The sequence below is a fragment of the Xenopus laevis genome, chromosome 1S (genome assembly GCF_017654675.1).
Source record: "Xenopus laevis strain J_2021 chromosome 1S, Xenopus_laevis_v10.1, whole genome shotgun sequence".
Taxonomy (NCBI): Eukaryota; Metazoa; Chordata; class Amphibia; order Anura; family Pipidae; genus Xenopus; species Xenopus laevis.
The window spans coordinates 175785848-176074205 of NC_054372.1; the positions used below are offsets into that span (position 1 = coordinate 175785848).

Sequence of the window (288358 nt, forward strand, 5' to 3'; positions counted from 1 at the left end):
GCCGTTTATCTGTTTAAATCCGGCTCCATGATCTTTGTCCCTGCAGCTGGAGTTGGAAACAGTAAAGGGGATGTAAAGGCAAAAATAAAATCCAATACAAAACTCTACACAGTCACCGACTGCTCTACAGGGAAACAAACAAAGCTGCTTGAGTTCTGCATGGCTGGCAGGGGTGTTTCGCCAATGAGGCGAGTTGAGGCTGTCGCCTCAGGCGGCAGCGCCCCACTAGGTACCAGGGGTGGGTATAAATGCTGCTCCTGGTACTTTAAGAGCGAATTTCTGGGGGAGGGGGGGCAGCAGCAACTGCTGCTGCCTCAGGCGACGGAGGGGCCAGAATTGCCCCTGATGGCTGGGAAGTAAGGCGGGGGCTCCCCCTGCTGTTCATAAGTATGATTGTTTCCCTGCCCGGCAGTTAGGGACCGTCTGACAATTCCTATCCTCAGCAGTAAATGAAGGGAGAATTTCACTGCATACAGTCAGGTTTCTTATAAAAATGGTATACATTTTTTAATTAAAGTATATTGGAGATAGGTTTCTTTTTCATTAAAGAAAGTAAAAATGGGATTTTATTTTTTGCCTTTACATGCCCTTTAATCAGAGCTAGGAAATGGGGACTAATGGAAACTGTAGCCCAGCCTGTTATATCCAGTGCAACCAGTCTCCATATTACTTTTTTTGATTATTTTACTTCTGATGCCATTATTTAAATGTGAATTTCTTACGTGTTTGCCATTCTTAACATTTTTAAAACTGTCATATTTTCGATGTTTAAATCAGTTCCAGGTGATTTTGCATACAGATACAAAGAATAAAATGCATATGAAAGGCCATTCTCAAATCGCAGTGCTTTACTTTCCAAAAAGAAGATGCACATCATTTCAGCTATTGGTTTTCTTTATCTCTTTGGAGAAAAACCCTGGATCTGTTCCAGCTCCCGTGAGTGACATACATTCAGAAAGCACAGCTTAGATCTTAATGGTCTTTTGTACGAGCTACAAAACCAGCTCATATTTGGTACAAACTGACCCAGTTGGCTGCCACTGCTTAAAGCCATATAATAGAATCTGGAAATGAACCAGCAGATAATACTCCATCTCCCTCCACAAAAGCACAGTGAGAAAACGGCTTCTGTCTAACAAATACTTTGAAGGTCTATCCTGAATAAAGAATAAAGATCCCCAAACGCAGCAATATTATCAAGCTTATCCTTAAAGTACAGCCTGACACCTCCTGTATGATCTAGAAAGTGCTGTGTGTAATGCAGACACAAAGTCATGTAATGCTCCTTGCTGTAAATATATTTGTAGTTTTCCTGGAAAAGGCAATGAAGCGGCCAGTATGCACCATGTACTGTATTCATTCCTCAGCCCAAATTCACCGTCTCCCTGTTCTCTAAGGCTTTCGCTTCTGCTCTGATGTTAGAATCAGAGTTGTTGTTTGTACCATAACAAATGTACTTTGTAACACATCAGGGAGAATTCTGAGGAAGGTTGTGCTTTCATCAAAATGAAACGATGACAAGTGAGTTGGTCCAGATGGGATACAAATAATGGCAATAAATACATTATGATGTTTTTGCATTTGAATTTTGCATTTTGAATTTGCAATGTTGTCCGCAGAAGAACGTTTGTAATTGTACATTTTTGTTAATTTATTTTTATTTGTTTATTTAGTCAACCCTAAATGCCGCTTATCCTGCTGCCTTGATTTTAGGGCATGGTTTTAAGTAATATGGGGGCTACTAACAAACAATGAAGTTTATAATGGTTAAATGTTATGACTATAGGAATATAAGGGGCCGATTCACTAACTTCTAGTGAAGGATTCGAAGTTAAAAAACTTTGAATTTCGAAGTATTTTTTGGGCTACTTCGACCATCGACTACGACTTTGAATCAAAGGATTCGAAGTAAAAATCGTTCGACCATTCGACCATTCGATAGTCGAAGTACTGTCTCTTTAAAAAATACTTCGACCCCCTAGTTCGCCATCTAAAATCTACCGAATTCAATGTTAGCCTATGGGGAAGGTCCCCATAGGCTTGCCTAACTTTTTTTGATCGAAGGATATTCCTTCGATCGTTGGATTTCAATCCTTCGAATCGTTCGTTTCGAAGGATTTAATCGTTCGATCGAAGGAATTATCCTTCGATTGTTCGATCGAACTATCTGCGCTAAATCCTTCGACTTCGATATTCGAAGTCGAAGGATTTCAATTCCTAGTCGAATATCGAGGGTTAATTAACCCTCGATATTCGACCCTTAGTGAATCGGCCCCTAAGAGTAATGTAGGGGTTTAAATTCCCAATTGTACTAACATACCATGAAGGAGAAAGGAGTGCAGTTAATTTATTATAGATTGGTGCAGGATTAAGGGGCAGATTTACTAAGGGTCGAATTTCGAAGTATAAAAAACTTCAAAATTCGACCACCGAATTAAAAAACTTGCAATATTGAATTCAACGTTTTTTCAACAAATTTGGCAATCCTGCGATCGAATGAAAATCGTTCGATCGAACAATTTTTAGCGATCGATCGAAAGGATTTTTATTCGACCAAAAAAAACGTAGAAAAGTGCTGTGGAAGGTCCCCATAGGCTAACATTGCACTTCTGTAGCTTTAATTTGGCAAAGTATGAAGTCGAAGTTTTTTTAAAAGAGACAGTACTTCGATTATCGAATGGTCGAATATTCGAACGATTTTTACTTCGAATTGAAGTAAATTAGAAGTCGTAGTATCCTATTCGATGGTCGAAGTACCCAAAAAATTACTTTGAAATTCGAACTTTTTTAACTTTGAAAATTCACTCGGGCTTAGTAAATCTGCCCCTAAGAGTTATAGGGCTCATTTGATAAGCTGAATGCAGCATGCAAACTGCAAAAGAGGCCATAGTTGCCATTATACATCCACAGGGTATGTAAATGATCCCTAACATATAATTACAGATAGATCGATATCTTCTTCCATTAGACACCCTTTATAGGCAACAGTATGCATTGTGAGTATCTTTAATCAAGGATTTCCTTTTTTTTAAATTTTTTTTTCGTAATCTTGGGTTTTTTGGGCCCACCCATTGCCAGATTTCTAAATTGTGTGCCCCCTAGGCCAGGCATACCATGCCCACTACACCCTGCCCCCCATCCCCACAAGTTTGCATGAGCGCATCCATGCCCAAGATCCAAAGTAGCATTTTTTTACAGGGTCTGGGGTGCTGAGCTGGGAATTTTGTAGGGGCTCCTGAAACATTTTAGACGTGGCTGACCAGCATGCTGGTCAAGACCTGGGCCTTTGTAACCTTCCCGAAAAATCTGGGCCTGGGCCCACCAGTTAATGAGAATCTTCCTACAAAAACCATTCATCAAAAGCCCCCGTATGTAGGGGGTAATTGGAGTTTTTTTCTACTATAAAATCTTTTTAGAGGAAAAACAAAAACCTAGAGTTTTCAAAATTTATTAAACCCAGAGGATGAAAAAGTCTGAATCTCAAAATCCGGCATCTCAGACCTGCCGAGGTTGTATATAAGTTCATGGGAGTAGTCCCTTTCCTATTTGGAAGTTTCTGTGGTCTGCCCTAAAATTAGCCCGAAAATCTGACTATTTCAGACTTTTCCAGCAAAAATTCGAATAATTCGGGCTTTTCAGGAAAAAAAAAGCCTAAATCGAGCGATTCGGGAAAAAAGTCTGAAAAAATCATACAATTCAGATTTTTGCTCTATTTTTTTCTGTGCTGGTCCCCGATCCGATAAAATCATGATTTTCTAATAATAAATACGGTCCAATTGTTGATTCTAGTTTGGTCAGACTTTTTTTTTTATTAAAAAACAGATAAATTATTATGATATCCGTTTTCAGGATATGATGCTTAAGGGTTGACTGAGCTAATTGAAGTGTTATATTCTGTTGTGTAACATCTGATACAGTCACTTGTATACTTTCTTGCATCAGTGTTGTACCTGTTATCTTTTTTCTTTTTTGGAAATGAAGGTCAATAAAAATTTTAAATTATAAAAAAAAAAAACAGATAAATTCAAACTTTGATAAATAAGGCCTGTAAAGTTTAATGGAAATGTACAGGTGCTTTGGAGTGAGTGCTGACATATTGAGCACTACTAGTGATTTTTCAGATACGATGGCACAAATGAGTTACATCTCCATAAAATGACAAGCCACCATTTATTTATTTGTCACTGTTATAATATTGATGTCCAGTTTTTAAAAAATACTGCTTAAACTTCTTGGATTTTGGATGATGTGGGGAATGTAAAGTTTATTACAATACTTTAGTGAGTCACACAAATCTTAGAATTCACCAGGGAAACATCAGTGGACTCTTCTCTGCTCACTAACTTAATTTTCTAAGCAAAGCAAAATCTCAAGACATTCCTCTTTTTGCTAACTTAATTTTCTGCCAACTGCAGATTTACCTTTCCATTTAGTTAGTGGTGGAACTGGTTATGTAACCATTAATTGCTTGCCAGAACCATTAAACAGATGGACACATCCACCACTTGGGGATCTAAAAGGCCCAACTCTGTCCACATCTGTAGCAGTTTTCACTGTTGCTGAGGCCTATCAGGTATAGATGTGTACAGGCTGAGTTCTAATGTTAAAAATAAGCTTCTCAACCAACAAAGTGCCCACCTAAATAAAGAAAACAGTGCACCCAAGTTATGTAAATATTGCAATATTAAAAGGTACTTGTCAATGAGTTGCAACTAGAAACCAGTTGAATTTTGCAGGCTGTAATTTAACTTTAAAAAAGTCAAGTAGCCTCATAATAAATGATGGTGGAAACCAAGCAGGAGTGATAAAACAGTACTAGCCACTAAATCAATATGCCTTGCCAGCTGTAAGATAAAGTTTGGCTCCTGTGGGAGAGCATCGCCAGTGCTGAACGTTCCCTACAAATCAAGTACAATTACACTGACAGTTGCTGTTTGCTCAGTGGCAGATAGTTGATCAACATTAAAAATCTAAAAATCTAATTTGTCATGATTAAATGGAAGCCTCCTATATTCTTACTGTCAGGGGTGAAATATTTCTCTGTGTGAGTGTTGCACGTTCAAGGTAAGAAGATACAGAGATTGCTTTTGGGAATGGATTGTTGTTTTTTAATAATGAACTGAAATGTTGTTTTTACCTTGAGTTATAAAGCGGTTTAGAATTAAAAGAAGCCAGAAAAACAACAGAGAAAAAATTCAGTTAAAAGCAACCAAAAAAAATGTTGTTTATGGTTTGTAAGGAGTTTTCCGATTCTTATATGGAAAATCTCCTATTAAAGTTAATTGCAGAAGGTTCTGGGGAAGGAGATAGGAAAGTTCTGAGGAAGGACATAGGAAGGTAATGAAGGAGATAGGAAGTTTCTGGGGAAGGAGATAGGAAAGTTCTGAGGAAGGAGATAGGAAGGTTCTGGGGAAGGAGATAGGAAAGTTCTGAGTAAGGAGATAGGAAGGTTCTGGGGAAGGAGATAGGAAGGTTCAGGGGAAGGAGATAGGAAGGTTCAGGGGAAGGAGATAGGAAAGTTCTGGGGAAGGAGATATGAAGTTTCTGGGGAAGGAGATTGGAAGGTACTGAAGGAGTTAGGAAGGTTCTATGGAAGGAGATAGGAAAGTTCTGGGAAAGGAGATATAAAGGTACTAAAGGAGAAGATAGGAAGGTTCTGGGGAAGGAGATTGGAAGTTACTGAAGGAGATAGGAAGTTTCTGGGGAAGGAGATAGGAAGTTTCTGGGGAAGGAGATAGGAAAGTTCTGGAGAAGGAGATAGGAAGGTACTGAAGAAGAAGATAGGAAGGTTCTGGGGAAGGAGATATAAAGGTACTAAAGGAGGTTCTGGGAAAGGAGATACGAAGTTACTGAAGAAGAAGATAGGAAGGAATTGGGGAAGGAGATAGGAAAGTTCTGGGGAGGGGGATAGCTCCTTATTAGCCCAGGGGATATCAGGTTGCCTCCAAAGTTTATAAAAGGGAGACATTACTAAGCTTTGTCCTCTACTCAGTTTAGTAGAAAGTAATGTCAGCCCCAGGCAAGAAGGGTTCAACAGCAGAAAGGTGCTTAGCTCAATCTAGAGCATGGTTCTCCAACCTTTTATACCCTCGACCCACATTCAGATGTATAAATAGTTGGGGTGCAACTCAGGATGCACCGAATCTAGGATTCGGTTCGGTATTTGGGCAGGGTTCGGTTCGGATTCGGCCGAATCCATCTGCCCGGGCGAACCGAACCCGAATCCTAATTTGCATATGCAAATTAGGGGTGGGGAGGGAAATCGCGTGACTTTTTGTCACAAAACAAGGAAGTAAAAAATGTTTCCACTTTCCACCCCTAATTTGCATATGCAAATTAGGATTTGGATTCAGTTCGGTATTCGGCCGAATCTTTCATGAAAGATTCGAGGGTTCGATCGAATCCAAAATAGTGGATTCGGTGCATCCCTAGGTGCAACACAAACATTAAAAAAATTCTGGGAGTTACCAAATAAGGGCTGAGATTGGCTATTTGGTAGCCCCTATGTCGATTAGCAGCATACAGGAGGCTCTGTTTGGCAGTATCTGATCTGAAGCCAGTATGGACTTTAATTATCAGATTGGCAGAATATCAAAAGACAATGGCCAAGTTTTTTACCTTCTCTGTAAGGATCTTTCCTCAAATCTAAAACATTGTGCATATGGGCATGTCAATTCATTGCTGGCTACTAGCCCCTTGATTGCTGCTCTGTATTACCTCCTGCTAATTATGATTTACATGTATTTACAGAGAAGGTGTTGGATTTAGAGAGGGCTTTATATATAATAATGTGGTCAGTTCTATTACAATACATATGATTGCAAGTCTGTCCCATCCATAAGGGCACTGGGGAGGTATATTTCATATTTCAGCTCGTTAGCTCATTTCACACATTCTGTGTTTCTGTTTAAAGATGCAAAGACACGATCGAAGATATAATCCAGTATCAGCCTTTTTTGCCCAGTTCAAACCTTATGGAGAATGAGGAAATGAGAAATAATTTGGTGACATCTAGTGGAGTAACACATGTAATACGGGTCGACACAATGCGGAGCAGTCACATTCTATAGGTTACTCAGAAAGACTGTCATGAACAAACACATTGTTATTAAAGGGGGGGGGTGCCTTTTAATGAACTTTTATGCAATTAAATAAATGTTCATCTTTAATACTGTGGCACAACCATGGGCAAATGATACAGCTTCTCACCAATACTAAAACACTTCACAGCCAACCTTCTCTCTCTCTTTCCTTTTCGTGCCCAGCACAACCAATTATCTTAAAGGAGAACTAAAGCTTAACTAAAGAAGTAGCTAGAAATGCTGTACATGATGTTTTGTGCTTCTGTACCAACCCAAGGCAACCACATCCCTGTAGCAGTAAAGATCTGTGTCTCCAAAGATGCCCCAGTAGCTCCCCATCTTCTTTTCTGCTGATTCACTGCACATGCTCTGTGCTGCTGTCACTTACTGAGCTTAGGGATCCACTCACAATATACAGTACACATAAAATAGAAATGTCACAATATAAGGCTGATTAGTAATTAATACAGATAATAACTAAAATATGCCATTTTTAGCCACAATTATTTTTACGGTTTAGTTCTCCTTTAAAGAACAGCCTCAAAGCAATAGATAGGAGTCCCCTTGTATACTTTACAGGCTGCCGCTTACACCGACATGCACGTGTGATGCTCTCACTAACACTTCCTCTGTTATGTTAAAAATGTGTATTTTTAGATTGCCAACATATTCTGTAGAGCTGTACAATAAATGAGTTTATACAGAACACACAGAATCACATACCAGTAACATACCTCCCAACATTTTGGAAATAAAAAGAGGGACAAAAAAGGTGGCACACATAGCGTGGCAATTTTTTGACCACTCCCATTTTTGTGGCCACGCCCTTATTACCATGTTCATTTTACAAAATTTGGCAGGTTATGAAAGTTTGAACATATTTCTGTTTTTTTTTCCAGTTATTACAGTTTTGCTTATGAAGGTGAATTGCCCTTTAAGCTGTGAGTCTAAGGGTAAGGACACACTGTGAGATCCAGGGAGATTTAGTCGCCCGGCCCACGAGGAAACTTCGGGCGAGTGCCAAGCCGCAGGCATTTATTCATTGTAGCAGGCGGAAGACAAGGGGAAGCAGTTGAGGGAGATTAGTCGCTGGGCGACTAAATCTCCCCAAATCTCCAGGTGTGCCCTTACCCTAACATTTCCCAAGGGACTTGTTATCTTATATTGTTACAATTACTTATTTGCTTATCTAGAAATTATTACAAAAGTTTCTTATCTTCTGCTCTGGCTGTTCTAGGCTCTCTGCCAAAAGCTAAATAAGTTAGAAACTTTGTTTCTTTTTCTGGCAGTTCAATGAAGAGAAAAACTGGACTTTTCAGTACAAATGAGGGACTGCAGGATTGTCCCTGTAAAACCGGGACAGTTGGGAGGTATGAATTGCACAGGTCCGGACAGTGGCTGAGCCCCTCTCTCATTCGTACATACATTTTTATACCCTCGTCCAAATGTTATTAGCATTTTGCTATTACGCATTTTTCACAAACCCTCCCTTACTTCAATACAAGAACAAATTGTTTTCCAATGTCCTTGGTACTTTCCATCTCCAAGGATAAAACACCTCATCAACAATAAAGTAAGCAATGCTATTTCCTATAAGCAAAATAAAATCATGGGCAGCTTGACCTGACTGTATTAGTCCTGTTGCTTTATTCTTCATCTTAACACCAGTCTTGCCTGAGGAGAGAGCTACTGCCTTGCTTTCGCTCTTAGTTGGAGACAGGCTGCTCTTGTTAAACTAGTTCTATCTGCTTCACTTTCCTATAAAGTGCTTTACAGAGAACTGCCCTGTCCTGACTACACCTCATTCACGGGTTCCCTATATCCCTGACTCCATCAAGTATTCCCTTTACTGGGGCCTAAGCTATAGACTCCCAGCAACGTCCACTCCTTCCTGAAGTGTCAGGGGAAAGAGGAAGCTCCACCCTCTGCCCTACACTATACTGAAGTGTGACAGGAAGTGGTCATCAGCCTCTGGGCCAATCATACAGTACACTGTACACATTATGCTAATAAGCAAAACTAGATACATGGGCTTTTGTCCAGCAACCAGAGTACAAGAAAATGTAGGCATTTAAAGCCATAGGGGAGCATTAAAAGAGAACCAAACCGTTGCTAATAAAAATCCCTAGCCTACAAAGACACCCTCCCTGCATCAAAGTAAACAATGCAAAGAGGCTGTTATATTTGCCCTAATACTAATGCAGATATTCTGATTGACATGTATTGTCAACATCATCACAAATGGATAGAATGTCTGTAATTTACACACTAAAACGCTTGTGGCAACATTATCCCATACTTGAGGCTTTACACACACAGATAGATACAAAACAAAGTCTTATAGAACTCAATTGTATGAGAAGCAATATTCAGTGCAGCAGAGGAAGAGGGTGGCTTGAAAGTTTGTGAAGCCTTTAAAATGTTCTATATATTTATATATGAATGTGACCTAAAACCTCATCTGATTTCAAACAAGTCTTAACAGTAGATGAATCTACAGGTTGCGAGCTGTGTGGCCAGCTGAGAGTTTGTCCTAAATTGGATATGGGAGAGATTCCTTTTCCCAGTGAAGTGAGAGTTGGCAGTGCCAGATTTGGCCAGAAGACTTTATAAAGGAGAGGTGCCATGTGCTCAGTCTCTTTTGCCTTAAACCTAAGGAGGGGGTGGATGCTGCAAGAGCAAACTGGATTCTAGGCCTAAAGGATGGTGAGGCCATTGTGTGGAGCTCGATCTGGAGCAGATGGTCTAGAGCTCAAGGCTGCAGAGAAATGTAAAGGGGCTGCCTGGTGATCGATTCCAGTGAAAGAGGCTTTGGTGTGCTCACACTTCGGAGGAGTTGGACTTGGCCTGAAGATAAGGAATGAAGCTTTGTTAGCTCAGTTAGAGAGCTTGGGAGCACAATCTGAAGATGCAACATTTCTTAATAGATGCTGTGGGTACCTGAGGGAGAGTATGGGAAGTATGTCCCCTGTGTGATGACAGGTGTAGATCGAGAGCCTGCTACATGGGAGCAACTACTTTGGGACTGGTAGCACTACCTGGGGTAATATAAAGAGCACTGGAGAAAGAGACTTGTGACTATTTTTGTCCAACTGGAGTGGCGTTTGGGACTGTGCCCATGGTTGGGACTTACCACACGGGTACCCCAGTGCAGTGTTTATATTGCGTGAATTGCATTTATATTTACTGCTCTTAACTATGAAGTTGTAATTGTTTGCTGCAACTTGTGTGTTTTATTTGTCCCAGTGTAAATTCCTCAGTGCCCACTAATTGGAGGCACTGCGTTAATATTCCCAGTATCTTTCACAAAGCAAAGGAGATTCAAGCCCTGTATTGATAAGAGAAATTATTTTTATCGAGAGTGTAATTCCTATGCTACACAATAGGGGTTACACAACACAATCAGAGACAGCTTCCAGCGTATTTAACGTCTGCAGCTGGGGTGATCATTTCCATTTATGGAAAGCTAGAAGAAACCTAAATGGCACAAACCTAAAGTAGTGATATGTGCGACACCTTGGAGTTAATGAAAGTCAGAGACAATGAAGCAATGAGACTTATGTTAGGGTTTATTGACTGGTTTCAGCAAGATGACAAAGCCTTTGAAAGAATAACTTGTGTAAAACACTCGCAGAAGGCACTAGATCTCCCCCCTGTGCTTCAATGTGCTCATTACAGATGACTTTCCTTTAAACCCACGGCCTTGTGTAGCTGCTGGGTGTCGGAACTGCAACCATCACCTGACAGCCTTTCAGAACCTGTCGGGCACTGGGAGGGAGTGTCAGCCTCTGCGTAGCATTCAGCACATGGTCATCACCCTGCACGATTAACTTGATATATGGATTTAACGGAACAAGTTAGTTGCAGGGTTTACGGCTGCCTCGTTTACTTTTTTTTTTGTTTTTAAAAGGATCACCTTGATACTATATTGTGTGTACAACTGCAAACCATTCCTAAACATATTAAAGCTCAGAGTAGTAGGGAGTGTGCCCAAACATATATAAAATTAAATTAAAACCCAATCTCTTTACCAGTAATCCCTGCAACTGTTCCAAGTCACAAAGAAACACCAATGGGAAAGAATGATATCGGATGCCGGTAAAGAAGTGTTCTGTAACGACTGCTGATGTCATGGAAATGCCTTCGGATTCTGTGATTAACAGATTCATCTGCCCACTTGTTAGCAGGTCCGGACACTATCCAACACTGTGGAAAACATTCAATACTAGAGAATAGGATGCGCCGGAGGAGCTTATATTCTGGGCATCACATAGTGCCACCTAACAGTGCCAGTGGTATGCCATCATTAACACAGAGCAATAGTTTTTAGATTCAGGTTGCCACTAGGAAGATGAGCTTGCCATTTCCTCTGTCTGCGGGGGGCTTTCTTCCGTAACTTGACAGTCCCCATTGTGCTGTGAATTCCCTTGTTCTTGGTCGCTGACAACTTCCTTCCTATTATTCCGTTCATCTTTTATGTGATCCTTTTCCTGACAAATAGAGTGGTGCAATTAAAAGGGGAACAGCTGAGAACAGGATAAAGCAATTCTATTTTCATCAGTAAATGGAACTTTTAGCCTTTCTATCTGGTCCTTGTCTGGGCTGAACACTACAGTAACACATTCATGATATTAGTTTACAAAATGCTAGTCGTAGAATTAAACTAAATATTTAGAGTAAAATGAAAGTGTTTAGGGAATCTCCTAATCAACATCACTGACTACATTATATGCATAGTTCATTTTAAAAGGGAACTTCAGTGAAAATTTAATATAAGCTTCAGCATGCTGAAAGAAACTTTCTAAATACAATCAATTAAAAATTCTGTGACGATTCTGAAATAATCAAGTTTATCTTTACTATTCCTCTCTCCGCATCTGTTTCTCCTCATTCTGTCTTCATGCAGCAGTTGGTGTCAGATATTCATTGACAGTTAGATCCAATATATCTTATAGGGGGCTCCTTTTGCCTAGAAGATGTATTAGAGCTTACTCTATTAAAATCACCAGGCATCGTGTCTCTCTACAAAAACTGCAAAAGGCAGTTATTTTGTTAGATTTTGTTTGTACTGGAATCAGTTATTTGAATGAGCTCTAATACATCTTCAAGGAAAGGAAGCCCCCTATAAGATATATTGGATCTAACTGTCAATGAATATCTGACACCCAACTCCTGCATGAAGACAGAATGAGGAGAAGCAGATGCTGAGAGAGGAATAGTGAATATAAACTTGATTATTTCAGAAACGATACAGAATATTTAATTGATTGTATAAAGAAAATTTCTTATTTCAGTACGAGGAAGCTTATATTAAATTTTCATTTTCATGAAAGCTCTCCTTTAAGGTTACCTCCCCTTTATGGCCTGCATCCTCTAGACGCCAATGTGTACTCACAGTTAGCTTAGTGTCGTACTGATCAGCCGCTTCCTTCGTCTCTTGGTCTTTACTATGTTTCTGGGATACTGAGCGCTCACTCTTATGTCTGTCACCGCTGTGGTCCCGTTCTTTCCCTCTTTTTTTCTCCTTCTTAGATTTGCTAAAAGATATTGATGATAACGTTAAAATCTAAAAATTTTAGGGATGCACTGAATGCAAGATTCGGCCTTTTTCAGCAGGATTCGGACAAATCCTTCTGCCCAGTCGAACTGAATCTGAATCCTAATTTGCATATGCATATTAGGGACGGGGAGGGAAATCGCATGACATTTTGTCACAAAACAAGCAAGTAAAAAACGTTTTGCCCCTTCCACCCCTAATTTGCATATGCAAATTCGGATTTGGTTCGGCCAAATCACAGGTCATATAAAAGGAGCAGAATGAGAGAGAACTGTTATACACTGTAAAGACAAACTGCCTGTGGATGAAATAAGTCTAATTCTCTGTGGTTTAGGGATGCACTGAATCCACTATTTTGGATTTGGCCAAACCCCCGAATCCTTCGTGAAAGATTTGTCTGAATACCGAACCAACCCTAATTTGCATATGCAAATTAGAGGTGGGAAGGGGGAACATTTTTTACTTCTTTGTTTTGTGACAAACAGTCACGCACCCCCCCGTCCCTAATTTGCATATTAAATTAGGATTCGATTCGGCCAGGCAAAAGGATTCGGCCGAATCCTGCTGAAAAAGGCTGAATCCCGAACCAAATCCTGGATTCGCTGCATCCCTACTGTGGTTACATGGATGAATATTGGATATGAATAGCAGAGCTTTGCATCAATTTTCAGAATTCCTGGCCACTAGCAGAAGGATTAAAACCTGCACGTTCATCCCAATAAAATGTAAGATTAATTTATTTTTTAACTTACTAATCAAAGATAAAATCTCCTGTAGATAAAGGTCAGCCGAGAACAACTTACCTCCTAGGAGATGGAGATCTAGAAGACTTTTTTAATGTTTTGGAACTTCTTGGCAATTTTGAAAGACTCCTGCTCCTCCTTTTGTGTCTTTCTCTGAGAGGAAAAAAATACTTTTTATAAACTGGGGAGGGGAATGGAGCAGTACATGGCAATGACAGAATAGTACAATATTCTCTGCTGACCCTGACCACATACCTGCTGGTACTTCGAGATCTTCTAACAGAAGAGCTGCTTTTGGAAGGACTTCTGGACCTTTTCTCTTTCCTTCTTTTATCATATTTGTCTTTCTGTCTTTCTTTTTCCCGAATTTTACCTTTGTATTCTATTTGTTTCTTTCTGTCCCTGCAGAAAGAGCAGGGAAATTAAACAGATACACAAAACCTTTTAGCTCAGCTAGTCCTCTGAGATCTGTCTACTACATCACTGTACAAATCACACTCTAAACGGGAACTAAAGTCTAAAATAGAATAAGGCTAGAAATGCTGTATTTTGTATAGTAAACATAAACATGAACTTACTGCATCACAAGCCTAATCAAACAAATAATTTATGCTTTCAAAGTTGGCTACAGGGGGTCACCATCTTGTAACTTTGTTAAACATCTTTGCAAGACTAAGACTGTGCACATGCTCAGTGTGGTCTGGGCTGCTTAGGGATCATCATAAATGATCAAAACAGCACAAGTCAAATAATATCTGCCAGAAGCCGATACAACAAGACTGATTAATTATCAATATGCAGACTGCACTGGGTCCTGTGTTGTCATATAATCTAATGTGGATTTTATAGTTTTTGTATTGTTTAATACAAACTTTCTCCAACTCTGCAGAACCAGTGGCTGCAGGAAAATAATCCTACAAATAGAATTGCCATTTATCTGTTTATAATCTTTGTCCCTGCAACTGGAGTTGGAAACAGTAAAGGGGATGTAAATGCAAAAATAAAAACCAATACAAATCTTTACACAGTCGCAGACTGCTCTACAGGGAAACAAACAAAGCTGCTTGAGTTCTGCATGGCAGTTAGGGATGGTCTGACAATTCCTATCCACAGCAGTAAATGAAGGGAGAATTTCACTGGATAGTCAGGTTTCTTATAAAAACGGTACACATTTTTAATTTAAAGTATATCAGAGATAGCTTTCTGTTTCATTAAAGTAAAAATGGGATTTAATTTTTTTTTGCCTTTACATGCCCTTTAAGGACTAGAGCAGTGGTGGGCCTATCTGCATAGGAGGAGCACTCGCAATACAAATGTTATCAGCTTGCCTGGGTGCAGATGAAGCAAATATTTAAAGATTTATTTAAAATAAAAAAATTCAGAATCTATAAGAAATGCTTATAACAGGCAAAGCTTATAGAAAGTCTAGTGCTTGCAGCTTGGCACTTGCAATTCATTTCTCACTGAAATGTTATAATGCGAGCATCCCCCTACTCAAATCATTTAGTAGGAAGCGGAGGGGACAAGAATGAAGTAAGTCCCTGGAGCAGGAAGAGATCTTTGTCCAAATCAATCAGATATTCAATAGTTGATGCTCAAGGGCAACAAAATGTTTTGAGGAGTATGTTCAGCAAACTTACCTGGAGCGTGAGCGGCTTCTGGACCTGCGACGGTCTTTAGACCTAGAGCGCTTCTTATTCGGGCTTTTTGATCGGCGCTTCTCTTTGTGCCTGGAATGGGATCTGTTATGTGAACGGCTCCTGTTATTGGAAAAAAAGAAATCTCCAGTCGGTGACTGCTCGAGGCAGGGGGTTTTCCCACATGAATACATTCTAGTGTGTCTGTAGGTTCTTCGGAAGACTGCTGGCGAATGTGAAAGTGTCACATGTACCATAACAGTGCTGGATAATTAAAGCTTTTTTTAGAATTCCCTTTAACATGTGTGCTCTGTTCTAGATCACAGCCATTTTACTGCCTGCATTTTCTGTTTGGTCACCTGGGTGTCAGTGACACTGCACATGCTCAGTATGCTCTGGACTACTATTGACAAGCTGAGCTTAGAGGTTATTGATAATCATCAAACACAAAATGCAGTTTCTGCCAAAGCAGCTGCTACAAGGCCTTAATTCTAAATTCTGATGCAGAATGCACTGGTTTAAGAGCTGCCATGTAATATGAATTTAATTTTGAAATCTGACATGGGGCTAGACATATTGTCAGTTTCCCAGCTGCCACCAGTCATGTGAACAGTGCGCTGATAAACTTCAGTCACTCTTTACTGCTGTACTGCAAATTGGAGTGATATCATCTTCCTCCCTCCCCCAGTAGCCTTAAGCTGGCCATAGATGCAAAGATCCGATCGTTCGAATCCTTGAACGATCGGACGTCCCAATCTCCCGACCTGCCACTAACCGTTCAGATCAAATAAAGTAGTAAAAGAACAGATCAGCCGATATTCTGCCCGACAGCAATCGTACGAAAGTTATGTCCGACAAAAGCTGGTGACAGTCTTCCACTGAAATTTGTCAGATCAGCAATACACGCAGAGAAATTATCGTCAGCCGACACAAATCTTTTAAACTGGCTGATCGACCAAACGACCGATCTGCGTGGGGCGAAAAATGTCGGGACTATCCACACACAGTCCGAAAATCGTATGAATCGAGGATTTGTACGATTGTTCTATTGTTAAAGGGCATGTAAAGTCTAAAATAGAATAAGGCTAGAAATAAAACATCTTTGCAAGACCAAGACTGTGCACATGCTCAGTGTGGTCTGGGCTGCTTAGGGATCGTCATAAACAAAGCTGCTTGAGTTCTGCATGGCTGGTAAGTAAGATGGGGGCTCCCCTGCTGTTCATAAGTATGATTGTTTCCCTGCTCAGCAGTTAGAGACCGTCTGACAATTCCTATCCACAGCAGTAAATGAAGGGAGAATTTCACTGCATATAGTCAGGTTTCTAATAAAAACGGTACACATTTTTTAATTAAAGTATATTGGAGATTTTTCATAAAAAAAAGTAAAAATGTGATTTTATTGTTTTGCCTTTACATGCCCTTCCAATGGGAAGGTAACCAGATAGCAGCTCATTAACACATCAACATTGAGTAGGAGAAATAACGGCCTGCCAGAAAGCAGTTCCATCCTAAAGTGCTGGCACAAGTCACATGACTGGTGGCAGCTGGGAAAATGACAATATGTCTAGCCCCATGTCAGATTTCAAAATTGAATATAAAAAAATCAGTTTGCTCTTTTGAGAAATGGATTTCAGTGCAGAATTCTGCTGGAGCAGCACTATTAACTCATGCAATTGTTAATTGCATTACAAAGAAAAGCATTTAACAACTACCAGAAAACTGCTTCTTCTATATTTAAACTCATCTCCAAAATCTTTACCAGGCAAATTACAATGAGGAGCCTCCTCTCACCTGTGTTTTGAATGCGACCTTTTCCTTCTGGAACGTGACTTGGAGCGGGATCGGGAGCGAGTTTTGGAGTGCTCTTGTTTAATCTTCTCACTTGGTTTTCCTGTTTCTGAAAAAAAACGTACATCAGTACACACACACGGAACATGTGAAGAAGAGCTGGGCTTGTACGGGCAGAAAGCATAGGGTGCATGGTCTATTCCCAAAACATACAGAATAACAACTATATATTCTGTTAGCACAATTACACATTGAGGGGCAGATTTATCAAAGGTCGAGGTGACTTTTCGAATGAGAAAAAAAAAAAAAATCGAAATTATAGTTATTTTTTGTGTACTTTGACTAGGGAATAGTTCAAATTGAAAAAAATTAGAAAAATTAAATATCTAAATTTATCATGAACTGTCCCTTAAAAAATTCAACTTCTACCATTCGCCATCTAAAACCTGGCAAATTGCTGTTTTAGCCTATGGGGGGCCTCCTAGAACCTATTTGGAGTCAATCAGTGGACTTTGAAAAATCAAATGTTTTTTTTAGGAAAAACTTAGAATCAAATTCGATCGAATGTGATATTACTTCAATTTGTACAATTCGAATTTGGCCGAATACAGAACTATTCGATCGAAAACAGACCTATTCGACCAAAAAAAAAAACTGACTTAATTTGGTCTTTTTTAATTCAAATTTCGAATTTTTTCAATTCGAAATTCGACCCTTGATAAATATGCCCCTCAGTGTGCAATTAGAAAACACCAGCACCAGAGATGCCTTCATTTAATCCACATACAAATGTTCACATTACCTGATACTTACATGGGGTATTTTACAACATATAGAAAGACACCAGCTTCAAGCATTAAAGGAGAACTACAGCTTAACTTAAGAAGTAGGTAGAAATGTTGTACATTATGTTTTGGGCTTCTGTACCAGCCCAACACAACCACAGCCCTTTAGCAGTAAAGATCTGTGTCTCCAAAGATGCCCCAGTAGCTCCCCATCTTCTTTTCTGCTGATTCACTGCACATGCTCTGTGCTGCTGTCACTTACTGAGCTTAGGGACCCACTCACAATATACAGTACACATAGAATAGAAATGTCACAATATAAGGCTGATTAGTAATTAATACAGATTATTATTACATGGCAGCACAGAAACCAGTGCAATTAGCATCAGAATTTAATAATCAGCCCTGTAGCATCAGCTTATATTACAGACCAATCTCATTTTCTGCTGGATAATTTAGTGACGACCCCTAAGCTTAGCTTCTCAACAGCTGCTCAGAGCCCACTGAGCATGTGAGTGTCACAGACACTTTCCAAGATGGTGACCCCCTGTGACAAGTATGAAGTCCTGGATCATTGCTGCTATTGACAAGCTGAAACTTTAGGCTGGTGCAATAAGTTCAGTTTATAAAATATGGCATTTTCAGCCACATTAATTTTTAGGGTTTAGTTCTCCTTTAAGCATTAAGGGTAGCAGATGAAGTACCTGGTTCGATAGCTGCTGAAATGAAGGACTGTGCTTCCCTTACTCGCTTCATCACTTCCTCCAGTTCTTTCGCAGCTGCTTGAGGAGTCATCTCAGGTGGCTTTACAATTGCATTGTTAGAGTGATTGATTCTGTATAAAGAGAGATCTCCGTTCAGCACAGAGAGGAAAGCAAACAGACCCTGGATTTCAAAAGGCTGCCATTCTTTCTGCAGTTTGTCATGTTTCCACTAGTAAATTTAGTGTTTTCCCCTAGCTTTTTCCCCTAGCTTCTTTGAAGGTGCTGGTTTTTCAACCAAACTGGCTGATATTGGTCTACATGGTAAGTGTGGATTCCTAATATGCAAGATGGTTAATTGATTTGGCTGAGGTCTGTATTATCACAAAAACACAATTACTGGCTTCTTTATGTACTGGGCCAATGTAGCTACAGATAAGTGCAGCCTAACTGGCCTCAGAAGCTCAAACAGGTATATGTACTAAGCTTTAGTGACTGCACCTTTTATTCAATGTTATATTATTCAATTTAATTTTTTTTTCCATGAAGATTTCACCGTCATGGCACTGCTCTACAAAAAAACCCCCAAAAAAACCTTTGCTTTTGCATGCACAATTGTAAATTTAATTGGGGTAACGGTAATTTAATTGGTTTTTGACCTCATTGGTTTTGTAAACTTGTATTGACAAGGTTGTCTGCACAACTCACCATTCTGTATTTCGTTTTAATTTGCATCCTTATATCCAAACTATAATCAATTTAGGGATATAATATTGGTGAAATTGTAGCCATGCCAGAATATCTGTTGCCTGGACATATACTGTAGCACATCAGTCAAACAAATAAAACCAGTCACTGTGAACAATTTTTAGAAAAAAAAAACCCTTGACAAAGCTACTTAGGCGAAACGAGAGTCTCCTCCTTTTTAGAATTTATTTAAACATTCTTAATACTTAAAAGATGGAGGCTAGCTTTTTTTTTTAACAAATATTTCAGTCTGCAATTACAAGGGTGGGGTGGTGTTTGGGAGGACTCCTCTTTGCACATTGTACATCACTCTCTCTCCTTGCTACATTTCCAAGGGGGCGACGATTTGTGTTTTTTAAATCTTCGTACAGGGCAGGTAAATAACGAGACCACAGTCCCGGTTACCCCGTCTTCTCCAAGCTTTGTGGTGTCCCAGGCAAAGAAAAAATCAGGCAGCAGAAATCGGGACAACTCCAGCTCTCTTTATTTCATTTTCCAATCTATGATTTCATGCAACGTGAACAGTTCATTTAATTAATTCCAATTAACTTTACCGGCTACCGATTAATTTTCTAAATCAAATTTCTGTTCATACAAACTGTGATTTTTAATTATTTATTGCACTGCACTTTAGAATTATGAGCAGCTAGGTATTTCAATTGTACATTGGGAATCACTGGAAAACACTGGTAATTAATTTCTGTAATTAACTTAAAGCTATTTATTTCTAATTAATTGAACTAGTAATTGAATACTCTTTATGGTGAAAAAAGTCAGATTGAACTGCTATGGAATTCGTTTATACGTATCACTTTTAAAGTAACGAATAGTGATTTATCATGCATAATAATTAGAGAACAATTGAGAGATATCTGCTGAAAAAATAACCCCGTATTAAAGGGTAAGTTTATATATGGGGGGTTCTATTGTTTCAAGTAACATATGTACAGGCGAGTGTCGGATCCCAATTATAATCAAAGGGTTTGAATTCTAATTTGGTTGGACCGGGGTTATTACTAAAAACTCTATTTCAAAAACCAGTCACTGTGTAACTTACTTAAGTGGCCGATCACCAAACATAACTCCATTGAAGGTAAGCGCTCGCGTCACATAACTTTGATCGGCAAACTCTACGAAAGCGAACCGCGTGGGCTGGGTCTCATCTCCAGCCATCCGCACAAAGCGAACATCCCCGACTTGCTTAAAGAACTCGAGCAGTTGCTCTGCCGTCGTAGTCTAAAAGAATGTGAAACAATGCAAATGAAAACATGACTAAATACAGGAAGACTAGGATCTATTATAAAACCATAAGAGAGTAGCATCCCTGAGAATTATTATCACTGCAATGTATTTTTTTTTTTTCCTTTCTGAGCTGGATACCTTGGTACGTAGACTTTTTTTTTGGGGGGGGGGGTTCACAAACCTCTATCTCCACTTTTGTCTTTTAAACAGACAGAGTTTTTGTCTTTTGCACGACATTTTAAAGACTATTTTTCTGAATTTGTCAGCTATCAAATTGGAATTTTTGAGGGATGGGGGTTTATTTTACCAAGTAAAATCATTTTTTTCCAGGATAACCTGATTATAATATAATCATAAGTGTGAGTTAAGGCACCAATCCACGGGCTGATAAAATCTACTGACAGACCGAGTCGGCAGCTTATTGGCCGTGTGTGGGGCCACCCGACGGGCGTCCCTGATCGACATCTGGCCGTAAGTTGTTGGGCCCTAGGGCCCACTATCAGATCAGCCCGATATCGCCCACTTCAACATGAGCATATAGGGGAGAGATCCGCTCACTTGGTGACATCGCCAAACGAGCGGATCTCTACGTCTATGGCCACCTTTAAAAACGTTTTACACATACAATTATATAAAATGGAGTGCCCTCCATTGATCTGTATCCTTACAATCTGGTTTTCAGACAGACAGCTGCCTGGGTTATGTAAATACAGCAAATGTAAGATGCAAAGGGATTCTGTCATGATTTTTATGATGTAATTTTTATTTCTAAATTACACTGTTTACACTGCAAATAATTCACTCTACAATATAACATTTATTTCCTGAACCAGCAAGTGTATTTTAGTTGTAATATTGGTGTGTAGGTGCATCTCAGGTCATTTTGCCTGGTCATGTGCTTTCAGAAAGAGCCAGCACTTTAGGATGGAACTGCTTTCTGGCAGGCTGTTGTTTCTCCTACTCAATGTAACTGAATGTGTTGCAGTGGGACCTGGATTTTACTACTTGAGTGTTTTTCTTAGATCTACCAGTGAGCTGTTACCTTGTGTCAGGGAGCTGCTATCTGGTTACCTTCCCATTGTTCTGTTGTTAGGCTGCTGGGGGGGGGGGTATAACTCCAACTTGCAGTACAGCAGTAAAGAGTGACTGACGTTTATCAGAGCACAAGTCACATTGACTTCGGGCAGCTGGGAAACTGACAATATGTCTAGCCCCATGTCAGATTTCAAAATGAAATATAAAAAAAATCTGTTTGCTCTTTTCAGAAACAGATTTCAGTGCAGAATTCTGCTGCAGCAGCACTATTAACTGATGTTTTTTTCAAAACACATTTTTTCCACATGACAACATCCCATTAACAGATCAGTATGGTCACTGACAAAATTACCTGGGAATTTAGGTTTCCAACGTATACGGTCCTCCTAATTTCATCAACTTTGGTAGGGTCCACATTGCCCATAAGAGGGGGCTCAGAAACTGGCGCTACGGCTGGGCTCAGTACTGGTAGAACAGGGGCTAAAGTTGGTAGAACAGGTTCCAACGGCGCAGGTAAACTTACTCCCAATGAGGTAAGCGGAACGCTCAGCTAGCAACAAAACAAGAATTAAGTCATAAATCAACAAAAATGCATTTGTTTTTAAATCAATGACCTGAGCATGCAAGCACTTGACTGTGGCATTGCCTGTGTGCACTGAAGTATGGGGACTTGTTCAGCTACTGGCAGGACATAAACGTTTTCTCCTCCCAATGGCTGTAAGGTGGCTTTAACTAGAATCCTTTTTCCCCCGAGCACTACACCAACACATTTTATCAACAATAGATTTACATCATCGCTCCTTATATATTCAGGCTGTTGCCTTAGAAACACTGCACATGCTGCATACTTTTATCCTGCAGGATGAATAGACTTATACCCTGAATTCAGCTGGCAATACCTGAAGACAGGCAGACATGGGGGTGATGTTCAGGAACAGGCACATATTAATTCTTACATTATATCGGTTGCTTACCAATGGGACTTCAACCTTCTCTCTTCTTAGGACCTAAAAAAAAAAAAAAAGTTATATTGATGAATACAAACATGAAGACGATTAGGCAACAGTCCCAAAAAGAATACAAATAACTAATAAGTCAGTATATGGAAAGAAACTCTGTATTTGCATTTAAACTGGTGCCATCAATTTACAGTGGTTGTAGAATTAGTGGGATAGTACAGTGAAGTTGTAGGTATATTATATTTGCGGGTTACTGTGCTGTAAGACTAATGGCACACTCCGTTTCTATACAGGTGGAGAAACAGCCGATGCAAGCTGATCTCCTTCTTGCTGTAAGTGCAAGGACATACACTGCACCAGCCTATGTGCACACTGAAAGATGATTTCTGTGCTGAAATACAAAAGTATGCATTTTTAGAATTAAATTTGCTCAGTGTGCACACAGGCAGACACCAAGCCTGGAGCCGCAGCTTGTATCATCTGTTTCTCCAACTCCATTTCTATGCAGGTGGGGAAAACCAGGTTGCCATTGGCCTAAAAGTATAAACATACAGTTAGGTCCATTAATCTTTGGACAAAGACAACTTTTTTTTCTAATTTTGGTTCTGTACATTACCACAATGAATTTTAAATGAAACAACTTAGATGCAGTTGAACTGCAGACTTTCAACTTTAATTCACTGGGTTGAACAAAAAGATTGTGAGGAACTAAACCCTTTTTTTAACACAATCACTTCATTTCTGGGGCTTAAAAGTAATTGGACAATTGCCTTTCACTTGTTGAAGACTAAACTTTGGACAGAAAGGCCCACAAACAAACAGCAACCCTGCATCCCTACTGTTTTAACAGTTTATTAATTACTAATCAGCCTTATATTGTGACATTTCTGTTCTATGTGTACTGTATATTGTGAGTGGGTCCCTAAGCTCAGTAAGTGACAGCAGCACAGAGCATGTGCAGTGAATCAGCAGAAAAGAAGATGGGGAGCTACTGGGGCATCTTTGGAGACACAGATCTAAAGGGCTGTGGTTGCCTTGGGCTGGTACAGAAGCTCAAAACATAATGTACAACATTTCTAGCTACTTCTTTATTTAAGCTTTAGTTCTCCTTTAAAGCATAGCCATACCTTCCACCCATTCTACATTTAATTAAAGGAAATGTTATGGGGCAATAATTACTTATTTAAATGTTTTTTTTCTATGGAAGCTGGTGCTCGCCTTAAATCTACTGGTGTCTACGCAGGCCAGGAACTTTTGGAAAGCCTGACTGAGAAGTCTGATTTGGTAGCACTCATTTGCACACAAATAGCTCCGAACATCCTTGTATATGACTTCAAATAAAAAAAAAAATGACCCCAATGGGCCCTAAAGAACAAGGTGTAGCACCTACTGAAGCAAGGGAAGATGCAAGAGGAGGGGTTGGAGTTGGTGCTGGAATAGGCAGTAAGCCGGCCCCAGGAAGCAAACTTGACAATAGCGGAGCAGGAGCCAGAAGAGAGAGCGCCTTCGCTTCTTCGGGTATTTTACCTGCAAAAGGGGCAAATATTAAAGTTAAAACACGGAAGTGTAAGATGGAGTGAATAGTTTTTCCCTGGAACTTATAAAGCCATAAAAGAAAATGCACTAGCAGATCCCTAGTACAAAAGAATAAAAACTGATTTTTCTCTCTCCCCTCCTAAATCATTACCATACTCTTCTGGAAAACAAACAAAAAAAATTTAAAGTGATCAAAAACTCCAAATATTTAATCTCATTATTGGAAAAATTTAAATTTTAAAACTGAATAGACAATGTATTGAACACTTTGAGCTATGGGTCACCTGTACAGGAAACTTAAGGTTCATGAACCAAACGATATCAAGCATGGAGGCTTTTCCCAGGGCGGTGTTTTCACGCTGATCGAAAGATGTGTTACACAAGACAACCGTTCGTGTTGGCTGCATCACTAATAGCACACAGAACATCAGATACAGAAAAGAAGAACATTTTTTAAAGTTCAATCCCCAGAAATGTCAAATTTCCAAATTTGATATAAAATAAACAAACAAAACAAAAAAAAAGAAACCAAAGTAAATAAAATAAGGGGGGGAAAAAAAGGAAAATGAAGAAGAGGGAGACAAGGTGCTGCTTAATGTCCCATGTTTAATCTGGCACACTTGGGGTTTAGCATTTCCGCTGGGTTACTCGACTGCAAAGCTATAGTGATTACAAGCCAAAGATGTAGCGCTTAAAACTGAGCTGATAAATGTAATGGCTAAATAGCAGAGTAACTAACATCATGCAGGACACATAAAGGAGTGGGGCAGATCTTCTCACACATTTCCCACATACCAAAGTAGTCACGGAACTGATCCAAAAAAAAAAAAAAAAAATCGGGATAGACGTAGACTGTGCAAAACAGGCAGATTCAACCAGAATGACAACTCTTAGTACAGAGCAATGACAGTGGGGGGGACTGCATATACTACTGCCTGGCTTTTTATTTCATTTAACTCTGCTCACAGATGTAAAGGGATAGTGCCAAGTGCATGTATGAGCCATGCTTATAATCCAAAGCTTTCCTTGCAAGTACAGGTATCGGACCTGTTATCCAGAATGCTTGGCACCTGGGGTAATCTGGATAAGGGATCTTTCTGCAATTTGGCTCTTCATACCTTAAGTCTACTAGAAAATCATGAAAGAATTAAATAAACCCAATAGGCTGGTTTTGCCTCCAATAAGGATTAATTATATATTAGTGGGATCAAGTACAAGGTACTGTTTTATTATTATTACAGAGAAAAAGGAGATCATTTTTAAAAATCTGAATTATTTGATTATAATAAAGTCTATGGGAGACAGCCTTTCCGTAATTCAGAACTTTCTGGATAATGGGTTTCCAGATAACGGATCCGATACCTGAACATAGAAAGGCCATATTTCATATTTTTACCAATGCAAGAGTTTGAGGAATAATGTGTGTGTGTGTGTATCTATCTATCTATCTATATATATATATATATTACATTAACATGTTCAAATAGGACCAACTGCATTTTAAAAATTTAAATGGAAACTAAAAGCCTGCCTACACCAGGGAAAAAATTTATAAAGGGTCGAATCGAAAATTCGAATTCGTAATTTATGGTCAAAACTGTCAAATTCGACTAGGGAGTTATTCAAATTTGATTCAAGTTTTTTTTTAAAAAAAAATTTGAATCAAATATTTTAGATTTTTCTTACTCTGGTCCTTTAAGAATTCAAATTTGACTAGTCGCCACCTAAAACCTGCAGAATTGCTGTTTGAGTCAAGGGGAGAGGCCCAGGGATCCATTTGGAGTTGTTTGCAGCCTTCCTGACAAGTTTTTTTCGGAGAAAACTTTCGAATCGAGTTTTTTTAAATTCAATTGGTTTTCCGGTCAATTTAATTCTTCAGAGTTTTAAAATTTTGATTTTTTTTTAAAATTTCGATTGGTTTAATTTATGGGAGATGAATTTGAAATTCAACCTTTGATAAATGTGCCTCTACATGTGTAGGAAGTGATCTATTCACCAATGCACTTGCAATTCACCCTTTGGACCAGTGGGTCTTGTTTTTTGGATATAGCCCTCCATCCAAGTATAATTTCAGACCCTCAGTATCGTGGGGGTGCAGCAGTAGATGATTGGCACTTTATCCCTCCAAAGCCAAACATCACGAACTTACAGTGCCAGGACCAGGGCTCCCTTTCTATAAGGATTCTAAAGAGTGACGTCCACTTATATTCACCTATGAAGCAGATAAAAGGCCACACACAATACCTTAGCTCCACCAACAAAGAAGGGAACCAGTAGAAAACCAGGGGCTTTGCCTGATCTAATTCTATTACACAGACACCATATTCCAAAACCATCCAGCAGCTCCATCAACCAAAGATCTAATTTTAAACCATTTAACAGGAAAAACAGGTCCAAACTTTACAATATGTAGAACTGCCATAATCAGAAAAAAGTACGTATAACTCTTTGCCCTGTTGTTAGTCTCTCAGCAGTTATTAAGTATGTTCAGGTTAAGTACACAATACGCTAAAAAGCGAAAAGTTCTTTATAGGAAAAATCAACTGAAAAAACTTTCTGGTGTCTAATAAAAGAAAACAATTCTAAGCAACTTTGCGATATACATTCATTACAATTTTCTATGGTATGTATTTGCTATTGAATGCAGTGCTTGTCCCTTTCTATTCTCTGCCAGATGCCAAAATTGTTTAAAAGGTAACAACCAGGAGTTAAGCAAATGCGGCTTTTAACAGCAATGGCATTTTAAAAAAAAAATGTTTAATAAATGTATACTGGAAAGATGCTTAGAATTCGGTTTTGTTTTATTAGGCAATTTGTTATTTTGGGGTTGACTTGCCCTTCAAATTATATTTAAACATTTACTATTATGTTCTGAGAATGTATTTATACATATATGTTTTGTATGATAAAAGAAAACAAAATTCCAATTCACTAAGGTGGGTGCTAATTTTTTTTGAGTTTTATTAGATGCTAATAAAGATATTTAATTCAAATACAAAAACAACCAGGAATCAGCTCTCTGAGTGTTTAGTTTTCTGAAGTCGCCCGAACTTTTCTCGTGAGGCAACTTTGGGTGACTTCGGAAAATGAAGCGCTCCGAGTGCCATCCCGCCAGCAATTTACATTCTAGTCGGCGGCAAGGCTTTTCGGGGAGATAAGTCGCCTGAAGAAGTCGTTTTGTTGCTGGGCGACAATCTCTGCGAATCGTAGAGTAACACTAGCCTAAAGGGGTTGTTCACCTTCAAAAACTTTTTTTCAGTTCAGTTGGTTTCAGATAGTTCACAAGAAATAAAGACTTTTTCCAATTACTTTCTATTTGTGAACATTTTTCTAATACTGAAGTGTAAAGTTTAATTTGTCACCTTCTAAAGCAGCTCTGGGAGGGGGGGGGGTCGCAGATTCTTTAACTGTTTTAAATTGATACATTTAGTTGATACATTTATCTTTGTCCCTGCTGAGCAGAATTCCCGAGTTTCATTAAAGGCAGCTGTGAGAATTGATACAATAGTTGCTGATATTCCACAAATACAGCTTAGAAATGTATCAACTAATTGTATCTACTAAATGTAGCAAATGGTAACAGTTCAGAAGCTCCTGGATCACTGAACTGACAGACTGAAACAGCAGAGACACACGAACATTAAACTTTAAACAAATTTGGGGAAAACGGTAAAAAAAAATTAAAGGATAGAAAGCATTTGTAAATAGATTTTTGTTTATGGTGAACAATCTGAAAATAACTAAACTGAAAAAAGTGTTTGGAAGGTGAACAACCCTTTGAGCGCAGTTAAAAGGACATTTAAACCTCTTTGTTGAACATGAGTTAATGAACATGGCATTCTTTTTGTCTTTTTTTTTTTTTTTAATAAATCAGGAAAACCATTTTTTTTTAAATTTCTAACTAACTAAATCGGGAATTAAAAGTTCTTGCATGATTGGGCTTTTTGAAGTTTATATTAAGTGGAAAAATCTATTTTTCCGCCCTGCTTAATGGCTGTCTTCATATCTGTGCCCAAATCTAATGCTCAACCTCGCAAGTACCAAACATGGAGTAGTTTCAATTTCCCTAAGGCCAGTTCCACATGGGGGCACAAAATCAGCAGTCCAATTTCACTCCCTATGCCGACAATTGGATCTTTTGTTTCACATCCAGAACTGCTGTGTTGGCTACAGCGAAAATACACTCAGCTGCTTTCGGCGCAAAAATGGTAAGTCCCACATATCTTCACCAAAATCAGCCAAATATATATGTGCCAGGACACCCCAGTTCTGGATGCAAAATGAATTGGAGGCTACTGCTTGGGTAGGGGCTGAAATCGGGCTGTGTATTCACAGGCGGATATCGGGCCCCTGTGTGGCACTAGCCGAAAAATGCAGAAAATTCGTTTTTATTGATTAAAACAATAGGACAAAAATATGTTCAACACAGGCCTGATTCATTGCACTCATGTTGGACAAGGAAGGATACGGGCCCTTCAATAAGATTCCACCTAGCCAGTCTGATTTGAATATGAGCTTTGATTACTCATAATCTGGACCCATGGTGAGTATAAACCATGGTAATACTGGGCAGTGTTCTACCTTTTCCATATATTTCAACAAAAGGGAAACCTGAACGTTTATAAGTGCTCAGTGTCAGCTCCCCTTTCTTTGGAGAAATCTTTCTCAGCTTGAACCAGAAAGCAGGACAAAGCCATACCAGATGTGTGTACAGTCTGATAAAGGCATACTAGTAGTCCAGCATAAGGAAAACTAAAAGCAATGCTCAGCCACCCTGATGCCTTTAAAGGAACAGATACAAGACCCTGCATGAAACAAGTGCTGTTATATGCATCTTTGCAGCACCAAAAATCAGTACACTGATTCATAATAGTAAGAGAGCAGAAACAGGTGAATAATGTACTTACTGGAAGTAATGCCGGCCATTTGTATCATATAATGTACTTATTTTGTCAGTGTAAGGAGAAAAAGCAGTTAAACGCTGCCGTATTCATACAGAGAGGATTACAACACTGCTTAGTTTGTATCTAGGTTTAACAGCAAAAGTTGGTGGGTCTGCGGGAAAATACAGATTTGCTAACTGGGTGTTTTTTAATGGGTGATTAAGTGGCTGAGGTATGTGCTTCTCTTCATACTGCCCACCCTAAGGCCTAAGGGCGTTTGACCGGCATTTGTCTGACTCCTGCCTTTATAGATTACATTGTTGGCTAAACTATATTGAATATTTTACACAGATTTGTACCCAGTTTTAATTTTAAACTGACCTGATAATTTAGGGCAGAGACACACGCTACTATTTCGGGAGACAAATCGCTTCTTCTTCTGGCGACTAATCTTCCCAAATTGCCTTCCCACCGGGTAGAATGTAAATCGCCGGTGGGATGGCAATCGGCTTTCCGAAGTCCCCCTGAAGTTTCCTAGTGAAGCAACTTCAGGCGACTTCGGAAAGCGAATCGTTCGGAGTGCCATCCCGTTGGCGATTTACATTCTAGCCGGCAGGAAGGCAGTTCGGAGAAATAAGTCGTCCGAAGAAAAAGTGATTTGTCACTGGGCGACTAATCTTCCGAAATAGCAGCGTGTCTCTGCCCTTAAAGTACAGCTATGGGATTTATTACCTGGAAACCCATTAGCAAAAAATTCTCCAAAGCCCAAGAATGCTGTGCCTGTTTTTCTTGCCCGATCCCCTAACAAATTTTTTTTTACAAAGCCATCGTATTAAAGGGGTACCTAGGATGAAAGGGACTCTAGTGAAGTGATTGGTCTTTATTTTTTTATTAATGTATTATTCTTTGTGGAGTATTAAATTAATAAACCTTTGGTTCTGGTGCTCCAGTTTGGAATGTAGCTAGGTAGCTGGTGCAAATAGAGTGGACGATGAACCGAATCGACAGAAGGAAAATTTATAAAAAGTAACATTTACTTTAAAAATGAAGGCTCAGAAAATCTGTTATTTTAGTAACCCCTGATAACCAGATAGCATTGAAAATTACAGGCAGGCATAAACATGCAAATGATTCAAACAGAAAACTTCCTAAGGATAATCCTTCCTATAATATATTTACAATGTTAATTTATTGGGCAACTTTCCACCTTACCTTAGGTCTACTAGAAGATCATGTAAACATTAAATAAACCCAATAGGCTTTATGGGTTCTGCTTCCGATAAAGATTAATGATATCTTAGTTTGAATCAAGTACAAGGTACTGTTTTATTATTAGGAAATAATTTTGAAAAATTTGGATTATTTGGATAAAATGGAGTCTATGGGAGACAGCCTTTCTGTAATTCCGAGTTTTCTGGATAACTGATCCCATACCTGTATAATTTTTAGCATATTTTAGAGAAACTTGTAGAAAAAAACCCACTGTCTCGAAAAATCCAGACAGGGACACACAGAGTATGAAATACAGAACATCTCCCATGGCAACTTTCAGATAACAGTGGCCACAATATCATAAGGGCAGGGACACACGGGCAGATTCGGGGAGATAAATCACCCGGCGACAAATCTCCTCTTCTTTGGGACGACTAATCTCCACGAACTGCCTTCACGCCTGATAGAATGAAAATGAGGAAACTTCAGACGCTCCGATCCCGCCATCGATTTTCATTCTAGCCGGCAGCAAGGCAGGTTGGGGAGATAAGTCCCCCCCTGAAGAAGAGGAGATTTGTCGACGGGCGACTAATCTCCCCGAATCTGCCCGGGTGTCTCTGCCCTTAGACCTTAAAGTGATTGAGAACTTAGAGACATTTTTTGCTCACGGAGTGTGCAATGAGAGTATACAGCTGCGTGCAAATTCCTTGCCACACCCTTAATGGATCATATACATGTATTCATGCTCCCTACTGCATATTATAAGGATTTTAGCAGTCACCAAGTATTTCCGTGACCATAGAACTGAGAGGATTTCCTCATATTTTACAATACGGGTGCATTATTTTTTTTTATGATAGAATATAATATTGAATTTATACACAAGCTGGTTTAGGTGACAACAAGTACAAATAACGACATCACTAAGAACTGGTTATAAGGATATTCATGTGTATTCTTGTGTATTATAAGATATAACACAGATATAAACTATAATTATTAACACTATAGATAAAATAGCTAATGAAAAGTAAAATATTGAATATCAACTGTAACCCATATACTGTAAGTAAAACTACATTTAAGACAATGGCACACAAGGGCATTTTATAACTGCACGATAATCTCCCATGACAACACCTGCGCATGTTTGTCAGCGAATGGTGACTTTGGATGGGCAAAACCCTGGTCTGCCATTGCCTGTGGCCAGAATTTTTCCTTTAAACATCACAAAAGCACCTTAAAGGAAAGCTATAAAGACAGAATATTGCTAATAGATTAGCCACAATAGTGCAAGCTATAACACTGTATTTATTCTGCAGAATGCTTTACCATACCTGAGTAAACAGCTCTAGAAACTGTTTGTTTAGGATAGCAGCTGCCATATTAGCTTGGTGTGACATCACTTCCTGCCTGAGTCTCTCCCTGCTTACTCATAGCTCTGGGCTCAGATTACAGCAGAGAGGGGAGGAGGGAAAGAGAGAGAGGAGCAAACTGAGCATGCTCATGCCGTGCTCTGGAGGTTTAAGCCAAAAGAAGGAAATCTGATACAGAAGCCCATGTGTACACAATAGAAGGAAAGAAATGTGTATTTTTTGGTCTGTTATTCCTTACTTTAAATCAATTTCCAAAAAAGAGGTGGTCACTATCCACTAAAGGTCCTCTATCACTTTGTATCCTTCCTGATTTTTGTGCTGCTTTGAAAAAGCCCTTCATTTGTTGTAATAGCACCCAAGAAATGATAATCAAACTAAAAGCATACAAACCATTCTATTGATGTTACTGGCCATTGTATACTGCATTTTAATTGTCAAAGCAAAACAGGCCTTAAGGGTCAGGGCACACAGGCAGATTTGGGGAGATTAGTCGCCCGTCGACAAATCTCCTCTTCTTCGGGGCGACTAATCTCCCCAAACTGCCTCCCCGCCAGCTAAAATGTAAATCAGCCGCGGGATGCCAATGGGAGCGATTCATTTTCTAAAGCCGCCCAAGTTTCCTCGTGAGGCAATTTCGAGCGACTTCGGAAAACGAATCGCTCCGAGTATCATCCCGCAGGCTATTTACATTTTAGCCGGCGGGAAGGCAGTTCGGTGATATTAGTCGCCCTGAAGAAGAGGAGATTAATCTCCCCGAATCTGTCTGTGTGCCCTGACCCTAAATTGTCACCAATAAGACAAAGGCACTTAGCAATGTCAAAAAGCCACAGTGCGTCAAAAGAAGCATCAGGTTGAAAGAAAATGACATACATTAATGAATCTGTTATTCACATTCTTAGCACAGCTTATATGAACTAAAGCCTACCTTTTGTTAATCTAAACGGGGGAGAGCAGGGACACTATTTTTAAATTGGGGAAAAAAAACACAAAGAAGCAAAAGAAAAAGTACAGGAAAAGAAAAAACAAGAAAATAAAAAAAAATAAAAAAATAAAACAACAGAGACAGGACGTCCATCTTCGGCCACAGCCTCCGAGCTCATCCTCACATGAAGTTTTCCCTTTTCCCTTGACGGCAGGTTTAGTGGCATGGCAAACAGTACCTTACTCAGGCAAGTGTAACAGGTCTGCCTTGGCCAGGCTAGTCATCTAATAATGCACATATATCACACAGAAAAAAAAACATACAAAACCAAATTGTTAAAATTCTGTCTACTGTGAAATGTGGACATAAAAAAAAAAGAAAACGAAGGGCATAAATGATGGTCAGGTTAGCGGATTTATTTCTTGAGTGAGAACACCACTCCCACTAGTTTCATTTTACAATCACACATTTAACAGGTATTTTTATCATGTGAAAGATGAAGGTGAGACAAACCAATAGTTTCTAACTAGAGAGTAAAAGGGGGGAAAAGTAAAAGGATTCTCTCATTTTAGGAATGTGGTTAATATGTTTGTTGTGTGGGCTTCACTGGGATAAATGCACAATAAGCAGTTATTATTCACTTTACTTTAATTAGTATAGTAGAGCAAGTGGAGAGATCGGGACAAAGAAAGATGGAAGAAAAAAAAAATTATATAGAGAGATATATATATATATATATATATATATATATATATATATTCTGTTATATAGTCTAACAGAAAACTACACCCAAGCCAGTTTGCATTTTAGAGAATTTTCAAATTGAGGGACATCTTATTATTTTCCTTTAAAGATTATACTTCCTTTAACAATATCTAAACCGATGGTTAGCAACCGGCTTCTGCCTATGGCTAGCAATTAGCTTGTGAGGTGACCCTGTAGAACTTTGCATTGGGCTACGGTCTGCAGAATCTAAACCCGTCAAAGCCATTCTCTACTGATAAAGCACAAGAGTGGTGACTATTTAGCAGAATTGCTGTTAAGGACAGGCATTACTACAGTAGTTGTGTTATTATTCTGTATAAAAGTTTAAGATGAGTTCCATCCAGCAGTTGTACTGGCTTAGCCTACTGAGATCAGACAATGACCAAATGATACAAATATAGTTCATAGGCCCATTGTATTATCCTACAAGTATTGTGAAAATAGACCACCTTTATATTCACCACACTTACTAAACAATTATTTGCCTTACAGACAAAATCCTTACAGACTGAACAATATGGTGCTTTTCTGTTCCCCGAATACTAAACCAAATCCTAATTTGCACATGGAAATTAGGGGTGGGAATTACATTTTTAATTCCTTGTTTTGTGACAAGTCACAAAATTTCCCTCCTGCACCTAATTTGCATATGGAAATTAGGGGTGGGAATTAAATTTAATTCTTTGTTTTGTGATAAAAGTCACGAAATTTACCTCCCGTCCGTAATTTGCATATGAAAATTAGGATTCGGTTCGGCCGGGCAGAAGGATTCAGCCAAATCCGACTCCCGCTGAAAAAGGCTGAATCTTGAAACGAATTCTGGATTTGGTGCACCCCTATTAATTATATCTTTGTTTGGATCAACTACAAGGACCTCTTGCTTATTATAGAAAAAAAGGAAATCATTTTTTAAAATTTGGATAAAGTGGAGTCTATAGGAGATGGACTTTCTGTAATTTGGAGCTTTCTGGATAACGGGTTTCTGGATAATGGATCCCATACCTGTACTAATTTGATGCTGATATTCCTTGCTTTGAGCAGTGCTGGACCTGAGCTTGAACAAACTTAAAACATGGAAGATCATTCTGGAATCTTTTCTGTAATTTATGTAATTTAAAATTTTAATGGGGGGGGGGGAGTAAAAATATACAACAGTTCACACTCTTAGAGCTTCTAATGACTTTTCAGGGGTTATTAAATATATAAAAAGCCTGGCCCACTCTCCAATTGGCCATGGAATGGAATGTCAGAGCTGTTCAACTAACGGGTATAGATAGATGGAGACTATTATTATAGAGTGTGCTTAACCAAGATCTCAGTTTTTACAGACTCGCCAAAAGTATTTTGTTTAGTATTAAAAACAAACACAGAAAGCCCTGCTTAAAGGGATACTGTCATGGGAAAAAAATTTTTTTCAAAATGAATCAGTTAATAGTGCTGCTCCAGCAGAATTCTGCAATGAAATCCATTTCTCAAAAGAGCAAACAGATTTTTTTATATTCAATTTTGAAATCTGACATGGGGCTAGACATATTGTCAATTTCCCAGCTGCCCCAAGTCATGTGACATGTGCTCTGATAAACTTCAATTACTCTTTACTGCTGTACTGCAAGTTGGAGTGATATCACAACCTCCCCCCAGCAGCCAAACAAAAGAACAAAGGGAAGATAACCAGATAACAGCTCCCTAACACAAGATAACAGCTGCCTGGTAGATCTAAGAACAACACTCAATAGTAAAAACCCATGTCCCCCTGAGACACATTCAGTTACATTGAGAAGGAAAAACAGCAGCCTGCCAGAAAGCATTTCTCTCCTAAAGTGCAGGAACAAGTCACATGACCTGGGGCAGCTGGGAAACTGACAAAATGTCTAGCCCCATGTCAGATTTCAAAATTGAATATAAAAAAATCTGTTTGCTCTTTTGAGAAATGGATTTCAGTGCAGAATTCTGCTGGATTAGCACTATTAATTTATGCGTTTTGAAAAAAACATGTTTTCCGATGACAGGATCCCTTTAAAATATAACCGTCCATTGGCTTAAAAGCTTTGATTGTTTCACGACTCCCAGATTCCCTCAAAACAAACCTAATTGTTAGTAGTTTTCATTGGAATAAAGAAATCTTACAGGCAAAGATGTTATTAGGGAATAGTATAGCTACATGATTGCCCTCCATTTATACAAATATATGCGCCTAATTGTATGGCAGAAAGTAAAAAAATGAGACCACTTGTTTATTCTTTTAATAATAGCTCTTTTGTTAAATCTAGGGAACAAAAAAAAAGGCAAAGTTCTTTAAAAACTTACCCATCAAGAGGTCCGCTTACTTTCCAAACCCAGTTATCAGAACTAATAGATCAAATTATACACAAAAATGGACATGCATTTACAAAGCATCACGTACAGTTAGACCTGGGTCTGGAAGTCCATTCTGTAAAATGCAGTCATGTGTGTAGCTCATGTGTCTCTGCTGCTGATCTCCTCTTATATTCGTGAGAGACAGGCACTTTTTTAAGCCAATAAGCACTCCCTGTCCATGGGGTTTCCCAGAAAATTTTATAGCAACAAAAAACAACAAAGGGCAGATTTATTATGTGGTGTTGAAAATGGAGGAATAATTCGTCACCCATCGCCAGTAAAAATGGCATAATTTATTTTTAATGCGATTTTAAACGGCAGATTTATTAAAGGTAAACTATACCCCCCAAAATGAGTACTTGAGCAACAGATAGTTTATATTAAATTAAGTGGCATATTAAAGAATCTTATTAAACTGGAATATATATTTAAGTAAATATTGCCCTTTTACATCTCTTGCCTTGAGCCACCATTTCTTGGATGTTCCGTGTGCTGCCTCAGAGATCACCTGACCAGAAATACTGCAGCTCTAACTGTAACAGGAAGAAGTGTGGAAGCAAAAGACAGAACTCTGTCTGTTAATTAGTTCATGTGACCAACATGTATAGTTTATTTGTGTGCACCGTAAATCCTAGGATCCCAGGGTGGGATTAAAATGGCAGTTTTCTATTTATGATTACCCAATGGCACATACTACTAAAAAAGTATATTATTATGAAAATGGTTTATTTACATGAAACAGGGTTTTACATATGAGCTGTTTTATGCAATATCTTTTTATAGAAACCTACATTGTTTGAGGGGTATAGTTTTCCTTTAAGGGTCGAAGTGAAAATTTAAATTTTCAGATTTTTTTTTTTTTTGGTCAAAACTCTCAAAATTCGAATTGCGAATTATCCAAACTCGATTCAAGTTTTAATTCGAATTTCGATATTTATCATACTCTGGCCCTTTAAGAACTCGAATAAGACTAATCGCCATCTAAAACCTGCCGAGCCCAGGGATCAATTTGCTGATGTTTGCAGCCTTCCTGACATTCAAGTTTTTTTCAGAGAAAAAAAAAAATTCTAATCGATTTTTTTAAAATCGAATCAAGTTTTTCTAATTTGAATCAAACTCGATTTGATTTTTCGGGTCGTTTCAATTAGTCCAAGTTGAAAAAAATTTGATTTTATTAATACATTTCGATTGATCGATTTTCGAATTTTGAATTTATGGGAGTTTTAAAAAACGCACATGAACTCATAATTCGACCCTTGTTAAATATGCCTCCAAGTGTAAAAGAACAGCGGCAAATCCAGAGTTGGCATGGCGTAAAATAAAACACACCTTGATATATTTGCCATTTATTTTACACAGCATAATAAATAGGTCCCCAAGTTTGAGATAAGCCTAAAATCTAAAGACACCTGCCTAGTTAGTGTGGGAGTACGTTAATATGGTGTCCGTACTTTGGCCAGTAAAGCCATCCAAATCGGCATCTTATTGGCCCGTGTATGGGGAGCTCAGGAGGGCTTGCTCGACTGATATCTATGGGGTAGCTTTGAAAATCCAGTCAAACAAGGACTGCATCAGTACAATTAGCTCAAGATATCGGCTGATCTGATCGTGGGGCCTAGGGCTCAACGTTCGGATCATAATGCAGGCAAAACCAAATCAAAGAAGATAGCCTGCCATCCGATCGACCCTGCCCGATCTACATCTGCCTGATTCCGTCAGATATCAATCAGGGAAGTCCATCGGAGGGCCCTACGCATGGGCCAATAAGCTGCCGTCTCAGTCTGACGGCAGCTTTTATCGGCCCCTGTATGGCCAGCTTAGGAGTGCCGACAGACCTTATTTTCCCCATTCTTAACATGGGTATACATTTATTGCCATCATTAATAGTTTTACTTGATATTTTCTAGGGATGCACCGAATCCACTATTTTGGATCCGGCCGAATCCATCTCGGAAGATTCGGCCGAATACCGAACCGAATCCTAATTTGCATGTGCAAATTAGGGTCTGGAAAGGAAAAAGTGGAAAAAAATTGATTTGCTTCCTTGTTTTGTAACAAAAAGTCACGTCACATCCCGCCTCCCCACAATTTGCATATGCAAATTAGGATTCGGATTTGGTTTGGCCAGGCACAAGGATTCAGCCGAATCTGAATCCTGCTGAAAAAGGCCTAATCTTGCCCGAATCCCGAACCGAATCCTGGATTTGGTGCATCCCTAATATTTTACAAGTGGTAGCCCCACTGCCATAGATATACATATATGCAAATATGAGAGAAGCATGAACAAAGGGAATCCCTGTGCTTTATTTTTATTGTGTTGAAACACTGAAAATCCTTGATTGCTCTGAAAGGTGGGATGTTTTGTCCAAAACTCATGAGTTGTATTTAAAAGGGTGGTTCACCTTAAAGTTAACATTCCGTATGTTATAGAATGGCTAATTCTAAGCAACTTCTCAACTGGCCTTTGTTTTCTTCTTTTTTATTTTTTTTATAGTGTTTGAATGATCCGCCTTATACTTATATTTCCAGCTTTCAAATGGGGGTCACTGACCCCCATCTAAATAAAAACACATGCTCTGTAAGGCTACAAATTTATAGTATAATTGCTATATTTTTTTACTCACCCTTCTATTCAGGGGCCTCTCCTATTCATATTCCAGCCCTTATTCATATCAATGTATAGTTGCTAGGGTAATTGGACCCTAGTATACAGATTGCTGAAATTGCCACCTGGAGAGCTGCTGAATAAAAAGCTAAATAATTAAAAAACCATAAATAATACAAAATATAAACCAGCTGCAAATTGTCTCGGGATATCACTCACTACATAAGGGGTCTAGGAGTAAGTGCCCCAGTAGGCACAAAACGCGTTAGGCGGTCACCTGTATGTCCTAATAAACTATTTAATTTTTTTAATCATATTTTTGGTCTTTACTTTTGGAGAAAACTCTTTGAAAACTTTTTTCTGTCCCTAACCTTTTGAACCCGTGAGTCACATTAAAAATTAAAAATAGTCAGGGATCAACACAAGCATGGAAAAGCTCCAGGGGAAGCCAAAAAAGGACTGTGATTGGCTATTTGGTAGAGCCAATGTGGACTGGCAACCATTCATATTCATATCAATGCATGGCTGCTAGGGTAATTTGGACCCTAGCAATCATATTCCTGAAATTGCCAACTGGAGAACTGCTGACTAAAAAGCTAAATAACTAAAAAAACACAAATAATAATGAAAACCAATTGCAAATTGTCACTCTCTTGCTCATACTAAAAGTTAATTTAAAGGTGAACAACCCTTTTAACAAACTGAGGTTATCATGTGGTACATGCTCCCTATTAGTTGCTAGCATGCTCAGCAATTCTTGTGTCTAACAGTGACCTTAGTCACAACACAAACCCAAAGTGTACAGCCAAAAAGTGGCATTATCAGTAATAGTACAAGTAGTATCGGACAGAGCTGGTAAAGGCTGGAAGGGAGAAAGGAAAGAGAGAGAGTGAGAGAAAGAGAGTGAGAGTGAAATTCACACACACAGAGAAACATCAAAATGTATTTATGAACACTCAATCTTTGGGGTATACCTGAATAATTTTAACCTTTGCAAAAAGGAAACGTCTGGCCTCTGGTTGGTACAAATAAAGGATTTGGTCATGTGCTTTCAGAAAGAGCCAGCACTTCAGGATGGAACTACTTTCTGGCAGGCTGTTGTTTCTCCTACTCAATGTAACTGAAGGTGTCGCAGCGGGACCTGGATTTTACTATTGAGTGCTGTTCTTATATCTAACAGGGAGCTGTTATCTGGTTACCTTCCCATTGTTCTGTTGTTAGGCTACTGGGGGGGAAGGGGAGGCGTGATATCACTCTAACTTGCAGTACAGCAGTAAAGCGTGACTGAACTTTATCAGAGCACGTCACATGACTGGGGGCAGCTGGGAAACTGACAATATGTCTAGATTTCAAATTTAAAAAATTCTGTTTGCTCTTTTGAGAAATGGATTTCAGTGCAGAATTCTACTGGAGCAGCACTATTAACTGATGCATTTTGGAAAAAAAACATTTTTTCCCATGGCAGTATCCCAGGCAATCGTATCAATACACCTATTCTCACGTTGGATGTCAGCCTGTACTTTAGGGCTGCAAACAAGACTAATTTAGGTCTAATATCATCAATGGGTGGTTAGGAGACCCCTTATAAGGACTCACTCCAGGTTCCTTCTCCCGGGCCCAACCTGTGCCTCTAGTTTTTGTATGGGAGTAGTAGTATCTAAAACTCATGTGTTGGTGTCAGAGGAACTTCTGCAAAGTAGTTTGTGTTACTGGCGGTCACAGTTTTCCCCATGGATTACTATGGGAAGTGTTTTACAACAGCAGTCAAATGCTCAATTATTGGCACCTTTTTTATAGCACAATATTATTTATCGGATAAATGAACGGCAGCAGATATGTTTATACACCTCCACCTCAGCAGGTAAAGGGATGATTCACATTTAACTTAACTTTTAGTAAGTTATAGAATTCTAAGCAACTTTTTAATTGGTCATCATCTTTTTATAGTTTATAAAGTATTTGCCTTCTTCTTCTGATTCTTTCCAGCTTTCAAATGGGGGTCACTGACCCCATCTAAAAGCAAATGCTCTGTAAGGCTACAAATGTATTGCTATTTTTTGGACCCTAACAACCAGATTGCTGAAATTGCAAACTGGAGAGCTGCTGAATAAAAAAAGCTAAATAACTCAAAAACCACAAATAATAAAATATTAAAAACAATTGCAAATTGTCTCAGAATATCCCTCTCTAAATCATACTAAAGGTTAACTCAAAGGTGAACTACCCCTTTAACTATATAAAATGCTTTCTGCGTGCTAAGTACAAAGTAAATTTGCTCTTTAAGACATTTCAGCTAAAAGTGATTAAAGGGCTTATGTTTCACAAAGTGTTTTGTCCCACAATATTTTAAAGGACATTTTTTTTTTATTACTGAGATAGTTCAACTTTAAAGAACCTTTTAGCATGATGTAGACAATGGCACTCTAAAACACTTTGTAATTACTCTTCATTTTAATTTGGGTTGTTTACATTATTTATTCTGTATGTTTTAAAGGTGGAATTAGTATCCGGTTGCTATGGCTTATTCGCAGGGATGCAACAAATGCACTATTGTGGGATTCAGCTGAACCCCGGAATCCTTCGTGAAAGCTTTGGCTGAATACCGAACCAAGCCTGAATTTGCATCAGGGTTGGGAAGGGAAAAGAAACATTGATTTTAAGGATTCGGTAGAGTGAAGATTTGGCCGATTCCCAATCCTGCTGAAAAAGGCTAAATCCTGGAGGAATCCATACCGAATCCTGGATCTGGTGCATCCCTATAATTTCTCTAGAAACAGACAGCTGTTTGGATGTCAGAATGGAAGACCAATAGGAGAGAGACAAACAAAAAATAAAGCAATTAAAAATAAAAGAAAACAATTTCTGTTTTTCTTGTGGGGGTCAAAGACACCAGATCACCTACAGGTTGGAAATAAGCAAAATAAACAAGGAGACCAAATTAAAAGATGCCTAGAAATCATATATAACATACTAAGAGTTAATTTAAAGGTGAACTTCCCCTTTAGAAGTTGACCTCTGCTCACTTCTCAATATGGGCCAACGAATTCACTGTGCATTTGGCACAAAGACATGTGTCCCGGATCATTTGTGTCTGACCATTTGTTCAACAACGGAGCAGTGACAGAAAGATCCCATCTGATCGGATATAAAGCCCTTTTATGGCTGATGTTCTTAGCCCTTTAAAGGAGAAGCAAACCCCCAAAATGAATATGGATAAAAATGCCATATTTTATATACTGAATTATTGCACCAGCCTAAAGTTTCAGCTTGTCAATAGCAGCAATGATCCCGGACTTCAAACTTGTCACAGGGGGTCACCATCTTGGAAAGTGTCTGTGACACTCACATGCTCAGTGGGCTCTGAGCAGCTGTTGAGAAGCTAAGCTTAGGGCTCGTCACTAATTATCCAGCAAAAAATGAGGTTGGTCTGTAATATAAGCTGATGCTACAGGGCTGATTATTAAATTCTGATGCTAATTGCACTGGTTTCTGTGCTGCCATGTAGTAATTATCTGTATTAATTACTAATCAGCCTTATATTGTGACATTTCTATTCTATGTGTACTGTATATTGTGAGTGGGTGGGTCCCTAAGCTCAGTAAGTGACAGCAGCACAGAGCATGTGCAGTGAATCAGCAAAAAAAGAAGATGGGGAGCTACTGGGGCATCTTTGGAGATCTTTGGGCTGTGGTTCCCTTGGGCTGGTACAGAAGCCCAAAACATCATGTACAACATTTCTAGCTACTTCTTTAGTTAAGCTCTAGTTCTCCTTTATAGCAAGCTGTTAACAGAGGTATACAGGCAGGTTTTTGTAAAAGTGTGATGCATCACTTTTGTATCTCTACAACAAACTATGAAAAAGCAGTCGAACAAAGACTTTTGATACAACCAACATCCATATATGTCAATGGACTACCTACAGAGGTGAATAAAGTCCAAGAATGGGATTCATGTAGCTATATTGAGAATTTACAGTAAGGGGGGTTTCTGATATCAAGGTGGGTGCATGCTGCATACTAATTACTTTCATTTGGATCTGATCTTATTCCATGTGCATGTGAGATTCATGACATCACCTGCTGTAAAACACAGACAGAACAATGACATCACATAAAAGCATCACAGATACCAACCTTCTGCACAAGGCACAACTATCAGGGCTCTGTCAATAAAAACCGTGTTAGTTAGATGCTGGGCCACGCCGACACTTGAAGGGTCACGATACTTAACATAGCAAACTTTGGAGGAAAAAGCAAGGGGAGCGTTGCTGAAAAATAAAAGAGAGATACAATTAGTCCCGGGATGCTAAAAGTCACAGTTAGCACAAAAAGGCAAGTCAAAGGAAAATTCAAAAACCGGACACTTCAAAAAGGGACAATAAAAGTGTTTCCCCATGGATAAAAGTTTTTTTTATACTATATTTAATGTTTAATACAATTTTTTTTTGTTTGTTTCCTCAACCTAAAAGATTGTCCCTGATACAGCAAGCTCAATAATGGTTTCTGCCTCAAACAAAAAGAGCTACCGTGGCCATATACACTAGCTGATAAAGTAGCCAACTTGGCAGCTTATCCCTCTGTATATGGGAGCTCCTGACATAAATCTCACTAAGTTTTAGTCAGATATCAGACAGGTTTGGAAATGTCATTAGGTTGGCTGGGGATCACATTGGCACAAGTATGTGGTCCTTGAATGACGGGTTCGTTAGGCTCACAGTATGATCCCCAATTTGGTTCAGAGCATGAGTAGATAAATCACACAAAGATCTCCTCTTTGGCAATTCACCGAATAAGTGGATCATTAAAGGATAACTAAAACCTAAAGACAATTATAGCTAGAAAAATATTTTATATACTGTGCCTAAAGGACCAGCATCTTAATAACAGTAATGATCCAGGCCTTTAAAGTTATGCATAGATGTTCTCCATCTTGGATTCTGTCAGGAGTGTCAGTGACACTGCACATGCTCAGTGTGTTTTGGATAGCTGCTGAGAAGTGAAGCTTAAAAGGGGATTGTTCACCTTTAATACACTGTTTTCAGTTCAGTTGTTTTCAGATTGTTCACCGTAAACATTAACTTTTTTCAAGTGCTTTCCATCTTTTGTTTTTTACCACTTCTCCAAAACAAAGTTTAACGGGATTGTTCACCTTCCAAACACTTTTTTTCAGTTCAGTTGTTTTGTTCATCAGAAACAAGGAATCTTTTCAATGAACAATCTGAAACCAACTGAACGAAAAAAAAGAGTTTGAAGGTAACAATAGTGATGTGTGGGCCGGCCAAAGACCCACGGGTTGGGTGGGGTTTGGGCCAGAACCTGCACAAAATCTTCAGGTCACTGCAGGACCGGGTTGAGCTCTCCTCCTGCAACCCCACACTGCTGGCTTCCGGTGCCTAAATTTACTGCGGGGGCAGGTCTATAAATAGAGGGGGGAACGGCGTGCCCGGTGTGGGTTGGGAGGGGGTGGGTCGAGATTTCTCAAAAAACGGTCACAAATAGAAGATAGAAATTGGAACAAGTCTTTATGTCTGGTGAATTATCTGAAACCAACTGAAGTGGAAAAAAAAGTGTTTTAAAGTGAACAACCCCTTTAAGGGTGGTGGCAGACGGGGAGATTAGTCACCCAGCGATAAAACTCCCAAATGCCTTCCTGCCGGCAAGAATACGAATCGCCAGAAGAATGGCATACTTTTCCGCAGCTGCCTCACGAGGAAGCTCCGAGCAACTTCGGGAATCCGAAACAATTCGTATGCCATCCTGCCACTACCCTAAGGGTTGCCACAAATTATCCAGCAAAAAATTACATTTGACTTTCATACAGGACTGATTATTAATTCTGATGCTAATTGCACTGGTTTCTGTGCTGCCATTTAGTAATTATCTGTATTAATTACTAATCAGCCTTATATTGTGACATTTCTATTCTATGTGTACTGTATATTGTGAGTGGGTCCCTAAGCTCAGTAAGTGACAGCAGCACAGAGCATGTGCAGTGAATCTTGCTAAGACAGAAAAAGCTAGTAGGTTTGTAAATATGCTGAATGACAATTTTTATTCCAGCTCGTTCAAGAACCTACTAGGAATAACTCTCTTTTGAACCTTGTAATCACGAATAATACTGAACTCATCTCTAACATTTGTGTGGGTGAGCATTTAGGGAATAGTGATCATAACATGGTCTCCTTTGAGATTCTGTTGCAGAAGCAATTCTATAAGGGAGTAACTAAAACACTAAATGTCAGACGTGCAAACTTTGACAGTATAAGGGCATCTCTGCAACATATTAAGTGGGAAATGCTTTTCACAGGGTTAAACACAGAACAAAATGGGAAGTCTTTAAAATGCTGCTTAATAAATATACTTGTCTGTATATTCCACTTGTAAGCAAGGAATGATGTTGCAAAGCAAAACCTTTTTGGTTCAATAAAAGTGTTGGTGTTGAGGTGGGTAAGAAAAGAAGTGCTTTTAAGGCTTTCAAGTTAGCTGGTACAGCCGAAACATTTATAAGGTACAAGGAGGCCAATAAATCATGCAAATAAGCTATAAGGCAAGCTAAAATTGATATAGAAAAGGATATTGCAGCAAGAAGTAAAAAAAATACAAAATTATTTTTTAAATATGTTAATATTAAAAAAATGTAGCAGGAAGGGGTGGGACCCTTACTATCAGAGGGGGGTCAGCTGGTTGATGAAAACAAAATAAAAGCGCAGATTCTGAACTCATATTTTTCATCTGTCTACACAAATGAGGAACCAGTAAGTGAAGGTTTCCTTCTTAACAGTCCCAATTCTAGTAATACAACTAATGATGCATGGTTCACACATGAAGAAATTCAAGAGACTAGAACATGTTAAGATTAACAAAGGTCCTGGGCCAGATGGTATTCATCCCAGGGTAATTAGCGAGTTTAGCTCTGTGATTGCCAAACCTCTTTACTTAATTTTTCAGGATTAATTGAGATATTGAGAAACCGATGCTGAGAGAGGAATAGGGAAGATAATCTTGATTATTTCAGAAAATCATATTTCATTTTCGCGATAGTTCCCCTTTAAGTTGACTAAACATGTGGAATTGGGCCTGATTTGCTAAGCCACATCTTACAACGCGTCAGATACCTGCGGAATACCCGTAAAGCGGCTGGGACTCAGGATATCCTTCAAGTCCTGACTGTGTGGGAGGTCCGCAGGTGCCCTTTAAATGCAGGTGGGCAAAATGTAGGCAGGTTTTTGGGTGGGGGGTTTTTAACCCTTTTAAATACTTTTACTTTTTGTTTCCACTGTATTGACACAAGTTCAATTAGTTGGGCTTATCTAAAAAAATGTGCATAAACACTATGTGAACTTTCAAAAATAAACAGATTTTTTAAACACATACATACCTATTTCATCTGACTGGGAGGAAACCATGATATCATACTCATACATAAAAAAAAAAAAAGCATAACGAAATGCGCAAGTCACTCCCAGTGTCGGACTGGCCCACCGGGATACCAGGAAAACTCCCGGTGGGCCAAGGTGTCAGTGGGCCCTCCTGCTTCTAAACTTTTGGCCTATTTCATAGTCATTCTCTATTTCTTTATGGGAATAAAGAGGCTTAAAATTCAAAGAATATAGAATAGTATGCAGAGAAAAGAGACTAGGAGAATAAAGAGGGTGAGTTAGGAGAGGAGGTATAATAGTTTGTAAAGTGGGCCCTCAACCTAAGGTTTTCTGGTGGGCCCCTGGCATCCCAGTCCGACACTGGTCACTCCCCTTGTCGGGTACAGTATTACAATCCATTGGTGTTTAGCAGAAGTTGTGACTTACAGTAGACAGATTTTCTAGCACTCATTCTCCTTTTTTTTTTTTAAATCAGGGATTTGTTATTATTTTTGCTTTCAGTGGTTTTCTTCCTCAAAGCAGAATAGCTAAACTATATACCCTGCTGCTTTGTGTAACAAGGACTGAGAAAAGACAAATGCCCACAGCAGGAGCTGGAACGGTGGTGAAGTGTGATTACCAGAATAAAACAAAAGGTTTCACTTATCAGATGATGTTGGTCAGGTCACAGATTTGAGGTCCAAATCACAAACACCAGATCACAAAAATACATAAAGAAGAAAGCCTGTCCGGTTGTTTCCAGACACTGTATGAGCCAATGCAACCTGTCAAGCACCATGGCTCATCTACAGGTATTTTCTGTCCCAAAAACATCAGGTTCCCACGTGTATTGGCCCTGCAGGGCCCCTTCTAATGTTTTATTTGATGCTGAGGTTTCCACAAAACATTAATTTGGATACTGAATGCAACACAACTAGGAGAAGGTCAAAATACCAGGTGGTTAAAGGAACAGCAACAACTATAAATAAAATTATCTTAAATGAATGACAATATAATGTAGTGTTGTCCTGCACTGGTAAAACAGGTGTGTTTGTTTCAGAAACATGACTAAAGTTTATATAAACAGGCTGATGTGTAGTCATGGGGGCAAACATTGAAGAACAGGACACACAATAGATAACAGATACGTTCTGAAGAATCCCATTGTATAATACAGTGCTTATCTGTTATCTGCTGTGTATCCTGTGCCTTTTCTCCTTGTTCACCTTTGAATGGCTGCCCCCATGGCTACACAACAGCTTGTTTATATAAACTAAACTTAAAGGGATACTGTCATGGGAAAAAACATTTTTTTCAAAATGAACCAGTTAATAGTGCTGCTCCAGCAGAATTCTGCACTGAAATCCATTTCTCAAAAGAGAAAACAGATTTTTTTTATATTCAATTTTGAAATCTGACATGGGGCTAAACATATTGTCAATTTCCCAGCTGCCCCAAGTCATGATTTCAAAATTGAATATAAAAAAATCTGTTTGCTCTTTTGAGAAATGGATTTCAGTGCAGAATTCTGCTGGAGTAGCACTATTAACTGGTTCATTTTGAAAAAAACATGTTTTCCGATGACAGGATCCCTTTAAGTTTCTAAAGCAAACACAATCATTATATCAGTACAGGGCAACAGCATATTATATTGTCATTCCTTCAAAATAATTATTTTTCAGGTGTTACTGTTCCTTTAAATGCAGGTGCTTCCACTGATCCAGTGGGCAATGCATGTATACAATTCCAGCTGACACTTGGCACGACACACCCATAAAACACACACACAACTGCCACCTGGCTGGTATTTACAGGCCCAGTTATAAAAAGGACAAGATTATTTTAATATGGGGGAGAGATAACATAGACTGCAAAGCCACTACACAAGGGAGCAACCCTGAGACCCATGAACTATTTCTCCTGCCTACACAGAACATGGTCATGATGAGCCTCACAGAGAACAGATACTGGCGACACTAGCACCATAATGTCTTTATCTTTATAACAAATGTTACATTTCAATCACGTGATGCCATTGTGATGTGTCTATGCAGCTTGGGGAGATGGATGCTGCTTGCTATTTGGACAGTTATCTGAAGAATTCAGCCGAATGCTAAAAATTTTAAGTTTGGTGTAACTTTTAGGGCTATTCCACACGGGGAGATAGCCACGCGTTTGCGGTCGCGGCGACAAAGCGCCGCGCCAGTCGCCGCGACCGGCGCAGGCGACAGTTTTGTATGGGCGCCTATGTAAAAACGCCTGTGCTAACCACACGAGGCGATGCGCTTTTCAACAGTCGCCTGAAAAAGCTGCACTGTTGAAAAGCGCATCGCCTCGTGTGGTTAGCACAGGCGTTTTTACATAGGCGCCCATACAAAACTGTCGCCTGCGCCGGTCGCGGCGACTGGCGCGGCGCTTTGTCGCCGCGACCGCAAACGCGTGGCTATCTCCCCGTGTGGACTAGCCCTTAACGTGTGGGGGAAAACAATCAGATGTGCGGGATACAAAGATTCAGTCTGTGATCACTCTGGTCATTCGCATCCAGATGGCTCCACGGAGAAGCCCCAGCACTCCTGATGTTCAGCAAACAGATGTTAGACTAGATTTAAATCTTTAATGGCCAGTTTCTCTCTCCATTAGTAACAGCCTGGGGGTCTGGCTGGAATCATACAGACTAAGAGTGGGGAACCGATTTTGGTTGCCACTAGGTAGAGTCCTGCGCAGATCCAATTTCTAAGACCCGGACCCGACCCACAACCCGAACCGCCACTTGCATATTTATCCACTTTGATCTGCAAATGCCTTATCCGCAACCCGCTGACCACCATCAAACAGAAAGTGGTGTTGCTGCAAACCGGAAGTGACATCAACAAGTTTGTAAAAAAATATATATATATATATATTAAAAGAACTAAATCAGGGGTGTCCAACATTTTGGCTTCTCTGGGCCACATTGGAAAATGAAAAATTGTCTGGGGCCCCACATGAAATACACAAACACTTTTGATTTGTAAAATTAAAGAAAATACACAGAAAAGAACTACAATACCAGTTGGATAACCAGATGGAGCTAAACACTGGAATATGGGACACCTGGATATTAAACAGACATTATTATATCATTATTACTAACTGGGCAATGGGCAGAGTCCCCCATCCTCCCTACTCCATAGGTCACCACATTGTTACAACCTGGCATAGTAAGCCTGTTCTTAACAAGACGACAGACTAAGGTGGTTAATGTGTCTGGACTTAGAGAGCACAAAGTCTTATTTCACTCTCGTTTTCTCTGTATTTCCATTTATTTATTTCTTAATTTTCCTCTGCAGGACTCTACCACAAGGGTCAGTTTCCACCCACAGTCCAAAAACACACACACAGCTTAAAGCGATACTAACACCTTCCTATAAAAATCATAGGAACGTATCAGTATCAAGTAAATGCTGCACCTGGAATAGTCAAAGCCGCCGCAAACTTGTATGTAGCCGACCCGTTGACACTACGAACAGATCTTCCATGTTGGTTCAGTGACCCTGGGCTGGGGGCGGAGCAATCCTTCCATAGACTGAATTCCTGTTTTTTGATTGGTAATCAGAATATGGAAGGATCGCTCCGCCCACAGCCCAGCATCACTGATGCAACGCGGTTAGCAGTGTCGGAGGGTCGGGTGAACACAGGTTTGAGCAGAACGATTACGTGTGCAGCATTTACTTGACACATTCCTGTGATTTTTATAGTATTGCTTTAACTGGCACCTGATAAAAACCGACCCAGTGTGAGAGGGACATTAGATTGCAAGCTGCACTGATTAGAATGACGTATCGACTCTCACTGTCATTATACAGGATAATACATTCCAATATAATCATCCGCCTGTAGCAGTGTATCTATTGAATGGGCAAACTCTCTGCACGCTGTACAGGAACTACAACTCACAGCAGGTCCAGACTGAGAATTAAAATAAGTCCTGGCATTTTAGGTACACAGAGGCCCAAACAGCACATTAAATAGTGACTTTCTATGGGACCTTATAGCAGCCCCTCAGAAACCACAGATTGTCAGTCTGGGCCTGACTCCCTCCTATCAGCAGTCAAATAAAAACACAGCCCTTATACTGGAGATTTAAAGTGCCCTGCAGCTCTAAAGCTCTCGCCCAAATTGGACAGCAACTACTGATGAGAAATACAGAGACGTGGAGCTTGTGAGAAGCAACAACCCAGCAGCAGCAGCAGCAGCACCTCCCCCTGTATAAAGCCCCTGCACTCACTCGGGCGGGTAGAGCCTCACTTCTTCAATATCCCCCAGGAAGGAGAAGAGAGTCCGCATTTGCTCGCTGGTAACAATCGCAGAAAGGTTCGTCACCTGAATGACCGCGCTCTGCCCGAGGCTCATGGCTGCGGCGGTAGAACAAGGATACACTCCAGCTCCGGTGCAGCCACCACAAAGCACAGCTGTGGAAAGTAAAGAGCGCCGCCGGAAGCGGAAACTCTTTCTGTAGTGCTACACTCTATCACATACACAGACGCGCGGATATAGTTGGGAGGATTATATCGCTGCACTAGTCTGTACCCCCACCGTGAATACAACTTGCTGCACGGATAATTATTAACCATTCTCATAACCGCTTTCCAGCTCCTAAATGAACCTCACTGACTGTATATTTATCAAAGGACCACAGTCCTCCAGAGTGAAATTCCGCCCCTCTCCATTCATTTCTATGCAGGGTTGTTGGTTGTAATTGTCAAAACCAGCCCAAAACTAGTCAAGAGGCGCCTCAAAAGTAGCCCACAAATAACACAAGATGTGCCCTGAAAAAATAAATTAATTTATATAGTGAATAAAGTACCCCCTCTTGTAAATTATAAGGATATTATAAGTTACCGAGGCATACCTCCCAACTGTCCCTTTTTCGGAGGGACAGTCCCTCTTTTGACAGCTCAACCCGCAGTCCCTCATTTGTACTGGAAAGTCCCTCTTTTCTCTGCACTGAACAGCCAGAAAAAGAAACAAAGTTTCTCACTTAATTGGCTTTTAGCAGAGAGCCCAGAACAGCTAACAGGTGCAAATAAGATACTTTGTAACAATTTTGAGACACAAAAAAACAGTTTAGATAAGGAGAAATATTTTCAAACTTTCATAACCTGCCAAAATTTTGTAAAACAAACATGTTAATTAGGGGGTGTGGCCACAGGAAGGGGTGTGGTCAAAAAATTGCTGCGCTACGTGTGGGAAAAAAAATGTTGTCCCTCTTTTTACTTCCAAAATGTTGGGAGGTATGCCGAGGTGTTTCATGACCATTTCGGCCGAGTGTTTTTATACAGATCATGGAACTCTGAGGTAACTTCTAATAGCCTCATGTTTTGCAACTGGGGGTACATTATTTATTATAATACACAAGTTTCAGCGAGTCATGTGACAGAAATGACATCAGAACTCACTGTTTATAACCGATGACATCAGAACTCACCGTTTATAAGGATATAATACACAAAAGCCATGAATATCTTGTAAATGATATCCTTATAAACGGTGAGTTCTGATGTCAACAGTTATAAACGGTGAGTTCTGATGTCATTTCTGTCACATGACTCGCTGAAACTTGTGTATTATAATAAATAAAGTACCCCCTCTTGTAAAATATGAGGATATTAGAAGTTCCAGATCAAGCTATTGATGGTCAAGCCCCCTAAAACTGAGGTGACAGGGCCCCCCTTAAAAGTTTTTTAACAAAATTGGTGGTCAGGGACCCCCTACAATTTAAAAAAAAAATGGGGAACAAGAATATTTTTAAAAAAACATTGGTGGCAGGGGCCTATAGAGTATTAAAATAATACATTGGTGGCCAGAGGATTAAAAAAATAAAAAAACACAAATTGGTGTTCAGTAGAATAGAACTCATGGCTTCAGGACTTCAACTTCGCCTCCTTTCGGGACTTCGGGTCTTTTCACCGCTTCAGGACTTCAATTTCGCTTTTTTAGTGACTTCAGGTCTTTTCGCCGCTTTGGGACTTCGGCTTTTCGGCACTTCCGCATTTTCGGCTGTTCGGGACTTCGGAAATGGCCGCACGGGTTCAGCAATATCAAGGGTGGCCCAGCTGTTTCGAAAGTGCGGCACTGCTGGGCCTCCCTTCAGGCCCGGGCCAGGGACACATGTACCCCCTGATGGGCGGCCCTGAGGGACCCCATATGGCCCTAATACAATATCAATAATATTCCAATACAATTTCAATAAATATTGGTAAAACAGGTCAACCTCTAGACATTTTGGTATCCAGCAGATTTTTGTCTGAAATTGAGGAAAGTCACCGCAAAATGTGAGAATGTTTAAGAGTGACGAGAGACTGGGTTACAGAATACAAAATCTGGTAACTCCTGACTTCTACACAAGTCAGTCCCATTGCATGCTGGGTATTGTAGTCTTACATCAAACTTGGCAAATTGTTAACCAAAAACTACATTACCCAACATGCACTGGGAGGCACATTAGGACACGAAAAACACTTTGGCCGGTTTCCAAAGTACAAACCAGCCAAAGGCCCAGAAAGTAGCCCAAATCTGTATCTTGGCTGGTTTGTACTTTCAAATCCACCTGAGCTTTAAATTAGTAGCCCAATTTTCATACCTTACAACTGTCCTGTTTTTAGAGGGACAGTCCCTCTTTTGACAGCTCAACCCACAGTCCCTCCTCGTTTGTACTGCAAAGTCTCGTTTTTCTCTGCATTAAACAGCCAGAAAAAGAAACAAAGTTTCTAACATAATTGGCTTTTGTCAGAGAGCCCAGAACAGCCACAAAGTTCAGATAAGATACTTTTGTAACAATTTCGAGATAAGCAAATAAGTAATCGTAACAATATAAGATAACATGTCCCTTGGGAGAAGTTAGACTCACAGCTTAAAGGGCAATTCACCTTCATTAGCAAAACTGTAATAACTGAAGAAAACCACAGAAATGTGTTCAAACTTTCATAACCTGCCAAATTTTGTAAAATGAACATGGTAATTAGGGAGTGTGGCTACAAAAATGGGCGTGGACACAAAATGTCGCACACTATGTGTGCCAAATTTTTTGTCCCTCATTTTATTTCCAAAATGTTAGGAGGTATTCAATTTGGCTGGAAAACCACCAACCTGGCAACTCTGTTTCTAAGGGATTTTGAAAGGCATATTTATCAAAGGATGAACTTTCACTTTCACCCATTGATAAATACTCTTTAAAAATGCCATAGAAATAAATGGAGAGTGGCGGAATTTCACTCTAGAGGAATGTGGTGATCTCTAACTTCACTCTTTGATAAATATACCCCATGGTCTGTAAGGCTGTACATTTATTGTTAGTTCTACATTCTATTTCTCATCTCTATATCCAGACCCGCTCCTATTCATACTCCAGTCTCTAGTTCAAATCAATGCAGTCTCTAGTTCAAATCAATGCATGGTTGCTAGGGGAATGTGGACCCCAACAACCAGACTGCTGAAATTGCAATGCTGAATAAAAAGCTAAATAACTCAAAAAACACAAACAATACAAAATATAAACCAGCAGCAAGTTGTCTCGGTATATCGCTCTCTAATTCCGGGGTCTACAACTTTTTTAACCCGTGAGCCATGTTCCAATGAAATAGTCGTAGAGCAACACAAGCATGAAAAAACCTCCAGGGAAGGGAAGTAAGGTCTGTGATTGGCTATTTGCTAGAGCCCATATGGACTGGCAGCCACAAGACACGAGGTTGTGATTTTTATGCAATTAAAACTTGGCCTTTAATCAGGAATTCAAAAATAAGCACCTGCTTTGAGGCCACTGGGGGCAACATCCAAAGGATTGGTGAGTAACATGTTGCTAGTGAGCCAGTATGGGGATCACTGCTCTAAATTATGATAGAAGACAATATAAAGGTGAACAGCCCCTTTGAAATCAGAGATCTGGGAGTAAAAGCATTTGACACGGCACAACATGTTTGGGTGCAATACAAGTGATGTATAGAGAATTTCAAAATTACAATTTATACCATAACTACACTCAAGCTGACTGTCCAGCCCCTTGCTCGCTGGAGTAGCTGTTTTTTGTGGTTTATAACAGGGCCCCAAGTTTCAATAAAAACAAATCTTAAAGTGGCAGTTCACTGCCACTTTTTAGCAGCAACTTGGTCCAATTTACCCTAGAATCTAGGCCGTGATTTGATTGGCAGAAACCAGGCAGTAGTTTGAAAGGCAGAAACTAGCCAGTGGCTTGAATGACAGAGTAAAAAATGAGGACCTAAATGGAAAGTAAGAAATATGTAATAAAAAGTTAGAATACAATTATAGCCTCACAGAGAAATAGATTTTGCTTGCCAGGGTCAATAAATTACTATTGAAAAAATGGTTTATTGAGCAATAGTGATTTGGGGGAAAATTATCAAAAGATGAATTACATTTAAACACTACAGCTTAAAGCTGGCATTTGTACTAATTCAGTGCTACTCCTAGTTGGTGGTGAGATACTGGGAAGTGATGTGGAGGTTGACAAAAATTCGGCCCAACCCTAACCCTAACCCGTCGTGCTCCCCTGTTGATATACCCACACCTGCGCAAGGGGTGGGACATAGCGTGGCAAGTATATAAAAAGTGCAGAGACGGGAGTGGGGTAGTAGGTTGCGGGCAGGATAAACAATGGCTAGCCCAAACCTGTCCAAAAACATTGTGCGAAAGTCAGCCCAAACCGACCTGACTGGCAGGTAGACCCACGGGTCCAGCAAGCTTTAGACAAGCACAAACTTCACTTGGGTAAGTGATTATAATTACAAGGGGAGGCAAACATCCCTCAGTTATTTCACCTTTTCTTCTTCTTTAATACCCTTGGTTTCAGAACGACATGTTGTGCAGGCAGGAGTTTGGATCCGTGTGGCAATAAAGCATATGTTGTGTGTACATCCAGATTAGTACTACAGTATTATCAGTAACAAATGCAAAACAAAAAAAAAAGCTTCAGCCAAACTGTTAAAGAAACACTGCAGCCAGTGACTATTCTAGTCATAGGGGGTTATTTACTAAACTCCGAATGTAAAAATCACGAAACATTTGTGATTTTTTTAAAATTCTTTTTATATAATCGGAAAAACTCAAATTTTTCCGAATTTATTAAACCCCGAGGATGGGAAAGTCACAATAAGAAAAACCGGCATCTCAGACCTGTCGAGGTTGCATATAAGTCAATGGGAGAAGTCCCAATGATTTTTTGATGTGCGCTGGGTTTTCGAGCAATACCTCAAAGTTTTCGGGCAAAAATCAGAGTTTTTGGGTGAAAAACCTGAAAAAATCTTGAAAATCAATGAAAAATCTGAAAAAATCTTGAAAATCTAATTTTTTTTCCCGCAAAACAAATTATTGGGAAAATTTAATAAGAAATAAGCGTAAAAACCCCAAGCGGATTTGATCAGAGTTTGTAGCAGAAAATAGTGAGATAAATTCGGACTTTGATAAATAACTCCCTTAAGGTGGCCATACATGGAGAGATCCGCTCGTTTAGCGATGTCGCCAAACGAGCGGATCTCCCTCCGAAATGCCCACCTTGAGGTGGGCAATATCGGGCTGATCCGATCGTGGGCCCTAGGGCCCAACGATCGGATCCTAACGATGCCTAACGGGCGGTCGGATCGCGGGACCGCATCAACGAACAGATGCGGCCGCGATCCGACGGGATTTTTTGTTCCTTCCGATCGAGATCTGGCCGACTTTCGGCCAGATCTCGATCAGGGAAGCCCGTCGGGGGGCCCCAAACACGGGCCAATAAGCTGCCGACTCGGTGTGTCAGGAGCTTTTATCGGCCCGTGCATGGCCACCTTTAGTCTTAGGGCAGGACTACATGGCAGTGTTGATGCGACATGACTGTCGGATGAAGATGCAGCATGTGGCGTCTGCATCCGACAGTCGTGTCGCGTCGCATCAATGCTGCGACACGATGCGCATCCGTCGGATGTTGCATCCGACGTGACGCCTGCGATTTTGAGCAGCACGTTGGATCGCGGCTGAATCTGCCATGTAGTCCTGCCCTTAAAGTTAAAAATTGAATAAAGCATTTCCCAGGTATCTCCTACCCTTATTGTATTAGCTGAATAATATCTGGGACATAAAAGAGGCAATACATGCCTTTTAAATTTACCTGCAGTTTTGTGTTGAAATTCTGTATGTTACTGCCTAATAGTCCATAAGAGGGTCATTTACTGACAGTCTGGACATAAGTTCAAGTGCACTAAGGGGTGTAAAAAGTGATGCAAAGACCAGGGGCCATTGCAGGGATCACCCACTGCCTCCTGTGAACACAGAACTGCAATGCTTTATTTGTGATATCGTCTTGTGGGGTTTCAAGGACATATTGACCCCAAAAATAATTTATTTATTTTTTTGCCTATAATGGATAACGCAATTCTAAGCAACTTTCCAATATGAGTTTTTTTAAAATTTGTTAGTGCTTTAAAAGTTATTTGTAACTGTAATTGCTATTGAAAGCAGCATTTGCTTAAAGGACAAGTAAAGCCTACATTATTCTACCATGTATATCAGTTGGGCATATCTTCCCCACCAAAGCCACATCATTTGTACAGCATATACCCCCGCCATTTGCCAGCGTCATCACATTTTCCTAAAACAATAGCAGCTTTCACCCATCCGGTCGTGCGGTGTCATCCAGGCTGCACGTTAATTATACGTTTGAGGCAGGAGGCAGCCAACGTAAACCTGGTATGCACAGCATGTCGCGTTGATCAGCTAGGTAATTTTTAACTGACTCGAGTAAAAGCCGACTTTTTCAGCTTATTTTGGGTGCTGAAAAACTCTGCTTATACTCGAGTATATACAGTATTTTGATAAAACGTTCTGCTGGGGTTGAGCACTGTAATGGTTAAGCTTAGCTCAGGATAGGTGGTTAGGAGAAAACAATAAGTTCAGACAGCTAGCGTTTCTATGGGAACCAGTAATGCTCATTGGCTGTTAGACTGGAGGGTGTGTTTAGTAATCTGAGCTCAGAAGAACTGAGCATGCTCATGAGCCAACAGCCAAAGTAAGGGGACAGGGCAGAGTGGGTTAGAGGAGGAGAAGGAATTCTAAGTGATTGAGTGGATGCTGCAACTTTACTGTTAACCTTTTAACAACCCGAGTGGCAGTAGTCTAAATATTTCAGAGAGGATTTTCATTGATTACATTTTTCTGGGGGGGGGGGGCTACATCTGATTTAACTCCAGCAAGACAGCTCTGTCAGTCCATTGGCTTCTGTTATATTGTTTCAAAGGCCAGAGTCACCAGGGCACCATATTGCAAAGTTGCTTAAAATTTTGTTTTCTTTTATTAGGCGAAACATTATTTTTTTAGGTTGATGTCCTTTCAGGCCCCAAACACAGGACAAGTTGTGAATTGCAAATAACAGGACTCTGCCCAAGCTTTTTTAACTCTTACAACAGAGACCTCTCTATAGCAAGTTTAAAGTGATGTTAAACAGGCCTGCGGATTGTTAACAATGCTTTGTTTTGGCAGCACCCACACCATTTTGCACTACAGTGTCTTTATTGTCAACACCAGTTTCATTGCACATTCCAGAGTTCCTGAATAATTACTGTACAGATCTATACAAAAGGGTATATTGTGCCTTTAAAATGTAAAGCCTACCAGAAGTAAATACTGTTACAAGCTGCCTCCCTGCAAATTATTCCTGGTTTCAACACTGGCCACTGACACATATATTTGCACAATATATTCTAGTTGTAATGATTTGTCATATATTTTGGTTTGCTTTCCATACACACAGAGAAACATTTTTAAAGATAGCATTTTTTAGGATCAAACTTGGAAAGGATTTACAGCAGATTTGGACAATTCGTTTTGTTCATGCCACCCTTGGAACAGTCACACCAAAAAAATGAAAGGATTTTAAAGGAATGACAATATAATGTAGTGTTGCCCTCTTACTGTTATATTTATTTCAGAAACTCTACTACTAGTTGTCAGGAAAAACAAAGAGGCTGCTCTGATGTTCTTCTGCTTAGGAAAGGTTTGAGAAAGATTTTTTATTTTTTCATAAGCAGGAGGAACATCAGAGCAGCCTCTTTTTTTCTCCTGACAACTTCCTTGACTACTTGGTGGTCAGACTGGTTGGAAACTGACCAGCAGGTGCCGATATTGTGACAAAATTCATTTATATTAACAATACACGTATCCCTTAAAGGGATCCTGTCATCGGAAAACATGTTTTTTTTCAAAACGCATCAGTTAATAGTGCTACTCCAGCAGAATTCTGCACTGAAATCCATTTCTCAAAAGAGCAAACAGATTTTTTTTATATTCAATTTTGAAATCTGACATGGGGCTAGACATATTGTCAATTTCCCAGCTGCCGCCAGTCATGTGACTTGTGCCTGCACTTTAGGAGAGAAATGCTTTCTGGCAGGCTGCTGTTTTTCCTTCTCAATGTAACTGAATGTGTCTCAGTGGGACATGGGTTTTTACCATTGAGTGTTGTTCTTAGATCTACCAGGCAGCTGTTATCTTGTGTTAGGGAGCTGTTATCTGGTTACCTTCCCATTGTTGGCTGCTGGGGGGGGGGAAAGGGAGGGGGGTGATATCACTCCAACTTGCAGTACAGCAGTAAAGAGTGATTGAAGTTTATCAGAGCACAAGTCACATGACTTGGGGCAGCTGGGAAATTGACAAAATGTCTAGCCCCGTGTCAGATTTCAAAACTGAATATAAAAAAATCAGTTTGCTCTTTTGAGAAATGGATTTCAGTGCAGAATTCTGCTGAAGCAGCACTATTAACTGATGTGTTTTGAAAAAAAACATGTTTTCCCAGGACAGTATCCCTTTAATATCTTGGAATAAAAACAAAATAAATAATGAATGTACATTGCAAAATTTCTTAGAATAGCCCCCCTCATTAATTTTATATCCAGATATTTAAAAGGTTTACTTATCCTTTAACCTAACAGAGCAGTTCTACACAATCAAGGCCTGAGACAGGCTACCTCCAATCACTGAGGAATGCAGAGTCTATTTGGCCCTGTGTTTTTTCGGAAGACTGAAATGACTAAATCAGCTATGATAAAAGAAGAAGAAAAAAAATGTGCTTGAAAGAAAGCCGCAACTAAATGCAATGCCAGGAACACATATGCAGCATGCAGGTGGTGTGTGGGCGACGGGCCTCACCCAAAATCGGAATTGCACCGCTCTGGTGAATCGTGGGAGTGGGCCCACCACTTCCTACGTCCGTTGGTAGCAGCCAGCTAATGTCCCTCACTAGTAGTTTCACTTCCGCCCATAGTGCCTGCCAGGACTGGGTTGTAGCCGATGCTGCTGCTGAGCACGGAGGACCCTGACGCTGTTGTCACGTGACGTGCGTCGTGCAGTGTCATCCAAGCTGCACGTTAATTATACGTTTGAGGCAGGAGACAGCCAACGTAAACCTGGTATGTGCAGCACGTCGCGTTGATCACCTAAGTTATTTTTAACTGACTCGAGTATAAGCCGACTTTTTCAACTTATTTTGGGTGCTGAAAAACTCGGCTTATACTCGAGTATATACGGTACGTTGATAAAAAGTTCCGTGTTTTTTCAGAAGACTGAAACGACTAAATCAGCTATGATAAAAGAAGAAAAAAAAAAAGCAAATGACAAAATTTGAAAGAGCATTCGTTTATTTGCTAATTTCCATGTGTTGCTAAAGAAACAGTTTTCTTATATACAAAAATTTGAAATGTTGAATAAATGCTGATCATTAAACCATTACGTAGCTGCCTACAACAAAATGTAGGGATGCACCGAATCCAGGATTCAGTTCCGGGTTCGGCCAGGATTCAGCCCTTTTCAGCAGGATTCAGATTCGGCCCAGTCCTTCTGCCCAGCTGAACCGAATCCTAATGCAAATTAGGGCCGGGAGGGAAATTGCGTGACAAAACAAGGAAGTAAAAAATGTTTTCCCCTTCCCACCCTTAATTTGCATATGCAAATTAGGGTTTGGATTTGGTTCGGTATTCGGCCAAATATTTCACAAAGGATTCAGGGGTTTTGCCGAATCCAAAAAAGTGGATTCGGTGCATCCCTAACAAAATGATTAGAGAAAAAAAAAAATCGCACAGCATATCTAACCCTCGAAAGCTGCATTTTATTTGTCCTTTATTGCTATGTTCTGCAAGTTCATACAAGGCCTTAAAATGATCTACAGATGTCTCAGAAACTCCAGTCGAAAAGTGACAAGACTATTTACATAATAAATAGGGAAACAGACGTTGATTTATTTTCATTGGGTTAGTCACAGAAGTACTTTTCCCATTATATGCTGTGAAAAAGACTTACACTAGTTAATTCTGACATGTGATGTGCATGTTATTGGCTGCTCTAGATGAGCTCCTATCTACATAGTTGGCTGTGATATAAGCCAGGCCATTTACCTGCATACCACTATTCATTGTACACACATCTGCAGTGTTATACAGTCACATTATCACATTAACTCAAAGCCTCTCTTTAAAGGAGATGAACGAAAGCCTAACTAAAGAAGTAGCTAGAAATCCTGTACACGGGGGAGGCACATTTATCAAAGGTCGAATTTCGAATTCATGTGAGTTTTCAAAACGAAAAATTAAAAAAAAGAAAAAAAAAATTAAGTTATTCAAACTCGGATGAATTAAATCGTCCCAAAAGCTCGAAACTAATTTGATTCGTGTTTTTTCTCCGATCAGGAAAGTTGCAAACAACTCCAAATTAATCCCTGGAAATATCCCATTGACTTAAACAGCAATATGGCAGGTTTTAAGGTTGACGAATAGTCGAATTTGAGTTTTTAAAGGGCCAGAGCATAAATCTCGAAAATCAAATTTTATTTTTTTTTAAAAAAAAACCTCAAAATAACTCCCTAGTTGAATTTGACAGTTTTGACCATAAAAAAATTCAAATTCTCAATAAATCTTCCCCTATGTGTTGGGCTTCTGTACCAGCCCAAGGCAACCACAGGGGTAAGAAGAATTTCACCGGCACACAGGAGTTGCAGTAGCAGGGCAAGCCCTTGCAATTTTATTATGCAGTAGTGCAACATTTCGGGGTCACGCCCCTTTGTCAAAGGGGCGTGACCCCGAAACGTTGCACTACTGCATAATAAAATTGCAAGGGCTTGCCCTGCTACTGCAACTCCTGTGTGCCGGTGAAATTCTTCTTACCCTTGTTGTGAGTCGGCCGATTCCTCTATCACTGGGCACCAGGATAAGAACCTTTGGGAGTGTGTGGTGTGCGGCTTCTCCAAAGTTTACAAGGCAACCACAGCCCTTTAGCAGTAAAGATCTGTGTCTCCAAAGATGCCCCAGTAGCTCCCCATCTTCTTGGTTCACTGCACATGCTCTGTGTGTGCTGCTGTCACTTACTGAGCTTAGGGACCCACTCACAATATACAGTACACATAGAATAGAAATGTCACAATATAAGGCTGATTAGTAATTAATACTAGGGATGCACTGAATCCAGGATTCTGTTCTTTTTCAGCAGGATTCAGCCGAATCCTTCTGCCAGGCCGCACCGAATCCGAATATGCAAATTAGGGGCTGGGAGGGAAATCACGTGACTTTTTGTCACAAAACAAGGAAGTAAAACATATTTTACCCTTCCCATCCCTAATTTGCATATGCAAATTAGAATTCGGATTCGGTTCGGTATTCGGCCAAATCTTTCGAGAAGGATTCGGGGGTTCGGCCGAATCCCAAATAGTGGATTCGGTGCATCCCTAATTAATACAGATAATTACTACATGGCAGCACAGAAACCAGTGCAATTAGCATCAGAATTTAATAATCAGCCCTGTAGCATCAGCTTATATTACAGACCAACCTCATTTTCTGCTGGATAATTAGTGACGACCCCTAAGCTTAGCTTCTCAACAGCTGCTCAGAGCCCACTGAGCATGTGAGTGTCACAGACACTTTCCAAGATGGTGACCCCCTGTGACAAGTTTGAAGTCCTGGATCATTGCTGCTATTGACAAGCTGAAACTTTAGGCTGGTGCAATAAGTTCAGTATATAAAATATGGTATTTTTAGCCACATTCATTTTTAGGGTTTAGTTCTCCTTTAAGACGTGACAACAGAAAATGTTGCACAGGAAATATTTTGTAATAGTTGTATAAAGAGTATTTATTATTTATGTAAGGTGCATGAATCCATCCAGTACATTATATATATATATATATATATATATATATATATATCTCATAATATCAGTGTAGAACAGTTTTAAAATTTGGCTGTTAAAACTCTGGCTATACTGGATTACCCATAGAAATCCATGAAGGCAGGTTATGCTAGCAGTGGGCGTGTTAAAGAGATCAACCATCAGCCTTGGGGAGTAGAGCCCCTAAAATTACAATAGATAGTGTGCTACGTGTCTCTTTAATCAGATGTTAAACTCACAGATTCACACAAGGGTTGCTCATCAAATTGTGGAGACCATTTCCCCTTTGTTCATATGAATTGTGCTCTCGCGTCAGCAAACTGAATTTATGAAGTGAAGAGAAACTTCACACAATAAAGGAAATAAATATTAGTGATGAGAGAATTTATTTGCCAGCCATGGATTTGCGGGAAAAATGCTGAATTTCCCCATGTGCAAATTTTTCCGCGAAACTGTGACGAAAATTCGTCGCGGAAAAACCTGCAGCGAAAAAACGCCTATTGACTTTAGTGCATTTGGAGAAAATAGTCGCCATAGGAAAAAACACCCATTGACTTTAATGCAGTAGGACAAAAAAGTCGCCATAAGTAAAAACTAGGGATGCCCCGAATCCAGGATTCGATTCGGGATTTGTCCAAGATTCTGCCTTTTTCTGCAGGATTCGGATTTGGCCGAATCCTTCTACCCGGCCGAACCAAATCAGTATTTGCCTATCCAAATTAGGGACAGGGAGGGAAATTGTGTGACTTTTTGTCACAAAACAAGCAAGTAAAAAATGTTTTCCCCTTCCCCTTTAAATATCTCTAAATCTTTCGCAAAGGATTCGGGGGTTCAGCCGAATCCAAAAAAGTTGATTTGGTGCATTCTTAGAAAAAACACCCATTGGCTTTAATGTATTAGGACATAAAAAGTTGCCATAAGAAAAAACACCCATTGGCTTTAATGCATTAGGACAAAAAAGTCGCGATAAGAAAAAACACCCCTTGACTTTGATAAATTAGGATAAAAAAAGTCGCCATAAGAGAAAACACCCATTGACTAATACATTAGGATAAAAAAGTCGCCATAAGCAAAAACGCCCATTGACTAATACATTAGGATAAAAAAAGTCGCCGTAAGAAAAAATGCACATTGACTTTAATGTATTAGGAGAAAAAAGGTTGCCATAAGAAAAAAAACGCCCATTGACTTCAATTATAGTAGGACAAAAAAAGTTGCCATAAGCAAAAAAGCCCATTGAATTTAATACATTTGAAGTGAGAAAACTTGTCGCGTGCGTAAAAATTGTCGTGCATAAAAACTCCCAGTGACTTCAATGCGTTTCGTGATTTTTTTTCGCAGTTTCGCTAATTTTTCGGCAAAACAAGACAGATTCGCTCATCACTAATAAATATTCTACGTGGATCTGGGGGCTTGCTGGTTAATTTTTTTTGAGTATGTATCTCTATTAACAGAATATATGAACCTCAGAGGCTTAAAATACACAGTGAGATTAGCAAGAATTGTTTGTTATTTATCATTCACTCCGCATGTATTTGGTAAGAAAATACAAGGCATTTTTGTGTATATATATATATATTTATATTCCAAAATATTCAATTCCTATGTAAATATAATCCAAATTCAGATGAAACAAGTTAAAATACACAAAGAGTCGTTAAAGGGTTTCAGTTAAAATGTTTCATTAGGAACCCAATAAAAGTATTTAACAAAAAAGTGCGGTATCACGGGCGACTATTGCAAACGACTTCAGGAGGTGCAATTTACACGATTGGTTGGATTCTAATAATCTCACTCAGTGCTGGCAGAGAAGGAAAGAAAACAGCCCCCAGTAAAAAATAATTGGAGTAAAAATGAAATCACCCTAAACAAACAGCTCTTGGTGGTCTATGGCACTTGTCCTCGTTTTATTAAGCAATGTAATTAATTCATTTAAGCAATGTCATTTCATGAAATGTACAAGAGCCGAAGCACAAACACAAAAAAATTCACGGTAAAAGAATTTCGATCCAAAAATATATTTACAGTATTGAGTAACAAAGGCAGCGTGTGATACATCATCAGTATAGTTAGCCTTTAATCATTACAAATCCTAGTTCACATTACAGTGTTACCAGTAGAAGAGCTCTTTAACTATCACCATAATCCTCCTTAAAGGAGTGCTTCACCTCGGAGTTAACTTGTAGTATGATGTAGAGAGGGATATTCTGAGACGATTTGCAATTGGTTTTCATTTTTTATTATTTGTGGTTTTTGTGTTATTTAGCTTTTTATTCAGCAGCTCTCCAGTTTGCAGATTCAGCCATCTGGTTGCTAGGGTCCATATTACCCTAGAAACAATGCATTGATTTAAATAAGAGACTGGAATATGAATATGAGAGGCCTGAATAGAAAGATGAGGAATAAAAAGTAGCAACAACAATAAGAGGCATATTTATCAATGGTTGAATTTCGAATTGAGAAAAACTTAAAAATTCGAATTCCAAAACCAACCGAAATTAAGTTGAAGTTTTTTTGGTTGAATAGGTCCGTATTCGGCCGAATTAGAATCGTACGAATCGAAGGAATAGTGCCTTCGATCAAATTCGATTCAACGTTTTTCCCAAAAAAAACTTTGATTTTTCAAAGTCCACCAATTGACTCCAAATGGGTTCTAGGAGGTCCATAGGCTAAAACAGCAATTCGGCAGGTTTTAGACGGTGAATGGTCGAAGTCGAATTTTTAAAGTGACAGTACATGATAAATGTCGATATTCGAATTTCTTTCAAATTGAATTTGGACTATTCCCTAGTCGAAATACACAAAAAATTGCTCGAAACTAGAATTTATTTCATTCGAAAATACACCTCGACCCTTGATAAATCTGCCCCTAGATGTGTAGCCTTACAGAGCATTTGTTTTTAGATGGGGTCAGTGACCCCCTTTTTGAAACCTGGAAGGAGTCAGAAAAAGACGACAAATAATTAAAAAAAAAACTATAAAAAAATAAATAAATAATGAAGACCAATTGAAAAGTAGCTTAGAACTCTATACCATATTAAAAGTTAACTTAAAGACGAACCAACCCTTTAATCATGGAAGCTTTCCCTTTGCTCCAGTGGTAGTTGGACCTTATTGGTTTAACCCCACCTAGAAGTCTCCTTAGCTCATCATTTTACAGATTTATGAAAATGTGTCATTCAGCCAAAGTTCTAAGAATATCTAGGGCAGCAAGTTTTCACCCCAAAGATCAAACTAACAGACCTTCAAGCTGGGCTTTAAAGGGGTTGCTCACCTTTAAATTCATTTTTAGTATGATGTAGAGAGTGATATCCCGAGACTATTTGCAATTGGTCTTAAAGTGGACCTGTCACCCAGACATAAATGACCTTTTCAAGCTAAACATGAAACACAAATTCTTTTTTTTATTTAAGTACATTCATAGCAGTTATGAACTCATTTAAAAATCTCAGCTGTCAATCAAATAGTGTCTGCCCCTCCTAGAGGCGGGGCAGACGATTACTTTCACTTTCCATTCAGCGCTTCCTAGATGTCACTGCTCTCCCCACATTCCCCCGTTCTCTTCACCATTTAATTGTGTAACCAGGGCATGGGGATGGACATCGGGTCCCCCATTCTGGTGCACAAACAAGATTCTGAGATGATACAAGGCTTTTCTTAATAACAGTGTCCACAAAATGCCTCCTGGCTATAATTATGAATTCCCAGACTGAAGGAAACAAGATTCAAATAATTTTTGCAGTGTAATTAAAGCTCATTTTGCTTGACTAACATGATAAAATAGGATTTCGAATAATCTTTTTGGGTGACGGGTCCCCTTTAAAGGAATAGTTCAGTGTAAAAATAAAAATTGGGTAAACGGATAGGCTGTGCAAAATAAAAAATGTTTCTAATATAGTTAGTTAGCCAAAAATGTAATGTATAAAGGCTGGAGTGACTGGATGTGTAACATAACAGAACGCTACTTCCTGCTTTGCAGCTCTCTTGGTTTACTCTGATTGGTTACCATAAGTTATGTCCCATGTGACCCCCCTTCAAGTTGCTGACTAACTCAGAGTTAGAGAGCTGAAAAGCAGGAAGTAGTGTTCTGTTATGTTACACATCCAGTCACTCCAGCCTTTATACATTACATTTTTGGCTAACTAACTATATTAGAAACATTTTTTATTTGGAACAGCCTATCTATTTACCCAGATTTATCATTACACTGAACCGTTACTTTAATTTATTATTATTTGTGATTTTCTGAATTTTTATTCAGCAGCTCTCCTGTTTGCACTTTCAACTATCTGGTTACTAGGGTCCAAATTACCCTCGCAACCATTCATGGACTTGAATAAGAGACTGGAATATGAATAGGAGAGGAACTGAATAGAATCAAAACAAATAAAAATAAAGGCCAATTGAAAAGTTGCTTAGAATTAGCCATTCTATAACACACTAAAAGTTAACTTAAAGGTGAACCACTCCTTTAAGGTGTACCTAAAACATTTGCCCCAAATCTCTCCCTAGCTTCAGGTTGAGCCACATAGTCACCCCGGGAAGGACAGGCCCACAGTTTGGGAACCACTGCTCTACTATAACTTAGCCACAGTTTCACAAACATACTTTGGTTACTTAGCTCCAAGCAAAGTCAATCACTGCCCAGAGGCTGTTGTGCTACATGTGGATCAGTTCCCATGAAACTTAAAGGGGAACCATTGTGCAAATGAAAATTTAATATAAGCTTCCTCATACTGAAATAAGAAACTTTCTAAATACAATCAATTAAATATTCTGTACGGTTTCTGAAATAATCAAGTTTATCTTCACTATTCCTCTCTCAGCATCTGTTTCTCTTCATTCTGTCTTCATGCAGCAGTTGGGTGTCAGATATTCATTGACAGTTAGATCCAATATATCTTATAGGGGGGCTTCCATTCCTAGCAGATGTATTAGAGCTCACTCAAATAACTGATTCCAGAAAAAACAAAATAACTGCCTTTTGCACAAATTCTGCATGTAGAGAGACATCATGTCTGGTGATTTTAATAGAGTGAGCTCTAATACATCTTCTAGGCAAAATGACCTCCCCTATAAGATATATTGGATCTAACTGTCAATGAATATCTGACACCCAACTGCTGCATGAAGACAGAATGAAGAGAAACAGATGCTGAGAGAGGAATAGTGAAGAAGGAACCAGATTATTTCAGAAACGATGCAGAATTTTTAATTGATTGTTTTTAGAAAGTTTCTTATTTCAGTATGAGGAAGCTTTATTAAATTTTCATTTTCGTGATAGTTCTAAAGACCCCATATACAGGCCGATAAAAAGATGCCAACAGACCGAGTGTGTGGGGTCATCCGTCGGGCTTCCCCAATCGATATCTGGCGGAAAGTCGGCCAGATCTCAATTGGGCAGTTTAAAAAATCCCGGCGGATCGCAGTCTTATCTATGCAGTCCCGCAATCCGACTGCCCGTATCGGATCCATTATGATCCGATCGTTGGGCCCTAGGGCCCATGATCGGATCAGGCCGATATCGCCCACTTCAATGTCGACACATCGGGGAGAGATCCGCTCGTTTGGCGATCTCTACGTCTATGGCCACCTTTAGCGAAAGCAAACCATATAAACCTGTTGTGTCTAGCTTCCGCCAAACACTAACGATTCAAGGAACAGGAGCCCAGTGTAGTTTTAGAAACCAATCTCAGGAGTGCATTCCCCTTTAACTCAATGAATGACCTGCGATAGGAAGGTTAAACGTTTCACAGAAATATCCAGGCACTGTGTACAAATGAATGTGGCTCATTTTGTTTAGAACAAGTAGAATAATATTAACAGATTTAAAGTGCCATGTTCCTTCAGCGCCCTCTGTGGGCCACAAAAAAAAAAAATGAAAGTGATAGAAGCCAGCAGAGATCAGCTTAGCCAGAAACGCTTTAGGTTGGCATGAATAAAACACATTAAAATCAGGTGCAAAACATTCTTACTATAAAAATATACCTGGAAAATAAAATTATAAAACCTTTCAATGTCGCAAAGAAAGATGTGATTAGAAACAGATCAAACACTACTGTTAAAAAAAAAAGAAGAAAATTTCATTGTGTTTGTTAGGGAAATGGACTGGGTGCCCTAAATATACTCAGATTCACTCATTGGTGGGTTCATAGAAAGAAGTGGTTGTATCTCCCGCATTGGCAAGCACTGACGTTAGGAATATATCAATTAAAGGGGAACTATTGCGAAAATGAAAATGTAATATAAGCTTCCTTATACTGAAATAAGAAACTTTGTAAATACAATAGGTACAGAATTTTTAATTGATTGTATTTAGAAAGTTTCTTATTTCAATATGGTGAAGCTTATATTACATATTCATTTTCACGATAGTTCCCCTTTAACCTGGCCAACCTGGAAAGCTACTTTCCTTTTCATCCATCCACACAATCTTACATGTCTTAAAGGGATACTGTCATGGGAAAACATGTTTTTTTTTCAAAACACATCAGTTGATAGTGCTGCTCCAGCAGAATTCTGCACTGAAATCCATTTCTCAAAAGAGCAAACAGATTTTTTTATATGTAATTTTTGAAATCTGACATACTGTCAGTTTCCCAGCTGCCCCCAGTCATGGGACTTGTGCTCTGATAAACTTTAGTCACTCTTTACTGCTGTACTGCAAGTTGGAGTGATATCACCCCCTCCCTTTCCCTCCCAGCAGCCTAACAACAGAACAATGGGAAGGTAACAAGATAGCAGCTCCCTCTTTTGAGAAATGGATTTCAGTGCAGAATTCTGCTGGAGCAGCACTATTAACTGATGTGTTTCAAAAAAAATATGACAGTATCCCTTTAAGCTGTTTCACGTCCACTTCTCAAGTGGTTTGGGATTAAAACAGTGATATCAGGTGTAGATAAAAGTGTGAGTAGTGTCAGGAAAGACAGTTCTGCCGTGTGCTACACCTGAGGCTCATTATTATTTGAGTTCAGTATTAAGCATATGAATTATCAAAAAATAAACCTACATTCTGTACGAAAACAACACAGGTTTGTTCTTGTAGGCAAAAATGATCGCACATTCAACACCCAAACAACCATGTTGGGAACCGAGACATTGTCCATTGTTTTATCTACAGTGGTTTGTTCCCATAAACCACACGTTTGCTACTTCGTTCTTTACAATATCAAAAATCCATGGTTCCGTGTTCCAAGTTGGTTTCGTCTTATATACATAGAAAAATAATATCTTTATGCGAGTTGATTTGTTGAAGACATGCTGGCTTTTTCTGGGGTTCCACCGATTTGTTTCATTTCGTTGTCTATACAGAGCCCTCCCGTGAAACGATCAGCTCCACTGCATTCTGGAATTTCTTCAGTAATGTGACGGCCAGGGCATGGTCAATATTGATGAAGCTGAAGCCATTTGCCTGAGGGAAGAGACAGGGTAATTAATATGTTTTGAAGAGTATGTTATACTTTATTCAAAATGTTATGTACCATATATACTCGAGTATAAGCCGTCCTGAGTATAAGCCGAGGTACCTAATTTTACCTCCAAAAACTGGGAAAGCTTATTGACTCGAGTATAAGCCGAGGGTGAGAAATGTAGTAGCTTCTGGTAAGTTTCAATCAAAAAATTTAGGGTTTCTGCTCCCATTGGAGGTTCCGGCGTCTCGTTTTTGGAAGCTGGCGAATATTTTTGGAGACTATTCTTGGATGCCGGCGATTATTCTTGGATGCCGGCGACTATTCTTAGGAGCGGCGACTATTCTTAGACGCCGGCGACCGTTTTTGCGCTTGACCGGAGTATAAGCCGAGGTAGAGTTTTTCAGCATATTTTGGGGACTGAAAAACTCGGCTTATACTCGAGTATATACGGTAACTAACTATGTAACTATGTAAATTCTTGAACCAGCAAGTGTATGTTTTTAGTTGTAATATCGGTGTGTAGGTGCATCTCAGGTCGTTTTGTTTGATCCCGTGTTTTCAGAAAGAGCCAGTGCTGCACTATGGAACTGCTTTCTGGCAGGCCGTTGTTTCTCCTACTCAATGTAACTGAATGTGTCTCATGTGTAGTAAATGGGCATACCTTCAGGATTTGATAGGAATCATTTTCGTATTCAAATGCATAACAGAACTTGAAGATTTGCCCATTTACTACACAGAATCTAAACACCTGACACCCTTCTTATCACCTTTTATTTAGTCAAAATACATTACATTCATACCACCATCAATGATGAAAGATACAGCAGTATGAAAACCTCTAACTCAGGGGTGTCCAAACTTTTTGCGACGAGGGCCAGATTTGGTGAGGTGAAAATGTGTGGAGGCCGACCATTCAGAATGAGTACAATGTTTCGGGTAGTAACCCTTCCTGGGGTGAAAAAAGGTACAAGTGACTGTATGCGCTTATTATGCACTTATATGGAACACTTGGGAATAATTATCTTTTAACTCCACCCATTATGTTGGAAACAGTCACTTGTAGTCGGCCACATCTCTTTGGACTGCGCATATCTTTCTCACCTCTGGCGAGAACAAGCGCCTAATCCAGTGACGTCATGATGTCACACGCTAACATGCAATTACGTCTGGCCAATTGGGTGCCAACTTTTATCCGCAACTGTCCTTGAATGGGTGAATATTTGTTTAAGGCTGCGGGCCAATCTAAAAGTCTAACTGCACCTTAAAAAGTGCAACAGACTAAAATAAATAGATAAAATGTCCTAATTGCTGGGAAGTCCTGAGAAAGATGTGTGTTGTGGCTAAACAGCACCAAGCAGACAAATGGACCTTAAAGGAGAAGGAAAGCTACCAAAGCAGATTATTGCCAATAGATTAGCCACAATAGTGCAAGCTATAACACTATATTTATTCTGCAGAATGCTTTACCATACCGGAGTAAACAGCTCTAGAAGCTCTCTGTTTGTTTAGGATAGCAGCTGCCAAACTAGCTTGGTGTGACATCACTTCCTGATTGAGTCTCTCCCTGCTCACTTATAGCTCTGGGCTCAGATTACAGCAGGGAGGGGAGGAAGGAGAAGCAAACTGAGCATGCTCAAGCCCTGCCCTGGAGGTTTAAGCTGAAGGCAGGAAGTCTGATATAGAAGACCGTGTATACACAATAGAAGGAAAGAAATTTGCTGTTTCTTTTGACAGAGGACTCAGAGCAGCATTACTTTGAGGATTTACTGGTGTATTTATATAGACCTTTCTGATAAAGCTTACTTAATTGTAGCCTTTCTTTCTCCTTTAAACAACTGTAGCCAAAACAGTAGCATTAACATCACTGCATCAACATGGAAGGACAATGTTTATTTTACGGAGTAAATTATAGTTACTATTTTGTTCCATGCCATGAACCCCATGGTAGGTAATGAATATGCAATGCTGTACTTGCCTGAAACTCTCCACTAGCCAGTAATGGAGATGCATGAAACAACGGAGAAGATGAGTGTTAATGATTAAGGCTGGTGTGCTGATGAATGTATTCATGTTATTGTGATGGATAGAAACACAAGGAATGAGCAAAACACTGCATTATATACACTGGTTACCTGTAATATTTTATCCCCGGGCTGCAAGAGCTTGGATGCTGGACCTTCCGGCTGAACTCTTGTTACAAATATACCCTAAAAAGGAAAGGATGCCATTTAGATTTCTATGTACTTGCCCTCTGAATAAGGATGCAAAGAACTCTCAGTAGGAGCCCATCTCTATACCAAGTGAATAAACATACTATGTATAGGACTTATCATGAATTAACAGTGCTTACATCATCTCCAGGTCGAAAAGGATTTCCTCTGCCTCCAACTCCACCAGATATACTAAATCCAAGCTCAGGATCTTTCACAAGTCTTACACGAATCTTAAGAAAACACAGATAAAAGTAAATTAAAATTAAAAAAAAGAGAAATAAATACACATGCTGACTCAATAAAGGCAAGATAGAATTTATACTAGTGATGCACTGAATCCTGGATTCGGTTTGGGATTCAGCAGGATTTGGCCAAATTGAAGTGCCTGGCTGAACCGCATCTGAAAAATCATGTGACTTTTCATTACACAAACATTTGAAAATTTTTAAATCTTTTCAGCCAAATCTTTCACAAAGGATTTGGGATTCGAATCCTAAAATAGTCGATTGGGTGCATCCCTAGTTTATACATTCAATCAGTGGTTTCCAGCCTATTATGGTTCATACAAACAGCGGTGAAAATAAGTATTGAAAACATCAATGTTTTTCTCAGTAAATATATTTCTAATGAGGCTATTGACATGAAATTTACACCAGGGGGGTTATTTATTAAACTCTGAATGCCAAAAATCAGAAAAATTAGAATTTTTAGTGGGGGAAAAAAAGACACAAATTTTTCAGGATTTATTATTCTCCAGGGATGGAAAAAGTCTGGACGTGAAAATCTGGCATCCTAGACCTGCCGAGGTTTAATATAAATCAATAGGAGAAGTCTCGAAAATATCTTGATCTGTTCTGGGTTTCAAGCAATAATCTGAAGATTTTGTGGTTTTCGAGCAAACATCATGAAAAAATCGGGGTGGAAAATCTGAAAAATTTGTACGGTTTTTTTACCCCACAGGAAATTGTCGGGAAAATGTATTGATAAATACGGGGGAAAAACCTGTGCGGATTTGGTTGTAGTTTTCAGAAAATAATTAGATAAACTCGGATTTTGATAAATGGGCCTCCCGATGTCGGTAACAACCCATGGAATCCACACACGCAAAGAACTCAAAACAAATAAGTCAATATATTAAGTTATGTGTAATAAAGTGGAATGACACAGAGAATAAGTATAGAACACATGAAAAAAAGGAGGCGCAAAAGCACATGGAAAGCCAAGAAACCTGCTGAAATCTGTCTGTATTTAGAAAACAATCCTGCACATATCAGTGCAAATGAATATCAAATGGTTTAGTCCTAATTGATGGCTTATATTAGAAAAAGATTTCTCGTTACCAAGTATCACATAAGGCCTTGAGAAAGGTCCCAGAGTGGACCGGAATGTCACGTTTGTTGTATATGTTTTGCACAAAAATCCTGGAGTTGCAGGTCTTTTTGAATGATATATACAGACTAATACAAGAGTCCTCTGCACTTAACCCATTTAAGACAGAGACATTTTGTGCATACTGCTACTGAAAAATTCCTTACCCTTTAAACAAAACAGGGATTGTTTGTCCATATATTGCAATATATTTAAAGTGATACTGTTATGGGAAAACATGTTTTCAAAACGCATCAGTTAATAGTGCGGCTCCAACAGAATACTGCACTGAAATCCATTTTTCAAAATTGATTTTTTTTATATTCAATTTTTGAAATCTGACATGGAGCTAGACATATTGTCGGTTTCTCAGCTGCCCCAGTCATGTGACTTGTGCTCTGATCAACTTCAGTCACTCTTTACTGCTGTACTGCAAGTTGGAGTGATATCACCCCCTCCCTTCCTCTCCCCTAGCAGCCTAACACAAGATAACAGCTGCCTGGTAGATCTAAGAACAACACTCAATAGTAAAAGCCAAGTCCCTTCAGTTACATTAAGGGCTAGTCCACACGGGGAGATAGCGACGCGTTTGCGGTCGCGGCGACAAAGCGCCGCGACAGTCGCCGCGACCGGCGCAGGCGACAGTTTTGTATGGGCGCCTATGTAAAAACGCCTGTGCTAACCACACGAGGCGATGTGCTTTTCAACAGTCGCCTGAAAATGCCTCGCCTGGCTTTTTCAGGCAACTGTTGAAAAGCGCATCGCCTCGTGTCGCCTCGGCGCCCATACAAAACTGTCGCCTGCGCCGGTCGCGGCGACTGTCGCCGCGACCGCAAACACGTCGCTATCTCCCCGTGTGGAAAACCCTAAGTAGGAGAAATAACAGCCTGCCAGAAAGTAGTTCCATCCTAAAGTGCAGGCACAAGTCACATAACTGGGGGCAGCTGGGAAACTGACAATATGTCTAGCGATTCTAGCCCCATGTCAAATTTCAAAATTAAATATAAAAAAATCTGTTTGCTCTTTTGAGAATTGGATTTCAGTGCAGAATTCTGCTGGAGTAGCACTATTAACTGATGCATTTTGAAAAAACATGTTTTCCCATGACAGTATCCCTTTAAGCTGGCCAACTACGTCAAAGTCATCCCATATCTGGCCAGTCCTACACTCAATTTTCATCTGATTCATTAAGAATTCTATAGCTTCATTATACATTTTACACAGGGGCTACGTTTTACCTGCAACTTACTGGCTGTTTTAAAAGTAAAACTCCCAAATTTGGTTGCCCTTTTATTAGCCTAATAAAATATTAGCTTTATTCTTAAATATATTGATAAAGGGTTGAGTGCAGAGGACTCTTGTATTTGACTATATGTATTTTGTGGTCACAGCCTCATTGCACCCCCGCCTAATGGTTTTTAAAATGAGTGGTGAGAACTTTCCCTTGTTTGTTTTATTTATATATTATTTGCATATGTATTTTTCTCTTACCTTGCACCTGGGAGAGATAATGGTAAATGAGATTAGTAGCCCACGTCAAATCTCTTGTTCTACAGGCGACTAATAATCCCCTCCAAATGCTTTAGCACAGGCAATAAAGTGAATTGCTGGTGGTAAAACACGTGTTGCTTCGGTTTTCTAAAGATGCTTGAAGTTTCCTCGCAGAAGAGGAGATTTGTTGTGGGAGACTAATCTCCTCGGCTACCATTGCCCTAAATAAATACATTCTGCCTTGTAGTAGCACATTATACACAGTACTAACCAAAACAATGCATTCATATAGATACACAGACAGCCGTTGTACCTCTTGAGAAGAAAGCTCATTGATTTGCTTTGAAGGACACGGTGTCTGAGAATATGGAGGCTGCTGGGCAACTTTAAGTGCATAATAGTCGAGGAGCTGTTCTCTGGAGGGGTGTCTCCCTACTGTTGGCTGGGCTGGCTGCTGATGGAATTGGCTATAGTTTGCTTGTGGCCTTGAGGGTTGGCACATCTGTCCATTACTCAGGTGCATCTGCAGAAAAATGGTGTTTCACAATTAAATCTAAAAAAGTAACGGGTTCTTTTCTGCTGTCATGGTGCTAGCCATTAAAGGCTAATGCCACATGATCTGTCCCATAATGGGGGAGCACACTCACAAGAGCTGCATCCGCCTGTCGGTTCTCACAAGAGGTGGATTTTCTGCCCAAAATTGTGCAACTGGGCATTTCTGAGCCAAAATCTACCTTTTGTGAGCTTTGACAAGTGACTCCAATACCCGTCAATACTTACACCACACACACCACACTGGGGCAGAAAAAGCTGCGGGTGGCGTAAGCCTCAAAGTTAAAAGAGTGAAAGGAACAGTAACATCAAAAAATTTAATGGTTATACAGTAATAAAAATATAATGCAGTGTTGCCCTGCACTGGTAAAACTCGTGAGTTTGCTTCAGAAACACTACTATAGTTTATATAAATAAGCTGCTGTGTAGCAATGGGGGCAGCCATTCAAAGGAGAAAAGGCTCAGGTTACACAGCAGATAAGCTCTGTAGAACATAATGGTGTTATCTGTTATCCACTATTTAAAGGACATGTAAAGTCTAAAATAGAATAAGGCTAGAAATGCTGTATTTTGTATACTAAATATAAGCATGAACTTACTGCACCACAAGCCTAATCAAACTAATAATTTATGCTTTCAAAGTTGGCTACAGGGGGTCACCATCTTGTAACTTTGTTAAACATCTTTGCAAGACTAAGACTGTGCACATGCTCAGTGTGGTCTGGGCTGCTTAGGGATCATCATAAACAAAGCTGCTTGAGTTCTGCATGGCTGGGAAGTAAGGCGGGGGCTCCCCCTGCTGTTCATAAGTATGATTGTTTCCCTGCTCAGCAGTTAGGGACCGTCTGACAATTCCTATCCACAGCAGTAAATGAAGGGAGAATTTCACTGCATACAGTCAGGTTTCTTATAAAAACGGTGCACATTTTTTAATTAAAGTATATTGGAGATAGGGTTCTTTTTCATTAACGAAAGTAAAAATGGGATTTTATTTTTTTGCCTTTACATGCCCTTTACCTGTGCCATATAGTCTTTTTTCAATTCCCACCATGGCTACACAGCAGCTTGTTTATATGAACTATAGTAGTGTTTCTGGAGCAAACACATTGGTTTTACCAGTGCAGGGCAACACTACATTATATTTTCATTACTTTAAAACACTTTAATTTTTTGATGTTTACCTGGACAAACTTCACAAAAAGGGGTGTGTTAAAGGAATTGTGTCATGATTTTTATGATGTCGTTTTTATTACCAAGTTACACTGTTTTTTAGTTGTAATATTGGTGTGTAGGCGCCATCTCAGGTCATTTTGCCTGGTCATGTGCTTTCAGAAAGAGCCAGCACTTTAGGATGGAACTGCTTTCTGGCAGGCTGTTGTTTCTCCTACTCAATGTAACTGAATGTGGTGCAGTGGGACCTGGATTTTACTATTGAGTGTTGTTCGTAGATCTACCAGGCAGCTGTTATCTTGTGTTAGGGAGCTGCTATCTGGTTACCTTCCCATTGTTCTGTTGTTTGGCTGCTGGGGGGGGGGGGGGGAAGGGAGGGGGTGATATCACTCCAACTTGCAGTACAGCAGTAAAGTGTGATTGAAGTTTATCAGAGCACAAGTCACATGACTGGGGGCAGCTGGGTAACTGACAAAATGTCTAGCCCCATGTCAAATTTCAAAATTGAATATAAAAAAAATCTGTTTGCTCTTTTGAGAAACGGATTTCAGTCCAGAATTCAGCTGGAGCAGCACTATTAACTGATGAAAAAAACACAAGTATTCTATTTTTAGGCAGTTGCATTTACACTGACTTCTTTATGAGCCTTTGTCACAGTCTTCCAAAACAAACAAACACAAGAAATCTTATGAACATGGAAAACACTGACCTTTTTTACACTGTCCGCTGTACTTTCCTTGCGAGCGATGGTGGGATAACTCTGCTGTCCTGTTACAAACACATCATCTTGCATAGACTCCCCGACGCTGAAGGGCTGAGGATACTTTAGGGTGTAAAAAAGGAGTTAGCTTGTCGGTTCACAGGTTTATTTGGTAAATACGTGTATGTATGTATGTATGTATGTATGTATGTATATATATGTGTGTGTAATACACAAAAGCCATGAATATCTTGTAAATTATATCCTTATAAACGGTGAGTAGTGATGTCATCAGTTAAAAACGGTGAGTGGTGAATCTTGTGTATTATAATAAATAAAGTTACAAAATTAGGATATTTTAAGTTACCTCGGAGTTCCATGACCTGTATAAAAACACTCGGCCATGTTTTTATATGGTCATAAAACTCCTCGGTAACTTATAATATCCTTATGATTTACAAGAGGGGGTACTTTATTCACTATATATATATATATATATATATATATATATATATATATATATATATATATATATTTATTTATATTCTAGCTTTTACGCTATTACAAAGGTGTGCATAAAGATGCCATTGCTCAGTTTATCAATAATCAATGCTTCAAGGCCTTTTAAGGAGAGAATATATTGGTCAAATTTTGTTGGAGATGAAAATAATGTTTCCCCATTCTGTTCTTACTCCCTTCTAGTTTGCACAGATAACAGGAGGCAGCCAGACAGCATGCTACAGCTTTAATTCATTTAAACACAATTGCAGAGCAACGTTATTCCATTGAGCGCTGTTGTGTGTATGTGTTTGTACAGATCAGTGGTTTTCAGACTTTTTCAGTTTAGTGCTGCCTTTGTGGTTCAGGACCCCTTTTGGCTTATGGTTACAGATTTGTTTCAGCCAAAGATCACAGACTATCTGGGACAGCAAATAAGTGTTCATACCAAATTTAACCTTTGTTTTAGCCACCAAGTAAGTATCTTGGAGAGCCAACAGACATTCTCAATTCTCACCCTAACAAGCACCCCCTAGCAACATACAATAATTTCTAAAACGATTTGAACTAGGAACAAAAAGATTTGGAGTGGACCACACCCATTTGTGTGGCCACACCCCCTAATTACCATGTTCATTTTACAAACTTTAGCAGGTTTTGAAAGTTTGAACACATTTCTGTGTTTTTTTCAGTTATTACAGTTGTGCTAATGAGGGTGAATTGCCCTTTCAGCTTCAAGTCAGTTTCCCCAAGAGACCTGCTTATCTTAAATTGTTACAATAGTTTCTTTGCTTAACTTAAAGGGAAACTATTGCGAAAATGAAAATTGAATATATGCTTCAGCATACTGAAAAAAGAAACATTGTAATTACAATCACTTAAATATTCTACATCTGTTTATGAAATAATCAAGCTCTTCTCTCTGTATCTGTTCTCTTCATTCTGACTTCATGCAGCAGTTGGGTGTCAGATATTCATTGACAGTTAGATCCAATATATCTTATAGGGTGAGCTCCTTTTGCCTAGAAGATGTATTAGAACTCACTCAAATAACTGATCCCAGTACAAACAAAATCTAACAAAATAACTGCCTTTTGCACAAATCCTGCATGTAGAGAGACATGATGTCTGGTGATTTTAATAGAGTGAGCTCTAATACATCTTCTAGACACAAGGAGCCCCCTATAAGATATATTGGATCTAACTGTCAATCTGACACCCAACTGCTGCATGAAGACAGAATGAAGAAATTAAAAGATGCTGAGAATAGTGAATAGTGAAGATTTACTTGATTATTTCAAAAACAGTTCCGATTTTTTAATCGATTGTATTTACAAAATTTCTTATTTCAGCATGATGAAGCTTATATTTAATTTTCATTTTTGCTATTGTTCCCCTTTAAACTGTTACATATGCATCTAAGTGCACCTGCTACAAATTCTCTGCCAAAAGCCAATTAAAGGGGTTTTTCACGTTCAAACAACTAGCTGTGTTCTGATAGATCACCAGAAATAATGACTTTTTCCAATTACTTTCTATTTTCTATGTGTCACCGTTTTGCTAAAATTGAAGTGTAAAGTGTCATTTTTCACCTTCTAAAGCAGCTCTGGGAGGGGGGGGGGTCGCAGACCCTGTAAACTGTTGTAATGTGATTCATTTAGTTGATACATTTGTTATCTTTGTCCCTGCTGAGCAGAATCTCTGGGTTTTATTACAGGCAGCTGTTACAATTGATACAATATTAATATTCCACAGATACTGCTGAGAAATGTATCAACTCAATGTTGCAAAATTGTAACAGTTTAGAATCTGAACCTGAATTACTGAGCTGCCAGACTCAAACACCACAGCCAGGAACCCGTAAACTTTAAACTTAGATTGTGGAAAAACTGTGAAAAATAAAATAAATAATTTAAAGTAATTGAAAAAAATTCTTTATTTCTGGGAAACAATCTGAAAACAACTGAAGTGTCAACTGAAGTGTTTGGAAGGTGAACAACCCCTTTAAGTTTTAGAAACTTGGATTTTTTTCCTGGCTCTTCAGTGCAGGAGATCAAAGAGAAAAACGGGACATTTCAGTAACAATCCGGGACTGTGGGTTGACCTGTCAAAATCGGGACTGTCCTGCGAAAAACGGGCCAGTTGGGAGGTATGCAGCAATAGTCCTACCTAGCGTGGCCAGCCCTGCAGTATGGTAACCACTGGTGTAGAGCAGATAATTTTGTAGAAAAAGGCTAAAATGAGAAGTACTGGCCTTTTACCTAATACACACAAAGATGAACAAATAGTTTATTCCCATGATTATTATTTCTGGCACATGCATCATCTAAAACTGCCTGTGCAAGCGAGACTGCAGCTCCCACACAGAATACAATGAAAGAATCAAACCTCCATGACTGAAAAATCAGACTCTTCATTTCCAATTTGTCATTCATCTGGTTTCTTCTTGCATCCAACAAAATATGTAGATATGTATAAAGCATTTCTCTGAGAACAAGGCTATAAAGGTTTATTTCCTATGCAAATTCCCTCTCCCATATTTAGCTTCTTGCATGGGAAGCGCTTCATCTTAGTATTGTCTGTTTATAGCAGGGATGCACGGAATCTGCTATTTTGGATTTGGCCGAACCCGCATTTTGCATATGCAAATTAGAATTCGGATTCGGTTCGGCCGGACAGAAGGATTCGGCCAAATCCGAATCCTGCTGAAAAAGGGCGAATCCTGGATTCGGTGCATCCCTAGTTTACAGCCCTGGTAGGTGTAAGCTGGAGTCCTAGGGTGTGCCAGAGAAGCTTGCACTTTACACCAACAATTGGAGGCACATTAATCAAAGGTCGAATTTTAAATTCATGCGAGTTTTTAAAAACTCCCCTAAATTTATTTTAAAAAAATCTAATTTTTTAAACATGGATGAGTGCAATCAGCTCAAGAACTCGAATCGAATTAGTTTCAGATTTTAAAAACTCGACTCAAAAGTCAGGAAGGCTGTAAACAAATAAAAATGGATTGCTGGACCTCTGGTAAAGGTAAAGTTTGCACACACTCCCTGGCCCTCCTAAACTCCCGGAATCTGGTGCTCAGTCCTCTATGGAGACAGCTCTCCTCTGAATCCACAAGAAACGAGGAACCGGCACACAGAAATGAATGCAAAACGGGATTGACCCTTAATTGTTTAATGTGTCAAATGATACACAACATTTCGAGGGTTGGCCCCTTCGTCAGGTGATTCCATCGACTTAAACAGCAATTCGGCAGGTATAGTCGAATTTAAGTTCTTAAAGGGCCAGAGTATGATAAATCTTGAAAATCTAATGACATTTTAAAAAAAAAAAAAAAAGTTGAATCGAATTTGAATAACTCCCTAGTCGAATTCGACAGTTTTGACCATAAAAAAAATAGAAAATTCGAGTTCAAATTTTCAATTCGACCCTTGATAAATCTGCCCCTTCAGAGCAATTTGGTAGATAGTGCCGAATCATATACGTTTTTATATTAGCCCATGGGGAAACAGTTAAGGTGGCCATACACAGGGAGATCCACTCATTTGGCGATGTCGCCAAACAAGCAGATCTCTCCCCGATATGCGCACATTGAGGATGGCGATATCGGGCTGATCCGATCGTGGGACTAGGACAGTCAGATCGCGGGACTGCATCAACGAAAAGATTTCTGGTCTTTGAGTTATTTAACTTTTTATTCAGCAGCTCTCCAGTTTGTAATTTCAGCAGTCTGGTTGCTAGGGTCCAAATGACCCAATAAACCATGCATTGATTTGAATAAGAGACTGGAATATGAACAGGAGAGGGTCTGCATAGAAAGATGAGTAATAAAAAGAAGAAACAACAATAGATTTGGAGCCTTACAGAGCATTTGTTTTTTAGATGGGGTCAGTGACCCCTATTTGAAAGCTGGAAAGAGTCAGAAGTAGAAGGCAAATCGTTCGAAAACTATAAAAAGTAATGAAGACCAATTGAAAAGTTGCTTAGAATTAGCCATTCTATAACATACTAAAGGTTTACTTAAAGGTGAGTGATCCCTTTAACATAATTGACCTCTTTAATAGTGCTGATAATGAGCTTAGATGGATAATTAGCAAGACTTCACTGGCTTATCCGCATGCCGCATGATATATGTGTTACTGAGCCCAATATGGTGCATTATCCTAGCGCATTATACATTTGCTACTGTAAGTTGTTACTCACACGTAGTATGTGCCCAGCAGAACCTCTTCTGTCAGGAGCAACGCTCAAGGCAACACTACCTTGGCTGCCATGCAGATCTCTACAACTGCCATAGAGAGAACTGCCAGTTGCACTGAAAGTGCAATTAAAGGACCTAGACAGCATGCTCTGAATAAAGAGGGACACATGTAAGGATTAGTGAAGCATGCATTAACAACAGAACAGGTTATTACAGAAGCAGTCCAACAAGCAAGCACATATGGCATGCCCATGCACACAAATACACAAAAGCAGGTGTCTAAAGAAATATATATATAGGTAGTTATTGTTCACTGACACAGTTTTGTTGTGTTATTGCTGCTGGAGCCACGTATACGGTTTATAGCAACTGTGCATTACTCAGGGCCGCCATCAGGGTATGAGTGTAACAGGCCCGGGCCTGAAGGGGGGCCCGGCAGTGCTGAACTTTTGAAAGAGCCGGGCCCCCCCTTGACAGCGCCGAAACCCAAAGCCGTGCCGCCTCCTTCCGAAGTCCTGAATGTGGAAGTGCCAAACAGTCCCGAAACTGCAAAAAGATCCGAAGCCACGAAAATAGCCCAAGCCCAATTCCCAAAGAGGCGAAAAGACCCAGTCACGAAAGGAGGTGAAGTTGAATTCTACTGAACACCAATGTGTGTGTGTTTTTTTTTTTTAATCCCCTGGCCACCAATGTATTATTTTAATACTCTATAGGCCACTACCACCAATGTTTTTTTTAAAAAAATATTCTTTGGAGCCCCATTTTTTTTTTAACTTGTAACGGGGGCCCTGGCGCCAATGTTTTTTAAAAAAATATTCTTTGGAGCCCCATTTTTTTTTTAACTTGTAACGGAGGCCCTGGCGCCAATGTTTTTTTGAAAAAATATTCTTTGGGGCCCCAATTTTTTTTTTTAACTTGTAACGGAGGCCCTGGCGCTAATGTTTTTTTGAAAAATATTCTTTGGGGCCCCAATTTTTTTTTAACTTATAAGGGGGGCCCTGGCGCCAATAGCTTTTTATAACTTGTGTGTGAGTGTGGGGGGTTACCTTTTTTTAGCGCTGATGTCTGATGTCTGTAACTGTGATGTTGAGTGGGCGGGATCTGGGGCGGGCGGGACCGAGGGGGCCCCGTGATTTTCTAATGGCGGCCCTGCCATTACTGTTCAGCGAGTTTTGCTTATACATGAGTGATAAAATCCATTAGAACATGCGACCTCCCCACCTCACTATGCATTAAAGCCATTATAGGTGTGACAGCTGCTATAACTGAAGCACACATGCAACTCATTCTCATAACATTTCACAGTTAAATGCCTATTATATGTTACAGGTAGGGCTACCACCTTTCCACATTTTACCCGGACAGCCCGGTTTTTTGAAGGAAATCCAGACAGGACATTGAAGTGAATATGGCGATCAGCCAATCGCTGTTCGCCACGTCCGTCATCAGTCTAGCCCCCGACATCACCCGCCCACCTTCATCGGCCCGCCCCCTACATCACCCCCCACCGATTTTTTTTTTATTATTATTCCTTAACACCAAATTCAAGTACAGGTATAGGATCCATTATCCGGAAACCCAAATCCAGAAAATAATACCAATTTTTAAAAATTTCCTTTTTCTCTGTAATAATAAAAAAAGTACCTTGTGCTTGATCCAAACTAAGATATAATTAAAGAAGAAGTAAATCTTTAAAATAAGTGAATGTAAAATTGACGAGAGGGCTATTCTAAGCACTTTTGCAATGTACATTCATTATTTATTTTGTTTTAATTCCATGATATTAAGGGACACATGTACTGTTAATATGAATTAATTGTTACAACAGCACCACCTGCTGGTCAGTTTCTCACCAGTCTGACCACCTAGTCGTCAAGGAAGTTGTCAGGAGAAGGAAAGAGGCTGCTCTGATGTTCTTCTGCTTAGGAAAAAAAAATAACCTCTCACATCTTTCCTAACATCAGAGCAGCCTCTTTCTTTCTCCTGACAACTTCCTTGACTACTTGGTGGTCAGACTGGTCAAAAAATAACCAGCAGTTGGCGCTGTTGTAACAAAACTCATGCATATTAAAGGGATACTGTCATGGGAAAACATTTTTTTTCCAAAACGCATCAGTTAATAGTGCTGCTCCAGCAGAATTCTGCACTGAAATCCATTTCTCAAAAGAGCAAACAGATTTTTTTATATTCAATTTTGAAATCTGACATGGGGCTAGACATTTTGTCAATTTCCCAGCTGCCCCATGTCATGTGACTTGTGCCTGCACTTTAGGAGAGAAATGCTTTTTGGCAGGCTGCGGTTTTTCCTTCTCAATGTAACTGAATGTGTCTCAGTGGGACATGGATTTTACTATTGAGTGTTGTTCTTAGATCTACCAGGCAGCTGTTATCTTGTGTTAGGGAGCTGCTATCTGGTTACCTTCCCATTGTTCTTTTGTTTGGCTGCTGGGGGGAAAAAGGGAGGGGGTGATATCACTCCAACTTACAGTACAGCAGTAAAGAGTGATTGAAGTTTATCAGAGCACAAGTCACATGACTTGGGGCAGCTGGGAAATTGACAATATGTCTAGCCCCATGTCAGATTTCAAAATTGAATATAAAAAAATCTGTTTGCTCTTTTGAGAAATGGGTTTCAGTGCAGAATTCTGCTGGAGCAGCACTATTAACTGATTGATTTTGAAAAAATTTTTTTTCCCATGACAGTATCCCTTTAACAGTATGTATCCCTTAATATCTTGGTAATAAATAAATAAATATTGAATGTACATTGCAAAAGTGCTTAGAATAGCTCTCCCATCAATTTTACATTCACTTATTTTAAAGGTTTACTTATCCTTTAATCCATATTGGAAGCAACACTATCCTATTGAGTGTATTTAATGTTTACATGATTTTCTAGTAGACGTAAGGTATGAAGATCCAAATCACAGAAAGATCCATTATCTGGAAAACCCCAGGTCCCGAGCATTCTGGATAACAGGTCCCATATCTGTACTGAATAGATCTGGGTCTATTTTAAAACTGAGTTGTTTGTAATCATAAAGCAAGAGGTACTTCATCACTGCAGCCTCTTAAATTCATCTTTTGGCATTTGGAATATGTACAGTTTTGTTTTGCGATTTTCCTTTGAAAATATTTAAAATAGGTAAGAGCAAAAAATGAAGCGACACTGCGATTCCTTTACTTCCTTTTGAACACAAGAGGGCAACAAAGTATCACAGCCATGTAATCTGAAAATGGAAAAATGAACCTTGTGTGTTTGCTCTAATGAGTTCAGCGTGAAGGAGTAACAACAAAGTGACAAATGTAATGTTTGCTCCTTTATTGCTATTGATACTGACATGACTCATTTCAATGAAAGAAATATGTCAAATTACCCTTTAAAGGGGGTTGTTCGCCTTTCAACTAACTTTAAGTATGATGTAGATATTCTGAGACAATTTGCAAATGTTTTTAATTTTTAATCATTTTTGGTTTATTTAGCTTTTTCTCTCCAGTTTGCAATTTGAACAATCTGATTGCAAGGGCCCAAATTACTCTAGCAACCATGCATTGATTAGGTAAGAGACGGGAATATGAATGGGGGAGGCCCTAAATAGAAAGATGAGTAATAAAAAGTAGCAATAACAATACAAGTGTAGTTGTAGTTTCTAATATAGTTAGTTAGCCAAAATGTAATGTATAAAGGCTGAAGTGACTGGATGTCTAACATAATAGCCAGAACACTACTTCCTGCTTTGCAGTACAGCAGTAAAGAGTGACTGAAGTTTATCAGAGCACAAGACACATGATTGAGGGCAGCTGGGAAACTGACAATTTGTCTAGCCCCATGTCAGATTTCAAAATTAAATATGTTTGCTCTTTTGAGAAACGGATTTCAGTGCAGAATTCTGCTGGAGCCGCACCATTAAAGGGGTTGTTCACCTTTAAATTAACTTTTAATATGATGTTGAGAGGGATATTCTAAGACAATTTGCAATTGGTTTTAATTTTTTTTATTATTTAAGGTTTTTGAGATATCAAGCAACTCTCCAGTTTGCAGTTTCAGTAATTTGGTTGCTAGGGATCAAATTCCCCTAGCAACCATGCATTGATACAAATAAGAGAATGAAATATGAATAGGAGAGGGCCTGGATAGAAAGACGACTAATTGAAAAGTAGCAATAACAATACATTTGTAGCCTTACAGAGCATTTGCTTTTTAGATGGGGGTCAGCGACGCCCATTTGAAAGCTGCAAAACTATATAAAAAAAAATAATGACGACCAAATGGAAAGTTGCTTAGAATTGGCTGTTCTATATCAAACTAAAAGTTACATTATTAAAGGTGAACCACCCCTTTAACTGATGCATTTTGAAAAAAAAAACTTTTTTTCCCATGACAGTATCCCTTTAATGTAAAAGTTGGAAGATGGGACGTGTTTCCATAGATTTCAAATTAGCCATGTCTAACCTGTAGCTTTCCAAATGCTGTTAAATTGCAACGGACACACAATATCAACCTAGACAAAATCCCATTGGGTATAACTTAAACCAAATACAAAACAGGTCCAACTTACCTTTTCGAGCTTTTTCGCCTCAATGTGCCGCATGACCTGATCCCTCCAGTCATGAGGGACTTTATTTCTTCCCTGGGGGTCCAATAATGAGTGCTCCGAGTTCACCCTGGCATTTGGCTTTTTAGTGGGGCTAGTCCGAGAGTAATTAAAATCACAGACAGACATCGTTCTCTCAGGAATATCAGTAACGGACGGCCGTGCACTTTGCGGCCTGGGCACATTGGGCCCATCAATACTGTATGTCCTGGCCGACGTTGGTCTCTGAGGACCAGGCACCATGTGATTCCCTCTGCTCATTGAATGTATCTCTCTGTAATTCATATAATCCCCCTCTGGGACAATCACCCTTCTTGCAGGACCTGCCTCCCCAAGAGATGCCGATGCATTAGAAGAACCGCTGCCTTGTCTTTGAAGCGTACTTCGGGTCGCTACTTGAAGAATTCGCTCGTTCGGCGTTGAGGCCCATGCTTCCACATGCCTAGGCCCCATCCGTTGATGCACGTTATACATGTTACTTGCTCGAACATTGTTGTGATTGGAAAAATTCAAGTTAGCAGAGTGATTTACATAGTTGGGGCTATCTAGGCTGTCCGGTGGATGGAAGCGAGAAGAAGGCAAACTTCCATGTTCAGGGGCACTTTGTTTGTGTGCCCACAGGTTATCTTTGGCTGCAGCACTGCTGCTATACTGTACATTATATTGAGGCACAGCAGAAATGTGAGATGCTTGGGGACCTGCCACTGCATAGGGCCCTTCAGGATTGTGGTTGGAATCAAATTTAAACATTTTCTTCATGGACGACGATGCTAAATCAGAGGAAGACGACGACCCAGTAAACACTTGCAAGGGCTGATCGCACAGAACGGTTGCCGACTTACTTCTGACAATATTCTGCCCTTCAGCAATGGCAGAGGACATCCTTGTAGCAAATTGCTGCTCGTTGCTATCACTAAGAACGCCGTAGACTCTCAATGGTCCCGTCTCAATGTTTGTGATGCTACGAGACTTCACTACTGAGCCTAAACTGTCCCCGATTGACAGGTCATCTGTGCTCTTTGAAATGCACATATCGACAGAAGGCACTGAATCCTCCGAAGTTCTCCTAACGGGATCGCTGCTGTCTGGAAACACTAGCTCTTCGGGCAAATGGCCATTTACTCTATTCATCACACAGACTTCAGAGAATTTATTCCCATTTTCTCTGTTGTCCGTCTCTTCTTTTTCACTGTAATTGGCAAAACATTTATCCGAGACCCCGTCTTGAGAAATGACCGCGTTTTCTACAGAGTCAGAATGTTCACACGCTAGATTGTTGTTGTTTTTGTTTAGTTGGTTAAGGTTAAGTAGCTTTTCCATGGAGTTATTTACGCGCCTCTCTCTCAGAACGGAGTCAGCATCGCTGCTTATATCTGGTCGTTCAGCTATTTCCATTTTATCAGCCGGGATCATCTTGTCTCCGTTTTGCATAAGGTTATTAAAGTTTTCATCCTCTTGTCTGAAAAGCAAAACAGAGGGAGAATTAGTACAGCATATTAATTTTAAAAAAAAACTACTTTGAAAATGTAAACAGTATCCACAAATAAAATATGGCATCACAAAAGTAAGAATAAACCACACACATGGTTCAAAACGTTTAATTTACCGTTGTTACTGTTGTTGGCTTAGAATTAGATATGCACCTTGTTTTAAAACTATTTTCTAATGTAGAAAGGCGTTTCACATATTTAGGAAGATCAAGGCAGTGCAAGGCCTTGGACTGATTGTCATCACTTCCCATTTCTGCTCCTCCCCCCTCCAAATTTCCTTAAAGGGATACTGTCATGGGAAAAAAAAATGTTTCAAAACGCATCAGTTAATAGTGCTGCTCCAGCAGAATTCTGCACTGAAATCCATTTATCAAAAGAGCAAACAGATTTTTTAATATTTAATTTTAAAATCTGACATGGAGCTAAACATACGGTCAGTTTCCCAGCTGTCCCCAGTCATGTGACTTGTGCTCTGATAAACTTCAGTCACTCTTTACTGCTGTACTGAAAGTTGGAGCAATATCACCCACTTACTTTTCCCCCCAGCAGCCTAACAACTAAACAATGGAAAGGTAAACAGTTAGCAGCTCCCTAACACAAGATAACAGCTCCCTGGTAGATCTAAGAACAACACTCAATAGTAAAATCCAGGTCCCACTGTGACACATTCAGTTACATTGAGTAGGAGAAACAACAGCCTGCCAGAAAGCAGTTCTATCCTAAAGTGCTGGCTCTTTAGAAACTGACCCAGCCTTTATGTCCCATATAATTATATATGCTCTATAGTGCTAGGGTGGATTTGAAAAAAAAAAACAGCTTTTGGAGATGAAAAATATGAAAATACGAGAAACTGACATTTTATTTGGACACATTTTACAAAATTGATCAACACAAACCTTATTTTCAAATTTGCCCCAATGTTGGAATCTTTCTCCGGGGAACATAATGAAGTATCATGGCTGCTGTCAGTGTTTAGCGAGACAGAGTCCGACATTCGAGATGGTGAGGAGCAATTGCTGTTGTTCTGATTACTGTTGCGGGTCACTTCGTCAGACAAAGAGTCTGCATCTTTGATATCATCTGAAACATAATATACCATATCTCATCAATCAGGGTCTCTGTCAAGCTGCCAGCTGTCTAGAACAACAGTTTTATTAGATTCAATTATTAATGTTCTGCATAATGAGCCAACACCACAACTTATTTATAAAGGATAATGGTTTTGAAAATTCACATTTTATACAGTGTACAAGTTTTGTCATTCCAGGTGGTTTATTCAGGTTTTTTCTGATTTTAATAATAATGTTATCCTATACAAATCTGTAAAGTGTTTTGCTCCTCTTTACACTTTCCGTCTAAATATTCGGAAGGGTTTTTTTTTTTGTTTTTTTTACAGTGAGAGCTGTGAAGATGTGGAATTCTCTCCCTGAATCAGTGGTACAGGCTGATACATTAGATAGCTTTAAGAAGGGGTTGGATGGTGTTTAGCAAGTGAGGGAATACAGGGTTATGGGAGATAGCTCATAGTACAAGTTGATACAGGGACTGGTCCCATTGCCATTTTGGAGTCAGGAAGGAATTTTTTCCCCCTCTGAGGCAAATTGGAGAGGCTTCAGATTGTGATGTTTGCCTTCCTCTGGATCAACTGGCAGTTAGGCAGGTTATATACAGACTTAAAGGAGAACTAAACCCTAAAAATTAATAGGGCTAAAACGGCCATGTTTTATATACTGCACATATCGCACAAGCCTAAAGTTTCAGCTTGTCAATATCAGCAATGATCCAAACTTGTCACAGGGGGTCACCATCTTGGAAAGTGTCTGTGACACTCACATGCTCAGTGGGCTCTGAGCAGCTGTTGAGAAGCTAAGTTTAGGGGTCGTCACTAATTATCCATCAGAAAATGAGCTTCCCCTGTAATATAAGCTGATGCTACAGGGCTGATTATTAAATTCTGATGCTAATTGCACTGGTTTCTGTGCTGCCATGTAGTAATTATCTGTATTAATTACTAATCAGCCTTATATTGTGACATTTCTATTCTATGTGTACTGTATATTGTGAGTGGCTCCCTAAGCTCAGTAAGTGACAGCGGCACAGAGTATGTGTAGTGAATCAGCAGAAAAGAAGATGGGGAGCTACTGGGGCATCTCTGGAGACACAGATCTTTTCTACAAAAGGCTGTGGTTGCCTTGGGCTGGTACAAAAGTCCAAAGCATAATGTACAAAATTTCTAGCTACTTCTTTAGTTTAACTTTCCTTGTCCTTTAAAGTTGAACTTGTGTCTTTTTTCAACCTAACTTACTATGCTACAAAATAATTGTCAGTACCTATAAACAGTGCATGCCACAATGTACAAAAGAGGTATTTATACACGTCCCTCAGATATATCCAACCAAACAAACTCAATGTGCAATAGCTGCCAGCACTTCTGCACAATTGTCACCTTGTTTAGAAACGGTCATACACGTGTGCCAGGCTCACGGACATTCCCACAGTAACTTTCCCATTCAGCCCAATAATAATTTCAGTTCGTCACCTACCTTTTTTGTTATTGCTCAGTGCTACTACTTTTGGATGATTCATGGAAGTCTCTATTAGAGGTGGCCTCATTTCTGCCATCTTCATTTCACCATCGTAAGAGAAGTCTTCTGATCCCTACAGAAAAAAAAGTACATTTGACAAATACTTCCTTTGAAAATGTTTTAATTTTGAGTAAACTATACCAGGATTGTCAAAATGGAGATTTAGATTTATTGACTAGATGAGAACAGTGCAACTCCTCAAACAATTCATCAGAGTATGTGTTTTCATTTAAGAAGAAGAAAAACTACCGAAGCAAATAAATTAGCCACAATAGTGCAAGTGATAACACTATATTTATTCTGCAGAATGCTTTACCATACCTACCTGAATAAACAGCTTTGTTTGTTTAGGATAGCAGCTGCCATATTAGCTTGGTGTGACATCACTTCCTGCCTGAGTCTCTCCCTGCTCGCTCATAGACCTGGGCTCAGATTATAGCAGGGAGGGGAGGAGAGGAAAGGAGGAGGAGAGAAGCAAAAAGCCCTAGCCCTGGAGGTTTAAGCTGAAAACAGTAAGTCTGCTACAGAAGCCCATGTGTTCACAATAGAAGGAAAGAAATGGGGGTTTTTTTTTTTTATAGAGGACTCAGAGCTGCATTATTTTGAGGGTTTACTGGTGTATACTAATAACGCTTATTTAATTGTAGCCTTTCCTTCTCCTTTAAGACATATGGGTTGCTTAACAAAGTTATATTTTACATGGCAGTGTAACACATGAGGAGATAGCTTTGCTAAAATCAGACCCTATGTCAGCAAAAAAGTGTTTTTCAGTGTGACAGTTTAGTCAAATATGGTGAAATCTGGTCATGATCGTGGTCACAATAGCAGACAAAAGTTGGACTTGTGCTTACAATTAATTTTGACTCAGTCCTGAGTTGTTGTTTTTTTTTTATTACATATTTATTTACATTTATTTATCATTTATTTCATATCTATTTGTCATGCTGTGTAAAAAGTGCAGTAAAGCATTACCGGTTACGTAGCCTATAGTAACCAATCCACAATTAGATTTCAAGAGTTACAATAAAAGCAAGGAACTGATTGGTTGTTGCCAACATCATCACCGGTAATGAAAACTAGACCCCTTAGTGTTCTTTTTCATTAGAGTCATTCTGGCCAATTACATTTGTATTGGGGATGAAAGACTGGAATGATAGCGTGTGTACAAGCACACTACTTGCCCTCCATGGAAGCTACACAAACAATACAATGGCTTAGTGGATTAGAAGCATTCTGCAACTGTTTCAGTTATAATATGACATTTGCCAGCCTTTTTTCCAGCTTCTGGCAGATGATGCTGGGATGTGTAGTTCAGTGACCGCAAATAGCCATAGAAGTGTATTGGAGTAGCAGAAATGTACCAGCACAGTAGATTGTTCATTGGCTGGCAGGTTTCAAATAAAACAATGCATAAATAATAGGGATGCACCGAATCCAGGATTCGGTTCGGGATTCGGCCAGGATTCGGCCTTTTTCAGCAGGATTCGGATTCGGCCGAATCCTTCTGCCCAGCCGAACCGAATCCGAATTTGCATATGCAAATTAGGGGCGGGAGGGAAATTGCGTGACTTTTTGTCAGAAAACAAGGAAGTAAAAAATGTTTTCCCCTTACCACCCCTAATTTGCATATGCAAATTAGGGTTCGGATTCAGTTCGGTATTCGGCCGAATCTTTCACGAAGTATTCGGGGGTTCGGCCTAATCCAAAAAAGTGGATTCGGTGCATCCCTAATAAATAGATCCGTGCAGTGCACTACCACAATATTACAATCAGTAACAATGCTGTACCTCCAGTGTTTCTTCATGATTGACTGTGCTTGCGTTCCAAAAATTATTCAACAGAGCAGTCGACTGTGAATTTCCAATGGAATGTTCTGTGCTGGGTTCATTAGGCTTCTTTATACGGTTTACTGGTATGTTTTTCTCCTTATCCTCTGTATCAATTTCAACCAATATTGCCTCCGAGGTCTGGAAAAGAATAAGGTTCAAAAGATGTGGTGCCAATGAAGTAATAAACACAAACAAACAACTGTTGTGCCACATTGTATACTCACATGGTGAGTTACACAATCACATAACTATGTATTCCTATCCACAACTGTATCCCACACATATATCTCTCCCAGTCTCTATCTCTCCCAGTCTCTATCTCTCCCAGTCTCTATCTCTCCCAGTCTCTATCTCTCCCAGTCTCTATCTCTCCCAGTCTCTATCTCTCCCAGTCTCTATCTCTCCCAGTCTCTATCTCTCCCAGTCTCTATCTCTCTAAATCTCTATCTCTCTAAATCTCTATCTCTCTAAGTCTCTATCTCTCTAAGGGGCAAATTCACTAAGGCGCGAAGCGCCGAACGCTAGCGCTAATTCGCTAGCGTTTGGCATTTTCGCTACTGCGCAAATTCACTAACGAACGCTGGCGTAGTTTCGCAACCTTACGCCAGGCGAATCTTCGCTAGCGACGAAACTACGCAAATTCACTAACTTGCGCAGTGTAGTGAACGCTACCTTTTACGCTAGACTTCCTTCGCCACCTCAGACCTGGCGAAGCGCAATAGAGTAGATAGGGATTGTTTAAAAAAAAGTCAAAATTTTTTCTAAGTCCCAAAAAACGCTGGCGTGTTTTCTACATGATGGCTGATAGGCTGAAAAAGATCGAAAATTTTTTGGGGCTCCCCTTCCTCCCCCCTACATTTCCTGACTCATGGCAACTTACCTAGACAGTGGGCACATGTGTAGGGCAAAATAAAATTTTTATTTGCAGATTTGAAGGTTTTCTAGGCATTTGTAGTGCAGATACGTGTTCCTCCATTGAAATTTGAATTTCGCGCCGTATGCAAATTAGTGCAACTCCGCAACCTTACGCTACCCCTGTGCGCAAATTCGGATTTTAGTGAATTTGCGAAGTGCTGGCGAAACTACGCCTGGCGAAGTGCGGCGAAGTTGAGCCTGGCGCAACTTCGCATCTTAGTGAATTTGCCCCTAAGTCTCTATCTCTCTAAGTCTCTATCTCTCTAAGTCTCTATCTCTCTAAGTCTCTATCTCTCTAAGTCTCTATCTCTCTAAGTCTCTATCTCTCTAAGTCTCTATCTCTCTAAGTCTCTATCTCTCTAAGTCTCTATCTCTCTAAGTCTCTATCTCTCTAAGTCTCTATCTCTCTAAGTCTCTATCTCTCTAAGTCTCTATCTCTCTAAAGCTGGCCACAGACGCAAAGATCTGATTGTAGGAATCGAGGATTCGTACGATTTTCGAACCGTGTGTGGAGAGTCCCGACATTTTTCGTCCTGCGGAGATCGGTCGTTTGGTCAATTGGACAGGTTAGAAATTTCTGTCGGCTGCCGATAATATCTCTGTGTATTGCCGATCGTACGATTTTCAGTGGGAGACTGTCACTAGCCTTGGTTGGACATACTGTAGATATCGTACGATTGCTGTCAGGGGCAGAACATTGCTGATCTGTTCTTTAACTAATCTGACTGGTAAGACTTTGATCTGAATGGTTAGTGGCGGGTCGGGAGATGGGAAAGTCCTTCTTTGCATCTATGGCCAGCTTTAGTCTCTATCTCTCTAAGTCTCTATCTCTCTAAGTCTCTATATAAATATATATATATATATATATATATATATATATATATATATATATATATATATATATATATATATATATATATATATATATATATATATATATATATATATATATATATATATATAGTTTATCGGTAGATTGCATTTGTTGGAAAAGGAAATGAATGAAAAGCTAATTTGCTTCTTTGTCTTTAGGAATAATGAAAAAGAGTAAATAGCAAGCAAGCCATAACTCATTAAGATATTTGTTTTATGATATGTCAGTTCCTGTGCCAATTCTTTATACAAGAGCCAATAATTGCCCTCCCCCTATAACTCAAAGGTACAGTGGGCAAATTCAAACAGGTATGGGAACTGTTATTCTAAAAACTAGAGGGCCTGGGGTTTTCCAGATAAGGAATTGTTCTGTAATTTGGATCCCCATACTATAGGTCTGCTAAAAATAATTTAAACATTAAATAAGCCCAACAGATTGTACTGCCTCCAGTAAGGATTAATTATACTTTAGTTGCAATCAAATGTGAGGCACAGTTTTATTATTACAGAGAAAAAGGGAATCATTTTTAAAGGAACAGTTCAGTGTAAAAATAAAAAAAATGGGTAAATAGATTTATATTTATAAAACAGGAATTACACAGTAACAATAAGAACATCTGGCTTTAAAGGTTCAATACCTTGTTATAATAATCGGGATGCAACGAATCCCTATTCAGACAAACCCAAAATCTGACAGTAAGGATTTAGCTGAATCCCAGTGTTCTGGCTATTATGTTAGACATCCCGTCACTCCAGCCTTTATACATTATATTTTTGGCTAACTAAGTATATTGAAAACCTTTTTTATTTTGCACAGCCTATTTACCCAGTTTTTATTTTTACACTTATTGATTCCTTTAACATTATAAATTACTTGATGAAAATGGATTCTGTGGGAGATGGCCTAGTTGGAATTCAGTAGTACCTGTACTTCCAATTAAATACTGAAAAATGTGTAAAATAGTTTGAATGGTAGCTAACCATACTGGTACAGAAGAACAATGCAAGTAAATGTAGGCCTCTTGGATGTTCTTTTTAAGAAATGGAGATACACTGGTAAGTAAGTAAAATGTAATGCTTTCATTTCTATTACTACAGGTATGAGATCCATTATCCGGAAAACCGGTTACCCAGAAAGTTCTGAATTACAGAATGGCCGTCTCCCGTAGACCCCATTTTATACTAATAATCCCCATTTTTAAAAATGATTTCTTTTTTTCTGTAATAATAAAACAGTAGCTTGTACTTGATCCCAACTAAGCTATAATTAATCCTTATTGGAAACATAACTAGCCTTTTGTTTTTTTTTTTATGTTTACATGATTCTTGAGTAGACTTAAGGTATAAAGATCCAAATTACAGAAACATCCCTTATCTGGAAAGCCCCAGGTCCCGCGCATTCTGGATAACAGGTCCCATACCTGTACTATCATGTTGTAAAGAAATCTGAAACATTAGCTACACATATATATACTGCTTTGTTTGCTATCTCGCTGTTACCGATATACTTTAAAAAAATGGCAAGCGATTGACTTCCTGACCTTTACACTATCATCCTGCAGTGTAATTAGATCACCGTCTTTTTGCTTTGAGTCTTTATTGGCTTCTTCTGCTTTTTCCTCGTCTTTTTTCCGATGGACGATGGTCTGAACAGTCTTCACCATGTTCTTAAGCTCATCTGGGTATGGTGTTGGGTATCTTTTCAAGTTCCCTTCCTATGTAATACAATTAAATTCATATTAGTGTTTTAATATCGCAACAGACAAATGGTATAATTTTTACAGTGAATTAGCTAATAAATTCCTTTTTTGTAGTGCAAAGCTCATCCTTCACCAAGACACAATCTTATCAGTCTTAATTTCTTGTAGGGATTCAGCCTTCTTAAGCAGGATTTGGTTCGAATCCTTCTGTCTGGCCGAACCAAATTCAAATCCTAATTTGCATATGCAAATTAGGGGTGGGGAGGGACAGTCGCATGACTTTTTTTTCATAAAACAAGAAATAAAAAATGTTTTCACCTTCCCACCCCTAATTTGCAAATGCAAATTAGGATTTGGATTTGGTATGCGGCCGAATCTTTGCAAAGGATTCAGGGGTTAGGCCGAATCCAAAATAGAGGATTCGGTGCATCCCTAATTTCTGGTACATCTATCTAATTAGTCACATAGACCACGCTTGTCCAGCTGGAGGCCAGTGGGTCAAATGTGGCCTTTCAAGGGATTTGTATGGCCTTGAATCTGCTCAATAGACTTTTGTTGCATGGCACCATCATTTTACTAGAATCTGTCCCTTTAGTAATATTTGGCCCACTACATGTAAAAGGTTGGATAGAACTGATATAGACAATTAATGCTACATACACTAATACATTTGTGTCCTAACATTGCCTCCTTAATCAGCCTTTTAAATGGTGGCAAATGACAAAGGCCACAAGGGATTTTGGCATAAGATGTTACTAATCAAGTGTCAAGCACCGACCTAAATTTTACATTTGTGTCCTTTTTTTTTGCCTGTTCTGCCTCTTCCAGAACTGAAATGTAAAGTGGTATCTGGCTGTTAGACTCAGAAACCAGTTTGTCAATGAGGCTAGATAAGGTGCTGTTTAGATTTCTGTTCAGGCCCCCTTAGATCATCCTCTAGTTTGCCACTGAGACAAAGGCTGGCTTTTGGGATCAGCAACCCAAGGCATCCAGACTGAAATTCAGCATTTCAAGCATTAAAGTTAAAGCTTAGACTATTTTTACAAAGGGCTGCTCTGCCCTATCCCACTCTACTCCTAATTTGAAGTTGCACTGGCTCCTCTTCTTGGAAAAATGCTGAAACTAAAGGGCAGATTGATTATGGGTCGAACTGAAAATTCGCATTTTCAACATTTTTTTATGGTCAAAACTGCCAAATTCAACAATTATACAAACTCGATTCGAGTTTTTAAAAAATTTCAATTACATTTTCAAGATTTATCAAACTCTGGCCCTTTAAGAATTCAACTATACGGCAGCTAAAACCTGCCCAATTACTGTAGAAGTCAATGGGGGAGATCCAGTGACAAATTTGGAGATGTTTGTAGCCTTTTTTTTTTTTTCTGAGAAAAAGCTCGCATCAAGTTTGTTCGAATTAGAATCAATATCGATTCGAGTTTTCGTTTAAAATATTAGATTTTTTTTCTTAAATAACCCCCCAGTCGAATTTTGAATATATTTCAATTTAAAGTAGTTTAAAAAAACTTCACATGAATTCAAAATTCAACCCTTATGGGCAAGAACAAATGCGAATTTGTGCAACTTACTACTTTGATGCTTTAGAACTAGGGCATTGCTATATATATATATATATATATATATATATATATACACACACACACACACATATATATATATATAACGTAGAAAAAGAAAGCACTCACGGCAACAGTCTAATAGAAGCAAATATAATGCTTAACTGGATCAAAACAAATTTGGATATCGGTGTGTTTCGATCCATTGGGGACCTTCGTCAGGATGTCATAACTATCCCCGGTGGATCGAAACGCGTCTATATATATATATATATATATATATATATATATATATATATATATATATATATATATATATATATATATATATATATATATATATATATATATATATATATATATATCCGAGAACGGAGGAGGCCGAAACATTAGTCTCGGATTTAAATAATAAAACCTTTTATATTTTCATAAGACCTGAGAGTGCGGATCTGTCTTAGTGGATTTAAATTGAAATTGTTGATACTGCACCCAGGCAATTCAAACAATTTATCGAGAGTGTTTACTTTGAGAATTCACAAATCTAATGCTCCTTAATTAAACACTGGGTATCTATTTCTTAAAATGTTAGCCCTTTTCTGAAGTCAGGGCCTGCATATGAGAAAGTTTGAACTCTGTAAGAATACTGACTCTTGCTGGAACTTCCCGATCATCTCTGACTTCATCACACTCAAAGGCGACCTGAGCTCGCTGCTTTCGCTGCTCTTCCCAGAGAGAGAGGTTAAAGCTTTCATTGTCCGAAGAGAAAATAACTGCAAATGTAATTTACAAAGAGAGGACATCATAATTTTGCCAAAATATTTCATGTAAATCTTGAGATTTGCCAATGGCTAATTTTGCTGGGCAATGTTTTAAATTAACTTTTAGCATGATGTAGAGAGTGATGTTTTGAGGCGATTGTTTGTGGTTTATTTAGCTTTTTAGTCATCAACTCTCCAGTTTGCAATTTCAACAATCTGGTAGTTAGGGTCCAAATTACCCTAGCAACCATGCATTAATGTAAATTAGACACTGGAATACAAATAGGAGAGAGTCTAAAACAAAGGGAAGCAATAAAATGTAGCAGCAATTATTAATGTGTACCCTTACAAAGCAATTGGTTTTCAGATAGGGTCATAGGGACCCCCATTTGGAAGCTGAAAAGATTCAGATAAAAAACGCAAATAATTAAAAAACTATTAAAAAGAAATAATGATGACCAACTGAAAAACTGTGTAAAATTGGCCATTCTGTAATTTTAAAGAGAAGCCAAACACTGTGGTTTTTTAACTACTACTACTCTAATCTGACTTATTACAAATAAATGAAAGAATAAACATGGGACATTATATTTGAATTAGATCAGTATATAACTTTATAAGCTACACCACATACTGTAGTTACTATAGAACTAAATGCGTGAACGATCGCCTGCTACATTACACAAATTATAGCTGCAGATCCAGTGCTTTACACCAGTATGCAACAGTTTTGTCTGCAAATTAAACTTATTGTGCCTAGTAGATGGCAAATATAGTTTATTAATAGTAACAGATTAGGCCACAGCGCTGCATTAAAAACAGTATTGTGCAATATTAAGAAAAAAAAAAAAAGCAGAACTAATGGTTCTTGTAGGATTTTGATTTCTTACAATCATACATTATTGTGACTATTTTAGAGTGTGTACACATCTCACAAAACCATGGGCTTTCCAAACCAATCCCTTACGGCAGAGACACACGGGAAGATACTGAGAGATTAAGTCGCCCGGCGACTAATCGTCTTTTCTTCGGGTGACTAATCTTCCCGAAAATCCTTCTCATCAGCAAGAATCTAAATCGCCGGTGGGATGGCACTCTTTTCCAAAGTCGTCCGAAGTTGCCTGACGAGTGCTCCGAGTGCCATCCCGCCAGTGATTTAGATTCTAGCCGACGGGAAGGTCGAGATTAGTCGTCCGAAGAAGAGGTGATTAGTCGCCGGGCGTCTTAATCTTCCCGAATCTTCCCGTGTTTCTTTGCTCGAACTGGCCTGGACAGTTGGGATGTGTAGTTAAACATATCTGGGCATGGATAGTCAGCTAAAGGTTAATTCTTGTAGTAAGGCTATCTCTACCTTCCATAAAAGTATTACTGACTACAGATTCCAATTTGTAACACAATGCCATTGTTATCTGTAAGATTTCCATGATCTTTCTTATATTCTAATATCATTCTGAAAAATCACTGACAAATGCAGCATGGAGGGGGACCTAATCTGATATCAGCGAGAGAACAATCATAAGATTTCTAGATCTGGGGGGCTGGTCCCCAGGGAGGCTTGACAGAAGGGGCTCCTAGATACACCTAAAACTCATCAGTTAGGATGAGATCTGGGATGAAACCTTATTACCTATACCATACTTTGTTGGAACTATGACCACATTAGTTATAAACCAATATTTGCCTATATCTGTAACATTGTTATGACTTAAGGAGAGCGCCGACCATAGGTTGAACCTCCAAGGGGGTCTTCAAACTGAAAAAGTCGTGTAACCACTGACATAAGGGATGATCATATCCTTATAACCCATGATAAGAAATGGGATGATGATAACTGCATAGGTTAGTGAGTATCCCATGGTTTTGTATAGAAATGCTTGTTCTTATTAAAGGGATACTGTCATGGGAAAAAACATTTTTTTCAAAATGAATCAGTTAATAGTGCTGCTCCAGCAGAATTCTGCACTGAAATCCATTTCTCAAAAGAGCAAAGAGGTTATTTTCATATTCAATTTTGAAATCTGACATGCGGGCTATACATATTGTCAATTTCCCAGCTGCCCCAAGTCATGTGACTTGTGCTCTGATAAACTTCAATCACTCTTTACTGCTGTACTGCAAGTTGGAGTGTGATCACCCCCTCCCTTTTCCCCCCAGCAGCCAAACAAAAGAACAATGGGAAGGTAACCAGATAGCAGCTCCCTAACACAAGATAACAGCTGCCTGGTAGATCTAAGAACAACACTCAATAGTAAAAACCAATGTCCCACTGAGACTCCTTCAGTTTCATTGAGAAGGAAAAACAGCAGCCTGCCAGTAAGCATTTCTCTCCTAAAGTGCAGGCACAAGTCACATGACCAGGGGCAGCTGGGAAATTGACAAAATGTCTAGCCCCATGTCAGATTTCAAAATTGAATATAAAAAAATCTGTTTGCTCTTTTGAGAAATGGATTTCAGTGCAGAATTCTGCTGGAGTAGCACTATTAACTGATGCGTTTTGAAAAAAACGTGTTTCCTGATGACAGGATCCCTTTAAGGTGTAAAGTAATAGATGCCATTTTCCCATCTTGCTTTGATAAAAGTATTTTACTGTTAAATGGAACAGATGTAATTAAACGTTTATGACCTTAGAAACAGTCGACTAAAGACTAGAACAATTTTGCTTTCTCAGTTCCTCTTGTATACCTTCACCTGACAAATATATAGTAGTGTATTATCCATACCATCCTCTGTTCTTGGCTGCTGAGGGAACATATAGTTCGTAAGAACAACTTTCTGGGTGTCTTGATCGGTTTCTTTCTGGAGTGGTATGAGCGGTTTAGACTATAAAGAATAAAACAATGTTAAAAATGAAACACTCCAGAGTTCATTATCTATAAACATTTTGGTTTTTTTACACTCTAAAGCAACAATTGCACCTATCAAAGAAACAGCACTATGTTTAAAAACGAGTCCTGTAGGTAAAATAAGAGTAATAATAAATAAGAGTAATGTGTGAATAATTACTTTTTTCTATACACACACATACAAAAAATAATGACATTTCAAATAGTTTGTGCTTCTGTTTATAGCCATAAAGCCCTGGTATAAGCATATAGCCATAAAGCCCTGGTATAAGCATATAGCCATAAAGCCCTGGTATAAGCATATAGCCATAAAGCCCTGGTATAAGCATATAGCCATAAAGCCCTGGTATAAGCATATAGCCATAAAGCCCTGGTATAAGCATATAGCCATAAAGCCCTGGTATAAGCATATAGCCATAAGCCCTGGTAAAAACCACAAATTTCATATGCTGCTTGAGAATAAGAAAGTTCAGTGTCCCGCACCTGATTATCTGACAGCCACATAGCAGTGAGCTGCTGAAGCCTTGTGAAGCTAAAGGGCAAATTCTTCAATCTATAAAAGAAAAAAAAACAAAGATTTGTTTTCCCAGAGTCAGAAGAAGAGTGGGTGGTGCATCAGTCATACAATACAACATTTTCTCTGTGGGTTTAGAATTGAATTACACATTATAACCTCAGTGGAATCCCTTTCAGATTTCTCTAGCAATAGAGAGGGCGGACTTGGCTGCTTTGTGAATGGCACTTTTATTTCCTCGGGGTAAAATATTTGGGTACTGACCAAGTCATAAATGTTAAGATAAGGAACAGTAACAAAACAAATAACACACACGTCACCACAATTTTAAGGGCGAGTTAAGTTATAGTACAGTGTAAATCAGTGCTGCTTACGTAAAAACGTTTACTATTATTTAATACTGAGACCCAAGCGTATGTTCCCTATTGAAATAGACTTGAACGGACTACAAGCCAACGTAAATCCTACAACACACAAGTGAAAAGGTGTGGTTTGTTTTGTTTCAAAAATGTATTTAAAAACAGTGTTATTAATGTGGCCAAAGAAGAAGAATGAGATTCAATTAAAGAGAGAACAGACAAAACAATATGGCAGCAATAAAGTGTCATATAAAACACACTGCTATAGCCTCATCTAACTATAGCTCCAACCTACACAGATTTTGAAACACTCTAGTGTTAAAATAAGGCCATAACGCTGACCCCTCATAACGTGTAAACAGAAAAGAAAAAAAAAAAAAAAAAATATATATATATATATATATATATATATATATATATATATATATATATATATATATATATATATATATATATATATATATATATATATACACACACACACACATTTTTTAAATTATTTGTTCAACTAACCTGTTGTCACTTAGATTAATGACCTTGAGTTTTTGCATATCACCCATTTCCTCAGGCAGACATTCTAGCTTGTTGGAATGAAGGAATAAAACCGTAGCACTCTTCCAGTTTCCGATCTGAAGAACATAATAGGTTAACATGTAAAAAGGGCAATATAAGAATTTCATGACCTTGCTGACTAGGGATGGGCGAATTTTTTCGCCTTGTTTCGCCGAAAAAATGAAGCCCATAGACTTGTATGGCTTTGTGCGTTAAAATAAAAAGACGCGCGTCAAAAAAATGTCACCGTGCAAAAATTTTTTTGCCGCCCATAGACTTTAATGAGCGTCGGCGACGTTTCGCCAGCGGCGAATTTTTGACGAAGCGAAACGGGTAAAATTCGCCCATCCCTACTGCTGACTAATCCCATTAATGTGTAAACATTCACATATAGTCTGAAACTGTCACATTTTATGGTCACAGGAATTTCTACGACATTTGACATCCAGTTCCTATTCGACAGTAAAAAGACACTGGATGCTGCCACAGAAATTACATAGACTGACACTTCATAAGGGAAATTACACGTTTTCATGCTACTTTTCACTAGGCACTTTTTTTCATCTTCATGAGGTAACAGAATACAGTACATCTGTAACTTGGTCTTCCTGCGATGAAATGTCAAATTAAAGCTAGGTTCTATGGAAGAACATTTATCTGAGTCCTTATTCCTCTAGACCAGTGATCCCCAACCAGTAGCTCGTGAGTAACATGTTGCTCTCCAACCCCTTGGATGTTGCTCCCAGTGGCCTTAAAGTAGGAGCTTATTTTTGTATTCCAGGCAAGTTTTTGTTGTATAAAAACTACGGATGCGGATCTTATAGTGTATGGCCACCTTTATTCGGTGAAATCTCAGTAACAGGACCATTGCATTTGTGCCTGTAAATCATTTCACTTACCTCAGCAGGGAGCTGCGTTAAGAAGTTGTGGTCAGCAGCAAAAGTCCGGATTTGGGTCAAGTGTCCAATTGAGGAAGGTAAGGCTTCAATTTCATTGAAACTGCAATCCAGATCTTCAATGGCTGTAAGACTAAAGGGAACATATATTTTTATTATAAAACAGTAACACTTACTGTAAGTCCCATCAAAGCAAACAGTATACAGTGCAGAAATGGGAGTTCTTTCACCAACCAATCAAATTATTTTTAGATCGGTATTTCTGCCCACCCCGAATTTAGGTATTTTATTTACTACTAAGTTATACAACCTATTTATAAATTGAGTTTCTCTCTCATTTACATCTGACAATTATAAGTAGCACATGCACAACTATGCTGAAGCCAGGAACTTTAAGTAGTAAAATAATATCTCCAAAAGTGCCCTTTAAATTTCCCCTGATTCACTGCGAGTGCTACAGGCAAATTTATAAACACAACTTTCTATATACCTGCTTAACATCTCATCCTAAATCCAAAGTATTGATATAAAGTTGGCCTTCCCATGACAGCGTTCCTGGGAAAATTTCATCGGCAGTTGTATAGGATTTTACTTAAATTTCCCAACCTGCAAGAGCATGGTGCTGCCCCTTGGCAGTAAATATCAAAATTTGGCAGTAAGAATGACTGTTTTAAGGTTCCATCAACTACAGTAAGGGACAGTCGCTTTAAAGGAGACCTAAACCCTTGAAATTAATATAGCTAAAAAATGCCATGTTTTATATACTGAACTTATTGCACCAGCCTACAGTTTCAGCTTGTCAATAGCAGCAATGATCCAGGACTTCAAACTTGTCACAGGGGGTCACCATCTTGGAAAGTGTCTGTGACACTCACATGCTCAGTGGGCTCTGAGCAGCTGTTGAGAAGCTAAGCTTAGGGGTCGTCACTAATTATCCAGCAGAAAATGAGGTTGGTCTGTAATATAAGATGATGCTACAGGGCTGATTATTAAATTCTGATGCTAATTGCACTGGTTTCTGTGCTGCCATGTAGTAATTATCTGTATTAATTACTAATCAGCCTTATATTGTAACATTTCTATTCTGTGTACTGTATATTGTGAGTGGGTCCCTAAGCTCAGTAAGTGACAGCAGCACAGAGCATGTGCAGTGAATCAGCAGAAAAGAAGATGGGGAGCTACTGGGGCATCTTTGGAGACACAGAGCTTTACTGCTAAAGGGCTGTGGTTGCCTTGGGCTGGTACAGAAGCACAAAACATCATGTACAATATTTCTAGCTACTTCTCTCCTTATCCATTAACCAATTACAGTAATAAAAAAACGCTTGGATATGGCCACTATTGGGATGGACAGAATTTACAGAATGATCACTAAATTGTAATTTTAGGGTAAGGCCACACTGGGCGTTCTGGGGAGATTTGGTCCCTGGCGACAAATTGCCTCGTCTTTGCAGCGACCAATCTCCCCAAAACGCCTTCCCTCACTCTGCGCCGGCTAAAATGAAAAAAAAAAAAACGCCGGCGCTAATCACACGCGGCGATTCGTTTTCTGAAACAGACGACTTTGGGAAAACGAACCGTCACATGTGATTTGTGATGGCGTTTTTTTTTAGTTTTGTATTCTGGCTAATGGTATACAGGATTTAAAACAACAAATACAAACACCTACCCTCCAACAGAGTCTGGTAAGTACATTAATTGGTTTTCATCCATTTTCAGTGTAGTTAATTTCTTAAGTGCTCCTGAAATAAGAAAATAAGCATAGTCAAAAGTGTGAAGCGGGTTACAGGTATACGGATTTTTCCCAATTTTGTTAATATGAAGAACATGGCATAATGAACAAGTTATATATAGCCTACGCGCCAATAAGATTAATGGGTCAACACAAGCTCAGATTTGGGGAGATAGTCGCCCAGTGACAAATCTCCTCTTCTACGGGGCGAATAATCTCCCCAAACTGCCTCCCGCCGGCTAGAATCCAAATCACCGGCGGGATGGCAATTGGTGCACTTCGTTTTCTGAAGTCGCCCGAAGTTGCCTCACGAGGAAACTTTGGTCGACTTCAGAATACGAAGCACTCTAAATGCCATCCCGCCCACGATTTAGATTCTAGCCGGCGTGAGGCAGTTCGGGGAGATTAGGTGCCCAAAGAGGAGCCGATTTATCGCCGGGCAACTATCTCCCCAAATCTGAGTTTGAGACTCTGCCCTAAAAGCTGTAACTGCTGCAGATCTGTTCTTATAATTGTCAAAAGGAAGAGCTTGAGAAAAACAGTTTTATGTAGCAACCAGATATCTCCCATTAGCTCTTCCCTACCAGGAGGTTAACAATGAGCAAAATGAAATGACGGTTTTCAGAAGTTCACAATATGTAAATAATAATAAATAAATTGCTGCAATTTTTATAATTCAAACATTTATGCAGCAAAAGGGCACAGTCTCTGCAGCTGTCATCAATTCAGGTTGGCCAGACAGAGTCGCTACTATCAGAGGCACCAATTCGAGATTAAGGACTTTAGTGTCTGCTAATGATTGATAATGGTTTATGTACATTTTATCTTTTTAAATGCTTTAATAAATATTCTGGGGATTAAGCTGCAGGGCAGTATCGAGGTTTCAGTAAGGGTGGCAGTCGTATTTTAAAAAAAATGTACATATTGGACTTTCTGAAATAAACTGAAAATATATCCTTATAATACACAAAAGCCGTGAATATCTTGTAAATTATATCCTTATAAACGGTGAGTAGTGATGTCATCAGTTATAAACGGTGAGTAGTGATGTAATTTCTGTCACATGACTCACTAAAATTTGTGTATTATAATAAATAAAGTACCCCCAGTTGTAAAATATGAGGATATTAGAAGTTACCTCGGAGTTCCATGACCTGTATAAAAACACTCGGCCTTCGGCCTCGTGTTTTTATATGGTCATGAAACTCCTCGGTAACTTATAATATCCTTATATTTTACAAGAGGGGGTACTTTATTCACTATATAATACACAAGAGCCATGAATATCCTGTAAATTATATCCTTATAAACGGTGAGTTCTGATGTCATCAGTTATAAAGGGTGAGTTCTGATGTCATTTCTGTCACATGACTCACTGAAACTTGTGTATTATAATAAATAAAGTACCCCCAGTTGCAAAATATGAGGATATTAGAAGTTACCTCGGAGTTCCATGACCTGTATCAAAACACTCGACCTTTGGCCTTGTATTTTTATATGTCATGAAACTCCTCTGTAACTTGTAATATCCTTATATTTTACAAGAGGGGGTACTTTATTCACTATATAATACACAAGAGCCATGAATATCCTGTAAATTATATTACAGGATATTATCTGATGTCATCAGTTATAAATGGTGAGTTCTGATGTCATTTCTGTCACATGACTCATTGTCACACGTGCCTTAGGCCTCGTGTGTTTATATGGTCATGAAACTCCTCGGTACCTTATAATATCCTTATATTTTACAAGAGGGGGTACTTTATTCACTATATTATGAACAGGTTTCGTTTTACTTTATTTCTCAATTGTTAAAGATTATTATTCTCTTTAAGGCATATGGGGGATTTTTTTGGTGTTTTGTGTCCACACTTTATTAGCATGGCAGGCAGAATCAAAACATTTAAACTTTTCCCATATTCAGTGGCAATGGACTGAAATCATTCGTGCAGGTGTGTTGCACGTTATATTAAAGAACAGACTTTACCCCTTGAGCAGTTGTCTTCTTAACAAAAAACGTTTGGTTAATTAGCTAATTACTGAAAATGTATGTGCATTATATAACAAGATACCAACCAATAGATTCTGGCAGCTGCTGTATTGCATTACTGGACAATAAGAGGTCCTGTAAACTTTCACACCCAGAGATTCCATCCTCCACCATTTCTATATTATTCTTTGAAACGTCCAGGTATGTCAGTTGTTTCAGACTGCCAAGTAACTGAGGTCAAGAAAACAAGTCCATTAGACAAATGTTTTTCATACACACACACATTTATGTATATACTATATATATATATATATATATATATATATATATATATATATATATATATATATATATATATATATATATATATATATATATATATATATATATATATATATATATATATATATATATATATATATATATATATATATATATATATAGTTAGTTGCATATGCAATGCATACCCCTGGAATATATGTCAATTTATTGCCATCCATCCAAAATTCCTTCAGACCACTCAGTTGTTCAAGTACTTCAGGCTGGAAGAAAAATATATACCGGTATATATATATATATGACCATGAGATAGTGTAAGAATGACACGATATGTAAATCATTTTATACTTTGACAAATTGCATCAGGCATTCTATAGTTATATTAGGAATCCTAAATACAACAGGTATTCTACAGTTACATTAGGAATTCTATTAATTTGTGAATTCAGAAAGTAAACACAGAGGGCAGTAGAATAATGCACATGCTTTTTATAAGTGTACTTAGAACTACAGACAAATCAGTTTGTAGTCATAACTTAGTAGTATACCAGTTTATTACTTGGATAACTTCGTAGTACACAGTTCACTTTTAATAGATTAATGATAGAATTTTTTGCAAAACTTACCACTTCTGTGAATTCGTTACTTCCCAGATCCAGCCTCTCGAGCTGAGTAAGCCTATTCATGGTTCTGAAAGAGGAAGATACCAATAAGTTATTTTCAAGTCCTTTTTTGCAGAATAAACTTGTGTTGCATTTCTTGATCAGTCTTGCATTCTCTTCCATACGGCTTTTCTGCATTATTTATTCTTTTTTGGAGCTTCCTTTCCTCCACAACTACGGTACTTTTCCCCCTGCTGACAGTAGTATTATTCTATTTGTTTCACTACCTCTGTTCATACTTCCATGTTTTGCTCTGGTTCCCTATGCCCTTTATTTACAAGTTCTTTCTTTCACGTTCCCTCTCCCTATCTTTTTTATAAATTCTTTCCTACTCAATACACACTTTTCCACTGTATCCACCTGGGAAACTAAAACAATCAATCTAAATATATTTTAATCAGATAATATCCTAATACAGCTAGCTACATGTTGTAGTGATTTTTCTCACCCTGCCAGTGGGATGAATAAGTAGATTAAAAGTGGAGCAGTGGAGCAACAGACAGGTGCATGTCATCTCCATTCCAGATCAATCTGCCACCTACACATGTTCACATGTACACATCAGCCAAACAGATTTTTTATATCAAATGGAATTGTCGTCTAATTCTAAATTACAAAAGCTTGAAATTATTTTTTTCCAAAAGCTACACATGAATTTGCGGCAGCGCAAGCTGTTAATGGCACTTTTATAGCAGGTTTTCTTATAAACCTTAAACAAGGACTTAGCCATTTCCCTCTATTGAGCACAATTCGCCTTGAGATGTGATAGTGGCTTTGTAATGTTTTCATAAATATTGCTACTAGCTGTAATTTTGCAATAATGTAATAAAAAAATAAGGTGGTTCTAAATATTATGCTGCACAATCAACACCTGCCATACTTGATGTAATTGTTTGCTAATATTTAAATCACAAGACTAACAAAATGTCATCACTGTGTCTCTACAAACTCATGCCGTATCCCAGTCTTCTAATATTCTGTAATTTAAAAAAAACAAGTACCTTCTCACGACTCCCTCCCCCACACACACACAAATTAAGGGACAGTTAAACTTTAACTCCATGGCCAACTTGTGTCTCCATGAAGACTTGCAATATTACATTTATAGCTGCATTATTGTATACAGTTTTGCTATTATTAGGGATGCACCAAATCCACTATTTTGGATTCAGCCGAACCCCCGAATCCTTCGTGAAAGATTCGGCCAAATACCGAACCAAATCCTAATTTGCATATGCAAATTAGGGGTGGGAAGAGGAACCATTTTTACTTCCTTGTTTTGTGTCACACAATTTCCCTTTCTGTACATAATTTTTTATATGCACATTTGGATTCGGATCGGCTTGGCAGAAGGATTCGGCGATTCCGAATCATGATGAAAAAGGCCTAATCCCTTTGGTACTTACTTTGGTAACATTTTTAGCTGGTTTTCTCTAAGCTCCAGAATCTGAAGTTTTGTTAACCTAAGTAAAAAATAAACAAAGTTACCATTTATAAAGAAACTGTCCTACATAAGTAACATCCCCAACCAGTGGCTCATGAGCAACATATTGCTATTACACCCCTTGGATGTTACTCCCAGTGGTCTCAAAGAAGATAATCATTTTCCAATTCCAGGCTTGGAGGCAAGTTTTGGTTGTATAAAATCCAGGTGTACTGCCAAACAGAGCCTCCTATAGGCTGACAGTCCATTTAAGGGCTACCAAATAACCAATCAGAGCCCTTATTTGGCACCCCCAGGATTTTGCTCCTCAAATCTTTTTACATTTGAAAGTGGACCATGAAAAAAAAAAAAAAGGTTGTGGAACCGTGCTCTGGCACACATATGTAGCCTCCTTAAAGTGCATTATACAGAACAATATCACATTCTGAATGTAAGTTCTGTATGGCTTTTCTTGTTGGCAAATTCTAAATGTTTCAAAAGAATATAGTAAGGGGCCTATTTTTGTCCGAGTTCTTTAGGGGACAACTTGAATTAGAGAGGAAGAAAAACAATTTTTCAAGATTTATTATGCTCCATAGGCTAAAAATCTAAATCCAAAAATGTTCTAGCTAAAACCTGTCTAAATCATGTAAAAGTCAGTGGGGCTCATTTATAAACACTGGGCAAATTTGCAGCTGGGCAGTAACCTATAGAAACCAATCAGTAAGTGCCTTTTTTCAGCCAGCTGCAGGTTGAGCAATGAAAGCAGACCTCTGATTGGTTGCCATGGGTTACTGCCCAGGTGCAAATTTGCCCAGTGTTTATAAATGACCCCCAATGACAGATGTCCCTTTTAGCAGCTTGAGGATGTGTCTTGCCTTCATGATATTCAAGGTTTTCGGGCTGTTTTTTGTTCAATAATCCAAAAAAGCTGTGTTTTTCTGGCAGCAAACCAAGAAGTTGCATGGTTTGATTTGCCACCCGATTTTGTTGCGACATTTTTTTCCCCACAAGCTTTTTTTGGATTTATTGGTAAATTAAGGGCATTCTGGCTTGCAAGTTTGGTCATTTCACACACACGGGAAAATAAGTATTGAACACATCAACCATTTCTGGATTTATTTGTTTTGTGTTTTTTGTTTGTGTGGATTACTTGGGTTGTTACCGACATCTGGGGGCAGATGCATCAAGGGTCGAATATTGAGGGTTAATTAACCCTCGGTATTCGACTGGGGAATAAAAATCCTTCGACTTCGAATATCGAAGTCAAAGGATTTTGCGCAAATACCTCGATCGAACGATTCGAAGGATTTTAATCCAACGATCGAAGGATTATCCTTCGACCAAAAAAAGTTAGGCAAGCCTATGGGGATGGATCCAAATGGTTGGTATAAAACCAGAATGTGTTATATTTAGCAAATATATAATATATTTACGCCAAATTCAGGTGTATAAGCCAATTTGTGTGTCAAGAGGAGGTAAACTGTGAATGGAATTATTCAGTAGTTGTGGAACAAATCCAGGGCAGCAACTTGTCTGCAAAGTTCTTTATTGGGATAATGAGTTACACAACATGTTTCGGGCCCACGCCCTTTATCAAGTGTAAAAAGGAATTCCATTATAAAAGGACCTTGTATAAATCATCCCATTACAGGTGAGGTAATCAAACTAAAGTCATACGCCACATGTAAAACCAGCCACGTAATTTATGCTCTGAAATGTCCCTGCGGGAAAATGTACGTAGGGAAGACAATAAGGTCTGTCAGTACTAGGATAAAAGAGCATAAAGGCAATATACGCAATTTTAAAAATGACACCTATACTGACACTCCTGTAGCCAGACATTTTGATACTGTAAAACATAATGTATGTCAGCTAAAGTGGATAGTGTTAGAGACAGTAGCAAAACCCAGTAGAGGAGGTGATCATAACTTGATACTATTGCAGAGGGAGGCCAGATGGATGAAGCGCTTGGATAGTGCTTATCCGAAAGGGTTAAATGAGCAGTGCAATTTATCATGTTTTCTTTAATAGTAATGGCTTGTCGTCCTTTGTTCCCAGGAATTATAACTAGATTCCAAGTTGTAATGACATGGAACTCCTGCTGCATTTACATATGGGTGAGTCCATTCAATCAGGAGTCTTTATATATATATATCGTTTATTTTTGAATTGGTAACTATAATATTGCAACCTTGTTGCTAAGAAAGATAATATATACATAGAAGCCAGTGATAGGAAATAATTACAGAATGTCTTAGAATAGCAACATACGTTGCGAGATTAGAAGGTACTGTTAAATTGATATAATAGAAGTGCTAAATTGATACAACATAAAGATTTCAAGTGAATTGGATAGGCTAATGGCAATTTCCTTGTTTTTACAGGTCTTTTACAGGTTAGGCGGATTGAGCAGTAACCTGGTTTTAACATTATGTTTCAGTGGGATTTCAACATGTATTATATGAAATAATGTGTGTCACTTTTAATAGCTAGATGAATTGGGTCACAATAAGTTTTTACAATATTTATTAGAGATCATAATTTTACACTTTGTGAGAGGCTTTTATAAATTTGTAAAATCTCTATTATGCACTTTAAGATGTATATCACTGATAGTTAATGAAAAAAGTTTTATCTATGATGAACTGTGTGTAGCCATATGGGAGTTATAATTGCACAATGCATTTTAAGATGTATATCACTAAATAGTTAATGAAAAAGTTTTATCCATGATGAACTGTGTGCAGCCATATGGGAGTTATAGTTGCACAATGCACTTTAAGATGTATATCACTAAATAGTTAATGAAAAAGTTTTATCCATGATGAACTGTGTGCAGCCATATGGGAGTTATAGTTGCACAATGCACTTTAAGATGTATAACACTAAATAGTTAATGGAAAACTTTTACCCATACTGCACTGCTGGTAGTCACATGAGATTATAAATGATTGTTTTTGGTTGTTCCTTTTTACACTTGATAAAGGGCGTGGGCCCGAAACATGTTGTGTAACTCATTATCCCAATAAAGAACTTTGCAGACAAGTTGCTGCCCTGGATTTGTTCCACAACTACTGAATGCATTGAACTATTGGGTATTACACACAGAATACCTGTGGAAGAAGCCAACAAAGAAATTCGGTGAGCTTGCTCTGAATACTATATGTGAATGGAATTAGCCAAGACACAAGGGAAATGTCACACAAAAAAACAGTTTGAAAGTTACATAAATGAAGTTACATGTATAAGCATATCGGCCCTTTTTTCCCTGTTACCCCTTCTTGGTGTAAAGTTGAACAATGAAAAGTTTTCTTCTTTAAACCTGTATTTTTAAACACTGCTGGTACTCCAATCACTTAAAACTCAACTGTATACATTTTAGTAAAGGTCTTTTTTGATTTCTCAAATTTAGAAACTGTAATTTTACCAATATATTTTTCACAAAAATGAAAATGTTGTTAGGACACAAACAGCACAGTAGAGAGAACAGAAGCTACAATGCAAATATCCGTTTATGTACAGCAGCAGATAAGGTAAATATATGACATACTCTTACCTGCCAAAATTTGCTGGCAAGAAGTCAAGGAAAGCATCATTTAGGTATAACTGAGTAAGGTTCAACAGCTGGGAAAATCCATCTGGAAGTCTACAGAGAGAAAGGAAGAAAATGAGTAGGAAGATACAGTAGTAGCAAATGAGGAAATGTTTTGGTACACACTAGCTCTAATGAGGATTAACTAATAGATTCCTAATTATATTGGCAACGTTATTAATAGCAGTAATAAATCTGTCACATCAAGCAACTCTAGATAATTAACACAGAAGTGCTTCGTGGTCCATCAAAACAGTTTAATCAATGAGCTTCCCTTGCAGACGCGTCCAAGTCAAATCAGGATAATACAGGGAACACAAAGAAATATGGCCACGATTTGATCTTCCTTTTAGCTGAGCTTAACAATCAAGGGTGGAAAAACCATTGGTTGGAAGATTGCTCCTAATCCCAGACACATATATGGGACTACTAAATGACACGGGTATTTCAATTTTCATTTTGTAACTGAATTCTGCAGATGTGACCCATTGACCACATGGCAGAATATTGGAAATTTTGGATTCTCTTTCCTACACATTCCCTGTGGGAGTGAAGCAGATGAAGTAACAACGTCAGTGAATTCATGGCTGCTCCTCCAGCTGCAAACACAGAGGCATTCAGAGGCAGTAAATGAATGAGAGCAATCTATTGTATCTATTTACATGTTTAACCTGCTACCTTAGATAAAGGTATATTTAGGATCAGGCCAGGGCACACAGGCAGATTTGGGGAGATTAGTAGCCCGGCGACAAATCTCCTTTTCTTCGGGGCTACTAATCTACCTAAACTGCCTCCCCGCCCGCTAAAATGTAAATCGCCAGCAGGATGGCACTCGGAGCATTTCTTTTTCCGAAGTCGCCTGAACTTTCCTCGTGAGGCAACTTTGAGCAACTTCGGAAAACGAATCGCTCCGAGTGCCATCCGGCTGGCGATTTACATTTTAGCCAGTGGGTGGGTGGGTGTGGGTGTGGTCCATTTTCCGGAAACCCGTTATCCAGAAAGTTCCGAATTACGGGATGGCTGTCTCCCATACACGCCATTATAATGATAATAATTTTAAATTTAAAAAGTGATTTCCTCTCTTTTCTCTGTAATAATAAAACAGTAGCTTGTACTTGATCCAAACTGAGATTTAATTCATCCTTATTGAAAGCAAAACAAGCCTATTGGGTTTATTTAATGTTTAAACGATTTTTAGTAGATTTAAAACACAGAGATTTAAATTACAGAAAGATCCCTTATCCGGAAAACCCCAGGTCCCGAGCATTCTGGATATTGGGTCCCATACCTGTGTGTGTGTGCGTGTGTATATATATATATATATATATATATATATATATATATATATATATATATATATATATATATATATATATATATATATATATATATATATATATATATATATATATATATCTCCCAAAGAGGCCATGCACTCACACAGGTCTTATTGAAAAAAGAAAATGGTGTTTATTCAGCAAAGACCACCAGCTGTAACGATATCATAACTATAACTCTAAGCATGTGATATTGTTACAGCTGGTGGTTTTCCCGCCAGCGACTGTTTAAAAGACATGGTTTCAATTGTATTTGGCACTTTGAGAAAGGCTGAGGAGTCAGCCGAAACGTCAGTCTGTTGCTAAATAAATGATGTTTATTTTTTAAGACCTGTGAAGTTCTGATCTTCTTTGCAAGTATATATATATATATATAATATATATATATATATATATATATATATATATATATATATATATATATATATATATATTTATATATTTATTAAAATTTCAACTGTTGTATTTCCTCTCTGCCATAAAGCTATTTTTGTCAGAAAGTAAAATAGAAAACCACATCCTCAAACTAATGTAAAAAGCAGTACATTAAGGGCTCTTACTGACGAGCGTTTTTACCTGCGCTCCCCTGCGTTCCGTTTTTCTGCATTCAGAAGCAGGGGGCACAGGAATAGACGCATTACGTTTTTTCCAACGGGGCTGTACTCATACAGGCGCGTGTAGGCGCCGAACGCAGGTTGAGACGCAACATGCTGCATTTTTCCTGCGTTCGGTGCCTACACGAGCCTGTATGAGTACAGCCCCATTGGAAAAAACTTAATGGGTCTATTCCTGCGCTCCCCTGCGGCTGAACGCAGAAAAACGGAACGCAGGGGAGCGCAGGTAAGAGCCCTAACAGTTATGCACAAGTTAAATTAATTTCAGTAGCAGCATGCCTGTAAAATAACCACAGCCTATAGACAATTTGTTAATGGTTTTTCAGGTGGCTCAAAATTAACCCACACGGGGATATACTAAGAAAAATAAATTAATAAAACAATTCTACAGACTATGCAATGGATCTGGCAGAAGCAATTCTGTTTCCTTTTTCAGTATCCAAATGAGCAAATTGTAAAATATATTGATTTTGACATAAATAAACAAAAGAGGACACATATGATATAAAGTAAATGGAGGATTAAACTCCAACAACCTTTCATCAGCTGCCTTTAACTAGAATGTTATAAAAAAAAATCATCAAGCATTAAGTTCCTAATCGTTCCTTGGTGGCTTTGGTTAATTCATTAGCCCTGTCAATCTAACACTCCTCTTTGGTCAGGCTTCTCTGATTACTCATCTGAGATTAACTGTAGGGGCTTTATCAATATTTTATTACTATTGCTCTCAAGTGCCCAGTACTTTCTTTACAAGAGATTTTAATATTAAAGAGGTTGTAAATCATTTGTAAAACTTTGGATTATTTGGATAAAATGGAGTCTATGGGAGACGGCCTTTCCGTAATTCTGAGCTCTCTGGATAACGGGTTTCCGGATAACAGACCCCATACCTGTATTATTATTATTACTAGCAATAGCCTCAGTGAATTAAATTATGTTCCACTAATAGCTCACCTCACTCCACAGAGATGCTGTAAGGGTCTCAATGCTAAAGCAGCCCAAAGCAATATGAGACATGTCCCCCACTTTATCCTCATTTAATATAAAATTATAGCTAATGCTTCATATACACAAGGAAATATATTGTATTCAGCCTTTTACCAGGATTCTAGCTATTTGTCTAACAGCATTATCAGTAATACCTGTAACCTACTATTGCTACATAACACTGTAGCCTAGAGAGATAAGAAAAGGCACTGCCATTTTATACCAACATTTTCCTTTTTAAATTCATCTCATATAATAAAGAGCACACAATCAAATGCTGGCAATGGTGGTACAAGTATAGGAACTGTTATCCAGAATGCTTGGGACCTGGGGTTTCCGGATAACAGATCTTCCTGTAATTTGGATCTTCATACCTTAAGTCTACTAGTAAATCATGTAAATAAACCTAAAAAGCTTGTTTTGCTTCCAATAAGGATTAATTCCATTATAATTAGGGATGCACCGAATCCACTATTTTGGATTCAGCCGAACCCCCGAATCCTTTTGGATTCGGCCGAATACCAAACCAAATCCTAATTTGCATATGCAAATTAGGTGTGGGAAGAGGAAAACATTGTTTACTTCCTTGCAAGCGATTTCCCTCTGCGCTCCTTATTTGCATATTTAAATTAGGATTCAGATTCGGTTCGGCCCGGCAGAAGGATTCGAATCCTGCTGAAAAAGGCTGAATCCTGGCCGAATCCCGAATCGAATCCTGGATTTGGTGCATCCCTAATTATAATGGAATCTATGGGAGACGGCCATTCTGTAATTCAGAGCTTTCTGGATAACAGATCGCATACCTCTATGTAGATTTTTTTTTAATGAAAATAGCACTTGCCAAGCAATTTACAGTATATAAAAGTTTCAACACTTGCCTTCTCAAGTTATATCTTTTTTACCCCAACTTTTCTTAAGCAATGATAAAGCAGTTGTGTTGTGATATAAGTAAATACATGCATTTTGGATGCAGACATAGAGAAGTGTGTAGCAGTAAGTAGGCAAGCGAAGAAGTATATAGAACTGTTTCGGAATGAAAGTTAATCCTATTTTTACAAATGTGCTCTTCTTTGCTGAACCATGAACACACTTACTTTGAAATAGGGTTGACGCTTGCCTCGACAATTGTCAATATTTTACAGTTTTTTATGTTTTCTGGAAACTCCTGTATACCTGCAAAGAAAGAGGGGTGTTAGTTAATTTAATAATTATCATTGCACAATGCAGAGACACACACAGAGCCACACTGGACCCCCAGTCTGGCAAGATAAACTGATACTCAGGGTTTTATTTATCAACCAGCAATAAAATACACCATGGGGCAGATTTATCAAGGGTCGAAGTGAATTCGAGGGAATTTCGAAGTAAAAAAATTTGAAATTCAAAGTAATTTTTTTTGAATACTTCGACCATCGAATAGGATACTACGACTTTGAGTCGAAGTAAAATCGTTCGAATATTCAACCATTCGATAAAGTACTGTCTCTTTATAAAACTTTGATTTCAATACTTCGCCAAAGTGCTATGTTAGCCTATGGGGACCTTCTAGAGCATTTACTTGGGGTGGGGTTAGGTTTTTTTTTTTTTGTTTTTTTTTTTAACGGTTGAATTCTCCTTTAACAACAGAACAATAGGAAGGTAACCAGATAGAATCTCCCTAACACAAGACAACAGCTGCCTGGTAGATCTAAAAACAGCAATCAAAAGTAAAATCCATATAGTCAGTTTCCCAGCTACCCCCAGTCATGTGACTTGTGCTCTGATAAACTTCAGTCACTCTTTACTGCAAGTTGGAGTGATATCACCCCCTCCCTCCCCAGCAGCTTAAAGGAAGATCCAACCATTTAAAAAAAAAAAAAAAAAACCCTACCCATCTACATGGTTTTTTTTTTTTCAAATGGTTGAATTCTCCTTTAACAACAGAACAATGGGAAGGTAACCAGATAGAATCTCCCTAACACAAGGCAACAGCTGCCTGGTAGATCTAAGAACAGCACTCAATAGTAAAATCCAGGTCCCACTGAGACACATTCAGTTACATTGAGTAGGAAAAACAACAGCCTGCCAGAAAGCAGTTTCATTCTAAAGTGCTGGCTCTTTCTGAAAGCACATGACCAGGCAAAATTACCTGAGATGGCGCCTACACACCAATATTACAACTAAAAAAAAATACACTTGCTGGTTCAGGAATTAAATGTTATATTATAGAGTGAATTATTTGCAGTGTAAACAGTGTAATTTAGAAATAAAAACTGCACCATATAAATCAAGACAGAATCCCTTCTGACTGAAGGAATTAAGCCTAAAAAATACTCTAACAAACATGGATAAGAACTCTGAATATATAATGTACTGGCTAGAATGGAACCCGGTTATACAAGGTAACAATGCCAACCACAGCATCACTGGTCTGCCACTGCTATAAGCAAATATATTTGGAATACATTTTCATCACAAGTTAAATTACTGGATGCACTGAATATGGCACCGAGCAACAAAGTTTTATACTACTGAAAGCAAAATATAAACAGTGAATAAGCCGCATTGATGCTCAGAACCAAATAAGGATCTGTTTAAAGGTCCTACTGCCCTTGGCTTCAGGTCCATTGTTCCATCACACGCCTTTAGCTTTTTCGGTGTGCTGGGGGGGGCAGAATATAACACTGCTCTGTTGTCTACCTTTCCTTTTTAGCTGGATCATTTGTATTTCATAGAAAAGAAAAATGATGGGAGAGGGATAGGTTTGTTGAGGCCTCAAAATTGGAACTGTAAGCCATTCGTATAAATATCAATTGCTGATGGAAAATAGATCTTCTAGACAACATGGGGTACCAGTTATCATTGGGGGTAAATTTACAAAGGAGTAAAACCTGTGAGCAGTTGAGAATGAGCAATGGAGGTATGTATACACATGAACAGCTTTACAGAGAGAGAGAGAGAGAAGAGCAGAACGATGTAGATATGTGAATTCAATCTTTATTGACTCTGGCAGCTAATGCTATCATTATCCGGAAACCCGTTATCTACAAAATTCCAAATTACGGAAAGGCTGTCTCCCATAGACTCCATTATAATAAATGAATCCAAATTTTTATGATTTCCTTTTTCTCTGTAATAATAAACCTTGTACATGGTCCAAACTAAAATATAATCAATCCTTATTGGAAGCAAAACCAGCCTATTGGGTTTAGTTTAATGTTTACATGATTTTCTAGTAGACTTAAGATCCAAATTACGGGAAGATCTGTTATCCAGAAAACTACAGGTCCCTGTAAGGTTTACAGTGGGGAGCCACTGTAACTGTAGTTAGCCACTCCATGGGGAATGGGTATGGCGGAAGCCCAGGGGTGTACCCATAGATGATAGGAGGCAAAGACATGAATTAGAATATTTAATGTCAACCAGTAAACAGAAACCAAAAGGCAGGAACAGGCAAAAGCGATAAACAGGGTCAGACCAAGCTCGTAATTAGGGAATCCACACAGGTAAGGAAACAATGGGGAACACAGGAACTTAAAGGTACTCACTCAGGATCAATGTAAAAGGTATTCAGGAACAAGATATACAGGAATCAAGGATGGCAGGATCCTGATAAAGGGAGGGTGTTCCCCCCCCCGAAACATTGAATGTTTGGTGGCTAAATAAAAGGGGATACTCCCCGATTGCATTAACTTGAGTGTGTGCGGATCCGTCTCTATACGAGTACGTTGCTAGGGGACCCGGCCGGGTCAACGGAAGAAAGCACCACCATTGCAGGACTGATGAACTACAGGTGTGCGGTAGGAAAAATTACATTGTATTCAGGTCATTCAGGAACACATAATAAATCAATGATGGGGTTTATAAAGGGAAGGTGATGGGGAATGGGACACACATGAGGGAAACAAGGTGGGTGGAGAACAGGGAGGAGACATACTGGGAACAGGCAGATATACCGGAACAACAATGAAGAGGTCAGGACCAGCCCCAAGAGCCTCCAGTGGCTCACAAGGTAAGTGTGAGAAACAGGGAGCGCACCTACAAGAGTTTGATTCCCGGGCTGATTCTGACAGTCCTGAGCATTCTGGATAACAGGTCCCATACCTGGTGACCTTTGTCCAGAAGAGGAAAGTTCAAGCAGGCATAAAGGCTAGAAATGGTGTATTTTGTATACTAAATATAAACATGAACTTACTGCACCAGAAGCCTAATCAAACAAATGATTTATGCTTTCAAAGTTGGCCACAGGGGGTCACCATCTTGTAACTTTGTTAAACATCTTTGCAAGACCAAGACTACGCACATGCTCAGTGTGGTCTGGGCTTCTGCTTAGGGATCGTAATAAATTATCAAAACAGCACAAGTCAAATAATATCTGCCAGCAAGACTGATTAATAATCAGAATATACAGACTGCACTGGGTCCTGTGTTGTGATCTAATCTAATGTGGATTTTAAATTTTTTGTATTGTTTAATACAAACTTTCTCCAACTCTGCAGAACCAGTGGCTGCAACAAAATAATCTTCCAAATAGAATCCCAGTTTATCTGTTTAAATCTGGCTCCATGATCTTTGTCCCTGCAGCTGGAGTTGGAAACAGTAAAGGGGCAAAAATAAAATCCAATACAAATCGACACATTCGCCGACAGGGAAACAAACAAAGCTGCTTGAGTTCTGCATGGCTGGGAAGTAAGACGGGCTCCCTCTGCTGTTCATAAGTATGATTGTTTCCCTGCAGAGCAGTTAGGGACTGTCTGACAATTCCTATCCTCAGCAGTAAATGAAAAGAGAATTTCACTGCATACAGTCAGGTTTTTTTTTAAAAACGGTACACATTTTTCTGTTAAAGTATATTGGAGATAGGTTTCTTTTTCATTGAAGAAAGTAAAAATGGGATTTTATTTTTTTGCCTTTACATGCCCTTTGACATAAATAACTGCAGTGCCATTGCTAGCTATGGGCAACCAAGTCTCTTCCCAAAAATATCTGTTCCACTATAAGTGATTCATTGCTCCAATAGATGCAGGGCATTGCTATGTCCTAGGGATGCACTGAATCCAGGATCCGGTTCGGGATTCGGCCTTTTTCAGCAGGATTCGGCAGGATTCCTTCTGCCCTGCAAATTAGGGGAAGGAAATCTTGTGACTTTTTGTCACAAAACAAGGAAGTTAAAAATGTTTTCCCCTTTCCACCCATTATTTGCATATGCAAATTAGGATTCGGATTTGGTTCGGTATTCAGCCGAATCTTTAGCGAAGGATTCGGCCGAATCCAAAATAGTGTATTCGGTACATCCCTACTATTTCCTGAAGTGAAGAAACCCAAGGGTCCTGGGAAGGGAGACCTATGGGCTCAGAGTATAGGACAGCCTCCTTTTTATTACTTGACCCAAATATAGCTAGAATGATGTCAGTTTTTATCTAAAAGTATATGCACTGAGAGAAAGATTTGAGTGGCATGAGAATGGAAGAGGCACTAATCTATCAAATGATTTCACAAAAAAACGATTCTAAATCAAGCAGCCATTTCTGAAAATAGTGATAACATTGCTGTGATGTATATACCGTAGCTTCCAGCTGCAGCACACGCTGCCTCCCAGATTTACCCTGTGACAGATGGAAGAGCCAGAGAAATAGATAATGAGCATCAAGCAGTAAAACCACTTATGAATATGATTGCATTTTCCCAGGCTTAAATAGGATTGGGGCCTTGCAGACAAGCAAAACACAATCATAAAAACATACATGGAGGAAACTTCTACAACCGAAAATGTTCAAAAAAAGCTGCATATAGGCAAGAGATTTGCTGCTCCTTTAACCCTTTGTGTGTCAAGGCTTTTTCTGTGCCTCCAAACGGAATCTACTCAGGAAGCCAAGGCAAATCAGGAAAATCAACAATCAACAAAAAAGAAGACACAAGAATCATGGGGGTAAATTTACTAAGACAGCCAGCGGCTGCTTCACAGCCATTGCAACACTTCGCCAGGCGAAAATTTGCTCAGGCGATGCTAATTTACTAAAATGCGAAGTTACATCCAGGGCACCAAACGCTGGTGAATTTTCGCTAGCGTTACTTTGGCAATCAAAGTGAAGATGCGCTAGCGTGAAATTATGCCTAGTGCAACTTCGTTAGAGGTCTTCGCTCAGGCTAATTTGCATTAGGGATGCACCAAATCCAGGATTCGGTTCGAGATTCGGGCTTTTTCAGCAGGATTCGGATTCAGGCAAATCCTTCTGCCTTGCCGAACCAAATACTAATCCTAATTTGCATATGCAAAGAGAAAATCGCGTGACTTTTTGTCCCAAAACTAGGAAGTAAAAAATGTTTTCCCCTTCCCACCCCTAATTTGCATATGCAAATTAGGATTAGTATTTGGTTCGGCCAGGAAGATTGAGGAAGTCCTATGCACTCCAGTGTACTTCGCCTGGTCTGAGCTGGCGAAGGCAAGTCTGGCGAAAGAGGTAACATTCAGTAACCTCCATTCACCAGAGCAAAAATTCGACTGGTGATAGAGTAGGAATGACCGCTAGCTGTTATAAATTGGCGAAGTGCCTGAAAGCGGTAACACCAGCATTACTCACTTTGCCCTTTAGTAAATCTGCCCCAAAGAGTCTACTGCTGCCTTCAATTCCTGATACTAGGCAAAGAACTAGGCACCAGAAGTAAGCATTTTTGCAGATAATCTTTTGACCCACCAATGGAAATTAGAGGAAATATTTCCATTTAGTAGACTGCTTTTACCTTGATTTATCTGGTAACTTGACAGAAATAATGCTTACAAATCAGTAACCCAGCATAGCTCCCAACTGTTCCGTTTTTTGCGGGACATTCCCGATTTTGACAGCTCAACCTGCAGTCCCGGATTGTTACTGAAATGTCCTGACTTTCTCTTTGATCTCGTGCACCGAACACCCAGAAAAAGATACAAAGTTTCTAAAACTTAAAGGGAGAGTAAAGCCTAAAATAGAATAAGTCTAGAAATGCTGTATTTTGTGTACTAATTATAAACATGACCTAACTGCACCACAAGCCTAATCAAACAAATAATTTATGCTTTCAAAGTTGGCCACAGGGGGTCACCATCTTGTAACATTGTTATACATCTTTGCAAGCCCAAGACCACGCACATGCTCAGTGTGGCCTGGGCTGCTTAGGGATCATCATAAATGATCAAAACAGGGAAACAAACAAAACTGCTTGAGTTCTGCATAGCTGGGAAGTAAGGCGGGGGCTCCGCCTGCTGTTCATAAGTATGATTGTTTCCCTGCTCAGCAGTTAGGGACCGTCTGACAATTCCTATCCACAGCAGTAAATGAAGGGAGAATTTCACAGCATACAGTCAGGTTTCTTATAAAAATGGTGCACATTTTTTAATTAAAGTATATTGGAGATAGGTTTCTTTTTCATTAAAGAAAGTAAAAATGGGATTTAATTGTTTTGCCTTTACATGCCCTTTAATTGGCTTTTTGGCCAGAATAGATACTAAGATACTTTTGTAACAATTTAAGATAAGCAGGTCTCTTGGGAGAACTTAGACTCACAGCTTAAAGGACCAGTAACATAAAAAAAATTCTCTGCATGCACTCCTCTTCAGAAATGGTGACAGGGCGAAGATCCATAGTGCGGCGCTTGATTTCTACTCCCTGACTATCTCCTATAGAAGGCAGGGAGGCGAAATCGAGTGCCTCACAATGGATTGTTGCCCTGTCGCCGTTTCTGAAGAGGAGCGCATGCAGAAAATCGGTAAGTAATTACTTAATAAAAGCTGATTTATTGTGATTTAAAAGTTAAAACTGTCTTGGTGGGTTTTTTTATCATTACAAAGAAATTAAATAAAATTATTTTTTTTTGTTACTGGTTTATGAAGGGCAATTCAGCTTCATTAGCAAAACTGTAATAACAAAAAAGAGCACAGAAATGTGTTCAAACTTTCATTACATGCCAAATTTTTTAAAATAGACATGTTAATTAGGGGGTGTGGCCACAAAAATGGGCATGGCCAAAAAAAGCACCACAATACACGAGACAAATCTTTTTGTCCCTCCTTCTATTTCAAAAATGTTGGGAGGTATGACCCAGGAGTAAAACATCTCTCATATGAACATAATAAACTCAAAGTGACATTATATTAAAAAAAAACCAAAACAAAAAAACAATGAGACAAATCTTCTGAAAGAAAAGCTGTCTGATTACCAGTATGAAGTAGCATTCAAACAATACATTGTACATTACAATTCCAGACAGAGCTCCAGCATTTTCCAACATTTCAAGCAGAAACGGGTAGATGCCAAAAATCATAATTCACCATGCTAAAAAGTACCAAGAATACCGCTCTTCAATAACAAGAATCAAACCAGTTATAAGGCTCAAAGAAATAAGATCTAAAAGTATGAAAGTTGTTCACACATGTAAATGATCACTCACAATTATGATCCATGGATTTAGAAAAAAGAAAAGAAAAACTTAATTTAACATAAAGGAAAAAATGGCACATTCTGCAACTGAACCAGTTTGCAGCATATTGGAAAAGAATTCCATGAACTCATGAAAGAACTTACCATTCTTGCTGACATCTAGTTCCCTGAGATTAATGAGATTTGCTATAGATGCTGGCAATATTGATAGGTCGTTGTCTGGCAAACTCAGCTTATGCAGAGACTGGCAGTTGAACAGTTGCTGTGAGGGAAAACAAGAAAAGCGATCATCAGTTTCTATTGTCTACTTCATTCATTTGTGCTGAGAAAAACAGAGAGGAGAAGTAACAATATCCATGGGGATAATGGATGTTATACAGAGATTATAATTGCATTCCCATAACCAACGAGAGTTTTCTTAATTTATGATCTGCAGTAGTGATGTGTGGGTCAGGGTTTTCCTGACCTGCACCCGACCCTAACCCGCCCTGCTCCAGCCCGCGGGGTTTTTTTATAGACCTGCGCGACCCGTCCCACCGATGACGTCACAAAAGGGGCGTGGCGAGGAATTGCAAGACTATAAAACCGGAAGTCGGCATTTGAAGGTGGCGGGCGGGGAGAGCAGGAGAAGAGCTCATACCGCACCCAACCACCACCCACCTGGAGCAGTTCGAGGTAGACCCGAACCCGCCCAACCCACGGGTCCCTCGGGTATCGTGTCGGCCCGCAGATCACTAATCTGCAGTATCTTTCAGGGATAATATTATTACAGTCTACCAGTGACATTGTTTACAACACAGAGCTGATATCCCAAATGCAATGAGGAGTGCAGGTTGCAGATTCCACATATCAAATGTCAGTCATTGGCATTTATACTTTACTAAAGCATCTGTGCCTACAACAAGGGATTACAATCTACTGAGAGGTGATACTGCAACCAAAAAAAACAAACTAAATTAAAACAATTAACATATTATAAAATATGTTAATTTGCACAATTAACATATTTTATATACAGGTATGGGACCTGTTATCCGGAATGCTGGGGACCTGGGGTTTCTGGATAATGGATCTTTTTGTAATTTGGATCTTCATGCCTTAAGTCTACTAGAAAATCATTTAAACATTAAATAAACCCAATAGGCTGGTTTTGCTTCCAATAAGGATTAATTATATCTTAGTTTGTATCAAGTACAAGCTACTGTTTTATTATTAGAGAGAAAAAGGAAATTATTTTTTAAAAAATTAGATTTTTTGATTACAATGGAGTCTAAATACCTTTCGCTAATCAGGCGCTTTCCGGATAATGGGTTTCCAGATAACGGATCCCATACCTGTAGTACATGACTTATAACAGTTTGGTTTGTTTTGCATAATTCCTTTTAACATTTACAATTTAAAAATTAATGTTTTCTCCCCCTGCCCAGGTTAATCAGTATCGCTCACACCTTAAAGATGGACATACATATACAGGTATGTGATCCTAGTATCTGGAAACCCAGCTCTGAATTTCAGAAAGGCTGTCTTACATAGACTCCATTATAATTAAATTATCCAAATTTTTAAAAATGATTTCTTTTTTCTCTGTAATAATAAAACAGTACCTTGTACTTGATCCCAACTAAGATATAATTAATCCTTATTGGAGGCGACACCAGCCTATTGGGTTTATTTAATGTTTACATGATTTTCTAGTAGACTTAAGGTATGAAAATCAAAATTACCTAAAGATCCCTTATCCGGAAAACCCCAGGTCCGAACATTATGGATAACAGGTCCCATACCTGTACTAATAACGTTGATCCTGACCAATATTCATGCGCTGAAGATATTGATTGGCTTGTAGAGTGTGTGCGGATGCTGGGTTTTCATTTGGAGGGGTTGAACTTGATGGATTTTGTCTTTTTTCAACCCGATTTAACTATGTAACTATGTAACTAGTCAGCCTGTGTGGTCATTGGCAGCGTGTTTGGCTGCTTATTACTATTACAATTTCATAGATTAATTGCTGGCATTTCATAGAAGCTTCAGCCTGTAATGAGCTGACAACAACTACTATATCACATGTAACTGTTGTTCTGTAACAGCCTGGATAAAACTTTATGGAAATGTGAGCAACAAAAATATTGACGCCCACATTTGGATTAAAGGACAAGGAAAGTCTAAAATAGAATAAGGCTAGAAATGCTGTATTTTGTATACTAAATATAAGCATGAACTTACTGCACCACAAGCCTAATCAAACAAATGATTTATGCTTTCAAAGTTGGCTACAGGGGGTCACCATCTTGTAACTTTGTTAAACATCTTTGCAAGACTAAGACTGTGCACATGCTCAGTGTGGTCTGGGCTGCTTAGGGATCATCATAAACAAAGCTGCTTGAGTTCTGCATGGCTGGGAAGTAAGGCAGGGGCTCCCCCTGCTGTTCATAAATATGATTGTTTCCCTGCTCAGCAGTTAGGGACCATCTGACAATTCCCATCCACAGCAGTAAATGAAGGGAGAATTTCACTGCATACAGTCAGGTTTCTTATAAAAACTGTACACATTTTTTAATTAAAGTATATTGCAGATAGGTTTCTTTTTCATTAAAGAAAGTAGAAATTGGATTTTATTTTTTTGCCTTTCCTTGTCCTTTAATATAATGGAGGAAAAGAGGGAGGGACGTCATAAAAGAAAGTCAACGAAATTGAAGTGAATTGCTATTGTTTAGTGATTTATAGGAATTATATCAAAAACCTTGCCATGTGCTGCTGCTGTTAAAAGAAAAAGTGTCTCCTTGACCTTCCACAGTGATTTCTAAGGTCTGAAGGCTGAGATGCAGGCAGTGTGTGACAGTGATAGGCTACAGGTGAAAATTGGGGGATTGCTAAACCATCAAATCACACTACTAGTTCATGTTGTATCCATTTTCTCATTTTAAAAGCTTGGTAAAAATATTGTACATTACATTAGATTGATAACTAAATCCAGGATTCGGTTCTGGATACGGCCAGGATTCGGGCTTTTTCAGCAGGATTCAGATTCGGCCAAATCCCTGTGCCAAATCAGAATTTGTATATGTAAATTAGGGGCGGGTAGGGAAATCACATGACTTTTTGTCACAAAAGAAGAATTTGTTCCACTTTTTTTACCTTTCCTGACCCTAATTTGCATATGCAGATTAGGATTCGGTTAGGTATTCAGATGAATCTTTCACCAAGTGGATTAGGTGCCCTATTTATAACAGATGCGAGTCTTAAATTCTTAATTTAAGAATTTCTTCAATCACTGCCCTTCAGCTTGGCTCTAGGAGGGAGGTGACTGGGAAAACAATGGCACAAAAGTGTATAATGATGTTTAAAGATGTAGCATAAGAAAAGGTAGGGGGAAGGGGGCATGGACTAGCTGCAGAACGGGCCTCTTTGACTTTTAGCCAAAGATAAACAGAATAATCAAGGTCTCACTTGAGGTCAGTGGGTATGAGACATTAGAGGACATTATAGACAAATGGCAGGGGACCTTTTTACCCATAAAGTGGATCACCGTACCAGAGGCCACCCCTTTAGACTAGAAGAAAAGAACTTTCATTTGAAGCAACGTAGGGGGTTCTTCACAGTCAGGACAGTGAGGTTGTGGAATGCACTGCCGGGTGATGTTGTGATATCTGATTCAGTTAATGACTATAAGAATGGCTTGGATGATTTTTTGGACAGACATAATATCAAAGGCTATTGTGATACTAAGCTCTATAGTTAGTATAGATATGGATATATATATATAATTTGTGTGAAAGTAGGGAGGGGTGTGTGTATGGATGCTGGGTTTTCATTTGGAGGGGTTGAACTTGATGGACATTGTCTTTTTTCAACCCCATTTAACTATGTTACTATTTCAATGGCAGGCTACCACATATCAATATATACTGAGGCAATGCTGAAATATACAAGGTTTGAATGGACAAGATATGAATTGTAAGTATATATATTTTATTTGTTTGTTTTCTTTTCAGTTATAATATGTTTTTGCATTAAATTTTAAAGGTGCATCTAAAAAAATAAAAGCATACTTTTTATCTACTTATTTTCTAAACTATATTAATGGCCAGTGCAGCAACAAACTGTTTGATCAGCCTGAATAAACTGAGTTCTGCAAACATTGGCTTGGTAGCCACAGTAACATGGCCATCTGCCCACTCTCCAGTAAGCAAGCTATAAAAAAAAAATCTACCTACACTCCAAAGAACAAACAAATGCACTGGCATATTACACAATGTGACATAATACATCACTATATTCCACTTTGGACTGTGACATTCTGCATCACTACCAATGATTATAAAGCTTCTGGTCAAAACATTAAAGATCAAAGTTCCCTGTCAAGCACCTAGTGGAGAAGCGGATTATTTTATATTATTATTATTATTGCAGGTATGGGATCAGTTATCCGGAAACTCATTATCCAAAAAGCTCAGAATTACGGAAAGGCCATCTCCCAATTTTTAAAAATGATTTTCTTTTCTCTGTAATAATAAAACAGTGCCTTGTACTTGATCCAAACTAAGATATAATTAATCCTCATTGGAAGCAAACCCAGCCTATTGGGTTTATTTAATGTTTACATGATTTTCTAGTAGATTTTAGGTATGGCGATCGGAAAGATCCCTTATCCGGAACTAGGGGTGGGCACTCAGGCCGACTCTGTGCCAGTCATTGGAGCTAAACACAGGAGCAGATCCTTTTTTTTTGCTCCTTAGCCTAACACTTTGCCAAGTCCACTAAATTGTAACATTTTGGTATAAATTCCAGGATATGTCTGGCTTATATACTCTAGCACACTAATGGTGGTCATACACGGAGAGATGTCCACCTTGATGTGGGCAATATCGGGCTGATCCGATCGTGGGCCCTAGGGCCCAACGAATAGTAATGGGCGGTTGGATCGCAGGACCGCATCAACGAATAGATGTGGCCGCGAGCCGACGGGATATTTCGTCCCATCCGATCGAGACCTGGCCGACTTTCGGCCAGATCTCGATCGGTGAAGCCCATCGGGGGGCCCCATACACGGGCCAATAAACTGCCGATGCGTCTGTCGGCAGCTTTTATCGGCCCGTGTATGGCCACCTTAAGGTTGATTAATAAGGTATCAAAGTACAGTATATTTACATAATAAATTCAAACCAATGGGGAACCTTGCCAAGTTGTAACTTTATACTTATGTTATGCACTTTACTACACCCTTTCTAATCTCTTTGGCACAATATGTACTTCACATCTTCATAATTGTGCCCTTTTAATGTCTTAACATTTACATATCTGTACTGAAACTTCTGCCTACTGGCTTTTCCTTTTTTTGGCTCAAAAGTGAACACCCAAAACCTTGAAACATCAGCTGTGATGCAGGCTACAGACTGCACAGATTTGTTGTGATTTTCTTTAACAATGGTTGACCAGATACAGCGCACACTTAAAAATGTTTTATGACCAACAACTACAATTTTTTTTTTTAGAATTTAAGAAAAAGCAATGAAACTTGGCAGGGGTTAGACAACGTATACCACGAAGTTCTCAAATTATGGCCAGTCTCTTCCTATTATTGTCAACAGTAAGAGGCACATTATCAAAGGTCCAATTTTGAATTCATGTTTTAAAAACTTCCCCCCTAAATTCCCATAAAATCGACCAATCGAAATTTATTTTAAAAAAATCGAATTTTTCAAACTCGGATGGATTAAATTGACCAGACAACTCAAATCGATTTCGAACCGAATTAGATTCAAATTTAAAAAACTTGATTTGAGTTTATTCTCCAAAGAATGTCAGGAAGGCTGCAAACAATTCCAAATTGATCCCTGGACATTTCCCATTGACTTAAACAGCAATTTGGCACATTTTAGGTGGCGATTAGTTGAATTCGAGTTCTTAAAGGGCCAAAGTATGATAAATCTTGAAAATCTAATTCGAGTTTTTTTTAAAAAACTCTAATCAAAATTTGATAAAAATCTTGATAAATCTGCCCCCAAGTGTGTGGCTTGTGGCACAACAGAGCAAAAAGAAAATTGGGTCCCCAAGTAGTTTAGTTTCTATAATTCCCTAATTCTATACATTACTACAATGCAGACAAATAGTTATATACCAAGTTATATACCAATTTTTTAATTTTATATCAGATTTCCAGGTTTAGACACTTTAAAAAAAAAAATTAAATTAGGACAAAGAAAATCATAATATGTATAGTATTAATCCATAGTGGGCTTAAGGCAAGTTCCGATTAAAGCAGAAATATTATTTACACTTATAAGACTTGTACGACGACATGCCCTTTCAGATGATAGTTATTTAGTTTTAGGCTTTCCTACCGCTTTAATAAAGTTGCTACTTACAGCTTAGGAAAGAATAGTCACTGGCAGGAAATTATTCTGCCAAGAGTCAACCGGAAAGGAACAGCTTACAATACTTAATATAAACCACTGACTGACAGGCATCTACTGCAGACTATTAGCAGTCACAGGAATAATCATAGCAACACGTTGTACTTTTTTGTCTAGCCATCAGGCTTTGCATTCAATTAGACTTCTATATGTAAGAAGAAGCTTTTCCTGTCAAAAAATGAAATCTGGAAACTGTACATCACATGCAAGTATTAATGTAACTCGAAGTTACTGGACCTTACAGCAAAATATTTTAGGGCCCACCTAAATTTTCAGACATTGTTCTGAAACAAAAATTTGAGTTTGAGTCGATTTAATCCATTTGAGTTTGAAAAATTTGATTTTACTAATAAATTTCCATTGGTCGAATTTCTAATTTATGGGAGTTTAGGGGAGTTTTTAAAAAACTTACATGAATTTAAAATTCGACCCTTGATAAATGTGCCTCTAAATGTATATAATAATATTACACCATTGGACTATTAGAGATTGAGATCAATTAACTATTCTACAATGTGGCATCTCTGTTAAAATGCAATTTTATCCTCATATTTTTCTCCAGTATTTGCTTACGGCAGAAGTATACAGCTCTACAGCCACAGATTTAGAATAGAGAAATTTAATTACTTACCGTAATTTCTATTTCCAAGTCACCCATGGCAGCACTCACCAACATGAGTATTCCCCGCCCCTCAGGTCACTGGACAGGAAAGGGTTAACTCCCAACCCTATAACATCCGCTCTGCACCGCCCCCACCTTGTCTATGTTTCTTAGCTTCAGAAGGGAGGGAAGTTGGTGAGTGCTGCCATGGTAGGTGACTTATTAAAATAAGTAATTAAATTTCTCTATTTCCCAAGCCACCCATGGCAGCATATCACCAACATGAGAATTTCCAAAGCCAAAAGAAGGGAGGGACAACAACTGATGCTTAACATTTATTATGAATGCAATACAGCTTGCAAAACTTTTCTCCCAAATTTAGCCTCTTGGGAAAGAAAAACATTTAACTTATAATGCTTTATAAATGTATGCAAGGAGGACCATCTTGCAGCCTTGCAAATTACGTCTGGCGGCGCTCTGGCTTCCGCCGCCCAGGAAGCAGCCAATGCTCGAGTAGAGTGAGCCTTCAAGTCTCTAGGTACCTCTCTGCCTGTTTTGTGATAGGCGAACACTATGCATTCAACGATCCATCGACTGATAGTCGCTTTAGACGGGGCACAACCTCTTCTAGGACCCCTCAGAATGACAAACAGTCTTTCTGACTTCCTCCACGCCTGTGTACGGGTCAGATAATGAGATATTATTCGAACTAGGTCCAACGTATGCCACTGTTGTTCACGCACTGTTTTGGGATCTGGACAAAAGGAGGGCAAAGTTATCTCCAAATTCATATGAAATTGTGATACAACCTTCGGAAGAAATTCAAACGCTGGTCTCAAGACCACTTTATCAGGGAACACCACCGTATCAGGTTCCTTCGCTGAAAGAGAATGAATTTCCCCTACTCTGCAGGCTGAAGTGATCGCCACCAGAAATAAAGCTTTCAGAGTAACATGCCAATCCGAAGCCTTTTCCAACGGTTCAAAAGGAGCTGCCATCAAAACCTTTAAGACTAAAGGCAAATCCCATGGAGGTACCCCTAGTCGTCTTATTGGACACACTCTTTTAAGTGCATTAAACAGGCGAATGACCAACGGATCCTCAGCCCATGGTTTTTCAGTTAATGCCGACAGTGCCGAAACTTGTCCTCTTAAAGTGCTGACACTAAGCCTTCTCTGGTACCCAGCAAAGAGAAACTGCACCAATTCTGACGCCCCAGGACATCTGGGATCAAATCCTTTATCTTCCGCAAATTTGACAAAACAAGACCAGACACGATAGTATTGACTTGACGTAGAGTGCTTTCTAGATTTCAACAGCAATTCTATCAGATCTTTGTTGAGGCCTATACCTGATAACCTCTGCCTTTCAACTTCCACGCCCTCAGAGACAGGTGGAACACCTCCTGAAATGGAACTGGGCCCTGCATCAGCAGATCTTTCATAACTGGAAGTTTCATTGGAGGCTCCACTGACATCTGTCTTAGAAGTGGAAACCAGGGACGCCTGGGCCAGAATGGGACTATAGCATTCACCTGTGTCTCCTCTTTGTCTATTTTCTTCAATACCCTCCAAATTAATGGAAAGGGTGGAAAGACATACCCGAACATCCCTCTCCAGTTCTGATTTAGGGCATCTATCCCACTGGATATCCGGGACGGGTACCTTGAAAAGAACCTCTTGCACTTGTGGTTGTGATCCGAGGCCATGAGGTCTATCTCTGGATTGCCAAATCTCTTGGTAATGGTCTGGAACACAACGGGATTCAGGGACCATTCTCCTGGCTCCAAGGAATTTCTGCTTAGGAAATCCGCCTGCACATTCATTTTGCCTGGTACAAAAAAGGCTACTAAACCTCTTAGGTTTGATTCTGCCCATGACATGATAGTTGACAGCTCTTGTATCAACCGCGCACTCTTGGTACCTCCTTGTCTGTGTACATATGCCACCGCCGTGGCATTGTCTGAACGGATTTTCACCCACCTGTGTGTTATCCTCTCCGAGAAGGCCAATAGCGCCATCCTTATTGCCCTCAACTCCAATACATTGGAAGGAAGATGAGAGACTTCCCACTGCCCTTGAGCTGACAGATCGTCTAACATGGCTCCCCAGCCTGTTTGAGAGGCGTCTGTTGTAATTGTGACGTAGTCTGGTTCTGTCAACGGCATTCCTCTGGTTAGATTTCTCGGGATCAACCACCAGTCTAGGCTCGCCATCACCTGACTTGGAATATGAAGAAGTCTCTTCAGATTTATGGGATTGGTCGACCCTGAACCCAGAAAAAATATTTGAAGGGGTCTCATGTGCCATCTTGCCCAACGTACCATCTGAATGGTGGAGGAAAATAGACCCAGAATTGACATGCAATCCTTGACTGACACTCTTGTGAGCTGTTGAAAGGATCTCACTCGCTCCATGATGTATGAGACCTTCTGATCTGGAAGAGACACTATCCCTTGAAGAGTGTCCAAGCTGGCTCCTAAGAAAATTATCTTCTGAGTTGGCACCAGATGACTCTTCTGCCAGTTTATCACCCAGCCGAAGAGTTGCAGAATTCCAATCGCTTTGTCTCTGTTTTTTACAGCTTCTTCTTCTGAGTTGGACACCAGAAGTATATCGTCCAGATAATGGAAGGCTGGGACCCCCTTCACTCTCAGGAAAGCTATTACTGTTACTAAGACCTTTGAAAAAGTCCTTGGAGACGTGGACAGGCCAAACGGAAGGCAAGTGAACTGCACGTGTTGTTCCTGAAACACAAACCGCAGGTATTTTCTGTGTGGACCGTACACTGGAACATGAAAGTACGCGTCTTTGAGATCCAGATTTACCAACCATGCTCGAGGCGGAATTGCTGCAATTATGGATGTCAGGGACTCCATCTTGAATTTTCTGCAACGTATAAATTGATTTAGTGGACGAAGATCCAGAACTGGTCTGAAGGCCCCTGAGGATTTTTTTACTAGAAAGAGTTTGGAGTAAAACCCTCTCCTTCGTTGCTCCCGGGGTACTGGTTCTACAGCACCGGTTTCTAGCAACTGATCCATATATTCTTGAACTATTTCCTTTGCACCTTGAACCTTCGGCACCAAAGAAACTCGATAAACATCGTATCTTGGGATCCTGGAGAATTCGAGATGGTAACCTTTTCTTATAATCTCTAAAACCCACCGATCCCGAATATTCTCGGCCCAAACCTCCTTGAAGACGCGCTCCTATTGCACAGGTTCGAGCCGGCCTGATCTCATTGTGTTCTGTGTGAGGAGGAGCCGAACCCAGTTGCCTTTTTTGCCGGTTGTCGTGGCTCCCTTCTAGAAGATCTCCATGGAGACTGTCTGCCTTGAGACCTCCCAGGTCTGTACTGCCTTGAGTCACGAAAATTCCTATTCTTAGGTGATTCAGCTCTTGGCCCATGACGTCTGAATTTCCTCTCTTGTGGAAGAAAAACACTTTTCCCACCAGACACCTTTTTAATAATTGAATCCAGACTCTCACCGAACAATCTGTCTCCTTCAAAAGGCAACTGACACAAATTGGCTTTAGAGGCAGTGTCTGCTGACCAGGACTTCAGCCATAGTGCTCTCCTTGATGCTACTGAAAGAGCCATTGACCTCGCTGCCAACCTGACTAAATCGATGGAAGCTTCTGCCATGAAATCAGTAGCTATTTTTAGATCAGACAACATCTCTCGCAAGACTGATCTTTTGACATTTGAAGAAATGGCATCTTCTAGATTGTTTACCCAGATCTTCATCGCCCTAAAGGTTGAAGTTAGTGCAACTGCAGGCCTGCAAGATGCCCCGGCAGAGACAAACGCCTTCTTCAGATCCAATTCCATCCGCTTTTCCATCGGATCTCTAAACGCACCCGCATCGTCAACCGGAAGGGTAGTTTTCCGAGCCAATCGAACCACTGCCGCATCAACTTTAGGTGGATTATCCCACAACTTTGCATTAGGCTCATCCACAGGGTATTTCTTTGCAAATTTACCTTGAATAACCACTCTCTTTTCCGTCTTCTTCCACTCTGAGCTAATTAGCTCCTTAATTGAGCCATGAACCGGAAAGGTAGAGGAACGCTTTTTCACAGACGGAAATAACTTGTCTGCAGAAGAACTCTTTGGTGTCTCTTCCGTTAAGCTTAATGACTTCCTAACTGCCTTCACCAGACTCTCTACTGTGGAGGCATCAAAGGCAGACTCATCCTCAGAAAAAAATTTCACCTTCTTCTGATAAATCCGACTGATCATCCGCCGGATCATAATATTCGTCTTCTGAAATGTCAGAAAGGGACTCATACAGCATTTCCCGAGACCTCTTAGGCCTCCTGCTTGAAGAGGATGCTTCCTGCACCCCCTGCACCACTGCTTGCTTAATTAGGGACACTAAGGCATCCAATTGGGGTGCTGTAGAAGTTTGAGGCTCAGCCGTTAAGGGTTGCTCCGCCACCGACTGCTTTCTTGCTTGTTGACTTTCCACCTTCTGTGCTTCAGTAGAGGCAGAGAGGCTAATAGGAAAGAAACAAGCACCATTAGCCTCCACTCTCTCCCCAACAATAACTCCGTTATCGTTTGCTTACCTAGAAACTTTTGGCTGCACTCCTCTCCCAGAGCCAGACTGATCCATGTTGTCTGTAACCTATGAGACAGGCAATAGTAAGCACCCTTGCGTCCAAAAATTGAGAATTTAAGTTCCTCCATGCTCACCAACACACCACGCTTCACTTCCAATTCCGTCGCGCGTCGTGACGTCAGACGCCGGCGCACGCGTCCGTCGCTCCAGAAATAACGCGCGACCGGAAATGACGCGCGACCGGAAATGACGCGTACATCCGGCCGGTGGAACGCAAGAACGCCTGGCTCTGGGAGGAAAATTACGTACTTCCTGCGTCTGTTAGAAGCGGTTTTCAGAGGATCCGCACTTCGCCACCAAACAACACGGCCAGTATTTAACTGTGGGCCTGATAGGTGGAATGTGACCCAGCCATTGGTCCTTCTCCACCGCAATCCCCTCCGGGGAGCATATGGGAGGCATCAGGGCAGAGAGAGAGCAGAGAGACCCTGGAAGCGGTAAGCTACACACGTGACCTGGACAGGAAAAAGACAAGGTGGGGGCGGTGCAGAGCGGATGTTATAGGGTTGGGAGTTAACCCTTTCCTGTCCAGTGACCTGAGGGGCGGGGAATACTCATGTTGGTGATATGCTGCCATGGGTGGCTTGGGAAATATTATTTAAGAGGTGTTCTTGCTATTGAGCGTGCTTATTGCTTATTCCTGCCTGATTAGCAACACCCCTTAGAAAAACATACTACCAGGGTCGGACTGAGGGGCTTGGGGCCCACCAGGGCTATTGCCCGAGGGCCCCCCTCCGGCCCCCGCTGCCGCTCCGGCGTGCGACATTGGGCTAGTGCGCATGCGCGAGCGATACCTTTGTGCGCATGCGCAGATCTTCTATTCTACCGCGACCCCCAACAAAGTGGGGTCGCGCCGCCCCACTAAGTAGTGGATCTGGGCCGGCAGGGCCCATCGAGTTTTCTCCCGGTGTCCCTCCGGCCCAGTCCGACACTGCATACTACACCCCTGGACTGAAAAGCAGTGACTCTTGTGAAGGGGAATTCTGGTGTGTGAGAGAAGAAAGCTTGTTACCAGTTAACCAAAAAGATAATGGTGGGCAGGCAAGACTAAAACTTTAAGATAAGCCTGCAATCAGTCACTAATACCTTCACAGAAGCACAAGGAAAATTCATGTGTTTAGCTCTCATATTAGTGGCTCAATTGCTGTTTTGACTGACATTACTTGTTTCAGCAATCAAAATACCACCTATAGTTTCCTATCCAATTGGAGTAGCAGGTACCAGACAACCCACAGTTCTTCCCGTTCAAGTTAATGGGATGAAGTTTGAGGGTTATTAGTGTTCTTCTTATCTCTGTTAAAAGTAGAAATGATCAAGATGCAATGTGTGCCATGGCCGTTATTATTCATAATAGAAAAATGAACATTAAAGGAGAAGGAAAGCTAATGAAGCAGTTTATTGCCAATAGATTAACCACAATAGTGCAAGCTATAAGACTATATTTATTCTGCAGAATGCTTTACCATACCTGAGTAAACAGCTCTAGAAGCTCTCTCTATTTGTTTAGGGTAGCAGCTGCCATATTAGTTTGGTGTGACATCACTTCAGTTCAGTTACCGGTACGGCTCTACTGCGCATGCGCCGAATGTCACGAAGTGAAATCGGAAAACTCTGTGACATTCGGCGCATGCGCAGTAGATCCATACCGGTAACTGTTCCTACTGCGCATGCGCCAGAAGACGCCGGTCAGAGCAGGAAGAAGATGCGCGTGGGAGAAGATAGCGACTGTGAACTCCATGGACAGGACCTGCGCAGAGGGGTGAGTAACAAGTTAGGGGCATTTGCCCAGCGGGACAGGTAGGCCAGGGGGGAGGAGGGAGGGGGGGCAACACAGGGGAGGGGGGGTTTTGCGCCCAGGGGGTTTCCTTTTCCTTTAAGAAGATTTCCGAAGAGAAGAAGATGGCGCCCCTGAACTCCGATGCCTGAATCTGCACCGAGAAGTAAGTAAAACGTTAGGGGCATTTGCCAGGGGTAACATTTAGGCTGGGGGGAGGAGGGTCTATGTAGGGTAGGGGTTTTTAACTTTAGGGCTGAATACTCCTTTAATCTTAGCCTTTCCTTCTCCTTTAAATTAACTTTGAGAATCTTATAGACGGGCCCATTGTATAAGACTTTAATTTTACATGCTTTTTAAATTAACATTACTGTTTACCTATTTGCACCTTGCAAATGAAAATGCTATGTGGTTATTGGGAAGGTCAGGGAACCTGGCACTCAGGGTTCAGTTATAACGTTATTCTTATTTTATAGTACTTATTAGGCCCACTCCTATTATCTCCCATTCTGACCTCCAAACTACTGCCTGACTGTTCGGGTCCATAATCCATAGCAAACAGACAACAACTGAATGTTTACTAAAATAATTACTGAAACATAAAAAAATAAACAGCTAATTCCATACTTTGACTGCTGCTATCTAAATGATTGCAAAAGTTCATTTTAAGGGTCTGGCCACAAGAGCAGATTCGGGGAGATTAGTCACCCCAGGGACAAATCTCCTCTTCTTCGGGGCGACAATCTCCCCGAACTGCCTTCCCCTTGCCCTCTGCCGACTAAAATGAAAATCGTCTGGGGGAAAGCACACGTGGCGCTTCGTTTTCCAAAGTCGTCTGAAGTTTCCTCGTGAGGCAACTTCGGGCGACTTCGGAAAACGAAGTGCCTTCCTCCAGACGATTTTCATTTTAGCCGGCGGAGGGCAGGGGGAAGGCAGTTCAGGAAGATTGTCGCCCTGAAGAAGAGATTTGTTGCTGGGGCGACTATTCTCCCTGAATCTGCTCGTGTGGCCAGACCCTTAAAAGACTCCGTTAGCTGTGACACGTGCACCAAATAGCTAGGATCAATGCCTGCCAATGCCAAAGCTGGACTGGGCCCAGGAGAAAAGTGCTGCTTGTCATCAATGTAATGGAAAATATGATTCTCTTTTGTAAAAGCAATACCTTGGGAAGCTCTTCAATCTGGTTGGCATCCAAATAAAGTTCCTCTAAGGTTTTTTCAAAAGTGAAAATCTCCTTCGGCACCTGTTCCAAGCTGCAGTGAGAGTAGTCAAGTGAGGTGACAGTTTCTTCCTCTCCCCGCAGACATCGGCATGGCACCAAGCGCATCAGTAGGCTCCTCTTTGATGTCATTTTCAGGAGCTAAGAACACAGAAAAGAGAAAAAGATGAGTAGACTTATATCGTAGCTATAGTTTAAAGTTAAAAGTGCTCGTATGAGCACTTTTAAAATTTACATCGTCGGTATGGGATCTGTTATCCGAAAACCTGTTATTCAGAAAGTGCCGAATTACAGAAAGGCCGTGTCCCATAGGCTCCATTTTATCCAAATAATCCATATTTCTAAAAAATGATTTCCCTTTTCTCTGTAATAATAAAACAGTACCTTGTACAAGCTCCAAACTAAGATATAATTATTCCTTATTGGAAGCAGAACCAGCCTATTGGGGTTAGTTAATGTTTCAATGATTTTCTAGTAGACTTAAGGTATAAGGATCCAAATTCCGGAAAGACCCGTTATCCGGAAAACCCCAGGTCCCGAACATTCTGGATAACAGGTCCCATACCTGTATTATTTTTCTGCTCTGCCTGGCATCCACCCAGGCCAAAAATAAGTAGGCGTTCAAGTTACCTTACAGATATTCACAATTAGCAGTTTTTACACTAATTATATCATGATGGTATAACCATAGCACCCCTTGTTGTTCAACCCAGATGAGGGCCACAAAAAAAAAAAAAAAAGGTTTATACAGGTATGGGACCTTTTATCCAGAATGCTTGAGACCTGGGGTTTTCCAGATAACATTTTTTTTCCATAATTTGTATCTTCATCCGTAAGTCTACTCAAAAATCATGTAAACATTAAATAAACCCAATAAGTGGGGTTTGCTTCCAATAAGGATTAATTATATCTTAGTTGGGATCAATTTCAAGCTACTGTTTTATTATTACAGAGAAAAGAGAAATCATTTTAAAAATAATTCATCATTGCCCCATCCCCTGCCTGATGAACACAGAAAGGTGTATACTACTCTATTTCAACTTGTTCCACTGTGAAGTAAGGATTCTTAAAAGTGCCTCTGGCTTCCTGAGATTCTGTGCACCAGCCACTATGGAAAGCAGGGGGACATCCCAGAAGTCATCACTTCAACGTTTAATAATGTAAACATGGGGTTGAATGATTGTGCCTGCCTAGAGGTGTGGACCTTTTATCTGGAAAATGTTGTGTTCCGTGCACTTTAGATAACAGAAGCCTATACAGGTATGGGACCTGTTATCCAGAATGTTCGGGACCTGGGGCTTTCCGGATAACAGATTTTTCCAAAATGTGGATCTCCAAACCTTAAGTCTACTAGAAAATTATGGAAACGGTAAAGAAACCCAATAGGCTGGTTTTGCTTCCAATAAGGATTGATTATATCTTAGTTGGGATTAAGTACAACATATTATTTTATTATTACAGAGAAAAAAAACAAATACTTTTTAATTTGAATTATTTGTTTATAATGGAGTCTATAGGAGGCAGCCTTTCTGTAATTCGTAACTTTCTGGATATATCGGGTTTCCAGATAACGGATCCCATGCCTGTACCTAATTATCCACAAGAAAAAAATCAGTATAATTATTGGACTGATATCTCCTGTTGAATGTGAAAATAACAGAACATTACATGACAAAATTGTAATTAGACAGGACGAGACACAAGGGACCAGGCTGGATGCTTTTGCCAGCCAAACCGGCTTGCCGCGCTCATGTAACAGAAATTTGATACCAAGAAGTTCAATTAAACATCCCAAAAAAGCAATGAAAAGCTTTCACAGACACAGTTTTGCTTGCAAGAAATCTTCCAGTACTTAAACGAGAACTAAAGTTTAAAGGGGTTGTTCACCTTTGAGATAACTTTTAATATGATGCAGAGAGTGATATTCTGAGACAATTTACAATTAGTTTTCATTTTTTATTATTTGAGGTTTTCGAGTTATTTAAGCTTTTTATTCAGCAGTTCTTCAATTTGCATTTAAGCAATCCGGTAGCTAAGGTCCAAATTAGCAAACATGCACTGATTTCAATCAGAGACTGAAATATGAATAGGAGAGGCCTGAATAGAAAGAGGAGTAATAAGAAGTAGCAATAAAAAAAAACATTCGTAGCCTTACAGAGTATTTGCTTTTTACAAGGGGTCAGCGAAGCCCATTTGAAAGCTGCAAAGAGTCAAGAAGAAAAAGGCAAATAATTCAAAAAACTATATATAAAAAAAATAATAATGAAGACCAATTGAAAAGTTGTTTAGAATTGGCCATTCTATAACATACTAAAAGTTACTTTCAAGGTGAACCACCCCTTTAACTAAAGAAGTAGCTAGAAATGTTGTACATTAAGTTTAGGCTTCTGTACCAGCCCAAGGCAACCACATCCCTTTAGCAGTAAAGATCTGTGTCTCCAAAGATGCCCCAGTAGCTCCCCATCTTCTTTTCTGCTGATTCACTGCACATGCTCTGTGCTGCTGTCACTTACTGAGCTTAGGGATCCACTCACAATATACAGTACACATAGAATAGAAATGTCACAATATAAGGCTGATTAGTAATTAATACAGATAATTACTACATGGCAGCACAGAAACCAGTGCAATTAGCATCAGAATTTAATAATCTGACCTGTAGCATCAGTTTATATTACAGGGGAAGCTCATTTTCTGCTGGATAATTAGTGACGACCCCTAAGCTTAGCTTCTCAACAGCTGCTCAGAGCCCACTGAGCATGTGAGTGTCACAGACACTTTCCAAGATGGTGACCCCCTGTGACAAGTTTGAAGTCCTGGATCATTGCTGCTATTGACAAGCTGAAACTTTATGTCGGTGCAAAATATGGCATTTTTAGTCATATTTATTTTTAGGGTTTATTTCTCCTGAAGATGAATCAGAAATCAAAATGCATTAGATCTCTAGCCTAAACTCGCTACTGCATCGAGCCCCCATATCCCAAAGATTTACCAACCGCACAGTTTGGGAACCACCGCCCCTATGGTGACCAATAAAAATAAGTTGAACCAAGAACTATTGCTTAAAAAGCATAGCTAAAACACTATCAAACAAATTTAAACAGGTGACAGCTATGTAACAGAGATAGCATTTTCAAAAGCAAAACAATCAGATTAACATTAAAGGGAAACTCTGCATTTGCCTCACTTCATTCTCTCCATGCAGGAGTCGCAATTCAGAGTTTGATTGTCATCTAGGTCTAATATATCCTTGGGGGGTCCCTTTGCCTACATGATGCATTACAGCTCTCAAATAACTAGAAATAAAAGCTGTATTAGACCTACCTGTTCATCAAAATGTGACTTACTTCTGCATGAACACAGAAAGAAGAGAGACAAATTGCTAAAAGGGGGATAGTGAGGATTACCTTCAATATTTTAGAAACAGGACAACATTTTTAATTGATAATATTTAGAAATATTTTAATTTACACGAGATGATGTTTATAGTAAATTTAAATTTTTTTGCAAAAGTTTCTCTTTAAGGACAAAGCCCCAAGCCTGCCAGCTGTGTGTAAATTGATATGAAATGCCACAATTTGCTAAGCAAAGAATTTTCAATTCTTAGGGTAATGACACACCGTGTTACCAAACGCCAGAAAATACCCTGCTCTAGACAATGAGAACAGTCTCTGCTAAAACACTCAAACGGGGAAATTGCTCAAAAATGTCTTTGTATGCTAATAAAATAGGCAATGTGTAAAAATAAAATGTGGTGGGAAAATGACAAAATTCTACCCGTTTACCTTTGAGCTACAGAGGGAAGAGTCACTGGGAAAAGTTAACAAACCTTCCCAGATATCAAAGAACCGTAAAAAAAAGTTATGCACGGACTATATTTATCAATGAAACTAAGCAAGCTGCAAACATTGAGAAACACAATTTAAACATATAAATATCACCAAAGTCAATTCCAATATTACTTGGAAAGCGATAAAGTAGATTAAGCAGATGTATACATTGATAAATGTAGTTGTTGTAGTGCAGCAACAAGTGTAGAGCTACAAAGTTGGCTTTCATGGTTACCATCCACACAGTCAGATACTTAGCAAATCTTGTCGGAATCCCATCTTCTTAGGGTCAGGGCACACGTTCAGATTCGGGGAGATTAGTCGCCCGGCGACAAATCTCCTCTTCTTCGGGGTGACTAATCTCCCCGAACTGCCTCCCACCAGCTAGAATGTAAATCGCCGGCAGGATGGCACTCGGAGCACTTCGTTTTCCAAAGTCGCCTGAACTTTCCTCGTGAGGCAACTTCATCTGAATGGTTAGTGGCAGGTCGGGAGATGGAAACGAACGATCGTTCGTCCGATAGGAAGGTAAATCTGCAGGTCTATGGCCACCTTAAGGCAAGACTGAAGAAATCAACTACAAGCACAGGCCAAAATAGAGAACTAAATCCTCTTATCTTTCTTTACTGATAATCACAACTGCAGGAGGTGTTTTTTAAATAATTGCATTCCAACATGACATACAAAGATTATGTTGGCTTAAAATTTCAGGACCATCTCATAGCAGCAGTATCAATCTATTTAGCAAGATGCACTGTGTTTTCCAAAGTTAATGTCAGACATGTTAGTTTACCGCCCTCCCAAAAATACCCAGAGAAAACAGTACAGGTATGGGATCCGTTATCCAGAAACCCGTTATCCAGAAAGTTCCGAATTACAGGATGGCTGTCTTCCATAGACTCCATTATAATGAAATAATTTTAAATTTAAAAATGATTTCCTTTTTCTCTGTAATAATAAAACAATATCTTGTACTTGAGCCAAACTAAGATATAATTAATCCTTATTGAAGGCAAAACCAGCCTATTGGGTTTATTTAATGTTTAAATGATTTTTAGTAGATTTAAGACACAGATCTAAATTACGGAAAGATCCCTTATCGGGAAAACCCCAGGTCCCGTGCATTCTGGATAATGGGTTCCCTGTACTATACCAGTGCCACTGATTTCCATGGCATCTGCCTTTCACTGTGTACATGGGATAATTTGCTTGGAAATACGCACTTTAACATGGTCAAAGTGAAATCAGAAAAAGAACATTAGCCGGACCCTTGGCTTCAAAATAACCTTGTGCAAGGCTGATTTTAGGCAACCCGAGATCCTAGACTGGAAGGTGCCATACATTTTTATGGCTAGCAGCACAAGCTAAGACAGGAATTCCACTGCTGGTGATATTATGCCAGAAGAGCAAACACCACATGTCCCATGGCTTAAGGCTACCGATATTGAAGGGTGAGGATTGCTTGCCACTACCATGGATGTATGCAGCTTATTCACTACCGTCAAGTACAAGGCACTGTTTATCATTACAGGGAAAAAGCAGATAATTACAAATTAAAGGAGAAGGAAAGCTACTGAAGCAGTTTATTGCCAATAGATTGGCCACAATAGTGCAAGCTATAACACTATGTTTATTCTGCAGAATGCTTTACCATACCTGAGTAAACAGCTCTAGCAGCTCTCTCTGTTTAGTTAGGATAGCAGCTACCATATTAGCTTGTTGTGGCATCACTTCCTGCCTGAGTCTCTCCCTGCTTGTTCATAGCTCTGGGCTCAGATTACAGCAGGGAGGGTAGTTGGGGGGAAATAAGAGTGGGAGAGGGAGAGAGGAGCAAACTGAGCATGCTCAAGCCCTAGCCCAGGAGGTTTAAACTGAAAACAGGAAGTCTGATACAGAAGCCCATGTGTACACTATAAAAGGAAAGGAATGCTTTGTTTCTTTTTGACAGAGGACTCAGAGCAGCATTGCTTTAATGGTTTATTGGTGTATTTATATAGACTTTTCTTATAAAGCTTATTTAATGTTAGCCTTTCCTTCACCTTTAATAATCCTTGTTTAAATATGACAGTATGGGGAGTGGATCTGCCGTATATTTTAGAGCTCTCTTAGACAACTGGTTCCCAGTATTGATCCCATGCCATCATGTAGTCACAAATGAACCAACTATTCCCCTCAGTGCATTTGAAATGTTAGTAAAGGTTACCATACAAGGGCTGATAAAAGCTAAAAGTTTTTGCATGGGGCTTAGTTTTTTTCTCTTATGAATGCAATTATTAATGTGTCATGGATTGAGTTGCTGATGGTGGTTCGAGTGGCAATAAGGGTCTAGCTGATTAAACTATCAAACCTTACTCTTTTCTGTGAATGGCGCCTCCAGCACTGGCACTGAGTGAATGAGATATATCTACAGGGAGTTCTAAACAATAAGACGTTACTATGAAAAATGATGAAGTATAAGGTAGGCTAGTCGGGTAGCCATGACATTTTGCTGTCAATGTATGGAAGTATAAACATAATGACAATAGAATAACAGTCACATTAACTGCATCGTTGTTGACAGAATCACAAAAAAGACTTATACTACTCATTCAAGTGAAATCTAATAGAACATGGGATGTACAATACAATCAGAGAAGGTCACTCTGGACTAAAGATGTTATTGGCAAATGACCCTCATCAGCATACTTTCGAAGGCAACAGGAACTGGCAGATAATCCCCTTAGACTGCACTTTGGTTTTCCAAACCCTGAACTTAATCATGGGAATTGGCCTCTGTATAGCCAGGGGTCGTTCACCTTTGAGGTAACTGTTAGTATGATGTAGAGAGTGATATTCTGAGACAATTTGCAATTGGTTTTCATTTTTTATTATGTGTGGTTTTTGACTAATTTAGCCTTTTATTCAGCAGCTCTCCAATTTGCAATCTCAGCAATCCGTTTGCTATGTAACCATGCATTAATTTAAATAAGAAACTGGAATATGAATAGGAGAGGCTTGAATAAAAAGGTGAGTAATAAAAAGTAGCAATAACAATACATGTGTAGCCTTGCAGAGCATTTGTTTTTAGATCGGGTCAGTGACCCCCATTTGAAAGCTGGAAAGAGTCAGAAGAAGAAGGAACATAATTCAAAAACTATAAAAAAATAAATACTGAAAACTAATTGAAAAGTTGCTTAGAATTGGCCATTCTACAACATACTAAAAGCTAATGTAAAAAGTGAACCACAGCTTTAAAGAGAAAAAATACTTATTTGTGAAATTGTTCAGTGATCACACATGAGCTGCTTTTTATCCACTTAATAAATCTGCACCTCACTGGACAGAGGAAACGTATGCAAGACATTTTATAATGTAACTTAAAAAGAACACTCAGATTTAACAACAACAAGAAAAAGCACAAAAGCAGCAAACAAGTTCAACCTGCAAATACCCCAGGCAAAGCCCCAGGCCAATTTATTGAAGAAAAGATCCAACAATTCCTTTAATCCAACAAATGTCACATTTTTAGTATTGCAGCTGTTGTGCACTGGAACAGTAACCTCATGGGAGGTGTAACTCACTATCACTGAAGGCCACTGCTATATGTCACTTTTTTTTTTTACTACAAATCTCTTTACAGGAGCTCCGAATCCCCGAATCCTTCGTGAAAGATTCGGCCGAATACCGAACCCTAAATTTTTTTTACTTCCTTGTTTTCTGACAAAAAGTCACGTGATTTCCCTCCCTGCCCCTAATTTGCATATGCAAATGAGGATTCAGTTCGGCCTGGCCTGGCCGAATCCAAATCTTGCTGAAAAAGGCCAAATCCTGGCCGAATCCCGAACCGAATCCTGGATTCGGTGCATCCCTACTCTAAAGCTTGCTAATAAAAACAGTAAATACAAAATGGAAGTTAAAGGACGAGGAAAGCCAGTATTTCAGATCAGGGTCGGACTGGTGGGCCCAGGGCCCACCAGGACTGCTGTCCAGGGCTCCCCTCCAGCCGCCGCACCCCTACTCCGATGCGCCTCTAGGCGCACACATGATGGTGCTCATGCGTGAACGTCACCATGCACATGCGCTGAAGTCACTGCGCGGCGCCGGAAAAAAAAATATTTTTTTGTAGAGAGGAGTCTTCAGGAGAGGGGGTCTGGCCCAGCGGGTCAGAGAGGGTGGGGGCCCACCGGGTTTTTTCCGTGTCCCGCCGGGCCAGTCCGACACAGTTTCAGTATTCCCATATAACATACCTACCCCATAGCTCTACTTAGTCACTATTTTGTTCCCCCTGTGCCTCCTTTGCTTTCTTTAAAGGAACAGTAACATCAAAAAATGTAAGTGTTTTAAAGTAATACAAATATAATGGGGTGTTGCCCCCCACCAGCGCTATGCTACCTGCACTGGGAGGGAGATCCCGGCGCGAGCAGCCATCCCCGGTTACTCGCATGCGCATTATGAAAAGCTGCCCCGAATTGCTCATTATGCGCATACGAGTGACCGGGGATGGCTGCTCGCACCGGGATCTCCCTCCCAGTTTTAAAAAACTACTGTTATCCCCAACCGAAATGTGCACCTTTGGTTGGGGATAACATTTTTTACCCAACAGGTGCCCTTTAAGGAAAAACTTTTATTTAAGGACAAACTATTACAGACTTATTATCCAGAATGTTCATGACCTGGGGTTTTCTGGACAACTCTCCCTAATTTGGATCGTCATACCTTAAATCTACTTGAACATACCGGTAATATAAACATTAAACAAACCCAATATGCTGGTTTTGCTTCCAATAATGATTAAAACATTTTTAACAATTTGGATTATTTAAATAAAATGGAGTCTATGGGAGATGTCCTTGCTTTAAATCAGAGCTTTCGGATAACAGGTTTCCGGATAAAGGATCCCATACCTGTATTTAAGAACAAAGGGAATGTATGCATTTCCAAAACTATTACAAAAAAATAATATCTACTGTGTCTGTAATATAAAAATATACGGGCAGCCCAAGATTAAACAAAGGGGGCCCTGAAAGTTTCAGATGACAGGGGTAGGTTGTCTGTCTCAGGTGTATGTATGAGCACAAAAGAGTTCTGCTTCATGCTCTCTAACTATGGAAGTATAACTGAGAGAGGGTTTTAACTGCAATATTTGGCAGGGAGCCCTGACAGAACATACTGAGCGGCTGGAGATGACGCCAAGCAAAACATTCTGGACGAAGCTGTAAGAAAGCAGAAAATAAATTTCCAACTGCCGCATCTAAGCAGTTAATTAGACACTTACCTCTCTGTTGTAGATTCCTCCGTGCTGTTTCTTCCCTGAGCTTGCAAAGCCAACATTCTGAGGAAAGAAACAAAAAGCAGATGTCACTTTGCTGTGAGAACAGGTCGGCATCAGAAATGGAATGCTGAGCCAAAGACAATTAGACTAGAGAGCCACGTAGTTAAGACAATATTCATGCAGTTCTGAGTTGCCTTTCACTTTACCTGGTAACACCTACTGAACTCACAAAGAACAAACACTGACTCATTCATTTCCTTACCTCTTCAGATCACAAACAAGTATTAGATATGTAATGGACAATGGCCTAAAATAGACTTTGTAGAGATAAAATAAATGTTAAAGCCACAAGTAATTGTGCCAGGGCCACTTTTCCTGGCTCCAGTCACAGGGTGAACAAACCTAGAGTTGCAAGGGGTGTTTATGTGTAGAGAACATATTGATCAGCCATAACTAAAGGCTTTGTAATAAAAGACAATTTACTCATAAATCAGCACAGACAAATGAAATGGGCTTGCTCCACTTTAATGCACTTACAGAGACTCTGACACCTCTAAAACCAATGTTCTGATTTAAGAGGGAATATACATGAGGCATAATACACATAAGAGGTGCGCCTTGTGTTCCAAAAAACAAAACACCCATGAAAGGACTCTGTTAGGACTGTAGAACAGGAGTTCCCATACTTAAAGGGATACTGTTATGGGAAAAAAAAATCAAAATGAATCGGTTAATAGTGCTGCTCCAGCAGAATTCTGCACTGAAATCCATTTCTCAAAAGAGCAGACAGATTTTTTTATATTCAATTTTGAAATCTGACATGGGGCTAGACATAATGTCAATTTCCCAGCTACCCCAAGTCATGTGACTTGTGCTCTGATAAAATTCAATCACTCTTTACTGCAAGTTAGAGTGATATCACCCCTCCCTTTCCCCCCCCTGCAGCCAAACAAAAGAACAATGGGAAAGTAACCAGATAGCAGCTCCCTAACACAAGATAACAGCTGCCTGGTAGATCCAAGAACAGCACTCAATAGTAAAAACCCATGTCCCACTGAGACACATTCAGTTATATTGAGAAGGAAATACAGCAGCCTGCCAGAAGCATTTCTCTCCTAAAGTGCAGGCACAAGTCACATGACTGGGGGCAGCTGGGAAATTGACAAAATGTCTAGCCCCATGTCAGATTTCAAAATTGAATATAAAAAAATCTGTTTGCTCCTTTGAGAAATGGATTTCAGTGCAGAATTCTGCTGGAGTAGCACTATTAACCGATGCGTTTTGAAAAAAAACATGTTTTCCGATGACAGGATCCCTTTAAAGGCTATATCGGGGTAATCTGAACATTCGGCCCTATGGCCGAACGATCAGATTACGACGAGCGCAATGGGCTCCAACGGGTCAATTGGGAGAAAAATCAAACCTTCCCGATCGATATCATGTCCAGATATCGATCGGGAAGACCCGTCGGAAGCCTCCATACACGGGCAGATTAGCTGTCAAACTGGTCTAAACGACCGATATTGGCAGCATTATCTGCCCGTGTATGGTCACCTTTAAGATGGCCATAGATGCAAAGATCCGACCGTACGAATCCTCGATTCGTACGATTTTGGACAGTGTGTGGAGAGTCCCGACATTTTTCGGCTCATGGAGACCGGACACCAGCTTTTGTCGGACATAAACTTTCGTATGATTGCTGTAGGGGCAGAACATTGTCTGATCTGTTCTTCTACTTGATCTGAATGGTTAGTGGCAGGTCAGGAGATGGGGACGTTCGTTCGTTCGCTCGATATTGCAGGTAAATCTGCATGTCTATTGCCACCTTAAAGGTCTACTGGTAGATCCTGATATACCCTTTGGACACCCCTGCTGTAGAAGCCATGATTCCTGCTACATTGTTACTAACACAATGAACTGCAGTTCAGCAATATCTGAAGACGAATATATCTCAATTTCCTCACGTGAAGAAGCAAAATAACCAGGCAATTAATTCTAGAACAATGTGCAAGCACAGATCTTGCTGTAAACAAATATAGGAAACACTAATGAAAAATAGTTGTTTCTTTAACAACCACGGTAATTTGTTCAAATGTATACAATGTGTTTGTATAAACAATTCCCCCTGAACAGCAGCTTTTGTTAGACTTTGAGATAAGGAGCAGCACATTATTAGGGCAAGGATACACAGGCAGATTTGGGGAGATTAGTCGCCCCAGCGACAAATCGTCTCTTCTTCGGGGCGACAATCTCCCCAAACTGCCTTCCCCGCCTTCCCCAACCTTCCTGCCGGCTATAATGAAAAATCGCCAGCGGGATGGCACTCGCGGCACTTCGTTTTCTGAAGTGGCTGAAGTTGGAAACTTTGGGCGACTTCTGAAAACGAAGCGCCGCAAGTGCCATCCCACTGGCGATTTTTCATTATAGCCGGCATGAAGGTAGGGGAAGGCAGGTCGGGGAGATTGTTGCCGCAAAGAAGAGGCGATTTGTCGCCGGGCGACTAATCTCCCGAAATCTGCTCGTGTGTCCTTACCTTAAAGAGGGCTTTCAAATTCAAACACTTTTTTCAGTTTAGTTGGTTTTAGATTGTTCGCCAGAAATATACTTTTTTTTCCAATTACTTTCTATTTTCGACCATTTTTCTAACATTGAAGTGCAAAGCTTCTGAAGCAGCTCTGGGGAGGGAGGTCACTTTAACTGTTCTAAATTGATCCATTTGTTATGTTTGTCCCTGTTGAGCAGAATCTCTGAGTTTCATTAAAGGCAGCTGTTAGAATTGATACAATAGTTGCTGATATTCCACAGATACTGCTGAGAAACAGCGAATCAACTAATTGTAGCAAATAAATGTAGCAAATTGTAACAGTTGAGAGTGATCCTGGATCACTGAGCTGCCAGATTGAAACACTAGAGACAGGAACGTTAAAGGGGCACTCCGGCTTCAAAACCAAAATTTGATAAAGAGGCCCACATAACACAGAAACCCCTAATACACCCATCACAGTTAACTGTTTCTTCAAAAAGGATGAATACATTTTCTATGCTAAAATACAGCTGTTTAACAGTTCTTCTCTTTCTGCATCATTTGAAATCCCTGCAGGGAAGGAGGGGCTAAACACTGATGTTACAAATTGTGACAACTTCTCCACAGCTTACATAACCCACAATGCAATCCTTATTGAAATCACGTGTGCAGGGAATTGTGGGGTTTGGAGGATACAGGCTGACTGTTGGAGGACAGCTGGCTATTGATACAAAGTAACAGTAGTCAGACAGCTCAGCAAAGTAGTCAGAGAGATCAGCGGGAGAGCAGGGGCTAGGCTTATGGAACTGTTCCAAACCATTAAAAATCATGAAAAGTCCGCATATTTCTTAATTGATGTATATTGCAAAGTTGCTTGAAATTATGTTTACTTTTCAAAAAGCTTAAGTTATGTTTGTGTGGCGTTCCCCTTTAAATTTAAACTTTAATTTTGGGAAAACGGTGAATAATAAAAGTTAGCCACTTTAGTATTCTCTATCTTTGTGCAGTGCAGTTTGCACAAAATTAAAGTTCTGCAAAAGTAAATTACAGATGTCAAGCATACAAGAAAAACAAATACTCTGCCCATTTCAATGACAAGCAGTGAACTCAAAAGCTGCATTTACTGCTACCCAAACAGAACCCACAATAGAGGAGTAAAATTTGAACACTATTTTTATATTCTGGCCCATTAAGATGTTCTACAAAGCTTATAAGCAATTTTACACAGATTGGCATAGTAAAGAAAACAGCTTTTTAACCTCCGTTGCTGAACCAAAACCACATCCTGGCCCCAGTTGCAAACAAGTTGAACCTTTCACGTCCCGTTTCATAATAATACTTTAGCCTACGCTTAAGGCACAGTAACACTTTTTTAAAATGCATTTTTCTAGATCTGGCTAAGTTTGAATTAACTTGACATAGAGATGTAGATATCCAGAGTAGAGTCTATTTTTTGTGGTTTTGAATAACTCAGCTTTTTGTTCAACAGCTGTCAGGTTTGGGAATTTAGCTATCTGGCCGTTAGGGGTTAATCTATCCTAGCAACCAGGCAGTGGTTAGAATGAGAGACTGGAAGATTAATAGGAGAGTCACTGAATAGAAAGATAAGTAATGGCAACAATACAATTGTAGCATCATAGAGCAAAAGATTTTTGGCAGACACAGTCAGAGACTTCTATTTGAAATATGAAAAGAGGCAGAGGAAAAAGTCAAATATTTCAGAAACAATTAAAATGTTGCTAAGGATAAGGTTACTAAAAGGTAACAAACATATGAACTACCCCTTTAAAATGGAAAATTCAATTAAATAAAAAGAAAATTTCTAAATACAAAAAGATATCACTTAACATTTAAACATGTTACTAATATTGCTTCTAGCATTTTTTTTTCTTACTGTCAACACTAAGTTTTTGATATAGATATACAGATGTTTTGGTGCCAATTATTTTTTACAAAGGAGTATATATGTTCCACAGTCTTATTTCCCCTTTAAATGTGTCTTTAGAGAAGTGCCTTTGTTTTCAATTGGACAGAATGTGTCATGTGATTTTATCATTGTGTTTAAATGTTGTTCAAATTGTACATCATTTAGCCTATGACTAAGGACTAGTGAGTACGAAACGTGTCAGGCCGTGATGCGCTTACATGTTTTTATGAAATTTTTTCTAATGGCAAAATAATAAAGGAGGAAAATCTTTTTATTGGAGGTGCAGTCCATACTTTGCTGATCTTGAATATCATAACTTTATTGAGACCTGCACTCCTATACAAACAGCACCAATATAATACAGAGGGGACGTGAGACTCTGCGGCAAGGCTGGAGCAGTTTAACTTCAAGTTTATGGTTTCTTCTAGCATTATAACCTCACAAAGTTCTCTTATAACCTCACAAAGTTCATTTAAAACAGAAGTGTGCACATAACTAGAGATACTAGTAATGGCAATGTAGTGCTGCTTAGCTGGAGTCTCACAGGCACCATACAGCTTCCAAGTTATCAGCTTGGCCTTAGGCTCCCCAGACTTTTTTGTGTGACATCTTTATTCTAAAGAGAAAACATACACGTATGTTCAATATGAGTCCTATAAACAGGGCTTGAATATGTTTACTGCCCCTTCCAAAAAATTAAAATTTTGAATTCAACATGGCTCCATTACCTACTCTAATTAAGCAGTACCTTTCCTAATACGAGGCTCACAACATCCAATTTTAACTTCTCTCCTTCCTTCAAGTGTCTGACTTCACGTGTGTGATAAAAGCCTGCCAATGGCATGAATCTAAACTGAGGCTATCACTGTTACCTGTAACTAAAGGGATACCGTCATGGGGGAAAGAACATTTTTTTCAACATGCATCAGTTAATAGTGCAGCTCCAGCAGAATTCTGCACTGAAATCCATTTCTCAAAAGAGCAAACAAATTTTTTTATATTTAATTTTGAAATCTGACATGGGGCAGACATATTGTCAGTTTCTCAACTGCCCCCACTCATGTGAATTGTGCTCTGATAAACTTCAGTCACTCTTTACTGCTGTACTGCAAGTTGGAGTAATATCGCCCCCTCCCTTTCCACTCCCGCAGACTAACAACAGAACAATGGGAAGGTAACTAGATAGCAGCTTCCTAAAAAAAAATTAACAGCTCCCTGGTAGATCTAAGAACACCACTCAATAGTAAAATCCAGGTCCCACTGCAACACATTCAGATACATTGAGTAAAAAACAATAGCCTGCCAGAAAGCAGTTCCATCCTAAAGTGCTGGCTCTTTCTGAAAGCACATGACCAGCCAAAATGACCTGAGATGGCGCCTACACACCAATTACAATTAAAAAAAAAATACACTTGCTGGTTAAGGAATTAAATTTTAATTTTGTAGAGTGAATTATTTGCAGGTAATTTAGAGATAAAAACGACATCCTAAAAATCATGACAGAATCCCTAAGTTGATATCCACAAACGTTTACTAGACTTCCACAGTTTTGTTCCCATTCACTAAAATTTACGGCAATTACAATTTCATCATAATTCTGGTTTAAGCACTTTTTATAGAAAGGCTGTGCTCATTCCTTTGTCACGATGATGCTCATCCCAAGCATTGTTTTGTTAAGGGAATGTCTGCCACTTCTAATAACAATGATGGCTATTGTAAGGAATCCCATAGGAAATACCAGTTCTATTAATTCATATATTCTGCAGAACGTAAAATATTCTGCTAGGGACTACGAAGAGCTTCCCTCAAAGTTCAAGGGCTAACAGTTGGTTACTGAGGAACTATTAGATAAAGTGACACAGGAATCAAAACAATATATCCAATACCTGACTCAGATAACCCTGCTGGCAAAGCCAGAGAGGTTGTGAACTTTATTGTTCATGGTGGCATTAAAATGCAAGCTTGATTAGCATTGTCAAATGCATTGCACTGGAATTGTGCATGGAAAAGGAAGCCTTGCAATCTGTGGAGTGTGGGTCCAAGGGAATACTAATGTAATTATGGCATACAGTTTCCTGAATAGTGATTACGAGGGGAAAAAATCATGAGAGCAAGGAGTATTTCCAGAATATGCCGAGGAAGCCTCACAATCTAACGGCAGTATTAATAATTCATGCTCGCACTATACTGGTCTAGGGAATTGTAAAAATTCATAAAGGCACAAATCATTCCTTCTCTGCATCATACAGGAGTAGGAGGAGGTGGCATAAAGTTTTTAACAGTTAATAAGGGACACATTGCCCCCAGCAATTCAATGTAAAACTTCTTAGAGCACTTGCTTCTCTAGCAATCCATGTATGCTTAGGACAGACATGCCATCTACTCATGTGCCAATCCCTGGGAGAAGAGGGTAAGCTGATGTCCAATGCCTAACTAAATTTTAAAGGAATTTAAAGGAACAGTTCAGTGTAAAAATAAAAACTGGGTAAATAGATAGGCTGTGCAAAATAAAAAATGTTTCGTATATAGTTAGTTAGCCAAAAATGGAATGTATAACGGCTGGAGTGACTGGTTGTCTAACATAATAGCCAGAACACTACTTCCTGCTTTTCAGCTCTTTAACTCTGAGTTAGTCAGCGACTTTAAAGGAGAACCAAACCCCTCAACTAATGAAAACCCCTACCCTCCATAGTCCCCCCCCACACAGGTGTTAATACCTGTAAATGCCCCTAAGTCTTTAATTACCCCTCGATGCATAGTGAGCGCAGTGGAGCTCACGGGCACCATCTTCTTCGGGAATCTTCTTTAGCGCATGTGCAGTTGTTTGGGACCAGAATATTGCTACAACTGCGCGTGAGCGGATACGCCACTTACTTACTGACGATTCGCAAAGGGTGAAGAAGGCCCCCATGAAGCTCTGCTGCGCTGACTCTGCATCGAGGGGTAATTAAAGACATAGGGGCATTTACAGGTATTAACACCTGTGCGGGGAGGGGGGACTATGGAGGGTAGGGGTTTTCATTAGTTGGGGGGTTTGGTTCTCCTTTAAGGGGTGCCACACGGGACATAACTGTTTAGTGAGTTTGCAATTGATCCTCAGCATTCAGCTCAGATTCAAAAGCAACAGTTATGCCCCATGTATCCCCCCCCCCCTCAAATCACTGATTGGTTACTGTCTGGTAACCAATCAGTGGAAACCAAGAGAGCTCAAAAGCAGGAAGTAGTGTTCTGTTCTGTTAGACATTCACTCACTCCAGCCTTTATACATTATATTTTTGGCTAACTAACTGTTTTAGAAAAATTTCACACAGCCTATTTACCCAGTTTTTATTTAATATATTTAACAATTCCTAATAACATTTAGGACATAACCGTCTGCACTTTGGCTCAGAAGGTGTCCCCTCACTCAATCCACCATTTTAAGGTGAACTTCCTGCAGTGTGACGTGTCGGTATAAAATGATTTGCCATAATAGCTATTATAAATTGATAAATGATAATATTGCCCACTAGTGACTGGTGAATGTGTCCCGTTCAACTTTGCCGCGAAAATCACAAAATATTCACAAAACTGGATTTTTGGCGACAATTGATGCACATTAAAGCCAATGGGCGTCAGTTTAATTGTCGCCAGTGTCTGAACAGTTACCGGCGTCAAACAAATTTAACACTGGTGAATTTTCGCAGCAAATTTGCAAATGTGTCCGTCGGCGGCAAATAAATTGTCCCATCACTATTGCCCACGTGTTGTGTTAGACAAAAAACAGGATTATAGTATAACATACTGGAGAGGATTCTCTGCTAAAGAGACCGTGATTCATCACTAATCCAATTGTGGCATGTGAGTGACAGAGCAGAATATCTCCGAGTGCCAAGAGAAGCTGCTAGACTATGGAGCAATGTGTACATACCACCCTGATGAATACATATGTCATTTGTAGATCACACCTGCTGTGTGGGGGCTATAAATATTTAAGAGGGGTAAAGAGGAAGTCATTGTGCCGGATTACAAATCAACACCGTGTGGAGGTTTATTGAAATGTGAAACTGGAAACCCTGCAGGAGACCTTCTGGACAAAGCAAATTGTTTATTGAAGGGGTAGTTCACTTAGTAGAACCCACATTTTACATCCCCTGATTTTAGGTTTTCCCTCATTTTAAATTGTTGTTTTGTGGTCCCACCTATATATTATGCATAATACATTTCCCTGATTTTACACCATTTTTTTCTGGTCACCTGTACAATGAAAAATGGGGGGTTCTACTGTAATTAGTATGATGCAGACATTGATATTCTGTGATAATTTGCAAATGGTCTTCATTTTTTTATTTCTTAGGTTTTTTTCAGTTATTTAGCTTTTTGTTCAGCTGGTGTTCGGTTTGGTGTTTCTGGTTGCCGAGGTCTTATTTACTCAAGAGTGTCTGCATAGATGGATAAATAATAAAAAGCAATAACAATACAATTGTAGCCTCACAGAGCAAGTTTTGCTGGTTGCTGGAGTCAGTGACCCCCATTTGAAACCTGGAAAAAGGCAGAAGAGGAAGGCAAAAAAATTCAAAAACTATAGAAAGAAATTATGAAGATCAACAAAGTTGCCAAGTTGCTAGAAATAGGGTATCCTGGAACATACTAAAACTGAACTTAAGGGTGAACCACCCCTTTAAATAACTAGTCAACATAATGCACAAAATATACAGAATTCATTAACAGGGCAAAACTAAAACTGAAAGCCCCACTTAAACTTCCTGGTTCTTATGAGCTGGTTAAAATACCAGTCCACTGAAACGTTACCTGTATAATGAGTTCCTCCTCATCTCAAAGCCCAAAAAAAGGTTGCAGGTGAGGGAAGTTTGGGATTTGAAAATTCAGAGAGCTTCTGGTTTTTTCTAATTTGTTTCAGCCAGTTCATCAGAAACAGGAAGTTTCTTGTAACTTACTTTCAGTTTTTGCCTTATTTAGTGAATTTTCTGTAGATTGTATTTCTGTATATATTTCAGTTTAATTTAAGTTTCAGTCTTTACCCTGACACTCACAATAAGTGCCTGTCATTTGCATACATCCCAACTGTCCCATTTTCAGCTGGACAGTCCCGGTTTTGACAGCTCAACCAGCAGTCCCACGTTTGTACTGAAAAGTCCCGACTTTCTCTGCACTGAACAGCCAGAAAAGGAAACAATGTTTCTAACTTAATTGGCTTTTGACAGAGAGCCCAGAACAGCCACCAGTTGCAACTAAGATACTTTGTACCAATTTTGAGATGAGCAAATAAGTAATAATTTAGATAAGCAGGTCCCTTGATAAAAATTAAACTCACAGTTTAAAGGGCAATTCACCTTCATTAGCAAAACTGTAATAACTTGGAAAAAAAAAACACCGAAATATGTTTAAACTTTCATAACCTTCGAAATTTTGTAAAATGAACATGGTAATTAGGGGGTGTGACCACAAAAATGGGCATGGTCAAAAAATTGCAGCAAGGCCAATTTTTTTGTCCCTCTTTTTATTTACAAAATATTGGGAGGTATGCATTTGCCAGCACTGCAATTCCCAAGCAATTCACAGGCAATTCCCAATCAATCAAAGTGAATAGGAAGGGGGGAAAAGTCTGAGCACTTTGCTTCATCCCACTGAGCTGCAAAACACTCAGGTTACAAATGGCTTACTTTGTCCTGTGTGCTATTAAACTAAAGGAGTAGTAGCAGAACTTTGTGGAGCCTCCACATATAAGGAGCCTGCACATATTGGAAGCCTACTGTTTGTTTGCTGGGAATAAAATTGCCATCAAACACAGATAAACTGTTGTCCTGGTGGAAGTTGTTCCAAACAATTGCTCAAAGTCCATGAATGAATGACTTGACATCTCTATGGTTGGGCCATGGCACACACACAACGTAGGTTCTGCTTCTTTTTGGCCTGCTTATTTTTTGCAGGGTGAGATAAGCATATCTGCTCTGTGCCCCTTCTTCTCAATTGATCTGAATTAGATCCGCCTGCCTGCGCTCACAGCAGAGGTCAGCCCACATATGTTAAAGGAGGCGTCTTCGGCCAACCTCCGGTCTGCTGCGTGCGACTACATGGAAGCTGAAGCAGCTTAGATGAATGGAGTGGAGCACTATGCAGATCCGCTTCTCTCAGTCTGCAAAAATACACAGGCCAAGAGCCTACACTCTATATGCCTATAGCCTAAAGTACTACAACCATTGTATTCTGCACAGCCATTATCAACCAAATTTAACATAAACAGCTGCTCCCATTGCTACACAGCAGCTTATAAATATAACATGTATTTATGTTTCTGAAGCAAGTTTGTACATGTGAAGGCAAATATTCCATCTTGTTTAAAAGGGAACTATGGCAAAAATAATAATTGAATATAAGCTTCCTCATATTGAAGTAAGAAACTTTCTAAATACAATGAAATAAACATTCTGCGTTGTTTCTGAAATAATCAAGTTTATTTTTCATTTGTTTCTATTCATTCTGTCTTCATGCACTCAAATAACTGATTCCAGTACAAACAAAATCAACAAAATAACTGCCTTTTGCACAAATTCTGCATGTAGAGAGACAGGATTTCTGGTGATTTTAATAGTGTGAGCTCTAATACATCTTCTAGGCAAAAGGAGCCCCCCTATTAGATATACGTATTGGATCTAACTATCAATGAATATCTGACACCCAACTGCTGCAAGAAGACAGAATGAGGAGAAACATGTTAAGAGAGGAATAGTGAATATAAACTTGATTATTTTAGAAACGGTGCAGAATTTTTAATTGATTGTATTTAGAAAGTTTCTTATTTCAGTATGCTTAAAGCAAATATACGTTTTTTATTTATATAAACCGGTACACAGAAAAACCTTTACATTTTTTGGCGGCACTGATCCTTTAACTAGCATACCATTGCATGCTATTGTCAGTCATTAACATCCTCTGTTCTCTATTACACAGGAATTAAACTATTACAATTTAAGAACAAAATGGTACAGATACTTATAAATATATCCCTTGAGTCTTATTGCCAGGCGATGAATGGATTAAACCCATATATAAATACATTTGTCAGTAGCGCATTATTCAATATCACTTTCATCTAATGCAGCTTTGGATAAAATATAACATTATTTGACAATAGTTCAAAGGGATTTTGCCAACACTAAACTTTGTGTCCGAGGCCTGTTATTATTTGCCTGAGACTGCATGTCAAAGCTGGCTAATCTTTTATGTAAAGCAGATATTAATGACTTGAGCAGCATATTACACACAGTCACCTCGAAATGAGCCAATCATAGACTAAAGGTTAGTTTTAATTGCTGAGCAATTTACAGAGTAGGCAGCACAGATTAGGGATGCACCGAATCCACTATTTTGGATTCGGCCGAATCCCCGAATCCGTGGTGAAAGATTTGGCCGAATACCGAACCAAATCCTAATTTGCATATGCAAATTAGGGTCAAGAAAGGAAAAAGTGGAAAAAAATCTCGAAATGAGCCAATCATAGACTAAAGGTTAGTTTTAATTGCTGAGCAATTTACAGAGTAGGCAGCACAGATTAGGGATGCACCGAATCCACTATTTTGGATTCGGCCGAATCCCCGAATCCGTGGTGAAAGATTTGGCCGAATACCGAACCAAATCCTAATTTGCATATGCAAATTAGGGTCAAGAAAGGAAAAAGTGGAAAAAAATCTTTTGTGACAAAAAGTCACCTGATTTCCCTGCCCGTCCCTAATTTACATATGAAAATTAGGATTCAGATTTGGTTCAGTCAGGCACAAGGATTCGGCTGAATCCGAATCCTGCTGAAAAAGGCTGAATCCTGGCCGAATCCCGAACCCAATCCTGGATTCGGTGCATCCCTAGCACAGATAGGAACATGCAGTCCCAGATTTGCGAAAAGGCCACTAAGGCCCGGGCCTAGGGAGGCAGGATTTTAGGGGGTGGCATGCTGCCCAACCACACCCACATTTGTTCAGGAAAACTGGGGATGTGCAGGAGATAAAATAGTTTTTTTTAAAGTTCCCATGCACCAATCCATTGCTCTGGTCCTGATGATAAAGATTTGTGCAAATAAAACGGAGGGGACAGAGGCGACGAACCTCAGCATGACTAGGGTGCCCACTATGTAAATCCGGCTCTGGGAACATGGCTGTTGAATGCAGTAAATCATCAAGAGAAATCTCATGAGTAACTACTGTGTTGACAAGTGGCCAGTAAGCAGGCCTGTTACATTTCTTCCATTCTACATTCAATCCATTCTAATTCAATCAGAGTTTTAATTACCCGGCTCGATTCATTGGTTTGAGAGCTACAAATCGGAGCAGCCTAAAGAAAAGAACCGATTCCAGTTTAAATTAACTTGTTGTGATTAACTTAATACGCAGGCAGTGATATTTTGAGTCGACACAACTGCTGCTGGTCTCCATTTTTCATTTTTTGAACTGCACAGCTATTTGTTCAGCAGCATAAACAGGATTGGTTGCCAAGGTTCAATTTAAAATGGAAATAAATAAATATATTTTTCTCAAAACTTAGAGAAAACCGTTATAGTCTGCCTTTAACAGTCAGGGATCTTCATTACCTTGTATGTTGATTCTCTGACTTTCCCTTATTTTGATACAGATTCATAGCAAGCACATAAATAAGAAAGGTATCTGAATGGAAGCTGCCAAACAGGTGTCAAACTAAATACAGCAGAGTTCTCTCACTTCAGTTTGGCCAAGGCAAAGAAGAGAATAAATGAGGAGAGCAATACAGATTTGTTGAGATACAAAGGGTGTTATTTGCCAAACTCCAAATGCAAAAATCATAAAAAATTCATGTTTTTTTTTTTTGTTTTTTTTTATACAAAATCAGACTTAAAAAAATCACGAATTTTTCGTAATTTATTAAACCTCGAGGATGGAAATGTCCGAATCTGAAAATCCGGCCCCTCAGACCATATAAGTCAATGGGAGAAGTCCCAATGATTTTTTGATGTGCGCTGGGTTTCGTGCAATACTCCGAAGTTTTCAGAGTTTTCGGGTGAAAATTCAGAAAAAATAGTGAAATTCGGATGAAAAAAACCCTGTGCCAATGCACTCGTGGTGATTCGATTCCCGAAGTCGCACGAAGTTTCCTCACGAGTAAAGTTCGGGCAACTTGGGAAATCGAAGCACGGCGAGTGCATTGGCGTAGGCGGGTTTTCATTGAAGCAGACAGAAGACGCGGGGAAGCAGTTCAGGGAGACTAATAGCCTCTTCTTTGGGGCGACTAAATCTCCCCGAATCTCCAGGTGTGCCCTTACCCTTATCCAAAAGGCTTGCACAAAATAGTGCAAGTATACAAATAGGCACTTTGTTACTGAGCAATATAATGCTTGTGTCAACAAGTGTGAAATGTGTGACTAAGCTCACAGCCAAGACTATAAAATGAATCATTATAGCTGATACAGCATTCATACACAAGTATCACTGTGGTGGGATTTGTTATCATTCTTTTAATGAAATGCTCTGACTGCATGCTTGTTCTCATGTTATTACTGGTACAGGTTATTCTAGTACTATTATGCATTTGAACCACAGTGGGCATCCAACATTCGCTTATACGGATTTTATTGCCTGCAATCAAAAATAGAATTTTTCAAAACTGGATTGTTGTAGCCCATTAAAGTGAGTGGTCTTGTGGGAGATGCTTTCATGTTTCCCAGATAACAGAAAAATAGCATAAAATAATATTACCTGTTGTATGAATTTCCCGGACATTTTTTCTACCAAGAGGATGCCACAGGCTGAATAAAATGCATTTTATTTGAAAGAAAAGAGAATAATGAACATGAATCTCCAGAAAACACATGCCCCTTTTTTTAGATTGACCTATACTAGACATGCCCCTCAAGGAAGCCACAGGCTCCTAAAGGCATTATGGTGGGCAAGTTACAGGCCCCCAAAAGCATTATGGGACTAGATACTGGGGTTTCAGTCACAGGCATGATATCCAAGTTTGTGATTGCCCTAGCGAGGACTCGAAAACTGAAAATCGTCACGTGCCTCTTCTCACACACCAAGGAGGAGCAAAAAGGGTGTTGTATGCCATCAGGTATTGGGAAAAGTAGGGCTCAGGACAGTAAGTGACTCCTTAGATAGCTCTGAATCTTAACGGAACAGTATCACCAAAAAAATGATAGTGTTTTAAAGTAATGAAAAAATTATGTAGTGTTGCCCTGCACTGGTAAGGGTAAGGGCACACGCCAAGATGTGAGATTTAGTCGTCCAGTGACAAACCGCCTCTTCTTTGGGCGACTAATCTCCCCAAAAAGCATTCTGCCGGCGGGATGGCATTCGGATCACTTCGTTTTTCAAAGTCGCCCTAAGTTTCCACGTGAGATCAGAGGCAGACAAAGCTACTGGGGGAGATAAAATCGATAAATCGCTTCTTCTTCCGGCAACTAATCTCCCCAAACTGCCTCCCCGCAAGCTAGAATCGAAATGGCTTTGTTTTCCGAAGTTGCCTCTCGAGGAAACTTTGGGCGACTTTGGAAAACAAAGCGTTCCAAGTGCCATCCCGCCGGCAATTTAGCTTCTAGCCGGCAGGAAGGCTTTTCAGGGGGAGAATAGTTGCCCAAAGAAGAGTTGTTTTGTTGCCGGGTGACAATCTCCCCGAAACTTAGCATGTGCCCTTACCCTAAAACTGATTTGTTTGCTTTAGAAACACTACTAATACTAATAGTTCGTAGAAACACTACTAATAGTTCATATAAACTATCTGCTTGTGTAGCAATGGCAGAAAATGAAAAAAGGCTATATAGTGGGTAACAGATAACATCATTTCAGTTCTACAGTTATCTCCTGTGTAACGTGAGCCTTTTCTCCTTTGAATGGCTGCCCCCATTGCTACAAAGCAGTTTATTTGAATGAACAATAGACGTGTTTCTGAAACACAGCCGTTTTAACAGTGCACGGCAACACTGCATTATATTTTTATTACTTTAAAATACTTTCATTTTTTTGATGTTACTGTTCCTTTAAGATATCCCCAATATCCCTGAGTACATAAAACAGTCACTGAGGGATGTTCGGTCAGTTCTTCAATACAGTATGTATTTTTTTCATAACGCCAACACAAAGAATAGTTGCATAGGTGAGGGGGTGCCTCATATTCTTATGAATATTATTGTTGATATTTAATATTAAGCTGTGTGAACAGGCAAATAAATTCCCAAGTCAATTTGTTTAGCCAAAACATCCCAACCCTGTCACACCCTGTCTGCTCACATCTCACGTCACTTCTCATGCTTTGCTTCACATGCCTGACTGCAAACCACAGAGCAACCCATACGATAACATGGGTAATACTTGAATCAGTCTTTCATTTTTAAATTGTTTATTCAGGCTGAACCACCCCAAAAATGTATGTTGTCTACTTTATATTTTTAAAATTAATCTAAAATAACTATATATATATATATATATCTATATCTATATCCACACGCACGCACACACAACCCTTTAAGACATTGTGGGCTCCTTTAAGAGCGTAAGTGCAAATTTGAGCCGAACTGAAATGTTTTTCCAATAATTTCAGCGCAAAGTGTAGATGCTCCTGACGCAATTTCACGCAATGTGCTCAACTAAGCGCAATGTGATAAAACTTATTTATAAGCAGAGTTTTGGTAAATGTCACCACGACATATGCACAGACATCTATAATAAACTGCAGACAATTTTAAATAATTTTCGATTTGATTATATACAAAGAACAGAAATGTAAAAGAAAATGTAATTAGAGTACACAGGATTTACTTGCCACGGGGATTAATTTGTTCTAATTAGTTTATACTAAGCTCAGTGCAATATCCTCTCTTTATTTTAAGGACTTGGAATGAAATTAAAACCAGGGCAAATGCTAGAGCCATTTCCTAAATCTTAACTATTCCCAGACCTCTGGATTTCTTTGCTGCAAAAGCATTAATCTGTAGTGCTCAAAAAGAGAAAGGCAAAATAAAACTGCTCTAAGAACTTGTAAATTTTCATTTCAATGTTTGCAATTAATAAGATTTCTCCATATGGTGCTGCTTCATAGTTTTTCCTCATTAACTGCACGTTTCAGCCTCGTTACATTACAGTGGTTAAGTCATTAAAACAGGGGTGGCCAAAAGGTAGATTGGGATCTACCAGTAGACCGTCAACTGGTGATGAGTAGATCTCAAGACACTCAACAAACAGCTTGTCTAAATCTCCCCTCTGTTTCATTATTTTCATTTAGATTTTATAATGCTAATGTTACATAGTAAATAGTTGTTTGTTAAATATAACATTATACCTTTTCTCATAAATCAATATTTAAGTAATATTTCTATGGAAAACTATGCTAGCAATATTTTATGGATGTAGATCATAATGGGACATCATCACTAAAAGTAGACCTCGTATTAGTAAAGTATGGCCACTCCTGGGTTAGGTATTTATTCTGAAGACTCTGTATACAAGTGGTAGAATTACGGAGTGCTCTACAATAGGCTTAAAACATTGAGAACAAAAAAAAAAAAAAGCCCCCCTTCTGGCTAGAATTTCTGCTGCAACTATAAAATATTTGCCACCCAGATGCTGACATTTATAGATTGTCCAATGTACACTTCTCAGCTCATTTAATGAAGAAGCAGCGAGAGAGGGAATTCATAGTAAAGGAACAGTAGCACCAAAAAAATGAAAGTGTTTAAAAGGAATGACAATAATATGTACGGTTGTCCTGCACTGGTAAAACTGGCGAGTTTGCTCCAGAAACAGAACTATTGGTTATATAAACAATCTGCTGTGTAGGCATGGTGGCAGCCATTCAAGATAACAGATATGTTCTTTAGAATCCCATTGTTTGCTGTAGAGCTTATCAGTTATCTGATGTGCATCCTGTGCCCTTTCTACTTTTTCAGCTTTGAATGGCCCCCATGGATATACTACATCTTGTTTATATAAACTATAGTAGAGTTTCTGAAGCAAACAACAGTACAGAGAAACACTACATTATATTGGCACTTTACTTACTGTTCCTTTAAGTAACATAAAGGTAAAGATTTGTTTGTTTGAGTACCAAGTGTTTAAAACTGTTGCCATCTCTCTTTCCGTGGAATGGTACAGCTAGGGGTCTGAGGGTCAGATGTAGCCCTCCAGTTAATTTTTGTGAGCCTGCTCGAGGGATACAAAGGTTTCTCTATATGACGTCACCATTTCATTAGAAGCTGGTCCTTGATTAACCAGTATATTGGATAACTGGCCCACTACATTAAAAAAACTTGGACAGCAAGCGATTAGAACAGATGGATTACAACCCATGCCAGGCTTCTGCCATCTGTCTTTAGTCTCTCAAGAAAAAATCTAAACAGTTAAAGTCTATTGGCAGATTCAGAAAGGATATAAACAGAGTGGAACTTCAGCCAGCACAGAAATGTACACGTACAGCAGTGATCCCCAACCAGTAGCTCGTGAGCAACATGTTGCTCCCCAACCCCTTGGATGTTGCTCTCAGTGGCCTCTAAGCAGGTGCTTATTATTGAATTCCAGGCTTGGACACAAGTTTTGGTTGCATAAAAACCAGATGTACTGCCAACCAAAGCCTCCTGTAGGCTACCAGTCCACATAGGAGCTCCCAATAGCCAATAACAGCCCTTATTTGGCACCACCCAGGAACATTTTTTCATGCTTTTGTTGCTCCCCGACTCTTTTTACAGCTGAATGTTGCTCATGGGTGAAAAAGGATTGGGGACCCCTGACGTACAGGAAGAAGAATATCTTTTGCATTCCATATTTTCAGGTAAATCCTACTACATAAGGCGACATCAAAACCTCTGTAACCAGGCAGCACTAGCTTCATTCAAATACCCTAAATACCCTGGAAATTGGCAGATATATTCAAGACCAGACTGATGATTAACCAAATAAAGATCTAGCACTACTGGAAAGAACAGGCCCATCAGGCTGTGTTTGACAGAATCCAGCAATGGTTCAGGAGAATAAAAATAATTATTCCCAAATCCAAATTCCCAAATTAACAATATTCACTTTCCACTCATTTTTATGGTATCTGAACTGGGGAGGTAAAATTTCTGATCATTTCAAGTTCGTTCATTGATCTTACAAATCTTGGAATCTGAGTTGCAAAAACTACAAAGCATTTATTCGCAAAGCTTTCATAAATAAAATATAACCATGATTAGCTGTATTGGCTTATATTATACACAAATCTGACCTCAATTTGTAACAAATGTGCCCCATATTGTCATCATAACTGGCAGCTCTAGAATAAAAATAATAGCAATGCAGTTTCATATTTTGGAGAATGAAGTAAAATAAAACCTTTCCCTAAAGTAAATCTATGCACAGAAGCAAGTACATTCCTGGAACTTGTTCTTATCAAACAGAAAATGAAATTGTAGATGTGATTTTTTTATGCTCCACAGTAAAAGCTTCCATCTGGGATTTTTTAGTCATTAGGTTGTTTACACATTCGCTGATTTCACTGAATCTGGGAAAATATTTTATAAGCAACTGTAGCTGATATGACTGCTCACATATAACTTCAGATATAAGCACTTGTGCCCATAAATCAGCCTTGAAATCAAGCATTTATAGTCTATAGGAGTAGGTGTTGCAATTAAATATTACACTTGAGCCGTTGGACTGAATGCAATTACATGAAAAATGCAAATGTGCACATCACAAAAAGTCACAATTAATTCTCTGCAGCTCTAAATATTAGGAGGAGCTTCTATATTGCTTATATTATTGCAAGGTGAAAGTGTACTTCAAATTCATCTTAAATTGAAGCAATCTTGGTTTTTGGAGATCTTGCTCACATAGGCTCCACCAGCCTTATACAACAGCTAAGGATCCAGAGTAACTGAATTTACATGTTTTGTTAAGGAAGGTGACACAAAATCAGCTAGCCAAAATCTGCTGGCTAATTTCAGCCTCGAAGAACCACAAATCTTTGCAATTTGAGCTGAAATCCAGCGAAGTCTGTTTGTGGCGAGCCAATTCAATGTGGAAAAGAAAGGAGGCTATACTGGGAGGCCAGAGTTACTAGTTCTAATTTTCAAAACCAGCTACAAAATCAGCCCAAAACTAGTCAAGAAGTAGCCCAAAAATAGCACAATATGTGAGAAAAAACGTCTAAAAATTGAATGAATATATGTGAAAAAATGCCTCTCTCAAATTTGAACTGTTGGCAAATTTTTTCATGAAGCAAAGTGGTACAGCTTCGACCCCCACCAGGGGCGTAACTACAGAGCGGGGCCCTGGATGTAAAAGTGCCCCATAAGGCCCTAATACACATACAAGTTCAATAAATATTGGTAAAACAGGTCAACCTCTAGTCATTTAGGTGGCCAGCAGATTTTTGCCCCAAAATTTTCTGATATTGAGGAAAGTCACCGGAAAATGCAAAAATGCTTAAGAGGGATGGGAGACTGGGGTACAGAGCTCAAAATCGCTAACGTCTGACTTCTACACAAGTCAGTCCCATTGCATGCTGGGTATTGTAGTCTTACATTAAACTTGGCAAATTGTTAAACAAAAACAACATTACCCAACATGCATTGCAGACGCAGAATTGGCACATTACGGAAAGAAAAAAACTTGCGCTGTTTACCGAAGTACAAACCAGCCAAAGGCCCAAATAGTAGCCCAAATCCGTACCTTGGCTAAGTTGTACTTTTAAAACCCGCCTGGGCTTTAATTTAGTAGCCCAATTTGGCTGGAAAACCACCAACCTGGCAACCCTGTGGGAGGCTACTGTCTAGGGTAGGGCTGAAATCAGCCAGCAGGCAGTAGCCCAATTCATATGTAGTTGATTTTCTGAAAGATGTCAGCCATACAGGCCCATTGGAGAGCCCTATACCCCAGCAAGTAAGCTGCTGACTTGATCTAGAGGAACCTGTGTATGGCCAGCTTTAGAATACCGTATGTCCTATATCTTAATTTCAACTTAATGTGTTGCAGTGTTTCTGAAGCAGCAACTTATTTTTTTCTTACCAGTGCATTACAATTACATGCATAAATGCTTTGGTGTGGTTGGTTCTTCAACATTGCAAGTTGTAAAGAATAAAAATGAGTGCACCTGAATGAAACAACAGAACAGAATGTGCTTGCATTCATAAGGTAAATATGCTACTATGTATGGAATGCTCTGTGAACACAATCAGTGTTTTCATGCTGCACAGAAAACATAAACAAAGGTAAATACCAGCTATAAATAGGATGTATTGTGCCTTGAAGAAAAAGCAACACCTTAAGGAATGGCTCTGAATACAGAAAAAATGCATTCACTGCAAACTGTACAATAGCATTTACTGTCTATTATGAATTTCTTGCATACAAGATCAGTGACAATGCCAGAATATAATTGTCCCCGTTCTGTAACATGCCAACCATCACTCCCACCCCAGTGACATGTCTGCCCATTTCCCTACCAGAATCGGTTTATCACATGCTAGAATTAATATAATCAGCCCTGAAACCTGAAGTATATTGGAAAATTCGCCCTATAATGAATGAGGCATACACAATGTCCCGGGCAATGTGCAAAATGCAAAAAAGGCTTCAACCCCTTCGGAGCCCATAGACCTGCAGACTGCACTCTGAATGGAACGTTACCAGCGCTAGGCAGTGTTCCATTGAAAAGAGGCTGGCACCCCCCCCCCCACACACAGACTTTAAAGGTGTGGAACAGGATTGTGGCACTGTCCTCCTTCAGGTGGTGGGGACAAAGCTTTCCATCCTGGTGCTGCTGCTCTTTGCATCCAAAACTCAGTGCTGAGTGCGACTGTCAGGTGGGTGAAAGGGATTAAAAAATGAGCAGTAAAGGGCACACTCTTGTCCCTTAAAGGAACAGTAACAACAAAAAATGTAAGTGTTTTAAAGTAATGACAATAGCATGTACTGTTGCCCTGCACTGGTAAAACTGATGTGTTTGCTTCAAAAACACTACTATAGTTCATATAAACGAGCTGCTGTGGAGCAATGGCGGAAATTAAAAAACGGCTATATGGCACTAATGGATAAAACACCATTAGACAGACAGAGCTTATCTGCTTTCTGCTGTGTAACCTGAGCCTTTTCTCCTTTGAATGGCTGCCCCCATTGCTACACAGCAGCTTATTTATATGAACTATAGTAGTGTCTCTTAAGCAAACACAGCAGTTTTACCAGTGCAGGGCAACACTGCATTATATTTTCATTATTTTAAAAGACTTATTTTTTGACGTTACGGTTCCTTTAACCCCACTGGGTCATGCAAGACTCCTTAACATTTTAAAGGAATTGTTCAGTGTAAAAATAAAAACTGGGTAAATAGATAGGCTGTGCAATATAAAAAATGTTTCTAATATAGTCAGTTAGCCAAAAATGTAATGTATAAAGGCTGGAGTGATTTCATGTATAACAAGTCAGTCAGAGCACTACTTCCTGATTTTCAGCTCTCTTGGTTTACACTGACTGGTTGCCCTGGCTACCAGACAGTAACCAATCAGAGACTTGAGGGGGGGCCACATGGGTCATTTCTGTTGCTTTTGAATCTGAGCTGAATGCTGAATATCAATTACAAACTCACTGAACAGAAATGTACTATGTGGCCCCCCTTCAAGTCGCTGACTAACTCAGAGTTATAGAGCTGAAAAGCAGGAAGTTGGATTCTGGCTGTTTTATTAGACATCCAGTCACTCCAGCCTTTATACATTACATTTTTGGCTAACTAACTATATTAGAAACATTTTTTATTTTGCACAGCTTATCTATTTACCCAGTTTTTATTTTCACACTGAACTATTCCTTTAAAACTGACCAACTAATGTAGGAAGAAAATCAATTAATAACCTTTAGGACTGTAACAAATCAGTGTTGTGAAGAGAGAAGCCACCAGAAGAGTACATATGGCCCTTTTTGCTTATCCAATAGCTCTCACAGATTGAACTTCACAATTCATTCTGTACTCCAACACGAATCCATAAAACTGTCAATCAACAGAAAATGAACTTCAGGTATATAGTCTCAGAGGTACATCTTCAATTCAGACAGTTAATTACAGAGATTGCCTTTGGCATATAAAATGGTTAAGACAGTTGGCAATTAACTGGGTTGATAGAAAATTCAGCAGCAATTGCTAGTGAAAATAAAACCAGCGAAGAGGAGTGAAGATTTCTTATAGGTATAGTTCTGTTCTCTGACATTCCATGACCTTTGCTATCAGTGTGCTGTCTAAGATGCCAATCACAAATAATGTCACTATTAGTGTGCATCTACACATATGCACTGGATCACTGTGTATAATATAAAAAAATTCCTTATATTGTCTATAGCATAGGAGATATTTTATAATCTGAAACAAACAACCAGGTTGATATAATAGATTACAGCAAGATATCCATTAGTGGATTTTCTACTGCCTTAATGCTTATTATGGGATCTGTGCTGACCTGTCACGCAATGTGTATTCATGCAGCAACCATCTTTCTGACAGAGGGATTTCTATTTAAGCACCCATTCCAGTGACACACGCTATTCCACTAAATAATTGCTTACAATTGCATTATGTTGTACACAGACACATACCATCTGCCAAGCTGACATGATGCATCCTACTGAGGTATAATCTCATATTTCATAAAACTAATGTTATTTAAATGTCTCTCTTTTTCAGCTAATTCTCAGACATTAAACCTTGGCAATTGACAAAATTGCCCAGATATAAAGACCTGCAAAAAATAAAAATATAATGACTATAGTGTAACTTAAGCAGAAGAGTGAATGCTTCAGAAGCTTTGTTATTTATAGGAACACAAAAAAAATAGTGTTATAAATGTGTTTATACACATTTCAATATCATGAGTAGTTATCCTACAATGGTAAAAAATAAATTGCATTTGCTTCAGAAACACTGTTATAGTATAACACATTATATATTGTAAATTACATTTTTTTTTAAAAACAAATTTGCACAAAACATAATATACATCTAATAAATATATTTTTCTAATATATATTTTAGAGGTTTGAGGTCTGTAGTCCTGTTGAGAGAGAGAGAGAGAGAGAGAGAGAGAGAGATAGATATGCTTGGGTGTCCGCACCCTGTCTTTGTTGAAGGTGAGGTGCACAATCAATTATAATGATGCAGGGATCAGCACACCCTTGTGAAGATGAATCAAAGTGTTTTTATTTATAACACAGCTTTGTCCAACATTTCGGTCCCACCTGGGGACCTTTATTAAGGTGGGACCTATATATATAGCTTTTGTAGAATACAATGGGTTACACTTGGGTCAATGTAATTCAGTTCTCTCATCAGGACTACAGACCTAAAACCTCTATCATATAAAACTGACCCTCCAGCAAATCGGACAGACTGACTTGTGGGCTAAAAGTCTGAATACACATGAAGACTATCTGGTTGCTAGGGTCCAATTTACCCCAGCAACTAGGCAGTGAACAGAAGGCTGGAATATAAATTGGCGATGGTCTGAATAGAAAGTACTAAAAGGTAACAATAAAATAGTAGCCTCATGGAGAAATACTGATGCTGGGTCCTGCTTCACCTTTTGTTGCCAGTCACCATATATGTAGGGTTGCCACCCAGCCGGTATTTTTACCACGTAGCCGGTAAAACACCTGCCATGGCCGGGGCCGGTATTACAAATGAATGGAGTTGCCGGTACATTTGTAATAACCCTAACAAAACTCCTTGGCCCGCCCCCAATCCGCTGGAAATGTAACCGTTCTCCTCCTTCTGGCCATCACAGTGACATTGCTCCGCCCCTTTTATGGCACAACCTGCCCCTTTTACATCATGGTCTGCCCTTTTTTGATCATGTCCCGACCACCGGCCGGTAGAAAATTGATAAAAAGGTGGCAACCCTACCAATATGTGAAACTGTGTGTACGATGCTCAATGAACAACAAAGAATCCTAGAAGAAATCAGTTATTTGACTACCACAGTCCAAATTATATGAACCTTGGCAAGCAAGAATTTAAACAGAACTTTTAAACCAAATCCCTAACACATTCAACATTTATCATTTTAATATTTCCTCTGTAAAACACAAAACTAAATCTATTTACATTTAAGTCATTTTGTCTGAAACCTGGGTCCTTCTGTGGGTAACTTGCTTGATGCTACGGTGTGTCTACTAGTAGAAAAAGTCATTGTTCATCAGTCAGTGGAGGTGCATACCTCCCAACAATTTGGAAGTAAAAAGAGGGACAAAAATATATTTATCGCACATAGCGCAGCGACATTTTTTTAACCATGCCCTAATTACCATGTTCATTTTACAAATGTTGGCAGGTTATGAAAATTTGAAAATATTTCTCCTTATCTAAACAGTTTTTTGTGCCTCAAAATTGTTACAAAGTATCTTAGGTGCACCTGTTAGGTGTTCTGGTCTCTCTGCTAAAAGCCAATTAAGTTACAAACTTTGTTACTTTTTCTGACTGTTCAGTGCAGAGAAAATAGGAACTTTCGAGTACAAACGAGGGACTGCAGGTTGAACTGTCAAAAGAGGGACTGTGCCTCTGAAAAAGGGACAGTTGGGAGGTATGGGGGTGCAATGTAATAGATGCTCTCACATGTAGTCTTATTCCTCAATAGTGAACTGATAAATATTTCACAATTCAATGCATTGAACTATATCTCTCGGCATCCTCTGTAGTGTAATGCGATCTTTACTAGGGATGGGCGAATTTTTTCGCCTTGTTTCGCAGCAAAAATGACGCCCATAGACTTGTATAGTGTCAAAAAAAGACGCGTGGATACGCAACAATTTTTTTGATGCCCATAGACTTTAATGAGCGTCTGGGACATTTCGCTGGCGGCGAAATTTTGGTGAAACGAAACGGCCCAAATTCACCCATCCCTAGTCTTTACAGATGGATACATGCATACAACATCCCTGAATTACATCAACCTCCAAAGGTAGACACTTTTGGAACAATGCAAGCGAGGGTGCACTGGAAATAATAAACAGAGTTTAGCTATGGAGTTGAAAACAACTGACAAGCTTAAAGGCAGCCAGGAAATGGTTACGCTGAATGAGAACTGCAGCAGCCACATCCTCTCTTATAATGGTAGGTACACCCTCACTGAACACCACGTACATTCTCATTATCTTCAAAGAACCAACTCAACACCATAGAAGAGAGATGTAAAGATATTAGCAAGTGCCAAATCTACCAAAACGCTAGTTAGTCTGTTTTGTGCTTATTATATTAAAGCATTAGACAACCACTCTCTGCTTGCAGTTATATCTAATTAAAAAAAAATATTAATATCATCCTCCACTGTAAAAAAAAAAAAAAAGAAATACTGCCTTCATCAGCTATGGTTACCTTCTAATACACGGCTGAACTGATTGCAGGCATCTCTAATCCCACCCTGGGGTGGGAGAGAGATAGATACTAGGGATGCACCGAATCCACGATTCTTCTGCCAAGCCAAACCGATATGCAAATTAGGGGCAGGAGGGAAATCTCGTGCTTTTTGTCACCAAACAAGGAAGTAAACAATGTTTTGCCCTTCCCAGTCCTTATTTGCATATGGAAATTAGGATTCGGATTCGGTTCGGTATTCGGCCGAATCTTTCACGCAAGATTCGGGGGTTCGCCAAATCCAAAAAAGAGGATTCGGTGCATCCCTAATAGATACTCATAATAGTCGTGTTCTTTTTATCATATATTTATAAAGCACATATTCCGCAGTGCTCTACAATAATTGGGTGTATACACTGAATATACGTGTGCTACTGAATTTATAATAAGTAGATCATACCTATAAAACCCAGCCCTGCAGTTTTGCTGTGTATCCTGACAGTTGAAATCAAAAGCATAAGCTAACAGAGAGAACACTCAGACTGAGGCGTAATTGTTGATACATTCTGACACTGGATTAATACGTTTCCATGCACTCAATGGAAAATTATTATACACAAAGCATTAGGGAGAACTGCGGCACAGAGCTTTCTCCAGTACATCTCCACATTATTGGCATTCCCTTCATTACTATTCAGCAAGCAGATTTTCAAGCCCCTTAAAGGGGTTGTTTACCTTTGAGTTAACTTTTAGTATGTTGTAGAGAGTGATATTCTGAGACAATTTGCAATTGGTTTTTATTTTTTATTATTTGTGGTTTTTAGGTTTTTATTCATGAACTTTCATTCATGAACTCTTCAGTTTGCAGTTTCAGCAATCTGGTTGCGAGGGTGCAAATTACCCTAGCAACCATGCACTGATATGAATAAGAATAAGAGACTGGAATACGAAAAGGAGAGGGTCTGAATGGAAAGATAAGTGAAAAAAAGTAGCAATAACAATACATTTGTAGCCTTACAGAGCATTTGTTTTTTTTTTTATCTGGGGTCAGTGAGCCCCATTTCAGAAAGAGTAAGAAGAAAAAAGCAAATAATTTGAAAACTATAAAAAAAATATATCATGAAGACCAATTGAAAAGTTATTTAGAATTAGCAATTCTATAACATACTTAAAGGTGTACCACCCCTTTAAAGTAGGGATGCACCGAATTGGAAGATTTTGCCGAACCCCCTGCGAAAGATAAGGCTGACTACCGAACCGAATCTTAATTTGCATATGCAAATTAGTGGTGGGAAGTAGAAAACATCTTTTTTACTTCCTTGTTTTGAGACAATAAGTCATGTGTTCCCCCGCCCCTAATTTGTATATGCAAATATGCAAATTAGCATTCAGTTCGGCAGGGCAGAAGGATTCGGCCGAATCCTGGCTGAACCCAGAACCAAATCCTGGATTCGGTGCATCTCGACTAGTGATATGCGGGTCACGTTTTTCTCGAACCACCCCGCCGATAACGTCATAAAAGGGGTGGGACAGGGCAGGCGCAAGTCTATAAAACAGGAAGCTGGAAGTCCTGCGTCCCACAAGAGGATTGGCACGCACATCACTACAGACAACCTTGCAGAGAAAATGGCAGCAATATGAAGTTAGAGGTCAGCGGTGCCATGAATACAGTAAATGAACATTTCAGGCAGTGCAAGGCTAAAAAGAATGTAGAGTACAGAAATAAATGCTACATTATAAGCTTCCCTTTACATTAACCGCAGAGATCAACCCAAGTGAAGACAACACAATTCTGTCATTAAAATTCATATACAATTACCAGCATGCTCCTTCCTGTCATTTAGTGAAGGGTAATTGCAGTCCAAAGCCATGTTCTGTGAGACCCTGAGCTACAATGGCAGGGTAATTTAATTCAGCACAAGTGTGCATGTATAATGATCATTTGCCATCTGCGGAAGCTTGGTCTTACACATACTGTGCACCCAATTCTCTCAAGCCTGGAAACTTGTTCCACATTGGTTTGTGCTGCAGTGTGTTTTTTAGATCTCTGTGATCTTTAGCTTGTGAATCACTTGCTGTTGGAGAGCTGCAACTCACAGCACGCCACCAACAGCAGCTTCAGTAAGGGCAGAGACACGCTCAGGTTCGGGAAGACTTAGTCGCCCGTCGAGAATCTAAAATTGCCAGCATGATGACACTTGGGAGTACTTTGTTTTTAGAAGCCGGCCAAAGTTTCCTTGTGAGGCAACTTCGGGCGACTTTGGAAAACGAAGCACACCAATTGCCATCCCATCGGCGATTTACGTTTTAGTAGGCGGGAAGCAGTTCGGGGAGATTAGTTGAACCAAATAAGAGGAGATTTGTCGCTGGGTGACCTCCCCGAATCTGAGCGTGTCTCTGCCCTAAGAGCTACACTATGTACATAGAAAAAGAACAGAACACATTTTATAAGCAAAGTGGAACTAGAACAAATGGGGCCTATTTATCTTGCTGTGTAAGGGCTAGTCCACACGGGGAGATAGCGACGCGTTTGCGGTCGCGGCGACAAAGCGCCGCGACAGTCGCCGCGACCGGCGCAGGCGACAGTTTTGTATGGGCGCCTATGTAAAAACGCCTGTGCTAACCACACGAGGCGATGCGCTTTTCAACAGTCGCCTGAAAAAGCCTGGCGAGGCATTTTCAGGCGACTGTTGAAAAGCGCATCGCCTCGTGTGGTTAGCACAGGCGTTTTTACATAGGCGCCCATACAAAACTGTCGCCTGCGCCGGTCGCGGCGACTGTCGCGGCGCTTTGTCGCCGCGACCGCAAACGCGTCGCTATCTCCCCGTGTGGAATAGCCCTAAGACATTGGAGAAAAACATCCCCAGCAATTAGATTTCAACAGTCAGCTACAAGCTAGTAAACAAAAGCAAATATCTTATTGGTTGCTATGAGCAACATCATCGTTTTTCTCCACTGTTTAACACAGCATGATAAATAGGTCCTATCAGTGCACAGTGGTTAAAACTGTTGGCCACACTTGGGTACTAGCTTCAAGGGAATGTTGTCCGAGGTAGCATGTGTTTCCTCTGGGTACTCTGATTTCCTACCAAATAATTCTTTCCTCTCACCAAGATGGCCCAAGCTTGAAGCTACCTAAAGTACAGCCAGTATGACTGATAGAGTATTCCACAACTTCACAGCTCTCACTGCAAAAAAAATAAATAAAAATAAAAAAAAAACACCTTTCCGAATTTTAGCTGTGCTTTTAAAGCAAACATAGCGGTTTTACCAGTGCAGTATATTATATTGTCCTTCCTTTAAAGTGGACCTGTCACCCAGACACAAAAAGCTGTATAATAAAAGTCCTTTTCAAATTAAACATGAAAACCGATTTCTATTTTTTATTAAAGCATTCATAGCTGTTATAAGCTCATTTAAACATCTCAGCTGTCAATCAAATATTGTCTGCCCCTCCTCTATGCCCAGGGCATAGAGGCGGGGCAGACAATTTCTTTCACTTTCCATTTAGCACTTCCTAGAAATCGCTGCTCTCCCCACATTCCCCCATTCTCTTTACCATTTAATTGTGTAGCCAGGACATGGGGATGGACATCAGGTCCCCCATTCTGGTGCACAAACAAGATACTGCGATGATACAAGGCTTGTCTTAATAACAGTGTCCACAAAATGGCTCCTGCCTAATTACTATAATTATGAGTTCTCAGACTGAAGGAAACAAGATCCAAATAATTTATATAGTTTAATTAAAGTTAATTTTGCTTGACTAATGTGATAAAATAGGATTATGAATATTTTTTTTTGGGTGACGGGTCCCCTTTAAAACACATCCATTTTTTTTCTTGGCGTTACTGTTTCTTTAACCAGCTTGAGTGTTAAACCATACATTGCAAGCTCCACTGGAGGGAATGATGTATAATCTGTTTAAACTATGCTATGTGCTATGTAGAATAAAGGTGGCCATAGACGTTAGGATATTTTAAAGATCTTTTTGTTATCGTAAGACCAAGCTTATCCAAGCTGCAGTTTACTTGCAATGGTTAAAAATCAATGTTATTGTTGCATGGAGATTGATGCCAACATAGAACATGAACATATATACCTATTTCCCATATTTACAACATATACCAACATATACCTAAACCTACCCAGCAACTGAAACATTGTGAAGTCCTTGCAGGTCCAAAAAGGTGTGACATTATAAATACTATCCTAAATGGGCAGTTTCAAATAATCATCAGCTTGTGGTTGTCGTCTATGAGTTATTAGACACAGGAAAATGTGCCCCCTTTGGTAAGATACATAAACCTTCAAATTATTTAAAAAGTATATTAAAGGAGAAGGAAAGGTTAAAACTAAGTAAGCTTCATCAGAAAGGTCCATCTAAATATACCAGTAAACCCCCAAAGTAATGTTGCTCTGAGTCCCCTGTCAAAAGAAACACTGTATTTCTTTCCTTCTATTGTATACACATGGGCTTCTGTATCAGACTTCCTGCCTTCAGCTTAAACCTCATTGCCCTGGGCAAGAGCATGCTCAGTTTGCTCCTCTCCCCCCACCCCCTCCATTCTCTACTGTAATCTGAGCCCAGAGCAGGGAGAGACTCAGGCAGGAAGTGATGTCACACCATGTTAATACTGCAGCTCCTATTCTAAACAGAGAGTTTCTAGAGCTTTTTACTCAGGTATGGTAAAATATTCTACAGAATAAATATAGCATTCTAGCTTGCACTATTGCAGCTAATCTATTGGCAATAAAATACCTCCATAGCTTTCCTTCTCCTTTAAGAAAAGACATTTGTAGAGTGACCCACTTGAAAAATATAAATACAAATATGCAAAATGTGATCTTGCCAAACATTCTGAAGAATGTGCTTTATGGAAAGAATAAACTTGACTTTGATGGGTGGTAAATAAATTAAGACATAAACTCAGCAACTAGAATTACAGCTTTCCTAAAACCATTGCCTGCAGTAAATATTAAGGCAATGTGCATTGCAATCTGTTCATAAATAACATATGCCCAGTCGCAACCCGACTCCAAACGGGCTCAAAATAAAAAAATAAAAAAAACTGGGAGCAACACAGTAGGACACCATCTGGATGAGTGCATATTTATATACAGCATAATATTATCAAAACTGTCACATGTTACAAAATGAAGACAATAAGCACTAGCTCCAGGCAGACATTACTTCTCTTACACATCTGTACTTATAAAGTAGATTTTATTAGAAAACTCAAAGGCGGTTTAGGGGCATATGTCTTAAGGCTGGTACAAAAAATGTTAAACATCAATTAATATATCTACTGTACATATATATTGCCAGGAGCAGAACATATCCAGCATTTAGCAGATGTCTATCAGCTCTGCTCAAATAAATGAAAGTCTTTGAAAGAAACAAAACGTGATAGTCATTCTGTTATACACCTTCAGCTACAGTACATACTTTGCTCTCTGTAAATTCCAATATTACGTGGTCCTTGCAGCCCATACACAAAATGAATATAAAGATTTTTATATAAGACAGAAATAAATATTCCCTTGAAATGGATTTCCTTTTTGCATGGTATTTGCATGTTCTTCCCAGATTAGGAGACTTGAGTTCCCAGCATTAACTACTGGTAGTAAGGCTGACACAGCAATGAGTAGGCAAACGAGGCCGGCATTCTTTCTACATGACACGCTGTTGTAAATCTGGGGATTTTCCAGTGATAGGTTCTGTTCCTTTTTTTAACCAGCATGTCAGCAGCCAAAATATAAACAATCAATATTCCCAAGCTACATTGGATAAATATCTATGAGTTAAATTAGAAAAAGACTCCTCTTATAAACCTTTTAAGCCAGGACTGCACATGACATCCAGAGGCACATTTATTAAAGGTCGAATTTCGAATTCATGCAAGAATTCATGCAGTAACATAAAAAAAAAATTAAAAAAAAATTTGTATACCACAAAAAAAAAACCCTACCAAGACTAATTAAACTTTACAATCGCACAGCCTTTATTAAGAAATATCTTAACGAAATTCCACTTGCGCTCCTCTTCAGAAAAGGAGACACGGCGAAATTCCATCGATTTCTCCTCCCTGGCTATCTCCTATAAGGAAGGCAGGGAGGAGAAATCTAGCGCCGCACAATGGATCGCCTTTTCTGAAGTCAGTTATTTCTTAATAAAGGCTGCGCAATTTAAATTAGTCTTGGTGTTTTTTCGTGGTATACTAACAAATTTTTTTTTTTTTTTTTTTTAAAAATCTGATGTTACTGGTCCTTTAAATTTAAATATACTCAAAATTTGACTGGGGGGTTATTTATCAAGAAATGTGGAACAACTAAAATAAATTTTACCAACTTAAATCGAATTTGATTAAACTCGATAAAACTTGAATGTCAGAAAGGCTACTAACATGTCCAAATTGGTCCCTGGACGTCTCCCATTGACTTATACAAGAACTCGGAAGGTTTTAGGTGGCGAATAGTCGAATTTGAGTTAAAGGGCCAGAGTATGATAAATCTCAAAATATGAATTTGAATTAAAACTCGAATCGAGTTTGGCTCATTCACAATTCGAATGAGAGTTTTGAACATAAAGAAAATGTAAACATTCGAATTTTCAATTCGACCCTTAATAAAATCTGTCCCCCGGTGTTAATATTAAAATTTCCCAGCATAGAAGAAAGGGGGTGCATTAGAGATACAGGGCAGGCAAAGCAATCGCAGATGCATCATCTCGTATACAAATCCCCTGCAGTGTATTGCAATTCAATGTCATCAGATAGAACAGTCTACAACAGAGATGTCAATATAGAGGTCATTTGTATGGATAAATCCTGTAAAAGTATTTGCCAGATTCAGATCCCAGATTCAGGCTGGTAAGACAACCAATTACAAGAGAACAAGAAAGTTGCCACCAGGACACACACAGCACCCCCACTGTTATTTACCATTTCAAATACAAAAGTATGAAGGATGTATACACGGAATTCCAAAAGGGAGAAGCTGGTACTCTTGTGCAAATACTTTATTGTTTATCTAAAGAATCCTTGGCTACCTCTCATTTAAATGAAATGCCACCACAGTATGCCTTCAAAGTTATAAGCCTCACAGGGGATTTTATATATATATATACAAAACAAAGAGTGCGGGTCCATTTACTACGATATATATATATATATATATATATATATATATATATATATATATATATATATATATATATATATATATATATATATATCGTAGTAAATGGACCCGCACTCCTTATTTATAGTGAAGAAAATTGATGTGCTTTATTTACAAATGCATTTCCAACGTTTCGGTCCTTACTGGGACCTTTTTCAAGGTCCTTGAAAAAGGTCCCAGTGAGGACCGAAACGTTGGAAATGCATTTAAGGCAATAATTCAAAAAATAAGCACCTGCTTGGGGGGCCACTGAGAGCAACATCCAAGGGGTTGGAGAGTAACATGTTGCTCACAAGCCACTGGTTGGGGATCACTGCTCTACATACTAAAAGATCATTTAAAGGTGAGCAACTACTTTAAGTTTGTTTTTTTTTGTTTTTTTACTTTTAACAAAGTCAGTGGTCCTTTTCCTCAATGACAATGACTGCCCATAAGCAGTCCTATAATATCAGCATATTGCACTTAAAGGACAATTCTAAGTTGCGAGCATGCTCCACAGTCTTGGTCTTCTAACAGGAGAGGTGATTGATGGGAATTTTTTTTTTTAATTAAGTCAGCGGTTTTTCCTATAATGTCGCTCTTGATCCAAAAAAAGGCTTAACATAGAGGAGATTGAATGCCACTAATGGCAACACTAGAGGTATGCCTTTCTATGCAGGTTAACACTTTAATAGCCTTTCCTTGTCCTTTAACATTGAGGAGACAAACACAGCAAATTGGCATATCACTCACCCGATGACAAGGTTATTCCTGGGTTTTTCTTTCCAACTTATTGCCTGCCAGCAAGAACCTCTTCCTGACACTCCGTCACCCAGCCAGCAGTCTAAGCAGGTGTCCTGAAAAATATAGGCACAAGGGTGAACATTTGATACTGGTAAGGTAATGTGCTTGTGTTCTGTGCTGCATTTGCTCTCATCAGGCATGAAGGACACAAAAAAATGTACCAATACTAACAATAATAATGTATAACTCACTGGATGCATATGCCTTGATAAAACCTACACCGTTGCTCGCTCCACACTGCTAAAGCAATGTCCACAATGAAATCAACTTTTTTTCTCTATAGAAAAATCCCATACAAACAATGACACTTGTAAGGGGTTCACATTCTAACAACCACAGCAGCTTTATGGCATTATTCAGTGGTTGTATATTATAGCTTCTGTCAATTCTCAATGTTGGCTTCAGGAAGAAAACGTTTAGAGTGAATGTTTCTTTGCCCAATGTCTGCCTATGTGATATGCAAAAATAAAATCTGAAACTACATTTTATTGTTCAAAGTATAATACAAGTCCAATATGACTGCATCTAAAACTATTGGTACCAATTTTCATCAAGATACACAATGTTTCGCACCCTGTCACTGACGTGAAATAAACACGCAGGGGTTCGCCCCGCAACACTTGCCATTGTGTGTTTGGTAATTCTTTGCATTTATGTACATTGGAGAGTTGCCGACCTCTTTTCCAAACACCGGGCTTAAATATGGGAGAGGCTGGGGAAAAAGGAATTGTTTTCGTATCATGCCCACAGTTAACCCATAATAAATGTTATGATAAGTGTGTATATATACTGTAAGTTGATTTACGTTATGTTTCTAAACAATCCAGTTAACACAACTTTAACACTATAAACATATGGCCTGACATAGCAACATTTCTTCCTCCAAATAAATAATATTAGAGACAGGCTTTTTTTAACAGATCTGTTCCTTTTTTTACATTACCAAATGCCCATCACAAGCATTGATAAAATCCTCTTACAAAAAAAAAAAAAAAAAAATCACTCACAGTGTAGGAAAAAGTTGATAAGCATTTGTTTGAATATTTTCCAGTAATTTTTGCTCTTTGCCTGTATACATTTTGTTCCACGATTCATTCTTGTTGAAGTTTATCTAACACCTGAGTATACAGTTGGGTCCATAAATATTTGGACAGAGACAACATTTTTTCTAATTTTGGTTCTGTACATTACCACAATGAATTTTAAATAAAACAACTCAGATGCAGTTGAACTGCAGACTTTCAGCTTTAATTCAGTGGGTTGAACAAAAAGATTGCATAAAAAGTGAGGAACTAAAGCCTTTTTAATACAATCATTTCATTTCAGGGGTTCAAAAGCAATTGGACAAATTAAAAAACTGAAAATAAAATCTTCATTTCTATTACTTGGTTAAAACCTTTGCTGGCAATGACAGCCTGAAGTCGAACTCATGGACATCACCAGATTCTGGGTTTCCTCATTTTTAATGCTCTGCCAGACCTTTACTGCAGCAGCTTTCAGTTCCTGTTTGTTTGTGGGCCTTTCTGTCCAAAGTTTAGTCTTCAACAAGTGAAATGCAGCTCAATTGGGTTCAGATCAGGCATTCAAGATTATTCCACTTCTTTGCTTTAATAAACTCCTGGGTTGCTTTGGCTGTATGTTTTGGGCCATTGTCCATCTGTATTATGAAACGTCTCCCAATCAGTTTGACTGCATTTAGCTGGATTTGAGCAGACAGTGTCTCTGAACACCTCAGAATTCATTCGGCTGCTTCTGGCCTGTGTCACATCATGGATAAACACTAGTGTCCCAGTGCCACTGGCAGCCATGCTTGCCCAAGCCATCACACTGCCTCCCAAATGTTTTATAGATTATGTTGTATGCTTTGGATCATGAGCTGTTCCCAGCGCCGGGCCAAGTCGGCCGGGCGCCCTAGGCAACCTGGCTAATGCCCCCACACACACACAGCTCGCACATGCACAGAGGAGCGCAAATGCTGAGTCAGCGCGGGTGCACATTTGCGGAAGAGCACAAGCGCAGAGGAAGCGCTAGTGCAATGCGCACAATTGATTGAAGAAGAAACAGCTGCCGCAGCTTCTGGACTCACCATGGTCCGAACTAGGGGAAGGCGTCAGAAGAGGTATGTGCCTGGCGCCCCTCTACCTTTGCGCCCTAGGCAAGTGCCTCTTCTGCCTACCCCTAGTTCCGGCCCTGGCTGTTCCACACCTCCATACTTTTTTCTTGCCTTCATCCTGGAAGAGGTTGATCTTGGTTTCATCTGTCCAAAGAATGTTTTTCCAGAACTGTGCTGTCTTTTTTTTAGATGTTTTTAGCAAAGTCCAATCAAGCCTTTCTATTCTTGATATGAGTGGCTTGCACCTTGCAGTGCACCCTTTGTATTTACTTTCATGCTCCGGGAGAGTGTTGTTCACTTGTTTGGCTGTTGTGAAGGGGCTTCTCTTCACCATGGAAATTATTCTGCGATCATCCACCACTGTTGTCTTCCGTGGACGTCCAGGTCTTTTTGCATTGCCGAGTTCACCAGTGCTTTCTTTCTTTCTCGGGATGTACCAAACTGTAGATTTTGCCACTCCTAATATTGTAGCAATTTCTATGATGGCTTTTTTTCTATTTTTGCATCTTAAGGATGGCTTGTTTCACCTGCATGGAGAGCTCCTTTGACCGCATGTTATCTTCGACATACAAGCACCCCCTCCCCCCCCTTAAATCAACTCCAGGACTTTTATCTGCTTCATTGATAATGATATAACGAAGGAATTGCCCACACCTGCCCATGAAATAGCCTTAGAGTCAATTGTGAGCCCCTGAAATTAAATGATTTTTGTTCAACCCATTGAATTAAGGCTGAAAGTCTGCAGTTCAACTGCATCTGAGTTGTTTCATTTAAAATATATTGTGGTAATGTACAGAACCAAAATTAGAAAAAAGTTGTCTCTATCCAAATATGTATGGACCTAACTGTATAAAATGTGCTCATGTCAGACCATAATTCAGTATATGCACTGGTGTTTGCATAATCATAATTGAAGGGGTGGCTCACCTTTAGGGTACCTTTTTATGTTTTAGAATGGCCAGTTTTAAGCAACTTTTCAATTGGTCTTCACTATTTATTTTTTTTATAGTTTTTTTTAATTATTTATCTTTTTCTTCTGATTCTTCCCTGATTTTAAATAGGGGTCACTTACTCCATCTAAAAAACAAAAGCTCTGTAAAGCTAAAAAATTATTATTGCTACTTTTTATTACTCTCTTCTTTATATTTAGACCCTCCCCTATTCATATTCCAGTCTCTCATTCAAATCAATGCATGGTTGCTAGGGGAATTTGGACCCAAGCAATCAGATTGCTAAAATTGCTAACTGGAGATCTGCTGAATAAAATCAAAATATCTCAAAAATACATAACACATAATAAAAAATTAAAACCTATTGCAAAATTTCTCAGAATATCACTCTCTACATCAGTGCTGTCCAATTTATATGGTACAGAGGGCCGGAATTTTTCTAATCTACATGGTGGAGGGCCGATAACGGAAGCCAGTGTTAGCCACTCCCTGTCTTTAGACAACACCCACTTTAAACCACAAGACCATGTCCACATTAATAGCACACCAAAAAAACAGATGGTTGGTGCTCACTGCAGGGATCAGGGCCGGAACTAGGGATAGACAGAGTAGGTGGCTGTCTAGGACGCCATCATTGAGGGGGCACTTTTTTTTGTTTTTTGTTTTTTGTTTTTTGTTTTTTTCAAGCGTTTAATAATTTGTTTCAGTAATCATGGTCACTCAGTCAAGTGGAATCCATCTCCTTCCCCTTCTCCCTCTTGCCAGCAAGTAATAGCTCACTGTGCGGTGCGGCAGTGCGATGTGCGTATACGTGTCAATAACGTCACTGATGCGGTTGGATGACAGAGAGAGGCAAAGAGCTGGCGGCCTACTTGGTGTGGCTCTCGCTTGCTGCTCTCAGCCTTGCACAGTTGCACTGAACTGAAGATATTCTTTATATTACTGTGAAAGTGTGAAGCTTCCTGCTGGCACAGCCAGGTAGATTGGGCTGGGCGCTGGCACAGGTACATAAATACTTGGGGGCAATATGTGATCAGATTTTTTGGCTGCTGCTGGCACAGGTAAAGATTGGGGGCAATATGATGGCTGCTGGAGGGCTGTATGATGGATGGCTGCTGGGCTTGCTGGCACAGGTATGGGGGCAGTATAATTGATGGTTACTGGCACATGTATGGGGGCAGTATGATCGATGGCTGCTGGGCTTGCTGGTACAGGTACGGAGGGGCAGTATGATGGATGGATACTGGACTTACTGGTACAGGGGGCAGTAATATAAATGAACATGTTTTGTACATTTTCTTGCTTTCTTTATTTAAAAACCATCATGGTAAGGAGGGAAATGGTAATGCAGGATAGGGGGGGACACTGATTGAAGCTCTTGCCTAGGGTTCCAAACTACCTTGGCCCGGCACTGACAGGGATGCCACTCATATGTGAAAAAAGTAAAGTCATATTCAGACATACCCTTAAATCCATATGCCTCCTCCTCCCCTGTGTATAATACAGTACCCCAGCATATGATTAAACACTTTAGTGGCCCCTAACAACAATTTTCAAATGCTAACAAACCCCCACAACAAATACCAAAGTATGACACACACACAGAGCATAGGGAAAACAGAACAGAGCAGGAGACAGGAATCAGGACCAGTCTAATACGTACTACATACAGTGACACAGTGCTGGTGCCACATTAGCATTTTGTATAAAGTGTGAACAACTGAACAATGTGGGCAGTTTCAGTCTGGGTCTCTGGGTGTGAACAGTACAGGGTTTTAGGATATAAACAATAGAGGTGTCACAAGTGTGAAAAATGCAGGAGGATCACAGGTGTGAACAAATACAGGGGATTAGAGTCTGAATTTGAGGTTTAAACAATGCAGGGGCCAGTTAATCTCTGTAGTGATACCTTTTAAAGTTTACATATTGTAAGCAGACACAGCAGGCAGACTTTGATATGGAGGGCCACATAAAGGGGGCCCCAGTTGGACAGCCCTGCTTTAAAAGTTAGCTCAAAGGTGAAAAAACACTTTAAATAAAAAAAAAAAACTTTATGGAACATAAATAACAGAGAGGAGGAAAAGGAGAAAGGAAACCCCAGAATGTTGGTGTTATGAGAAGTTAAATCCTCAAAGGCAAAATAATCCGTTCTAACCTTTAATGTAGGGAACTAAATCTATGCCAACAATAATTCCACACACCCAAAGTCACTGTTGGTCACAATTATCAACACTGTACCCAGGCAGTAACCCATAGCAATCAATCAGATTTTTGCTTTCATTATTTTACTTGCAGCTGGCTGGAAAAAAAAGCTAATCACTGAATATGGGTTTCTGGAACATGCAAATTCTCTTTAAAAAATCCTTTCGACTCAATACTTCACCAAATAAAAGCTTCCGAATTGAATGTTAGCCTGTGGGACATTGTAGATAGGTTTTGGGCAGTTTTTATGATCAAATAAAAATCATTCGATCGATCGCTTAAAATCGCTCGTATGGTTCGATCGAATGATTTTTATTCGATACCTTTTGCGCTAAAATCCTTCAAATTCGATATTCGAATTCAAAGGATTTTACTTCGAGGGTCGAATTCGAGGGTTTTTTAACCCTCGAAATTCGACCCTTGATAAATCTGCCCCTAGATGTTAAGAGGACCACTTAACATTGTGTCCTTTAGAAGCAGCCGATCAGCAAATAAGAATTAGGAGGGAAAAAAAGCAGTTTAAATAAACAGTCTACTCTGTCTTCAGGATAGGTTTTGGAGGTTTCCAGGAAAACAATTCCAAGTTACTGTGTTCTTTTTGAGTAGCATTCACTTATCTAATTCAGCAATCAAAAGTGGAAAAGCACAGAATGGTCTCCCCACAAGTATACCATTTCTTTTGTTTTTTTTCATCACTTTAACAGCTGTATACAGGTTTAAAGACAAATATGCCTCATATATAAGAACTGTTTAAAAGGGGGAAATACAGCCTGATTAAAAGTAGGATTTACTTCACTTTAATCACAATGAATGCTAAGAATACAGAGTAACATTATATTAATATGCTCAGGGAGTCTTTTTTTATGAGATCAGCCATAAAAAAGCCACACACAAAGACCAGAATGAAAATACTGTGAAATGAAAATAAGATTTTTTTTTTTTTGAATACGGATAATCCGGTTGCAGGGCTTTCAATAGCTCTTGGTAAAGCATTTAACTCCTAATCTTCACCATGTGTGATAATCCTAACAAAATTGCTTGGGTTTATGACCTAATGACCAGGTGTATAGTACAACTAGTACAGTCAGTGTCGGACTGGCCCACCAGGATACCAGAAAAACTCCCGGTGGGCCCAGGTGTTAGTGGGCCCTTTTGCTTCTAAACATTTGGCCTGTTTCATGGTCATTCCCTATTTCTTTATGGGGTAAATGCTTAATAACGGGAGAATATTGTAAGTATATATAAAAGACTAGGAGAATGAAGAGGTTGAGTGAGTAGAGTAGAAATAATAGTTTGGAAAGGTCCACTGTCTAAGGTTTTCTGGTGGGCTCACGGTCTTTGGTTTTCTGGTGGGCCATTGGATTCCAAATCTGGGCTCACTGTTATATGAATTATTTTTGTATAATTTTTTGCATTTTCTTTACTTTTTGTAATAAATGTTTCTATTATTTTTTTAAGTTGGGTGTGCTATCCATTACTTTGAGTATTTATAGTCTTGTCTGGAGACCCTTATGGGGAGTCCCCTATGGATTAGCACCCGTCATTTTACTTTAATGGGTGTGCGCCTTCTCTTTATATTTTGGGCATCCCAGTCTGACACAGAGTACAGTACTGCGTGTTGTGCCTTCACATTTTACCCCACACAGACTCACTTTCTAACTGGATGATATATTTACATTATGTGCGTCTAAAGCTCAGCTGTTAGGGTTTCCTTGAATAATGCAACAGTCTTGAAGCACACATGACCTTATTTCCAGGAATGTTCTTTTCACATACATACCAGGGGCACAGTCTTTTTACTATCAGTGATAAATTCTCTGTGATGAGCAAAAATAGCAAAGATGAAGCAAATGGGAGTTAGTTTACAGAGGGCAAACACGTAATTCTCTCTGTAGCAGGCAGAAGTTTTTAGACAAATGTGATCTGTAAAGTCTAAGCTCCTTCACAGAGAGAAATATGGTGACTATGATATATAGCTATTAGTGAAATATCTAGAGATACAGAACAGTATGAGAACCTATGAGATCCATGATATGAAAGTTTTTGTTTTGTTTTTTTATCTAATAGAGACTGGAATATGAAAAGGAGAGGTTTTTATTTAAGTTACTCCCTGGATGCTAAGGTAATTTGAACCCTTGCAACAGATAATTGCTGAAATTCCAAACTGTAGAGCTGCTAAACAAAAAGTGAAATGATAAAAAAAAACAACCCACAAATAATAAAAAATGAAGAGCAAGGTCTGTGATAGTATAAATACAGAATATGCCTTACATTATAATTAAAGTTTACCTACATTTTTCATGAATCTTTCTAATTGGAATATTAATAACAAAATTTTTCATTTTTCCATCAAGCTTTTGTGAATGTATTATTGACTCTCGGATCTTAGTAAGTTATTAATCCAATTGAGAGAAGTCAAAAGAGGGTGCGCCTTTTAATTAATAGGTTCGGTACATCAGGTGCCCAGTTGAAAAGGGCCACTCTTCAAGGCAGGGACAACTCTGGATTTTCTCCTAGCCTGCACAAAGAGATGCCATACATCTGATTAATCCGACTAAATCACTTTTTTGCAAGAACTGTGTACATTTTGCTTTGCACTAAAATGTATTGCAATATGTAGCACACCTTGATACAAATTGGACATTTGCAATTCATCCAAATTAATTTTTCCAATGCAGCCTCTGATTTTCCTTCTGAGCACCTCATTCTGCAAAGCACCCACAAATCAGCAAACACATTCACTGGTGACAGTCAGGCTAAACTGCTCAGCATAGGATTTCTTTTCACAGGATGTAATATGCATGATTTAATTCTCTAAAGCTGGCTCAACATGCACATATATCAAAACAACTGACTTGGCTGATCAACCTTAGATAAGATCGCCAGAAAGTTGCAAAAGTCAAAATGAAGAAAAACCAAGCCATCCATTAAATCAATCAGATGCATATATGGAGTGAAATGCATAAGCCACAATTCTACTAAGTGATCTGCATCAGATTGGTGCCCCAATTTGCACCAGTATCACATACAGTCATATGAAAATGTTTGGGAACCCCCTCTCAGCCTGCATAATAATTTACTCCACTTTCAACAAAAAAGATAACAATGGTATGTCTTTCATTTGCCAGGAACATCAGAGTACTGGTGTGTTTTCTGAACAAAGATTTTTAGCAAAGCAGTATTCAGTTGTATGAAATGTAATCAAATGTGGAAAACTGGCTGTGCAAAAATTTGAGTAACAATGTAATTTTGCTAATTTGAATGCATTTAACTGCTCAATACTGATTACTGGCAACATAAAATTGGTTGGATTAGCTTGTTAAGCCTTGAACTTCATAGGCAGGTGTGTCCAAACATGAGAAAAGGTACAGTATTTACAATAAGGTGGCTAATTGCAAGCTGTGCTTCTGTTTGACTCTCCTCTGAAGAGTGACAGCATGGGATCCTCAAAGCAACTCTCAAATGATCTGAAAACATTAGTATCATCGTTTAGGGCAGTGATCCCCAACCTTTTGAACCCGTGAGCAACATTCAGAAGTAAAAGGAGTTCAGGAGCAACGCTAGCATGAAAAATGTTCTTGGGGTGCCAAATAAGGGCTGTGATTGGTGATTTGGTAGCCCCTATGTGGATTGTCAACCTACATTGAGGCTCTGTTTGTCAGTACACCTGGTTTTTATGCAACCAAAGCTTACCTCTAAGCCTGGAATTTAAAAATAAGCTCCTGCTTTGAGGCCACTGGGAGCAACATCCAAGGGGTTGGAGAGCAACATGTTGCTCACGTACTACTGGTGGGGAACGGCTACAAAAAGCTCAGAGGTTTAGGGCAGACACAAACAGTCAGATTCGGGGAGAAGTCACCCGGCGACAAATCTCCTCTTCTTCGGAGAAACTAATCTTCCCGAACTGCCTTCCCGCTGGCTAGAATAAAAATCGCCATTGGGGTGGCAATCGGAGCTCTTTGCCTTTAAACTGTCAGTTTCAACTGTAAGGAATGGAATCAGGAAATGGAAGACCACAAGCACAGTTGCTGTAAAACCCAGTTCTGGCAGGCCAAGAAAAATACAGGAGCGGCATATGCGGAGGATTGTGAGAATGGTAACAGACAACCCAAAGATCACCTCCAAAGACCTGCAAGAACATCTTGCTGCAGATGGTGTATCTGTACATCTTTCTACAATTCAGCACAATTTGCACAAAGAACATCTATATGGCAGGGTGAAAAAAGCCCTTTCTGCACTCACGCCACAAACAGTCGCTTGTAAGCAAAAGCTCATTTAGATAAGTCACCGTCATTTTGGAACAAAGTGCTTTGGACTGATGAGACAAAAATGTAGTTATTTGGTCAGAAGAAGAAGAAGACCGCATTCCAAGAAAAACACCCGCTACCTACTGTCAAATTTGGAGGAGGTTCCATCATGCTGTGGGGCTAGTTCAGGGACTGGGGCCCTTGTTAAAGTCGAGGGTGGGATGAATTCAAACCAATATCAACAAATTCTTCAGGATAATGTTCAAGCATCAGTCACAAAGTTGAAGTTACGCAGGGGTTGGATATTCCAACAAGACAATGACCCTAAACATACTTCGAAATCTACAAAGTCATTTATGCAGAGGGAGAAGTACAATATTCTGGAACGGCCATAACAGTCCCCTGACTTGAATATCATCAAAAATCTATGGAATGATTTGAAGCAGGCTGTTCATGCTTGGCAGCCATCAAACTGGAGAGATTTTCTAGGGACGAATGGTCAAAAGATGGAAGAGATGACAATTCTGAGATATAATCGGGGAGGTATATTTACAAAAAAGTCGAATTTCGGATTCATGTGAGTTTTTAAAAACTCCCCTAAACTCCCATAAATTTATTAAAAAAATCAAATTGTTTTAAACTCGGATGAATGGAATCTACCTGAAAACTCGATTCGAGTTTTTTGTCTGAAAAAAACTTAAATGTCAGGAAGGCTGCAAACAACTCAAAACTGATCCCTGGACGTCTTCATTTGATTTAAACAGCAATTCGGATTTGAGTTCTTAGAGGGCCAGAGTATAAAAAGTTTTGATAAAATAATTAAATTGTTTTTAAAAACACAAATCGAATTTGAATAACTCCCAAGTCTAATTTGACAGTCGACCATAAAAAAACTTGAAAATTCTAATTGGAATTTCCAATTCAACCCTTAAATCTGCCCCTAAATCTCCATAATCTTGATATCAGGATTGCAAGAACGTAAATCACATGGTGTCGATCGACAAATCAATCATAAATCAGTTGATTAGCTGGACCTAAACCTTTTATAAAATTTGCCCCATAATAATAATAATAATTTAAACTGGCTTCTATGTCACCTAAAGAAAATTTGAGGAGCACGTTTACAGAAGAACCTTCAAGTCTGCTGAGAAAGGAGAAGAGAAAGTCTGCAGTGGGGAGGAGAAGACATCCAACGTCAATAAATGACTTGTACGTAATTATTATTAAGACGTTACAGGAACACGTTTTGCAAAGCTTTACAGAGAATGTTTAATCACTCTTGTCGGAAGTGAACAGCATGAGTCATTAAAATAATACAATGAACTATGAAAACCTTGGAAAAAAACAAAAACTATCTACTAGTTCAAGAAATGCTCATAATTTGTCACCTGTCTTCATATGTGTATATTTTATGTGGCTTACTTGTGTTCGAATAGAATGTGTTTAGCCAACGTAAATGCATGTCATTAACATTTCCTTTCAATTACCCAAGTATTACATAGGGCAAGGACGCTTTAGAACAAGATGCTCATCTCAAAAGTACATTGTGATACATTGGGAAAAAAGACACATTACATTACTATAAATTACTAGCACACATTGTGCCTAGATGTCAAGGGAACAAAATATCCATTGATAATTTACGGTATACGAAGATTTTGAGATGTTTTATAACAAATATGCAATATTAGCATATAATACACAAAAGCCATGAAAATCTTTTCAATTATATCCTTATAAATGGTGACTAGTGATGTCATCAGTTATAAACGGTAAGTAGTGATGTCATTTTTGTCATATGACAACTCAAAATTGATCCCTGGACGGCTCCCATTGACTTAAACATCAATTATAACATGTGTATTATAATAAATAAAGTACCCTTTGCTGGAAAGTATGAGGATATTAGAAGTAACCTAGGAGTTCTTGCTTTCGGACTCGTGTTTTTATATGGTCATGGAACTCCTCTGTGACTTATAATATCCTTATATTTACAATAGGGGGTACTTTATTTACTATATAATGCATAACATATTTACCAGTTCACTGAAATTCACAGAAAACTATTTAGGGAATAAATTCCCAGGGTTGACCATATAAAAAGCATGAGGCCATAAGCCTATTGCTTTTATATTGGTCATATAGAGCAGGGAAAATAAATCTTGAACATGTCAACATTTTTCTCAGTAAATACAGGTATGCTTCTAGTGTGATACCTTGGTAATGAGAAACCTTTTTATAGGCCATCAATTAGGACTAAACCAGCTGATATTCATTTGCACAGGATTGCTTTCAGCCAGATTTTGCAGGTTTCTTGGCTTTCCATGCCTTTTTGCACCTCCTTTTCTTCTTGTGTTCAATACTTATGCTCTGTGTCATTCCACATAATTTATGGATGTATTTGTTTTGAGTACTTTGCATGTGTGGATTACTTGGGTTGCTACCAACATTAAAGGGATGGTTCACCTTTAAATTAACTTTTAGTATGTTATTGAATGGCTAATTCTAAGCAACTTTCCCATTGGCCTTCAATTTTTCTTTTTTTATAGCTTTTGCGTTATTTGCCTTCTTCTTCTGACCTTGTTCAGTTTTTGAATGGGGGTCACTGACCCCATCTAAAAACAAATGCTTTCTAAGGCTAAACATTTATAATTATTGCTACTCTTTATTACTCATCTGTATATTTAGGGCCTCCCCTGTTCATATTCCAGTTTGTTACTCATATCAATGCACATTCTTGTTTCAAACAAGAATGTGTATCACTAAGTCTGTGGTTAAGTTCCCTTTTAATTACAAGCCTGTGTCAGGAACAAGTCTGGTTTTTAAATAACAATTCCACTTAGGGTTTAAGCACACGGGCAGATTCGGTGAGATTTAGTCGCCTGGCGACTAATCGCCTCTTCTACAGGGCGACAATCTCCCCAAACTGCCTTTCCCCTGACTGCTATAATGATAAAACGACAGCGCCAATGCACTCGCGGCGCTTCGATTTCCGAAGCTGCCCCACGAGGAAACTTCGGGCAACTTCGGAAATTGAAGCGCCGCGAGTGCATTGGCACTGGCATTTTGTCATTATAGCAGGCGGCAGTCAGGGGGAAGGCAGTTCGGGGAGATTGTCGCCCTGCAGAAGAGGCGATTAGTCTAAATCTCCCCGAATCTGCCTGTGTGCTTGAACCCTTATAAGAGATTTTCAGATACTTTTGCCCGCACAGTACAACTGTGCAGTACTTTTATATAGTTACTGGAACACTGAAGCTTAAAGGTTAACTATATGGATAATATGTGAAAAAAAGAAAGGCTTGGCTGCAAAGAACAGGCAGTTCTGCCTTGACAGTTATGAGTACATTATAGGTGCGTTTCTATGGCTGTGCCTCTCCTTCCAACAGCCAATTGCATTTAGTCTACCTGGGATGTCATCAATGATCCCAGTTACTATGCTGCATTTAAATCTCAACACAGCCTAATATGTAGAGGGTACTTAAAGGGATTCTGTCATCATTTCATGATGTTGTTTTTATTTTAAAATTACACTGTTTACACTGCAAATAATTCACTCTACAATATCAAATGCAATTCCTGAACCAGCAAGTGTATTTTATTTTAGTTGTAATATTGGTGTGTAGGCAGCTATCTCAGGTCATTTTGCCTGGTCATGTGCTTTCAGAAAGAGCCAGCACTTTAGGATGGAACTGCTGTCTGGCAGGCTGTTGTTTCTCCTACTTAAAGGGATCCTGTCACCGGAAAACATGTTTTTTTCAAAACGCATCAGTTAATAGTGCTACTCCAGCAGAATTCTGCACTGAAATCCATTTCTCAAAAGAGCAAACAGATTTTTTTATATTCAATTTTGAAATCTGACATGGGGCTAGACATTTTGTCAATTTCCCAGCTGCCCCTGGTCATGTGACTTGTGCCTGCACTTTAGGAGAGAAATGCTTTCTGGCAGGCTGCTGTTTTTCCTTCTTAATGTAACTGAATGTGTCTCAGTGAGACATGGGATTTTACTATTGAGTGTTGTTCTTAGATCTACCAGGCAGCTGTTATCTTGTGTTAGGGAGCTGTTATCTGGTTACCTTCCCATTGTTCTTTTGTTTGGCTGCTGGGGGGGGGGGGGGGAGGGAGGGGATTTCAGTGCAGAATTCTGCTGGAGCAGCACTATTAACTGATTCATTTTGAAAAAAATTTATTTTCCCATGACAGTATCCCTTTAATGAAACTGAATGTCTCACAGTGGGACGTGGATTTTACTATTGAGTGCTGTTCTTAGATCTACCAGGGAGCTGTTATCTTGTGTTAGAGAGCGGTTATCTGTTTACCTGTCCACTGCTGATGGGCTGCTGGGGGGGGGGTTGATATTACTTCAACTTGCAATACAGCATGACTGGGGGCAGCTGGGAAACTGACAATATGACTAGCACCATGTCAGATTTCATTATTAAATATAAAAAAAATCAGTTTCCTCTTTTGAGAAACGGATTTCTAGTGCGGAATTCTGCAGGATCAGCACTATTAACTAATGCGTTTTGAAAAAGACATTTTTTCCCATGACAGCATCTCTTTAACATTTTGGCTGAAATCACTCAAACAAATATTTAACCTGGAACAGGAACTTTGAAGCAGCTGGAAAAAAAATCATTATGTAACCATGTAACTGATGCCCAGGTAGTTGCTGTAGACTGTAAATCATGTTATTAAATTCACACTTGAGTCAGTAACTTCACAGCACTTCAGTAGTGGTTAAGGCGCAGGTACACACAAAAAAGGAGTACAACACTATGATTCTGTAGATCCGAGTAGAAGAATAAAAAAGCATCGGCATATTTTTCTCTTGCGGCTGTATTGACAAAGTTGTATTGTGCTGTTGTCAGTGGAACACTCGGCTGGCTGATTAGGAGGGCTAGTTTAGATCTGCATGCCTTCCAATGAACAAAGAGCTCCACTGTGTGTAAGAAAAAGGCAGAGAAAAAAAATAAATCCAAGAGCAATCGGCCATGCCTCCCCATACACCCCGTCTGAAGATAAAGTAAATGGAAACTTCTTCAAACATACAAGTAATATCTAAAGATTAAAACTATGTAAAGCACTGTCAAGGCCCTGATCTGGGCAGTGGGGTTAAAGTAACACAGGCCACTGAAGTAACACAGGAAAGTAAAGAGTTTCTCTGCTGGCCTCCAAGAAACACTCATTTTTTACAGCTTGAAAACCACACCAAATCCTGCCTTGTATTCTAGCCAAGCTTCAGTTCACATGATTATGTCATTTCATGTCTGACATAAAGACAAGTAAGGAAACTGTACTGTAGCATAACATGACGCACTGCATTATTTATATGAAAGATGTATTCTTTTTAGTGTGATTAACTTAAAGGGATACTGTCATGGGAAAACATGTTTTTTTTTTTTTTCAAAACACATCAGTTAGTAGTGCTGCTCCAGCAGAATTCTGCACTGAAATCAGTATCTCAACAGATTTTTTTTATTTTTAATTTTGATATCTGACATGGGGCTAGACATATTGTCAGTTTCCCAGCTGCCCTCAGTCATGTGACTTGTGCTCTGATAAACTTCAGTCTCTCTTTACTGCTGTATTGTAAGTTGGATTGATATCACCCCCTTCCTTTGCCCCCAGCAGCAGAACAATGGGAAGGTAACCAGATAGCAGCTCTCTAACACAATATAACAGCTACCTGGTAAATCTAAGAACAACACTCAATAGTAAAATCCAGGTTCCACTGTGACACATTCAGTTACATTGAGTAGGAGAAACAACAGCCTGCCAGAAATGGAATCAGGAATGAAATTTTATAATGTAATAAAAACAACATCATAAATATCATGACAGAATCCCTTTAAGGAAACAGCTGCAGGTCATTTCACCAATCAGATCACGCGTGCCAGGTCAGTGCTGGAGCGCAACAACACATATAAATAGACAGCACAAATTATAATTTGCATTAAAGGGGTTGTTCGCTTTTTCAAATACTTTTTTCAGTTCAGTTATTTTTAGATTATTCCCTAGAAATAAAGATGTTTTTTCAATTACTTTCCATTAGTTATTCTTTACTGTTTTTCCAAAATCTAAATTTAAAGTTGAATGTTTGTGTCTCTGGTGTTTGCAGCTCAGTAATTCAGGTGCAGACTATAAACTGTTACAATTTTGCAACATTTAGTTGACATTTCTCAGCAGCATCTCTGGAGTATTAGCAACTATTGTATCAATTCTAACAGCTGCCTGTAATGAAACCTAGAGACATAGATAAGAAATGTATCAACTAAATGTATCAATGTAGAACAGTTTAAAGGGTCGGCGACCCCCTCTCCCTGAGCTTCGTTAGAAGTTGAAAAATTACACTTTATGCTTCAATATTAGAAAAACAGTCATACATAGAAAATATAAAGTAATTGGAAAAAGTCGTTATTTCTGGTGATCTATCTGAAAACAACTAGTTGTTTGAAGGTTTACAACCCCTTTAATACATTAGTAACGTTAATAACAATAAAAGTTCTGTTATTTGACTTACACTCAGGCTTTCATTTGTGCAGAACTTCCCAATTAAAAGTAATTACATTGTATTCTATTTCCCTTACTCTTGTCATTTTTGGCACTGGCAGAAAGTCTACTCAAGCAAAAGTACATAAAATCCATTATATACTCCTGTAAAGACAGAATGCAATTTCTGGGCATTGTTGCATTTACAGAACTACAGGTGTGGGACCTATTATCCAGCATGCTCGGGACCTGAGGTTTTCCAGATAAGGGATCTTTCTTTAATTTGGATCTTCATACCTTAAGTTTTATTATTTTCCTTCCAATAAGGATTAGTTTGGACCCAGTACATGATACTGTTTTATTATTACAGAGAAAAAGGAAATCATATTTTAAAATATGGAATATTTCGATACAATGGAGTTTATGGCAGACGGCCTTTCCGTAATTCGGAGCTATCTGGATAATGGGTTTCCGGATAACGGATCTCATACCTGTAGTAAGCAACGACTGTAATCAGAACGGATCACCCCCAGAACATGCAGACAGGGCCCGCTGAGCAGAACCACCAGAGTGAATGGGAGTTTATGGCAGGGATGACTGTAACCGGGAACCTCCAGAAGTTGTGTAACGAACTATGAGACCAACTGGTGAGAACAACAGAAGGTGTAGTTTCATAACAGCTGGGTGGACAACAGATCAATAACAGCATGTCCAACCTGTGGCCCTTCATCTATTGTGAACATCATAAAGCTTAGCGCTGCTGTGGTGCAACGAAGCTGAAGGGCCCCAAACTGGACATCCCTGGTCACTAATAGCCAAACTAGTTTCCAAACTATGTTCCTGACCAAGAGACTAGCTGGGGCCAGAGGGGAGTAATTTAAAGGGATACTGTCATGGGAAAAAAAGCATTTTCAAAATGAATCCGTTAATAGTGCTGCTCCAGCGGAATTCTGCAATGAAATCCATTTTTCAAAAGAGCAAACAGATTTTTTTATATTCAATTTTGAAATCTGACATGGGGCTAGACATATTGTCAATTTCCCAGCTGCCCCAAGTTATGTGACTTGTGCTCTGATAAACTTCAATCACTCTTTACTGCTGTACTGCAAGTTGGAGTGATATCACCCTCCTCCCTTCCCCCCCCCCCCAGCAGCCAAACAAAAGAACAATGGGAAGGTAAACAGATAACTCCCTAACACAAGATAACAGCTCTCTGGTAGATCTAAGAACAACACTCAAAAGTAAAAACCCATGTCCTGAGACTCCTTCAGTTACATTGAGAAGGAAAAACAGCAGCCTGCCAGAAAGCATTTCTTTCCTAAAGTGCAGGCACAAGTCACATGACCAGGGGCAGCTGGGAAATTGACAAAATGTCTAGCCCCATGTCAGATTTCAAAATTGAATATAAAAAAATCTGTTTGCTCTTTTGAGAAATGGATTTCAGTGCAGAATTCTGCTGGAGCAGCACTATTAACTGATGCGTTTTGAAAAAAACATGTTTTCCGATGACAGGATCCCTTTAATGTCTTTACAGAAAAAGGAATACCCTGGAGTTGATATTGATATGCGGTTTTGATATCAATCCCACCAGCGAGTAGAGAAGCCACATGCTGACTTTTCTTGATTGAAAAAAACACCATTGCACGTTATTCTAATGAATTTAGCACTATTCGAAATTTGGACTCTTGGATTCTGCTGACCGAATGACTTTGGTGTTCCGGAGTGGTGCCTGCCCGCTATTCCAAGTTTTCGGGGGGGGGGGGGGGTGAAGCCTGAGAACTGTCTGGCCTAAGGAGATTCTACCTGACTTATTGAGTTGACATATTCTTTGAGATTATGGATGGCCTCCCTATTGTCTTCACCTGGCATTAGGGTTGCCACCTGGCCAGTATTTTACCGGCCTGGCCGGTAAAAATGATGGTTGATCCCAATGTTATTAATAGGGAAAAAAGATAAATATATAGGAAGGCCGGTATTTTTTTCCAGAAAAGGTGGCAACACTACCTGGCATGGAATACTGTAAGGTCCAACTACTGCTGAAAAAAACAGCTACATAGTAAGCTCTCAAGACAAAGCTCTTTGATAATAAAATTCAGGTGGTCTTTGTTGCATTGTCATATAGAATGACCCTGCAATATATTAATAAGCACTGTGAAAAATATTAACCATTTGTTTAGAAACAGTTTCAACCTGCAACAATATGAGCATCTGGTTGCAGAGCAGACAGTAGTCTGCCCACCAACTCAAACAACTGCAACATGCTGCTGGACCATTTTGTGCAACAGAGGATTTCTTTTTTTTTGTATTCTCTTTATTTCATCAAAGTCACAAAAAAAATTTTTTTTTCATCAAACAGTCTTTACTTTCAATAAGCTTGTAAGATCTTGTTGTGTTTTCTTCTGACAGTAATACATCTTTTAATTTAACTTATAACTTAACTGCTTTCTTTACTTATGATATTTACATCCATATCCATAGTGTTTAACCCTTTCCCTCATTTTCTCTTTCTATACTTTTCCCCGTGAATGTTCTACAGTCTCGCTTAGTGGCAAATACCAATTTTGTTGTTGTATTCCATCCCTTTACTGACCCAAAAGGGTTCCGGTATGATTATTTAAATTTGAAATATACTCTCTCCAGGGCAGACATATAGCAGTGTATTCGCTATAGTTATTATTTATGGATGCTGTTCGTTCTTCCATTAAACAAATATCATTATTTGGAAAAATTTCTTAATTTGTAATTTTATATGAGGAATTTGAGTATTAGCTGCTATAAAAAGTTGTAGAAGCAAGTCTTTTTTAAACAGTGCTCTGGTTCATATTTATAGAAAAATAAAATTGCTGAGGAATTCCATTTGCTCTCCCACTATTAGCAGAGGATTTCTTATATCAACTGTTGTTGTGATGTTTCAGGATCAGGCAACATCAGCATCCTTCGGACCCAGACAAAGCACTTTTATGGCCAGTATGAACACCTGCTAAGTTACCCAGAGTTCGAACACTAAAATCACACAACCCTATAGCTGGCCATAGACGCAAAGATCTGATCGTACAAATCGAGGATTCGTACGATTTTCGGACCGTGTGTGGAGAGTCCCGACATTTTTCGTCCGGCGGAGATCGGTCGTTTGGTCGATCGGACAGGTTAGAAAATTTCTGTTGGCTGCTGATAATATCTCTGCATGTATTTCCGATCGTACGATTTTCAGAGGGAGACTGTCACTAGTTTTGGTCGGACATAACTTTCGCACGATTGCTTTCAGGGGCAGAACATCAGATTATCTGTTCTTTTCTACTTTATTTGATTGGAATGGTAAGTGGCAGGTCAGGAGATGGGAAAGTCCGATTGTACGTTGATTCGTACGATCGGATCTTTGCGTCTGTGGCCAGCTTTAGCCAAAACATCAAGCAACCTCATCCAACCCCAAGCATTACCTTATTAGAGTCTGCTGGATATTTCACTGGATTGTTCCACTTCCCCTTGCTTTGAGTTTATTATACATCCAACAGGCTTCTTTTCTTTCCTCTTCTCAGCTCAGAATCCAGAAAGGTGCAGCAATGGCAGAAATGTAGTCTATGATTATCCGCTGAAAGATGAACAGAGAAGAACAAAACCCCCAGGCCAGGCGAGAGGAAAGAATCACAAAGAAGTTCCAAACCGAATGGGATCAAGTTCGTTTCCCTCCAATGCCCTCGCCGTTGCTTAATCCTGGGATGGGGCTGGAAACATCCCAATTAGGAGGCAACAAAAGCCACAGGACAATTGTTTCCCACTGGCAGGATTAAAGGTCCGAGTGTCGGAAGAAGAGAGAGAGAGAGGGAGGCGGGTCGGGTTAACGATCAGACAAGGGGGGAGAGGAAGTGAGGGAGCCGTATAGGTGCAGGGATCCCGGTACATACACTGCTCCTCCTCCTACTGACACCCATACGAGTCATGAAGGGTGAGCCCGAGTTCAATTGTCGGGTATATTGTGGAACTATAGAGCCGCACACACACAGCTCTCTCTCCTCTTCTATACTGATCACAGCCGCACACACGCTCCCCTCCCCCTCTAGTGTCCCCTCCCCCTCTGTCTCTAGTGTCTCCTCCCCCACGCACGGGAGGGCAGTCTCTTTGCTGCTCTCACTTCCTGAAGCGTCTCGTTTCTCCTCTATGTTTTTCCTCTATGCGGCCCCTGCTTGGTCTCTCTCTTCCCTTTACTCTCTCATCGTGCCACTGATTTGTATTGACAACATTCAGTAATGCTGCTCTCCCCCACAAGTGTTTCAGCCACAGCTCCTACCCTGCACCAACAGCCTTGTGGGATTCAGAGTTGGAGTTGTGCAACAGATGAAGGAGGGAAACAAAATCCTGTTTTCGAGCTTTTATTTGATTGTCAGCTTATGTGGCCCAGTTTATGAGACCCAGTTCACTGCCACTTCCAGGCCAGTCACATGTGCGCATTGCACATATATATTCACAAATATGTATATATATAAGACTATAAAGGCCACTCTAGCCGAAACGTTAGTCGCATTTTGCTCGATAAACAATTTGATTTTCTTCATAAGACCTGTGAGTGCGAACCTTTATACAGTCTTAAATTTATTTTTGGCTACATGCACCCCGGCACTATTCTCCAGTATACGAGTTGTGCCGGCTCCCAGCAGTCTAAATACATTATATATATAGATAGATAGCTGAGCTGTATATACTGCCTGCCAAGGGGCCCCTTTTAGGGTAAGGGCACACAGGAAGATTCCGGGAGATTTAGTCGCCCGACGACTAATCGCCTCTTCTTCGGGCAACTAATCTCCCTGAACAGGGTCGGACTGGGGTACCCAGGGCCCACTGGGCTGCTGTTTCAGGGCCCCCCCTCCAGTTCCCCTGCAGAGCCAAGCCCCCCCCCCCTCACCGCGTCCCCTGCCGAGGCTGCCACCCAATGCACTGCGTATGCGTGCAGTTTGTATTTGCCGCGACCTGCCGATAAACGGAGGTCACGGCAGGGAGATTCTGCTGGGAGATCCGGCAGGGAGCAGATCTGGGCTGGCGGGGCCCACAAGAGTCGGAGGCCCACCGGGTTTTTTCCCGGTGCCCCGCCTGCCCAGTCCAATCCTGTCCCCGAAAAGCCTTCCCGCTGCCTAGAATGTAAATCGCCAGCAGAATGCACTTGGATCGCTTTGTTTTCTGAAGTTGCCTCACAAGGAAACTCCGGGTGACTTCAGAAAGCCAAAGTGATCTGAGTGCCATTTACATTCTAGCTGGCGGGAGGGCAGTTCGGGGAGATTAGTCGCCCGAAGAAGAAGCGATTTGTCGCCGGGCGACTAAACTCCCGAAATAGCACCGTGTGTCTCTGCCCTTACAGTACTAGGTGTATCCAAAACGGGTCCTTAATCCTCAGGGTACCGTTGAATTGCTATTATTAGCAAATTTGAGCCAGGGTGTTGATCCAATATGCCAAGCTACAAGTGACTGGCACCAGGCCCCGGACTGGGCCTGTGGATTCTGGCAAATGCCAGAGGGGCTGATAGAAAGTCAGTATTTAGTGGGCTGGTGAGGGCTGTTTGGGCCTCTGTGTGGGCTGATTGGGCCTCTGTGTACCTGAAATGCCAGGGCCTATTTTAATTCTCAGTCCAGACCTGACTGGCACACAGACTCATGTACAGACTCATGTTGGCATAATAGGTCAAAAGCCTGCTTCAAATGGGCCAATAGTAGTAATACAGAATGAGTAATGGGTTATTAGTCTTTGGCTCATTAACTGGTCAGTGTCAAGGAGTATGCAAAGCTTTAGTGCCCAGGTTTAAGTGGCCTCCACAATTCTCAGTACCCAAGGTCATGGCAATGTAAGTATTATACAGTTAATTCCCATAGGTATAAAGCCTTTAGGCAGCCATACACAACCTGGCCTTGTACAGTATTTGACCAATCAGCTCTCAGGTGCCTTACAAGGTTGTTTTTATTATTAACATGCACTGTATTTATACAGCACCAACATATTCCACAACATTGTAAAATAAATGGGTGTATACACATATAGATTAAATACAATAAACCAGCAATACAAGCGGTAAATATGGACAGCCGAATAGAGCCTACGATCAATTCATACACTGTCCAGGCATAATGACGGGAACAGCCTAAAGAGAAGAGGATCTGCAACATACACTAGCAGATTTGGTGAATCCGCAGATTCGATTTTTAATCCCTGAACCAACTGATATGGGATCAGTGGGCTGCCAATTCGAATTCAGACTATGTTTCGAAATAAGCCCTGGCATATCAGGAACAGAAAGGCCCAAACAGACTCTCGCAGGCCCAATAGTATCTGTTTATGGCATCTTACAACACACATTTTCCAGACTTTACATACATGTACCAAAAATCACAGATTTTAAGTGTTTGCTGGTCACCTTAAGTCTTGCATTAGCCACTAGTAAGGCACAAACCAAACCAGCAAAACAACTTATGTCGTTTTTACCAGTGTCCATATCCTTATGATGGCATGAGAGACTTGATTTGAGGGTCAATAAAGTTATCCAAAGTAGGTACATACCGTGGAAAATAAATATGTACTGTAGTATATAAGGGGTAAACAAACTCCTAAACTACTTTGTTGAGTCCATTATGGACAATATATATGTTTTATTAACTACCTTCGTACATTAGGTTAGATAGTATGATTAATTATATAAATAGAACCCCCCAAAAAGACAAAATAATAATAATCTAACAATACTCACATTCACATATAACCAGTTCCATCTGATGCATGTATTGGCAGAATGTAGGTAGTTCATCCATCTGTAAAGCACTTGACATACTAACTGGTTACCAAAGCTGAGATAATGCCCAGAGGTAAAAAAGCACTATAGGGATCAGAAGGGGTCACACGACTCACTGTGACCTCATGTTGTTTCCTTAACCTTCAAGGTATAAAACAGAATCTGATTAAGTTGACACCAAAAGTACAAAATACTGTACATATTTAGGGTTGGCACCTTTTCGGTAAACAAAAAATCCTTTTTTCCTTATTAATAATATTTGTGTCAAGTATCATGTTTGCCGGTAAAATACCAGCCAGATGTCAACACTGAATATATTATATAGATGAGTCCAGGACAAGATTTTGTATATACACTGGAAGCTGCATAAAAACTAACATAATTCTAACATAATTATCATCATTATTATTTAGTTCAGTATGTTACATGTGGTTCTACTTACTTAGAGGGAGTCTATCTTAAAGTATAATTATATGTAACTTGCCAAACTCAATCTGTGGGTGAAATACAAGTCTCACATCCCAGGTTTATCATGAAGTGACTCTTTTCTTTGTTCCCAACCCCTCCATCCTCACATACAGAACAATAGATATGCACAAGGTAAGCATTTGGGGTACACAAAGGGAAAAAGTGTAATATTCATGGGGGGCCAGTGAATAGACATACCGTGATGGCAGAGGGGAAGATTAGTCGCCCAGTGACAAATCTTTTCTAATTCGGGCGACTAATCTCCTGAAATGTCTTCCCGTCGGCAAAAATACGTGTCGCTTCGGATTTCCGAAGTTGCCTCACAATGAAACTTCAGGGCGAATGCTTGGATATCAATTGGTTAGTTGATCGGCCCAGGCCAGTAGCGGAACTACCGGGGGAGCAGGGGGTGCGAGCGGGCCAGGGCCCGCACCCCCTCAGGGGCCCCCGGCAGTCTGCGCGCGGCTGTGCGGCACAAATTCCCGGACAGTTTCCGGGTGTACGGAGGGGGGCGGGGGCCCGGCTGCGCGCCCTGCGCCAGGGCCCGCCCCCCTCTAGTTACGCTTCTGGCCCAGGCGATGCCTATGAAGGCACCCGAAAATCGGTCACTGTTAGGGCTGAATCATCAGTTATAGGTAGAATTCTATTGTTGTTACCTATATATATCTGACGGTTCAGTAGATAGTAACAAACTATCTTTCTTGGAAAGATCTTTCCCAGATGCGATTTCTGGCAAATTTTCGCTAGCGACGGCCACTTCGCCATTTAGTAAATCTAAATGGAAAATGGCAGGCAGAGCAGGAGCAGAGGAGCAGATTCTCAGAGATCCGCAATCAGACCATCCCTAGCCTACAGGTGGTACATAGGCTGTATGGAACAATTTCCAGTGGAGTGGAGAAAATAATGAGACAATGGGGCAAACTCACTAACCTCCAGAAAATACGCTAGCGACGGCTTCGCTCACATCTCCACGCTTCGCTCACATATCCACACTTCGCCGGGCGAAAATTCGCCAGGACAACGCTAATTCACTAAAATGCAAAGTTGTATCCAGGGCGCCGAACGATGGCAAAGCTTTGATATCGTTAATTCGGCAAGCAAAGCGAAGTTGCGCTAGCATTGGCTAATTTGCATACGGCGGGAAGTTAAATTTCAATGGACATATTTGTTGCAGCAAATATATCACACTACACAAGCCCAGGGAACTTTAATAAAATAAAATAGAGTTGTTATAATGCCCTACACATGAGCCCACTGTATAGTTTATGTGCCATATGAAAAACTGAAAAGTCGCCAGCGTTTTTTGGGACTTTTTTTGAGGTAGTCCTATCTACTCTATTGCACTCCGCCTGGTCTGAGGTGGCGAAGGCAAGTCTGGCGCAAGAGGTAACGTTCAGTAAAATCCGCATCTTACTGAATTCGCATAGTAACGTCCATTCACCAGATCGAAAATTCGTCTGGCGGTAGAGTGTGAAGTAGCGCTAGAGTCTATCTCCTTCGCTTGCGAATTTACACCAGTAGTAAATCGACGAAGTCCCAAAATGACGTCATGCTGGCAAATTTTCGCATGCGTCAGTCACTTCGCCCATTAGTTAATTTGCCCCATTAGGTGCTGGTCGTACACAAACTGGTAAAATCATACAAAATTACGTTTTTCGTGACTTATGGCTTGGTGTCTGATCGGTCAAATACTGTACATTGCTGGCCCGTATATGATCACCTTAACTCTTTATAGCGTTTTCCAACCTGTGGCTGTTCAACCATTATTAAATTACAATTTCAAACACCCTAACACCAGTCACATTTGCACATAAATTATGAAACCAGTGCCCAGAGAATGTATGCACTCACAGTAATGATCTCTTGTAACTAACAGTAACACCTAATAAAGAAAGTATTATAAAGGGATTAAAATATCATGTACTGTTGCCCTTCATTGGTATACGTTATGTGTTTGCTTTAGAAAGACTGCTATCGTTTATATAAATAGGCTGCTGAGTAGCCACGGGGGCAGCGATTCAAGCTGAAAAAGGAGAAAATGCACAGGCTACTTCGCGTATAGCAGATAAGCTCTGTAATAGAATACAATGATGTTCTACAGAGTGCATCTGTAATCTGCTTTGCAACCTGTGCCTCAAACAAAAGACCACAATGCTACACAGCAATAGCCAAATAAAATATAGTGGTGTTTCTGAAGCAATGGTTGAGTTTCGAATTGAAAAAGCTTCGAAACTCGAATTCACAAAGACCAACCGAATTGAGGTCGAAGTTTTTTGGGGGTCAAAGTGGTCCGTATGCGGCCGTATTCTAATCGTACAATCGAAGGAATAGCGCCGTCGATCTACTTCGATTCAAAGTTTTTTCTCCAAAAAACTTAGATTTCTCAAAGTCCACCAATTGACTCCATATAGGTTCCAGGAGGTCCCCCATAGGCTAAAACAGCACTTCGGCAGGTTTTAAGCTGGCCATAGATGCAAAGATCCGATCGTACGAATTATCGTACGATCGGACTTTCCCATCTCCCGACCCGCCACTAACCATTCAGATCAAAGTCTTACCAGTCAGATTAGTTAAAGAACAGATCAGCAATGTTCTGCCTCTGACAGCAATCGTACGATATCTATGTCCAACCAAAGCTAGTGACAATCTCCCACTGAAAATCGTACGATCGGCAATACACGCAGAGATATTATCGGCAGCCGACAGAAATTTTCTAACCTGTCCGATCGACCAAACGACCGATCTCCGTCAGACGAAAAATGTCGGGACTCTCCACACACGGTCCGAAAATCGTACGAATCCTCGATTCGTACGATCAGATCTTTGTGTCTATGGCCAGCTTTAGATGGCCCTAATTGTACAAGTGCAGAATTTGTGAAGTGAAGAATTGTAATTACTTCAGAACACTTTATTTTTTTGGTGCTACTGTTCCTTTATGCACACACAACTTCCTCACAATATACATCCTCACAGCAACCTAGTTAGAGCATACTACCAAGCTTAACAGAAAAATTAATATTTAGGGGCAGAGGTGAATTTTCAAATTAAAAAAATTAGAATTTCAAGCTATTTTTGTGTACCTCGACTAGGGAATAGTCCAAATTCGATTCTAATTTGAAAATTCGAAATTTAGCATGTACTGTCTCTTTAAAAATTTTGGGGAAAAACGTTGATTCGTATTCGATCATATGTGCTATTACTTAGATTCGTACGATTCAAATTCAGCTAAGTATGGACCTATTCGATCGAAAATGGACCTATTTGCCAAAAAAACGTTGACTTCTTTCGGTTGGTCTTTTTGTATTCGAAATTCGACCCTTGATAAATATGCCCCTAAAAGATTTCCTTCAAATGCACTTATTGTTGTAGCTGATTCAAAATGTGACAGAAAATTAACTCAAGGGGAATTCCTGTCACTTTTATCATATAATGCACAGGAGGAAGGAGGAATAAAGTTTTTTTAACAACATGGTGAAATGAAGTTGTAGCTCATTATGAAACATTTCCACAGAATTTTGCGGCAAAGCCATAACTGTGAGGACATAGGCTTCTAAATGGAAAGAGAGAAAAACATAGCAGTAGCCATTCAGCTCTGCATGAGTGCATTACAAGGCAGGTCTTACCCTTCACCTGATTTCATGTCTGGTTCTGCTACTGTAGAATAAAAATTTACCTTAGTCCTGTGAACCATAGCAACCATCAGTCATCTTTTAGTAGCTTTGTGCAGTTAGAGCAGATGTACTCAAACTTTTTTTTACCCATGAGCCACATTCAAATGTAAAAAAAACAACTGGGGACCAACACAAGCATGAAAAAAGGCCTGTGATTGGCTATTTGGTAGCCCCTTTGTGGACTGGCAGCCTACTGGGGTTCAGTTTGGCAGTACAACTTGGTTTTATGCAACCAAATCTTGCCTTCAAGGCTCGAATTAAAAGCCACTGGTTGGGGACCATTGCTCTACATCATACTAAAAGATGGTTTAAAGGTGAACAACCCCCTTTAAAAATGTTTGCATTAATAGCTGATGGTGTGGCTCAAATACTTCTATGGGGCACCATTCAGACAAAGTCTGTGTGATTTGGGTTTCTCTGGTCTGTCAACATATTTCTTATGTTCATTAATTATAACAATACTGATTAAAAGAGAACGAAAGTTTAACTAAAAAAGAAGGGTAGAAATGTTGTACATTATGTTTTGGCTTCTGTACCAGCCCAAGGCAACCACAGCCCTTTAGCAGTAAAGATCTGTGTCTCCAAAGATGCCCCAGTAGCTCCCCATCTTCTTTTCTGCTGATTCGCTGCACATGCTCTGTGCTGCTGTCACTTTCTGAGCTTAGGGACCCACTCACGGCTTGGATGATTTTTTGGACAGACATAATATCAAAGGCTATTGTGATACTAAACTCTATAGTTAGTATAGGTATGGGTATATAGAATTTTAATTAAAAGTAGGGAGGGGTGTGTGTATGGATGCTGGGTTTTCATTTGGAGGGGTTGAACTTGATGGATTTTGTCTTTTTTCAACCCAATTTAACTATGTAACTATGTAACTATGTAACTCACAATATACAGTACACATAGAATAGAAATGTCACAATATAAGGCTGATTAGTAATTAATACAGATACATACTATATGGCAGCACAGAAACCAGTGCAATTAGCATCAGAATTTAATAATCAGCCCTGTAGCATCAGCTTATATTACAGGCCAATCTCATTTTCTGCTGGATAATTAATGACGACCCCTAAGCTTAGCTTCTCAACAGCTGCTCAGAGTCCACTGAGCATGTGAGTGTCACAGACACTTTCCAAGATGGTGACCCCCTGTGACAAGTTTGAAGTCCTGGAACTTTGCTGCTATTGACAAGCTGAAAATTAAGGCTGGTGCAATAAGTTCAGTAAATAAAATGTGGCATTTTTAGCCATGTTGATTTTTAGGGTTTAGTTCTCCTTTAAGGATGCCTGCAGGCACATTATAGTTAGATCATGGCTAGCCAATACAATAGGGGTTAGAAAAGGAAAACCCAGACCTATCAAATTTTGGGGGTCTAATGCCTTTCTTCATTATGTAACATGTTGAACTGATGTAAAAGTTGATAATATTAGGTATCAATTAGGTATCAAATACAGCTAAATAAGAAGTGTGTTGTTCATACTAAAATATAGTGCTCACCTTTGTAGTAGCTATATACTGTATAATAATTATAACATCAGTAGCTGCTAGCCTTAGAGTCAAAAGTATTGAACAAGCATAGATGAGCGCCTATAACTTTAATTTGTGACTGCGCCTGTAACTTTAATTTGTGACTGCACAACTCCATATGTAAATGGGAAAATCACTTTCAGTTCCATCTGCTCTTGTCCTGTGCCAGTATAGGAAGAGGTTTTATTTACATACATATTTACATATTTTCCTTTAGTGACTTGCACACATAGGCATCTTTTGATTCAACCAGGATACACTTGATTTAAATGACTACGCTACACATAAAAATGAGACTGGGCTGGGCATATAGTAATTAGTTAGAGATTAGAGTGAGGGTTATTAAATGTACTCAGCATATCATGAGATGCTTGCTAGTATGAGCATTAGTAGAGAGTACAGAAAGTAATTGCAATGTTTGTAGAGTAGCAATGGAGCAGTTTTATTGTATTCTTAAAATTAATTGTATTCTACTGATGTCTTAGGGCTGGGACACACTGGGCGATTTGGGGAGATTAGTCACCTGACGACTAATCGCCGCAACTTTTCTCCCTGAATGCCTCCCCTCGCTCTGCGCCTGGATAAAATGAAAAGTCGCCGGCGCTAATCACACACGACGATTCATTTTCCAAAGTCGCCCGAAGTTGCAGAAACTTTGGGCGACTTCGGAAAACGAATCGCCGAGTGTGATAAGCGCAGACGATTTTTCATTTTATCCAGGCGCAGAGCGAGGGGAGGCATTCGGAGAGAAAAGTTGCGGCGATTAATTGCCAGGCGACTAAATCTCCCCAAATCACCCAGTGTGTCCCAGCCCTTAATGATCAGTGGAGGCATTGATAGTTTAGAATTTTAGCTAATACTATGGATGCACCAAATCCACTTTTTTCAGGTTCGGACAAATACCCAATCTTCCATGATGGCTTTGTCCAAGTCAAACCCAAATCTTAATTTGCATGTGGAAATTATCAAAGCCCCGGGCAATATAATCTGCAATTTCCTAAATCACATGGTCTAAAGTCACATGATTTGGTTCAACCAAGCACCCCAAAAGGAGCTGCCATATTACTATTAGTATGGCAGGAGGCACAGATATCCTTTTTTATGTAAACATGCAGAGAGGGGTGCATTTTTGCTATGCTCCCTGGTATTACTGATCTGTTTAAAATAAATAAAGCAAGGCACATTTTTCTCCCTTAGACAGGGTCTACTTCCCCTTTGACAGCATACGAGTCCGTGTGTGCGTAATGATTTCTGTACGCCACTGTGAAAATACACCATTATAAACAAAGATAATATCTCTAACATTTGATAATTCTGTTTTAAGTTGCAAAATACCCAACTTGTTCATGTTTGTCAGTGTCACACATATCGCAGAATACAGGAAAATATAGCAATACATAATGCAACACCCTGGGAAAGCCGTGGTCAAGAGTGAAAAACAAAATTGGGTAGAAAGTCTTAGAGAGTCACTTCTGCTTTTTTTTTTCAGTAGGTTTTCTATTGCTACATGTTCCTGTTTCTATAACATTCTCATTGGCACAGAGGTGTGCCCTCACGTGTTACTATATAACAGCAATAACTGAAAAGTATATGACATGAGTGGAGACACACTACCATAAAAACAATTTATATTTCTAGGGTAACTACTGTACTTAAAACACTGTCCATTTTTAAGGGAGAACAGGGCCTTTTTAATTATCATTCTTAAAACAAAACAAATGTAAAAAGTAGCATTTGTAGCGACCAGGTGGATGATAAGAAAAAAATGGATGATATTAGGCTATAAACAAGTGATAGATAATGCCAACAATTTTATTGAAAATGATGTTGACAAGGAGAAAATGAACTTTAGTGTACAAGTCCAGCTGTTCTGAGGTTGTACAGAAACACTGGCACAAGCATTGGTATATTATTGAAATCAGTCCTGCATTGGTTATGTACAAAGTGAGCATTGGTTCTGTGTGCACATAAGGGTGCAATGTTGTTTTCTGAATCAGTAAATGCAAATCCGAAAAGTCTAGACTCATGTTTTCGAAAAAAAAAAAAGGATATTATAGATGTTATAGTTGACTGTAATAACTGCTTGTTCATTATTCAAACCATAAGAAGTACTGGATCAAAGGTTATGCATGTAACATAGGAAGCAGTGTTTATGCCACTATATATATATATTGACTAAATCAAAATCTCAATGTGGTGTCCGGTTGCACATGCCCCAGACCTGCAGTGCAGGGAGTATTAACAGCATCCAAAGCTCTACTCACGAAGCGTTAATGGCGGAGCTCACCCAGACCAATATGCCGTCCTGCTCGATCGCTGCTCTCGCGATATGCCGGTCACTCCTCGCCGGCTACTACATCAAAGCCACAAACCTCAAGTTATCACAAACCATCAAGTTATCACTTGTGCCCAGCTATGGGGCATGAAACGCGTTAGAATTCTACACCCTCCACTGTCATCCTTCCTATGCGTGAATAAAGCCGAACGCTGATGTTAACTGTGCCGGATTCCTGGTATTCTTGATCTGCGCCTTGGTAGCAGTTTGTGGCTTTGAAGTATTAACAACATGAAGAACTTCTGGTAGAATGAGCACAGAATGAGCAGGCATTGCAAAATAAACATAGAAGATTATTCCAATACAAGTAGAATACATGATAGGCCAGTGATCCCCAACCAGTGGCTCTTGAGCAACATGTTGCTCACCAATTCCTTTTACTGTTGCTCCCAGTGGCCTCAAATCTGGTGCTTATTTTTGAATTCCTGGCTTGGAGAAAAACAGGTGTCCTGCCAAACAGAGCCTCCTATAGGCTGCCAGTGCAAAGAGGGAATACCAAATAGCCAGTAGTAGTATTTATTTTGCACCCCCCAGAAATGTTTCTTTCTTGTGTTTCGCCCCATCTTATTTTACAATTGAATATGGCTTTCAGGTAAAAAAAAAAAAAAAAAAAAAAGTTGTGGACCCATGTGATAGATTATCAAGAAATGTACATATTTAACCTATGCTTAGCCAATTAGATGTGGAGTTTGCCCCTTCTTTTATTTCTTGGGTGGGGTTTGGGGGTTTTGATGTGTTGGGCTTTCCATATTAGTTTGTCCTGATGAAGATGAGCATCAATGCATTGACGCAAAATTCATACTGACAAAACCCAAATCAAATCCTGAATTCAGTGCATAGCACCAGGCATACCAGTGGCCTTACCATATTCATAGTCAGTCCCCCCAAGGCACAACATGAGTTACATGTGACCTTCATAAGCAGGATAAGGCTACCTTATGTGGAGAAGGCACATATGAACGCGGATTTACATTCGCAAGATCTTGCACTTTCCCCACAGTCAGTTGTGAGTAACACCACTTGCACTTATATGGGGGAAATTTACAAAAGGGGGAAGTGACTTATAATTCGCCAGCGTTACCACTTTTAGCCACTTCGCTTCACTTTGCTAGCGAAGGAAATAGACGATAGCGCTTATTTGCACTCTAACGCCAGGTGACTTTTTGCTCTGGCGAATAGACGTTACTCCGCATATTCACTAAGATGCGGATTTTACTGAACGTTACCTCTTTTGCCAGACTTGCCTTCGCCGGCTCAGACCAGGCAAAGTGCATTGGAGTGCATAGAACATCCTTAAAGGGATACTGTCATGGGGAAAAAAAATTTTTTCAAAATGAATCAGTTAATAGTGCTGCTCCAGCAGAATTCTGCACTGAAATCCATTTCTCAAAAGAGCAAACAGATTTTTTTATATTCAATTTTGAAATCTGACATGGGGCTAGACATTTTGTCAATTTCCCAGCTGCCCCAAGTCATGTGACTTGTGCTCTGATAAACTTCAATCACTCTTTACTGCTGTACTGCAAGTTGGAGTGATATCACCCCCTCCCTTTTCCCCCCCCAGCAGCCAAACAAAAGAACAATGGGAAGGTAACCAGATAGCAGCTCCCTAACACAAGATAACAGCTGCCTGGTAGATCTAAGAACAACCCTCAATGGTAAAAACCCATGTCCCACTGAGACACATTCAGTTACATTGAGAAGGAAAAACAGCAGCCTTCCAGAAAGCATTTCTCTCCTAAAGTGCAGGCACAAGTCACATGACCGGGGGCATCTGGGAAATTGACAAAATGTCTAGCCCCATGTCAGATTTCAAAATTGAATATAAAAAAATCTGTTTGCTCTTTTGAAAAATGGATTTCAGTGCAGAATTCTGCTGGAGTAGCACTATTAACTGATGCGTTTTGAAAATAACATGTTTTCTGATGACAGGATCCCTTTAATCTTCAGTTACTTACATCATAATTTTTGAGTCCAAAAATCGCTGGAGACTTTTCAGTTTTTCAGGGTGATAGGCTGCAAAAGGCATACATTTTTTTGGGGGTACCTGGTTTCCCCCATACATTTTCTTTTTTTTTTTAAATATTTTTATTTTTGAAGTTTCACACACAAGAATAAACATTTGCATGTTATGACATTGTTTGGATTCTTAGTTTGTTAGAAATTACAAATGACAGTAGATAGAAAAAACATTAACAAAATTCCACATTGACGTAGTTTGAATACTCAAAATGGTATTCTCTATTTATCATTCACTAGAACCTTATGAGGTGCACACATTTTGTAACAGTATATGAGCCTAGTAATAACCTGGAATATATCCTGGAAATAGGTGATGGTACTACTAGCTATAGTAGTACATTTTCTAACATATGGAACATTATTTTAAAGTGGGCTCATGTGTAGTGCATTAAAACAACTCTATTGGCTTTATTTAGGTTCCCTGGACATGTGTAGTTATCAGTGGAAATGTAATGTATTAGCTGCAACATGCATACGGACCTCCATTCAATTTGCCCTATTCAAATTAGACTGGCAAAGTCCTCTAAAGAAGTTGCGCTAGGCAGATTTGAACGATAGTGCTTCGGTAACGCTCTCAAAAATTCTCCAGAGTTCGACGCCGAGGATGAAACTTCGCATTTTAGTAATTAGCATTGTTTGAGTGAATTCTCACCTGGCGAAGTGTTCCGATGACTGCAAAGCCGTCGCTGGTGAATTTTCGCTGTTAGTAAATTTTCCCCATAGTTGCTGCTAAGTCTTTCCTGCCTTCTCTTCCGAATTCGGAAACAGTGTCGGACTGGGATGCCAGAAAGGCTTAGACCTTGGGCCCACCAGAAAACCTAAAACTGTAAGCCCACCAGAAAACCTAAGACAGTGGACCTTTCCAAACTATTATTCCTCTCCTTACTCAACCTCTTTATTCTCCTGGTTTTTAATATATACTTACAATATTCTTTCATTAAGCATTTCCCCCCAAAAAGAAATAGGAAATGACCATGAAATAGGCCAAATGTTTAGAAAGAAGAGGGCCTACTAACACCTGGGTCCACCAGGAGTTTTCCTGGTATCCCGGTGGGCCAGTCCGACACTGCTCGGAAACCTAGGAGATACCACCACCTCCAGACCAGGGGTAGCTCCAGGGTTCCATCAGTGCCCTACTTTAATTGGCTCAGTTCATTTGTTCCTAAAGAATAGGGCACTCACATCACTCGCACACCAGAAATGACACCAGCGAACACAGGAACACCAAGAAGTCTTCTGAAATATTTGGCCCAGCTGCATCAGCAGCACATCCTTAAGCTTTATATATAATATATAATATAATATATATAATCTTGAGCAATGGTACTGTATATACAGTATTTAAACAATAATAGCCTTTAGAAGCTGGACATGCTGGTCAGGAAGAATTTAAAAAAAGACACATGCTGAATTCTCCAAATGCCTTTTTTGTTGCTGTTGATAAATTTCAAAGTAGAGGCGGATTATATTATACCTCAGCAGACTTTTTACAGGTATATATGTATACATAGAGGGCGGAATGAGAATGGCAGCTGACAGGATTCCCACAAGGCCTCTCTTTATCTGTTGTATTGGTTATTGGTTGCTTTGTATGTAATCTTGTATGTTCAGTGTCTACACCTATGTATTGTACTGCACTTTTTTGTCGCTTTATAAATGTGTGTTAATAATGATAATAAAGAGATATTGCAATATAAGCTAATTAATCAAGTTTACCAAGAGTTCTTGAACTGAATCTAAAATCAGAACAAAGTGTGCATGTGTTGTTATTATAGGCCAAAATTCGTTTACTGAGTAGAGCGACCTCCAATGGGAAATGAACAAGCCATTTTTGCCAACCCTGGTAACCAGCAGGTTGTTGCCACCTGAGGTGAGCTTCTCAACTCACATGCACACCAGTCCCTGCAACAGTAAAGCAATTTAAGGCTCCTATCACTTTCACAGTAGGGAATTTTTTTTTGGCCACTTAACTATATTTTTGCCAAGAAACCAGAGTGTATGCAAGGAACCTATGCAAGCATGGGGCAGGATTCATAAAGTGTATAAGCAGAAGAAATTGGGCCCCATCATTTTCTCCGTTCTAAAACTTATATTTTGATGTGGTCGAAGAGACCCTATACTACTGTAACTCTTTGAAAGTTGCCTATTTTTTGTGGCTTCTGTAAAAAATGGATTTCTGAACAAACACACTTCAACTTGGTCTCATAACCAATGCAGTTTCTAATGTAGACTTTGCAGTGATCCACAAGTAGAAGTGGCTCAGGGGAGAGATAACGAGTTAAATACATAAATGATATATATAATATATAATAAAATTAATACATCTTTATATTAATAGGTGTCAGTGGGAAAACAGAATTTATTTTAACAAATATATTTTTGCTTTCATACTCTATACCCCACTTAAAGTGCATCTACATGTAGGCCAGACTACAATTCCATTTCCTGAAGCCCTACATTCTTATATATTATATGCAAGGTATGGCTTGTCACTAATGTTTTAGGTAGTCTGTCTGTTGTCAACAATGTATTTAGTTATGCAGTAACATGAAACTTTTCTCTTTGGCACCAAAAAACGGTAGAAGTATAAATACACAGTAGAGTTATACTTTCTGTAACCTTGAAAATTATTTCAAACGATTGGTAGTTTTTTGAATGCAATTTATTACCTTTTTAAATTTTAACTATAGATAAATAATTTATGATTCTGTGCTGAAAACCCTGTGTCCTATTATTGCAAAGTATACAAATTGCTTGGAATGCCTGATTATTTACGTCAATGTGCTCTTTATCTGTTATACTATAACTTGGGGGTTTGGGTTGCTTGCCATAATTTTACACAGCCAGTTTCACTTTTGTCAGTGTTTTCCTTGCATGGTTAACTTGATAAGTCAATAGAAAGCACCTAGGTCTCACTCTCAAAAGAACTGAAGGAACTCCCTTAAGGATCTAGGTCAGGGGTGCCCAAACTTTTTGCAACAAGGGCCAGATTTGGTGAGGTGAAAATGTGTGGGGGCCGACCATTCAGCCAGACATTCTTTGAACCATTACCATTAAATTACAGAAATCGAGTAGCCGTAGCAGTAATATTTGGGCACATTAGTGAAATGATCTGCCACTTGGTCTATACTGCTGCCTGTGTGCTGAAAGTGTGAGCAATAGACACGTACTGGAACGTAGTGATGCCATACTTCTTTAGTTCACTGTCTGTACTGGCACATCAATACGTCTATTGACTCTTTTAGCCCTAAAGAAGTATGCGGAAACAGCGTGTCTCTATGTGCCAGTACTTGTCTATTGCTAACACCTTCAGCACACAGGCAGCAGTATAGACCAAGTGGCAGATCATTTCACTAATGTGCCCAAATATTACTGCTATTGGATTCCTGTTTGCACTGTGCTGGGGGGCCTCATTATTATTAATTTCATGAAGGAGGCTGTAAATTTGAAAAGGGGCCGCAATTGGCCCCCGGGCCGCACTTTGGACATGCCTGATCTAGGTACATCACTGAATAAATTAATAAATTTTTGTAGCTGAAGCTGAACTTAAGCAGGTCAAATATAGTATATACAACATTATAACAAAAGATTGTTGGCATAACTGATCTTTTAATTTCTGAGCATGTACCTTTAGTATAATTTAATGGTATTATAGACATTTAAAGGGGGAATTTAGGCCCATATACACATTGAATCAACAATAGTATTCATTGGACTTTTGTTGAATGGTAGTGTACTAGAACAACAGCCTTGCAATATCAGACAGAAGATTTGTAAATGTAAAAGGTACATCTATACAACAACTGCCAGCAAGTTTGCTTATAGTAAAGGCAATGTATATTGAAAATGTAATGCTGACAAATTGTGACCAGTTGCAAATTACAGGGGGTGCAGGGCCCCACAGCAGATAGTTATGTTAATGCTTGTGCCCTTTGTTAAACTGAAACTACATATAGTCCTACAAGTTCACAAGTTTTAGCTTTTACTGAAACTGGAGAATACAATTTGAGTTATTAATGCAGTCCAGAGACAATAAAAAACAAATAAAAGGCTCTATATCACAGTGGAAGTGATATAGAAGTGCGGCGCTCGATTTCTCCTCCCTGCCTTCTATAGCAGGGAGGAGAAATCGGCCGCCGCATGAATGATGGATCGTTGCCCTGACACCGTTTCTGAAGAGGAGCGCAAACAGAGAATCGGTAAGTAATTTCTTAATAAAAGCTTTGCGAATTAAAAGTTAAAACTGTCTTGGTGTTATTTTTTCATGAATTCTTTTAAAAAAATTTTTTATGTCACTGGTCCTTTACTTGATGGATTCTAAAACTTAAAGGAACAATAACACCAAAACAATTAACGGGTTTAAAGTAATTAAAATAGAATGTAATTGTAACGTGCTAGTTAGTTGGAACACCTAACACCCCTGTGAATTCTGGTGTTCACCGACACCCTTTTGGGGCCCCAGGATTTCCGCTGTAGAACCGACAAGAAGTAGTGCAAATGGTAAAAAGTACAAAATGAGGTACCGGCAAGGATTCAGAGAAAAAGTAGTTGAAGGTCAGGCAAAGGAATCAAGGAGGGAGAAATGGAAGTCAAGAAACTGGAAATTCAAATCAACGCTTCGGCAGGATCAGTAAACTGAAGCCAGCTTGGACACTAACAAAATGGAGGACTGGACTTTTAAAGATGATTTGATGCCAAGAATTAGAATTCTGCGCCCAATCATGACATCACAACACCAGCATCATGACGCTCGGCGTCAAGCGCCAGTGTCACTTGGTTCCGAACCCAGAAGTGCGCCTGCGCACCCGAAAGCGAGGGTAGATGCCCGGGAGGTAAGAGACGGGGAGAATCACTCGACGCGTCTTACAGTAATTTTGCCCTCTTTTACTTCAAAGAGAATTTGTCCACTTCATGCTATGGAAAGAAGAGGAGTAAAAAAGATCCCTGGATCCACCGCTTCACTAGGGTACAAGATGAGGGAGGGATGTTGGAAATGGTTTTTCCCAACCAGGTTTACAATTTTTATGGCCTTCTCTACATAATCAAATTGAATGTAGCCATCTCATAAAGAGGGGTATAGTTTTCTCTGTTGCAAAATAAAGTCAAAATAAAAGTCTCAATGCCACCCAGGCTTTGGATAAAGTGTCTGGTTTTATCCACATCTTTAATGATTTAAAAGTTAAAAGGGTTTGATTTATTGAAAGTTATTTGGAAACTAAAGTAAATGTGGCATATAAATATGCCATAAAATATATCTTTTGCGTTGTGCTTCTGTACCGGTTTGGAGTTACATGAGTATTCATATTTCCAAATTGTACCCTGAAGCTCCAAATTCTCACAAGCAAAAAATGGGTTTCTACTAAAAACAGAGAATATGGGGCACATTTACTTAGCTCAAGTGAAGGAATAGAATAAAAAATACATTGAATTTCGATGTATTTTTTTGGCTACTTCAACCATCGAATAGGCTACTTTGACCTTCGACTTCGAATCGAAAAAAACTAAAAATCGTTCGACTATTCGACCATTCGATAGTCGAAGTACTGTCTCTTTAAAAAAACTTCGACCCCCTACTTCGCCACCTAAAACCTACCAAGCATCAATGTTAGTCTATGGGGAAGGTCCCCATAGGTTTTTCTAGGTTTTTTTGATCGAAGGAAAATCGTTCGACCAAGGGAGATTAAAATCCTTTGAATTTTCCTTTGATTGTACGAACTAAGGAAATGTGGTAAATCCTTCGACTTCGATATTCGAAGTCGAAGGATTTTACTTCGACAGTCGAATATCGAGGGTTAATTAACCCTCGATATTCGACCCTAAGTAAATGTGCCCCTAAGACTCTTATCAATGATAGGGATTGAAGAAATAGTATTTTGAAGCTTATGGCTTCTTCAGTAGAAAGAATTGTGCATACAGTTTATATATTTTGTCATTTTATATCAATGAAGTCAATATATTACAGTGCAAATTATAAACGCACTGAGAAGAGACTGAAGTTTAAACCAGGGCTTATTACTAATTATAAGTAGCACAGGAACAGAGTGTGAAGGCAATGTGACATGTTTTATTCATTTCTAAACATATTCATAGCCGAAGAAATATTTCAGCAATTTGCTATCCTTTCACAATGCAACAAATTCAGAATAATGAATTAATGGAAAGAACGACTGAGTAAGACTTTGACAGATGAATATGGCTAAGCATAGTAAATTCAGCATATAACGGTTTGTAAGCATCAATGTTTACAAATCTCCTATTGACTTCTATAGGACTTCAATAACTTTTAACTTTGTATTAGAGGTTTTCCTAGTGCTCACCTTCAAACACATTTTTCTGTTCAGTTGGTTTTTAGATTGTTCACCAGAAATAAAGGCTTTTCCCTATTACATTGTATTTTTTATTTGTGACCGTTTTTCCAATATTGAAGTGTAAAGTTTTATTTTTCATCTTCTGAAGCAGCTCTGGGGGGGTCAACAATTGACTCTTTAACTGTTCTAAATTGATACATTTAGGATGGTGGCACATGTGGCGATTAAAGGGAGATTAGTCGCCCAGCGAAATTTCTTGCCGCCAGCAAGAATGTGAATTGCCGGCAGGATGGCACTTGGATCTCTTCGGTTTTCTGAAAGTCGTCCGAAGTATTTATTGGGAAAAAATATGGACAATGTAAACGTCTTTCTATGCACACATTTAGGGGGGTATTAATAAAATTCATTTAATTTTTTTCCTAATTTTTATTAAAAAAAAATGACAATTCGAATTGTGCAATTGAATTGTTGCTCATAAAACCACAACTTTTTCACCTTGTTGCACAAGAACCAGCATCAAAATACCCAAAACCCTCGAAGATCATGATGGCAAGAAACTGTAACGAACTAGTTAAATGGGAACCAATGAGGAAGGCTGCTGGCATAAATCTGACTCTTTCGTAAAGTTGAAGGGCCCAACTAGTCCCGGTTTTCACCACTGCCCTTTTTGGACGCCAGACTTTCTGCTGCAGTTCTTGATGGGATCCCACAGAACGCCAGCGACCAGATTTCCAATATGTAGTACAAAGACAAAGGCAAGAGATATGGTCAAAACTGCATGTGGTCAAGGGCAGGCAGCAAGAATCGTAATCAGACAAGCAGAGATCAGGAACCAAGAATGCACACAAGTAAAAGGCTTGAGCAGGATCTGAACACAACCAGAAGCCAGCTTGGGCAAGGAGGGAATGACAGAAGGGATTTAAATATCGAGCTTTGGCACCAAAACAGAGGGGAAGTGAGGAAAGAGCAGGAAATACAAAACCCCAAAATCAAAATGGCGCTTACCACCTCAGAATGCAAGAATTGGCAGCGGTGATGTCATCACGCATGCACAGTTGCGTCTATTCGAATTTGCGAATGCGTGCCAACTGTAAAAAGGACATCTGCCCTTGACTCCGACATTTGTTGCATTTTGTTGCATAATAAATCCTGAAAAAAGTGGTGCTTTTTTCCCTGAGACTTTTTCTGACTTTTTGAGACAAAAAACATGGCCAGAAAATCAACCTTTAATAAATGTGCCCCATAAAGAGTATTAACACCACAAATGTAGTTTTGCAGTCCATCCACACAGCTTGCACCAATGCACATGAAAGGAACATTAACACCAAAACAGTGGAGGAACAGTTGTGCCAGTGGCATTACATTTGCTATTTACACTGAAAATTTCTAAATTTTTTTCCAGATGTATTTAGGAAAGACTATGGGGCCCATTCACCAAGCTCAAGTAAAGGATTTCGAAGTAAAAAAACTTTGAATTTCGAAGTGTTTTTTGGGCTACTTCGACCATCGAATGGGCTACTTCGACCTTCGACTACGACTTTGACTTCGAATCAAAGGACTATTCGACAATTCGATAGTCGAAGTACTGTCTATTTAAGAAAAAACTTCGACCCCCTAGATCGCCACCTAAAAGCTAACGAACCCAATGTTAGCCTATCGGGAAGGTCCCTTTAGGCTTGGCTAAGTTTTTTTGGTCGAAGGATAATCCTTCGACCAAAAATCCTTCGACTTCGATATTCGAAGTCGAAGGATTTTAATTCCCAGTCGAATATCGAGGGTTAATTAACCCTCGATATTCGACCCTTGATGAATTTGCCCTTAAGTATTTCGTACCTAACATGCACTGATATGTTATGAAACACTTTTATATTTAAAACTGTTTTATTTAACATTTGGTCTCTAACAAACAGCGTCTCCTTTTGGCGTAAATTGTATTTACAATTCGGTCATACATGTAATTGGCAAAAGATAAATGAGCACAATTTGTGTATTACAACATATTTTCTTTTTTTCTGAATGTGGTGGGAGTTATTAAAAACATTTCATATAACACCAAGGGCATAATCCATGCACTTTCACACATCAAGCAGCTTTGCTTGTATCTCTGTGTCTCTCAATATTGTGTTTGGCCAAACACCACTATAAATAACATTCTTTCTGATGACATTTAATGGTTTTTCATTTTTTCTCAAAGATCAATTTACATGATGCTGTTAGAGACTGAGGGAGGGACACTTCACTATCATTAGACAATACACACAAATGTGCCTGTTCTACCTACTTTGGCACATGATGCACATGTTCTAAGGCAATAAAAGAAGCCTATACCTAACAACTAAAACTGCTTTAAAGTCAAATTAGAGAGAGTAAATATGTAACTATTGATTCTATAAATTTGTGGTAAAAATACACTTAATTTTATACAGGTATGGGACCTGTTATCCATAATGCTCGGGACCTCGGGTTTTGGATCTTCATACCTTAGATATACTAGAGAATTATATAAACATTAATTAAACCCAAAAAGCTGGTTCTGCTTCCAATACGGATTAGTTATATCTTAGTTTGGATCAAGTACAAGGTACTGTTTTATTATTACAGAGAAAAACAAATTATTTCTTAAAAATTTTGATTATTCATTATAATGGAGTCTATGGGACAGTCCGTAATTCTGAGCTTTTTGGATAAAGGGTTTCCAGATGCCATACGGATGCCATACCTGTAATAATTCAAATCAAAGAAAGTCAAATCAGCCTTCTGTGTTTCATGATTACCCAGAACATAAATGGGAACTATTGTGAAAATGAATATTTAATATAAGCTTCATCATACTGAAATAAAAAAACTTTCTAAATACAAACAATTAATAATTCTGCCTCGTTTCTGAAATAATTAAGTTTATCTTCACTATTCCTCTCTCAGCATCTGTTTCTCTTCATTCTGTCTTCATGCAGCAGTTGGGTGTCAGATATTAATTGACAGTTAGATCCAACATATCTTATAGGGGGGGGGCCTCCCTTTCCTAGCAGATGTATTAGAGCTCACTCAAATAACTGATTCGAGTACAAATTTAACAAAATTGTTTGTACTAAATTTTGCACAAATCCCGCATGTAGAGAGACATGATGTCTGGGGCTGTTAGCTCTAATACAACTTCTAGGCAAAAGGAGTCCCCCTATAAGATATATCGGATCTAACTGTCAATGAATATCTGACACCCAACTGCTGAATGAAGAGAGAATGAAGAGAGAATGAAGAGAAACAGATGCTGAGAGAGGAATAGTGAAGATAAACTTGATTATTTCAGAAACAATACAGAATTTTTAGTTGATTGTATCTACAAAGTTTTGGATTTCAGTGTGCTGAAGCTTATATTCAATTTTAATTTTTGCAATAGTTTCCCTTTAATTATAGGACCCTAATGAAATGCACATGACACCCACCATCCATATCATTATAGCTTTGTAACCTGTTAAAAACTGGTCATCATATGCCTTCCTTATGGGGTCTATGATTAAAAGATGGGTAAGACTGTCTCCTGGTTTCTGGGGCCAGTCTTCCATGTTAATCATTATGAAATTAAGTGGATTTTTAAATTTTAATCCAGTGTTGTATTTTAGGACCTAGAATCTGCCTTTACCAGGCTGTAAAAACAGGGCCTTCTTTGCGTGTTGTGTCTATATGTGCTTCTTTTGTGTGTGTGTATATGTGCACTGGAGTTCTTTTGAAGGGATTGAACTTGAAGGACTGTGGTCTTTACAACCATGGGGTTCTGTGGAGCAGATGTTGGTGTGGAAACATAAAATATACAATTGCTGCCAGGTTTTCTTGTCTACCTGTAATCTATGCACATTGCTTATTGCATAAAGGTATTTTGTAGTTAAAGTAATTGTTTAGTATAAACATAAAAACTAACTAGACAGGTAGGCTGTGCAAAATAAAAATTGTTTCTAATATAATTAGTTAGCCAAAAATGTAATGTATAAAGGCTGGAGTGACTGGATGTCTAACATAATAGCCAGAACACTACTTCCTGCTTTGCTGCTCTCTTGGTTTCCACTGATTGGTTACCAGGCAGTAACTAATCAGAGACTTGAGGGGGGGCACATGGGTCATAACTGTTGCTTTTGAATCTGAGCTGAATGATTAGTCTCAATTGAAAACTCACTGAACAGTTATGTACCATGTGGCCCCCTAAAAGTCGCTGACTAACTCAGAGTTAGAGAACTGAAAAGCAGTAAGTAATGTTCTGGCTTTTATGATAGACTAATTAACTGTATTATAAATATTTTTTTTTATTTTGCACAGTCTATCTATTTACCCAGTTTTTATTTTTACACCAAACTGTTCCTTTAAATTGCTCCATTGAATAGGACATCACTTAATATTATTGAATGTCAAATGCAGATATTTCACTGCTACAAACTGAATATAATATATAGGTTTATATAACTGGATGGGTTGGAGACCAATATCTGGTTAACCAGAATATCTGGTTAAACAAGGACATGACAACTTTGTCTTAATCTCATGTGACGCATCACCTATTTACCACCAGAGCCACACAAGCGACTGACAGAGAAGAGTTATTTTATCGGTTCGGTGGATTTTGAGCTTGTATCACAATCATTGTCCTTACCTTGACTCAATGCTGTTAAAAGCAACTGCACTATCACTGTGTTTTCCCTTAGTTCAGTCTTGCCAACGTTCTGGGATGGCCCACCGTCAACAGTGGAGATTGAGAATTTATCAATGACTATGTGCCAGACATATATTACAAGTGGTACTACCAGGCAGCCTTGCTTTTGCCTAGATAGGCTGAATGTTTATTTGCTTGTTTATAATGGATACTATAGCAGTCAAGAAAGTGTCATATTACTGTTTTCAATTTACCATCAAATAACAGAGGGCTTTGCTTTTAAACTACATTTTTGTTAAAAACCTAGACTGTGGCCACAGTCCTACATTTTATTGCTTTTTTTTCCCTTTCATTTTCTGAAAAATACTCCAAGGACATTCAACATCTATAGGTGGCCATACACTATATGATCGGCTCGTTTGGCAAGGTCGACAAGCGAGCAGATCTTGACCCGATAATCCCACTAACGGCTGGGATCGGATTAAGATACTACGAATGGGCTCCGACGGGTCGCAGGACTGCATCAACTAGCCGATGTGGTCCTGGATGGTACGAAAAATCAAACTTGACCGATCAATATCCGCCCGATTTTTGGCCTGATATCAATCGGTTGGACCCGTCTGGAGCCCGCACACATGGGCAGATAAACTGCCAAATCGGTCTAAAGGACGGATATCGACAGCTTTAATCTGCCCATGTATGGCCACCATAAGCCAATATAGAGAAGGAGAATGGCACAAATTGAATAGAATGAAATGCAGAGGCATTGTTTGTTTTATCTCCTGCTAAGACCTTTCTCAATACAAAAGAACCTAGCAGCCAGCCTCAAATCTCTGTATTTAAATCCCACACTATCTCTATTCAGCTGTGAGGGAGCAGATGGTTGCGACATCCAAACAACAAATAGTCAATATGAATTACAGAGGTAACAGCATTTTGGTCTCACTGAAAAAACAGTATAATGAATTAGCACAAACCAGGAATAATATGAATATTTTTTATTTAATTGTATGTATAAAGGTCTAATTAACACAATTCATTGGTGGAGTAAATGTGAGCAGCTTCTTGTCCAAACAGATGTCAAAACTATATATATTTAAGTGTAATTTCTGCTGGTACATTTAAACCTTATTGCCTGGACTATTAGGGGGTTATTTACAAAAATCTACAAATTTCTCACTATTTTCTTCAAACCACGTACACCAAACTCCTGTGCACATTTTTACTGTATTTATCAATTAATTTACTTGATAATATCTGGTGAGGGAAAAGGCTTGAAAAAAATGTGCAATTTTTTCAGATAATAGCCCAAAAAAACATGAATTATTTGGATTATTGTATGAAACCCAGTGCAGATGATATCTTCCAATGGGGCATATGCCATTGGCTTCTACTTGATCTTGGCAGGTTTAAGATGGAGTCCTTTTTTATTCTAACCTTTAGCAGCATCGGGGTTTTAATAAATCTTGAAATATTTGAGTCATTTGCCTGTGAAAAAAATTGTGTTTTTGCCCTTTAAAACTCCAACCAGAAAAGACTTTAATAAATAACCCCCTTGGTGTACATCTTTATGTTGGAGCAATAATCAACTGCACTATACCTTGTTACTTGTAACAGGTGAATATAACATTAGGGGGCAGATTTACTAAGGTTCGAGTGAATTGTCGAAGTACAAAAAGTTTGAATTTCAAAGTAATTTTTTGAATACTTCGACCATCGAATAGGATACTACGACTTCGAATTTACTTCGACTTCGATTCGAAGTAAAAATCGTTCGACTATTCGACCATTCGATAATCGAAGTACTATCTTTTTAAAAAAACTTCAACTTCAATACTTCGCCAACTTAAACCTGCCGAATGTGCTATATTAGCCTATGGGATTCGAAGTACGATTGTAGTACGATCGATCAGAATACGATCGTACGATTCTAAAAATCCTACGAATTCTAATTCTAATTTCGTAGGATTCAATTCGATGGTCGAATTTCGAAGTATTTTACACTTCGAAATTCGACCCTTGATAAATCTGCCCCTAGCAGTTTGGGAAATATATTACAATTAAAATGCTCAATTTTAGTGTGTGTGTATATACACACTGTCACACACAATAAAGACGGCACGAGTACAGTTGCCGAAACGTTGAGAATAAACCACCTTTTATTTTCCACTGGTCAAGTCCTTGGAGTGCGGTTCTTTATTGACATATTAATGGATTAACCCTTTTTGCCAGCACCCAGGCGGATGCCAGTTAGGTCTAGAGTGCACCGGGTTGTACTATATATATATATATATACAGTATATATATATACAGTATATATATATATTTATATATCTCCAGAGGTTTTTTTATCATTTGGCTGCATTTGGATGGAATATATACCAATTTCTATACCTGTATAACTGCAAGTAGGGTCCGCGTCACCACTGACCTATAGAATAGGTAAATAAGGTTAGGAGTAAATGAAATGAAAAGGATTTTAGAATATTTTCGTTCCTTGCTATTTACTGCAGTGTGAAACACCTGCCTAAGCTCACATTTTACTGCTTTTTTCAGTTTAGTGACTCATTAGTGAAGCTGAACACAAGTAAAGTGTAGACATCCTTTTTTTACCCACAATATAGCATTTTCCCCATAATTCTGGTGTTATGTTGCCTTGATGGGCAAGTGGTAGATGAAATGTATGTGATTGGCCTCTGGGGATCGTGGCAAGTCCTGATGTGATGTAACCTAAAATGAGCTCTACATGTACATGTGAGTTGCATAATAAGTGGCCCATGGCATCTTCTGCAAAAATTTAATTTTACTCTCCTTGATCACCACAGGGTTTTTCTTATTCTCCCCTCTATCCATCCATATCTAATTTGTAGGCTTTTGCACTGATCCCTTAGCTTAGACCTGATTGTAAATACACTGGTTTCCTCCCGTGATACAAAAACCTATAGGAAGGTTAATTGGCTCCTGATGAGATTGACCTTAACCTGTTGTTGTGTGAATGTGATAGTGGTTTGAACAAAAGGAGCGCTCCATGTGCAGTATAGAAATGACAAAACCTTATTTAAAGGGATTGTTCATCTTTGAGTTAACTTCTATTTTCTCACTATTTTCTGAAAAACACTTCAACCAAATCCACACGGACTGTTCAATACATTTTCACGACAATTCTTGTGTGGCAAAAGACTAGATAAAATCGTGAAAAAATCTGAATCCTGCAATTTTTTTTGGTTCAAATTCCCCTAGCAACCATGCATTGATTTGAATAAGAGACTGGAATATAAATAGGAGAGGCCCGAATAGAAAGATGAGCAATCCAAAGTAACAAAGCAGTACATTTGTAGCCTTACAGAGCATTTGGTTTTTTTTAAATGGGGTCAGTGACCCCCTTTTGAGCCAGAAGAAAAAGGCAAATATTATAATAAATAAATAATGAAGACCAATTGAAAAGTTGCTTAAAATTAGCCATTTTATAACACACTAAACATTAACTTAAAGATGAACCACCCCTTTATTGATAAATTTAATTTACAATAATTATAAGTATAAAAGCCTGTATATCTGTATATGGTGCAACTCTCAGCACTTCATGTTCATGCCTTTCTGTCCCTTTATCAGGTGGTTGTGAATGTGATAGGGACCATAGACTGTAAGCTCCACTTGGGATAGAGCTAGTTTCATTTCTGTATAATCTCTGTAAAGTGCTGCAGAATATGTTGGTACTATATATCTAAGGCAGTGTCGGACTGGGACACCAGGGGCCCACAAAAAACCCTTAGACCAAGGGCCCACCCAAACACCTTTAGACCAGAGGCCCACTCTAAGTATTATTTTCTTCCTTTCCTTAGTCAACCTCTATTCTCCTATTCTCTTTTCTTTCCATACTATAACATATTATTCCATCTATTTAGCCTCTTTATTCTCATAGAAAAAGGGAATGGCCATGAAATAAGCCAAATGTTTAGAAGCAGGAGGGCCCACTGACACCTTGGCCCACTGGGAGTTTTCCTGGTATCCTGGTGGGCCAGTCCGACACTGAACTAAGGGATAAAAATATGAATTAGTAACAGGGTACGGCTCTCAGTTACTGTATTACTGAAACATGCCTAACTGCCGAGTTTGGATAGAGTGAGATAGGCCCTTGGGTTGGTATACGAGAGGCTGTGAGTAGATTCTTCATGTTTTGCAAAGGTTTCACAGTTCTGTTCATTGCTTTCAATGAATGCACTTATATATTTTCTTGGCTCCAGCGAGGGCTTGGCCCATTGAATTCTTGGATGGAAAAAATTACAAAACAACGTTGAAAGCAGTGTTTCTTTGTTGTAGATCTAAAAGAAAGGCTTATAATGTATGTGCACACATTTCTATATTTAGAGATTTCTTTAGCTTATAAAGGGTAGTGCGTTCACATTTTTCCTGTGCTATAGAATCCCTTTGTTTCCCTGCTTAACTCTGCAACTCTCTTTGCAAAGTTTAAACGTCTATGGGGGAAATTTTCACCTTGGAAGGTTCCGCCACACTTTGCGCAACTCCTTCAGACGTTAATTTGCAGTCAATACGCTAATTCGTCAATGACGAACGCTGGCAAAGCGTCGCCAGTGAAAATTAGTTAGCGCAAGCATTTCATAGCGAACTTTCACTTGCGTTCATTTCTGTCTAGCGAAACTTCGTTAACACACTTATGATTAGGTCACTTTGAATAGGGCGGGTATGTATAGATCATATATATGTCTTTATTAGAGATGTTGGTGCAAATGCTTGAAGTGGCCACTTATTATTACAAATGTCCCTGGAAGCAAAATAAAGACAAAAGAGATTCTCTAATGCGCTAGACATGAGCCCACCCTTAAACAAATGTGGCATGGCCTTTAAATGGTTAAAAAAAATAAAAAAACATATATATTTAACAGTTACAACTTTTAAATATAATCCCACTTTAAATTATGATAAAACTACAGTGTTTTGTCTTTTGTATGACTTTTCGGCATACAGGATATGATGTCACTGACATAAGATTGGGGAGGATGAAGCTTCATCTTATGAATTCGCCAGGTCTAAGGTGGCGAAGGAAACTGTGGCAAAAAGAGTAACGTATTGTAAAGTTCGCACAGGGGCGCGCCGCCAATGAGGCGAGCTGAGCCGCTCGCCTCAGGCGGCAGCGCCTGAAAGGATTCCAGGGGCGGCAAAAAGCCGCTCCTGCACCTTTAAGAGCCGAATTTCCAGTTTTTGAACCGGAAATTCGGCTGTACTATTGCGAGAGAGCGCAATTGCGCTCTCCGCAATAGTGTTTCTGCCTCCCCTCCCGTTGTGTAAGTTGGTGAGGGGGGGCGGCCTCAGACGGGCTCCTTAGTCAGAATCGCCGCTGAGTTCGCACTTTAATGAATTTGCTAAATAACGATCATTCGACCTGTTGAAAGGACGTAAAATTTCATTAGTGCTGAGCTCTTTTTTAATTGCAAATTGTACTCTACGCCTGTTAGTAAATTGCCGATGTCCCTGTGAATTGCTAGCGATGGCCACTTTGCCCTTTTCTAAATTTTCCCCTATGTATCATTGTGGTACAGAAGAATACCCTTGTAATACACAGCCTTCTGTGTAACCCTGACACTTGGGTGATACAGCACTGTGAATTCATTAGCCCTGGAAAAATATGTTTACTATGGCAGTGATAATATCAAAGCACAATCTATAATACAAAAAAGTTAATTTACATATTATATACAGTCATCTACTGTATCTATCTCTCTATCTATCCATCCATCTATCTATCTGTCTGTCTGTCTGTCTGTCTATCTATCTCTTTTTAAAGGGGTTGTTCACCTTTGGATTAACTTTTATTATGATATAGACTAGAGAGTGATATTCCAAGACAATTAGCGACTGGTTTTAATTTTTTATTGTTGGTGTTTTTTGAGTTATTCAGATTTTTATTCAGCAGCTCTGCAGTTTGCAATTTAATTGCTAGGGTCCAAATTACTCTAGTAACCATGCATTGCTTTAAATAAGGAACTGGAATATGAATAGGAGAGGCCTGAATAGAAAGATGAGTAATTAAATGTAGCAATAATAATTAATGCACAGTTTTACAGAGCATTTATTTTTAAGATGGGGTTAGATTGTTCCAGCTTTCAGATTGTTGACCCCCATCTGAAAGCTGGAAACAGTCATAAGAAGGCAACTATAAAATATAAATAACGAAGACTAAATAAAAAGTTCCTTAGAACCATTCTATAACATACTAAAAATTAACTTAAAAGTGAACCACCCCTTTGATAAAAATCCGGGACTGTGGGCTGAGCTGTCAAAATCGGGACTGTCCCACAGAAAACGGGAAAGTTGGGATGTATGGACCTGGGGAACTCTATTGCTTTAGATACATTTGAGAAACTAAATAATGGCCACATCTAGGAATGGCACCATCTGTGATAACCTACAAACTGGATTCAGAGCATATAGTAGTTCTATGGAAGGGAAGGTAACCAAGGTTACAGGTAATTACAATTTTGGCTCAATGCTTATTTGGACAATGATTATTAATACATTTATAAAATGTTGTCACTTCTTTAAAAATAGTTTTATACATCTACTTACTGTTTTGGCTGCAAATCTTTTCTTAACAAATAAAGCTGGTGATAGACAGGGAGATTAGTCATCCAGTGACAAATTGTCTCTACTGCGGCGACTAATTTCCCCGAAATACCTTCCCCCCGGCAAAAATGCGAATCGCTGGTGGGATGGCATACAAATCACTTTAGATTTTGTAGCTGGACGACTAATCTCGTTGTCTGCCACCACCCTAATTAATATACCTTAGGCAACCACTATAGGAATTGATAAAGTTAAATTTTTTTTTTCTGAAATCAAGTGTGTGTGTGTGTGTGGGTGCAACCTTTGATAAATCTGCCCCTTGCTAACCTGTTTATTTCTAGCAATATAGTGATTATCTCAATATTAAATTTACCTGTATTCTTTATGGGCTGAGAGGACCATGTCACTGGGATACCATGCAGTCCCCAAACATCTTTCTAATGGGTTCTACTAAAAATAATTCTATTGCTTTGGTTTATTAATCAGTATCAAAATATCCACGTTCATCTGTCTAGCTGGACAGTTTTGCAAAGGGTGGTTCACCTTTAAGTTAGCTTTTAGTATATTTTAAAATGGCTAATTTTAACCAACTTATAAATTGGCCTTCATTTTTAATTTGTATAGTTTTATATTATGCTCCTCTACTGACCTGCTCCTCAGCTCTTCTCTCATTACCTCCTCACATGCTCGCATTCAAGACTTTGCAAGGGCTGCACCCCTCCTCTGGAATTCTGTCCGACTTTCTCCCAACCTTTCTGCTTTCAAAAGATCTTATTTATCTCATTCTGTTTCGTTACCAAATGTAATGCCAAATCTCTCAGCTGCTTGATTTTTATTTTGCCCATTACCGCACCTTGTACTTCAATCTTTTCCCCTTTAGATTGTAAGCACTTTTGCACAGGGCCTTCCTCACCTTTTGTCCCGGTACTAGTTGTTATGTATGTTATATGTATGTATGTTATGTAATTCATCTGATCTCTTTGTATAAGCACATATAATACATGTTAATAATAAGTCACTGACCCCATCTAAAAAACAAATGCTCTGGAAGGCTACAAATGTATTGTTATTGTTACTTTTTATTACTCATCTTTCTATTCATACCTCTCCTATTCATATTCCAGACTCTTATTGGCGATATAATATGCATTAAGTCCCACCTGCCCTCCAGACCCAGAAAGAGCACTATTTCATACCCCCAAACCATTTATGATAAGTAGTACTATATATGGTGTGTTGGTGATGGGAGTGGGATTTAGGCATCTTTGTGGTGGCTACATTCGAAAGACACAGGTGTATCAGGAATAGCGTCTGTCTGCTTTGGAACCTTTATGGCAGATGGAAGGGAATTCCATTATGATTTACAAGAAGAGAAACTTATTAAAAACAGACATGAAGAGGAGGGTCACTTCATTGTTTTGAGGTTAATAGGCACTGACTTCTGTCTATGGTCTCTTGTGCTACTTTAATCCAAGCAGAAATAGGTTTCCAAAAAAAAAGTGGAGGGTCCATGTTGCATAAATTTGTAGCTTTGTAAGTCATTTTTATTTTTTTACCTTTTAGACAACAAGCATTTTGTGTTATTGTCATATGGCCAAAATTGTTCAACAACAATTCTGTTCCAACATATATAGTATAAAACACAATACTCTGTATATTATCAAAATGAATCTTCAAACCGGCAGACCCTTATAAAATCTTTGCCTTTTTTATTAGTAATGCATTGTATAAGAGTCCAACGTTTTGGTCCTCATTAGGACCTTTCTCAAGTTATAATGGAGCACCCCAATTCCTAAAAGGATATTTAGCCTTGCAGTGCGGATACTCACTAGGTTGGGGATTTTTTCATTGGTGGTCCACATTGGTGTCATAATTATTAGTCCACTAATAATTATTAGTGGCCTAATAATTATGACCCCTGGGTAAGGGCCCTCTTGAATTAGTATTATAGGTCCCAATGATTTATGACGGCAGTCCTGTATTAGGGTACTATTTATAATATAATGGATTGCATTGCAAGAAGAAGTTATATGGCCAGTTTGAATCTTAGTCAAATACAAGAGTCCTCTGCACTCAACCCATTATCAATATATTTAAGACAGCGACATTTTGTGCATACTGCTACTAAAAAATGCCTTACCCTTTAAACAAAACAGGGATTGTTTGTCCATATATTGCAATATATTTAAGCTGGCCAACTACGTCAAAGTCATCCCATATCTGGCCAGTCCTATGCTCAATTTTATCTGATTCATTAAGAATTCTGTTGCTTCATTATACATTTTACAAAGGGACTTGGTTTTACCTGCAACTTAACTTGCTGCTTTCAAAGTAAACCTCCATACTTGGCTGCCCTTTTATTAGACACCAGTGGGATCACCTGACTATAGCTGGGAAGGGTGGGAGCTACAACATGGAGCTGGTCACTGCTCCTGTATAACTATAACAAACAAGGGAAAGTTGTGCTCACCACTATTTTTTAAAACCATTAGGCGGGGGTGCAATGAGGCTGTGACCACAAAATACATATAGTCAAATACAAGAGTCCTCTGCACTCAACCCATTATCAATATATTTAAGACAGAGACATTTTGTGCATACTGCTACTAAAAAATGCCTTACCCTTTAAACAAAACAGGGATTGTTTGTCCATATATTGCAATATATTTAAGCTGGCCAACTACGTCAAAGTCATCCCATATCTGGCCAGTCCTATGCTCAATTTTATCTGATTCATTAAGAATTCTGTTGCTTCATTATACATTTTACAAAGGGACTTGGTTTTACCTGCAACTTAAAAGGGCAGCCAAGTATGGAGGTTTACTTTGAAAGCAGCAAGTTAAGTTGCAGGTAAAACCAAGTCCCTTTGTAAAATGTATAATGAAGCAATAGAATTCTTAATGAATCAGATAAAATTGAGCATAGGACTGGCCAGATATGGGATGACTTTGACGTAGTTGGCCAGCTTAAATATATTGCAATATATGGACAAACAATCCCTGTTTTGTTTAAAGGGTAAGGCATTTTTCAGTAGCAGTATGCACAAAATGTCGCTGTCTTAAATATATTGATAATGGGTTGAGTGCAGAGGACTCTTGTATTTGACTATATGTATTTTGTGGTCACAGCCTCATTGCACCCCCGCCTAATGGTTTTAAAAAATAGTGGTGAGCACAACTTTCCCTTGTTTGTTACAGTTTGAATCTTAGGGCAGAGACACACGCTCAGATTCGGGGAGTTTTAGTCACTCGGTGATAAATCAGCTCTTTTTTGGGGTTACTAATCTCCCTGAACTGCCTCCTGCTGGCTAGAATTTAAATCGCTGGCAGGATGGCACTCGGAGCACTTTCTCTTTCCGAAGTTTCCTCGTGAGGCAACTTCAGATGACTTTGGAAAACGAAGCACACCAATTGCCATCCCGCCGGCAATTTACACTCTAGCCGACGAGAGGCAGTTCAGGGAGATTAGTTGCCCCCAGAGAAGAGGAGATTTGTCACTGGGCAACTAACCTTCCTGAATCTGAAAGTGTGTCTCTGCCCTTACTCTGTTTTCAATCTATTTATATAAAAAACACATATATTTAACCAAAATATCATAGATAAACTGGTAGATAATCCATACATTTCAAATACCCTAGAGACATGTTGTTCATGGACTTATGGTGACAGTCAGAACATTTCATGTAAAAAGATAATATTTCAATTGTTTTGTCATATTGTTTTCCAAGAGTTGGTAAGTTAATATACATTGACTGCATGGAAAGAAAATATATAATATTGGTACAGAACACATTGTAGGTAAATTGGTGTATGACTGTGTTGTAAGAACATTGCAATGTTCTTGTAATGTTCTTACAACACAGTCATACACCAATGTACCTACAGACACACACCTTTAAACATCCTGTCGGCTTTATTCATCATGGTTAAGTCAAAGTTCAAGGGAAAATGTTATTTATATAGTTTATTTGCACTTTCTTTAAATAGCTAATAAAACAAAAGGCCATGTGAGTTATTGTCTTGTATTTGTATTCAGTTAAATGAGTGGGTGTTACCATGTGGGGCGATATTGCAAAACTGCTTAACACTGTCTAACCCAAGCCAAAAACCATGTAATGCCTCACTCAGTTCTGGACAGAATGTTATATTGCTCAGTTAAAACCCAGAATCCATAAATGAATGTTATCACCCACCTATGGCTACAAAGATCATCATTAGTGATAAGCAAAAGTGAGCAGTTTCACTTACCTGAAAAATTTGCATAACCATGGGAAAACACAAAATGATACCAAAATGCATTGGAATCAATGGGAAGGCAGAACTATATTGCAGTTAAGCAGGGGTGCTTCACCAATGAGGCGAGTTGAGACTGTGGCCTCAGGCGGCAGCGCCCCACTAGGTACCAGGGGCAGCAAAAATGCTGCTCCTGGTATTTTAAGAGCGAATTTCCAGGCGGCGGAGGGGCCAGGATCACCCCTGCAGTTAAGGTAATTTTGTAGGGGCCAGTTCCCCTTTCTGCTCCCTCGATTGACAGCAGATAGCAATGTAATACCTCTGATGTGTGATCTTGATGTATGAAATTTCCAACAGATGTTGGATGTGTCAGTCTTGATGCATGTAAGGGCAGGATGATTTTGGCGCGATCAGACGCGCTGTGCAAAAACGGAAATAAGGTAAATAATGCTATTGTCAGATCGTGTCACGTTGTTGATGCAACGCAACATGACTGTAGGATGCAGATGCATTGTGCAGCGTCTGCATCCGGCAGTCGTGCTGCAGTGCATCAACGCTGTGACACAATCCAACAATAGAATTACTTACCTTATTTCCGTCGCATCCGACGCGACGTCTGCGTTTTTGCCCAGTGCGTCGGATTGCGATGGACTCGTCTGCGGAGTCCTGTCCTAAGTCAGACAGACGTGTCTTAAAAGCAAAAATGACAGGGTGCAAGAGTGATTTCAGCAAAATATTGTCAAGGATTAGGTAGGGGCGCTGTGGAGGCAGATAAGGAAAAGGTGAGTCCTTGAGGCAGGAGCTGTATGTGCCTAAGGGGATACAGTAGGGAAAAGGAAGGAAAAAAGGGTGACGAGGGCATAGAGTCACAACAGGATGGGGAGCAGACTGAACAGGAACATGGATGGCGCGGGCATAGGTCAGATCAAGAGACAGGAGCAGACTAGAGGTATAGGACAGGATGGTGCAGGTGTAAATCAGATCACGAGACAGGAGCAGACTAGAAGGATAGGACAGGATGGTGCAGGCGTAGATCTGGAGCAGACGAGATTGGGAGCAGGAGGACTGGATAGGGGGAAGACTAGACAAGAAGAAGACTGGAGCAGATAGGAGGAGAGGATTGGATAGCCGGAGAGGGGACTGGATAGCCGGATAGGGGACTGGATAGCAGGAGAGGGATGAAAAGGCAGAGCAAGATGCAGAGAGACGAGGGAAGATATAGACAGGATACAAACCAAACCAGAACAGGAAGCAGTTCCAAAAAGGCAAGGTCAGGTCAAGGTCAAGGCAGAATAAGGTTAAGGCAAGGTCAGGTTTGGAGTGAGGAGCAGAGCAAGATTCAGAATAGGAAGGAAAGCAGAGCAAGGGCAAGGCAAGGTTAAAACAAGGAAAGATCAAGGTCAAAGCAGGACTGGAACCAGAGTAGGAACAGGCAATTCAAGAAAAGGTTTAAAGCAGGACTGGAGCAGAACCAGAAGGGAACGGCAATGCAGATCAAGGCAAGGTAAACAAGATTTTTTTCTAAAGATATACCATGACCTGGATGAATGAGAATCTTCAGAAACATAAACAAGACAAGGGTCAGAGCAAGGCAGCGAAGGGTTTAGACAAGACAGAAGAAGGCAAGGAAAGGCTAGAGCTGGAACCATTAGCTAGGGATGATGCCAAATTGCTAGTTTGGGAACCGATGCTCAGGCCAGGAGTGTTTTGAGAGCTGGCCTTAAATAGGGCAGAGCCAGCCCTGATTGGCTGACTGCAAACCAATCAGGCTGCTGCTGGGCTGGGGCCCGATAAATATATAGCATGGCAAAGAAAAATCACCACTGGCAAAACTACAAATACTGTTGTGAAACTGTACCAGGTGAAAAAGTTCACTGATACCAAGTAGTCATCAAAACATTTCAGTGAGCTACTTTTATTCCTTGCTTTGAATGTTTCTGTATTTCTATTGCTATTTAACTTGCACAAACTTAAAGCCACAAGATCAATTAAAGTAGACAAGTCAAGCACAATTAATTGTTTCATTGAATTCTGGTCCCTTAAAGAGGTTTTTCACCTTCCAAACTTTTTTTCTGTTCCGTTGTTTTCAGATTGGTCACCATAAACAAAGACCTTTTTTTCAGTTGTTTTCCACCTGTTACTTTTTTACCGTTTTTCCCAAAATGTGAGTTTAAAGGGATTGTTCAACTTCAAACACTTTTTTTTAGTTTAGTTGGTTAAAGATTATGATTGTTTTGTAATATTGAAGTGTAAACATTCACTGGGAAGGGGGGTCGCTGACTCTTTAAAGGGATACTGTCATGGGAAAAACTATTTTTTTCAAAATGAATCAGTTAATAGTGCTGCTCCAGCAGAATTCTGCACTGAAATCCATTTCTCAAAAGAGCAAACCGATTTTTTTATATTCAATTTTAAAATCTGACATGGGGCTAGACATTTTGTCAATTTCCCAGCTGCCCCCAGTCATGTGACTTGTGCCTGCACATTAGGAGAGAAATGCTTTCTGGCAGGCTGCTGTTTTTCCTTCTCAATGTAACTGAGTGTGTCTCAGTGAGACATGGGTTTTTACTATTGAGTGTTGTTCTTATATCTACCAGGCAGCTGTTATCTTGTGTTAGGGAGCTGTTATCTGGTTACCTTCCAATTGTTCTGTTGTTAGGCTGCTGGGGGGAAAAAGGTAGGGGGTGATATCACTCTAACTTGCAGTACAGCAGTAAAGAGCGTTTGAAGTTTATCAGAGCACAAGTCACATGACTCGGGGCAGCTGGGAAATTGACGATATGTCTAACCCCATGTCGGATTTCAAAATTGAATATAAAAAAATCGGTTTGCTCTTTTGAGAAATGGATTTCAGTGCAGAATTCTGCTGGAGCAGCACTATTAACTGATTCATTTAAAAACTATTAACTGATTCATTTAAAAAAAAATAGTTTTTCACATGACAGTATCCCTTTAAAGAGTCAGCGACCCCCCTTCCCAGTGAACGTTTACACTTCAATATTACAAAACAATCATAATCTGTAACCAACTAAACTAAAAAAAAGTGTTTGAAGTTGAACAATCCCTTTAAACTCACATTTTGGGAAAAACTGTAAAAAAATAACAATTTGGTCTTTTGAGAAATGGATTTCAGTGCAGATTTCTAAATTGCCACATTTAGTTGATACATTTGTTATCTTTAGCCCTGCTGAGCAGAATCCCTGAGTTTCATTAAAGGCAGAATTGATACAATAGTTGCTGATATTCCACTGATACTAATGAGAAATGTATCAACTAATTGTATCAACTAAATGTAGCAAATTGTAACAGTTCAGCTGCTCCTGGATCACTGAGCTGCCAGACTGACACTAGAGACTTTAAACTTTTTAAACTTACATTTTGGGAAAAACGGTAAAAAATAAAAGATGTAAATCAATTGAAAAAAGTATTTGTTTATGGTGAGCAATCTGAAAATAATTGAACTCAAAAAGTGTTTGGAAGGTGAACAACCCTTGTTCCTGTCTCTAGTGTTTCAGTCAAATAAATAAATCAGATAAATAATTGAAAAAACTATAACATACTAAAAATCATAAAGGCATAACTTAAACATAACCTTTTTTGAAGATCGTGTCCCTTTAAAACTGTTGTTTGCTTGCGGTCTCAGTAAGCCTAGTCTACACTAGGCAGTGGTATTAGTGAGTTTACTAAACAGGGTGTACAGAGTGTTAGAGCAGCTCACAATTAGGAATGCCTTAACTTATGTTCATGTTGATCAGCATGTTAAATTCCATGCAAATTGCAAGAAGGATCCCCATCAGTTTAACTGTACAAAGCAAATAAATGTTTTAATTTGGCTGAATGTGCTGCAAAGTTAGAGCTCAGCAGCAGCAGCAACACCAACAATAAGCTCCAACACCCCTCTGAATCTGAGTTGGAGCTTCCACTGCTGTGATCTCTTTATAGGAACATAACCATTGAATGCCAGGACCAAGTTGGCTTTCAGTGTGCAAGCATGCTCCACCTTGGTGATCTCAAGCAGTGGAAGCTTTGACAAGATGTGACCCAGCTAAACATGGCAACTCCCAATCTTACTGTACCACTGTATTTTAGGCACTGATATAAGGGACAAATTTGGGGGTTTGTTGAAGCGATTGGGGTGGAGGATAGTAGTAGTAGTAGTATTAGTGTGCAGGGCCACTATGGTTTAAAACAAGTTTTATATCTCCTTTAAATCCAAGAGATAAAAAAAGATGAACGAAGGGATAACTGTAGCTGAGTATGTAAATCCATGGGAAGCCATTCACAAAAATGACTTTAAATACTTATCTACGTAACCTTTACATTTGCCCTATCAGGCTAGGACACGCAAAACTAAAATCTGCAGAAATTATCATTTTTCTACTGCCAGTACTGCACAAAGCTGAGCTTTCTAAAATAGAAAACTATTCAGCATGCAGCTGCCAGCAATTAGGGAAAACAAATGCATATTTTGTAATTAGTCATTTTTGTCTATGTGGGAGCTTGAATTTAAAGGAATAGTGTCACTGAACGGAAATAATTGTGGACTGCTTTATAGTGAAAAAGCATTTACACAATGCAGTAACAACGATTAGAGAGTCAATATGTGCCCCCTTCACCCCCCACGGTTACATCACTTATTTAGCTTTGGTGTCTCAAAGCTCTGACATTTTATGATAGGGCCACACAGAACCAAAATCAGCCTTCCGAAATCCGCAGACTAATTTCAGCCCCTACTGCGGGCAGTAGCCTCCCTATTCTTTCTCATCCAGAACCATTGCATCGGCTCTGGGACGAACACACTCAGCAGTTTTCGTCACGGAATGTAAAGTCTCCACCAAGTGTCTCTGAGCTAGAGCCAACACAATGATTTTGGACGCGGCCAGATTAGGGAGGCTACTGCTAGCGGTAGAGGCTGAAATTGACCTGCAGATTTCAGCAAGTTGATTTCTAGTCTTAAAAGGGTTGTTCACCTTCCAAACACTTTTTTTCAGTTCAGTTATTTTCAGATTTTTTACCATAAAGAAAGTCTTTTTTCACTTGCTTTCCATCTTTTCTTTTCTTTTTTTCCCAAAATTGAAGTTTAAAGTTGAATGTACGTGTCTCTAGTGTCTCAGTCTGGCAGCTCAGTAATCAAGGAGCAGATTTTGAACTGTTACAAGTAGGGATGCACCGAATCCAGGATTCGGTTCGGGATTCGGCCAGGATTCTGCCTTTTTCAACAGGATTCAGATTCAGCCGAATCCTTGTGCCTGGCGGAACCGAATCCGAATCCTAATTTGTATATGTAAATTCGGGGAGGGGAGGAAATCACATGACTTTTCGTCACAAAAGAAGAATTTTTTCCACTTTTTCCTTTCCTGCCCCTAATTTGCACATGCAAGATTTGTTTCGGTATTCAGCCAAATCTTTCACCAAGGATTCGGGGATTTGGCCAAATCCCAAATAGTGGATTTGGTGCATCCCTAGTTAAAAGTTGCTACAGTTAGTCGATACAATTAGTTGAACCATTTCTCAGCAGCATCTGTGGAATATCAGCAACTATTGTATCAATTCTAACAGTTGCCTGTAATGAAACTCGGGGATTCTGCTCAGCAACAAAATCTATCAATTTACAGTTAAAAAGTTGTTGACCCTCCCCCACCCGAGCTGCTTCAGAAGGTGAAAAATTAAACTTAAACTCAATATTAGAAAAACGGTCACAAATAGAAAATAGAAAGTCATTGGAAAAAGTCTTTAATTCTGGTGAACAATCTGAAACCAACTGAACTGAAAAAAGTTTTTGAAGGTGAACAACCGGTTTAAGATATTGGCACATGGAGTAGTTTCTTGGCCTGTGTATAATTACAAGCTAAGAAACTGCCCTGACTCATGCAAGGATCAGCCAGTTAGGCTAAGGTCAGACGATACGGATTCTCCGCTGGTGTAGAATCCGCTGCCAAGCTGCTCCTCTTCTCTTTTGCAGGCAGGGCAGATTTTGGCGCGAAATGCAAAATGTCATGTTTCAGTGCCAAAATCCAAAAGGAAACAATGGTTCCGGGTGCAGGCAGATAAATGGGTCTCCACATGTTATGAAACATTTACTAAAGTTTGTAGATTAATAGTGACAGTTTCCTTTAAACCTTGTGGTAGGAAAAGTAGATTGTAAGTTACCACTGATATCATCCCTAAAAAAAAAAAAGCTAATGTCCACAGCAACCATAAATTATTCTGACATTATTTGCACAAGTCTTTTCTGAAGCCTAATTGATTGCTGATCAATATGCTCAAAGAAATATAAAACAGTAAAACAAGCGAGAAATATAAAACAGTAAAACAAGCGAGGGAGTGAATTTTTAATTGTATGCATAGCAATGTGTCACACTTATAGGCTCCTTACAAATAATGTCAGGCATAGCTGGGAAATCTGGAACAGAGCTGCTAGGGGTAAATGTCAAATCAGAGACCAATTGGCACATTGCTATAAAATGAGTGTTTCTAAAATACAAGTAATTTTCTTCTTGTAGAACCCCAGAACCAGAAAATGATTTCCTAAGCAGAATTATGGGGTTGCTCTTTCTACCTTATAAAGCAACGTGCCAAGAGCACAACAGCTGCTTGTGCTTACAATTATTATTATTATTATAAAGCACTAATCATTTTGCTTTGCTTTATACAAAGAAAGTTTCAAGCACAGTCTTTGCCCTATATAATTTACATGGCAGTGTTAACCACCCACACTTTATACACCAGTTAATTCAAATGATTGGTAAACTGTATGAAACCCAATAAGTGTGAAACCGCTTGCATCAGCGGAGGCATTCCCCCACAAACTTCTATATTACTACCCATTCAGGGCCACTGTCATTGCTGCTGAATAATGCCTCCATGAATCAGCTGGTATGGTAGGTGGTAGTTGTCTGTGAAATTTTTATGTTTTATGATATCTCAGGCTATATCCAAATTCAAAGGGCTGTTCCTCCTGTGGCTTTGCCTGTGGAACAGAAATTTTGGACACATAGATCATATCTCTGCTGAAACAGAACAGATTAGTTGGGTGTCCAGGCCTTTGCTCCTGTTGGCCTCCATAAGGGTTTTTACAACAGTACAGGAGAACAAGTTGGTCTTAGAATAATGGCTTCTTCTGCAAGACTGAAACTGCAAGCAGAGCCTGTTAAAGCTATAGTAGATGCTTGGGAAAACAAACAGTATATATTTATATTATATACTTTACCCCAATTGCAAGGGAAGAATTTAAAAACCTGCTTCTATTGACATTTCCAGGGTATTTTCTGTTTTCCATAAATGAACAGAAAATGAAACTTTTCAGAAAATGTCCTCCAAATGCTCCCATTTCTACTGAAACCTAGAGCTGTAAAGAGACTCTAAAAAATATTCAGCAAATTTATTTGGTTTGGGAAACACCAAAGAAACAGCATAGTAAAGCTACAACAATATCAACACCAAGGAGGAATACAGATTCCAATACTAATTAGGGTTGCCCCCTTTTTTAAAAAAATGTTATGGGCCAGTGGTGGGGGCAGGAACTAAAGGGCCATGATGCAAAAAGGGGCAGGCCTGTGAGGGGTCGTGCTGCAAAAGGGGGCGGGGCCGCATTGTGTGAGGGCAAGATGACGAAGAAAAGGTAACTTTCCACAGGAGGGCTAGGGCTTTTGTTAAGGGTGTTACAAATTACCGGCAGCTACATTACATTTGTAATACCGGCCTGGCAGGTGTTTTACCGGCTAGGCTGGTAAAATACCGGCCGGGTGGCAACCCTAATACTAATAGAGCATGGAATGCCATCAGGTCCAAACCTAAGGTATCTTCTCAATACTCTCTATATTTAACAAGGATAGTGTAACATATGAAATCCCAAAACCCAGAACAAACCCCAAGGTCCCAGTCTCAACTCACGCTTCTGTCTCTAACAACTGCTTTTCGCTTCGGTAGGAGCCCTCTGCTACTTAGATGCCACCAGGTCTTAAAGTAAGAGGACCAAGGAAGAAGTTCTGGGCAGGCAAGGGGACCGTGACATATACAGGAAAGACAGGGAACAGAAAGTGAAAAGAGAGTGTAGTTGTGGAACAGGCAGGGACAATACTAATCAGACAGAACAGAAACAGACAGGCAAGGGCCAGGAACAAAAAATCAGACACAAATCACACCCAGGAACTATCAGGAAACAGACCTACATTGGCAATGAGTCAGAGCAGAGTAGGGGGTTTTATGGTCAGACTAATGGTTTACACAAATCACCTGTGGTCAGATCGACAATAGGTGAAACAAGTCAAGTCTACTTGCAATTACAAGTATAGCAATAGGAGTGAACCAGCTGTCTGCTCATATAGTGCAGTGGCAATGCAGACAACCCAGAAACACCAGGTGTGTAGTTCAACTCCAGGCAGAATGTCACAGATAGGCAATTATTTGAGGACAACACTCTTCCTACTATTCCATTGCTTGCATCTATACCCTGATTAAAGATGACTAGGGTTACCACCTGGTCAGTATTTTACCGGCCTGGCCGGTAAAAATGATGGTTGATCCCAATGTTATTAATAGGGAAAAAAGATAAATATATAGGAAGGCCGGCATTTTTTTCCAGAAAAGGTGGCAAACCTAGAGATGACATAGACAACTAACAAAATGAATGGCAGGTGGACCAAGAACTTACCACATCATAGGTATAGCAGGAGCCTCCTTACTCCAAGCCAAAAGATGGCCCCCAGACAGCACATGGATAATATCTTCTGCCATAACTGAGACATAAAATGTGAAAAAAAAGAAAAAGGCAAATGTGCATAATAGAGAACATGAAAGAATTTCTACAACATGGGGATTAAGGGGGTCTTGGGCCGCACTTTGCTTTAAGTTCTATATCTTTTATTCGGACTCAATTTGAAGTAAAGTTGTCTGTGCTCAGCTGCGTTATTGTTAATGTGTTTAATCCAAAAATAGGAAAAAGGACAGGTATTAAATGTTTAATGATGTATTGTACTTTACTTATAATTGTAATACATGAGCAATTTATGCTGTCATGCAGTTGACCTGAATACATGTATACTCTCAATAAAAACCTACCAAATGAACCACTGCACAGATTTCATTGCTTTACGCAGTCAGATTCTCCATTTAGCATTTTATACAAAGGTGTTTTTTTTTATCTCTTTGCTAAATGGGGACAATTCAGTTTAAATCCCCTTTATGCCATTTAGCTATTCATAGTCCATTCCTGGCAATCTTTTAATGCTCACTGCTGCCAGACTCATTGCTTCTAGAATCATTGTAAGAGGTGATTTCTTTGGAATGAAGGAACTTTCAGCTGGACCAGCTCAAAGAGAGGAATCCATTTTATTTGACATAACAGTGTTGGCAAGGATGGATCCAGTCTCGTGGTATTCTGGTGTATACTGGCAGGGTTAACAAAACACTTTAAAAAGAGAATAAAAGCAAAAAACTGCTCTTTATATTCAATTATCTTCATTATATGTTGCCCTGAAGCTAACATTTCTTACCCAACAGTGGCAGGTGGAATAAATATACAATCATTCTGTATATTGTATTATATTTTATATATAATGTCAGGAAACCTCAACCTCAGTCAACTGATCAGCAGTTAATTAATGTAAATAAATAATTTCAGCCAGTGCTAGACGACTAAATACTGCTGGGCCCCATACCCTAAACTTTTGACAAGATGGTCTATTTATATTGAAATTGTGGAACCTCGGTAGCTTCTGGGTCCTTGTCTCCATTGGTTCACCCCTCCTAGCAATGCTGCTATTTAGTACTGGGGTCCTGAATTGACTGCAATCAGGGTACAGAGATTCACAGAGATGTGAATAATGAATAATGGAATGTGCTGATTAACATATAAGTGCAGCATAAATAAAAGATGCATGAGGGATATTGGAATGTGTCATCCATATAAAATGAACACTGAAAGCTTATATTCTGGAAGCCTAAAACAATATTTCCAATCCATTTTGGAGGTGACACACACACACATACTGTATATAAAGCTTTAGAAGTGTTGATACATCCATATTAAATCAAGAAAGCACACAGTGTTTAACAGTTGCTTTTAGGAATAAAATACTCCTACTACTGCTCCAGAAAGCCCTGGTAATAACCCATGCCCTGAGGGAGGGAGTTACTTCCCATTAGCCCAAGGGTAGTTCAGCTGTTCCTGTTTCCTTAAAGGGGAACTCCACACAAACATAACTTAAGCTTTTTGAAAAGTACACATAATTTCAAGCAACTTTGTAATATACATCAATTAAAAAATATGCAGATTTTTCATGATTTTTAATGGTTTGGAAAAGTTCCCTAAGCCTAGCCCCCTGCTCTTCTGCTGATCTCTCTGACTACTTTGCTGAGCTGTCTGACTACTGTTACTTTGTATCAACAGCCATCTGTTCATAGCCGGCATCCTCCAAATCCCACAATTCCCTGCACACTTGATTTCAATAAGGAAAGCAACATTACAGTGCAATGCATTGTGGGTTATGTAGTTCCTGCATGCTGTCTGTAAGCTGTGGAGAAGTTGTTACAATTTGTAACATCAGTGTTTAGTCCCTCCTTTCCTGCCAGGATTTCAAATGATGCAGAAAGAGACGAACTGTTAAACAGCTGGATTTCAGCATAGAAAATTGCATTTATTCATACTTTTTGAAGAAACAGGTAACTGTGATGGATATATTAGGGGTTTCTGTGTTATGTGGGCCTCTTTATCAAATTTTGGTTTGGGAGCTGGAGTTCCCCTTTAATGTATTAAAGAGGATGGAACATGTGCTCAGTCTCTTTATGGATTACACCATAGCAGGGGGTGGACCAGCCAGAAGGTCTGAGAAGGAGGTAGGGCTCAGTACAGGAGACCAACACTAAACCCTAAGGTAACTTTTGATCTGTGAAGTACATTAACACGGACCCCATGTATGAGTCTAGTCAGTGACAGTTTAGCTTCCTGACATAGTAAACACCCCAGGGTTGTAAGATAGTGAGGGCTAGTAATCAAGATCAGGCCTGTGCTCCACCAAGGAGAAGTAGTGGGGTTAGAATTCCCTAAGCAACACCTTATTGTAGCTGAAAAGGGACTCTGACAAAATGTATCCTCTAGATGCTTCCAACAGTGAGGTTCCTAAAGCACCGTGATGTTCATTCTGTGTATATCCCAGTTGTGTGTTTAATTACTTTATATTGCTTGAAATTGACTTGCAGAATTGATTGCCACACCTTCATATTATGGCTTAGAACCACTGGCTTCTATTGTCACAGCATCTTAGGTTACAGTTCAGCAACCAGACCTTTGCTCTAGACACTTCCAGCATGGATGGAGGGTTGCAATGTTACAATGCTCTACTATTCAGTGGTTTGAGGGAAAAATATTTGACCTCCATTCCTTTAGGTTACAGAAATGAAGCGATCTATGTTTAATGTATAGTAGTAGCACAACTCATCAATGTTTCTGACTCTGCTGGCAGCTTCTGCCTTGTACTATACTGCCATTGTCTTTTTCTCATTTCCTTCATCTTCTTCAATGTTACCTCCCAGCATTCTTTTGAGAATTACATATTGCTATTACAAGAAATCACCAGGGGACATGGCATGGGGGTCGGAAGGCCGTCATGGCAAAGCACCAGCAGGAGCACCCCTTTCCAAATATACCTGTACAGAGACATGCAATAAAGCAATAATGTTAAAGTTATTCTTCTGTAATGAGTACAATTCAGGAAGAAAAGTTGATGGTATATTATGACTTTTTCCTGAGCAAAAGACGACTTTGTTACTATGAAAACAAATCACTATGCAGACAGCATTCTCTATGAGACAGATAATTGCACACAGCTGGGAAAGTATTAAACGAAGTACTTCTTAGGAACCTCTAAGTCATTTAACAGATCCCCCTAGCGACCTTTCTTAAGGCATAACAGTTCAAAAATAGCATAATTTATGCAGCATTTAAATTATCCAGCACAGAAAAATAAAGCTTTGCATAACCAAATATCAATTCCATCTCCTCTGTTTTACTTTTAAGGGATATAAAACCTTTTTTAAAGTATTATTTAAAGGGGTTGCTTACCTTTAAAGTAACACTGAGTAGAGTGCAGAGGGTGATCTGTTGAGTTTTTTTTTATTATTTAGCTTTTTGTTCAGCAGCTCTCCATTTTGGAATGACAGCAGCTATCCAGTTGCTGGGGTCCAGATAACCTTAGCAACCACGCAGTGTTTTGAATGAGTAACTGGAATATGAATAGAAAACAAATAGAAATAGAAACAAAAATATTTAAAAGTATCAATAACAATAAAATTGGTCTCTGTTCAGTTTTAAAATGTATGAATGGGGGTGTGGTGCAACAGCCATAGAGACAGGAACAGTCAAACTGTGATAATAAACATGGAAAACAGAAACAAGGACAATACCATAAGCTTGTTCACAGCTACACCGAGAGGGAGTACCAGGGGGTGTAGTTATATCTCAGTGTTCTGGCCTATTATATTATATTACCAGCATTGGTTTGGGTAGAGGCCTTTTCTTTCAGCATAACCATTCCAACTAATTCCAAAGCCCTCCATAAACAGCTGGTTTGCTCCTGCCAAATAATCACTATCAATCTATTGAAATTTTGTATTCATTGCGCTTAACTATAACCCAAATTATCTAGGTTGTGCAACTGAGTATTTAAGTGGGTAACAGGCCAGCCCTGCCTGTCACCACTACCAGTCCCTTTGTGCCCCTAGATGCACTTTTCAGTCAATGACAAATTTTGTCCCTTTCTGCTTAGGAGCTAATGGAAAATTCCCTTTGTCTATCCTACACTACAGTAACTGTAAAATCATAAGCGACATAACATGATACAATGACCCACACATTAGTGACTAACTGATGCAACCAAAAGCATTAGACAAAAACAACCTTCTCACACTAGCTGTAATTCTGCTCCCCCGGAGATAATCAATTTGCCAGTCTGTTTGTTACTGTAAGTCTCATAAAAGGCAAATTACAGGATGAGAAATTAATATGTCTAATTTAACTTGGCCTTTTTATTTGTGACGATTCTGTAATTTCTCATCCAGGAGGTGTATTTGTGCCCAACATTCTGTTCGATATTTGCTGCATGTATAGAGAAGTCTTAGGGGGGGTAAAGTTAAAGTGTGATATAAAGGAAAAACTCGGGTAGGGGGGTCATTTATCAACACTGGGCAAATGTGCCCATGGGCAATAACCCATGGCAACCAATCAAATTGCTGCATTTATTGTTCTACTTGCAGTTGGCTTCAAAAAGCTAATCACTGATTGGTTGCTATAGGTAACTGCCCATGGGCAAATTTGCACAGTGTTGATAAATGAGCCCAAATGTCTTGTGCACCATAATTCCTTAACATAGTGGTTGTTTGACTTTTCTTCCATTGAAACAGACAAATACTAGATGTCCCTTGCACTCAACCAAATATCAATATATTTAAGACATTGAGACATTTTGTGCCTTAAAGGGGTGTTTCATCTTTAATTTAAAATGAGTATGTTATAGAATGGCCAATTCTAAGCAACTCAATTGGTCTTCATTATTTATTTTTTTATAGTTTTTGAATAATTTGCCTTCCTCTTCTGATTCTTTCCAGTTTTCAAATGGCGGTCACTGACCCCGTCTAAAAAAACAAATGCTCTGCAAGGCTACAAATTTATTGTTATCGCTACTTTTTATTAATAATCTTTCTATTCAAATCCTCTCCTATTCATATTCAGGTCTCTTCTTGGAATCAATGTATAGTTGCTAGGGTAATTTGAACCAGATGGCTGAAATTGCAAACTGGAGAGCTGCTGAATAAAAGGCCAAATAACTCAAAAACCGCAAATAATAAAAAACGAAAAGCAACTGCAAATTGCCTCAGAGTATCACTCTCAAAATCATACTAAAAGGTAACTCGAAGGTGAAGCACCCCTTTAAGCTACCATACATGCCTTCTACTTTACAAAACCGGGATTGTTTGTCCATATATTGCAATATATTTAAGATGATCAACTACATCAAAGTCATCCCATATCTGGCCAGTCCTACACTCAAATTGCATCTAATTCATTAAGAATTCTATTGCTTCATTATACATTTTACAAAGGGACTAAGTTTTACCTGCAACTTACTTGCTGCTTTTAAAGAAACTCCCAAACTTGGCTGCCCTTTTATTAGACACCAGTGGGATCACCTGACTATAGCTGGGAAGGGTGGGAGCTACAACATGGAGCTGGTCACTGCTCCTGTATAACTATAACAAACAAGGGAAAGTTGTGCTCACCAATATTTTTTAAAACTTAATGTATGTGAAGATTCTCATTCATCCAGGTCATGGTATACTGTATCTGTAGAAATAAGTCATATTAACTGAATCTGCTGTTTTTTTATTTTCATTGAAAGCACAAGAAGAGTAACATTGTGTATGCAGTGCAGTGAGGAATGTCTGTCTGTCCGAAACATGTTGTGTTTAAATTAAATAAAATACACTGAATCGAATTTGGTTCTCCAGAGTGAACTTTACTTTTACCTTGGACAATTTGTGACTTGGACGGTGCCACTGACTCTGTTGAGTAGAACCTTGATACTTTTGGAGTGAGGGACCACCCGACAATCAATAGAATTACATGCTCTGATTTGTATGTGGGAGAAACCAAACAAGAGTTACATCAGCGTCAGCCGTATACCCAGGGTTGGACTAGGGGGCCTGGGGCCCACTGGGACTCCTGTCAAGGGCCACTGTCCAGAGCCCCCTTCGAACCCTCTACATGTGATGCCTCGCAGGTCCGGACTGAGAATTAAAATAGGCCCTGGCATTTCAGGTACACAGAGGCCCAATCAGCCCACATAGAGGCCCAAATAATCCCCACCAGTCCACTAAATAGTGACTTTCTATGGCACCTTATAGCAGCCCCTCTGGCATTTGCCAGAACCCACAGATTGCCAGTCCGGGCCTGATGCCTCGGATGCGCAAATGGAGCTGTGCCGCAAATTGTTGTTTTTTATTTTTTGTAGGGCCAGAAGATTGGGAGAGGGGGTCTGGCCCAGCTGGGAACACATGAGGGCAGGGGCCCACCGGGTTTTCTCTCAGTGTCCCACCGGGCCAGTCCGACCCTGCGTATACCTATATCTAAAAGAAAAAGGACACAAGTTTGAAGACTGGCAAATCCAGATTCTAAACTGGAAGAACAACTGGTTTAAAAGAGGTGTTAAAGAAACCATATGTGTAAAAACTGAAAAACCAAGCTTGAATAGAGGCGGGGGGGGGGGGGGTTGCCACAACTATTGTCTGCCGCATACATTTGGCACCTCTCCCTGGAAGGTTTAATAACACCTCAAATCTCCAATCTTGCTAATACAATCGACACCTTACCTTCGTGAGATCCTTGCGGATTATGATAAACAGATTATGCTGATTGGAGCAAAATTCCAGAGGATATATTCCCGAAAGATCATATTTACAAGTTATTCTGAATTGAGTAAGGATGACTGGTGAAACGTCTTCAAGAAAAAACACAGCAAGTCCAGTTGATTTTACTTATTTCTACAGATTTAAAACTTAATGTTTTAAAAAGTATTGGTGAGCACAGCTTTCCCTTGTTTGTTATACTTTTTTCCATTCAAGCCACCTTTGAAGGTCCAACTTTGACATCAAAAGTGCGTTATACGCATGCGCTTTGACTGACATGGCCACTTGCACCAAGAGCTCCCTCCCAGTATGAGTGGCCTAGTGTTGGTGGGAGGAATTTTTTTTAAAACAAAGTACTGTTACCCCCATCTGGAGTGCAGGCTCTATTAGCCCGCACTTTTGGTTGGGGATAATAGTCCATCAAGTTCAACCCCTCCAAATGAAAACCCAACATCCATACACACACCCCTCCCTACTCTCACATAAATTCTATATACCCATACCTATACTAACTATAGAGTTTAGTATCACAATAGCCTTGGATATTATGTCTGTCCAAGAAATCATCCAAGTCATTCTTATAGTCATTAACTGAATCAGCATCACAACATCACCCGGCAGTGCATTCCACAACCTCACTGTCCTGACTGTGAAGAACCCCCTACGTTGCTTCAAATGAAAGTTCTTTTCTTCTAGTCTAAAGGGGAGGCCTCTGGTACAGTGATCCACTTTATGGGTAAAAAGGTCCCCTGCTATTTGTCTATAATGTCCTCTAATGTACTTGTAAAGTGTAATCATGTACAAGTACCATTTAAGTTGAATTTTCAGTTGTGTCTAGAAGAGCATTTCATCTCTCTCCTTAAATTTTCATACAGGTCCCTTGCAACTACTACAAGCATCCCCAGGGGGTCAGTTTGGGAAATTATTTAAACAATGAAATTTCCTCTCTGGTGTCTTAAGTTCTCTAATTCTCTAAAGGCAATACATTGATTAAATACCAGTCTGGTCTTTGCCATCATCTGTTCGCTTGTTCTTTTCAAGCTGAACCATATAAAATCTAGTGCTAAACATCTATAACCTACAAATCCTGCAAAAATGGCAGTCAGTAAATGGGGAGGTGACAGGCCAAGTCACCAGAAAGCCAGCCCTTCTATAACATTCTTTGGCCAGATGTTAATGTGTGTGCAGGTCTCCCTCATGTCATTAGCATGAACACTTTATGCATGTTTATCAATAAAACATTAAATAATCTCATAGATCCTTTTGTTGACTCTCTGGTGTTTTCTTTCTCTGTGTTGTATCTCTCTCTTATTTATTTATTTTTTGCTAACCTCTGTTTCTGGTTGTTAGTCTTCAATTTCCTCCTTTCATGATACTTTACAGTATTTGGAGTTCTCTTTGATATTTAAGGACAGTTGTCATTGGCCTTAGATAACGAGAAATGTGATTTTCATAGGAGATCATAGGAATGTGACTATTTTATCAGCAACTCACAGGCTCTTAACAGGGGCACACCCAAACTCTCTGTATAGTTTCACTCCGGTGCTCTGTACTGAGTTGGATTGGCACCGACCTGGAATGCTCATAACAAACACAGAACCGGTAAACTGAATTGCCAAACTAGGAAAACCAGGCAGGATACTCCTAGATAGATGTCATAACCCGATCCGTGACATCATGAGCTCTGCCCGAGGCATCACTGCTCTGACATCAGCATCCTGCCCCCTGCCTTTACTTTGCTGCCTCGAAAGGTGGAAACCAGGCCCAGATTTGTGGAAAGTCCACCAATGCCGGGGCTATGGCGGCAGGATTTTAGGGGACGACATGCTGCGCAACCACATCCACCTAGCGGGCTTAGGGGTTCCCTCTATGTAAATCCAGCCCTGGTGGCAACCCTAAATGGGGATACGTGTAATTCTTTATGCTGGCTCTGGGTTTTTTGTAAGTCTTCTATCAGCTGCCCTCATTATGTCCTATCTCATTTGCTATTTACAAGGTAGAATTATGTTGTAGGTTGGTCATTTGTGATCCGGAAACCCGTGGCAGGAAATGCCATCTGCCAACTCCATGGTAATTATATAATTTAAATTAATTAATAACTAATTACTGCAGGAAATTATTATTATTATTAACATGTATTTATATAGCGCCAACATATTGCGTAGCACTGTAGGAAAGAGACAGTCCATACTTTCTAATATTCCAAATGGTGACTAAGGGCTCATCATACAGATAGGCATTTTGCCCTGTGGTCAGTTTTAATGCATTGAACCTCAGGGAAGCACAGAGCGAAACACAGCCTGTAATCATTATAGTACTGACCAAATGCGACACTTGGATGCTCCAATCTCAATTGTAAACAGAGTTAGGGAGCAACACAAGCATGAAAAATATTTGGTAGCCCCTAGTTGGACTGGCAGCCTACAGAAGTCTCTGTTTGGCAGTACACCTTGTTTCAATGCGATTAAAAGTCACCTTCAAGCCAGGAATTCAAAAATAAGCTTCTGCTTTAAGGCCACTGGGAGCAACATCCGAAGGGGCGCTCACAGGCCACTGGCTGGGGACAACTGCCTTTTGATAACCCTTTCCTGAATGCCAGAAACATTTAGGATAAACGATCTCCGTATTCACTGTAATAATAAAAAAGTACCTCGTACTTGATGGTAACTAAACTGCATGAGTCCTTATTGGTGACAAAACATTCATATTCGGTTTACTTCATGTTTAACTGAAACAAATCCCGGTATAAGCTACGGAAAGGTTCCTTATCTAGGAAAACCCCTAGGTACCAAGCATTCTGGATAGAAAATCACATACCTGTGCAAGATAGGTGCTGAAACAAAAGTTAACTCACTATTCCCCCTCACTTAGCTAAGGGGAAAATAAATAAAATGAAAGTTCTCTTCATACAAACAGTTTTTTCTCCTTTAATAAAGAGTACTTTTAACACCCTGGAGTCAATGTCAAACTATTGCTGCTTTCAAGACAATGGCGCAAGGTAATAAGGAATAACTTCCATTGCCTGTGGGACTTTGCCAAAGAGAGAATAGCTCCCTCGCATTGTAACCACATTTATTTTTAATGAAAGAGTCCCCTTGGCAGCTTCAGACGATTACGTGATATTGCAAGTCGGCTTATAAAGTAGAGTTTCTCTGTAACCAGGGCTTTGACCTTTATATAAAATGTTCCCTAGCTGCTCAGCCTCTTCACTGCCTCAGGTCATTTATTATACTGGAGGAGCAACGAGACCTCTGGGACTCAGATGGCTGCGAATCATTGTGTATTAAACATCCACTGATGTCAGAGATTGGCCTCACACACCTTTTTTAGCTCTGCAATTTTATATTTCTTATACAATAAAAAGAATCTTAAAAAAAATAAAGTAAGGTTTTCTCATCTAATCATTAGGGGTCATCAGGGTCAGACTGGGCCGGCGGGACACCGGGAAAAAACACGGCGGGCTCCGGCCCTCATGGGCCCCTACCGGCCCAACCTGGCATACGCATCACTGCTTTTTCCATGCATGAGCATCACTGCGGTTTTCTGTGCATGCGAGTTGGCGCTTTTTGCGCACGCAGGGAATTTAGCAGTCGGAGGGGGCCCCGGGGACTGCTAGGAGGGCCCTAAATCTCCAGTCTGACCCTGATTAAAGGAATACTGTAATTACAGGTATAGGATCTGTTATCTGGAAATCCATAATCCAGAAAGCTCCAATTTACACAAAGGCTGTCTCACTTTTAATCAAATAATTCAAATTCTAAAAAAAAATGATTTCTCTGTAATATTTTTCTCTGTAATAATAAAACAGTAGCCTGCACTTGACCCCAACTAAGATATAATGAATCTTTACTGGTGGTAAAACATTCCTATTGAGTTTATTTATTGATCAGACATGTCTGAAAGGTTCATGTGCATAATGCTGGCCAGTGTATGGCGCGTCAGCAGACAAGTGGGACCTCAGCTCCGCTTCACTTTCTGTTGTTCCAAACATTCCACCGTCAACCTCAAACAAATGGAACAGTAGAAAGGCGGCCATACTGTGTATAGCATTTTGGCCTGCACAGCACTATCAACCACAACATATGTTTAAAAAAAGTTAATTTTAATAGTGTTTGAGCCCTTTTTCATACTTGCAATTTTCTACCGTCTCTTTGGCAAACAGGATCCACTTGTACATGGGGTTGTTCACCTCTAAATTAGCTTTTAGTATGGTATAGCGAGTGACATTCTGAGACAATAAGCAATTGGTTTTTATTTTTTATTTTTTGTGATTTTTGAGTTATTTACCTTTTTATTCGGCAGCTCTTTAGTTTGCAATTTCAGCAGTCTGGTTACTAGGGTCAAAATTACCCTAGCAACCATGGAATATGAATAGGAGAGGGCCTGAACAGAAAGATGAGTAATAAAAAGTAGCAATAGCAATACATTTGTAGCTTTACAGAGCTTATTTTTTTTTAGATAGGGTCAGTGACCCCCATTTGAAAGCTGGGAAGAGACAGCAGATGAAGGCAATTAATTAGAAAAACTATAACAAAGAAAAAAAATGAAGGCCAATTGAAAAGTTGCTTAGAATTAGTTATTCTATAACATAGCTAAAAGCTAGCTTAAAGTTGAATTCTGAGCTTCTTTATGTTTTGGAATGTTGATGTGTGTCACTTTTCTGAATATGACCAATATGTTGTTTAATAATTAATTAACAACTGAAAGCCATTTAGATCCTTTTTATAGGGGTAGTTCACCTTTAAATTAAGTTTTTATGATTTAGAAATTGATATTCTGGGTTGGTCAGAATTTTTCAGTTCTTTAGCTTTTTGTTCAGCAGCTCCCCGAGTAATTCAGCAGCTAACTGGTTGCTAGGGTCTTATTTACCCTAACTAGGCAGTGGTTTTGAACGAGACACAAGAAGGGCCTTAGATAGAAAGATACGTAATAAAAAGCAGCAATAACAATACGATTGTAACCATACAGGACAATAGTTATTGGCTACTGGGGTCCCCATTTGAAAGCTGGAAAGAGGCAGAAGAAGAAGGCAAATAATTAAAAAAAAAAAAACAAACAATAAAAAAAAATAATGAAAATCAAAAATATAAATGACTATTGTGTATTACAAGTTTAAAATTTCAGCTCATTCCTCCCCGGCTACATCACATGCAAAAACATAACTGTTCAGCCTGAAGCAATTCCATGCAAAGCAATGTGCCATGTCAATAAAAGACATTTTGTTGGGACCTACAATGGTATAAAAGTGCAATATCATCTGTTTTTGTCAGAACAAATTATAGCACACTGGAGGGGGTGCAAGTTGTGGTGTCATTATTTACACAATTCTCCTTATGGAAATACTGTCTGTTCAGTGAAATGGTAATTATGATACACTGTAAAGCCAATCGTGCTCGCCACTGGTGATTAAATGGTTAAAAAATACTGTATTATTGTAATTGAGTTAAAATCGTTGTTTCACACTTAGGGGCAGATTTATCAAGGGTCGAAGTGAATTCGAGGGAAAAAATTCAAAGTAATTTTTTGGATACTTCGTCCATCGAATAGGATACTACGACTTCGAAATTACTTCGACTTCGATTCGAAGTAAAAATATTCGACCATTCGATAATCAAAGTACTGTCTCTTTAAAAAAACTTCGACTTCAATACTTCACCAAATTAAACCTGATATTCGAATTCGAAGTTTTTTAATTCGATGGTCGAATTTCGAAGTTTTTTTGTACTTCGAAATTCGACCCTTGATAAATCTGTCCCTTCATTTAACAAATCGGAGGAGATAAATTATTTCACATTTGTCTCCGCAAAAGCCTCTGTTAGTCTGACACTGCGAAGCGCTGATATGATACCTTCTAAATGGACTGCTAATTAGATTGTGACACATTTTTAATGGCAAGTAGAGAGGACGAGTAAAGCTGGCCATAGATGTTTTTAAAAGATCCGATCGTCATCGTGAGACCACGATTATCTCGGAACGATCGTACGAATTGTCCATCAACTAAAAAGACCAATTTGCCAAGAAAACAAAGGGGAGCTGGCTGCTTGGCCCTGCAAACATAGAGAGATTGCACTGGGACCGACAATGATTTTTTAACCTGGCCGATCAATTTCCTGACAGATGTCGTAATCGTAATTGTAAGATGTTCGATCGTTCGAATCCCACTAACCGCACGATAATTTCGAAGGATTGGTCGGACTTCCCTAAAATCGGTCATTTGGCAAGAGAAATCTTTGCGTCTATGGGGAGTTTACAGCGCCGGATCCGCTGGGCGGGCGCCGAAGCACTGGGGAGCACAGGCGGCTGGGCGGCATGTCGCCCCCCAAAAATGTGCCGCCCTAGGCCCGGGCCTATGTGGCCTGGGATTTTAACGCTGAATATTCTCAGGTCTATAGGATGCATATGTATGGGCTTAGGATAAATGCTGTTGTGATGCTGAATACGTCCCACTAGTGGTATTATTACTCTCCTCGGAGCTGTTCAGTCTGCCCATAAATAACACCACCTGGGAATAGTCCTTTATTCTCCATGAATCTCAGTAATGATCTGTTCCTTTGCTATGGATTTAGCATTTACATGGGATTATAATCTACTCGGTGGGTGAGATGAGAGGCGGCTTGATAAATGACTCCTGTCACTTGGAGAAGACACATCTGTGCCGCTGGGTAGTTTCCGTGTGTTTCATTAGATTTATATAAAGAGAGCTACTCCCAGAGTAGAACCAGAGGCTGCACAAAATTCCTACAGAAATGTGATGCTTTTATTTGCATATGTCTTTTACGCCAAAACATGGGAAAAAAGTAGACCTCTGGGCGTACAATCCCCCATTAGAAACTATGGGATCCGTTATCCAGGAACTCATTATCCAGAATGCTCCAAATGATGGGAATGCCATCTCCCACAGACTCTGTTTTAATCAAATACTTAAAAATGTATAAAAAAACATTTCCTTTTTTTTTCCTCTGTAATAATAAAACAATACCTTGTCCTTGATATAATTAACCCTTATTGGAGGTAAAACAACTTTAAAGGAGAACCAAACCCCCCAACAAATGAAAACCCCTACCCCCTACCCAGGCTGACATAAACTACTCCAATTTATCAGTATTGTGCCTTTGTATTATTCCTCTGACAGCTACCCAAATGAGAGAAACAGCAGGATATAGGATATGAGCATGGGTTGCGGGCTATATTGCATGTGTTTTATTGTAGCATGTACAATCAGAAATCATTAAGGGGGTTATTTATTAAAGTCAGATTTTTTTCTCATTGGCCTTTTAAAGTGGAAAAACGCATGGGAGAAAAAAACCTAAATTTTTTCAGGATTTATTAGAGTCTGATGGTGTTAAAAGTCTGAATAAAAAAAGTACTCCAACTCAGACCTATTGAGTTCATGTAGAAGTTAATGGGAGATGTCCCTTGCGCTGGGTTTCATTTAATAATCCAAAGATTTCAAACAAATCTGAAAAATTTGGACAATTCGAATTTTTCACAATTTTATCAAGTTTTTTTTCCGCACAGTGCGCATTTGGTTGGAATAGTTTTCTGAAAATTCTGAGAGATTTTTGGATTTTCACATTTTGATAAATAACCCCCGGAGTGTATGTCACTTAATGGTTTCTGATTGTATTTCAGGCAGGATGCCCTGTTCCCTGCAGCACCTTCTATTGTACATACTAGAAAATTATATTCCCAGATATACATACAGTAATAAATACATTCCCCGCAGTTATATCTCTATAAGTAGTGATGTGCGAATTTCTCCTGTTTTGCTTTGCGAAAAATCCGCAAAACCGGAAAAATATGGTAAAAAATCTAAGATTGACGCATGCGTCCAATTTTGGATGTGCATCTGAAAAGTCGCTCGCGTCAGTTTTGACGCTGGCGTTAAAGTCGATGGGCGCCCGAATAATGTTGACGCATGGCGATTCTGACGCAAACGACTTTTTGGACGCGCGTCCAAAATTTTTTGACGCTGATGAATTTTCGCAGGAGATTTGCGAATTTATTCACCGGCGGCGAAACTCGGAAATTTGCAGCGAATTCGCGCCAGATGAATTTATTCACCCATCAATAACTATAAGGTATGGCAGGGGGCTAATAGGAAATATGTTCATGTAAATGAATGGGTAAAATCTACATTTGGGTTACCATATTTTAAACAGTTATGCAGAAAATACCCATAAATCTTGTTTATCTTGTTTTGGAATAGTGGGTATATTTTATATTACATTATGTGCTGTTCTCTCGTAATACAAGTGCCAAAGTGCTTTCCAAATGCCGTGTCAGGTTTCTCCCTGTAGCTGGTGCAACTGGTTAGAAATCCCAGGCTGTTATTCAGGTCAAATAAAACACACAGCACAGTTATACAGACTAAACACATGAATGCACTGGCAGGAGGGCAGGCATGACCTGGAACACAATGTACTTTCTGACAGTGAGGTTGTGTTACACATAGAGCAGGATGACAGTCAGTAAACACATATGTCAATCCCTGACAAACCTGAAACAGGCAGCTCATGTGACTTTTTGTTTATCCAGGGAGCCAGTATAGTCACAAAATATTTTCCACCAAATATATTTTTAGTGTATATATATCCAGGTGCTCCCTTACAAAAGAATACAAACCTGTTGCATAGCTGCTGCGATACCTTTGACGTTTGTTGGCCAGTTAGAAAACCTGTGTAAGGAATGGTTTGTTAAACAGTTGTAGGGACCTGTTATGTTTTGGTAGCAGAGGATGAGTAGTGCTTTATTAGCAGGTTCATGCAGCCATTACACAACAATAAGAAACTCTAACACCACAAGCTGTATAGAAAGTATGCACAGTATAAGTCTTGAGCACAGTGACATCTACAGGCCATTTGTATAAACACCACATATTCCTCCTATAGTTGGAAAGCATTTGGACAACTATGATAAACAACAACAATTAAACAGTATGCATTTTAAAACAATATTATACATTCTTCACATCACAAAGTCCTTGGTCCATGCAGGTAGTTTTCTTATTCTCTCAATACACCTTATAGGTTCACTTTCTTCAGGCCTATTGCAGTTGACATCAGGAGTAGGAAAATGTCCTTCATTAAATGGAAGTCATATCTAACAGGAGCAAGATGACTTGCATTCCATATGCATCCATCAGACAGTTCATTTGTGTATGGTCCTCGCTGGCATCTCATTTCAAGTGGTGTAGTAAATTTAGATTGTCCTTGTTTCAGTATTCCTGGTTTCTTAATTCTGACTAAAGATCCAGGCTGGAAGTGCACTTCTCTGGCACCATGTTTTCTGTCTTGCCTTGCATTTGGCTTGTTGATGTTTCATAATGTCAGCAGTAGATGATTTTGTAGGCACAGTATTTTGTGGAAGTTTGATGTCTGCAACATGTAACTTAGTGCGCATCTGTCTGCCATGTAATATTTCAGCTGGAGATGATTCGGTTGTTGCATGGTATGTTGCTCTGTAGTTATGTAGGAACTCTGTTGTAAATACTTTCCAAGATTTCCCGGTAAGATTTGCTGTCTGTAGTGATTCTTTCAGACTTCTCTTGAATCACTCGATTACTCCATTTGCTTGTGGGTAATATAGTGAAGATTTCCTTTGCACAATATTCCTTTCTTTCAGATAGAATTCAAACTCAGATGAGACAAACTGTGGTCCGTTGTCTGATATTAACTCCTTTGGATTACCTTCTCTGCTGAAGACTGCAGACAGAAATGTTATTACTGTAGCTGATGTTATATGAGAAATAAATGCAATTTCAGGCCATTTACTGTAATAGTCTATTAAGGTTATAGTGAATCTACAATCTATAGGAGCATCTGTAAAAGGACCGACAATATCAATAGAAAGTTTTTCCCATGCTGAATCTGGAAATGGTACTGGCTGAAGTGGTGGTGTATGTGTGATAGCTGTTTGTCATAGGGCAATCGTCTCAATTTCTGGCGTACTGGTATTACATCCGGTCTCAACTTAACTATGTGTACAAAATTCTTTGCACAGCCCAATGAAGTGTTGCTTTGTGGTGAAATTTTAGACACTGGCTGTGTGACAGGTACTGGTGCTGTAGTAATGAGACCATCAACTAATTGTAGGTTTAATGCCCCAAAGAGATCCCTTCCAATATAGCAATATCCTTATTCACAATGTAAAAGTCCGATTTTGCAGTATTTGATTCAAATCGTACAGTCACTGGCAAGCAACCAAGCACAGGGATTGGATCCTTTAAGTAACTGACCAGTCTCAGGGCAGGTGCAACAAGCGGATCTTTTGCAAAGTATTTCAAGAAAATATCATTTGGTAGTATAGAAACAGCTGAACCTGTATCAAGCATCAGGTTAATGGAGTGTTCCTTGTCAGCATACGCACTACTGACACTGACAGTGCATATAAACTTGTCTGGAATAAATGTGTCAGCTTTATCCACACTTAATACTGTGACATTTGTAGAAGTGACTTCATGAACATCTTTAGCAGAACTACAGCAGATATTAGCAAAATGTCCTACCTTTTTGCATTTGTGGCACCATTTAGCTTTTGCAGGACATGTAACAAGATTTGCTGTGTGTTGTGTTGAACCACAGCGAAAGCAGTATTTTCTATTTGTATTTGCTGCACGGTTTTGCAGTGTAGGTGAATCCCTTTCCTTAGCACTGTATTTTGCCTGTGACTGTGCATTATTAGGCCACAGTGTTGAATTCACAATCTGTACATTCCCAGCAGTTCCCTGACTGAGAGTTTTAGCCTCTGACACTGCTGTTTCAATTTGGCTAGCAACTGTAAGAGCCTTTGCAAGGGTTAAATCCTGCTCTAGGAGCAGTCTCTCTCTAATGTGAGGTGAGTTTGTTTTTTCCACTATTTGGTCTCTTAGCATTTCATCTGTTAGATTTCCAAACTTACATGTAACAACCAGCTCTCTCAAAGCTGCTACAAATTGTTCTGTGGATTTGCCATTAAGTTGTCCACGTTGGTGGAATTCATATCTTTCAGCAACCACATTTTCTCTTGGCATGAAAAAGTTCTTTATAGCAGTAAGTGCAGTTTCATACGTCTCAGCAGCTAATGTTAATGTATAGAATATACACTGTCCCTCTGCTCCCAGGCAGTGAATAAGTAAAGCACGCTTTCTAGCAGCAGAAATCTCCCCTTGGTCAGCAGCAATAATGTCATTTTCAAACATACAGATCCAAGAAGTAAAAGGTATGGTAGGCTCACCAGGTTTGGGAGAAAAGGTGCAGGCTGCTGCAGAGGTAGAAGTTAAGTTTTGGTAGCTGAGGATGATTAGAGCAGTGCTTTATTAGCAGGCTCATGCAGCCATTACACAACAGTAAGCAACTCTAACACCACAAGTTGTATTGAAAGTATGCACAGTATGTCTTGAGCAAAGTGACATCTACTGTGTTTAATTGGTGCCCCTACTGGAATTGCCAATTTGGAGCATTCTAATGCCATTTTAGGCTACAGGAGGATTCCTGTTCTGCCCACTAAAAATGTTGAGGTGTGAGCGACTGGATCAGGAAAAAATGTTTCCCCGTGGCCTGTAATGCCTTATGTACAAATTAAAAAAACATAGCGTAGGTATCTGATTTGAATGGGTTTGAAAGATCACTTCTTTTGGTTCCTCCTATTTGTCTTTGCTCTGGTGTTGCCCCAACAAGTCTTCTTGACAAGACTAAAACATATAAAGATATAGCTTGGTGGCTGTTAAATGCTGGGTCTGGGACAAAGGTACCTGTACCATTGCTCAGGTGTTGAAAATAAATGCCAAACCTCCAAACGTCCTGCCAGCCCCAGTAATGCTGGACTGATGAAAGTGGCAGGAGTGCGAATGGTGAGGGAGGTGAATTATCTTGTATCCGTAATAAATGCACATTTATGGAGACTTTAGATCATCTTCCATTCAGATTTGAAAAATACATTGTTAATCTGCTGCATTGTGGAGCACCCTTCATGTTTTGCTGCAAAATCAAAGTACTGTTGTAGACGTGCCAAGTTGTACTACGCAGCAGTGACCAAGACAGTTTTCCAAATCCACTGCAACCACCGCCTGCCTCCATTACTGCCCACCTCCATTCAATGAGCAGACTATGATGAGGATGATGATAACAACGAGCCAGTCACTGAGTGAAGGCAGCAATGTAGAAGGTCAGATGTAAAACTGATGAAAAAGGTTCCTTTTATCTGAAGCAAGGGCATATTGTGTAAGATGTATTTTGGGTTTTGTATCATAATACTTTTATAGATAGTAACCTGCTGAAGAGATGTCCTGTCTCAATATGCCACATATATATACTCTTCTACAGCCCCCTCCATCCCCCGCTTATTGCCTTTTGTACCCCCTCCCTGAACTATAAAACTGAAAATAAAGAATATTGAAAAACAAGGTCAGAATGCCATCCAGGCAGGACATTTTGTGAGCCCATTAGATGATGGTTTGGGCTTTTATTGCGCTGTAAATGCCGTTACATGCTAATTACTTCACTTAGAAGCAGAACAGAAAGGTTTGTTTTTTTTCCCAGGCTTTAGTTTTTATTTAAAAAAAAAAAAACCCTCAAGGTTAGTCTGGATACAGCTCAAATGATGTACAAAACCTAGACTATAAGTTTTATTTACAAACATACAAACACAAAGCAAAGTCCTGTTTGGAAATACAGATTATAGTCTCACTCATCACCCGAATCGGCATCAGAAAGTTTATAGGGGGGTGATAACTAAAATCTTGACCCACACAACACACAGCAATAAACATGAACAAGGCATAATAAACATGCTCTTAAAAGGGCTGCTGCTAAAACACTACAATGGCCTTTACTCCAGCTCTTGAATATGGACCAGGATTCTGACTGATAATCAACAAAAATAATTGGAGCCAGAAAGCACAGAAATGTTGTAGCTGAGAGATGGTTGAGCCAATGCAGCCCTTTGCATGTGACACTTTTGCCTTTTTATTAAAATAGCCCTTAGCACATGTCTGCCACTGATTGCTTGTCAGTGGGATGGCTATAAAGTAAGGATAACAATTATTTAAATGGTGTCAGATTTTTCTCCATAGAAATATTATTCTCCTTTTTCAGAAGAGCCAAAGGAATGCCACTGCAATCTCCAATGCAAAGAAGTTTGCCTACTGTATATTCTACTGCACACGGTCTATAAGCCTAATTAAATTCCAGACTAATGATTCACAGAAATGTTTGTCTTCTCAGATTCTTCTCTTTCACCTAAATGAGCCTGTAGGTCAAGAAATCCAGCAGTGGAAATAAAGGAAGAAAACAACCAACTAGAGTTGTGACCTACAGTTACCTGGTAGGTGCGGCTGGATAAATAATCGTCATGCAAGCAGACAGGGCAGAGTGTATTGAAAACATCACGTCTGTGGCTTGTTTGTACTGTACCATAACACAATCACATACCTCCCAACTGTCCCTTTTTCGGAGGGACAGTCCCTCTTTTGACAGCTCAACCCGCAGTCCCTCATTTGTACTGGAAAGTCCTTCTTTTCTCTGCACTGAACAGCCAGAAAAAGGAACAAAGTTTCTCCCTTAATTGGCTTTTAGCAGAGAGCCCAGAACAGCTAACATGTGCAAATAAGATACTTTGTAATAATTTTGAGACACAAAAACACAGTTTAGATAAGGAGAAATATTTTCAAACTTTCATAACCTGCCAAAATTCGTAAAACAAACATGGAAATTAGGGGGTGTGGCCACATAAAGGGGTGTGGTCAAAAATTTGCTGCGCTACGTGCGGAAAATTTTTTTTTGTCCCTCTTTTTACTTCCAAAATGTTGGGAGGAATGCAATCAGGCTGAAGGGATCATTGTTAGCTGTTTAGATTGTCAGGGCATGGGAAGCAGGCAGAGGTCACTTTACATTATGAAACAGTAACACCAGAGATTGAATATCCTTCTTCATTTATGGTGGCGTATCTTAAAGGACATGTTAAGTCTAAAATAGAATAAGGCTAGAAATGCTGTATTTTGTATACTAAATATAAACATGAACTTACTGCACCACAAGCCTAATCAAACAAATAATTTATGCTTTCAAAGTTTGCTACAGGGGGTCACCATCTTGTAACTTTGTTAAACATCTTTGCAAGACTAAGACTGTGCACATGCTCAGTGTGGTCTGGGCTGCTTAGGGATTGTCATAAACAAAGCTGCTTGAGTTCTGCATGGCTGGGAAGTAAGGCGGGGGCTCCCCCTGCTGTTCATAAGTATGATTGTTTCCCTGCCTGGCAGTTAGGGACCGTCTGACAATTCCTATCCACAGCAGTAAATGAAGGGAGAATTTCACTGCATACAGTCAGTTTTCTTATAAAAACGGTACACATTTTTTAATTAAAGTATATTGGAGATAGGTTTCTTTTTCATTAAAGAAAGTAAAAATGGGATTTTATTTTTTTGCCTTTACATGCCCTTTAAGCTCCCTGGATCTTGCTGGACTACAACTGCAGAATTCTTAAGCATATTCTTAATGCTCAGAGCATGCTGGGATTTCGAGAGCTGCAATATCTAAGGACATAAAGTTAAGAAACTACAGTACCATAGTATTCTGCTGATGTTGAGTTGTTGTACTGAACTGACCATGGCTTCTTTTGTTAGAGAATTCTCACCATTACATTTTGAAACAATAGGAGAACATTTTATAGTCTTTGTGACTCGTTGTAGCTGCTGGTAATGAGCTCAAATTACAGATGACACCAGAACCCCAGGGGCCTATGCTTAAAGGATAACCTTTAGCCTAATTAAAGGAACAGTAGCATCAAAAAATTCAAGTGTTTTAAAGAAATACAAATGTAATGCAGTGTTGCCCTGCACTGGTGAAACTGGTGTGTTTGCTTCCGAAACACTACTTTTGTTTATATAAATACGCTGCTGTGTAGCAATGGGGACAGCCATTCAAAGAAGAAAAGACTCAAGTTACACAACAGATAATGGTGTTATCTGTTATCCCCTATTCATCCTGTGCCATATAGCCTTTCCGCCATTGATACACAGCAGCTTGTTTATATGAACTATAGTAGTGTTTCTGAAGCAAACACACCAGTTTTACCAGTGCAGGGGAACACTACTTTATATTTTCATTATTTTAAAACACTTTTTTGGTGGTACTGTTCCTTTAAAGCAGTAGCTAAAAATGTTGTACATTATGCTTTGTTTGCTTCTTTATCAACCCAAGGCAACCACAGCCCTTTAGCAGTAAAGATCTGTGCCTCCAAAGATGCCCCAGTAGCTCCCCATCTTCTTTTCTGCTGATACACAGCACGTGGTCTGTGCTGCTGCCACTTAGGGACAGACACGCAATACACCGAATATAAATAATATAACTGACACAATATAAATAATCAAGACTATTTGTGCATGGCATCCCATAAACCAGTGCAATTAGCATCAGAATTTAATAATCAGCCCTATATGATAATTTGTGACGACCCCTAAGATTAGCTTCTTACCATATATATATATTTATTTATTTAAAATCCCTCTTATAAGGGGTAACCTATTCTACCTAAATAAAAATGTCGACGTCCTCCAGTTAGGGTGGAAATGAGTAGGCAGACAGGCAGCTGCTGCCCATTGTAGCCTCACCACTTACCAGATCACCAAATTTTATGTGTGTGACACTCCTGAAATCCATGTATGTCTGTTCATCTGTGCTCTGATGTAAGTGCATCTGTAAATCTATACATGATGTACAACATTGTTGCCATTTCCTAAGGCCATGTGCCTGTAAACCAACACTGTGATCTAGTTCCCATTGTGATATTGACCTTCCAGTATAACAAAACCCTGTTAACAACTCAGCTGTTACTGACTAACTCTCTGAAATTGATTGGTATGTGATAGTCATTCTGTGTGCGTAGTAAGGCTAATTAAATTCTTTATTCGTGTATTTCAATCATGGTGTTTTAGATATAAAATGCTCCATAACAAGATACCAGTGAATGAAGCCACTGTATTGTTTCTGTACTATAGTGGCTCTTGGTCCTTATTATGTCTGATATTAATTCAGAGGCTGTTACTAAACAATGTTTGCATTGGAGGCAAGGGAAACCAGACTGTATTGACAAACCCAGCTATTTATCCTAACAGTGCTTTTTGTGTTGAAGGCTTTCAGACGCTGCACATTGCACAAAGCTGTCTTCATATAGTCTATCACAAAGACAACTACATGAAATACAGAACAAAAAGACATTCCACTGGAAGTAGCTGCAATGCTGCTCTTTTTCTTATTTGTGAAGGAAGACTCCCTGGGAAGGACCTTCTCCTATACAAACCGCTATCAGTATCACCTGCTACGTTGCTATTGATTGTGGAGACACAATGTAATGATCAGCAGAACAACAGTTTACCCAGCTCAAAGAATAATGGAAAATGTCTATGGAGGATACAGGTTTATAGGTAGTTTGTGGCCAGCAAGGCCTGAATGCATTCTGAGACTCAGTGGGGCAAATTCACTAAGATTCGTAGTTGCGCCAGGCGTAACTTCGCCGCACTTCGCCGCACTTCGCCACACTTCGCCAGGCGTAGTTTCGCCAGCGCTTCGCAAATTCACTAAAATCCGAAGTTGCGCTCAGGGGTAGCGTAAGGTTGCGAAGTTGCGCTAGCGTTGATTCGCTAAGCGAAGTGAAGTTACGCTAGCGATGGTTAATTTGTATACGGCGCCAAATTCAAATTTCAATGGAGGAATACGTATCTGCACTACAAATGCCTAGAAAACCTTCAAAACATCAAATAAAAATTTTATTTTGCCCTACAGATGTGCCCACTGTCTAGGTAAGTTGCCATGAGTCAGGAAATGTAGGGGGGAAGGAGGGGAGCCCCAAAAAAAATTGCAATCTTTTTCAGCCTATCACCCATAATGTAGAAAACACGCCAGCGTTTTTTGGGACTTAGCAAAAATTTTGACTTTTTTTGAAACAATCCCTATCTACTCTATTGCGCTTCGCCTGGTCTGAGGTGGCGAAGGAAGTCTAGCGTAAAAGGTAGCGTTCAGTACACTGCGCGCGTTAGTGAATTTGCGTAGTTACGTCGTAGCGATAATTCGCCAGGTCTAAGGGTGCGAAATAACACTAGCGAATCTACGCCAGCGTTCGTTAGTGAATTTGCGCAGTAACGAAAATGCCAAACGCTAGCGAAGTAACGCTAGCGTTCGGCGCTTCGGCGCTTAGTGGATTTGCCCCAGTGATGGGAAGGTAGTGGTGTGCCTTTGTGTTGAGGCCTTTGGGTTCAAAAAGGTTACTGAGGATTTTTTTTACAAGCTAAAAACAAGCACAAAACACGCTGCTACTCAGCTTGCTGGAAACGATAGGGAAAGGAACCGATTCAAAGCGAGGAAAGTCACATTTGTGTAATATTAGAGGGCTTTTTTCTACTTCAAATGAAAAAACCCCTTGTCTTTTAAAAATCCAAATGTAAAAAAAATCACATGAAAAACAATCATTTACCTTAAATTCATGCTTTACTCCTTATTTTTAGTGAGTTTTCAAGCTGAAAAACAACTGAAAAATTCAAATTGAATAAATTGTTTTCATTTTGTCTAAGACTGCTCCCAATGACATCCCACTAACCTCGCAAGCTTTTAGTTGCTGAAGTTTTATATTAATATTAACAAAATAGCAAGATTCCCACAAAAAGATTCTTTTACTCCTTAGCTGGTTGAAGCAGTTCTCCTCCAGAAACCTCACATCCAGGGCATAACTACAGAGGAAGCAGACCCTGCGGCTGCAGGGGGGCCCAGGAGATATAGGGGTCCCATGAGGTCCTAATTCATATACAATTTCAATAAATATTGGTAAAACGGCCCAGACATTTTGGGGGCCTGAAAAGTAATTTGCTGTGGGGCCCAGTAATATCTAGTTACGCCGCTGCACATCAATGCAATCTAAAATAAACCAGTGCTTGAGGCATAGAGATGGAAAACAAATAGGAAAAAGTAAAGAAAGAAGAAAGAAAGAAAAAGGAAAAATATTGCATTTTGATCATATACAATATTTAAGTGGTTTGTACCTCTAAAGTTTTACATTAGAGATTTACATTTTTTTTTTAAATACTGAAATTCGTGCTTTTTGAATCATTATTCCCAATTTTTAGGCAAAGAAATTTGATTTATGGGAAAAAATTATGACAGTTGATAGACAACCCCCTGAATATACATGTGACAATGAGAGGAATATGAGCGAGATACACGATAGCTATAAAACAAAAATTATAAAAAGAAAAATTGGAGTATATGGGCCAATAATAGTGAAGTCAGGCTGATTAATGCCCAGGCTTAAACCAAGACTTTAGTCTAGGGGTCCAGTGTAATCAGAGGCCCACCAAGCTTTTTAAAAATTCTTCTGAAACTGTTAATATTTATTTTTATTTGCGCTGGGTCTGGGAAGAGACAGAAGTCAGACAAGGTGCATGCGTGCTCCCAGATGTGTGCATATCCAAGAATGAATGCACCAGAGCTCTATACACCAGGTTGAGTTGGCATGTGACAGTTTATGTCACTAGCGCATGTGACTGGATCTATATGTTTCCAGGAAGCACAGGTTCCAAATCACCTCCCACAGGGCTTCTGTTGTGTTTCTAACCACACAGCAGTTTCAGGTGGCAATGTATACCCTTATGAAGCCAGCAGTATTCCTTTTAATACCCTTTAACTATAAAATCACTGCCTTCATGATATAATGACCACCGTCTTTCAGTGACATATCTACATTCAAATGAAAGGAAAACTATACCCCAAAATGAATACTTAAGCAACAGATAGTTTATATCAAATTAAGTGACATATTAAAGAATCTTATCAAACTGGAATATATATTTAAGTAAATATTGCCCTTTTACATCTCTTGCCTTGAGCCACCATTTTGTGATGGTCTGTGTGCTGCCTCAGAGATCACCTGACCAGAAATACTGCAGCTCTAACTGTAACAGGAAGAAGTGTGGAAGCAAAAGACACAACTCTGTCTGTTAATTGGCTCATGTGACCTAAAATGTATGGTTTGTTTGTGTGCACCGTGAATCCTACAACTGCCCTTATTTCTTAAAATGGCAGTTTTCTATTTATGATTACCCAATAGCACATACTACTAAAAAGTATATTATTATGAAAATGGTTTATTTACATGAAACATAAATTTTTATAGAGACCTACATAGTTTGAGGGTATGGTTTTCCTTTAATCAATCAAAGAAATCTCTCCAACACTAACAGACTTTCTGACATTTAGTATGTTAAATTTCCCTTTGGATAAAGCTCACTGAAAGAAAGGTATTCCTACAGCAGGAACAAGTTATAATTACCTATTGATTTGCCTTCCGCATTTAGAGCTAAATTTGCCATTGTCACCATGACCTGGTATTTCTGAAGCCTTTGTTTGTGACACCAATATTGTGTTTGTATTCATTAACATCAGCACCGTAGGACCTTTTGCATGTTCTGCGGCTTGGGCATATTTCTCTACCTGAAGTGCAAACGGTGGGGTATTTGTGATGACAAAGAAGTGGGAGAAGAAAAGGGCAAGTGCGATGGATATTTTGCACAGGAGACAAGCACAGAAGGAAAATGTATGTTCAGATCAGTATAATATCATTAAAGACAATGAAAAAGCACAAAGACATTTGATTTACAGGATGTTATCTTTCCAAACAATCTTTTGCACATTAACATTTAAATAAAGTTTAGTACGTCATAGTCAGACCTATATTAAAGGGGTTGTTCACCTTTAAATTAACTTTTGATATTCTGAGACAATTTGCAATTGTTTTTTTCATTTTTTTTTTTGTTATTTAACTTTTTATTCAGCAGCTCTCCAGTTTGCAATTTCAGCAAACCGGTTGCTTGGGTCCATATTACCCTAGCAACCATGCATTCATTTGAATAACAGACTGGAATATGAATAGGAGAGACCTGTATAGAAAGCTGAGTAATAAAAAGTAGTACTAACAAAACATTTGTAGCCTTACAGAGCACTTAGATGGGGTCAGTGACCCGACTTTCGAAGGCTGGAAGAAGAATGCAAATAATTGAAAAACTATAAAAAATAAAGGCCAGTTGAAAAGTTCTTTATAATTAGTCATTCTACAACATACTAAATGCTAATTTAAAGGTGTCGCCCCCCCTTAAGTGTCTTTTCAGTTGCTCTTCATTGAGTATTCTGTGAACTTTTTTGAAATAATAACCTTTATATTCTGGCTATTTCACGCCTGCAGCTAAAAATGTCTGGTTGTCAGGGTCTTCGTCCTTTTAAAGTTTAATTTCTCTAAAGATAACACAACGTCCTGTGTAACATTATTCTGAGCTTGAAAACATTGAAATAAATACAGGTATGGGACCTATTATCCAGAATGCTTTTCAGATAACGGGTCTTTCCGTAATTTGGATCTTCACACTTTAAGACTACTAGAAAATCATGTAAACATTAAATAAACCCAATAGGCTGGTTTTGCTTCTTATATGGATTAATTATATCTTAGTTTGGATCAAGTACAAGCTACTGTTTTATTATTATAGATAAAAAAAAATTTGGATTATTTTATTATAATGTAGTCTATGGGAGACAGCCTTTCCATAATTCAGAACTTTCTGGATAGCGGGTTTCCGGATAACAGATCCTATACCTGTATATTACAGAATAAAATACATCAGTGTAGGATTTGTAATGCAGAATAAAGAGAGTATTGGTCGAGGGTTACTTTTGTAACTATTTAGCTTGTGTGAGTGTCCATCGCATAGATCCAGAGCTCAAGAATAAGAATACTGAGAACATTACTTGTAGCTGGGAAAGCAGCCATCACAATGAGTGATTATCTTTATGACTTTCTTTATCCTTTCTGTAGAGTGGATTGTGATTTCTGTCGCTGTGCTTGTCTGTTTCTGTACAGAATTCTGCCAGTTATCAGGAGGTGATATAAGGATACAAACAGTGAAATCAATTTTTATGTCCTGAGCTTGGGTAAAATCCAATATATTGGAACTGTATCCTTGGCCATGCTGCAGTTCTATGCAGAGATCAAATCTGTTACTATTATAACCTGTGGGTACCTAGAGACACTATATTTTGCACTCTGTCTGAATCTAGCTGCACCTGAGACAAAAGTGGGTACAGTCACCAATATATTTTATTAAAATCCCCCTTGATGTCAGATTTTTGTAATGCACAGCATCACATCCAAAATTAGATGTATATGTAGTATAGTATATATATATATATATATATATATATATATATATATATATATATAAATATAAATAATTGTATAATTAAGTAGGGATGCACTGAATCCACAATTTTGAGATTCGGCTGAACCCCAGAATCTTTTGTGAAAGGTTCGGTCAAATACCAAACCAAATTCTAATTTGCATATAGGACTATCAAACCAGGAATACCAAACCAAATCCTTGATTCCGAGCATATAAATAAAGATTTTAAGCCCCAGTTTATAAAGATAAACTGTAAGGATTTAGAAGCAATATTAGGGTATAATTTGGTTCCAAAGACTGAAATCATCAACACTCTGCCTAACCCATTCTGTGTTGTTGATCAATGTTGAAGGCCCTTGATGCTAGTGTAGGGTCTCACCTACATTCCAGAACAGCTGGTTGTTTAAATACTGGAGAGAATAAAGATATTTTCTCCATTGCTCTGTAGGGTAAAACAAGCACCATGAGGTTACTCCCTTCTTCACAGGAGGTGGGGCACTAAATAAAATAACCCTTCCCCTATACACCAGGGGTTTTATGGTTCAAATGCACAATATATGTTGCTTATAATGGTTGTGTCCTTCAGGATTTAAGCCCATCCAGATGTACAGGAATTTAAGAAACAATAATACAACCTTCATTATAAAATCTGAATGAGGTATATGCACCCCTTATTAATATTAGTATTAAATATATGTTTCTTTTTTTTTTGGTTACCTCTGAAAGAGAGTAGCACATTTCCAGAAGTGGGTAAGAAAGCAATAGAAACACTCCAGAGCCGATTCATTTATAGTATCTCACCCTGACTGATAGTAAAGGAACGGTACATAATAATGACATTGCATGGCAAGTGTTGCCTCTGCAGACAGAGAGCAGCAAGCACTTGTTTGGCCACGAAGCCTGTCCCAAACTATGGTTGGAAAAGAATACAATAAGAGAGTGTGGTTGTCCAGTGCCAATATAAGAATGAAATGAGTGAGTGAGGATGCCCAGTGCCAGCATAAGAATGAAATGGGTGAATGACAATGCCCAGTGCCAGCATAAGAATGAAATGGGTAAATGACAATGCCTAGTGCCAGTATAAGAAAAAAATGAGTGAGGAAGGATGCCCAGTGCCAGCATAAGAATGAAATGAGTGAGTATGCCAAGTGCCAGCATAAGAATGAAATGAGTGAGTATGCCAAGTGCCAGCATAAGAATGAAATGGGTGAATGAGGATGCCCAGTGCCAGCATAAGAATGTATTGGTGAGTAAGGGTACTGAGAAGGAGGTAACTGAAGAAGAGGTATGGATCCCACAGAAAAATAAATATTTTATTGTAGAAATCAGCGAATTATGTTACTAGCTGTTGAAATAGGTAATAAATGTTTTGGGATGGAACATTGTTTCTAAGTTTAATGTGGTTGTGTTTTTTTTTTGTTCTTTTTATTTTATTTGTTTCTTGACGGAGTAAAGACTCCAATTAGACAATTAGATTGCCAATTTACTAGTCCATTAGGTAACACTATATCATCCTCAGTGACATCAAGTTTATGAATTTGATGCTTCCTGCATTCTCTGTTTTTGTGTATGTCTATAACCAAGGGTTTGGCTCTTCATGGGTTATGGACAGAAGAGCATGGCACTCATTTCTTTCTTCATTTGGGATGTTTCTTGCAATACATGTATAAAATAAAGATGATGACTATGGGTATTCATCATCCCCATAGCAAAATGTGCTGCTCTGTTACAACAGGTACAGACAATCTTTATAACCTCCTCCAAAACTAACAATTTATTAAGCCTACATGTGGCTTTAAACTTCAAGTAGCACACTCAATGCATGACAGTATATATTTGCTCTGGAAACCTTCACAAGGTTAATGGTGATTCCCGTAGAGCAACCACAATATAATTCACAATTCAGCCTCTGGCAACTAAGCATTCTCATTAAGTTGCAGTTTTATGACGCTTTTTATGACCTGAGCGAACAATACAGTAGTCTAGAGGTAGAGGTGGGTGGGGGGACCTCATTAGAGCTCAGAAGATGCAAAAACACAAATAGTTTCTGTAAATCTATAGCCACTGAGGCAGATGGGCAGAGAATGCACTCATTGTTCTCAAAGGAAGTAGTTAATTTATTTAAGTTTTATATTTATATGTCCGAATAGCAAGAGTGTGAACAACGATAAGAAATGACAGAGTTAGTGTGCCCTAAAGCAGTACAGACCTAGGCATGTTGTGTGGAACCCTCTAATTGTAATGATGAGGCTCACATGATTCAACACATTTTTTTTTAAAAAATTCTCATAATAAGCAAATTTAGGCTTTTTTTAGGGGATATTTAGGCAAACATATCATTACCCATAAAATGAAACCAACATTCACATAGACACAGGGCAAGCTATAACAAGACAAACTATTCAACGCTGTCCCATTGCTTGAGATTCCCTCTCTGGAACCCCATCCAGCAGACATAACCATATGTGGTTCCACAAGCCTGTTGGGGTCACATCTCCCACCAACCACCAGCCTCCTCCTTTGTTTTAGTTCAGATGAAGATTTAAAATCTGAAAATCTCTGGTTCCAGGGTTACAGTCCTACAGTATAAATAGTATAAAACAGTATGTATAGCAATTAGGCTTCAATTATATATTATTATCATCTTTTTACTATTTCATTATACGACCGTTAGCCCTTGTACAATTACCACACATAACCCACTAAAGATGCACCAAATCTATAATATTTGGATTTGGCTAAATAACAAATTCACCACGAAAGTTCTGTCCAAATCCTAATTAAAAACGTAGCCACAGCTAAAAAGAAACTATTTGAATATACACAGTATTGTATCTGTGGGAGTCTAAAGGTTTTCCTGTGCCCTAGGGAATGTGTTAGCCAGCTAGGCTGGGTCCTTTTTCCTAGAGGGGAGGGGGAGTAGTTCCCAGAGGTTATAAAAGGGATGCTCCCATGTGTTCTGCCTCTTTCTGGTGCACCCACTCACTGGAGGAGGTGGTTTGTTGTTGTTAGGGCCTGAGGTGGAGGTAGGCCTCAGTATAGAAGCAAGTGTGAGGTCAGAAACTGTAATAGGTCACTATAGGAGTGACAAATAGGTTCAGGAAAGTTAGTGAGTAGCTAAGGCTCTGAAAAGGAGTTTAGTGAAGGGTTAGCACCCTGTGGTGACAGGGCCGTCAGGTTAGGGACTCAAGTGGTCAGGCTCAGGGATAGAGACATCCTTGGAGCGTGAGACCAGCTGTGAGATTCCACTTCTCTGCTGTAATCTGAGCACAGAGCTATAAGTGAGCAGGGAGAGACTCAGACAGGAAGTGATGTCATGCCAAGCTAATACTGCAGCTGCTAACCTAAACAAACAGAGAGCGTCTAGAGCTTTTTACTCAGGGATGGTAAAACATTCTTCAGAATAAATATAGCATTCTAGCTTACACTATTGCAGCTAATTTATTGGCAATAGAATGCCTCTGTAGCTTTCCTTCTCCTTTAACAGGCAGAGTTCTGTCTCTTGCTCCCACACTTCTTCCTGTTGTAGTTAGAGTTGCAGTATTTATGGTCAGGTGATCTCTGAGGCAGCACACAGACCATCACAAAATATTGACTGAAGGCAAAAAGCATGTAAAAGGACAATATTTACTTAAATATATATATATTCCAGTTTGGTAGATTCTTTAATATGCCACTGAATATGATGTAAACTCTCTGTTGCTTAAAGGGATCAGAAAACATAAGAATTTTTATATTCAATTTTGAAATCTGACATGGGGCTAGACATTTTGTCAATTTCTGGCAGGCTGCTGTTTTTCCTTCTCCATGTAACTGTATGTGTCTCAGTGGGACATGGGTTTTTACTATTGAGTGTTGTTCTTAGATCTACCAGGCAGCTGTTATCTTGTGTTAGGGAGCTGCTATCTGGTTACCTTCCCATTGTTCTGTTGTTTGGCTGCTGGGGGGGGAGGAAAGGGAGGGGGTGATATCACTCCAACTTGCAGTACAGCAGTAAAGAGTGATTGAAGTTTATCAGAGCACAAGTCACATGACTTGGGGCAGCTGGGAAATTGACAATATATCTAGCCCCATGTCAGATTTCAAAATTGAATATAAAAAAATCTGTTTGCTCTTTTGAGAAATGGATTTCAGTGCAGAATTCTGCTGGAGCAGCACTATTAACTGATTCATTTTGAAAACATTTTTTCCCCATGACAGTATCCCTTTAAGTATTCATTTTGGGGTATAGTTTTCCTTTAATGGGCCTGTGTTCTTTTACCCTCACTCCAGTGACCATAATCAGCATCTACACTGCAAAGGTAACATCATAAATCGCTTTATTTTGAAGCCATTATTTCAGCTTCATGCTATACTACTTCATTTATGAGAAGGGGAGGTTTAGCAGTAGATTGTTTACCTGCCCTTGAGACAATATACAAATACAGAATGAATACAAATCTTTGAAACTAAAACAACAAAAAATCCTGAACAATGCTGCCTCAATATCCTATTATCTGCAGTCCTTTTCTTCTTTTTGAATCACAACCTTTAAAAAAAACAAGTAATGCAGAAGAAGTCAATAAAACCTTTTAATAGAAGATCATGCACTTATGCCTTGCTATGGGAGCTCTCCATTCAGCTGAATGGGTCATTGTATTATTGTGTGTTTAAATAGGCTATTTCTCGGGTTAAAGGCATAAATCCTGTTCATAGAATCACAATGGCATCTCAACGTGACATGGAAGAATGTGTGATACAGGTAGTTGTTACTATGAGCCAGACACCTATGGATACCTTCTCCACAACGTACACTAGTATTACCTTTGTATGAACTTTTAGTATGATGTAGAAAGTGATATCCCAAGAAAATTTGCTATTGGGTTTCATTTTTGATTATTTGATTGTGGTGAATAAAAAAAAGCTAAATAACTCAAAAACCACAAATAAACTATTAAAACCAATTGCAAATTGACTCAGAATATCACTCTCTCCACCATAGTAATAGTTCATTTAAAGGAGAAATCAACCTTTGGGGAAAAAAACAGTACCCCCGCCCCCACCCCAGGTAGACCTCCCTCCCTCCTCCCCCAGGCTACCTCCCCCCCCACAGGAAAATGCCCCATACTCCATACTTACCCCTCGGCTCAGATTCTTCCAGGGAAGTTCCACGCATCCATCTTCTGCATCCTCTATAAGCTGACTGTGAGAACGTCAATTTCCATGTAATTCCTCGCATGCGCAGTTGGGCAAACCAGAAATACCGATCTCGCAGTCATCTTACAGAGGACACAGAAGATGGACGCGTGGAACTTCGCTGGAAGAATCTGCGCCGAGGGGTAAGTATGGAGTATGGGGCATTTCCCTGGGGTGTAGTTAGCCTGGGGGGAGGGAGGGAGGACTACTTAGGGTGGGTGGGTAGGGTTTTTTTCCCCACAGGTTGATTTCTCCTATAAAGGTGATCAACCTCTTTAAGTCACCACTGCCTCATCTTTGTTGGCCTTTGGGATCAACCTGTGGGATCCGGGTCCTTTGACCTCTTGACGCAAAAGTGGCACGTCCAGTGTTGGACTGGGCTGGCGGGAAACCGGGAAAAAACCCGGTGGGCCAGACCTGGTCCTAGATTGGCCCCCGAACAAAAAAAAATGTGGGCGGCGCAGTGTGCTCGCCATTAGCGCAGGCGCACGGTGGGCCTGTCATTCGCGCATGCATGCATTGCATCGGCTATTCGCACAGCACACCAGCTTTTGCGCATGCGCAAGGGGGCTCCCGAGGTTCAGAACCTGATGGGCCCCGACTGTGCCAGTCCGACCCTGGCCACGTCCTGATATTCCCTTATATAAATGTTATATAAATCCAGCATTACATTTCTCCAGTGACACATGGGACAGACACTGCACTAGCAAACCATTGGTCTCACTGTGTTTATCATCATATTCTGTTTCTCAGGCTGAGCGGGTTGAACTGGGTTGGGCTAAGGTCACAAGTCGATTGAACCAATCTTCTCAATGTAGATGAATGTAAGTGGAAAGCTGAAGGGATGAATATATGAAGCCATATGAGAGCAGGAGGCATCTCAGGCTGCTTTATGACATCTGTGCTATCAAGCAAGTGTGAAAACAGATGTTCACATTTCACTGGAAGACACGTGATTTTAATAACTAATTGATTATGTGTTAATCTTAGGCTATGCTTTTTTATTTTATTGGATTGATGGAGAGGATGTTTTTATTCTTAATTTATTTTTATTTCTATTTTGTATTAATATATTTTATGAAGTATTTTTGTTCAAAGACATCATTTGATGTTTATTTTCACTAGTCTGACATGTTAATATATAATATAATATAAAGATTTTAATATGTCAATTTTTGCTGTTCTTTTTGCTCATGCTGTTCATTTGAATACGGTATGCTATTAAACACAATTGAAAAGAAAAGGAAGACACATGAAGGGTGTTGCACTGCGAGGGCTCGTGGAACAGGCACCTGCCCAAATATCTGAGTAAATAAAGCCGTCCTGATAAGTTTGTCCACTGGAAAATATGCGCAATGCACTTCTAGCACTAACGTCCAGAGGGAAAGGGATTTGGGGCTCTAAAAGACGTGTAGCCCATTGTGAGATAGTGGAAAAATAGCAACTAAAGGCTATAAAAATATAACTTATACCTGGATGGTGCCACGTCGCAGGCCCTGTGCCCTTTTCTCTGCTGTTTAATAACTGGCGCCAATATGTGTGACTTGGAATGTTCTGCCTAATTTGTTCTGAAATTCAGCAAAGTAATATTACATTGGGAGATAGAAACTATAAGAAAGCTCTATCCAGTATGTACTAAGCACAGGTCAGTGATGGCACTTAGTTATTGGCTAAACTAGATGCCAGGGACTACATTATCGAGGGCATTTGCCACCAACTAGTGTGAAATGCGGTCCTTTAAAGGGACACCTTATAACACCTTTGCTAAAAATAAGCACAATAAATAGGACTTGAAAATGTTGAAAATACATTCACTCCATGCTTTTCATTTTTTTAAAAAAAAAATCATATTTTGCCAATTTTTTTTGCCATTCTAAAGAACTAAATTGATATTGTTGGCTTTTTGGGGCAATTTGCTGAGAGCTCTACCTTTGAACTATTTACCTTTACTTCTCTAAGCTGCAGACTTTGAACAACCCATTATCGGAGGGCTTCTCAATGGACAGGTAATTAGTTGTATCAGCTCTTCCTGTGCTCTGCAGGACCAGGAAGTGCCAAAGCGGAACAGGTCTCATTTATTGTTCAATGCTGGAGATAGCGAAAACCATAGATATTTTTTAATTGAGTCAAAAGGCAAAAAGTATGTTCAGGACTACAGTATTTATTAAGCTTGTGTTTAAAACATGGTGTATACTGTCCCTTTGGTGTATATTGTTCCCTGAACTACTTGGCAGGTTTGTTTGGTCACCCTACTTGTGGTAGGTCATACTTCCTGGTGTGAATATTGACCCTTGACCTGTTTTTCAGAATGTACAGAGTACTGGTAAGGCCACAGTTTTGGTCTCCAGTGCTTAAACAGGACATTTTTGTATTAGAGAGGGTACAGAGAAGGGCAACTAAGCTGGTAAAAGGTATGGAAAATCTTAGTTATGAGGAAAGACTGGACTAATTGGGGATGTTCACGCTGGAGAAGAGGCGCTTAAGGGGAGATATTATAACTATGTAGAAATATATAAGGGGATCATATAATAATCTCTCTAATGCTTTATTTACCAGTAGGTCTTTCCAGCTGACACGAGGTCACCCATTCCGATTAGAAGAAAAGAGGTTCCGCCTAAATATTCAGAAGGGGTTTTTTTACAGAGAGAGCTGTGAAGATGTGGAATTCTCTCCCTGAATCAGTTGTACAGGCTGGGCAGGGTAGGAAGTTGTCCTAATGACTAATCTGTTGCCTTACAGTACATTTGTTTTGTGGATGGAGTCAGTGATCCCAACTGAAAGCTGGAAAGAGACAGAAGAATACTAAAAAGCAGTACAGTTTGTGGGAAGTGTTGATGGTACTTACAAGGCACCACAACTCTATTAAGAAAAATGAAGACCATTTGAAAAGGTGCTTAGAATTAGCCATTCTATAACATACAGATATGAGATCCATTATCTGGAAACCTGTAAAATAGATCTAAATTACAGAAAGTCCGTCTCCCATAGACTCCATTTAATCAAATAATTCAAATATTTAGACATGATTTCCTTTTTCTCTGTAATAATAAAACAGTACCTTGTACTTGATCCAAAATAAGATATAATTGATCCTTACTGGAAGCAAAACCAGCCTATTGGGTTTAATTAATGTTAAGATGAATTTTTAATAGACATAAGGTATAGAGATCCAAATTACAGAAAGACCCCTTATCCCAGGTCCGAAGCATTCTGTATACAGATTTCCAATCCAATGTTAGACAGACCGCCGATGCAAGTGCTTTTCAATAGTAAATGACCCCTTAGAACTCCTTAATTGTAAGGAATGCTGGGAAATGGAATTCAACAGCTGGGGGGCTGGGGGCTGTTTGCCCTAAATAGTTATTACATATCAACAGAGGGCTGGAAAATGTAATGCGATTATAAGTTATAATTATAGTTAAAAAATACTGCTTAAAGCCCATTTCTATATATACATTCCTTTTATCCTTTAAATCCTTCCCTATAACCTTTCCCAGCTGCTCAAAGGAAAGCCGTAGGTGTAACATATCCCGTTTGGCCAGCGTAAAGAGCATCAAGCCAAAATAGCCGTGTGTGACTGCCAGCTGTTCCACGGAGACCCTGCAGACAGAGAGCAAGATTCACTCTTGATGAAGGCAACGCTGCATGAAACGCGTGACCTCTACAAAGACGGAATAAGGTACGGACACCATCTGGGATAGCCTTGCACTTCACCCTGCCCTTCAAACTCACCACTTGCTGACTATACAGCTAAATATGCTGATGGTAAGATACTGAGCTTGCAATCTATTTATTGTAACCTACACAAAATAGGAGGTGAGTGATTATCATCAGGAGAACTTTTACAGGTATGGGATCCGTTATCCGGAAACCTGTTACCGAGAAGGCTCCGAATTACAGGAAGGCCGTCTCCTATAGACTGCATTTTATCCAAATAATCCAAATCCATAAAAATGATTTCCTTTTTCTCTGTAATAATAAAACAATACCTTGTACTTGATCCCAACTAAGATATAATTAATCATTATTGGAAGCAACACCAACTGATTGGGTTTATTTAATGTTTACATGATTTTTTTAGTAGACTTAAATATGAAGATCCAAATTATGAAAAGATTAGTTATCTGGAAAACCCTGAGCATTCTGGATAAGAGGTCCCATACCTGTAGTTCTTTTCTACCCCACCCTCACCATTCACTAAGTGGCATATAAAGTTTAAAAGTGACATAAATTCCAGCATAACTATGTCATACACTTTTTCATAAACACTGCATCTTTTTAAATAAAATATTAATGGGGTAATGTAATTAAAGGCACTAAGTTTGCCCAGGGGCAGTAACCTATAGCAACCAATCAGCAGGTAGAATTTCCTGGTCACATGTTTAAAAGCAAACATCTTATTGGTTGCTACTGGTTACTGCTCCTGGGCAAACTTAGTGCATTGTATTACATGTGGGGGAAAGTGCCTAATAAATGAGCTGTTCTGTGCACATATACACGTTTTGACAATTTTTTTTTGTTTTGTATCTTAAAGTTAACGGAAAGTTCTATGCAGGCAATGGGGTAGATCCTGAAAGGTTGTTCTGAGCACACATAATGAGGCACATTTATCAAAGGTCGAATTTCCAATTCATGTGATTTTTTTTAAACTCCCTTAAATTTGAAATTCGACTTGATAAAATGTATTGATAAAATCTAATTATTTAAACTTGGACGCATTTTAAACTACCAGAAAACTTCAAGTTTTGGCTGCAAACATCTCCAAATTGATCTCTGGACCTCTCCCGTTGACTTATACAGTAATTCGGTATGAAAAATCTCGAAAATCAAATTTGAATCTTTTTAAAAAAACTCGAATCGAGTTTGGATAATTCCCTAGTGGAAGTCAAATCTTGGCCGAATCCCAAACTAAATCCTGGATTCGGTGCATCCCTAATGCAGGCAATGGGGTAGGTTGATCTGAGCACACATAATGAGGCACATTTATCAAAAGTCGAATTTTAAATTTGTCAGTTTTCTAAACTCCCTTAAATTCGAAACAATTAAAAATTCAACTTGCCGAAATGTATTAAAAAAATCGAATTATTTAAACTTGGACAAATTTAAACTACCCGAAAACGCGAATCGAATCCGAGTCAAGTTTTTTCTCCAAAAAAAATGTCAGGAAGGCTGCAAACATCTCCAAATTGATCCCTGGACCTCTCCCGTTGACTTATACAGTAATTTGGCAAGTTTTAGGTGGTGAATAGTCGAATTTGAATTCTTAAAGGACCAGAGTATGATAAATCTCAAAAATCGAATTTGAATTTTTAAAAACACTCAAATTTGGATAATTCCCTAGTCGGATTTGACAATTTTAACCATAATTACAAAATTAGAATTTTCAATTCGACCCTTATTAAATCCAGCCCTTACAGTTACATAGTTCATTTGGGTTGAAGAAAGAGAAAAGTCAAGTTCAACTTTTTTACATAAACTCCAGTGCACATATATATATATATATATATATATATATATACTGTATATATACATACGTATATAGGAAACACAGAAAGAAATCTCCAACGCTCGTTCTAACCCACAATCTAGAGTTGACCAGCTGCAATAAACGATAAAAAGCCATTACTGTATATGTACACAAAGAGAAAAATTGCCAGCGCATGGTTTGCCTTTAAAAATAATTTTTCCGAAAGATGAGGTGTTAGTACCACACTTTGGCCAAAATATGTAAACTCATGTGCCACGTCATGGCCCCTCATAGTACGTGAGCCCTACACTATCCATTAGCATTGTAAGTCTGTAGTGCAAGTCCCCCAGCAAACAATGTGGCTGAGTAGTAAGACCAACAGTGCACTTACCCTGAACTCAGGAGCCCTAATGAGAACGCATGGAACTTTCAAGCCTCAGCCTATTAACATACATCTATAAATCATTCCCTGTTTTAAAGGATGAATGGCAGCTACAGGCAATATTTGGATGCAATTTGTACATGAAACACAGAAAAAACAGGAAATTATTTATAGATGTATTTGAATTGGCTGGGGCTAAAAAGCTCCCTGCTTTTTCACTATAGCAGAATAAGTGCAACATGGTCTTACTACTCAGTCACATTGTCTGCTGGGGGACTTGATTTTGAATGCACTACAAACTTGTTAATGGATAGTGTAGGAATGGAATGATTTCTAGGTGTATGTTAATGGACTTGGGCTTAAAAGCTCCCTGCTTTCTCCCTAGAGCCTCTGAGTTAAGGGTAAGTAGTGTCGGACTGGCCCACAGGGATACCAGGAAAACTCCCGGTGGGCCCAGGTGTCAGTGGTCCCTCATGCTGCTAAACATTTGGCCTTTTTCATGGTCATTTCCTATTTCCATGAGAACAAAGAGGGTAAATAGATGGAATAATCGATTATAGTGTCTAAAGAAAAGAGACTAGGAGAATAGAGGTTGAATGAGGAGAGGAAGAATAATAGTACTGAAAATAGGCCCCCGGTTTAAGGTTTTTGGGTGGGCTCCTTTGGTCCCAGTGCAACACTGAGGTCTTACTACTCAGTCACATTGTTTGCTGGGGGACTTGATTTTAAATGCACTACAGACTTGACAGAATGCCAATGGATAGTGTAGGACTCACGTACAATGCGGGGCCTTGACGTGGCACGTGAGCTTACATATTTTGCCCATAGTGTGGTACTAACACCTAATTTTTTGGAATAATTATTTTTTTTAATACTGAAATGTTTTATTGGTTTTATAAACAGAAAAAGTAAATTTATGTAACCCTTTCAAACCCCTTTGTCAGTGTTACACTCCAGGTGTGGCGCTTACCTGATGACACGGGACAAACCTGAGCCACTTTGCAGTGGTATTGGGAGAGACTGGGTACCTGGTACTTACTAGCGCAGTGCCTCAACCTAGTGGGATCTGGGAATGCTCCTACGGTTGGCCCCACTAGGAATACAGTAATAACATGCACACAGTATTGGTTAAACTAAATAACGTTTTATATAAAATAAATGGCCAACTAGTACATGCAGCACTCCTAACTGGTGGTTTAAAGAAGCACAATTATGTTTCCATCTCTAAGGTTAATGCCCTTATGCAAGACACTTTATCTGCTAATGGTTCACGAGAAACATGTTGCTCACCAAACCCTTTGATGTTGTTCTCCGTGGCCTTAATTGCAGAAAAACCAGGTGTAGACTCCCGTAGACTGCCAGTCTATATAGGGGCTACCAATAGCCAATCACAGCCCTTATTTGGCACCCCAGGAACTTTTTCATGTTTGTATTGATCCTCAACTCTCTTTACAATTGAATGTGGATTACAAGTATAAAAGGTTGGGGATCAATGGCCTAGAGTTACACAGCTTGTTGTACACTGAAACTCCAAGATCCTTCTCAATTAAGTATACCCTCAACACACTAGTATGTAGTGTATACGCTACATTTTTGTTAATTCTACCAAGTGCATAACCTTGCATTTATCAACACGGAACCTCATTTTCCAGTTTGCTGCCCAGTTTTCCAATTTAATCAATTCACTCTGCAAAGTGGCAGCATCCTGCATGGAACTTATGGTTTTGTACAATTATCAGCATCAAAAGTAGAAACAGTATATACAATGTAAACCTTAAGGTCATTAATAAAAAGCTTAAAAACACAGGACCAAAGACAGACTTCCGCAGTACTCCACTAACAACACTAGTCCAATTAGAAAATGTTGCATTTATTGCCGCTCTTTATAAAATATCCTTCAACCAGCTATTTATCCAAGTATTATGTTCCAGGCCAATTATTCTTAATTTACTGGAACCTTCTGTGTGATACTGTATCAAATGCTTTAGCATCTAAGTAGATCACATCCACTGCCATCCCAGAGTCTAGTTCCTGCTCACCTTCTAGAAAGAAATTAGATGAGTTTGGCAAGATCTACGATGCTGCCTTATTTTGCACTTTGCTAAAGGCTCCTGCTGTTTGTCTGAAGGCACAAACAGAATGTTTCCTGCAACCACAGTCACTGGGCGACTGCCACCTTACACCTGTTACAGGTACTAAAACATTTGCTACGTGCTGATTGGTTGTTATGGGGTCCTGAAGCAAACTTTGGCACTATTGTAAAAGTACATGATAGTTTGTTCAGTACAATACGTTAAAATGTAAGAATGGGGCCATGGCAGTGAAGAAGAGGAAGAGAATACTGCTTGACAGAAGAAATATATATATTGAGAGAGAGAGAGGGGAAAATTCACTAAGATGTGAAGTTGCGCCAGGCGCAACTTCGCCGCACTTCGCCGCACTTCGCCAGGCGTAGTTTCGCCAGCGCTCCGCAAATTCACTAAAATCCGAAGTTGCGCTCAGGGGTAGCGTAAGGTTGCAAAGTTGCGCTAGCGTTGATTCGCTATGTAAAGCGAAGTTACGCTAGCGAAGGCTAATTTGCATACGGCGCGAAATTTAAATTTCAATGGAGGAATACGTATCAGCACTACAAATGCCTAGAAAACCTTGAAATCAGCAAACAAAAATTTTATTTTGCCCTACACATGTGCCCACTGTCTAGGTAAGTTGCCATGAGTCAGGAAATGTAGGGGGGAAGGAGGGGAGCCCCAAAAATTTTTTCGATCTTTTTCAGCCTATCACCCATCATGTAGAAAACACGCCAGCGTTTTTTGGGACTTAGAAAAAAACTTGACTTTTTTTGAAACAATCCCTATCTACTCTATTGCGCTTCGCCAGGTCTAAGGTGGCGAAGGAAGTCTAGCATAAAAGTACACTGCGCAAGTTAGTGAATTTGCGTAGTTACGTCGCTAGCGAAAATTCGCCTGGCGTAAGGGTGCGAAGTAACACTAGCGAAACTACGCCAGCGTTCGTTAGTGAATTTGCGCAGTAACGAAAATGCCAAACGCTAGCGAATTAACGCTAGCGTTCGGCGCTTCGGCGCTTAGTGAATTTGCCCCAGAGAGAGAGACTGGACTCATGTCTACCCAGAGTCTGCCATTTACATCGGCCTGAGGTGGCTTTCCTAATGCTCCTCACTCCCAATGCTTAACTTTTTGTGATCTTACAATGTCAAGCAGGGGCTGCGTCCTTAGTGCTGACAGCAACCTCTGAACTAGAAGCGCAAGTGGAAATGTAATTTCATTTACCAGGAGAGGCTTTGTGCTGCCCCTGGTAACATGCAGGACAGCGCTACTTGAGGCAAGATTCTCAGCTTGCTTAATGGCAGGAGCGCCCCAGCACCCTTAAAATTCCAAAAATATCTTAAAGGGTCATTTTTATTAGGTAGGGCAGGGTGAAAATGTTGTGGTCAAAAAGACATTTTTGGAGATCAGTTTCTTTGCAGTTTGTCAGGAAGCTACAAAGGAATTATATGAGTGAAACCTATACTTGACAGACATATGTTTTTTAGCACTGCAATACTTCCCACAGTGTATATAGAGAAATGATGGGGCTTGGCACTGCAGCCAGAGATTAGTACTGCGTATGAGAGAGTGTAATGTATCCCCAGGCAGAGTATCTTGTTGCAGGACATGCTAATGGCCATGGATAATTTAATAAAGCTTCACTGTGTGCACAATAAAAACTAGAGGCAAGAGCAGTCATTTGTGTTCATGAGCCCCATTCCTAGAAGACTTGCAGCTGACTGTACATCAGCATTTGGAAGCCTTTTTTGCAAGAAATATTCCTGCGGAAATACATCTCAATGGCACGTGTTCATAGACGCTTCCTTGGAACAGCAGGGGGTGACTTGGCCCATTAGGCTCCGTGCCTAATACAGATGAGAAGCAACAGGCAATATTAATAATTCTGGACCAAATTCAAACCACAAAGTTCCCTTGGATTAATAATTTCTTTGCTTTAATTTTGGGCCTTTTATTACAAAGGGCAATTCTGCTCTGAAGAGGCCAAATCCAATTCCTATTTCACATATAAAATGCTTCTTATATTTGACGCTAAGCCACATTACGGCTGTATATTTTGTAAGGTTCCAGACACATTATATAGTTAGATGAAAAGGCCATGTGTGTGTATTAATTATTAAGTAGAAAGCACAACATTATGGGTTTAGCCCTTTGCTCAGAAGAAAGGCTTTTTGGTTTGGCACCTGACCCACAATCGCTTCCATGACATCCATTGATCCTACAGGTTTTACGATCAGGTTCTTGTATTTCAGCCCAACCTAGTGGAAAAAAAAGAGACTATTGTGACGTTAAATTGTTGTGTTTGTAGACAAAACTTCAGGCCCAAGGTGTTGGGGAATAGTAAAGGAAAATAAAAAGAGAGACAAAAGATAAATTGATCTGGCAACGTTTATTATTTTCTTTGGACTCAGGTCAGTCACGTAACCACAAACCCACACCTACCATTAAACTTCCATATTAACAGCCAGCGCCTGGAAAATATTGCACACTTGTTACACTTAGCTAGAAAAATGGTGTCATAATCCTCCACTGGGGAAATGAGCAATGATTTCATAGCAGGCTTTATATACAGGACTGGAGGAAGAACCATTAAATACATCTAATTTGTATTTATATATCTCTGCCTGCATGACCACACATGCACAAACACACCGTTACCCACACACACTTTAGTATGATGTAGAAAGACAATTTGCAAATGTTTTTCTTATTCATTATTTGTGATTTTTGAGTTATTTAGCTTTTTATTCAGTACCTCTCCAGTTTACAATTTCAGCAATCTATGGTCTAAATTCCCCTAGCAACCATTCATTGATTTGAATAAGAGACTGGAATATGAAGAGGAGAGGGTCTAAATAGAAAGATGAGTAAAAAGAAAAAAAAGAGCAATATACAGTTGTGTTCAGAATAATAGCACTCCGACATTACTAACCTGATCAATCGCTGTTTTTGGTAGAAATTTTATTTCTACATGGCAAAGAATTTACTAGTCGGTGCAGTAGAGTAATAGAAAACCAACAGATACAACAGATACAATAATATATATATATAATAGCAGTGTTCAAAATAATAATAGCTTGTTCCAAATAAT

General features: G+C 39.3%; 2 protein-coding genes and 1 long non-coding RNA gene across 8 annotated transcripts; 1 reads left to right on the forward strand and 2 right to left on the reverse strand.

Annotated features, from left to right (window-relative positions):
• Positions 1–10633: 10633 nt before the first annotated feature.
• LOC108707282 (splicing regulatory glutamine/lysine-rich protein 1) lies at positions 10634–49779 on the reverse strand. Of its 2 annotated transcripts, none has more exons than XM_041580536.1 (13): positions 49558–49779; positions 42067–42200; positions 23667–23803; positions 22292–22324; positions 21670–21867; positions 20098–20276; positions 18297–18427; positions 16811–16916; positions 15023–15142; positions 13638–13778; positions 13443–13535; positions 12478–12619; positions 10634–11572 (listed from the first exon to the last, which is right to left on the reverse strand). In XM_041580536.1, exons 1-13 carry the CDS (start codon positions 49680–49682, stop codon positions 11426–11428), a joined length of 1686 nt encoding a protein of 561 aa, XP_041436470.1. In that variant the 5' UTR covers positions 49683–49779; the 3' UTR covers positions 10634–11425. The 2 variants fall into 2 exon arrangements, with proteins under 2 accessions (XP_041436470.1, XP_018099962.1); XM_018244473.2 differs by having other exon boundaries at positions 13638–13784; positions 49558–49778.
• An 18503-nt stretch (positions 49780–68282) lies between these two features.
• LOC108707283 (erbin-like) lies at positions 68283–201338 on the reverse strand. Of its 5 annotated transcripts, XM_041580537.1 has the most exons (28): positions 200466–201337; positions 180977–181080; positions 147288–147344; positions 138147–138344; positions 123714–123831; positions 116271–116349; positions 112203–112292; positions 108627–108683; positions 107185–107248; positions 106747–106821; positions 106366–106510; positions 104224–104296; positions 102558–102687; positions 101620–101735; positions 100717–100786; positions 100111–100210; positions 97281–97402; positions 94900–95073; positions 91529–91708; positions 89700–89814; positions 88053–88236; positions 85631–87125; positions 81074–81220; positions 76382–76495; positions 74264–74473; positions 71229–71321; positions 71011–71085; positions 68283–68877 (listed from the first exon to the last, which is right to left on the reverse strand). In XM_041580537.1, the coding sequence occupies exons 4-28, from the start codon at positions 138333–138335 to the stop codon at positions 68770–68772; spliced, it is 4323 nt and encodes a 1440-aa protein (XP_041436471.1). In that variant the 5' UTR covers positions 138336–138344; positions 147288–147344; positions 180977–181080; positions 200466–201337; the 3' UTR covers positions 68283–68769. The 5 variants fall into 5 exon arrangements, with proteins under 5 accessions (XP_041436471.1, XP_041436473.1, XP_018099963.2 ...); XM_041580539.1 differs by lacking the exon at positions 74264–74473 and having other exon boundaries at positions 200466–201338; XM_018244474.2 differs by lacking the exon at positions 106747–106821.
• On the forward strand, positions 110260–111174 carry LOC121399517. The gene is made up of 2 exons (XR_005965110.1): positions 110260–110763; positions 111031–111174. It is a non-coding gene; the product is annotated as an uncharacterized LOC121399517 (long non-coding RNA).
• Positions 201339–288358: the final 87020 nt, after the last annotated feature.

Bases quoted from the DNA above. Each gene is read 5' to 3' on its own strand.
- LOC108707283 (XM_041580537.1), bottom strand. From the start codon at position 138,335: ATGACATCAAAGAGGAGCCTACTGATGCGCTTGGTGCCATGCCGATGT. The intron at 97,403-100,110 runs GTATGGATAATA...TTACATTTGCAG, and splicing joins GCAGCCAAGAACAGAGGATG to TTATTTTCTCTTCGGACAAT. The intron at 71,322-74,263 runs GTACAACGGCTG...TGTTTTCTTAAG, and splicing joins ATGAGCTTTCTTCTCAAGAG to ATTCGTGTAAGACTTGTGAA.
- LOC108707282 (XM_018244473.2), bottom strand. From the start codon at position 49,682: ATGAGCCTCGGGCAGAGCGCGGTCATTCAGGTGACGAACCTTTCTGCG. The intron at 20,277-21,669 runs GTAATTTTGTCA...ACATTCTTTTAG, and splicing joins TTGGAAACCTAAATTCCCAG to ACTACGACGGCAGAGCAACT. The intron at 12,620-13,442 runs GTAAGTTGTTCT...AATATCTTTTAG, and splicing joins AGATCTCCATCTCCTAGGAG to CAAATCTAAGAAGGAGAAAA.